Source organism: Lissotriton helveticus, chromosome 4_1, assembly GCF_964261635.1.
Source record: "Lissotriton helveticus chromosome 4_1, aLisHel1.1, whole genome shotgun sequence".
NCBI lineage: Eukaryota > Metazoa > Chordata > Amphibia > Caudata > Salamandridae > Lissotriton > Lissotriton helveticus.
The window spans coordinates 473,923,413-474,211,770 of record NC_136063.1 but is presented as its reverse complement, the minus strand read 5'-3'; the positions used below and the strand labels follow the sequence as shown (position 1 = coordinate 474,211,770).

Below are 288,358 nucleotides of genomic sequence, written 5' to 3'. Positions count from 1 at the left end.
TCATATGGCTCAGAAACCATATCAATGTTTTTACAGTATTATTTTATACTATTGCTTCTAATGTATGCACTTTACTTAACTATAAGTATTGCAATAATATCGATCCATTTCTCTTGTACGAGAAAAGAGACTGATCAATAAATAACATCTTTTATTGAACACGCCCGTCTCTTCCTTTTCTCTACATTCTGATGAGACTAAGAATGCACGTACTGACTGAGTAAAATAATTGCCTTGTGCTCACACGACTCTTGAGATTGACTCTTGATTAGGGGAGAGCAAAGTTGTCATGTTCTATGGTTGTCAGAAACTAAATCCCTTCTTGTCTAATCAGGGAAGTTAATCCTTCCTTGAACATTCGAGAAAGTTTCTAGCGAACTCTGAGCTTAGCTGGCAAACCCAAAAATTAAGTCTAGCATCGACAGTAGTAGACCTAGTTAACGTCTGGCCTAGGCCTTTACTGCTGTAGGTACTATTCCAATGCGCAGAGCCTATTGGGAAAATAGGAGCTACACTACAAAATAGGGAGCGTGCAAAGAGAGTATATGAGAATGATATAACTACATCACATCCATAAGAGAACTGTCTATTGGTGTCGCCTAATGAAGCGGACACACCATATTCTGTGAAGTAGCAAAGAGAAGAGGAGGGGAAAGCAGTGGTCGAAGGCAGAAAGAAGAAGAGATACCAATGGAAAAAACCATCAAAGAATCAAAAAGTAGTCCCATGATCATAACTCTCTAACCATCCCACCCTTGAAATGCGACTAAACCACATTTCCCCACATTCTGTCTTGTTAGGATGAGATAGGCCACGAGCAGGCTAACCCCAATACCGCAGGTCCCTCCAAAATCCAATATGTAATAGTACATGTTTGTCCCAAACATCTCAGTACAAAACATATAGCTACCGCTTGCTCTATGAAATTGTCCCTTCAAACATTTATCTATGAAAACATGTTTATACAAAACCCCATTCAAACTGGTTATCAAGAACCAATGAATTTTAAAGTAGCACAACCCAAAAGTATATAAGGCATGGAATAGTGCGAGGAAGATACACAGTGACTCTCAGATTTGACAAGATTTAACCAGACTCACATGCACTTAACATCATTTGTAACAGTTGTAAAATAATTTTACCATAAGTTACGAAATGAAGGGTCACGAGAACGTGGTCTGTACACTTATCCAGCGTCTGCAGCCATCGTGAGGAGAGCCAGTACCTCCAGAAAAATGCATACCGCTAACATAAACACAGGAAATGGGATGACCAGTCCAGAAAGTTCAGGAGGTTATCCTTGACCATCAGCTCAGGTTACCATATCCAATGGAGGTGAAGCAGCTATATAGACTGTCGGTCCACTAGGTCCATCAAGATTATCGACTTCCCTTTAAACACTATGTGGCAGTTGGCTGGGCCAGCAAAAGAGAAGGTCTCTCAGTGGATGATGGAGTGCCATAAAACCATTCCTGATGGATACTGTTTCCTTGGAGTAATCAAGTGCTATAGTGATTCTAGAACCGTTCCACTGTATGTGCTTGATTTTCCTTATATGTGATAGGATTGTGTGAAAATACCACAATGGTACGAAGATTATCGTTCTTGTCTTTGCTGCATGATTAGCAGAGGTATTTAGCTGTTTGCTGAAGATCTTCTTAAATATGAGCCCAAGAGAGTGTTGTATTCAAGAGTCCAAAAATTAAATGCAGAAGTTCGGGTCACCTTCCACATTCTCGTGAAGTCCAAAGATTCACAGGGTGCCACTTCGGTTGTGGTCGTCAAGCTCTGAGAATTCTCTTGAAATCACTTTCACCATATGCGTTTTCATGTCTTCCCACTTCTTTCCTGATGTGTGTGAATCCTACAGGGCACTAATTCTGGATTCCGCTTCAGTGATTTGACTTGCCAGGCCCTTAAAATCATTGCGTAACTCCTGTAGGTCATGATACATAGCATCAGTATTGGCTTTGCTTTCTTGCATCAGATCACGAAGTGCACCCAGTCTCTATAGGATGATATTTAAGCTTGAGGTTGGGTTTGCTTTGGGTTTGACCTCTGAATATGGGTAATGGTGGCTCCACCTTGAAGCATTTGAAATTGCCTTTGGGGTCCTTAGTGTCTTTGTGGTCTTTGGTCTCTTTGCCTCTGTGGTCTGCCATTTGGAGACTTCGTGGAGGCAGGCTCAGCACAAAAATTGCAGTCTTGCAGAGAATGTGCTGTCCTCCCTGCACTGGCCTGCAATGGCATGTAAGGAGTGGTGCCAAGGTGAGAGAATAATTAATGGCACAGCATGCCTCAGGAGATGGTGAGAGAAGTATAGATCCTTGTAAAAGCTAGGTGGTAAGATCACAAACCTTGCTGATTACCATGGTCACATGTAGTGGTCCGCTGTTATCGCTATGAAGCCCCCATAGATGGTGTAAAAGGGTCCACAGACACCAATGAGGCAATGAAAATGGTGGCACTGGTGCTTGCACGGCATTAGTGGCACTACTTTGGCAGGCTGTGGAAAACAAGAGTCCCATCACAGCACCAGCGCTTGCTTGTCTAACTGGCTGGATCCTCTCAGGTGGTCTCAGGTAAACAAATTACTCAATTCGTATTGTTATTAACAGCAACGTCGATGGCAGTCACCATTTTTAGTTCATTGGAAGGGTGGCGAGAGGCAAAAAAGAGTCAGTAGATTCCTCTGTTCGGAGGTGAGCAGGTGTGCTACGAGCGCTGGTACAGGCAGCTCAAACTATACCCTCTTGGAAACCTCCCTTTTATCCAGCTGGTTCGAGTCAATGGATCGGGCGTGGAGCTTCATGGATCAGGTGGACATCAAGCTTGGGCGCTGGCTATGCACCATATTTTCTGTTTTCTACTTAAATATGTTACCCTAGTATAGCAGAATTCCACTTCATGTGCTTCGTACATGCTCTGTAGCCAAAAGACTCCTGCCTGACGAATCTCTGATCATCGGTATGCCTCCATGGCTCTGCGAACAGCTAGTTTACCCCCAGTAACTATTCAGCATGCAGTTGTGCCCTGTAGGGACTGCAGGACTATCAAATCACCCACAAATTGTGGGTGCCATCCCCATTGGTAAGCATACACATACATATTTACAATGTTTACTCACAGTTTTGACTAGCAACGCTTTCAATAACCAGCATTGACCAATTCGAGGGACGCTTAAGCAATAGAGTGTGAGAAGAAGGCATGGATGTGCTCTTGAAAGAGGAACTGGCCAGCAAAGAAAGACCCTCGGGGTGCAGCAGCAGGTGAAGATGGGCGGGGAAAAAAACTGCCTGTAAGAGGACAGCTGTGGCTGATGAGAGAAATAGGAGTTAGAATGAATGAGAGAGGAAAGAGAGGGGAGCATAGTGGAACTAACAGAAGGAAAAATGAGCTAGGATGAAGAATGAAGAAGATACCAGCAGTTAATGTGAGGAGGGACAGAAAAGCTGGTGTAAAGTAGAGAACTGAGGTGAAAGTGGGTGAGTTGTGCTCAGAGCCAGGAAAGAAAAGATAGATGATTAAATGGAGCTTTGTGTTCGAGCTCGCTCGTTTATCCACAAACCACTAATGGTGTTTGCAGCACTTCAGTAATATCACCATATCATCCGAGTTGTGGTCTTTCAAAGTTAACAGGTATGGGAAATTTGCCTACTTACCTCCAATTTTTGCTGGATGTTTGCCTTGGTTGTCCTTAGGACTCTGTGCATTTTACCACATCTAATCAGTGCTAAAATGCTTGTGCTCACCCCCCAATCAGGGTTTGATTGGTAGAAACCTAGGGCCATATTATCAAGCAAGGGCAATACATTATCGCCGCTTTTATCGGCAGGAAACTGCCGCTAAAGCGGCGATAATGGGCTTGACAATATGCCCTGGTGAATTCCCATAGAAGCCCAGGTTAACACCAGAACCTGGGCTTCTATGGGAATTCACAAGGGCATATTATCGAGCCCATTATCGCCGCTTCAGCTGCAGTTTCCTGCCAATAAAAGCAGTGATAATGTATCACCCTTGCTTGATAATATGGCCTCCAGTTGGCTATTTTAATTTGTGTATAAGTCTCTTGTGGAGTGGTATGCCATATAACCAGGGCCAGTAAATTAAATGCAACTAGTGGGACTTCAACTCTTAGTGTGCCACCCACTTAAGTAGCACTATAAAGCATGTCCCAGATCTGCTCCTTCAGCCCGAATGCAGTGTTGAACTGCGATGTCGACTTGGCATTTAAACTACCTTGCCAAACCTTAAATGACCATTTTATTACATATAAGTCACCCGTAAGGTAGGCCCTAGGTGGCCATAGGGCTCGTGCTGTGAAACATTAAAAGGTTGGACATATACTTTTAAGTTTTACACGTCCTGGTAGTGAAAAACTCCTAAATTCATTCTTCACTACTGTGAGGCCTACTACCCCTCCCATTAGATAACATTGGGGATTCCTTAATACATTTAATAAGCTTTAATTCCACATTGGGAGCATGTAGATCTGTCATGTTTTGTACCTATGAAATTGTAATATTAAGCCCTCTTTAAAGGTAAAGTCACATTTTTCATTACAACGTTTAGAAAGGGGCATTTTCCTGCTCATAGCCCTTTGTGTATGCAGCCTGTCTTGGGCCACATGACTGGGTGTAGCTGACAGTTAAACTTTTTTAATTCTTCCTAGACCATCATATAATAGAGGGATTAGGTGTGCCTGAATGGGCCCTCTGATGTCAGGATGGGGGTGGAGCCGTACACTGTCTAGTTTACAACTGAATAACCTGTTCTCTTCCTTCACACAAATGGCCTAATTACCCTGTATTGTCATTGCAGCTTGCTTGGATCCAGGGCAGGGGAGTTTGGAAATTCCATGCACTTCTAAGAACATTTCCAGATGCTTCTCCCACCTTCCAGGAGAAGGGCACCAGGGTATAAAAATAGGTCCTTCATCCCACCTCTTCAGTACACTTCTGGAACTGTGGATATTCTGTCAGGAAGAAGGACGGTTGTGCTGCAACAAGGACTGCAACTCTGCTGGACTGCTGCTCTGAAGGAACTGCTACCCTGCTGTGCTGACCTACTATGTGCTGGCCTCTTGCTTGGGGAAGGAGAACTGGACCTGTAACTCCAGCTTGAACCTAGGACCCCAGAGTGATTCATAGGGGCTAGTCTGCTGGCCTCCTGATCTGAGCCTCAGGGACATAAAAGCCTTTCCAACAGGTCCTTGACTTTTCTTCAGTAAAATCCTGACCATTGATTGGCTCTCAAGTCCTGGACCCTTGGTGTTGCTCTTGAGCTCTTGAATTCACGCTTTTGGGCTCTTCATGACAGCGAATGGTCCAGTTTGCACCAGAACTGCACCGCTCACACTGAAAATGAACACGAGTCGCTGCCAGCCCATCTCTTTGCACAACACCATTGAAAGACCATCGGAGATCGCCAATGCAAAGCTCCAGCCAACCTGTCTGTGTCGATTGGCCTGTTCTTCGCACCATGCTGACTGCAGCCCACAACTCTCTACTTGTGACCTTCCTAATGCAAACGGGACTCTTGCTACAAAACTTGAGAATGTACATTTTCAGCAGGATTAATCTGGGACTGTTTCTGACCCACACAACATTGAAGTTGTCTTGTACTTTTGCCTTTGGCCAGGTAGCTGGGTTTGGCGCTTTATGCTTTTAGGCACTATATTGCAGTTTCTTCTATACAAATTCATGACTCAGGTTCTACTGATTGGACTTTTGTCAGTTTGGTTAAAATGTACCCTATTATTGTCTTGAGTTGTGTTTTCACTTTATTTCTGGTTGTGAGCTACATAAATACTTCACACATTGCCTCTAAGTTAAGCCTGACTGCCTTTTGTGCCAAACTACAAAGGGTTAAGCAAAGGTTAATTTAGTGACATCTTGTGGTTCATGCTGCATGGGGTTATGGCTGTTGCTTGATCAGGGGTCAGACCCAAGTTAACCAACAAGTCAATTTCAAGCAATATTTATTTGTGAGTTCTTCAGTTCAAGTTCTTAACCCCTCCCCTGCTGATGACGGAACCGCTCCGTCATCAGCCGCGGTCGCGCTGTGCTGATGACGGAGCGGTTCCGTCATGGCCCGCCCGGCACGCCTGCGCGGCGCGGATTCCGCGCCTGCGCTGAGCGTTTTATTGAGCGGGGCGGGCCATGACGGAACCGCTCCGTCATAAGCACAGCGCAACCGACGCTGGTGATGGAGCGGTTCCGTCACCAGCATGCGCCCGCCGCTCTTCCGCCCCGCCCCCTTAGCACTGCGGCGGAATAGCCGCCGCAGTGAAGGGGTTAAACATTGAACACACAACTGTGTTGTGTTTTAAATTTGTGGTTTTCCCTGCCCATGATTGCCTCCATTTAGTGTGTTGAATTGTGGGATTTGCAGTCCAACCTCTGCACTTTGTCTCTCTCATTCCTTAGTGACAAATCTGTTTTCCCTCCAAATTTCTCCTTTGCTCTGTGCTTAGACCTGTGTGCTAAAACAGTGTACCCCATGCCACCATTTTGTGTTCACAAGCCAGTGAGGCCAGCGCCCCAGCCCCCCCCCCCCCACCCTAGCAACAGGGATTTTCTACATCAGAGGGTGCTTCTGTGAGCTGTTTAAACTGTATTTACTGGGGCTTGTGCACTTCGTTTTTTGGCCAGCAGGGGGAGTAAAGCTTTATTCAAACAGTATTGTTAGATTTCGAGTTAGTTACGTTTTTACCTGCAGAAGTCCAATGTTGTGGATTGAGCCTGTCTGTCTCCTAGGAGATTCTGAACAGGAGAGGCAGCTTCCAACTCCCTGGCCAGCAAACCTTGTCTGAGGTCGCTGGGACTTTATATGGTCTGCTAGTGGTTGGCACATGTGTACACTGATTGGTGGTTGTATCTGGTGTTTCTATTGGGTTAGGGTTAATGTCCTCATAGGTTGGGTATTTGAGGGTTCTGATTGATTTCTCGGTCTGTGATTCAATCATTGTAGGGTTGGGACTAGGGCTAGGGTTAGGATTTCTATTGGAAGTAGGGACTAGGGCTTCCTATGTTATTGGTTATTGAGAGAAGGGAGGGACTAGGGCGAGGGTTAGACCTTTAATTGGAAGTAGCTATTTCGGGCTTCTGGTGTGATTGGTTGTTGGACCAGTTGTGGGACTAAGAGTAGGGTTAGACTTTCTATTGGAAGTAGGGACTAGGGCTACCTGTAGCAATGGCTGCTTGGACTTGGGTTGGAACTAGTTGTACGGCTAAGGCCTTTATTGGACATAGAGATCAGGGTTTTTGAACTGATTGGGTGCTTGGACTAGGGCTAGGATTGGCTGCATGGTCCTGGTATCCTTTTGGTTCTAGATGTTAGGGCTAGTGTTGTGATTGGATAGTGTTAGGGCTAGGGTTCCCATTGGCTGAAGGGGTCAACTGATTACTAGGGCTACAAAAAAGGCCAGGCTTAGGCCGTCTCAGCCCGGGCGTCGAGGTTAAGGGCGGAGAGGACAAGGGTAGTTGCCTGTTTGAGCCTGTTAAGGGCGAAGAGGACAAGGGTAGTTGCTTGTTTGAGACTGTTCGAGACTGGTCGGGACTAGGGCCAGAAATGCAGCCCTTTTTCTCATTTAACAATACCCAGGCCACACCATCCACAACCACAAACAGAGCAACACACTCACACCAAATATACACCACGCACAACACTATGCACAGATTAATGTACCAGCATGCATCACCAACCCAACCAAACCACATCTACACACCCTACTATCCCAACTACCACACATATCCACCATCACCCACAAACAGTACACAACTCTATACTATACCACTAACCAATACACTCATCACTAACACAACACCAATCAACACCATACATAACTACATCCCACTCAGACACACTCTCCCTGCTGTAATTACACCTAACAGTCCACCTTTTTATCACTAACAAACATATAATGATCCTTCCATCAGTTGTCCAACAAACACCCTCCTCTCTCTTCTACCATAATAACACTAACACACAACACACACTGCACACCACCACGCTTTGTAATTCTTGAAACAAACCAGTCTAAAATAAACACTCTCACCTCTACTTCATTCCCTCCTACACACAACATGCACTCTACTCATAAACACATCACCACCCCCTCTACGTCACAACCTCCTCTCACAAACAATACTACACAACCAAATCAGGTGCATGAAACATATACATCAGCACCCCTTCTGCTATCATTTCAAATCCAAATAACTGACTAACCTATCCACCACTCAAAATGTACTTGCATGTTTCACTATACTAATTCAACACTAATCCTCTATGGGTCCCGAAGTAGCGTGCTACCCTCCGAAATATAAATGCAATTACAATACAATACAATAGATTTTTAAAAGGCTTTATTAACTATCAAAACCTAATTTTAGTGCAGATTATATGAATGAGTATTGTTGCAAATTTGAAAATATTGGTGAAAAGAAAAAAAGTGATGCAAGCAAACACAAGAACAATGGCAAAATGGTAGTTGATGAGCACTAAGTAAAATCATTGATGGAGTCAATCTGTACCAGAATCCCTCCCACAAAAAGTGCACTACAAATGAGTCTCCTAGATGGCCTCTTTAGAGACATGCCTTTCCCTCCTAGCCATTTGATGTTTCTCACTATGCAGCAGGTGAGGCCAGTTTCTGTCTTCGTTTTATCATGCTTTGCTTGAGACAGCAACAGATAGCTTCAGATCATGCCTTTGAGTGATCTTCAAGTAGACTGATTGCAGGTTATATGATCTCTCAGAAACCTGACAATCCTCTCTGTTGAGATGTCTGTACATCTGACTTAGATAACACTTTTCACCATTATTATGAGAAGAAAAGTTCTCATGATTTGTGATGAAAGATATAAAAAAGAAAAATGTGATTTACTTTGACACATTCACCTCAGTATACTCTACCTTATAAATCCAATATTGAAAACATCATATTTGAGCTATTGGTGCACCATTGCGTTACATAATAAATACAGGCAATAAAATAATGTGTAAAAGCATGCATTTATAATAAATGAATACATAAATGAATGTCATGATGTGATCAAAAGCATAACAAATGCAAAGAACATGTCTCTGGTGAGACAAAACTCCCTTGCCTGCCAACTGTGGCATGGAGAGCAAGTACTCTGTGCCAAACATCTCTGTTTGCACTTTAAAAAATCCCCAGGGATCATCTGCAGATATTGTCTGTTGAAAATGTGCCCTTTCTGCAGGGTCTCCTTGATTTGCTTTTGGCCTTTTTCTCTACCTTATTTTTGCTGTGGGCAGGAGCTCTCATTATGTCTACGATTTCAGTGACAGACTAAAGCATGTCTCAAGACCTACCACTGTAGCCTGGTTGTGTAGTTTTAAACTGCCTATTTGACCTGTCGAAAGAAACCCTCTGGAGAGGCCTAAACCTTCCTTTTAAATATTAATAAGTCACCCTTAAGGTAGGACCTTCTGCCCATAGGGTAGGATGCATGGCATATAAAAGAAGGACTTGTAGATGTGAAAAGCATACACACTATTCAGGTCAGGTCAGGTCAAAGGTTTTTGTAGAGCGCAACTTATCACCGCAAGGTCTCAAGGCGCTTCTGGTAGAGACAAACAAATGGAACATTGTCGGAGAGATAATTCAGGCGGCGGCGGGCCTCATTTCGGGAACAGCCAGGTTTTAAGACTGGCGCGGAAGAGTTTGAGTTCAGAAATGGATCAGAGGTGAGGGGGCAGTTTATTCCACAGCTGGGGGCAAGATAGAAAAAAGAATGATAGCCATTGCGGGAGGTACGGACACGAGGCTGGATCAGGAGAGATTTGTTGCTGGATGTGAGTGATCTTATTGGTGCATACCAATTAAGCTTCTTTCTGAGGTAGTTGGGACCAGATTTATACAGGATAGCGTGCATGAGACTCAGAATCTTAAAGTGGCTTCTTTGGCGGATGGGAAGCCAATGGAGTTTTTTCAGCGTGGGGGAGGAAGGGGTTCTGGGTGGAAGGTCAAGAGTCAGTCTGGCGGCCGCATTCTGCAGGGTCTGCAGTTTGGAAAGCAGGTTTTCATTGAGTCCGAAGAACAGGGCATTTCCGTAATCAAGCCGGCTGATGACCAAGCCCTGCACCAGAGGCTTCCTGGTTTCAATGGGAAGCCATTTGAAAATCTTCCAGATATTACGCATGATCCCGTAGCAGGTGCCGATGACCTGACTGTGATGATTCTTCATGGACAGGGAGTGATCTATAGTTATCCCTAAGTTGCGGATTGCAGGTTTAGGGAGGGGACAAGAGCCCAGTTCCGACCGTCACCACTCATGTGACCAGAATTCCTCAGCCTTGCCAAACAGAATAATACCCGTTTTGCTACTGTTTAGTTGGAGTTTGTTGCTGCTCATCCAGATACTTATATCAATCATGCAGTTTTTGAAGCGGCGGCAAGTGTCAGAGTAGTCTGGGCCGCATGTGATAAGCAGCTGGGTATTGTCAGCGTATGATACAGTTTCGAAGCCGTGAGACTTAATAACGTTGGCCAGCGGAGTCAAATATAGATTAAACAGCATGGGGCTTAGGATGGATCCCTGGGGTACCCCCACAGTAACTCAGTGGCTGCCGGAGATCAGGGAGTCAGCTTGAACTGTTGTAAAGCGGTCAGTCAGATAGTTACCCAGCCAATCAAGGGCTTTACCTCTGATACCCATCTCCCACAACCGATGTTTCAAAATGCTGTGGGAGATAGTATCAAAAGCTGCCGATAGGTCTAGAAGGACCAAAATTGCTGACTCCCTTTTGTCCAACGTTAGCCTGATATTATCCACAATTTCTAAGGTGGCAGTCTCTGTGCCATGGGCAGCCCGGAAGCGTGATTGGGACGGAATTAAGATCCCGTGTGCCTCCACGAATGTAGTGAGCCATTTGTTCACTAAGTATTCCAGAACTTTCCCAAAGTAAGGTAATAGGGAAATGGGCCGATAGTTAACCAATTGCATAGGGTCATTGGATGCTTTTTTTAGAATAGGCCTGACTAGGGCATGTTTCCACGTTTTAGTAACCCTAGCTTGATGTCAAATCCTGCTTGAATTTTACATCCTGCTTGACAGGCCTGCTGGGGTTTTACAAAGAACATTCAGGGCACACTTCAAAAGAAGGAAACAAAATGCAAAAACACTTTGGGGCCGATTACGATGCAGTTCTGAAGGCTCCGACCATCGGTCAGAGATGGTGTAGTTCGGTCCCATGACCGATGAAGTGTCGGGCGGAAGTGATTCTGCCCAACATCGTAATGAGTACCTTTGTGTGTATCCACTGTCTGATAGAATGCCAACACTTTGTGTATATACACTTTCTGGTTGTTGTAAGCTTAGCTTTAATTTTTCAAGATTTCTGTCTCTGAGTTTATGTGGGGTTTGGGGGTACAGGAAATGCCTAAAACTGGATTTTAATGTTAGAAGTGGGAGGATAATGGGGCACTAGGATTACAATAGTACAGTATCCACACACGCCCTGGCCCTCAGAGCCCAAGTTAAGTGTGATGAAGAATTTGCCCACCTTGAAAATGACCAAAGTGGATAGGATTAGCACTTGGAACCTTTTCCTCATTGGTTAACCGAGAGTCATTCCCACCCACTGGTTCGTGCCAGGCATAAATATGACACCTCCAGGCATCCACTTCAGAACACTTCTGTGTAAGATCATAAAATTACTTAACCTGCTGCCTGAGACTTGAGAAGAGACTAGAAAACTAGACCTGCTCTCCCTCTTGTACCCAGTACAAAGAAGTGGACTCCAAGGGTCATAAGGCTGATGTCCTTCAATTCAACAGCACTCTCTAAAGCTTCGGTAAAAATGGAGGCAGTGTTCAAGAACTTTCCAAAAACCGTTGAAGCAGTCTCACATTTTGCTAACAGACAATTATTTGTGTACATTTGTTGACAATCAATTAACTTTACAGGAATTAGAGCAGGTCAGAGGAGTACATTTGGATGGAGTGATTGATGACTTGTATGTGTTAAAAGACACGAGTTTGAACTTTACTATTAGTGGTAGCACAACCCCTAATGCTATTATCACCTCATGTTAGATATCCATTTTTCTTTTATTGATTTAAAATGTTCCACTCTCATTTTACAGTACAAAAGGTCTGGATCATAGGTGGAAATACTTAGCCAAGGTTATCAGCACTTTAAAACAATGCTCCTCTTTGTCATGTTATCTGAAGTTTACTATTTGGTATCTTGAAAGGGTAGATAGGGCATTCTGAATTATTTCATCCCCTGCCCCCTGGACTCCTACTTGCAATGTCAAGGAAGATTGCAATTATTGACTACACCTTTATACAACATCATAATTGCAGTACCGCACTTATAACAGTGACATCTTTATGTGATCCTTCATTGTTGTGGCATTTTTGGAGCAAACCCATCATTTATTTTCCAGACAAATGACAATGTAAGCAGACCCTAGTTGAAGATGCTTTTACACATTTTAGGGCAATCCTAACAGTGCTTGTACTTTTGATGGGCTAAATACTGGAACAGAAATTCGCCCATCTTGACACATCCTAGAGCAGTGTGTGAGGTAAACCATACCTTAAAAGTTAATTTCCAGACAGTCCTTAAATCCTTGGCAATTATTTAGTTCAGGTTCATTTAAATAGAGAAGCTACTCATTTCTGCTACATTCCGGAACTACTTGGCTCCAAGTCCTAGACTGATAAAATACAAGTGTTCAGTGTGGGAGCTATACACAGGTTTGACAGAAGACTGTAGGGGAGGAGAAATGGCAAGAACAGATGATTCAGACAGCCAATGTTGAAGAAAGAAGAAGGGGAGGAAGAGGAGGTTAGAGTCGTTTATATGAAGCTGAGTATGGAACACCTGAGCCCTTGATTGCTGTCCCCTAGAGAAGGCACTTGAAGAAATAATTGATCATAATCAGCAAGCTAATGAACTGAGCTGTCAGTTAATATGACCAACTCATTCAGTGGCTTTTTTACATTTTAATGTTTAACTTTCTATTAAGTCAATTTTAACAACAGATGTTAAGCACTGGTTGAGCGTGGTAAGCAGATACGGGGTTATGGCTAAAGAGGCCGCCAAATACTTAGGGGTGTACAGCATAAAAATTGGGATGGTAGGGGATATGTGACATTGGATATTGAAGTCATCCCCCAGGTCATGCTGAAAAAATTATTATACTTCAGGTCATTTGTCCATGTTCTTGGCATTTTCTGCTTCTTCCTTACAAGACCTAAGAATGTGTAAGAAATTATAGAGGGCCCCTAGTACCACACTAAGTGTACATGCACTAAAGATTATGAAAAGAGGAGAAGACAGGTGGATGACTGTGCCTTTAAAAAGTGAGTCTAGTGTCCGATTTTGCATATTGTCCTTTTGTGGTTTACCGATTTTAATCAATTATCAAGTATGTGAAGCACTTCCCTTTTGAACCTCTGCTGGATTTTTAGGAGTTGGAAACTTGGTGGCAAGTTTTCAGACTCTGATTTTATGAACTGCCCTAAGGAAGGGGTGACATCTTTGTGTAATATCTGGGAAGGGGCCCAGGAAAAATGTCAGAATGGTGGAGTGTTCATCAGATTGATTTGACTTCAACACTTCCGTGAGGAAGAATGTTCTGCTTTTGGATTACAATTCCCACTCAAAGAAAATATGGGAAATTGTTTCGACTGCAATCATTTTGTACCAGAAAGGGCTGATTCCATGCAGGGCTTCATTCATGGTATTTTAACAAGTTAAATCTTTATATGATCATCCGTGGTTTTCACAGTTAAGAGGTATGATTGCTGTTGTGGTTACAGTTTGTAGTCCTTGATCCACAGGATACCTTTGAACATTTCTGGACTCTCCTGCCATTCTTGGAGGTAAGTGGCATGTTTTCCTATTTTAAATTGACCACTTGATTTGCTGAAAATCTATAGGAGAGAAACATCTGTGATGACACATTCAGTTTTTCTAGTTTCTGTAGCCAACTGGACCCTCTTGCTATATTTGGCTACATAGCCCATCAGATTTTTGACGGGTTGCATGTTTGTAGAAGGATTTCCACAGCTTTCTCTGCAGGACTCCCGGTCCTGAATTTCTCTCCATGGCTGACCTCCATAGGCGATGACTGAACTCTCTTTTAGTTATGGATAGTCAGTAAAGCAGAATAACTCCTCTAAAACCGTGGATGAAAGCAAGTGTTTCTGACTTGAGAACACGTTGAAGTGTGGTTCATGAGAGTTTGAGATGGCAAATATATGCTGAGATAAGTAAAGGTTTACACTCTTCCTATAGTTTCCTCTTCCAGGTTCAATTGTGTAGATATTGATTTCTTTGCTTTGAGAGCCCCAGACCTTTGTGTTGCGTTTGCTTTGGTTCAGGGCTATGTGCCAGGAGCACAGAGTAATCAGCATAGTGGACTGAAATCCTTTGAATTTTTGGTGTCAGGACCAGCTGCAGTCAGTGCAGGTAACAACGGTGGGACCAGGTAAGGGGGGATCTCGAGGGATGATGCAGAGGGGAAAACATTATTTATTTAATATTCCCTCTGTATCGTCCCTCGAAATCCCCCCTTACCTGTCCCCACCGCCCCACCGCTGTTACCTGCACGGACGGCGGCCGGTCAAAAACATTTTTCAGGAGATCGTCAGGGATTGTTTATGTGTTTACAGAAAAGGAAGTGTGACAGGAAGTAGCATTATTTTACCCACTGTTATGGGGTATTTTGGAGCCAGCTGCCCATTTATCTTGTACCTCACTTGCCCTGTAGGGTCCTTGTAAGCTTCCTAATAAACAAGCTCACAAGTGGGTTTAAGGATGTTTTTCCACAGATAGTTCTTATATATTTGACACGAAATCTAGAAATCCGAAAATAGGCCTTCATTTTTCTCTTTCTATATTTTGACACCAAGTGTTGCAGGGCGGAGGTGTGGTCGATGCTAGAGAGGCCAGAGCGTATTTCCCCTTGATACATGGCCCTTGAAGATCTTTCAGGATTGCATTGGTAGTAATCTTGGCTTCCCCATCTCATCTTTTCGTCTGACGGACTGTGTGATTTGGGGTCTGATGTTTTGGCCTTCTGGTAAAAGGGAATTATATTGCTATAAAGCCATGATTCTGGGAAGTTGCAGGATTCTAGGCAGACATGAGAAGTTGTCTGCATGATTTTCACACACCGTTTTATAAATAATTTGTACAATTCTTTTGATAGATGGTAGGCACAGGTTATTTTTAAATTTTTCAGGCTAGACATTTCCTCTTTGAAATTTTTAACTGAGTGCCAGTTTTTGATTTCTACTATATGTTCTTTCTTTAAAGTGGATCTCGAGGATGCGAAGTGTTCAGCTTTCGAATTCACTTTTCTTTTATTGCTGGGATTCAGAAGAGATTTAGTGTCACATATATTAATTTTAAATTTTGTGATTTGTAGTTGGAGATCGTTAAGAAATCCTATTTTGTGACTCACCAAATGAAATGTACTATCGAGTACATGATTTTAATTTCGTAAGATTTGCTTCCCTAAAATTCTGAATCGCAAAATACGATTAAGTTGGGTTGGCACATTTTGAATGTCGCACAAACAGTGATGTAATCCCAATCAGGACATTCTTTGTGACAATCACATTGAAAATGACAGGAGGTGCAAGGACAGAAGAACTGGACATGCAATCTACTTCAATCCATAATAATGGCAGGTCAGGAAGGTCAGCAAGAAGAGGCAGGACAGGAAGAAGCATACATTTTCTGATACAAAAATTGAGATACTTGTGAAAGAATGTGTGGGCAACAATGATCCACCTTTTGGTAAAGCACCTCTAAAAGTTCCAGAAGCAACACAAAAAAGAATCTGGAGCTGAATTCAAGAGCACCTCAACACAGTGGGTGTAACCACAAGCAGTGTGGCAGACATGAGAACAAACTAGAAAGTTGCAAATCGGAGGAACGGAACTGGAGGGTGCCCATTTACACAGCCAGCACCTTCACCTGTTGGATGAGCAAATAAGAGTACTTGTTCATCAGAAGTTGTATGAGGATTAGCTGTAACACAGGATGCGCCAGGTGCAACACTCTCAAAAGAAGAAAATATATGTAGGATGTCCAAAATAAACAATAGGACACTATGAATGTGACTGGCAAGTACATGGGTGAAAGTTTGGCTTTCATTATTAATAGCATTATCAATTTATCTGATGCCATTAAATCATTATGTCGGGCATTTTGTAAGGATACTCAGCAACAGAATAAAAGGTACTGCCATGTCGTTCTGAGAATGAGAAATTATGCTAAGAAAATTGAAAAATTAGCTACTGCTATGTGTGGTATCGGTCTAGTCGATGTGACTAGCGCCGGAACCGGAAGTCCGGAGGGAGGAACCGGAAGGCGGCCATTTTGTGTGGCGCTGGACGGCTCCAAAGGAGAGTCACGTAATCCCGGCGCTCCGGGGAATAAAGATCTACAGAAGCACAACCCTAAGTCCTAGCATTATTGGGTGCATTAACGTTCCTACAATGGCGACGAGGCGGGATCAGGACTGAACGCAGGCACACTGGGAAAAAACAAATTTAATAAAAGGAAGTGTGAACCTGAAACGGACGAAGAGAAGGAACGAGGAAGGAACAAGGGCACACCCACACGGACAAAGGGTTGCCGAGCTGAAGGTGCACACCAGCCAGGTGATTTGCCCAATTCCCGGAATGCGGCAGAGGACATAAGACACTGCAGCCCCCCCCTCAACAGAGGTAAAAGCGACGCTCCACAGTTCCGGAGCGCGGCGGCCCCACGCAGTCAGGTCACCCAGCGCGGCCCCACCCAGGAGGGGTACCCGTCGACACATAGGCGGAAAGCATCAGACGGGGCAAAGCGACTGGTCACTCGACATTGGCAGTGGCAGAGGTGAGCACAGCCACACGCACACGCACCCCTGAACCAAGGCACGCTGGCGGAGCAGCAAAAGCAAAGTGAGGGGCCAAGCAGAGCAGAAAGGGGCAGACCACAGGCGAGCATAGCCACAGAAGGTGCCACAGGAAGCGTGAGCAGCAGAGAGGAGAGCGACGAAGACACAGACGCCAGACAAGCTCCAGGCAGCCCGCCCAACAACGCGGTCCCCGCCCAGGCAGGCCCGAGGGGCGCTGGCAAGATGGCGACTCCGTCCGCTTCTCTCGCCCACATGGTGCCCTTCCTTCCCAAAAGAGGTGAGCCCTCAATGCCGTGGGGAGATTGGAAGCGGTACTTCAAAAACTATTTGGAGGCCTTGGAAGAAGAAAGTGAAGTTGCTTACACAGAACAGAGAAGAAGGAAAATACTGTTACACAATCTAGGTCCGGAGGGGCTGATGGTGTATGACACCATCGTCAAGGAACCGAGAGATGCCAACGACACTGAGGTGTTCAAACACGCCATAGAGGACCTAGATGCACATTACAGGCCCGTGGTATGTGTCGCTATCGACAGATACAATTTTTTCCAGAGGAAGCAGGAGAACGGAGAGACGATCGATGAGTATGTGGCAGCATTGCAGAAATTAGCACTGACGTACAAGTTCGACGTTCTCCACGACGATCTGGTAAGGGATCAAATTATAATGCACACGACAAGTACACACGTTCAGGAAAAACTCTGGGTCAACGGTGACGCCCCTCTGAAGGAGGTATGGGCCCTGGTAAAGTAGGCAGAGATGTCCAAAAGATGCGCACAAGCAGCCAGGAAGGACAATGGAGGCGCACCAACGGTATGTCGAGTCATGCTACACAACAAAGGAGACAATCCTAGGCAACGGGATATCCCCAGGTCCCAAGAAACCAGAAGGAACCAGCAGCATGGCGGAGCCACCCCGAAGACAGGAAGAGGGGGAGACCAAGTTGCTACAGATGTGGGAGTACCTCGCACTTGGGCAACGACAAAGCATGTCCAGCATTTAGGGCTAAGTGCGCTTTCTGCGGAGTGTTTGGGCATTATGAGAAGGTGTGCCGTCGGAAGCCCAAAGGAACCACCATCAAATACATAGACCAAGGACAGCGGGAAGAGGAAGAAACACGGGCAGAGGAAGAAGACCTTGAGGAACTCCTCTACATCGATGCCCAAGTCCTGGAAGTCGGAGGCAAGGAATCAGACAAACCTAAGCTCAACATGCACATAGGAGGAGTACCAATCGAAATGATAGCGGACTCAGGAGCCCCCATAACGATTGTCCAACGACAGATATGCGAAGAGAATTTTAGGTCGAAAGTGAAGGAGGAGCTACGCCCTATGGATGTGAGACCTGTCACGTACACCAGACAGAGGATACCCATGTTGGGATATTGCCCGTTGCTTTTCGAATTCAAGCGACGCCAAGCCAACTGCAAACTCTACGTGGCTGGGAAGGGTCCCTCAGTACTCAGCTGGAAAGATCAGGGAGCATTAGGAATCATGCTGAATCCAGGAGGTATCGAGAAAGTGTTGCTAATGGATATGAAGGAGGATCATGAGGAGGAAGCCTGGCGTAGAGAATACCCTGAGGTGTTCTGCATCACAGATAGGTGAATTGGCCAAGTTCAAACACAAGATAAGGCTGAAAGAAGGAGCGCAACCTGTTATTCACATGGTCCAAAACATCCCTTTTCGCTGCAGAGAAGCGGTACAGGAAGAGCTCGACCGATTGGAGAACAGTGGAGTGATCCAGGCCATAGAGAGTGCAGAATGGTTGTCACCCTTGGTGGTCGCTCAAAAGCCTAACGGGAAAGTGAGGTTGTGTGTGGACCTCAGAGAACTAAATAAAAACATCCGCATCGACAAATTTCCACTCCCACGCATAAGTGAGATGCTTGCCAAAACAAAGGGAGCCAAGTGGTTCTCAACGGTGGACCTGTCATCAGCCTACCATCAGGTTAAACTGCATCCCTCCAGCAGCCACCTTACTTCCTTCATAACGCCGTTTGGGTATTACAAATTCGTCAGGATGCCCTTCGGCCTGGCCTCGGCAGCTGCTGTATTTCAAAATCTGATGCACAGACTCTTTCGCAAGGTGGAAGGAGTCCAGTTTTTTCAAGCCGACATCCTCGTGATGGGGAAGTCCAAGCAAGAACACAATGAGAAACTGCACGTGGTGCTACGCACGTTGCAAGAAAGTGGGCTCACCGCAGAATGGTCCAAGTGCAAATGCAGCGTGTCATCAGTTACCTACGTGGGCCATGAAGTCAGCGAAAAGGGAATAGAACCGAAGAGGACCAACATGGAGGCGATACAGAACGCCCCTTCCCCGGAGAAAAAGGAACATGTACGGCCATTCTTGGGCATGGCCGAATTTTATAGTAAGTTCATCCCCAATTTCGCCACCAAGACGCACTGTCTACGCCAATTGCTGAAAGAGAAGAACGGATTCAAGTGGAGTAAGGACGAGCAGGAGGAGTTCGAGGCCTTGAAACAAGAGATGAGTAGAGCCATTCTACTCAAGGGTTTCGACACTGCGGCTGAATCTATACTCACCACTGATGCAAGCGACAAGGGCCTTGGGGCGGTATTAATGCAACGAGCCGACAATGGTGAACTATCCACGGTCTGTTTCGCGTCCAGAGCCCTGGCTCCTACTGAAGAACGATTCAGTGTTATCGAGAAGGAGATGCTAGCGGTGGTGTGGGCGATGGAACGCTTCAGACAATACCTGTGGGGGGCCAAGTTTTTGGTGCGCACCGACCATAAACCTCTGATGAAAGTCTTAACATCCAATGGCGACACGCATGCAACACCAAGAATAGCCAAGCTGACACTAAGGCTTTTGGACTTCATGTACGAGGTGGAGTACATACCGGGCCCCCAGAACAAAGTGGCTGACTTCCTGAGTAGAGCGGCAGCCATGGAAGGGCCGCACGAGCAGGAGGCACCAGGATGGGAAGGCTACATGGTAGCAACGGTACAGGACATGGAGAAGGTGATCAGCGCGCAGGAGTGGACGAAGGCCTGCAAACTGGATGAGGATTTGGAAGTGATCAAAGGATATGTCATGCATGGATGGCCGGAGAAGAGGCACCTTAAAGAGGCATTGAGGAGATATTGGGAAGTGAGGGATGAACTGGCACCTGGGTAAAGACCCCCTGTTTCTGCTCAGGGGCGACAAAATCATTCCTCCACAGGGACTCATTGAACACCTGATGGCACTGTTACATGAAGGACACCAGGAGATCACGAAGATCAAAGCCCTAGCCAGACAGGCGTACTGGTGTCCAGCTATCGACGCCCAAGTGGAGAGATATGTGAGGCAGTGTGACTCGTGTTCCAAAGCGGACAAATCCCAGACTATGCTAAGGCCACAGTTAGGGAAGCTTCCCGTGCCTGGAGGACCGTGGGAGATGGTGTCTATTGACATCATAGGACCCATCCTGAACAGTGAAGGCATACAGAAATACGCCATAGTCTTGATTGACAGGTATTCCAAATGGCCGGAAGTGGAAGTAAGGGACACGGTGGACACTGAGGCGGTGGTATCGTTCTTGAACACAGTATTTAGAAAGGAAGGCATCCCCAAGGTGATAACGTGTGACAAATGGGAGGCCTACACATCCAGGAATGGGATAGAGGTCAAGCACACTCCCATATACCACTCCACAGGAAATGGTCAAGTGGAACGTTTTAATCGAGTTATTATGGGGACAATACAAGCGGCCATAAACGATGGGCAAGATTGGGAAAGGGAGTTGCCCAAGATGCTGTGGGCCTACCGCATCACACCAGTGAGCACAGGCTACAGCCCCTTCAAAATACTGAGAGGCAGAGAGCCGTTCACCAAGGATAACATGGTGTGTAGACAGATGGTGATACAGAGTAAATGGTCGCCAGCAGTGGTAAGGAGGAATCTGGAAAAGGCACAAGAGACATATACAGAACATTTCAACAAGAGGCGGAATGTACAAGGAGTGTCACTAGAGAAGGGTGACTGGGTGAGAGTGAAGGTAGCGACCATGAGAAGAAAGGGCGAGAGCAAGTTCACACCGCCTCTGCAAGTTTTAGAGCCATACGCCAGATCAGCATTACTCAGTGATGGCAAGATATGGTCGCAGGATAGAATGGCGAGATGCAGCAAAATCCTGCAATGGAGGGAGGAAGCTGGCGAAAGCGAAGAAAGGAACGTCGAGACAGTGGAAGAGGAACGTCGAGGAGAGAGACAAGAGCAGGTTGAAGATGGGACACGGCAGGTGGAGGAGCAAGAGAGCGAAGGTGAAGGGAGCAACGGAGAGAGTGGCATAGGATGGGTCACAGGCAAGAAGGGATGCGAAGATGAGAGACTGGAAAGGAAAGGCAAAGGAACTGAGACACGAGGAGAGAGCGCCAGGCTTGGTGCACCGGAAGGTGAACAGGTCGAAGGAAGGGTGAGAACGAGAGCAGGAAGAATCGTGAGAACTCCCAAGAGGTTCCAGGATTTCGATATGGACAATAAGTAAGAGTGTTTAACCTTGTTGTTATTGTTAGTTGCATAAAAAAGGGAGATATGTGGTATCGGTCTAGTCGATGTGACTAGCGCCGGAACCGGAAGTCCGGAGGGAGGAACCGGAAGGCGGCCCTTTTGTGTGGCGCTGGACGGCTCCAAAGGAGAGTCACGTAATCCCGGCGCTCCGGGGAATAAAGATCTACCGAAGCACAACCCTGAGTCCTAGCAATATTGGGTGCATTAACGTTCCTACACTATGGTTGTGCTTAGAAATGGCACACTGTAGCAATGTTGTAGCTAAGGGCTTGGTGCGGGTTACATTATTAGTGGAATTGCGGCAAACTATGGAAATATATTCCTGCGATCAGGCATCCTCTGCTCTAGAATGTGAGGCGGCTTCCAGCCACATTTGTTTGTCTGTGTCTGATATCAAGGCGTATTCGTAGTCAGGCTGCTGAAAGAGAAGGAGACATGCCTGAGACAAACACTGACAGACCAACTCCAGGCAAGGTAAGAAAGAGAATGTAAAATATATTTCTCAAAAGTAAAACATAAACCTTTATTTTGATCCTATAATATCACCAAAAATTACAGGGTTGCACAACATTGTCTTTATTTCTGTCCACTTTGTTTCATTATTTTCCTTGTGAATAAACATGTAAAATAATGAATCATCAAGATTTGGCCTACGAGTCTTTAGATTAAAACATATGTATCATCCACACAACCTATAACCTGTGAAAACTCAGCAATTCAATACAAATCTACTTTTATTTGTTGCAATTCTTGGTGTTTGTTTAGAAATGCACTGTGTCTGTTTATTTAAAGCAGCATTGCATCAAGGAAATTACAAAACAAAGTGACACCCTGATAGCTGACTGATGCTAAAAATTGAAGGCAGCAAAGAACTTGTACGTGTCTGGAGATAGACAGACTTTTGTGTGTCCCTAGACAATACTGAGTCTAATTTTGAAATAAGATCCAAAATAACATCGCTGCCCGGTCTATACTCATCATAAATCTCATCCTTAGTCTGCTGAAAGAAAGTTTCTCAGAAAATTGGCCCATGTCTTTGTTTTCTCCTTTTGCTGCTGTGGAGCAAAAACCATTATTCTGCTTGCACAGCATACAGAGCAGCCTTTGTGAAAAAGGTGTTTCCTCTCCTTTCATTCTTTGCACCTGATTACCACCTGATCCCACTTGATGCAATTTTGTGAATGCAAAAACACGTTATTGCGACCACTACCAAATGGTTAATACATACCATTTAGGAAATGCAATTTATAAATTGGTAATAGGAACTTGCTATATACAGTCTCAAAAATAGTGAGTCATACAAATTTGGATGGAATCACAATTTTTTCAAATGGAACTGAAAACTTAGTTGATACATATAAAAATTACTTTTTTACAATTACAAACCATTTTTGCGACTGGTTTCGGAGTTGCAAAAGCTTCACACTGCCCTTAATTTTGATAGATGTTCTGAAAATGGTGTACCCAACTGGCTTGTGAGAGCTTGGATTTGAAGGAGGCCGTTCAATCAAAGCTGCCCAAATAAACTATCGTCCAGAAGCCTTTAGTATGATTGCTTATTGCCATCTGAAAGATTTCATTCCTTTTCCTATGCCAAATTTTATTTGTGATGTTTTTAGTTTCAGTCAAAGTCTTGTATTCTTTCCTCAATTTTTTTCACATGTGTAGGAATTTCCTGTTTCCAGCTCCCACGTCAGGTGTTTTTACTTGAGGCACACTCCTGTCAGGTTGCACACTAATCTTGTTCTCAAAACCAAACAGAGTCAATTTTCTTTTCTGTTTCTCACACTCTCCACTAGTGACCAAACATGTCAGATCAAGAGAGCCAGAGGTAGGATCATAGAAAGGGAAATAGGGAAAGAGTGAATACAGAGACACAGGACTCCACACTCTGCCTGGTCACTTCTGTAGGCCAGGTGGACTGTAGGTTTTTATGGAACTTCACAAGACGAAGAGCAACCTTACATAACTTCTCATTAGGACACTGAACATAACGTACAGTAGTGAAGTGATATACCTTAGGAATAGCTTCAGTTAGGTGCATTGTGCATAAGTATTTAGTCCCCTGAACACTGAATTGTTCAGCAGAAGGATATCTGTTATGAGCATCCCTTTATTGGGTCTTATAACTGCAGTCATCTGTTTGATTTTGACCAGCCTACTGCGGGTCTGAAGGCCTCCTGATTTACATCCTCAATTGTTGAATATAATTTCCTATGGTTGCCATGGATTTATCTGCTATCTTTCCTAGGATACAGTGATGTCACTTTCTTCAAGGAACTGTTTAACCTCTGGATCTTCTAGACCTTCTCTCCTAGGTTGGCTATAATCCAGGTGACAATTTTTAACATGGAGTTGATGTGAGGTCCTAGTCATGTTAGGCTTCTGCTCTTGTTATGGTGTAATTAAATGGAGTCTGTTTGTCATAATATGTGGATATGTTCTGGCTGGCCATGTTGGTATGAACATTAGCTTTCTCTTGCAAGGGTCCTGGCAACAATTGCTTCTCTGCTCCAAAGTTGCATGGATCTCCACTTGGTAGGCATTTCCAGCGATTAGGCTTATAGATTCATGGGTTATTTTCATAGTCGGGCCACGACTATGCCATTACTATGCACTTTAACTAGATCAATGTCTTGGTAATTTTTTCTCAGCCACTAAGCTCTCTTTAATTGATACAGTTTAGTAGGGTAACTTCTTAACTTGGTATCACTTGGTATCCTCTCGAAGCGTCAGTAATTGGTTTGCTTCTTCTTCAGAGATCGCACAAGGCTGTTATATAAGCCCAGTTGTGATTTGAAGTTTCAGTCTGCTGGTCTGTTACCTTGGTGCCTTTTGCCTTTCCTTTTCAGATGCAGGATGGGTATTTGTTACCGGGTGCATTTCATGTTCTGCTAGTGGTAGAACATTTATAATTTGTTCTGCAGGTATGGCCAGTGGGTTTCTTTTCAAAACAACGTTTTTAAAGAACTGTTTGTTCCTACGCAAATTAATTCTCATCCTCTTCCTGCAGATTAATCATTTTGATAAACCTTAGATCTTTATGTAGAAATGCTCCTGTTGTTGAAGACATTTAGTTCTGATACCTGCATTGAACTAGAATAGGGGAATATGAGCTCCTTGTTTCTGTTGTTTGCTGATGTAGTATTTTCTTTTTGTTCATTTCCTCTGCTGTTGATTTAACAGCATTAGCGGCACCAGTTTGCTGTCATTGTTTGGCGAGGTCATCCTAGCTTATGATTGTATAAAGGGGTGAAAAGTACTCAAGTAATCAGGATGGTGCTTGTCTACAGTGCTTGCTTTCAATTTGTCACAGACAGGTCAGGATATCCTGCAGCAGAGTGATGATATTATCACCTTTCTCCTTCTTCAATTTCGAGCAGGAGGAGTTTAGACCTTTTTGTGTGATTCCCCGGCACCCTTGCAGTTAAGGTAGAATTCTCCCATGTGTAGTTGTAAGGATGGAGGGCATGACATTTGCTTCGTCAACTTCTCATTTAACAATTTGTTTTGGCCTTTTTCTTGATCTCCTGTGTCAACTGAGAGATAGCAATCCATACCTGTGTGATACAGATAAAGCTGCACTCTAATGTAGCTTCCCAATCCAAGCAGTACATTGCAGGGCTTGTATTCAGTCAATGGATCCAAGATGTCGATGTATGTCTATGACAGTCATCTGTGGCTAGCGATTCTGCCTTCCTGATTGCCAGCATGAGTTGATTTGCCTTCTGATGGATTTCTTTGATTGTATCCACTTGAGAGGCCTCTTTGTATCCAAAAGCAGGTGATTCTAAGCAAGGAGAAACATAACAGTGGCTTACATGGACTTTTGTTTATGTTGTCACCTGGTCGTGGTACTGGAAATGAGAGGGAGGAAAGGGAGTAGGGCGCCTGAGAGAGGAGACTATTTGTTGTCCCCCTACAGCCTGTTCTCTTCTTTAAGTTCAGCTGCCATATTGTAAGCCTCCTTCACAGTTGCTTTCTTACTGCATACTTCTAACCGTTTAATAGGATGCACCCACACTCAGTAGTCAGTGGCTCCACAGTAGAGAAGGGGTCTCTGTTTGCAAATTTCATAATCTAGTGGCTCCTCACAGAAATTAAACAATGTTAAAGAAAGTGGGGGGGGGCAGACCTTTTGGCATGCACTCGATCAAACTGAGCTGGAAATAAATGTTGACAATATGTTCAATTAGTATAGTAGAAACCTAGATAAAATAAATAGAACTGGTCTTCTGCAGAATAACTCTAAATCAAAGTGAGATGGAAGGTAATGCAAACAATACTAATCTAAACCAAAGTGAGATGGAAGGTTATGCAAATAATACTACTAACATTTAGTATATCTTCATCATTTGCAGTTTATTTATACAATTAAATCGTCTTGCAGCCAAGCAAAAGCAACATTTGAAAATGTTGATAAATACTAATATTTCAAATGCCAAAAACTAGTTTGTCTATAATGTACTCATTGTGATTGAATAAATTACAATATATGATCCTAAATAGAGCTCCTACCTATATGTTTTGATAATGAATAGGTGTGTTTGTCACTGCATAATAATCCCTGCATTCACCCCCAATAAAAAAACAAGTGTCCACAACAGTGTTCCTGAAGAGGCAGTGTGTGGCTGGAAAGTACCATGCTATTGACAACTTCATTACCATAAACTATGATTGGGGAAAAAACAAACAATTATTAGGATATTCAATTTTCCCTACATATATAATGAAAATGAGCTGGTAATTTAATAAAAAAGTATAATCAAATATAGAATTATAAATGGGTAACTGTAACAGGGTTGTTTTTCACTGAGCGGTTCTGTGTGACATCAAAATGATAACAAAGAGAGAGCAACGGTTGAAAGGTCTATGATGCTATCACAATCCTTCAGATGAAAAATATCTCTTTATTCAAAATCACCCATCTTTAATATTTATATTTAATTATATTTATATTTTATGTAATATATGTTATGTTGCGTTGTTATGTAATGCAGATTTGTAGAGCATACTATCATCCGGGAGGGTATCCTGGCACTGAGCAAGAGTGAGTCTAGCCAAATCTATGGCCAGTGGGACTACTTGAAAAGCCAGGTCTTCGGTTTCTTCCGGATTTCAAGAAGTAAGGAGGAGCTCCTATGTATATAGGCAGGTCATTCCACGCTTTAGGAACTTTCCCACATGTGTGGGATGTGGGCAAGTAGTAGTCCAGATGAGTGGAGGTGTCTGGAAGGTTTATGAGAGCAAATGCAATTGTTGAGGTATGTAATGCCAGTGTTATGTAGTGCCTTGAAAGTGTGGGTGAGGAGTTTGAATTGTGCCAGTGGAGCTCCTTAAGGTGTGGTGTAATGTTAGTGTGGAAGTTGAGAGTGATTCTGGCTTTCGAGTACTCAATGGTCTGCAGCTTTCGTGTACATTTTTTGTTGATCCCAATACAGGGTGTTTCCGTAGTTCAGCTTTCTTGTGACAGGCATGGGTGATGGTTTTCTGGGTGCTGAATGGGAGCCATTTGAAAATATTCCTCAGCATCTTCAGATTATGAAAGCATGAGGCGATAATGCGGTTCACCAGAGCGGACTTGTTGGATTTGCTGTTGATGATGATCCCGATGTTCTTTCCATGGGTGATGGGGGTGGCTGTTGGTCCTAACTCTATTGGCGACTAGGACAAAACGCCCTGCACCCAGATCAAGTGTGATGCCTGCATGACAGAAATTGACCACTGGCTGAAGGCATTGAATGATCCAGACAGTGGCATTGTGTCAGCGAGGGAGAGAATTGGATACTGTCATCAGCATAGAAGAAGACATTGATGTTCATGAGAGCGGATGATGTTCAATCAATCACTCAATCATTCAAACGAGTATTTATAGAGCGCAGTGGATTGTAGATGTCTGGTTGGCTGGTGTTGACGTATGCTGGTCCTTCATTGTGAAGGGCTTTTTATGTGTGGGTCAGCATTTTGAATCAGGAGCCAGTGCAGCTTCTTGATAAGGGGTGTAATGTTGGTCCATCTGAGGAGATCAAGTATGAGCCTTGCCTCTGCTTTTTGTATTGTCTGTAGTCTCTTCAGGAGGCATGCAGTGATTTCTACATAGAGTGTGTTCCCGTAGTCCAGCCTGCTGGTGACAAGGACATGCATGACGGTCCTTCTGGTGTTGACTTGGAACCACTTGAAGATCTTGCAGAGCATGCAATGGTATGGAAGCAGGTGGATGAGACTGCCTTTAACTCCTTCTTCATAGATAGCTTGCTGTCCAAGATGCTGCTGAAGTTGCAGGCGTGGTCTGTTAAGCGAGAGATGGGTCATGATCAACAGGCCACCATACATCATTCCATGGTGAGGTGTTCCCAAAACTGATGACTTCTGTCTTGTCCGTGTTGAGCTTGAGACAGTTGTCCTTCATCCAGTTACCGAAGTTCATCATACATCCATCATACATCTGTGGACATTGGCGCTGGTAGTGGAAGGGTCTTTTGAAAGCTAGAGGAAGTGTCTTCGGCATAGGAGATGATGTTTAAACTTTGCCATATGACGTGTTTGCCAGTGGTATCATGTACATGTTGAAGAGGATGGGGCTGAGGGATGATCCTTGGGGCACGCCACAGATTATCTTCTTGGGTTCCGACGTGAATGGTGGGAGACTGATTCTCTGTGTTCTTTCGGTGAAGCATGAGGTGATCCATTTGAGGGTGTCTCCCTGGATTCCAATGTGATGGAGTCTGTTGATCACGATGTGATGGGAGATGGTGTTGAAGGCAGCTGACAGCTTCAGGAGGATGAGGGCTGCCATTTTGCCGCTGTTTAAGAGGGCCCTGATGTCTACAGTGGCTGCGATCAGGGCTGTTTCAGTGCTGTGGTTGCTCTGAATTTGGAATGAGAGGGGTCCAGGAGGTTGTTGTGTTCCAAGTGTTTAATGAGTTGCTGGTTGATTGTCTTTTCAACAACCTTTGCAGGAAAGAAGAGCAAGGAGACTGGCTGGTAGTTCTTAGGTTCTGCTGGGTAAAACAAATGGTTTCTTCTGGAGGTGCATCACTTCAGCGTGTTTCCAGTCCTCAGGGAAGGAAACCGAGGTGATGGAGGTGTTCAGGGTTTCCTTGAGTTTGTCGCCAATTGTGTTGCTCCCAAGATAGAAGATGTGGTGGGGACAGGGTTCTGTGGGTGTTTCCAAGTGCACAGAATTCATGATGGAGACGGTAGCTCGAGTTGTTCCAATGGGTGAGCATGTGTTCAGGGTTTCTGTTCGTGGGTGTGAGCTGGCTGATGCTATCGGTGGCGGAGGGTTGGCGTTTGAAATTTTCATAGGTGACTGTGATCTTTTTATGTAAGTCTGTGAGGGTGTCACACAGTTCTTTGTAGGGGGTGATGTCATTCTCTGTGGCTGCTGGGTTGGAGAACTCGATGGCGAAGAGCTCCTTGCTGTGGTTTGTGCTGGCTTCAATGCAGTCTGTTAGGGTGTTCTTCTTTGTTTCTTCTATGTTTCTTTCAGGATGCAGTGATACTAGTTGAGTGCTGTCTTGAAGGTGGTATGGTCTCCTGTCTTTTTGCTGGTTTGTTCTTCGCAGCTTCTTCTGGGTTGTATGTTGTGTCTGGGTGCCGGTAGTACAGACCGCTGTTCCACTGGTCTTCATAAATATTTTTCCATGTGGAGCTGGGGGCATGGTGCCAGAGTTAGTATGAGAGGGTGAAGTGAACGCTGTATTGGTCAGTCCAGGTGAGCAATGAGACATGGTTGTGCTTGGCTAAAAAATGGGGTTGAGTGTGTGTTCTGTGATGTGGGTGGGGTCGGTGACAAGTTACTTGAGGTCGATGCTGCTCATGCTTTCCACAAGGTCTGTTGTGTTGGTGTTGCTGGGGTCATTGAGGTAGAAGTTAAGATCCCCAAGGAGAATGCAGTGCTTGGAGTCGATGGCTATCATAGGCGAGGAGATTAGGGATGGCGTTGCAGAAGCTGGGGAGTGGTCCTGGTGGTCTGTAGGCGAGGGAGTCTCTGATGGTACTTTTTCTGTTTATGTGAAGTTGGAAATCAGGATGCTCCATTATTTGGGTCTTGTCGTCTGAGGAGGTTGTGTGGCGGATGGTGTTCTTGTAGATGGTGGCAATTCCACCTTTGGAGGTAGTGATGGCGATGTCCGGCATGGAGGTGGGGTTGTATACACAGATAATTTATGCATTGAAGAGGATTGGGTATAGGCAGGATCCTTGTGGAACTCCTCAGATGAGGCTGCAGGCATCCGAGGTGTTGCGTGCTAGGCTCACTGCCTGGGCCCTTCCAGTCAGGAAGGATCAAATTCAGTGGAGTGCGTGTCCTAGGATTCCTCTTTTGTTTAGTGGTTGGATGAGCATGGGGTGGGAGACCATATTAAAAGCTGACTGTTATCCAGGAATATGGGGGCTGCCATTCTCCATCCAGAATCATGTGAATGTCATCTGTGGTTCTGATGAGTACAGTGTCCATGCAGTGGTTGGGTCTAAAACTAGACTGAGCGGTGTTGAGCGTTTGGTGGTTGTTAAGGTATTCAGTGAGACGTCTCTTGATGATTTTCTCTATTGCTCCTCTATTTTCTCTCTTGCTATTGTCATCAGCAGTAAGGACTAGGAGTGATGATAAAAGTCCTACATAAAATGAACTCTCCAGAGGCCTCCTCTGCACATCCTAAATTTAGATTCCCTTTCACCCATCCCATCGCCCCCTGGCTCTCCATTGCCCTACCATGCAATTTTTATTTGAAGTATTTCAATTCTTTATCGGATTTTTAAAACAAGTAAGCATGAAGAGCACCAGTACACTACATGGATAGATTCCAGTGTTTAATTTAAGCCAGTGGTTTCTGGTGTTACGTACTGGCACATAATTGTCAGTACTGACTCTAGTGATAGTCCACCACATGGTGGCGCTGTCTGAGATGCGCACTACAAGAGTGTTTATTAAGTCAAATGGCACTGAAAATTAGTAACACAAGCCTCTCACGCCATTATTTTAGCTTTGTGTGGCCTGAAATAGTCTGAATTGTCACACTTGTAGGATTGCAATGGTTAGGTGGATAGTGTAATTGGCAGCGATGGCAGGGGCAATGCATGGTGCAGGCTGCAGCGGCCTTCCAAGAAGGGCCCTGGCACTTAATTTTTTACAAATTACTCACTGATAGATGCACAAAAGAAAACTTGACGATAAGATCATAAACCAAAAGTACATCTCACCCTTCTTACCCTGATAGTCACCTATAGTATCACAGTCTAAATGACCTTGCAGAAATATTATGACATTGCTCACCCAAAATAGATGACTTGTACCATATTAACTCGAAATACTCAGGATATTAAGTTAGCATGCGACCAGGTGTAATCACAATAATCTTGGTATTTAAAGTCTACGGTTAACATTTTACCCCGCTAACATTTTTATATTTTAACATTTCAACATTTAAATGCCTATCATTGGCATTGGCCCGTGTTATGGAGGTCAGTTCAAGGCTTGTTCAACTACGGGGAAAGAAGAGTCATGGTGTAGTCAAGGATAGCCAGATTGACCATATTAATAAAAAAATTGTTTTCTGGTATATTAAACAATAAACTATACATTACTGTAAATATCCTGTAAACATATCTTGAAGCCAGTCATCAAGTGAGATGTGAGGGCTGATTTTTTCCATCTCTTAAAAATGCATAATTTTGCTACTGACAAAGAAGTGTCAATCTGGCACTTTAGATGATGAGTCAAGTGTAGTAGGTCTTCAGTGCAATGAAGCATGACTAGTTGTGGAGAGAGGTTTAATTGTTCTGCCCCATTCGGATTTAGAGTTGCTGCAACATATTGCCAGAAGGAAGAACGAGTGGGGCTGAACCATAGTATGTGTAGCATGGCTCCTCCTGGGTCACTGCACCTCCTGCACTGGGCAGAGACCATCAAGTTTGCGTGGCAAACGTTTTAGAGACACCAATGGCAATCAAGTAGTTCTTTATAATACATGGAATTTTGTAATCTCAGGTATTATCAGTGACTAGTGACGCCGATTATAAAGAAAAGATGTCAGAACTCTACTATTATAGGTTATTACATGTCGCGTTCTGACATCACAATGTCTGATGCCAGTAGTAGCAGCCAAGTTGAAAGGCAGCTTAAGTCATAGAGCATAACTGACGCAGCTGTTTGAAGCAACGAAAACTGAATGTTGCTTTTCTTTCTTCTGCTCTATTTTAAAAGCTTACAATGGCAAGCAGAGAGAATGTGTTTCATGAAAAGCTAGAAACTTTCTGTATGTTTCTTAACATTCCGAGCTACTGCTGCATTTTTTTAAACTAATTTGTATTAAGCTGCTTCTAATATTTGTTTACAACAAATATCGAACAGGTTTTTGATGTGTTTAATTTTGCACTAGAGGTTTTATTTTTATTCTTTCTGTCTGTAAACATGCTCTCTCTTTCATATAAAAGAGCTACACACCAAGGTAAGTGTTTTTCAGGAAAGTTGATAGTGTGACCATGAATTATATGGGATAAAGTACCCTTTGGCGTACATGACAAGGATATTGCAAGTTACCTCGGGGTTTCATAACCTTCAGCCTCGTACCTCTTTTTGGAACTGCTCAGAGAATTGCAATATCTTTATAATGTATTACAGGCGTTACTTTATCCCTTATATAATACCTGAGTTTTAGTCCTGCTTTCCTCATCCTATGGGCATGAGACTCAAGGGGGAGGACCAAGTTATCTGAGTAGTCGAAGTCTAGAGCAGTTTGCCATTTTACCTTCGGAACATTCCTGGCTAGTGTGGACGGAATTTCTTCTAGTAACATATAAATAACACCTCTGTAATCATTCCTCACTTTAAGGAAGTGATGAATATGGAAGTCCACTAATAATATTGATGGAGAACAGAGTTTCCAATTCGCAAAAAAGTTTCAATCATAGGAATTTCCAGAATTGATATCTTTCAAGGGGAAATTCAGCCTTCAAAGTTTCAAAAAACTTAGGATCTGATTCTGAGTTTGGAGGTCTGGGAGCAGGGCTGCACGCCACCGCCCCACTCCCACACCACCAAAAGTAACCGCCTGCCGTCTGCCAGATTATGAGTTCCCTTGTTGTCTGGTGGGCAGGCCTTTGGCATTCCCACAGCGGTGTCTATTAAAAACCATACCTGAAATGCATGCTACTCAGTTGCAGATTAGCAGTGAAACATGCGGCAGACATCGCGGACCTCATCCATACACTCGAGCTAGACATTCAAATCCTGGCTGAAACATAGCTAAATAATGTCTCCTCACCTGCCTGTGACCTACTTTTACCACTTAATCATGACATCATTAGATTTGATAGACCAAGCAGACTGGGCAGAGGTATTGCCTGCATACACAGCAAGAATATTGCAATGAAACGATCTCATAAAATGGATATATTCTTATGTGAACACATAAGCATTGACACTTTGAGCGGCAACAGTCCAGTGTGCAACCTGCACATGATCTATCACCTACCATGTGACAACGTCACTTTTAAAGAAAAAATGATGAAAACCATCTCATCCAGCACAGGACACCAAGGCACCCATATCTTCCTCAGAGATGTCAACCTCCACTGGAATGACCCTAATGACCAAGCAGTCAACAGTCTGAAAACCTTGGTAGCCGACGCAACCTGAGCCAATTCTGTGACAGTCCCACACATAACTTGGGTGCAACCCTGGACCTTATCATTGCCAAGAATACCACCATCCAACTGGAATCTATCATTCCTTGTGACTGGATCATCACCTCATCACCTTCTTCATCACAGAATCAGTGAAGATAAGAAAGGGCCAACCATAGAAACATGAACAATGGAAAAGGAGCGCGCAGAGTACCAAGTGGAATGATCTGACATCCCTCAGCAACAACATCCTGACACCCACCTTGGATAGGGCTGATGTCAATGACCTCACAAACTATTACAACAGCTTCATGTTGAATATTCTAGACTTAATAGCACCCCTGCATCTAAAAAGAATGTCTACAAAAGACTCCAAATCGTGGTTCAATGGTAGCCTTAACACAGAAAGGCATAAGCTTAGACTTGCTGATCTTCATGGAGATCCTCATCGTCCCTCGCAAAACCTTAAACTCCTGAGATCCCTGAGGAGCATCTATAACAAACAAATTAGAAGTTACAAAGTGAACTTCTTTAGAAGCCAATTAGACAAGGTTAGAAATTGTCCCAAAAATACTGTGTCACAATCGAATAAACAACCCAACTCTACCTCCACAAGTTCTATCCCACAACCAAATTGCAAGCATTTTGCCTCCTTCTGTATGGAAAAGACATGAAAGATTGAAAACACCCTGAGGTCAGCTTCAGAGCACCTTCCCCTTGTACCTCATTGTAGCACCCCCACACTCCCACTCCTGATTGCTGGGATACTAGGTATCCCAGCTCACACCTCCAAAAATAATGCTGCGTGGAGCATATTCAAAACATTTGATGAAAGTGCCATCCTCAAAATCCTTACGACACTAAAACCTGCAAACCACTTTAGCAACCCTCTACTAACGTACATCTTTAGTGAGGTCAAAATGTCCTTACTCCCTCTCTAGAGTAAAATAGTCAAAACCTCATTACTTACAATGATCGGTCCCTGAGTGCTTCAAAGCGGAAGAGGATACTCCCATAAAAAAAAAAATACTGTGGACCTCTCAGACCCAAACCAATTCCGCTCAATCTCTACGATTCTGACACTAGCAAAGCTCTTTGAGAAATGTGTTTATGTTCAACTGTGCAACTGCACTGACCAATTCAGTCTCTTAGATCAATCCTAATCCGGCTTCCAACATGGCCACAGCACCGAATCGGCACTCACACACATTGTTGACATCTCGGCAGCCTTCGATACTGTCAAAAATGACAGCCTCCGAGACCTACCTAAGTTTAGGCTGGGGATATCGGGAACCGTTCTTAACTAGTTTGCCTCTTTTTTTCAGAAGAGAACCGAAAGAATCAAGGTCAATATGTCCCCATCTAACTCCAACCAGGTCAAATTAGGGGTCCCTCAGGGGTCTTCACTCTCACCCACACTCATAAACCTATTCATGGAACCCCTAACAGAATCGTTGAATTTAGCTAACATCTACTATGTAAGCAGATGACACCCAACTGTACTTAAATATTTATTCTCCTGAAGATATTAGGTCTCTAAATTCAACCTTACAAAAACCACCTCAAACTAAATGCTCTCAAAACAGAATTCCTCCTAATTGCTCCACACAAAGACTCACTGAACATCGCAGAATTAATGAAACAACTAACAATGCTGAATTGCGTAACTCACCTTATAGAGCCAATGAGATCCCTGGGAATAATGCTGGACAAGAATCTGAACATGCAGGAGCGCATCAGCTCTTCCACCAAAGGAGCGAACTTCGACATGAGCGCATTAAGAAAAAAACAACCCTTTCTTCCCCCGCATACCTCAAGTTTGCAGTTCAAGCTCAAATGATTACCAGATTAGAGTATGGGAGTGCAACCCTATGCGGCCTACTCAGAGCTAAGCTTGCACCACTAAGCGTCTCTCTCAACTCTGTGGCTAGGCTCATTACAGGTTGTTGCCTGCCGGTTGTTGCCTGCCTGGAAACCTGTTGTTTTCTTTCTAGGGGATTCTACCATCTGCTATGCCTCCTTGATGAGGTTTTTATTTGTATACATGTCGCCTTGATTATTCTAAAGCGCTCTGATACCTGCAAGCGTAACGCTAATAAAAATAAGGAGAAAATCAATTTAAATGCATTGTAAAATTAACCTCTCTTACTTAGTAAAACAACTCCTAATTAAGTACAAGCATAGCAAAATAAATCAATCATATCATACATGAGCATTTTCTAAGGTTGTAAGTGATTGCTACACAGAAATGTTCAACTTTATTTGTAGCCTACTACCAACATTTCTTAAAGTAGCACATTTAAACTATTTGTAAGCATCATTATAATAAAATCATTTATATAAATAATTGCTCTTTATAATGATAAGTACTTATCTATCAATCAATCAATCAATTAGGGAATTGTAAGCGCCCTTCTCACCCGTGAGGTTCTCAAGGCACTTAGGGGAGGGGAGGTCAGCCGTTCTGTTCAGTCAAAGAAGTAGGTCTTGAGGGCCTTTCTGAAGGTATTCAGCGAGGGGGCGCATCTGATGTCGATTGGGAGCTCGTTCCAGGTCTTACACTGAAAGTTTCAGACATGTAACTCTTTGCATACACTAATTGCACCAATGTCGATTTTGTTATGACACTCTGTAATGAAACCTATAGAAATGCTAAGCTTCTTGTTAGTTTTGCATGACATTTTTGCTAATAATATAAGGTGCTCAGGTACTAAACATCTCAAATTCACTATTTGATTAATCCTACTGTTTCTACCTAGTTAAGTTAAGCACACATTTATGGTGCTAGAACTTAAACTTTCCTCAGTTTCATTGTCGTTTTTCTAAACGTGTTCAAGGTGCACATTTGTGTTTTCATTGTCAAGGTAGGTTTATGTGTTGTGCAAAGCATGATCATCAATGTGTAAGCTGCATCAGGCCCCCTCACACTTATCGATATTAGATCATCGCAAATCAACCTTGTTGTCTTCAGCCTTTTCCTTCTAAACTGACCTACTATGTCAGTAGCGTTCACACCTCTCTTCATTATCCCATTTGTCTCTTTTAATTCTCCTTCAAGTTGTTACCCATGATAAATTGTCGGAAAAGCAATTCCCACATTAAGGCTTCCATACCATCCTTTCCGTAATTTATAAAAAGCATTCTTTCCACAAATATAAAACACTCCAGGAAACATAAGATCAACTCCTTCTAAATATCTTCCCCATTTTTCATGAACATCAAAGGTATGCTAACATTCATTAAGATCTAGAAATTGTGTTTTATTATTTGATATTTTTCTTTATATACAAGGTTTTCCTTTGTGTTGCCAGTCATATCAGTTAAAGTAATCACTCTTTCTACCATTTTATTTTCTTCTTCTGTTAAATTCCAAAGAGTTTGTTTTAAAAGTGTATTCATTTTATTTGTCACATTATTTAGTCTACTTTCTACTAAATCTATGAATTTCTTTTCAGCTCTTCCTATTTTACATGTTAAATTATTTCTATGTGCATGAGCCATACCCAAAGTTTAAGCTGGGCTAAATAGATAGCACATAGTTTCAACGTGTGAAGCTTCAGGATGTGGGTTTAAGCTGTTTAGTACAGGAAGCTAAAAATAGATCAGATCTTGATTTGAATAATAATATTGTAAGCAATCAGTACCATAAACAAACCAGTGAACACACTGCAAGAAATTCCATATGTTAACTGTAGACTATGTTAAGTTACACCTTCGGAAACTGATGCAAGTAGTTGCATGCATACCTAGCAATCAATAGCATCCATTGTATCTATATACTCGTTTAGTAACCTAGTATATATATTAAGTGAACACTCAGTTTTTGCAAAATCAAAACGTAAAGTGCTATCATTCAAAGCAATAAAATGAGTGCTATTAGTTGTATCAGTTTTGAAAGAAGTTGTAAGCTTATATTCTTCAGTGGGTACATCATGTGGTAAATTTAGAATAATGAGCAATGCAACTAATATCAAGAAAATACACAACTAATTCCTGCCTATACATGTTTGCTTCTAAGAGAGATTTCAGTAATAGGCTTCATGGCTTCTCACAATTCAGACTATTTAAGTAAAAAACAATTAAAATAGTAAAAATAGCAGAAAGTGGTTTGAGCAATTTTGCAAAGTTCGGCACAAAAATTACCAAGGCATATTTCAATGGTTCTGTTCAAAATGAGAAATACGCAGATCAGCTTCGTTGATTGGAATATTTAGGATAAATTGCTTCAGTCCTTCAAGTGGCACCCCAAGAAAGAAATTCAATTCCACCACAAAGTTTGTTTCAAGTATGTTCAGGTGGACAGATAAGTCCATTCAGGAGATGAGAACATTTGTTTGGGTACTCTTGCTCTTTTTGATCTCCTTACAGCTGTTCGCTCATCATCACTGTCACTCTGATCAGACTGCTCAGAACTTTTAGGAACAGGCTGTTGTACTTGCATTCTTCCTTCTGTTAAGCAATGTCCCAGTATCTCACCTCTTCTGAGCCAACCGGCTCCGGGTACTACTAGCTTTCTTGCTGCACTAGGCCTTTCGTTAGGGTCAACACTTCTTGTAGTCAACTCTAGTTGCTGAGACCCTTCAGTACCAACAATTGTTGACTCTCTCTGACCCCCTTCCCTCAGGGCAAATGACTGCTGTCACTCCAAAACCAGATAGTGAATACACAAAAAGGCAAAGCCACATAGGATGGTTAAACAAGAAAACTTCCAATGCCCAAATAACCAATTGGTAAGCCTAGAAATTCATAAAAGCTTAAGCAGTCAATTATGCCTATACCTAAAGGCTCTACTAGACTCAGTACCAGGGGACAATTTTTCATCAGAAACATTGTGCATATACTTCAGCTAGATCTCCATAGAGGTGGCTGGATATCTGTGCTCTAGGGACACCTAATACTAATCGATTGCTGGATGGCTTACACTTTGGTGTCTTTACGAACTCTTGAGAACCTGTCCTGTTGTCTTCTTCTAGTCTCTATCTAGACCAGGTGGCACTTGCCTGGGCTGTAAGAAATTGAACAAGGGGTATCAGGAATACCTGATGCTTTCCTTCTGAGATATGATGGTATGCACCCAGAGGTACCACAGTCCATACTGTTCCCAGGGCGATAGAAAAGATGGCACATACCTACATTAAGCCTAGTTTGATTGGTGTCGTTGAATTTCTCTGCCCACCTTTCTCTGACTATCTGTCCTTACTGACCTCTGAGAGCGGACATTAATCTCTGAACCCCCTGAGGTCCATGAGTGTCTCAGGGTGATTATAAAAGAATTATGTGTTTCCAAATGAACATACTAAACAGATGTGTTTTACAGGGATAAAACCGGGCTGGTGTGTATCAAAATAATGTCTTATATTGAGGAGGTACATTAATAATTATATTTCTAGACAAGCGTATATCACAGTGATTTTACTAGACATGCACGTGTCACAATGTTTATGCAAGACTGCTATGATTGGCAGTAATGATGTTCAAGAATGATGACAATCTTAGGTTTGCGTCCAAAAGTGACTTTACTCGCACTCCACTAATCTAGCAATTTATGGTTCATCCTTCAGTATGTACAAAGGATAGTACATATTGATTTATCAGACAGCTGGAGAGGTACACTATTCTACATTGAATATGTAAATTTCTGTTTCATTTGCATAAAACTGGTATGCCTACAGGTGTCCTCGTTTTTAAATGAACCTAGCAGTTGGAGAATGTTGATCTTTACACCTAGAAGTCATTACCGGACTTGAGCACTGCTTGTTGTGTTTGAAAATAGATTTTGTTGAATTATGCAGTTTGTTTTCTAATTGGACTAACAAAAGGAACAGCAAAATGAAAATCACACTAGTAGCCTTTTTTCATACTTCTGACATCTGTTTGGCTTTTTGGATATCTGTAAAAGGTTTGGAAAGAATTACAGAAAAAATATAAACACATAGAAGTGATTTTTTAAAATGAATACCAACATATAAAATGATATTTGGAAACAAAACTAAAAGTATGTAAAATGTTGTCACTCAAACTTCGAAAGGCAATGCAGGGCAGGACTTGTGGAAGATGGACTGGAGACAGACAGTGGCACTGTTAAAAAACGTCATGCTTTTTTGGCCAAAAGAAAACGTTGCCTGCGTAAAGGTGCTACTTGCTTCATCTTCCGTGCATTCAGACATGCACTTAAGGATTCTGAGTGGTGTTGGAGGCAGTATTTCTCCGGTTTCCTTTGCTATGTAGCTTGTTGGGAGTCAGGAGTGCTCACGTCAGCCATTATGGTACCCAAATAAACTGCACCAGCAGGGCCGGACTGGGAAGCAAAACTAGCCCTGGCAAAGAGCTCGGCCGTCCCCCCTGGGAGCCACCGAGCTGTTTGCCAAGGCCGGGTTTGGCCGATTTTGTTACGGGGCGATTTTGCAGCTATGCTGCAAAAGCGGCCCTGTAACCAAATCGGCCCCTAGGGGCCCAAAATCAGCCCCACCCTAGTGGCCCACCAGGGAAACGCCAGGTGCCCACTACGGGCAGTCCGGCCCTGTGCACCAGCTTCCAGACCTTAAGCGGGTCTAGATGGGAGGCAGGGGTGCAGAGACATAAGAATAGAGAATCACATATCTGCAGGGGTGGCCAGCACGGCTCTTCAGGTGGGGGGTGGGGGGTGGGTTGGGAGGACGCTTGGGGAAAGAAGGAGCCTATTGGCACAGACTACACTTTCAAAATGAAAAAATAATAAAATTTACCTTGTTGCCGCAGAGTCCTGCGTCTTCTCTCCTGCTCGCCTGTGTCCACCTCGAGGTCAGAACAAGAAGCAGGCAGCCAGGCTCCCAACCCTAAGCCAATCACAATGCTGCAATGTAGCATTGTAATTGGTCTGAGCCCCATGACATGGCGCTCAGCCAGGGGCTGTAGGGGTGGCTATGTTCTCCATGCAGGCTGTAATGCAGCCTGCATGGAGAAGTGGGGAAGTGTGCATGACGGTTTTGGGTGGCCCGAGAGGGACGAGAAAACAGTTATTGCGCACAGGAGTGTACTCCCACTCCTCCCCTAAAGCTCCTCCCCACCCCCTCACACAATACCGCAGCAGGAGGACAAAATAAAATGATAATAACATTCCATTATTATCATTTTATTTTTTCCTTGTTTTGCTGCTTCCTGGCAGAGGGGCGATGCTCTTCCGCCTTAGAGGAGGAGCCGCCACTGCACATCTGTGAACAACAAAATTATACTTTATTTGTGGGTAAATGTGGAAAGGCAATTGGTTGTCAAGTCTTGGTAGTTTCCATAATAGGGCAAATATGTATCCTGCAATGCAACTGTAATTTAAATAATGTGGGAAATACGCAAATAGGCATTAAGATTGTGATTCATTTATTGTATTGGCACTTATATAGAGCTTTCCCGGGCCCCTTAGAGGCCTGTGGCAAATATATTAAGAGGTAATGCAAGAGTGTTTACATATTGTGACAGAGGAACCTACCAGGCTCGCACCAGAGTTGTCCCTCGGACTTGCTGGCTGCCTTCCCCCACCGTGTCGGAACACTCTCCAATCCCCGCGATGAGCGCACCTGGGTCTCTCCCGCATGCATATTGACCTAGAAACAACTCCGGTGAGTACCCGAGTAACATGGAGGAAGGGTCTACTCACTGGAGCCATAGAATAAATTGCTACAGACACACCGGCCTCAATAACGGAAGGCTGAGATCAAGTAAATTGGATGCCTGTCCTCAAGACGGCGGCTCCCCTCCGGGTTTACTATCTGGAAGGCTTACAAAAACCAATAATAGCCAGAATATAGTGGAATCAGTGAAATGTGCACTTAAAAACCCTAAAACAAGTTCTACTCACCACCAACAATGCTAACCACCTCGGGAGGCTGAGATCACGCAAACCGGATGCCTGTCCTTAAGATGGCGGCTCCCCTCCGGCTATAATATCCTGACGGCTTACGCACAGCAATAACAGTCAGACCTGCAATTAGCGCTGTGTGCATTCGAAAACCCTAAAATAAGGGTCTACTCACCGCCAACATTACCAACCACCTCGAAGCACTGGCCCCAACTACGGCGAGAAGCCCAAAATCAGACGCCTGACCCTATGATGGTGGCTCCCCGAGGTGAGACACCCCCAGCTTGCTTTCTCTAGCGAGGATACCTAACCCTAAGATGGAGGCTCAGCGAGTCTCAATGGAACCTCACTCTTGAGGAGTAGGAGGAGTAGGAGGGGAGCAATGGTGTCTCTAAGATGGGGAACAACTAACGCTTTCTATTACTCTGAAGATCTGAAGGTAGACCGAGAGGGAAGGAGACCCTGAGGCGCCCCCTATATTTACTCTAAGAGGTCTGCCAATTTCTCACACAAATATAGTGGGCCTGACTCCAAAATGGAGGCCGTCCCTCCCATTTTCAGGTATGGCGCGGGGGCACCCCAGAGACACTCTGAGGGGGGGGGAAGCAGTAACAGCAGGGCCCCAGGAAGGGTCTTAGCAATTCTTGAAAAGGACCTGGATGTGGGGACCCACAGGGGTTTGCACTCCTTACCTGACCTTAAGATGGCCACCAAGGAGACTTTTCACCACGAGGAGCTCTGAACCTGGAGTCTGTCCCTTCCTCACCTCTCCTCTCATCATCTTAGTCCCAGTGGTCAGCTGGAGAACGTTGCGGAAGGCTCTCCCCAGTAACACCAGAACCGATGTGTCTCCTGACCTTACTTCCCTCCTACCCCTCCTTCCTACCCCTTACCCCTCTCGAGTCTTGACTTTGTATCACCTCCTGTTCCTCTCTCTATTCTGGTAGAACCAGAAACACATACATGGCCGATTCCCGGTGGAGCTGCACCGACAGCTGTAGGGGAGATTTGGCACTGGCACACCGCCATGGCCGTCACCTAGCCACCCGGACTTCTGACATTTGTCTTGTTTCTTCCCAACCTCTTCTTTTGCTCTTAAATTGTTTTCCCGTTGAGACCTAGCTGTTTGGTGGATGCCCGGTGGAGCTACCTGATAGCTAAAGAGGAGATGGACTGTGGACCTCCCCCTCTGTCGTCACCTACCCAGCCGGACTTTGGGCAGACCCTACTTCGTCTCTCCTTTCTATCTAACTCCTACCATTTACCCCACCCCCTTACCCTACTAAACTCCATTTATTTAGTTTTCTACATTCTTGAAATGCTTTTCTAGTAACTGATGTAACGTGTAACTGAAGTCATTGTATAATTTATGTAGAACCTTATGTAAAGCACTCTGATACCTCAGGGTCTAGCCAACGCTATATAAAACCTTTAAAATAAATAAATAAAAATACCAATGGAAGAATGTGCTGTACTCCAATGCATCTTTGGACACTAGCAGTGCAACACAGCTTGACATACCAAGACAGATGTGTACAATGCAGTGATGGTTTACATACGTGGCCCATGTATTAACAGGTAATGCATGGATGATTTATATGAAGTTGAGAATGAGGCAACTGAAATGGTTCTAGTGCGTTCATAATGGGGCAAATGTGAAAATTGGCACTGCTTCTTCTTTACATAGTCGAGGAGGAGATGGTAATTGGAATAGTGACATGGCAATATGTGGTATTGTGGGCTACGGTTGATGCGGATATCACTGGAGTATCTTTAACCTGATGTGTAATTTTACAGGCTGGGACTTGAGCCTGTAAGAGTAATACCCTAATGGTAATATGTAACCAGGTATAGCACACTGAGCAACATCTCTGGCACAATGAGCAGCACCGGTCTAAGTGGGCACCAGTGATCACCATTGACGGTCTGGAACATTGAGTGGAATTTTGGCATATTTGAGACACATTGGACAAGAACATGAGATATAATTAGGGAAATAATAAAATATGACATCAGCATGAAATATTAGCACAACGCTCAAAAATGCCCAGACGTATAATGGCGGCACAAAAGCATACTATAGAATCCCCTTAATGAGCTTCTAAAAGGCACATGAAATATGAAGGACATTATGTTCTGGCACCTTAGTTTAATGTGGTGTTTTTTCTCTAGACATTATTCCAGAACAGACTGAATTAAGTAGTTACAGCTCAAGCTGCCAAATTATTGCCCATCCTGTGTATTCTAAGAGGTCTGCCAATTTCTCACACAAATATAGTGGGCCCTAAGAAATTACAATTTTCATTAAAGCTACCTGAAATACACGAGCAATTTCTTTGTACAGCCACACCAACCTCATGCCTATAAGGGGAAGGATAGTATACCATCATCATCATCTTTATTAGATTATTGATAAATAATCCTTAATGAACAGTCATCAATAAAACACAAAATAAAATACACATTAAAACATCAGAGTAAGCTATATGAAATACACGTGATAATTTTTGAAAATTCATAGAGTTACGCCATCGCAGTGCATTTTTAGGTTTCGCCCTGGCAGTGCTCCGCCCAGGGCAAAATCTAATGTTATCTCAGTAGTGGGGACTTGAAACCGCCCCTTCTTCCAATGGCTAGCTCCATAAATGGAAACTAGCCATTGGAAGACATGGTTGTCCATCACTTTTTCCCCGTCAGAACGCGAATCGTGGGCGTTTCTGACTCTTTTTTTAAGTCCCGCCCCTTGTTGCCGTGTGTCCCGGGCCGCGCTGTGATTGGCTGCCGGCCAGGGACACCCCAGTGACGTCATTCCCCGGGCCGCGCTGTGATTGGCTGCCGGCCCGGGACACCCCCGTGACGTCATATGCCGGGCCGCGCTGTGATTGGCTGCCAGCCCGGGACCGGACTTGTTTTTTCTTTGTTTCCTGCTCATGGCAGCTTAAAGGCATAGGTTTAATGTGAGCGTGTGCTTGGGACCATTTTAAAACACTTTTTTTGTTCTCCAAGAGAAGGTAGAGTGTGTATGCGTTTTTTAAGTGCATTGTGCTTGTCTTTTATAAGCATAAAATGTGTTTGTTTAATTCATTTATTTTCGAGGCCGTGAGCCTTTTATTTAATCAGCACAGCGCTCGCTTCACGGCCACCGTGCTTCATTTTTCAGCATGGTGGCTGCGCCTAACTTTTATCGCCACAGTACAAGCTTGTTTTGGTTGCTCCCCGCCATTATTGTTTTTTCCTTCATTGCTGGTTGCCCCACCATCGATCCTACATTGTTGCTTATTGCTGTCGTCTTTCCCTCTCACTCTGTTGCTCTTTGCCCCCATCACTTGTTTTCGAAAGTGGCCAAGCTCCCTCGGTGACTGGTGGAACAAGTTGTTCTCATATCCATGCCCCTCCAGCAGGTCTCCCTTCCCCCACAACTTCCTCTGCAAACATGAAACAAACAGAAGGGAGAGGCGGCGTTTCCAGGGCTAGCTCGCCCTCGCTCTCTTCGTCTTGTTTTCTAAAGTGGCCTTTACAGGATGTGGATTGTTCGGGCATATGTCAGAAAAAGTCTGTTTTATTTGATGCTGAAATCACAACTGATAAGGGCCTCCCTGGGTGATGGGGGTTGTTCTTTTCAGATGGAGATGCCCAACTGTATATCGCTTAGCAGTGACATTAAGCCAGTTTCAAAGGGTTCTCAAGTTGACCAGTTTTTCAGAGAAAGGAAACAAGATGGAGAAGGATGAATCAGTTTCCCCAGGATCACACAGTGCGGTAAATCCAGGGAGACTGCCAGAACTGTTAGTGACAGACCCAGATATCCACCTAGGCGTTTTAAGGTTTCTAGCTCTTAGCATCTTAATTATATAATTTCATCAACTCCCACCTTCACTTTACTAAGCTGCCACTGGGTTGCAAGGAGATGCTGCAGCTACGAAGACTTCTTGATAATAATACTTATCAGAAGAACTTGTCCTTTTTCTAAAGTCTGCAGTATTCATACCCCTTCATACCCCTTGCACTCACCCATCCATCCATCCTTTCACTCAGCCTTCTGCTCAGCCACCCAGTCATCCATTTCATCCATTCATCCATTTACTCTTTCACTCATCCCTCCATCCATTCACTCTTTCACTCATCCATCCACGCTTTCAATCTGTCTATCCACTCTCTAATCACTACTACTCTACTACTCACTCTACTACTCACCCTCTACTACAATACTACTCACTCTCTACTACTCTCTACTCACTCTCTACTACTCTCTACCCACTCAACTACTCTAGTTCTCTTTACTACTCACTCTACTACTCTCTACTCACTCTACTACTCTCTACTCACTCTACTACTCTCAACTATGTTCTACTCACTCTACTACTCTCTACTATCCACTCTCTATCTACTACTCACCCTCTACTACTCTACTACTCACTCTCTACTACTCTCTACTCACTTTGTACTACTCTAATACTGTCTACTACTCACCCTCTACTACTCTATAACTCACTCTTTACTACTCTCCACTCACTCTGTACTACTCTAATACTCTCTACTACTCACTCTCTACTACTCTACCTCACTACTTCTACGCGCACACATATGCACATATATATATATATATATATATATATATATATATATATGTGTGTGTGTATGCATTTATATATATGTATGTGCCACCTTTTATTTATGTTTTTGTTTTTGAAACATAAATAAAACGCATTGTTATTTGCAATGTCAATAGCTCATACTCACGTAAATATGCGACCTATTGCATTGCAAATGCAATAGGTCTTGCATTTGCAAGAGATTAAGCCATTGGCATTGTAAATGACAATGCCATTTATTTATCTGTTTTCAAAACCAACACATAAATACAAATGTTGTCATTTACAATGCCAATAGCTCAATATTTTCCAAAGGCGAAACCATTGCATTGTAAATGCTTGTTTTAAAAGGCCTTCACAGAAAAGCACACACCAGGGTCAGTTAACAAACAGGGATAATAAAATGCAGGCCTACATTGTCGAAAGCCCTTAACCTTTAAAATTGGTAATGCAATTCTACATCTAAAAGGCTCAAAGTACTTGAAAGAAGGGTAAAGTGCATTAGTGTCTAAAGGGAGATGCCATCACAGGAGCATACCAGGACACTTTTTGCATCAAACAGACCCAGAGAGAAACACAAATGGCATCTGATAGATCCTAGCCGGAACTTGGACAAAATAGATTTTTCCCAGACATTACTGACCTGTAGAGATAGGGTTCAATGCCCTGGCATGTCTTAACCATAATATAAACACTCATTGATAGCTTCTCAAGTCCCCTCGCCTCTGGCAGCAGATGCGAATCTAAAATACCCCTTCTTAACTAGGCCATTCTCTCTTTTATTCAGAGAATGAGGAGACAAAAACAGCTCTGGCCTTCCCAAACTTTCAACAATGCTCCTAATATACCTTAATCGTGAACTTGTATGCTATCAAAATCACATTCCAAACAACCAGAGATTCCCTCCCTGTTAAATTTAGTGTGTGTATTCCCCCACACTGCAATCCAGAGAAGTGGTGCAAACTTAATGTGATCTTGCCACATTACCCATGCAAAATAAATGGGGGCTTCTAGGACAACCACAAGCAATCGCCTACAAAAGCAATTTTCCTCCTGCTGTAAAACAAAGGCAGTCCCGATAACCCCATATTGAAGCTTCAAATTGTTAAACACTTAAGGTAAACACTTAACTTTATTCACCTCCAATAAGGGCAGGATCGGTTTATTACCAACTCTGGATGCCAGGGGAAAAACAGGCCCCGTGGAGGTATTAAAGCTTGAGCAACACTTCACTAAGAAAGCTAACCTCTAGAGTCAAAAGTTACCCCTAAATAGTAGAACTCATTCACTTTCGTAAATTTTTCGCTTTTATCATCATAGGCCCGTTTTTTTGCTGAGGCTTGCCACACACCATAAAGTCAGTTTTGGATATATTAAGTTCACGATTTATGTCATCCATGTGTTTGACAAAAGCGCCAGTAAGGCCCCACAGTCCATTGGGTGGTTGGGAGAGCAGGACAGCGTCGTCCAAGCCAGAACATACTTAACTTTCTTTTTGGGAGATCCTTCCCTTGTGAGACCAGGATAGGGCAGAGCCCATTAATATACAGAAGAAATAAAATAGGGGCTAAAACACAAACCTGTCGAGCACCCCTGAAAAGGTATAAAAACCAGTGCACTACCCCTCCAAACCATACCTAACTGATGAACTAACCCCCTCATGCAACGCCTGTAAACATTTTACTATCGGATGGGGCAGACCTCATTTATGTAAGATTCCCCATAGTTCAGAATGATTTACCCAGTCGAAGGCGCTACTGAGGTCCATAAAAAAAGGTATAATGAGCCCTTTTAAGCAATTGTGTATTTAGATGTAAATCTAAACACTGCTCTTGTATTCCTAGCCCTTCTCATAACCCATACTGTACAAAACTGAGGATATTGTTTTCTTGGGCCCAACCATTAATTCTATGTAAGATAATATTTTCCACAATCTAACCAACAGATAGTATGCACACTGTTTGTCATGAGGGAGGTATTTTCTAGCAGACAGCCTCATTTAGACCATTAGTAATAATGGGAGCCCACACAAAAATATTCTCTTTATAAAGGTCTATCTGTACCCCATCAGGACCAGGAGCCTTATGAGTTAGACTGTCCTTGATGGTCATTACCACTTCTTCAAGCTGAAATATAATCTCCCGTTAAAAGTGGGGAGCATCGGGCATCTCATCCTTCCCCAAATTATCCCCATAAAGAGTAAATCCCCCTGTTCTAGCCAGCATTCAGGGATAATATTGGATCCTAACACCTGCATAGTTACATTGCCAAAGTTCACTTTATTCACAATAGCCCAAAATGTCTTAATATCCTTCTTTTTACAGGTCCACTCTAGATTCTCCCACATTTCCATATTGATCCCCTATTCTCTATTTCTAATACTGTGTTTATATTTAAGTCGAGCAGCTGCCCCTATTGCCTTGTTCCTCAGCTTATAACTGAGTGCAAGGCGTACATTTTTGTTGACAGCTCTACATGAACTGTCAAACCAGCCTTTGTAAGGGCTTCTTACAGGTCTGCGGCTCCCATTGATCAGAAACCTGATAGAATTATTCAGTTTCCCAATCTATATATATAAAAACGAATGTATGTCTGTCTGTCTGTCTGTCTGTTTGTCCTTTATGCATTACTACACCATTCATCGGATCGCCATGAAACTTTGGGAAGTTGTTGAGTACACTCCTGCGAAGGTTTCTGGCATAAAACATTTTTAAATATCAAAGCAAGATTAGAAGCTGTTTGAATACAAACTGATCAAGCCCGTTCTTCTCAAACGAACGACCATCGAGAATCGCTCCGAAGGTGAATTCCTCTAATGTAACCCGGCCCTCCTCGAGCGCAGCTACGTGCGTTGAGGGGGCTGGAGAAGCTGCCCAAATATGTCGAATCAGCCTTCGTTGTGCCGAGACAGAGTGTTTGCGAGACGGTGCGAGATCGGGAATGAACCCGAGTCATGATGGGGGCGCTTTGCTCTCGTGCTCACGTTCAAAAGTATACCAAATGCGATGAGGCCTAATCCGGTTCGAAATAGAACCGGAGGGGAAGTAGTCTAGGATAAAAGACACAGGGGCCAATATCGAGTGCGAGACACAAGTATCATTAGAAAGCGTACACAAACCAGAGAAAAAAGTTAACATTTCACCTTAAAAGGCCATTCAGAGGTATTCAGAAGATATAGGCCAATCCCAGAAAACATAGGAAACTGAGATAAATATCTTTCTGAGCAGCAACAACATCCCTTTCTTCTGAGATCGCAGCAACGCGCGACGGGTAAGCTAGTAGCTAATAAAATATCATCTGGAGGTGAACTGCCAGCCGATAAATAATCCACAATCAGTCCATGATTGGATCTCACCAGAGCTGTTAGCGCAGAGGGTATATGGGCTCTTCTCTAATGGATCCTGAGCCTGTTATCTTTGACACACAGGTCTGTCAGGACTAAAAGTTATGGGGACATCTGCAACCAGGTACCTCGAGTGCCAGTTCTACAGTCACTGTGCTCATTGTCCTCAAAAGCCTCTCAACATATATATAATGACTCAGAACCTCTGCGACAAAATTGTAATCAAGGATCGTACTCTGGCCCCAACCAACAAAGGTGGGTGCTTTAAAGTTACAAATGGGGGTGGGGTCGCACACTACTCACACACCGGCGGTGTCGCCCCTAAGGACTCTGGTCAATGTAGTAAAGTGTTCGCGATGCATCATCTTGGCAGCTACCGGCAACCCCAGAAGATGGCCTATTCCCTGCTGATGAGGGGTAAATACCCCGAAACACGTGTACTGGGATGGCGAAGAGAGCGAGATAGGCGATAATCGAAAGAAGATGCATCGCAGAAGAAGAACTACATTCACCAAAGTCCTTAGGGGCGATCCCGCTGGTATGTAAGCAGTGTGCGACCCCATTCAGTGTATTGTTTATGCTCCCTTGAGCTATTGGCTGACGAGCCGGGACCCCGCACCTGCGTGCCTTGGAGTGGTACTAAACCTGGTAATATTTGGCAGCTACCGGCAACCCCAGAAGATGGCCTATTCCCTGCTGATGAGGGGTAAATACCCCGAAACACGTGTACAGGGATGGCGAAGAGATCAAGATAGGCGAGAATCGAAAGAAGATGCATCGCAGAAGAAGAACTACATTCACCAAAGTCCTTAGGGGCGATCCCGCTGATATGTAAGCAGTGTGCGACCCCATTCAGTGTAACAAAGGTGGGTGTTTGCCTGAATAAATCCTCAACCATTTCAATTACATGGAACAGATCAAATTTTAGAAGGGCCTTTAGTAGTTTGAATCATCTGCACGCAACTGCCAGGGTATACAATCATTTTTACCCTACCATAAATGGGTCTTGTAGAGTGGAATGTGTCACTTATACAACACAGATATCCAAGGGTCTGCAAAAACCAGTTTGAACACTATGAACTCTATAGCAAAAAATGTGTGTATGCGCCAACTTCCTTGACTTAGGCCACTAAAATAGAAAGTCCTATTTAGGTTGACGGATTCCCATCACTCATCAATGGTGAAATGCTTCATCATCTGGGTCTCCTCTTGATGCCACGCTAGTGGCACTAAGGGCTACTACCCTTTCAGAAGGATAGGGGATCCCAAGGATGTTTTTTAAGAGTCGCCAGTGAGAAATTAAACTCCTGAATAAACTACCAGATGAAAGTGATTGAGTTGTGTGGGTAATGATTGCAGTGCACTATGATATGGTGATAAGTGAATTAAAATTGACTTATGCGAAACCCAACCTTTATTAATGTCCCTCACAGTCCAAACTAAAAACAGTGCAAACAACAGTCTATACCAATTAACTGTCTGTTGTTTGAAAAAAGGTCAACATGTTTCAGCATAAAAGGAAAACTTTTCATCCAATGCCTTCTTCAGGACCACTGCTATGTTGCTACTGCAAATGAGACAAAAATAATATTAATACAAGGAAATGTTATAAATACAAGGACACACGAAACGGTTGGAAAAGATACAACCGAATCACCTGCAATCAGGAATGTACAGTCCTTTATCTGCAAATCCCGTAATGCTGGTATCCGAAACGTGACCTCCCCAGACGGCTTAGTTGACCGCCAGAGGTACCGATGGAGAGAGCGGTGCCTCCTTTTTCCCTGAGCCGCAGCCAGGAGAGGTGGGGTATTCTCCTCATGCATTTCGGATGTTGCACTGTTTTTAGTTTGGGCATTAGAGTGAAACCGCTGTCAGTCAAACCACAGCTTAGGTTAGAAATATTTATAGAAAAAACGCAAAGGTAACAAATTGATGCCACTGATAATTTGGCTCTACTGGGTGTTGGAAAATAATCAGACGCTGAGCTAACCCCGGATGGTGACAGTTAATGACAAAACAATCCCCTTCAGTTGCTTAACTGAGGGGCCACTCCATCTAATCCTTCTGACAAATAAAATGTCCTTACAGTCTTAGAGATAGAAGTCAGAATTCTGCCTTAACTAAACAAAACTTTATTCTTGAGTTGGTTAGTAGATTCCTCGACTGAGGGTGCCAGAGGTGATACATTTGTTAATACAGCAACATATGGCCAGCAATCTTGGGGGAGATTTGAACACAATTGACTCCCCTTATGTAGTCGAGTGCTTGATCCTGACCCTTCTTGCTCAGTCCCCTCACATGATCTATCTGGGTTCTTGATTAAATGTACTCCTCCAGCTTGAGATAGCATTATATCATTAATGGCACCCTCCAGGGATCCCAAAAGTGTAGCATTATCAAAGCCTGGGTGTAAGATCCTCCTTACTCCTGCTCAAATATAAACCTGGGAGACAATATAATTGTCTGTGATATAAACGCGTGCAGGCAACACAGACCTAGATGGAACAACCTCTGCTTTATGTTGTCTAATGAGATCTGTGACAGCTGACTTCAGGGATTTTGGCTTGCCCGCCAAAGGTGCCATGCTAACTTTAAATAATCTACTTAGTGTTCCATAAGATGGGCTGAAATCAATGTAATGTTTTCACTGGAAAGAAAGCCAGGGGAATCATTAGGCACTTCAACAGGGGGATCATTATTGAAGCATTTTACACCTTTCTTATTTGTATTGCAAGCCCGTTTGGACTGTTGTTTCTCTTTCTTGGGGGTCTGCCGTCACTTGTCAGTGAGGTGGCCAGACCATTTGAACCAGACCTCACCAACAAGAGTTCTGTCCAATTCAGATCCATGACGATTCCCAGAGTCCAAATGTCCTCCTGAGACCAGGCTCAACCAGAGGACGCTCGGCAATCTCAAGGAAAAGCCACCATTCAGAGAGGTCTATCTCCTTAATGACAACCGCTACTGCTCTGGCCAATAGGGAGTCCATGGTGCTACTATGGATCTCCCATTGAGCGCTGGCAAGATTCTTCACCCCCAGAATCTTCTGTCTCTCAAAGTAAATGGTGACTTCCCAAACCTACATACCTCTTAAGGGAGAATTATTGGGTGGGAATTGAGAGAGATGTACCGCTCACTTGAATGTTTCGTTTCATAATCTTTTATTCGGTTACCACTTGTTTGAAACCATAAAAAGTACATAAATAAAACAGTCATTTGTAGCAAAATATTAAACAAAAAATAAATCTACCCAATATAATAGAGGGCAGAGATAAAAGAAAGAATAATAAGTACAGTTTTCTTTTCTAGATACGTGAACATTTATCAATCAAGAGCATGACGTATCTTAATGCTGATTTTTAAAAAGGTAGCTATGCACTTTGCGAAATGTACTGAGTCCAAAAGCTGTAAGGAGGTAAACGCTGGATAGCATGACCTTTGACCAATTGAGCGAAGGAGTGGTAGAATCCAGGTTTTCCGAGGTAATTTATAAAATTTACAAAAGAAAATAACATGGACTATTGACTGGGTAGATACACCGTCACACGGACAGTTCGCGATGGAGTTCGACCAATTCTGTACTTGGGGAAAGGAAACTAAACGAAAAAAGGAATTGAAACGGAATCTTGTCAGGAGATATTTCTCATAGTTGGACAAATAATATGACAAATATGGTTGCATACCTTTATCAGTCTGAACTGCACAAATTTGGGAATTGGAAGATTTTAAGATCTCGATTGAGCCACGAAGTTCTCTTAGGTGACCCAAGCAGATCCTTTTTAGCTCCCTTCTCGAATGTATCTCATGTCCTCAGGTCAAGAGGGGTGGCCCAGCTCGTTCTCTTTCAGCCAATGGCAGGTGAAGACAGGCCCGCTCTGGCCCAGTCTTGGCTCGGGCATGTGCCTGGGTGCCCCTCACCCAAGTCCTACATGCCTCCCATAGATATTACACACCTGTGTATTCCTCATGTGCTCTGTGGTGCTGTGAAGTGCTCAAACCCTCCTGTTAAGGGCTGGCAATGGAGTATGGGCCTTTCAGTCCCCACTGCTGGAAATTTGTGTCCTGCACTCACAGGAATCCTTCTGCTCTTTGTAGCATGGTGAAGTGCTCCATCCGTCCTCTTCAGGGCTGGCAATGGAGTATGGGTGTTGCAATCCCAACTGCTGAAATTGTACTTCCTAGCATACTAATATCATAGATTAAGCCATCTACGAAGATACCAATAATGTTAAATCGATTCAGCTTACTACCAGACCATCACTCACAGTTCCTTCATTGGTTACATTACCAAAATAGCTGCTATGCACAACTCAGTGATTCCACCATCACAGCCATCTGCTGCATGACTACCAAACTGGCTTCAAATCACACTGTAGCATGGAAACCATATATTAGCAATCCTGGATGATGCTCTCCTGACCAGTCATAAAGTTAACTCTTGCTTCATGATACCACTGGACCTCTGGCCACCATTTAAAGCATCCACAATTGAAACCATATCCACACCTTGAACTCTCAAATGGGATTCACTTGTGATATCCTCCACTGATTCCCCAAGTTCTTCAACAGGAACCATTTCATTCACACAGGTTTCTCCAGATACATGAGCTCCTCATCTCCTGTGAAGTTTCCAAAACATCTATCTTGTCTCTTGACATCTTCAACCACTACATAGAATTCTGGTAACTAATAGTATCAACGCCCATCAAAATGCCAGTGACACACAATTCTACATGAAAGTTCTCCACCACTTTCTATATGCATTGCCTCACGTACTACTAGCACCTCATCTAGACGTGGATGTTGGGCACCTGCTTGAAACTTATCCCTGTCAAAAATGAATTCCTTCTATTCACTAATATCAACCTGAACCTGGACAGTTTCAAGTCCCTACCTTTGAGTAATGCCAAGCCACTTAGATTGGCACTTGACATCGACAACAACCACCTTAAAGGAACCGATTGCTAAGAAAACCATCATGTTTGATGTCAGCTCCTGCCAATAAAGAAGAAACATTCCTCTGAAAAAGTTGTTGCTCTAAACTGAATTTACCTTGAAGAAATGACAAGACAAGTTGTGTTTTGCAAATCGGGACCAAGTTGGTTTAATGAAATGCAGCAGCCGAGAGAGTCTCGACAGAATGCGCCTGAGGAAAATCTCTTGGTGTACAGAGTTTTGGTTGGTTTTATACACATCTTGTGAAGTACCATAAAATGATTTCTGCATTCTTAAAAAGCATCACAGTCGTAAATTAATACGTTTAGGCACAGATGGCTCTCGACTCGACACTAGCTCTAGAGGAGAGCTAGTGTGGGCCAGAGTGTATGTACCTAGATGTCCGGCATGAGGAACACATGATCACTACATGTGGTGTGCATGTTGTGTCCTGAGTGTTTCTATCTACATGTGGTATCTAGCTTTGTGGTATTTTTGGGGAATGCAAGCCTTTGGCCAAACGTGTTTTATTGAGGCCAATTGCTGCTGACCTGTTTGTGGTGTAACTGTCTAGCTGTGGGATCGCTTAAGGTATTCCTTAGGGTTGAGTTTATCTTTGGGTTAAGAGAGGCCCACTTGTTTCCTGTTATTCAATAGGCATGGATGCAGTTTGCAGGGCCTGTCTGACTATGTGTATCTGACTCGGGGTGGATGGGGAGGTCATCTTGGGTTAATCCGACCACAATGGTGTGAGTTCACTGGAACTCCTGAAAATAATATGGCAGTCACTGGTGTCATTTCCATCGATATTCTCCATAGTTCATGTACAGTTGTCATAGCAAACATTAGTATTATTTTTAACGCTAACAACATAGTTATGCATTCCTAGATCATGACGTACATTGACATAGCTTTCACCAGGAGGCCCGGGCAAGATGGTGGTTGTGTGAAACCACAGTGCACACGGGCCAGTGCTCTTGGAAGAGAGTACAGATCATGCTGATTATTGTACCGATGATCTACCAAATATGCAGTGAGAATATTTGAGAAATACGCTGCCGAAAACTTGAATAGTATAAAGAAAAAAGAATGAAATAGAGTTGGTAGACGGAGGAGTGGAGATGGTAACAGAGCTTCGCCCGGGAGAAATAAAGCCTGTTAAAAATCATCTACTAACTTTAGGCACCTTAATATGCCGATACCTGTGGAAGGAGACACCGAAGAATCTCAAAGTGCAAGAGAGAACAGGAATTGAAACCTACCATTCCGTGGGTGTTGGAGGAGAAGCTGACGCTATTATGGCTCCAAAGATCGTGGAGGCATCAGCCGCAGCCAAAGCAAGAGCGGTGAGACTGGCACAGCCAGAGGTCACTGAGCCGGGAGGCAAGTTGGGTGGAGGGACTACAGAGGAGGTCGCCTTGGGCTCCAAGACGCCGAAGCGCGGAGGAAGCTCCAAGACGCCGAAGCGTGGAGGTGTTGCCACTCGGAAGGGGAGTGTGACCGGCCCATCGGTCTCAGACCTGCTGCGGAGAACTCCGGGACAACCCCTTCCGGGTCATGGAGGAAAGAGCAAGGCAGGAGATTCGGCTGAATTGGCTGCCGCGGCTGCAGCGCTGACGCTAGACAAACACCCTGATACTAGGGGTACACCGGCCGATGTAAACAATGCTTCTGGCAACCCCGATATCCCTGAAGCACTGACCCCGATGGGGGTCAGAGAAAATAACAGCTTGGCACCAAAGCTGGACCCGAGGGGCCATTGCGAAGGCAATACTAGGGATAAAGAAGGTATGCCTCCTCCACTACTATTTTTTTCTTTTTTGGATGAGCTTGAATGGTCCGATGATACCGAGTCTTGCCTGACTGATGAGAGCGGTAGTGGCAAAAAATGAGAAGATCCTAGGGTCAAACCAAAAACTGTGCTGAAATGAAAAAAGAACCATCATGGGACAGCAGATTTAGCCTGGGACTATACCCACATCTACTCAGCTTGCTACCTCTTCTGATTTGACAAACTTAGCACAACATTCGGATCGTCCGGCATATGTAAATCCAACTATGCCAACCCTTGACACTATTCTCCAAGCTACCCCATCACATCGTGAAGAGACATCTCAAGATGGGCACAAAGCTCAGGCAGCACTACGTAAGGTGCAAGGGGTGGTGCGCAAATTGACTAGGACTGTTAGCACATTTGGAGATTGAATGACCGAACTGGAATCTAGAATTGTTTCAAATGAATCTGACATTACTATGAACCAGGAGCTGGTCGAATCTCATGAAGCTGAGCTGGCAGACGTTAGATGGAAAGTGGAGGACTTTGAAAACCGCCAGCGCAGAAATAACTAAGCATGGGCGTAAAATCCGTTTCGCGGGAGAATTTGAGGATTTTTGGCAATTTCACGGTCCGTGAATCACGCAAATTTGCCCAAAAATCCGCAAATTTGCAAGCTGCGAATTATTTTGCTTGGTCGCGCTTGAAATATACAATATCGCGCGTGCGGCGTTGACTTACCGTGATTCTGAGTCCGCCGAGTTGTTTTTCTCCCGGTTTGCATGTGCTGCGCCATTTTGGATCTTGCTGCGTGATCGCATGTGAGTTTTTCGACCGCAATTACGTCATCGCGGTTTGCCATCTTGCACAGTGAGAGTTTGACAACGCGAGTACGTCATAAGGGCCCGCGATCACGCATCGCGGGAGTAAACAATGCCGAACATGTAGATGCGGCGCGCAGCTGACATCCGGCGGGAGATTTGAACAGCTCGCTTTCCCGAAATTGCAAAAATTGCAATTCTGCACAAGAAATCCACCGCAGGCAGCATAAACCTTCTGAAAATCATGATTTTGATCAGAATAACTCCTCAGATTGAGATTTGGCTGCACTTTTTTGTGGAAGGAGTCCATTTTTTGGGGGGGGGGGGGTGGGAGGAAGGAAGTGCCCCAGAGTCTCCAACTTCCTGTTCCTGTCCAACAGGCTCCTCCCAGTGCTTTGTCCATCTCCTGGTCACTTTTCATTTTGGATCTGGAGCTGGAAGGATTACTTTTTGTGGCTGCTGCTGGATATTTGTATTTGAGGACTTTTTGGACTTTGGAGCTTTTGGATCACTTTTGGATTTGAGATTTTGCAAGGAAGTTGGTGTTGTTTGTTTGGGGCATTGCAGTTGCTGCAACTACAATTGTAAAACTTTTTCACAACTTTAAAAAAAATATATTGTGGGTAGCCACAGTATCCAGTAGGCCCAGGGTTAGTCATGGGTGCATGATACAACTGTTTCTGTGAGTTTTGTTGAACTTAAATCTCATTTATGTCATTGAATTTTAGCTCACTATATGTGGATTTTTTTATTTTATTTTGGGGTGCCTGTAAAGCCACACTAGCCAGTAGGCACAAGGGTAGTGAGTGGTGCATGGACCAAGTCTTTCAGTGGGGTGTCTTGAATTTAAACATCATTGAGGGCATGGATGGCATTGGATTGTGGTGATTTGTGTGTGTTTTTCGACTTTTTGGGGTTGGTGTTGGGCCTGGCCATGTGTGTGGGGGCCATTTTGAGGCCTGGTCCAGGCAGGACCTGGCCATGTGATGGGGGTCAAGGGGACATTTTTGAAGCCAGGCAGTGTGCTCAGGCCTGCACCCAGGTTGCCTTGCTTTCATCCATTAGGCACGGGGGTACTCAGTGGTGCATGGACCAAGTCTTTCTGTGGGGTGTCTTGAATTTAAACATCATTTGGGCATGGGTGGCATTGGATTGTGGTGATTTTTGTTTGCTTTTCGACTTTTTGGGGTGATGTTGGAGCCTGGCCATGTGGGAGGGGGCCATTTTGAGGCCTGGTCCAGGCAGGGCCTGGCCATGTAGCTGGGGGTCAAGGGCCCATTTTGAAGGCAGGCAGTGTGCTCAGGCCTGCACCCAGTTTGCCTTGCTTTCTTCCATTAGGCCCAGGGGTACTCAGTGGTGCATGGACCAAGTCTTTCTGTGGGGTGTCTTCAATTTAAACATCATTGAGGGCATGGATGGCATTGGATTGTGGTGATTTGTGTGTGTTTTTTGACTTTTTGGGGTGGTGATGGGTCCTGGCCATGTGGGTGGGGGGCATTTTGAGGCCTGGTCCAGGCAGGGCCTGGCCATGTGGTGGGTGTCAAGGGGCCATTTTGAAGCCAGGCAGTGTGCTCAGGCCTGCACCCAGGTTGCCTTGCTTTCATCCATTAGGCCCAGGGGTACTCAGTGGTGCATGGACCAAGTCTTTCTGTGGGGTGTCTTGAATTTAAACATCATTGAGGGCATGGATGGCATTGGATTGTGGTGATTTGTGTGTGTTTTTCGACTTTTTGGGGTGGTGTTGGGGCCTGGCCATGTGGGTGGGGGCCATTTTGAGGCCTGGTCCAGGCAGGGCCTGGCCATGTGGTGGGGGTCAAGGGGCCATTTTGAAGCCAGGCAGTGTGCTCAGGCCTGCACCCAGGTTGCCTTGCTTTCATCCATTAGGCACGGGGGTACTCAGTGGTGCATGGACCAAGTCTTTCTGTGGGGTGTCTTGAATTTAAACATCATTTGGGCATGGGTGGCATTGGATTGTGGTGATTTTTGTTTGCTTTTCGACTTTTTGGGGTGATGTTGGAGCCTGGCCATTTGGGAGGGGGCCATTTTGAGGCCTGGTCCAGGCAGGGCCTGGCCATGTAGCTGGGGGTCAAGGGCCCATTTTGAAGGCAGGCAGTGTGCTCACGCCTGCACCCAGTTTGCCTTGCTTTCTTCCATTAGGCCCAGGGGTACTCAGTGGTGCATGGACCAAGTCTTTCTGTGGGGTGTCTTCAATTTAAACATCATTGAGGGCATGGATGGCATTGGATTGTGGTGATTTGTGTGTGTTTTTCGACTTTTTGGGGTGGTGTTGGGGCCTGGCCATGTGGGTGGGGGCCATTTTGAGGCCTGGTCCAGGCAGGGCCTGGCCATGTGGTGGGGGTCAAGGGGCCATTTTGAAGCCAGGCAGTGTGCTCAGGCCTGCACCCAGGTTGCCTTGCTTTCATCCCTTAGGCCCAGGGGTACTCAGTGGTGCATGGACCAAGTGTTTCTGTGGGGTGCCTTGAAGTTAAATATCATTGAGGGCATGGATGACATTGGATTGTGGTGATTTGTGTGTGTTTTTCGACTTTTTGGGTTGTTTAACTGATGTTCCTCTGTCTTCCATTGTTTTTAGGTGCACAAGAGAACCACCAGTGCCAGGAAGAAGTCCTGCAGCGGTGTGTGCAGCACAACGTCACGTGACGTCACGTGTGGCCACAGACAAGACAACTCTGCAACTCGTGCAACTGCGGCCTGCTGTTCTGACATCTGAAGAAAAGGACCCAAAGAAAGGTGACCGTAGCGCCTCAGTGAAAAAAGTTGCCAGTGCCACTGCCCGTAAGAAGGAGCAGAAGAAGCCAGTGGCACCACCTACCAAGGAGACTGGTGTGCCCACCTACACCTTTTTTGGGAGAAAAAAAACTACGCCTGCAGCAGCAGCGGTGTCTGCCGGGGACCAAGCTGGAAGCAGCACCTCCGCCTCATTGGGCTCAGTGCCACCACACCAAGTTAGGTCCAAGACTATGAGTGCTGCTGAGGCAGCCACTTTACTTTCTCAATTACCATCGACCAGTGATGTTGGCTCATCACAAGAAAGTACCATCCAATCAACGCCGGGTGTAACTCAGCTGGCGAGTGTTAACAATCACAGCCGCAACGACAACCACATGTGCAACTAGTACAAGCGCAAGTACATGGGCAAGGAGAGGTGCAAGTACATGGGCAAGGAGAGGCGCAAGCACATGGGCAAGGAGAGGCGCAAGTACATGGGCAAGGAGAGGCGCAAGTACATGGGCCAGGAGAGACGCAAGTACATGGGCAAGGAGAGGCGCAAGTACATGCACAAGGAGAGGCGCAAGTAGAGGTGCATGGAGAGGTGCAACTAGAGGTTCATGGAGCGGCACAACTGCCTACAACGCTTGTTCCTCCAGAAGTAGGTGCACATCAGGAAATTGATATTCAAGTGGAGGTATCATCCGAGGAAGCCATTCCTCCTGAGGATGATCCATTGTCTTCCAGATCCCCAGCCAGAAAAAGGTCAAGGAGGGCTGCTACTACTACTACTACAAGTTCTTCCTCAAGCCCCCTTCATTCTGATGACCTTGATCTTTATTGGAACCCAGAAATGCAGTCTGACAGTGAGGCACGTCATGAGCCGACAAAGGTAGCTAAGCCTAAAAGGAAGGTTCCGCAAGGCTTCGACTTATGGGTGATGACGACGAACAAGAAGTGGTGTCTTCTGCTGCTGATGAACAGTCTGACGACGACCCAGTCATCACAGACGTCACTCCAGCCCCAGCGGGCATGCAGCAGACAGACATTTTCACTCTATCCCAAATGGCTGCTCAGCGGGATGTGGGCGGCGTGGCACTGGTACCATCACCAACGCAGTTAACTACAACACCAACACGACCTACAGCTTCCATATTTTTTAGTCAGAAGTGCCGGCAGGGACCTCCATCCAGCTCGACCTCAATTACCTCAAGTAGTGGTGCTGTAAGTGAACAGCAGAAACGAATTCAGCCACACCCATCCTCCACTTCATCTGGCATTGAAAGTCAAAGTAGCACCTCCACCACCAGCAGACATTTCCAGTCCCCAGTTTGGGACTTCTTTACTGTTAGCCAAAGGGTGGAAAACATGGTCGTTTGTTCAATTTGTAAAGTATTAGTTAGTCGGGGTGAGCTTGGTACCAACTATGGTACCGGAGGCCAGAGAAGTCTTCTCCAAAAACACCACACTGTTCGGTGGGAGGCACACCCAAGGAAGATCGGGGAAAACCAAAATAGAATTGATCCAAATGTATCCATTCACATTGCATCTGATGCTGACGAGGGGCTGATTGTGCAGGGGGAAGTCAAGAACCGACCGACATTTTTTCTGGTACACCCAGTACCCCTGGCAGCAGCACTGCAGTGGTAGCGCCCACACCCTCTACCCCTGCAACATGTATGAGGCACACTAAGAGTCTGGGACAGACACCAATGCAAAAAACTAAATCAATGAGCCTAACTGGTGTGAAGTCTGCATAATCATCATCATCATCACGTAAAATGGTCCAGCCCACCATTAGAAGCATGTTTTGGTCGGATGCGCGATTTGAACGCAACCACCCAACGCAAAGCTGGCTAAAATGCTAGCACTGGACCTTCTCCCTTTCTCTTTCGTAGAAGGGGTGGGTTTTCTTGAATTTGTGGCAACAGTCTGCCCTAAATGGAAGGTTCCTAGCCGGTCCTATTTTGCCAGGGTTGCTGTTCCAGCACTACATCAAGATGTGCTGGCGGTGATTGGGGCAGCTTTGCAGAAGAGTGCTGTTCACACTATTCACTTGACAACAGACATGTGGACCAGTTGCCAAGCCCTTGATTACATGTGCATCACTGCACACTGGGTCTCTTTTGCAGGGGTCAACGAACAGTGTGAAGCAGGTGTTGACTCGGACACAGTTTTTCAAGCTACTCGCAAACATGCAACAGTAGGCATGTTTGCCATGGAGAAATCTCACACTGCACCTAACCTTTTGAAGGAGTTTAACAGGAAGGTCAATGAATGGCTGCATCCAAGACATCGCATAGTTGGTTATGTTTCCACGGATAATGGCAGTAATATAGTTAGGGCCATGTCTGATGGTGGATATTTCAGAGTGCCGTGTTTGGCGCACAGTATTAACATCGTGGTGCAAGAATTCTTGAAAAAAGAAGAACCGGTCATCAAATTACTGACCATCTGCCTAAGAATCTGCACACATTTCAGCCATTCTTTTAAGGCCCGGAAGCAGCTGAGGAGCATTCAACATGAACGTGAACTGCCAGTCAAAGGACTAATCCAGGAGGTGGCAACACGTTGGAACTCAACCTTTTACATGCTTGAGCATCTGTCTGAGCAGTGGGAGGTAATACATGAGTATATCTATAAACTGGGTTCTACTCAGAAAGAGATGAGGCTAGAGTTGGAGGAATGGAAGCTAATTGCAAGCCTGACAGACATGCTTGGTCCTTTTGAGATCTTCACGCGTGAAGTCAGCAGGGAGGACTGTTCTTTGGGCAAAGCTATCCCATTGTTGCGCATGCTAGAGCACCAACTGAAGGATGTGTCTTCAATGTTCAGAGATGATGGTGAAAAGCGAGAAGCATATGATTTGGCGGAGAAGTTATTAAGGCGCCTACTTCACAATGAAAGGCTTAAAAACATACATACAGAACAACATTACATTTGTGCCACTATTCTGGATCCACGGTACAAAAAGGCAGTGGCTAGCAAAGCATTCATTCCTTTTAATGAAGCAGATGTTTCAAAGTACAAACATTGGCTAGCTGTGTCAGCCACTCGGTTCGAAAAAGAGTGGCAGAACCTTCAAGGAGGCAGCACAAGTACAACTGAATCAGCAAGCCATCCGGCGTCAAGTTCTACTTCTGAATCTGTGGCCGAAGGGAGTCACTTTCCCTCACAGCCGTTAACGACACTAGCAACCGTATCATCATCCTCACCTGCACCAGGCCCCCAAAAAATATTGTCGGAAGCGGATTGGCTAACTCAGCAAGGGTTTGCTCGGTCCACTGCTGCAAAGGTGACAGATGGTACGCAAAGTGGAGCAACCCTGGAGAACCTTGAGTCGGTGGTGCAGGCCTATCTGGATGACCCAACAGAGGTCTGTCTTAATGTGAACTCATTGGTATATTGGTATAGGAAAAGCTCTGTATTGCGACTGATCACCAACCTGGCTCTAAATTATTTGTCTTGCCCACTCACAAGCATGTCTTCTGAACGTGTTTTCAGTGCTGCTGGTGCCATTGTAACTTCAAAAAGGACCCGCCCAAAAATGTGGAGAGGTTAACAATAATCAAGATGAATCAGCACTTCATACCACCCGATTACACAATAAGTGAATACACGCAGGAAGAAGAGGACACTGACTTAGGTGACGCCGACGGAAGTTCTTCTCAGTCACCTGACCTACTCCCGTCTCAATTTATAGACTTTGAGGACGAGCTCTACTTCCCTGACACCGAGGCCTGAAAATTACTTCCTTTTTTTTCGTCCTTATTCACTTTTATTCCTGTGTGTCTTTCTTTGTTTTGCAACTTTTACCACAACAAAACTCTAATCACCTCATCACAACAAGTCCATCATCAGCAATGTCTTCATCTTATTTTCCTTATTGATTTGAAGGTGCCGCAGTCTGCATTCCTGATGTTCACAAGTTCACAACTCAATCATGCTCCTCTATCCTCCTCCTCCAGACTCCCCCTATCCATTTACCTCAAGGCAGATGGATGGATTATGGAGAATAAATAAACTTTGTCTTCGTAGACGAGTCCCCTCAAGTGGGACTGAAATTACTGACTGACTACATGCTTGCTGATTGTTGACAGACTTACTTCTGAAATTGACAGGAGAGGCTGCCCTGTGGGCCCTCACTTTCCGAAGAAGATATGGACAAAAAGTAGAACAGGTAATGAATAATGAGAAGATGGCATGCAGTGGACAGCATTGGCTGTCTGTCTCTGTTGAAACCAATTGCTGTTTGTTTCTTGTGTTTTTTGTGAGCAGCGCAATTTGCCATGTTTTGAATATACCAGCATTGCAGGTTTTTGGGGGTTTCTTTGGGGGTGTTCTAGATTTGCGGTGCTGGGTCGGGGGGTCTTGGAGCACTGCTGGGAAGGTCTAATTTTGATTGCAAGTGGTTTGAAGAAAATCCCTGGTGGAAAAGGGGTGTTATGGCTTAGCTGCAGAGCGCGTTTGGACAGAATTGAAGGAAGGCAGAAAATATTCTAAGTATGAGATTTTCCATTTTTGCTTTTTGCCTGTTTCAGGGTCTCCTACTTTTTTGCGGGTGGGTTGGCGGGTCTTGGGGCATTGCTGGGAAGGTCTAATATCGAATCAAGTGGTTTGGACAAAATCCATGGTGACATTTTTTTGCCGTTTTTGCTCACTTGCCTGTTTTTGGGGGGCTGTTTGGGGGGTTCCTGGTGTTTGGAGGGGTTGGGGGGCATTTGAGCAATACTGGGCATGCCTAATTTTGGTTGCAAGTGGTTTGAAGAAAATCCATGGTTGGAAAGGGGAGTTAGGGCCTAGCTGCAGAGCGCGCATGGAGTGATTTTGGAACTAGGCCGAAATATTTCTAAATCCCCGTTTTTGTATTTTTGCTTTTTGCCTGTTTGGGGGTCTTCTACTTGTTTGCGGGTGGGTTGGCGGGTCTTGGGGCATTGCTGGGAAGGTCTAATATCGGAATCAAGTGGTTTGGACTAAATCCATGGTGAATTTTTCTTTCTGTTTTTGCTCACTTGCCTGTTTTTGGGGGGCTGTTTGGGGGGGTTCCTGGTGTTTGGGGGTGGGTTTTGGGGTCTGGGAGCACTGCTGGCACAGTCTAATTTTGTTTGCATTTGTTTTTAAGGAAATCCATGGTGGAAAAGGGGAGTTATGGCCTAGCTGCAGAGCGCGTTTGGACAGAATTGAAAGAAGGCCGAAAATATTCTAAGTATGAGATTTTACATTTTTGCTTTTTGCCTGTTCGGGGGTGGGGGGGTTCTGCTTTTTTGCGGGTGGGTTGGCGGGTCTTGGGGCATTGCTGGGAAGGTCTAATATCGGAATCAAGTGGTTTGGACTAAATCCATGGTGAAAAATTGTTTCTGTTTTTTCTCACTTGCCTGTTTTTGGGGGGCTGTTTGGGGGGGTTCCTGGTGTTTGGGGCGGGTTGGGGGGTCTTTGAGCAATGCTGGGCATGCCTAATTTTGGTTGCAAGTGGTTTGAAGAAAATCCATGGTTGGAAAGGGTGGTTAGGGCCTAGTTGCAGAGTGCGCATGGAGTGATTTTGGAACTAGGCCTAAATATTTCTAAGTCCCCGTTTTTGTATTTTTGCTTTTTGCCTGTTTGGGGGTCTTCTACTTTTTTGCGGGTGTGTTGGCGGGTCTTGGGGCATTGCTGGGAAGGTCTAATATCGGAATCAAGTGGTTTGGACAAAATCCATGGTGAAAAAGGGGGGTTAGGGCCTAGGGTTAGAGTTAGGGTTAGGGTTAGGGTTCTGAAATCGTTGTTTACACTTTACACATAGCTTGAGGGGAAATATCCACAAATTTCGCCCACACTTATTTATCCTTAATAAGGAGACTCAGAGTACGCACTTTCGAAATGATGCTTGTATGTTTTGTAATACTGTCGACTCTGAAACTGAAAGTGTTATTTTTGCACTACACAGCGTACCTTATATTTTTTTCTCCGTGGTGTTTTAATAACACTTCCTGTTTTGCCATCAACAATTACAGGCCGGCTTTTACCCTGTGCAATGACAAAAAGGATGACCTCAGGCTTAGCGACCCGCAATTCAGCATCCGCCAGGCAGGCAGTGGACAAGGTGTCTTCTGGTCCCCAACATTGATCGGCGGAGCGTCAGATGGAATGGAGGAGTACCGCGAAAGAGGAATGGCTGGATGCATGCAACTTCCCAAATTCAACAGGACAACTACAACAACATACAATTACAGTATCCATCTTCATTTCGACTTATCTTTTAAGGAATGTTATTGTTGTGAACTACTGTGAGTGGACACTGTGCATTTGTTTGATCTCTGCTTCAATTCATCCCACCAGCCATTGTATACCTTTGTCTTTGCTATTTTTTAAACTAATTTAATGTACAAAGTGGTTCTTCTCTCTGAGGGCAGATAGGCAAGTGAAATTGCGTAATTACTGCAGCCCTGTACTGTCACATTGATGTTTCTTTATAGTACATTGTAGAAAGTACTACTTACTTTACAAAAACCTATCCATTTAGCAAACAACTTCATACATGCAGTAGTGCATGCACTTCCTTTATGTCCCTTAAAGATTTATGAATAGCTTTGTATCCAAAGATTTGTTTATCTTCATTTGTTGTTGGTCCATGCTGTGTTTTTTTTTCCTCTCTCCACAAAACTTTACCCACAAACCCCATTCCCATCCAAGTTTCAAACCCTAACCGTCTTCCCCCGGGCTGTGTGGTTTTCATTGAGGTGTGAGTAAATTACAACAATAATTCCACACACTTGCTGGGGAGGATAAGGTGCAAGCAACCTCCTCAACTCAATTTTAAGGCAGCTAGATGAATCCTAGGATATTGTAATTCTGCGTAAAAAAACAACAATGAGTATTTTAAAATAAATTCGTAATTTCATGCCCACCATCGATTGGATCCATCGTCAACATCATCCTCCTACATGTAAAGAAGAATTGTTGTGTTACGCTGCTGTGTCACTGTTCTTGTTGCAGCCATAATCATCCATGCAATTCTTTTTTCCCCATACTTATCTTCAGCATTGCTTAGGCTACTGTTCCTTCTAATACTCCTCTCAGGCCACTCAATGTCTCATTATTTTACTTTGTTTTTCATATGCTGCTACTGCTAGTGTGGTACCACTCCTACTACTAACACCACAACAACGGGATTTCGGTCCGACATGGTGTAATCCCCATTTGCCATGCAACCAGCGCTGTGCCTAGCTCTATTATCAAACACGAATCACAGGTAAGATAAGCATTTTGGGGAGGTAGAAAGATGGGCTAGGATGCGGAGGAGAGACTGATAGTCGTACAAGTAAAGTACTAGTAGGCCAATTGAATTCACTAACTCTGTTAGTGGCACTTTTGAACATTTTTGGACGTTTTAGATAATTCATGCTGGTAAGTTTGTGGAAAACCAAACGTGCCGTAACTCCCGCCCACCACCCCACAAAATAAGATCAAAGCGTACACTATGTTGAAGTATGTAAAATGAATAATGATGTATTTCCCCTAACAAAAATAAACTAGTCCCACCCCTCCGTAACCCAAACAATTGCCCATTTCAAGTCCAAAACTAAATAATCCCCAACCTCCGATTAAAATAGTCTTTTAAAAAAGGGGCAAGGGACACAGTCCCTTTCCGGCGGTGTTTGGGCAGGTGGTCCTTGCGGAGGTCCCGGAGCTGTTTTTCAAGGTCGTCCACCTTGCGCTCCAGGTAGTCCACTCTTAAGCTTAGGCGGCGCACGCAAGCCTTCCAGGCTCTGAGGGGGCCAGCTGCTGATGGTCTTGCAGCTGAGCGGCGGCGGGGGGCTGTCCGAGCACGGCGCTGGGATGGAGGCTGCTGGATGGTGGACAGGGTGGCAGTGCTGGAGGAGGTTGTTGACGTTCCCTCCTGTTTTCCCGAGCCCACAGCCGGCAATATTCAACTCAAATGGCCTCCATCTTCCGGGCCCTGACCCGGACAGCCATCTCCCCTCTGGTGAGCTGTTTGAGAGCATCTATATGAAGAAAGAAAGAAAATAATGTAACCAATACTCTTTAACAATAACACAAAATAATTCAACAGAAAGTTGTCTCACAGTAACAGTAGCAATTTGCAAGCACAGTATAACATTTTGGCATGTATCTTTCCGCCGTCTTTGTAGGACTGTAACAGTGGGGGTTTCAGGAATTCTACTACCAGCCAGCACTATGGACTCAATACATAGTCAGAGAGTACTCCAATATTTGTCTTTGTTTCTCTACTTTTGCGAAAGAAATTACTTGTACGTGAACTTGTGGTAGCCGGCATAATGCCAGCTCAGTCAGCTTGCACCCAAGAAAAAGAGACACAAGCCATGATGACGCACACTTGCATGCATTACTTTAAGCAGTATATGCAGGTGGGGGATAGGGAATCTCTTACTTTTGTATAGGGGTGGCACTGGCCATACTCGGTTACATCAAGGGCTACTGCTCAATGTAATTTATATTTCGCACTGCCCCCCCCGGGCCTTCAGTACTACAAAGGGAAAATGAAGATTATTCATTTCTGATCATGTCTCCAGCCTATCACATGATCTCTTTGCTTATGTGATGCATGACTTTAGGTGCTTTATTCTGATAGATTGAGTGAACAACAGCGATAATCCACCCATGATTAACACAGCAGAAAGAAAATTATGAACATAGGGAGTGAGTGTGGTAACCATAATTGCCGGAGGAAGGGACTTGACTTGATATAATTGTCAACTATACAATACATACAAAATATAAGCTGTGCTTGCAAAGTAAACTATTGTACTGTTACTTTAGGCAAGGGAGAGTTCATAACAATCACAACTTGTAGTATTTGGATTTCCTCTGCTTTGCTACTCTGGTACGGACATGCTGTTCGAAGAAAGTAACACTCTTCATGCACTGAGCGTCTGCTCTACATACACCTCTGCTATGTATGAGGAAGAAGATACCTTCCAGGCTTCCAAAGTAAACGTCTATCATTCTTCTTAATGTCTCAACTGTAACAACTTTACTTTTTCTCAACAACCAAATAACACCCTTTTCATTTTATTTGGTAAACCACCGTCTTGACTTGCATTTGAGTTTCACCCAAATGATATATTGCAATGCACACCACACATGAATTTTCTGATTGACCCACACAGGCAGTTATTTTGTCTTTCTCCTCCAACCATCCTTGCTTCAAGCAGCCATGCATCTGATTCCTTCCTATCAGCCACCTCTGCCTGCATTCAAAAACACGTATCATTCTTTAGTCATAAACGTTACGACTCGCTCGTCCTTCCATTGACCCTAAGTTCTTTCCCTTTTCGTTCATCACATCCCTCAAGTTCATCTGATATGATTTGGCTTCACAATAAAAGTTTCCCAGCTGATTTGAAGTCAAATAGAGGGGGCCATTGCTTACTCGAGCACTACCGCCGCTAATGCTATTGCTAAGTCAAGGGTGACTGTCTTCTCCGTGATTGGCTAAAAAAAAATTTAGTTCTAAATCAGTAACTGTTCTTAACAGTACAGTGTACTTGTAGTAGTGTACTTTCTACTGTATAGTACATCATACACTCCTTTGCGAGCCTACTCTAAAATGTCAATAAGTAAGGAGTATAATAATAACTTACCACCGTCCGCCGCTGCCGAGCCATCCCCCTCAGCTCCTCCTGGTGGCGCAGCCGCTTGAGTGGACCCCTCCGTGCTGCTGGCCCCGGCACAGGTGGTGGCAAGTGCTGCATCAGATGTTGTGAAGCCTAGAAAAAACATGTCATATTTTTAGATGCCATACACCACCCCCTACTTTGTCTCGTAATGGAAGAGAAAATGTTAAACAATTTTTAATTATTGGGAGTGAAAAGAAGTCACGGTTTTGTGGAGGGTGTTAACTTATATGCTTAGCCATAACATGCAACTCTTTTTGGCACAACTGATGAATGCTTGCTCTTTAACGTGCAACATTTTTATAATTACAGACAGAACCAACTACTCCTCATCACCACCAGGAGGACTTGAAGTTCCAACAAGGTGAGGGCTCCCGAGGCCCGCACAGTTACTTCTGACTGATGTATGTGGAAAGTCGAACTGCACCAATCATCAACAATGTCCTATTTCTCTTGTCCATACTTCTGTATGTGCAGAATAGTCCCCGAAACACTAGCGGTATGGTGTGTGCTACTATCAAATCAAAAAGACAACTACTAGCTTATTCTTGGTGGACATTGACATTTTGTTGTTGGAAATTGTCAAAGCACTAACATTAAGAAGACTGGAATAGACAGCAAGGGCAACCCAGAGGACTGCACTGAGTGACCCTAGAGCTATTGCTGGATCAGAGTTTTGTTTAACCCCGTTTGCCGACTAGGCAAGCTTAGCTACCTACACAGACCGACTCATAAATAATAGTAAATAGTAGTAGCACAGAGAGTGATGGTAGAGAGGCAGGAGAAGAATGTAGAAACAGTGTACAAGGAGTTGAAAGACTATTTTGTAAAAAATAGAGTTAGGGAAGTATAATTATATAAATAACAGAACTACTTACTGGGGCCAGCAGAAGAGCCTGCAGTGGACCGTTCCTCCTGCCCACTCTGTTCCGCCGGAGTCTGGGGTGCTGCTGTCCTCTTGCCCCTGAGAGGTGCTGATGATCATGAAATAAACACAAACATGGATGATTGTTTTTTGGAAATATTTGATTTCTTTGACCACAATCCTAAATTATCTCGGGGAAACAAATTAGCAAGAATTGCACTACATGTATTGACCTATCTGGTCAACTAGGAGGATACTAGTACAGGATTGCTGGATTCGCAGACCGTCTACTTGGAAAGTTATGTAAATCACTAACTAAACCAACAACAAAAAGGTTCTACTATGACTGCCAGCACTCAGCAGCACGCAACGTGACAGACACAGTCCGTCATCATGATTGCAGAGCACTAAAAATGTCCTACTACTACTACTAATAACAAGTCATAATATACTCGACCTGAACCGATCAATCTATCACTATCTATTCTTCTTAGTGGCAGCAGGAGTACAAAGGAAGGACTAGATTTGAGTCTCTAGTCTCTCTAGCATTACGCAGTTCTGTAAAGTACTACACTCATACATATTCAGGCCAAACGAGCACAAAGTTGCAAACAAGTAAGCATAGTAGCAACACCACTGAGCAGGCGAGCACCTGCAATCACAGAAGCTATTTGAACGTTAATTTACCTGCAATGTAATCGAATTGGCAGCATTCTTGCTCTTCGGGAAAAACATATATTAGCAATATAACACAGAGCAGAAGAAAACAAAGTACTTATTAAATAGCTACTCACCAAGGCCAGGGATCTCCACAACGAGCAGGTGGAGCAGGTCCTGCTCGCGGTCAAGGAGGACCGACCACCGGTGCATCGCTTGCTGGTAGGTGCGCCGGACCCCTGACTCCCTCCGCATGGCCCGGCACACCTTTTCCCACAGCTGGCGACGCTCCCGGAGGCCATACCCTGCCACGATCCTGCCCCCTGCTGCCACGTTCTTGGGGAGGTGGCGCTGCACATAAAAGATCACTGCAGCCGCCTCCACCGCGCTGAATGTCTCCCTGGCCATCACTTCCTCCTCTTGTAACCGCCCGCAAGGGAGCCGGGTACGGGGTGCGGGACCCTTCCCCTTCTCCTTCCCGGCTCCCTTTGCCATGGTCCTGTACAGCAAAAAGAAAAAAAGGAAATAATAGGGAAAAAGTAAAGATTTTTTTTTTTTTTTAAAGTAGCTTTAAAAGTAACGAAAAGTTGAAAAAAACCACAAAATATAGATCTAGAAAAAAAGAGGGATAGATATAGAGTAGAAAAGATAAAAAAAGTCCAAAGAAACAAAGGATTGCACAGATGAAAGGAGGATTAGAAAGCATGTACAGAACCATAGCAATGAATGAAAAACAAGATGGCCGCGCCCATTGAGGACCGCGTGGGTAAGCTCACACGATATTTCCCTCGTGAGTACGCAAAACCATTCGCGAACTTGTAATAGCGTGCCGCACACAACGCGACATTGCCAATAGCGCCCGGAAATGGAAATACACAACGCGCACAAGATGGTCGCGCCCATCTACGACCGCATGGGCAACCTCGCGGTCGGTGCGCTGAAAGCGGTCTGCGAATAAGCAAAAAACCCCGTGAACACGCAAAAAAAATCCACAAATTCGCGCGAATCCTGCGGATCGTGAATTCGCTTTTGTGCGATTTCACGGACCGCGAATTCGCAAATTTCGCCCATACTTAGAAATAACCTACACATTCTAGGTGTGCCGGAGTCGGCGGAGGGGGAAGACATTCAATCATTCGTAGTGGACCTTCTTCGTGACTCTTTGCCGGAACTCTCTGGCTGGAATTGGGCCACAGAAGTACAGCGCGTGCACGTGTACCTTTCACCCTAACACAACCAGCGAAACCTGGGGCGTATCCCTGTGCCATTCTTGTCTTTTTTGGCAACTTCCTGCTTCACCAGGCAATTTTTGAAAAAGCTAGGCCTGAAGCTAAGCGCACTCGAGGTTGGATCTCTTATTTTGTGCGCCCTGATTTTTGCCACTCCACCGTCGAAAGGCGGTGGAGGCTACGCCATCTAATTAAGCCATTCCAAGACAAAAAGGTGCAGGTTTATGTTAATAACCCTGCTCGGCACAAGGTGATCTATGGGGGTCAAACAAAATTATTTCTTTCTGAAATAAAAGCTAAAGAATACCTTGATGGGCTACAGTAGATCCAGCAAATACTGAAATATGTATTACATATAATGTGATTATGGTGATTATGGTGAAGAGGTTAAAAATCGGACCATAATGTAGTTCGGTACTTGTGTGTATAAATATATGTAGTTTAATTTCATCTGTATGTTTTTGTAGGTGTGAGACTAGATTGAGCACTGGTCATGTGGTGCATATCTATCACAAAACAGACTCTAATGGAGTCTGTATGCCTCACATTTAGTGGGGAAAGAGGGAGGGAGGGAGGGGGTGGAGAGGGGTCTTCTCAGGTCTCAGTACCACTCGCTGGGCAGCATCTCCAGCACCCCCAAAAAAGTGTTGCTCTCTACTGAAGAAGGACAATTATCCTGAAACACGTGTCTAGAGACACACAGCACAGGCTGCACCAACAAGGGTGAAAATACTAAAGCCTGATACCGAAGAACTTGTTATCATGCACTGCATTTATCATGATGCATCGTGGCAAACTGAGTGCTGGAGTGTGAGGCAGTGTGCACCCACCCCCCTCCTATTTGAAAAGGCTTCTTTGAGCTAACAAGCTGATGAGCTCTGGTTGATGCACCTGCGCCCAGCGAGTGGTACTGAGACCTGAGAAGACTTTGGGCAGCATCTCCAGCACCCCCCAAAAAAGTGTTGCTCTCTACTGAAGAAGGACAAATATCCTGAAACACGTGTCTAGAGATACACAGCACTGACTGCACCAACAAGGGTGAAAAACTAAAGCCTGACACCGAAAAACGTGTTATCATGCACTGCATTTCTCATGATGCATCGGGGCAAACTGAGTGCTGGAGTGTCAGGCAGTGTGTGCCCACCCCCCTCCTATTTGAAAAGGCTCCCTTGAGCTAACAAGCTGACGAGCTCTGGTTGATGCACCTGCGCCCAGCGAGTGGTACTGAGACCTGAGAAGACTTTAGGCAGCATCTCCAGTACCCCCAAAAAAAGTGTTGCTCTCTACTGCAGAAGGACAATTATCCTGAAACACGTGTCTAGAGATACATAGCATTGGCTGCACCAACAAGGGTGAAAAACTAAAGCCTGACACCGAAGAACGTGTTATCATGCACTGCATTCATCATGATGCATCGGGGCAAATTGAGTGCTGGAGTGTGAGGCAGTGTGCGCCCACCCCCCTCCTATTTGAAAAGGCTCCCTTGAGCTAACGAGCTGACGAGCTCTGGATGATGCACCTGCACCCAGGAAGTGGTACTGAGACCTGAAAAGACTTTGGGCAGCATCTCCAGCACCCCCAAAAAAAGTGTTGCTCTCTACTGAAGAAGGACAAATATCCTGAAACACGTGTCTAGAGATACACAGCACTGACTGCACCAACAAGGGTGAAAAACTAAAGCCTGACACCGAAAAACGTGTTATCATGCACTGCATTTATCATGATGCATCGGGGTAAACTGAGTGCTGGAGTGTGAGGCAGTGTGCGACCCACCCCCCTACCTTTTGATTCAAGATCTGGCTAGAGCAGAGGAAGAACATACAATATCCATAGCTCGGGGAGAAGATGGGAAACAAACCATGCACCGAATGTTGGTTCTTAAAACTGAGCTAAATAACAGGCTGACCCGGAAAGCAGCAGAAACTTTTCAGGCTCACCAAAATAATATTTACGAAAATGGGAAGAGGGTGGGTAAGCAGCTGGCCCTCCGTACTCGACAGAAAATTTCCTATAATACGATCACTGCTATCAAGATAGAAGGTCAGGAATATACAAAAGCAGAGGATATTGTTGAAGTATTTCAGCAGTATTATCAAAAGCTCTATCAAAGGGACTGCATAGCTGATTTGAATGAAGTGAGAGAATATCTAAGGGAATTCCTAGCTGACACTGGGTTGAGCAAGGCCATAGACACGCTAACTAAAGAGGATCTTGAGAAGGAGATCACTGTCACCGAGTTAGAATTAGCTCTATCTGGCTTGGCCTTAGGGAAGGCCGCAGGCCCCGATAAAATTCCTCTAGAATTATATAAAATACTAGGAGGGCAAATACTACCTTTTTTATTGGTCTTGTTTGTAGGGATACAGTGGAGTGGCACCTTGCCAGAATCATGGAAGGAAAATAACATAATCATCTTCCCTAAAAAGGCTTAACCTACTGAACTTCCATCATCATACCGTCCAATTTCATTGATCAACTCTGACTCGAAGCTCTATGCAAAGATCTTGGCTAATCGGCTCGGGAGGGTCATCGAACATTTGGTCTCCCCATGGCAACATGGTTTCATCCCCGGCAAGGGCACGACAGATCACACCCGTAGAGTCATTCCCCTTTTTGATATTATGTCCGGGACAGGGGGGAGGATGTCGATGATCCTCCTGGATGCTGAGAAAGCTTTCGATCGTGTGTCATGGGATTTTCTATGGGGAGTGTTGGAGCTTAATCATTTTGGACCCGGATTTGTGAAAGCAATTAGAGTGATGTATCAAGACCCACAGGCCAAACTCCAAGTGATGGGTATCGAATCCAGAACAATTAATATATCAAGATGTACAAGGCAGGGATGCCCCTGCTCCCTGATATTATTTGCCATGTACATTAACCCTTTGATTATAAAACTAATATAATCCTGTTAAATAAAACCAATCATTGTCGGAGAATATGAAACCAAGATACTTGCCTACGCCGATGAAGTGGCAGTATTAACACCAAACCCCGCTGAGGCAATCGCCGAAATAGAAATTATTACCCAGTCATTCGGTCAATATTCTGGTTATTCGCTTAATAGAGATAAAACTGTGGTTTTATGCACCGATAATATTGAATATGTCGATTCTACAAAAGCAGACAAAGGCACATATCTTAGAATATGTGTATCGCCAAAGGTTGAACATATTAATGAGCTTAACTACGAACCCCTAATGAATGCTATAAGAAAAGATCTTACTAGAGTCAATAGCTTGCATCTGTCAATCATTGGTAGGGGAAATGTTTTAAGAATGAATATACTTCCCAAGCTATTATACCTGTTTCAAGCTATTCCTCTAATTATAGAAGACAATATCATCAAATCCATTAAGTACAAATGTCTAAGTTTGTCTGGCAATACGGAAAAATCAGGAGGTCTATGAAATATTTATCTTTACCTCAACATAGGGACGTGTTAGCAATTCCAAATATGATGTTATACTTCTGGGCTGCTCTTCTTCAACATGTGGCACCGCTATTTAATACCGCTTCACCCATTGGGGGCACACAGAGCACTGAAATACCATCTATTTATGAATTAGCGATTGAAAAAAAAAAGCAAAAGGACTCTTGCTGAGAAAACTTTAACCAAGCTATTATAAAAAAGTCAAATTTAAAATCCTTATTAGTGCTTGGAAAATATGCAAAAAGGCTTCTAGATATATGGCAATTCCAAAATTCAATAGATATACCCCCTTGTGGCACTCCTCTGTATTGCCCGTGCAAGCTAATGACGACATTGCTAAAAAATGGGAAGGTATGGGGATTACCACAGTGTGGGATTTTTTGGTAGGTGATTCAAATACTAGGTTTCTGAACCTCCAGACAAATGTTGCTATCTCTAATATTGATTATTTTAAGTTCACTCAAGTCAATATTATTCTTAATTTTAAAAATCCAAAAATCACACTAGAAAATATTCCCTTCTTTGATATTATAAACAAAAACCCGACAAGAATTGGAACAATCTATGATCTGCTCCTGGAAAGACTTAACGATGATTTAGAACATATAGAGCCATTATGGGCGGGCAAACTTGCTAACCCCAATATTGATATTGATATGTGCCTGCTGTTAACATCACGAGTACTCTTATCCTCCAATTTGAAAGCCCAGCTATACAAAACTATTTATGATCTATACTATACCCCTGCTAAGCTGCATGCATGGGGTAAAAGAATAAATGACGAATGCCCAAGTTGTGGAGTAGGTCCTGCCACCTTATTACACATGTTTTATGAATGTGTTAAATTAACAACACTGAAAAAAATGTTATCATGAATTTTGAGAAGAGGTATTTGGCCATAAGGTGGCGGAAACGCCTACTCTCTTTATTCTTGGTTATGATAGTACTCTTGGGCTTAATACGGAAGAGGAATCATGTATTTTCCTAGGTACGGCAGTTTATAGAATAATACTGGCAGCCCCCTGGAAGGACGCGGATTCCCCAAGCTTTCAAATGTGGCTAACTCGTTTTCTGGGGGTCTATAATCAAAAGAAAGCCATCTATGTGGCAAGGGGGAGACATTCTATAATACGTGGCATTAAGATTTGGTCTCCAATTGCAGCTTGGAGCAGGGATGTAAGAAATGTTTAAAGACAAACTGTTCCTATCATATTAGTATATATATTCTCAACGGCTTGGCATGTGTTAACAAAGTAATGAATTGTCTATTCTAATTAACTCTATTAATCATGAAGGTTTTTTAAAATATTTGATGCTGATGTATTTGTATATTTCTAATTCTTTTTATGTAGTACTTGGAGTTGTTTAATAATTTTTTTTTAAAAAAGACATAGCTTTCACTGATAACAACATTGGCATTTGTACATGTATTAGGGCATTTATTGGAATTGCTACTGCTGGTATCATCACTGACATTGTATTTATGAGTATTGACATTGTCATATGAGCACAGGTTATGACTTACGTTGGCATTGCATTTATTGGTATTGCCGTTGTTGGACCTGCATGTATCATGGTAGTCATTTACCTATTCCGACACTCCCCACTCTAGTTGATTCTTCAACTACTTTATCCTCCTCATATGACATAACAGTTGTGTTATTAGAAAGTGTGTTTGTGTTTGTTACTTTTTCCCTAGCTATGTGCATACTATCTAATTTGAGGATTGCTTTTTTATTTCAGGAAACCTCTACTTGTAGGAAACCACATAACAGAAGTATAATAATGAAAACTGGATTGATTGACATGAATAGTTTGGACACCCATTGGGTATCCTAGAAAAGATACTATGCAACCAATCCTGCTCTGGGTCACCTCCCTCCTTCTTCATGTTAGCTTGCAGACGATGCATTTCTGAATGGCACAATCTAATGTCCCATTGTCTATGTCATTTCCAGGAATAAAACAACAACAGAAAGCACCAATCTTGCCCCCTCCCCTCCATCGTGGTCATCAAGTCCAACACGTACCGATGTTGTATCACCATAAGGTCAGATGGCTCTCAGTTCTTCCTTGATAGTGTTTAGGCTGATCTCAGTATTGTTGATCATTCGCATCAGTTCCCACCTGGTTACTTGGAACTAGTAAGCATTGGCTTTTGTTTGCATGTTGAAGAAGTGTATTCAATCAATCAATCAAGCATATGTAAAGCGCACTACTTACCCGCGAGGGTCTCAAGGCACTGAGGGGTGGGGGAGTGCTGCTACTGTTCGAAAAGCCAGGTTTTGAGTAGTTTTCTGAAGGTCAGTAGGTCGTGGGTCTGCCGTAGGCAGATGGGGAGGGTGTTCCATGTCTTGGTGGAGAGGTGCGAGGATGATCTGCCGCCGGGGGTCACTCTTCGGATCTGGGGGACAGTGGCGAGGGTGTGGTCAGCGGAGCGGAGCTGACGGGTGGGGGTGTAGAAGTTGAGTGGGCTGTTGAGGTACGCTGGTCCGGTGTTCTGGAGTGCTTTGTGTGTGTGGGTGAGGAGCTTGAAGGTTATCCTCTTGTTGATGGGGAGCCAGTGCAGGTCTCTCAGGTTGGGTGTGATGTGGCTGCAACAAGGGATGTTGAGGATCAGGCGTACGGAGGCGTTCTGGATGCGTTGGAGCCGTTTCAGGAGTTTGGCAGAGGCTCCTGCTTAGAGGGCGTTTCCATAGTCAAATCTGCTCCTGACGGTCCTCAGGTGTTTACTTGATGCTCTGTGAACAGTCTAAGTTCTTCTGGAATGTCTGTTTACTAAGCCCATTTAAAATGAGCAGCAGTTCTTCTTCGAGCCTGATGCAACAGAGTTGTTTTCTTCTATAAAAGATGTTGAGACAACTCAGACAAATCTTCTTCAGGAATGACGAGAGTTGGGGTGTGTATGGCCATGAGGGTGCAGAGTCCCTGCCATCCATGGATGAGTTGGCTGTAGGCAATGTCACAGGGTTTTTGAGGATATTGCTGCCATCGTGGCCATCGCTGCCCTCTGTGGGTTGAGGATCCTGGTTCCCAACGCTGATGGTAGGGCATTTGCCTTGTTTTGGAACTAAAGAGGGGCCTCCATTGGGCAGTGCACCCTGAGGCTGTAGAGACTTACATAGTCTGGCCAAAGTTGGACTTGGGTGAACAGTCCTGGGTGCTTGCTTTTATGCCCTGGGTGATGCCTCCACCCTGCTCTCGTGTAAGACTATTCTCCCCTGGGGGCTTGGTCAGCCAGCCTTGCACTGGGTGACCAACAGCAGTGGGGGCTCTGGGCTCTCTGTGGGTCCTAGATGGCAAATTCTAGCGTGAACTCCAGGTCGACATAGCATGGCTGTCCTGAAGGCTGGCAGTGGTGCCAGGTAAGCAAATGTGACTGAGAGTGGTTTGAAGGGGATAGGTCATTTTGGGAGGCGGTCTTGGACTCACGGTGTGTTTGTACTTTGGGATTATGCTAGGGCACTGCCACCCTAGACAGTCACCCCACCCTGCCATGGCTGTGGGTCCGGTCTCTGTGGGACTGAGCTCTCTGTTTGTTGCATTGACTGCCCTGAGCCAAGCCAACTTCAAGGTAAGGCCTCTGTCGACTGGTTTCCTTAAAGCTTATTGTGTGATGCATGTGCGTTGTTCTGCACTTGACTTTGGGGGTGGATATCCTGTGAGGGCTCTCCCAATACTATCCCATTCTGATGGTGGTGCATTTTGAGGCAGCACCGATTAGCCATGTAGCCCATTCTGTGAAAATAGTGGCACTCTACAATGCTGGTTTAGACCCAGCCTCCCTGACCTCAGACACCAGGACTGGATAAATACCCTCTGGGGAGGAATATGCGGAGCTCCCTTTAACACAGGTGCTATCTGAACGCTCTCAGTTAGCACGGCCCCTTCAAGGGCAGTCTGCTTCAGCTTATGTTGGACGGTTTGTTAGTGTCTTTCTGGGCCTGCTCTTGCTTTTCCCTGTCTTTTTCCTGTCTCTTTCAATAATTATGTAGCATGCTGGCCTGTATTTCCCACCAAGGTTTGTCATCTAGCCCTACACTTTCTGATCTGGTCTAGATCTCAGCGGGTAGCCCTCTCTCAAGGATGCTCTTGAAGAATGTGACCTGGAGACCCGTGTTGGTCCAGGGCTGACCTGTCTTCTGCCCCAGTCATTCTCTCATTCTGTCTAAGAATTCAGTCACAGTCTCCCCAGGCTTCATACTCTCTGCCATCAATCCTCCTACGTCTGGGCGGTCAGGGAATGTGTCCCTTAGGTCTGTCCAGATCTGGTGACTGAATGGGTTAAATGCAGCCCCATCATGCTCAGTGTTGATCAGCGTGAATGCGGAGATGCAGGCTCAGGAGAATTCCTTTGTCAGTCTGCTCTCCTATGAGGCTTTTGATATAATCTAAAGCTAGGTTTATACCCGCTGTGCTCTTTGCAAAGCATGAAATCCATTAGCCTGCCCCGCAAATCAATGGGGCAGTTTATTCCTGAGCCCTTCTTTGTCTATCTGTGCCCAAAGTACCTAGATGGTTCCTGCTGCACTTTTCTGTAGTAGCAGAGAAAACCTGGCTCAGGCAGCTCTGTCAGTTTGTACCTGACATAGCGCTCCCATCATCTCAAGCCCTCTTGCATATAGGGATAGTTTCATTTTGGATCTCTCCCTCCTTGCTGAATCCAGTCCTCAGCAAAGGCCATGTATTTGGATTCAAAGTATCAGTTATCGGGCCAAGGACGGTCATACTGATGGCCCTTCCCTTAAGTCCAGCAGGCTAGTACATGACAGAAAGGTTGCACGAAGGCCTCACCCTCTTCTCTGGATACTATTTCTCTAGGCATGGGTCTGTCTGACCAGTGAATTCGGGGGAGCGGCAGACGTCCTTGTTGTCACTCTCCTCATACATGGGTAAGCGTGCCATGCTGCTCCTTTTATATCTCAATTGCATTCATATCAGGCTTTCCGGACTACTCATTTCCTGGTCTGCTTCGTTCCTACGCGGATGGCCAGGTGATGTGTGTGACTCTGTGGGGGCCTATATCCAGGATCATCTCTATGTGGGGCACGAGGCCTAGCTCCTACTCCCTCTAGGGGAGGGGTTGTTTTCTCCTCTCCCTGATGGGCTTCCCAGGCAAGAGCTCTCTCTCACCATCCTTAACTCTTATCTTTCTTCTACCTTCCACCTGTGTTGGCTTACTCTCTCAATGCTACATGCTATTCTTCAAGGCAATGTCTTGGTTTCTACCTAACTCTCTAATGCTTCCTCCATGCCATAGCCCTGCTTGGGTGGAGTGAAGCCTTCGGTTCCCCCTTTGGAGTCGGACATTGCCGGACTGGTGCTCGAATCACCTTACAGTATGGCTACAAACCTCCCTCTGACCTTATGGTGCCGGGGTGGGGCGCTCAGAAGTATGTGCCCCCTGTTCAGCTAGGGCCGGTTGGGTCGCAAACAATGGGTGAGGGGTCGAGCCCTGAGGAGGTCTGGTACCGGGATAAGCCGGGGCAGTCTGTGCTCGGGCTGTTGGGACCTGTGATCCTCTTCCCCACATGGTCGCTTGCTGCCCCTGGGGAAGTCTAGCAGCCTTCTCAACTGGTGGATTGATATAACCCATCGCGGTGATGACTGGAGTGGCTGGAATCAGCGAGAGCACATCACTTCAGGTGTATGGTGGAAGAGCTGCCGACTTTGGTGTTAGGAAACCAGGTTCAAGTCCCGGCATGAGAATCACAGTCATCCTGTGATTATGGACAAATCACTTTGGGCCTTAGTACGAGTATGGCACTCCACAGGACCACCATACTCGAAGTGGAGGTCCGACCACTATCACAACGCGAGCCTGCCCACAGTATTACGAGTGTGGTGGTCAGACTGCTGTGTCCGCTGGGGATCCAAGATCCCACTGCGATCACGCTGCTGTCAGGCACAATACTATGCTGGCTGTTCAGCTGTAGCACCACCGGGAATAATCTGTTTTGCCTGTTCACTGCCCATTTCATGGCGGTGAGCCCGCCATAGAAAGGTGGTGGAGAGGGAACTAAGGGGCCCTAACAGGGCCTCTGTGCCGCTCATGTGCCTGTGGTGCATGCAGGGGAGCACATGCTGTGCCCCCCTGTAATTCAGCCTCTGTTCCTGCACGGTGTGACATGCATGCCACACTGTGCAGAAACGTGCTGTCGCGGCGGGCTGCATGTTAGGCTCTCCTATGAGCCGAACAGCCCACCGCAATGACAGCACCGCACCTCTGCCCTCCTGTTATGGATTACAATCATAATCCAGCGGACGGGCGGGCGCATCCAGGTTTTTGTAGTAAACTGTATAACAATCGGCTATTAGTGAGGTGCATAAATTAGGGGTGTGCGAAGATTTTATTACAAAAGCAAAGTTTTGTGTTGAACCCAATTTATTGCCTGCCAATAATTTGCAGAGTTTCTTTTTTTTCTACATCTTGGAGTAGTTTTTCTATGAAAACTGTTGATATTTTCTCCCAAATGCTAGCTGGTACTGAAAATGAATGTGCTATTTTCTCAGTTATAATTAAATATTGTCTACCATTCGACTTAGAAAGTATGTTTGTTGCAACTTCTTTTTCTTAAAACAATTTAGGTAGGGTGGGAAGGTCCAAAGTTTGCATATATTTATACTCCAGTCTGCTGAAAACTTGTAATTCTGACTCTAAAAACCTCTGATATCTATGTCTCCTCATCCTCTGCAAACCAGCCTGTATATGCATTCTTCATGCCATCTTTTTAGAAGCCGTAGATGCACTCTGGGCTGTTTATGTTATCATGATGGCGGTGGAACTGTCAACGTAAGGCTGCCGGTGGCGGTCCCACCACCATGGGACCCTGCAGGACTGCCCACCGCATTATGATGGTGGGCACATGTAGGGCGAGCGGAGAGACCAACCGCCACGCATCTGACGGGCTCAAGGAGCCCATCGGATCATTTGAGGGACTGCAATCACTACAACAATCATGGTGCCTGAGCAGGCACTGCTGTAGGGATTACAATGTCCCTTTTTGCCGGCAGTTTCATGGTGGTTAGCCTGTCATGAAAAAGCAGGCACAAGAGACTTTGGGGGCACTTTTTCCACCCTGGGTCTCTGCTATGGTGCCCCCTACATTAACCTGCACCATGTGGCAGGCACCGCATGGTGCCTGCCACATAGTGCAGGGGTATGTGAGAGGTGCACACGCCACAATACAAACTAAACACATTGCGACTGCCGTGAAAGTGTTCGAATGGTAATGCGGCCAGCAGGACTGCCGGCTACTAGTCGGGTGGTCCTGCTTCCACCGAGGTGCCGGTCGGACATAAGTCCGACCGCCATCATAGTGGGGCCCTTAGGAACAACCTGTTCTCAGTTATTGGTAATTGCATGTGCAAAGTGGCCATTTTGCACATATCCACAAATTGTGTATGATTTTAACATATGGATACCAAATCGCAGTTAATAACTCCTTAAATGCTATTTGAGTTCTTAAAATAACAACTCGCAAAATAATGTCTTCACAAAAAAGCTCTGCAAATAACTTTAGTGCATTGGAAAACAATGTTTTTGTGGTCAGTAAGCAGTTTGTGACTGATTGCCATTTTGAATAACAGAAAAACAATGTTCCTTAGGCGAATTATTTCAGCTTAACTTCACAGTTAAAGGATTGTCACTATAGTGAGCATAAATTTCATTTTTTCAAGAGAAAATACAAATAGTAAATCATTTGTTTTTATTCAATCATATTCATCCTAAATCATAAGAATATGTAGGTACATTATATTTCAATCCACTTTCGGCAACACAATGGTATACTGTTTCCTCAGTTTTTACAAAATATATACAGTACCATAAGACACTTTTGTGATGAATATGGACAGTATTTACATATCTTCCATATATTCAATAATTTTGCACAAACTATATACAAAATTACAATTCAGTCAATGCTGATACTATTTACAAAGAAGTGTCGTTGCGTCGACGTTTCCGTCTCATACAATACAATATAGCGAGACCATCATCAGGACATAAGTTGCACCATGGACCTATAGTGAAACAATGTGAATAGAATCACAACTATGTCTGTACATACTCTTGAAAACAAAGTCTAGATTGTCTGCCCACACCAAACCGAATGGTGAACTTATGAATAAATAAAAAGTGCCAACAACTGTGTCAAGGGACTAAAATGTCCTATTTACAAATGTATATAAATATTTACATAGTGGCCATACCCCAAAACGACATGCACCCACACTGTAATATCACCGTGAAAGGAAAAATACACCCAAATAAATACTCACAGAAAGCCAATGGAAATGACTCTAATCCTATTGGAAATATAACAAACAACAAAAATGTCCGAATTGTCTAAAGCAGGTATACATAGCAGTGTCCAAAAAAGTTTTGGCTGCCAATAGAAAGAAAAACAGTCAGATCATACCTTTAGTAGTATTGAATAGAGCACTCAGTTCAAGGGGCACTTCAATCTGCTCCGTCGTATCTGTACCAAGACAGAACCACGAGGAACAGTAAGGCACAAATTATCACAGTGGAATGATTAGGAAAATGGGTTAAAAGAACCGGGGTACAACTTACTTAAGTGCAAGTAAATCGGCACTCGTATTGCAGCAGTAGTCGGTGAAAACGCGAACCGATTCTGGCGTTTTCCCAGAATACCTAGCTGAGACCCGCGATCACGTGATAGAACGTGCCGCGTCACGGCGGCCATATTGGGTCGACGGAAAGTGCCTGACTCTGCAAAGGGATAATATTGAGAGTCAGGCAAGACGTCCACAAGACGACTTATGACAGTATAAGATCTAAGTTGAGAAAGTACTTCGGGTCAAGCAAAATATACTATATATATGTTTACTTAAGAGGAAAAACCAAATCTCTGTTAAATCAACAAAAAATAAACAAGAAATGGGAGAGCTACACCAAAGGGGTCATTAAAGCCAACCATACACTAAAAGATGCAGAAATGTAAATCAACCACCATACAGCTGCAAAAGCTAATAACAGCATTCAGAGTTTCAACGGAAAGTTGCCAAGACTTGCCATTCGACAAAGGAATTTAGTCCCTTGGCCACAGTATTAGTTGACCAAATCCACCTGTTTTCTTTCTGTGTGAGCAGGCGGTCAATGTCACATCTCCGTTTTGACTGTTTAACATTTTCCAGAACAAACCATTGCATATCACATGGAGAGTGTTGTTTGTGTAAATAGTGTTCAACTAAAGGTGCTGGTTCTATTTTACATCTGATTCTTGATTGATGTTGTGTGATTTTTTTCCTTACCTCTTGTGTGGTTTTACCTATATAGTATAGGGAGCAAGGACATTTGATGAAGTATATGACATTTTTTGTAAGACAGTTAGTATGATTTCTCAAAGTCCAGTTTTTTCCATTTATACAACAGGTCTTGGTTATTGTTGCTGTTTGGCATGCAGCACATGAACCACAGGGATAGTGTCCCACTATGGGTGGCAAACCCTAGATGTTTTGGATGGTATTTACAGTCGGTTCTTTGTAGGCTGTTACTAAGTGGTCCCTTAGATTACGTGCCCTTTTCAACGCAAAACGTGGTAATGGTAACTGTGGTTCAATTTTTGGATGAGATGCCAATTTTTTGTTATGATTTTCTTAATACGGTTGGATTCTGATCCAAAAGTGGTGACACATGTTACTATATAATTTACAAGGTCTGGTTTGGTGTTTCCTTCCAGTAGTGCCTGTCTGTCGTAGTACCACGCTCTTTTCATTGAGCGTTTTACTAGTCTGTAAGGGTAGCCTCTCATTGCTAGTTTAGTTTGTAGCACTTTGGCTTCTGTGAAGTAATCACTGCCTTTGGTACAGTTACGTTTTATCCTTAAAAACTGTCCAAATGGCAGGTTATCACGTAAATTACGTGGATGGTGGCTTGTATATTTTAACAACGTATTACGTGCTGTAGGTTTTTTAAAGAGACTAGTTGAAAGTTGTCCCTCATCATCCCATATTTTAAGATCCAGAAAGTGAATTGATTCCTTATCATATTCCATGGTTAATTGTAAATTATAGTTTTGTAAATTCAACCATACATGGAAATCCTGTAGTTTAGATAGCGGACCATCCCAAATTAGGCAGACGTCGTCTATATATCGTAGATATTCTAGAATGTAGTTCTTAAATGGGTTATTATTGTAAATAACCTTTTCCTCAAATGCAGCAACATATAGATTGGCTATATCTGGGGCATAAAATTGCCCCCATTGCGACACCCTTTATTTGTACATAAAAAGTGCAGTTGAAGATGAAATAATTTTCATTTAGTGCAATTTTGGCACATTCGGTTATGAATTCGGTCGGGACTTGATGTGGGCGTGGTCTGTTGTTCAGTAAGTCTGTGATTACATTAAGTGCCTTTGTTTGAGGTATGTTGAGATATAGACTTTCGATGTCCATAGTAACTAGGACGTTGTTCTGTCTGTTATATTCTTTTCCCTCTAGACGATTGATTACACTTGTACTGTCTCTGGTATAGGATTTGGTAAGTGATACGTCAGGCTTTATAAAATGATCAACTTATTCAGCTAGAGGTTGGGGTATTGATTGGCAACCTGCTACAATGGGTCTACCAGGTGGTTTTTTGTCGTCTTTATGCACATTAGGTAAAGTGTAAAAGGCTGGGATGGAATAATCGTTTTTGTTTAGATAGTCGAATTCTTTCGAATCTAACCAACCACCCTCTATTCCCTGTTTAGTAAGACTTAAGATTACCATTTTGGAGACGCTTCGCACATCTGGCGACAACTGTCATCCTATCATGTTATACACTTTTCCCAATTTTGTTGGACGGGAGGTAGAATAGAAAATTTCACCCAATCAATGTATACAATTTCTGTAGTGTTTATTGAACTGGTGTTTGAATACTAAATCTCACTTCTTTTATTAATGCTTTTTCTGTAATGTTTGAGAGACTGAAATAAGAATAGTACATCTCACCGCCCTTAATGTATACACTTTCCCCAAACTTTTTTGGGATGGTGTTAGAATACTAAATCTCATCCCTCAATTTATGCACCTTCTCTGACTTCTGTTGACTTGCGTTAGAAAAATAAATCATACCCACTTTATGCATTTTTATCCCCCTCTTCAATTTATGCGCTTTCATAATGTTTTGCCAGATTAAAGTTACAACAGCATGACCCTTCCCTCAATTAATGCAGTTTCTGCACATTATTGTTGAATTGTAATTAGAATAGTAAAGAGCTACCCTTTTCCCTACCCTTGAATGTAAACACTTTTCCAAGTGTCTGTAGGCCTGGGTTAGAATCATAAATCTCACAGCCACCAATGTATATACTTCCCCAGTGTTTGTAGAGTTTGAGATAATGCAGTGAAATAATAGTTTTCAATATTATCTTTGCCAGTTCTTTTCCTGGTACAAATCTTAACAAAGATTATTTCAATGTTTCAGATTTTTTTTTAAAGAATTTAAAAATGTTTATTATTTAACAAATAACAATTGTAATTGTATCTCCTTAATACATGAATAATTAACATGTTGTTGGATATGTTGATTGGATTTAAATTGTTATAATTTTTTATAAAAGAATAAAGGTGTACATTGTATTAATTTAGTTTAAAATAATTAAATATAAGTTTATATAGGTAGTTTATATTTTCAATTCATTTATTATAAACAAGTTTTTGTTTTATTATTTATATTAGTCTCACAAATTAAATATGTTTTTACTTTGTAAATATTGTTTGTATTATTATTTGAATTTTAATGAACATTGTTAAGTATGCATGGCAAACATTTTGAAATGATTATATATTTCTATAAATACAATAATTTGTAACTTAAACTTATATTTCAATGTAAGGAAATATGTTTCAAACTATTCTTTCAAAATATTTGTGGTCTATGATTTTTATATTCAATTATATTATATTATTTAAGTGCAATATTTTTAAGTTTATGTTTCTAAAGTTGATATTTTTGTTCTTACCATATTTTTAATTTTGAGGTTTCTGTTGCAGATATTGTTGTCATTTATATTTAAAGGATATAAAATTGATATTTGTAGTCAATATTTTTACATTGATATTTTTTTGTCATGATATTTTTATAGTCGATATTGTGACATAGAACTCTATCACACCTTAGCACTTTACGGTTTAAAAACATTGAGAACAATAAAAAATATTTTATATAGCCAATAAAGTTCAGCTTTACCTCCCAAAAGAAAAAAAGGCAAAGTAGACATACAAATATTAGAAAGGTGTAAATGTGAAACATGTTTCCTTAAGATAACAAACAATTGGGCCAGATGTAAGAATCTTTTTTCTGCTTTCAAATGGCTCGATTGCGAAAAAAGCATTTTCTGAGGTACCAAACCCTATTTGCTATTCAGTAAGCTATTATCGAATCACAATAGGGTTTGCGATTCAGTGTTAGGAAGGTGCATGTTTAGGGCGTCCCTTCATAATACCGAATTGCAGCGGTATTTAAGAATGTTTTGTGACCGCGAATATGGTTTCAAAACATTTGCAGTTTCCACCAACTTCAAGTTGGTGGTAACCCATTCACAAACAGGAAGGGTTTCCCAAGGGACCCCATCCCCTTTGTGAATGTGAGTGTAAATATTTTTCAAGAATAGACAGTGGTCCCACAGACCACTGCCTGGTCATAAAAACGAAAAGGCAGCTTTCCATGTTTATTTTTAAATGCATCCCGTTTTCCTTTTAGGAAAACGGGCTGTATTACAAAACAAAATATTGGTTTATCAAAAACAATTACAGACATTGTGATCTGCTGACCCCACTGGGCCACCATCCTGTGAGTGCCAAACATTGCCAATGATTCAGAAAAAGGGGTGGTGATGAACAGAGTGCCTGAATTAAGCAGACCACTCTTACCCAGTCCAAAGATCAGGGCTTGATCCATCACCGTTTTTTAGCTCACTGCACCATCCCAGCTCAGAACTTGGCTATATGCAAATTAGTCTGTTCCTGTCCCAGTGCATGATGGGAACAGGGCAAACCAAACTACCAAGCCAATTCTTATACTGGGAAGGAAACAAGCTACCGGGGACCGGTTTCTGGCATTTCAGCCTCGTCGGCCCGGCTTGCTTGAATCCTGATGGTGCAATGAGCAAGGGACTCACATCTGAGTATACCCTTCCACGCTTATGGTGGACAAAATGATTCAGAAAAAGGGGTGGTGATGAACAGAGTGCCTGAATTAAGCAGACCACTCTTACCCAGCCCAAAGATCAGGGCTTGATCCATCACCGTTTTTTAGCTCACTGCACCATCCCAGCTCAGAACTTGGCTATATGCAAATTAGTCTGTTCCTGTCCCAGTGCATGATGGGAACAGGGCAAACCAAACTACCAAGCCAATTCTTATACTGGGAAGGAAACAAGCTACCGGGGACCGGTTTCTGGCATTTCAGCCTCGTCGGCCCGGCTTGCTTGAATCCTGATGGTGCAATGAGCAAGGGACATTGCCAATGGGCTGCAAATTATCATGAATATTAATGAGGCAGCTCACTTGCACCCCATTGGGAATCTCACACAGTGTAAAACACACTTTTATACATAGCAGTTTTCGATTATCTAATAGCGAATTGCAAAGATTCGCTATTAGGAAATTGGAAATGGAAGTCTATGTACATTTGCCCAAATGTTACTAATATGTGTACCACAAAAACTGCTACTAATTATTGACAAAAGAAGTGAAATCATTCTCCTGGTGCAAAACTTCACTGAGTATTTAAATATCAAAATAGTTTACTGTCATGGAATGAAGCTGACTAAGTGGACTACTGCATACTGGGGGCTATTCACTTGTTTACATGTGAGTAAAACTACACATGTAAGTTTACTCCTAAACTTATAAGTAGGCACCTGGACAGCTAGCTTGCCACTTGTCTGTGGCCAGCAGTTCCTGCTTGTTCCAGACTGAACCGCAGCTCCCTGGATTTTCCCCCTGGGGTTTTCCTGACTGACATCTCCAACCCTCATACTTCCACCAACCTCGAACAGGGAGTGAAAAACATCAACGCCTGGATCACCAATTGTGCAGAGAGAATCGTCTCCATCAAGAGCAACATTCAGAGAAAATCCTCGAAAAAGGCCAGCTGGTATACCCAACAACTCAGCACAGCAAAATGGAACAGCAAACAGCTGGAGAGAAGATGTGCCAGCAAGGTGACCTCCATCAACCTCTAAGACTGCCTGCTGAGGACAACAAAGAAGACAGTCCTTGCCACACTCATTGAAACCAGCACCAGCAACACCAAGGAACTTTTCAACATCATTAATAAGTACTCCAATCTGGCTGCCAGCGAACACAACATCATACCGTCACAGGAGCTGTGTGTCAACCTCGCCCACTTCTTTCACAACAAGATTGCAACCATATACAGAAACTTTGAACCCCAACCCACACCTATGGACTTCCTCAACAGATACACGACAACCGTAGCTGACACGACCACCTGGAACATCCTCCCCATCCAGGACACCACCTCCACCATAACATTCATCCACTCTGGATCTCCCACAGACCCATGCCCGCAACACACCTTCAACTTCGGAAACCAAAGGATCAACCGAGAACTCGCCACCCTACTTAACACCTCTATCACCGTCACAACATTTCTGGATGCCTGGAAACACATCAAAGTCAGACCACTACTCAAAAAACCCTCTGCTGACCCCAGCAAACTAAAAAACTACCGCCCAATTTCCTTGCTCCCATTCCTGGCAAATGTACTGGAAAAGATCGTCAGCAATCAACTCATGATACACCTGAAGCAAAACCAGCTACTTGACACCTCCCAATCTGTCTTCTGCAGCAATAATAGCACTGAAACGGCCTTGATCGTAGCCACTGATGACATCCTAACCCTCCTTGACTAAAGAGAAACAGCAGCTTTGATCCTTCTTGACATCTAAGCAGCCTTCGACATCATATCCCACCACACGCTGATCAAAAGACTCCATCACATCAGCATCCAAAGGGAGGCGCTCAGATGGATCACCTCCTTCCTCATCGTAGGAAGCCGGAGGATCCCCCTCCCACCTTCCACCTCTGAACTCAAGGAGATCAACTGGGGTGATGCTCAGGGCCCCGTAGATACATTCTACAAGCATACCAATTCTGGATCTTATCCTGTCACATCTTGGTGAAGCTTGAGACTCAGGAATACCCCCAGGTGTCCATTGAAAGAAGCCTGATGAGCAGACTCACCAGATTTGTGATTCTGTATGTCAGGGTGAAATCATACAGCAATTCAGAAAATGCCATGCGAAACAAAACTGATAGAATCTGAGATCATACCCATAAGCAGCAGAATGTTAATGGGTTGTAACATGTTCAAATACCGATCTGAACAATGCAGTTGTAAAGATTATTAACACCACTGTCCATTAAACAGAATGGCCAATAAGAAGGATCTTTGGTTTGAATCATCAGTTGGACGACTGTGTCTTAATGTCCTTTGAGAAACTGAGAGGAGGGGTAGGCATTCCCCCAAATCAATACTGGAGATAGCTGCAATTTTGATATTGTCAACATAATGTTCTAGATACTGGAACCCTTGTAGCACCGGAGTCTCTTGTACAATTTATCCATAAAGGTGCTGTGACTTTCAAAGGAGGGTCCTCAGAAATCTATGGCTTCTTAATTGAAGAACTTGTCTTTAACAGCTAAGTCTAACATTCATGGTTAAAGGGCAACCCCGACTGAATAAGGAACACACAGAAGATGAATGGACGGAGCTCCTGAATATCTATGACAGAGGCCTGAGAAATGTTAGTTATGTTTAAGTTAATTTACTTTAAAATCCGAAAGGATTGGTAGTGGACTCCACAAAAGTGGATAGGGTGAGCCTGAGTCCTGACCGTTGCTGTTGGGCGTGTGACTTGGATGGGGGTATTAGGACCGTTGTATGCTCCTGTTTCTCATTCGCAGTGCATTGGAATGGCATATGGTTAAAGTTGCAAGACTTACATGATTTGACATTGGCCCTCATCTCCATCACTTATCATACTCACTAGATATCCTGGAAATCACTAACCATTGGCAAAGATGGGTGGACACAGCACTGGCGGTGGCAAATATGTGCATACTGTGCAAACGCAGATCGAGAATTCCTCCCTCCCTATGGATGGTGCAACAACTCGATCTCATGGCCTCCTATCCTATACATGCATTGAATGAGCAGCTTCAGGTATATTTAGATATATAAAGCAATCTGGGGATTCTTGTGTAGATATAGGCAGCCATTTGTGCCACCCACACCTTTCGGTTGAACTTGCTGAGGACTCTCATGCAAAAGTGATGTACTCGGAGGAGGTTCTTGTGTGTAACCACTGAGAAATAGATGGACTTTCTGTATCATTTTGGTGCCGATATTGATGTCAGCCAGTGAATAAGGAGTTTAGTCCCTGCTGGTACCTTCTAATTTGTTTTCTGAGTTAATAGTTTTTACTCCTTCTGTATAGTATTCAATGATTGGTTACCCCTTCAATATTCTTGTAATGTAATGCATGCTGCGCTCTTTTTAGTATCTTGATCTACACGCTACTGCCAGGGAACTGTTTCTTCTCTTTACACTGTTAATTTAAATTACCATGCCGAATTGGCACTGTTTAGGTGTCATGGAATGTCATACTTCACCTTGCATGACGAATAATATAAATAAAAGGGTGTATAATAATAAACAACAAATATATGAAGTGCTCGCTCAATGTCTTACGAAAGTAAGCAAACAAGGCCCTAGCAGCAATATGGTACATTAGAAAATACAACATTGAGGTGATGTGTTGGAGAAAGCCTGAATTAATGTTGAGGCTTTCTATACATGCAGAGTGTTTGATTGTACCAGAGGCTATTTTTTTGGTTGTGCTAGTATCTAGTGCAAATGGAATTTGGCAGAAAGAAAGCATGCTTTTTCAGAACATATATGTGATATAACAAGGTGCAAGTTGGGACCACTGAAGATTCTGGGAGACATGAGGCAAATGCCTCTAGTGCCTTTTACCAGTTAAGGTGAGCAACAGTCTTAGCAGGAGCAGCGTCATGTCTACTGTGGGTGACCTAACAAGAACACTAAGTGGGAGTATGTGATTAAGACATCATTTATCAAACTAGGGAGGTTCAAATCGATCTTGCTAGCTTCTTTCAAACTTTTGTGCAGTATTCTCAGACTGTAAACACAAAAGGCTACAAAGAGTGCCGCCGGATGCTTGACCTATGGTATAAGGCAATGTGAGTCCGTAAAAACCCTTTTAGGAAGTGTGCGTTGGCTTCAAATGCATCCAAGGCCGTTGCTGAGGTAAGAATTGCGCGGGCAGTGTGTAACCAAATAGGTGAGGCTCGCGCAACCGTACACTATAACGTATCTTTCTTCTAACATAAAAAAACAAGTCATTGCAAAATGTACATAAACCTTGGTAGGACAGGAAAAGGTAACATAACTTAAGATCAAATATAAGTAACTATTTTGAGCAAGAAAACCTCATGGACCTTCAAATGTAATCTTTCAAAACGTCGGGAAACATAAAATGTAATCCTTCACCCAAAAAGGTGAACTTCTGTGACTGCCTATTCTGGATGTCTATTGCCAGTTCCTCTCTTCATCATAAATTTAAAACCTACTGCGGTTGTATGGGTTAAAAGTACAAGATGTGATAATTCTTATTTAATTTGCTTGGGGTCTTCTGTGGTGTGTTGTGTTTTACTTGCTGCAGCATATGCTGTATCTCACATGCACACGCACGCACACACACACAAACACACACACACATTCTTAGGGGCAAATGACTACTTCTATTGTAGTAAGTTCTTCATAACTATGATAAAAGAAGGAAATACCTTGAAAAAGAAAATACATATTTTGCATTGATGCATTTAAATGTTATGACACCAACTGATTAAACAACATTTTTTTTTACATAGCACCAATTCGTAATTTTTTTTGAAATTGCAATGCGAGGTAACCTACTTTTTATATATTTCATTATGTCGAACCATTAAGCAGTGAAAAAACCTAAATTGCAAATCATATTTCCCATTTTATTTTGATAACTTGCTGCAAACTTTACCTTACTTATAAACCCATGTTTTTCTAAGTTAGTGTTTTATTAGTATTTCTTAGCTTTGCCACCTTTTTACCCTACTTGACTCATAATGAACATTTTATGTTTATATTCCCATATTTTTCATTTTAATTAGGCAAACAGCAACGTTTCTGAAAACTGGCACCAGGCCAGCTCTGCCACTTAAGAGTGCTCAACTCAGTGTGCTTCCAAACTACCTAATTATGTGACAATCCCCCATTGGGACACACTCATGATTAGGTTATAACATGGAGCCCGGTCTGTCACGATCATTAGGGATAAAAATGAGGTGCTAATTTGAGATGTACAGAGGAGTGCCCTAGTTTTTAAACTATGACTCCATTTTTTTTCTGCTTTGCTGCTCTCTCCTGCTGTCGTTCAAACTCCTGGCGCCATTAATGCCCTTCACTGCATGTGATCGACATTACAGAGCAGAAGAAATGCGGACGACAGGACAGGCCATTAGCTTTACAAGTACAACAACAGAAATTATCTTCGAAGCTTGTCACATCGCTCATACAAATACGTCTCACAAATGTTATTCAGGTCATGAACATATCTGAGTTTAAAAGTATTGAGGGGCTAACGACCAGACCACAGGAACAGCAGTAAGAGAGAAACATACCACGAGCTAAACTGTGAAAAACTGGAGATTTGAGCCTTCGTCCCCATACGTTTTTTGAATTGTTTACTATCATCAAATTGTTGATGATATTGCAAATAATTTTCACAATGTATAAAGGTACCACGAAGAGGATCACTGCAGAGCAGAGCAATGCATTGATCAAATGAGCAAACTCATTTTCAATCACAGAGAAAGTGAATTTTAGTACAAAGTACCATATGCTAGCTTTAATTCACAATTGTGATGCACAAAAAATTTAAAGATTGCAAATTTTCAAAAAATCGTAGTAAACATTATTAGCAATGCAAATAGCTATGTTTTTTTGTTAGGGGAAGTGTTTGATGGAAGTTGGTGATGTTATGTCGCCCGCAGATTCAGTTGAAATAAACGACCAGACAGAGAAACCCACTCTGGGTTTGCAGAGCCTGCGATGTGCAAAATCACAGGGTTTACAACTGAAGAAAAGGGCTTTTAGGTATGTTTGGAACTCATTTTGTGAGTTGTAAAAAGTGTTTCTGACTTTTATACTTTATTAAAAGACCCATTCCAAAACAGAATTAGGAAGGGACGTGAAAGCGAGGTCCCCTTCTAATTATGAATCAGTATGGCATGTATCAATGGCTTTGCAACTGCAATTGGTCAGTTCTCAACATTAAAAAGTGGTAATAGATTCACAAAGGTGGAAGATGTGTAAAAGGGAAGAAGTACCTTCGGGACAACTTCCTTTTTGCGAATTGTGTCAGTTGGCCTTGGAAGGAGCAGTTGTTCATTGCAGGCCACCATCCCGGTATTATTAGGCACTCACAGGGTGTCACAAATAGTGTGTGACCTACCTAATTAATATTCATTACATAGATAATTCTACTTCCCCTTGAAACTGGAGGATTTCCAATGCAATCTGTTAGTACATAGGTTGCCTCACAAAATCAGAGACTGTTTGCAAAAAATCGGTGTGCATTTTGTGTGACTTTTTGCAACCTGTCTCTTAGTGCAACTGGCCAAAATCTTATAATGAACAACATCTGTACCATCAAAGAACAGTGTCCTGAAAAGAAGACAGATGATGAAGTCTGCATTGTAAGTGGCAGCCTTAAAAGGCATATATTGCATGGGTGTGGCTATGGTGCCGGACAAGATGGCCGTCTGAAGGGATAGCTCCGCCGTACCGGGACCTGCTTTAGACCCGCTAGTGCGCTTCCCGTGCCAATTCTCGTAGGAAACCGCCCACATTTGAAACCGGGACATTCTGAGATTCCGGTGAGCTATTTTTTCAAATAAAGCACGCTGGGCTAATTTTCTTTTTCACCACCAACGCATTTCCTTCAGTGCGCCCGCCATTTTAGGAAAAATATCGGCAAAATGTATTCAGCGAATATGGTACTTCAACATCTTTACATATTCCTGTATATCACAGTTGGACTTTAATGCGTACAACACCCCCTATGCCAAATGAGGAATTTTCTATCCTTTGCAGCGCAACACAAGGCTCTTTTTTCCTGCTAACTCATTCGCCTCAGAATGTCTGTCATTTTGTCTTATCAGTGAATCCCATCATTTGACTGACTCATTGCATGTTTCAATTTTTACCTCCGTTTTTCTGTGGAATAATTGGAACTTTTCATCTTCCTCTTAAATGGATGCAGCTGCTTTTACTTTTCTATATCATAGAATTAAATATATCATCTCTTCTGATTCCTAATGTCCTGCAATTTGCTATCACCATTTGCTTCTGACTGACTTTTTTCTCTCCATGAAGTTGTTAGTCATACCAAGTGGTAGCTCTACTGGGAAGTTTAGAAATCACCGTTGCCAATAAGTTTGTGCAACGATTACTATACTTCTTGAGGGACAGATATCTATGGGAAGGCTGAGCAAACCAACATTTATTTTTGTGGCTAAGAAACACACTACATTGGTAACTCATCCCTCTTCCTCAATATCAGACTCTTCTCTTATCGCAGGACAGATGGCTGGGGTAGCTTCCAATCGCAATTCCTCATCACAATCTACTACAAACAAATCTTCTCCACCTGCTTCCTCATCTAAATGCTTGAAGCATGACCCTCCATTTCCTGACAAGTCGTCAACATCCATTTCTATGGAGCTGCTCTTGGAGGAAATACGTGCCTTGTACCAGTTTCTGGAGGAAACTATAAGTAAAATGCAACTTCTTGAGGAAAAGTGGTCTACAATTTAAAGTAGAGTATCCTCAATGGAATAACAATTCTCAGAGGTACAAGGAAACTCTATGGAGCTGCTCTTGGAGGAAATACGTGCCTTGTACCAGTTTCTGGAGGAAACTATAAGTAAAATGCAACTTCTTGAGGAAAAGTAGTCTACAATTTAAAGTAGAGTATCTTCAATGGAATAACAATTCTCAGAGGTACAAGGAAACTCTCAGGGAATTTCCTCTTCAGAGAAGACGGTCCTCAGCCTTCAACAACATACTGAGGATTTAGAAAACAGTAATAGGAGGAATAACCTACACATATATGGTCTGCCGGAAGCTTTGGAGGGTGATGACCCTGTCTCTTTTTCTCCTCCTTTCTACCGAAACGCTTGAATATGCCCTCTACTACCTCCCTTAGCATTCAGAGAGCTCACAGACTTGGCCCCGTCCCTCGCTTTCTACATCTTCGGTTAAACCACGAGGAGTCATCATTCTCTTTTTGAAGTTTACTGATTTGCTCTCAGTACTTTCCGCAGCTAGAGTTAAGCGACAAGTTTCTTGGCTTGGTCAGAAGTTGTTCCTTTCTGAAGATGTCTCTAACGCTACGGTAACCAGAAGGATGGAGTTCCTGAATCTTCATGCACCTCTCCGATCTCTTGGCGCTCGTTATGGACTGTTTCACCCCTGCATTTTTAAAGTGACAAACAAAAACCAAACATGGTCCGTTCAAGATCCTGCAGGACTTAAGAACTTTATTCATATCCATAATACCACTGTTATGGATACTGCTGGTTGTGCAAATGGTTGATTTACTTAACCTTTTTCCTTTACACGGTTCCTTCTCAATCGTTTTGTTCATCTGTTTAGTGTAGAAATGTCTAGAATGTTTGTATTTGTAACATGGTTTCTGTTGCCCTTCTAATAGTTTGTTACATGTTTATTTAATGATCTTTTGGTTTATTACTTATATATCTATTCTATTTTTCCTCTTAGTTAGTCCAATTGTTGTCTAACTAAATTCCATTTGTTTCTCATGCATGTTTTGTCTGTCTGTATTAGATTAGTCAATACGTAATTATTTCTTGTTTATCTAATGTTTAATGTTTCTTATTTGTTTATTCAGACAGGTTCATCCATTTATTTCCACTACATATGGTCCGTTTCCCCTTACTCCCTGGTCCTGATATGTCGGGACTCCCCGAGTTTGGGTGGTTCATCTTTTCGTGTGTCGTTCTTGCCCCAGTGTGTCTCTTTTTGTCCCCCTCAGGTATGTTTTTCAGTCATCCTTTTTGGATATGCACTGTTTCTTCTTGACTTTATTTTCTCTTTCTCTTTTCTCTCTTCTTCTCTCTCTCTCTGTGTTCTGTTGGAGATTTTATTCCTCTCTCTTAATCTGATTACTTCCCCTAGCCCCTTCCCTTGTCTTCTTTTCCTTACTCTCATTTGCTCTTCCTTATTTTGCCATCTGATGACTCTGAAGTCTTCTTTTCTTTGCTCCCTCTTTTATTTCTTCTCTTCGATACCTATTTAATATGTCTTATGGATTCATCACCATCATGTTTCTTTTACACTATCTTCTTGGCTTCACTTTGATTTTATGCTCATTTGTATTTTCAATGTGTATTACTGTATATATAATGTTACTCTTCTACATTCAGAGTTATTACATGGAATGTAAAGGTTTTAATGATCCTATAAAGAGGCAGAGAATTATTTCACATTTAGCTGACACATAGGCCTGACTTAGTTTTATTGCAGAAAACCCATCTGTCTGAAGCTGAAGCTCTCAAACTTAAGCGTAATTGGGTTGGTTCAGTTTTCACATCTCCTACAAATATGAAGAAGAATGGGGTCATTATTCTTTGCCATAAAAAGTTGAAATTTTCTGTTGTAACACAAGATATTGATTCGGATGGTAGATGGATTTTGGTCAAGCTATTAATCAATAATTTTCCTCTTACTGGGGTTAATCTCTATGGCCCTACTCCACTCAATCCCACTTTTTGGCCCACCATTACAGACAAAGTTTTTTCAATATAAGGATTAATTTTTTATACTTGGAGGTGATTATAATCAGGTTATGGACCCCTTTATTGATCGCAATTCCTGGTGGAGATTTAATAATTATCTTTTACAAGATCCATCTTTCTCCTCTTCCTTCACCTCTTTTGCTGGAGAATTCATTTCTATAAATGACGACTCCTCTATATCCCTGTACTCGGTGTGGGATAGCTTTAAAGCCACCGCTCATGGTTTTATTATAGATTTTGTCTATAAGAAGAAGAAACAGACCTCCACCTCCACAACAATTAGAACATCTGTTCTATACTTCCTCATCGGACTCGACACTCCAAGAACCTATTCGGGCAAAGATGGATTTTATTAAAATTTCAACAAACAATGCATCCTTCACTTTACACTGTAGTGCCAGATATTATGGCGGTCGCAATAAAGTTGGAACACTTCTTGCTAAATATCTAAAATCCAGATGAGAAAGAACATTCATTGATTCTAATAAATCAACAGATGGTAAAAATCATTTCAAGGATCAAGATATTTTAAATGAGTTTACTAAATTTTATAATGATCTCTACGCTCCTGAAACTCCCACATCTGATTCACAAATTGATGCTTATCTTAGTACCATCCCTCCTCCTTCGTTTGATTTAGATTTTGCTTCTTTAGTTATAGATCTTTCGCTCCAGGAAATCTCTTCTTCTTTGAATTCTTTAAAGATGCATAAATCCCCTGGTCCGGATGGGTTTTTGGTTGAATTTTATCGTCACTTCTCTAATCTGTTACTACCAAAAGTCTTTAAACTTTTTCAACATTTCTCCTCCACAGCCTCTGCGAGCAGTACCTTTATGAAGGCTTCTGTAGGCCTTATTCATAAAGATGGTAAGGATCCCAAATTTTGTAAAAACTACCGTCCCATCTCCTTGATGAATGTTGATTATAAGATCTTCACCAAATTATTAGCACTACGTCTTGAATCCTTTCTTCCTCATTTGTTAGGCGCAGAACAATGTGGATATATCAAGGGTAGACTAACCTCTGACAACTCCTGTTTATTTTTTAATGTTCTAAACAAAACTTCTACTTTACCTTTTCCTCTTGCGGCTATTTCCATAGACGCAGAAAAAGCCTTTGATAGAGTAGACTGGTCCTTCCTATTTAAATCTCTTCGCTTGCATGGATTTGGTGCTAAATTACTTTCTCTTGTCTCTCTTTTATATTATATTCACTATGCTTCTACCATCGTTAATGGTCAATCTTGACCCGCTTTCCACTTCATGGTGGTGTCAGACAGGGTTGTCCATTATCTCCCCTTTTATTTGTCCTATCTCTTGAACTTTTTCTCTCTTGTCTTCAGCATAACTCCTCTATTTCTGGTTTCCAATATGGAGATCATCATCTCAAATTATCTGCTTATGCTGATGATATTTTACTCTTCATTTCTAATCCGGCCTCCTCTATCCCTTCATTGCTACAGGAAATCTCCGATTTCTCTGCAGTCTCAGGTTACAAAATGAATTCTGATAAAACAGAAGTTTTATCGATTACAAAATTTTGTCTTAAACAACAATTTGATTCTACAGGCTTTCACTGGAACAGTTCTAAAATCAAGTATCTTGGTATTTGGTTTTCTAACTCTATTACAGATTCTGTTAAAATTAACATGACTGTTGCTCTGGATCGTATTTCCAAACTCTTGTCTTCTTGGACCCTCTTTTTCTTTCTTGGTTGGGTCGTCTTGATTCTATTAAGATGATGATTACTCCGATTCTATTATACTATTTTTCAATGATTCCAGTCCACATTCCCGTCACCTTTTAAAAAAAATAGATTCTCTTCTTTCCAAGTTTTTATGGAAAAACAAAAAATCCAGAATCTCTTTATTTCATCTAAGGAAACCGAGACTTGTTGGTGGAGTAAACTTTCCAGCTTTTCGGTTATATTACAAGGCTTTTTGTTTAAAACAAGCTTCTCATTGGCTCCTTTTGGAACCTTCTCTCTTCACTCCCTTATGGGCTAATATCGATCGTTGTTTATTAACTCCCTTCACAATTAATGAAGTTCTTTCCTTTACTGCCAAAAATGCCCTCAATTCCCTTCCACTTTTTAAACATACCTGCTCATTGCTAAAACCTTATTTTCAATCTAAATTTATTTCCAGAAATGATTTTATCTCCTCTTTGGCATAATCGTCTTATCACCATTAATAACAGATCTTTATATTGGTCTTCTTGGAGGGCAAGGGGGATTATCTGGGTCAAAGACTTGTTTGATGGTTCTACTCCTTCTTCATTCCCGATTTTTAAAGAAACATTCAAATGCCCTAGTTCATTTTTATATAAATGTTCTATTCTTATGGAATCAATTTTGAATATCTTCTACTCCCTCCCTAATGATAATTCTTCAACTACACAGGATCCACTTCTAAAAAATGTTGGCAGCATGTCCTAAAGCTTCCTTAATCTATAAATTCTTCTACTCCACATCTCCCGATCATATTAAGACCAAAGTGGAGCTTGCTTGGGAATCAGATTTAGATTTTCAATGTATTACTGATATGTGGAATAAGATATGGGCTTGGTCATTGAAGATCTCGAGATCTCGATATCTGCCTCCGCTACTCAATCTATGTTTTTTCTGTATCATAGATCACACCTATTTCTACAGCTAATTTTACACACTCACATAATAAGAAATGCTGGTCTTGTGAGATTCCATCAGCAGATCTTTCTCATCTCCTATTTTCATGTTCCACTGTTGTCTCTTTTTGGTCACAAATTTGGTCTAGTTTATTCACCATTTTTAAGTTCCATATTCCCATGTCCAATCTTCTTCTCTTTATGGGAAGTTTATCGGAATCCATCATTCTACCATCTTGTGAAAAAGGGTTGTTCGATCTTATGTTAGAATTTCAACAATTTGCGTTAAACTGGAAATGTTTGTCAAAACTTTCAACAAAGTCATGGTGGAATACTGTATGCCAATATCATAGGTTAGATGTTGCTTATGCATCCCAATGTAATCCACATGTTAATAGAGATGTTTTATGGTTGCCATTACCTATTCATTTAAACAGGGTTTCAATCAATGCTGTTTCTCATCATCGTTCTAAAAACGTCCAACCCCCTTGAATTCCTTCCTCTTTACTCTTTCCTTCTCTCTATAATTCGGGCAATTTTTATTTGTACAGTTTACTTATTTACCATATTTTATAGTTTATGGAGCATATTATCATATTACCTCCTAATTATGGTTTGTAAAATATTATTTCTACCCCTTCTTTGCCCTCTTTCTTCCCTTTCCCCCTTCTCTTCTTTTTCTCATGATATCCCTAAAATATAAACAGCTTTCTACTATAATTTGTTGCCTACTGTATTACGCTTACCTGTTATCCTTCATATTATTATGCTTTAGGCCTGTGTTTTAGTATATCGACTGTTGTTTCAATAAATCTTATTAAACATTTTAAAAAAAGGCATATATTGCAAAATACTGCATAGTAGATTAATTGGACAAACGGTCAGCATTTCTGTTGCACCTTTAAGAAAGCTTATGTGTACAAAATAAGTTGCAAATCCAAAAACATTATCACGAAAGCAAATTAAGTCAAATGAGCGCACAAGGATGATTAGTAAATAGCACTGTGTCTTTATAAAACGATGGCTAGGGATACATTGACAGTCTTGAACACTGCAGCAACCACGAGGTAGCAGCCGAGAGGAAACCTCACATGGGGGAACATGACCTTCTAGTTTCGCTTTATGGGAAATATGGCCTCTAACAAGCTTGAGGGTATTGTATTTTGGTTAGGGCAACCACCCCATCCCATTTTAGGTCCACCGGTGTAGCTTGATTCATAGTAAAATTAGAGATTTGATTGTTGGGGAACATGTCCTTCCAATCCTTGGAAGACAAGTTGACACAAAATGATGTTATCTCTGTATTTATTGTTTCTTTATTCAGAGAGCTCTATACTCATGTCCTTTAGAGAGCTAGCCAGCACTCAACTATTAAATTTCTCAGGCCAACCCCTTCATTTGAAAAAAGGCCTGCTTCTTCATCCCTCTAATTTTCCATTTCAATATCTTGTAGACCTGGGGGTCGATTCCGATCCGGTAAAATCCCCGTCCGTACGAATCGTATCCGGAGCCGTTTCCGTACGACTCGTACGGACGGCGTACGACCGGACAATTCCGATCGGCCGACCTGGACGCGATTCGTACGGTACACGTCGATTCGTACGGAAAAGTGCACGATCACCTACACACCGTACGGCGCGTACCCCCCATGATCGCAGGGGTACGCGCCGTACCCCTGTGATCATGCGGGGTACGTGCCGTACACCCAGCGTACATGGGGTACGTGCCGTACACCCACCGTACATGGGTACGGCGCGTACCCCTGCCATCATGGGGGGTACGTGCCGTACCCGGGGGAGCGTTCCGTACCTGTTTCGGCACGAACTCTGCGTTTACGACTGTTTTCGGCTCCTGTAGGAAAAGGGTCGTACGGCGCGTACCCGACACGAATCGTACTAGCTGGGTCGTAAAAACCAGCCGCGAACCGTAGTGTTGTCGCGTACAGCCGGTTCCGAGTGAAACTCGTACGGAGATTTGAGTCGTACGGAGTCCTGTACGACTCGTACGGAGTTTGGCACCTGGTACGGATCGTACTTCGTCGTACGTACGGGGCGTCTACGGGTACGATTCGTATGGGGAAAAAACTCTCCGTACGACGATTCGGAGCGCATTTTACCGGATCGGAATCGACCCCCTGGTGTGGATTGGTGGGAACCTATTGTAAATCTTTGTTGTAAAAGCTACCCATGACCTCTTCAGCGTTACAATCTTTCAAGCAGTAAATATATATACCTTCCTTCAGCTATAAATTTGCCACTATAAATATTTAGTCACTTAAAATTATTTTACAAAGACCTCTTTGACCTTAGAAGATGTATCTTTACTTTGGGTGTGTACTGGTTGCCATCCACATTTCTCCCTATTGCATTACAAGCATAATTCTTTTGCGTAAAGTCATTTTATTAAAAGAAAGAAGGTAACATACAAAGAAAAACACATAGGGGCTAATTTCTACGGCGGTCGGTCGAGCGCCTGACTGCCATTGTTTCGGGCAGGTGTCCGACCGACTATGTATTAGCGGTTCCACCTGCCCAATTACAATGAGGCCACCAAGTAGATGGTCCTAAAAATGCCTCTTACCATTGTGTCTGGCGCTGCATCCCGGAAAAGAAAAAAAGGAAAGAAAAGAAGAAGCCTAAAAACACATGTACAAATTTACAAAAGCAGTCAGAATTTAATATGCATTGTGTATCTGTTTGTAACTAGACTTATTTAAAGGAAAACACTTTCCGGCTAAATTCCTCTAGTTTTATTGTGGTGAAAGCTTTTCTTCTTGCACATATAATGGATGTGCACTACGTGTGGGAGTGACTATTTTATTGTCCTTTTTATTTTTGTTTTTATTAACCACTTTCAGTAACAGCTTCTCGAGCTCCTATTATATAACCTTGGGTTGTGATACATCAAGTTGCCACTCGTGTGATAAGATGTACTAATCCAAGCAGAGAGTGCTGCCTAGTTTAAAAACGCTGTCTATTATATTACTTTTGATTTGGCTGCTTTGGCAACTTCATGCTGTGACAAAGCCCTATGTATCTCCTGTCTTTATAATATCGCTGGCAATGAAAATATATTTTTTTGTAAATTATTTTGCATCTTCATATTTTGAAGGTTTAATAATATCATTGATATATATTTTTGGCTTTGAGAAGTATCATAACTAATGTCTTCCTGCCCTTGACCATTGCGTTGGTGGCATATTGAGCAAATCAGTACGTTCTACTCCACTCCAAAATGGCGGCGGGATACGCTGCGTTAATTACATTACACTTCCGTCCGAGAACGCGAGATGCGTGGGGCAGATGTCTATTTCCAATCACACGCCGCTACCCTCTGGCAAGTGCTGCGTTGGGAGCGCCGTGAGTGCGAGTGTTCGTTTAAGCTGAGGTAATCATTCCCTGCTCTTAACCTTTTTATAATTCTGTACAGAATGAGCGGGACTTTGATACCCTGATTCCGTTTTCAGGATAAACTGACTTCTAAACGGTTTGGCAAACACCGTTTTTACTTCGACATGTTTAATTAACGTAGATTTTTGATAGATATACATGCCACGTGCAATCTTGACTTACGGACAATTCTTTGAATATATGCCTTACTTTAACGCCTTTTTTAGGCGATTTTGGGATTGAGCACGCTATTTTCTCTGGTGTGTTTTTGAACCGACAGGGGATTACGTTATTTATTTTCCTCCCCTTGCCTTTCAGCAAATTGAATTTGAGACATGCTGCTGAGCATAATTAAAAGAGGCCACCGCTGAAGTCATTTTACTGAGGATTCCTGGAGGCAGTATTGAGAAACCGACCCATTAATCATTGTTTATCCTACAGAAATTGCTGAGTAAGGGTGTAATTTTCTCTATATATTTTGAATCTGTTCTTGCCAAAGTCTATGGACATGGCCATTAAATATGTATATCTTATTTACAGAGTCTGGTCAAATTGTCAAAGGGCCTTCATAATGTTTTGATTGGCCGAATCTATATTAAGGTGATTCTCAATAGTTATTTTATATATTTTTTACCTTTTTGGGTTGCTGTTATCACGATTGGTGTGGTGTTAGCTTCCTTATTTCTTTACTTGATTGCCCATCGGGTGTTTTTTATTTTCTTCTAGTCTTTTCCTCTAAAGAAGCCTACTTTGGAATTATGTAATTGATTGATATTTATACTTTTTGTACATAGTAACATCCATTCGCTCAAGACACTTTCTGTCCTGATGATGACCGCACAGTAACCCAGCGGTCGAAACGCCGTCGACGCTTTTGTGGCCATAATTTGAGAAGGACACATTATTTTGTTTTTGCTGTTCCTTGTAGATATTATGTTTGTTTGTTTGTTAGCCACGTGTGTGGCATGTAAATTGTGTGTTTTTTGTTTTGCCAACAATTTTCTTGAGCGGTTATGTTGTTTCAATGTTGCTTTTAAAAAAAAATACATGCATATTACATTCTGACTGCTTTTGTAAATTTATACATGTGTTTTTAGGCTTCTACTTTTCTTTCCTTTTTTCATTTTGTGATTCATTTATGTTACAATTGTTCACCTGAACCGTTTGTTTGTTGTTATAACTAGTTGTCCCTGGTTCAGGGGTGTTGGACAGCCCTTGTGGTTTGTCAATGCATCCCGGAAAAAGGCAGCAGCACAAGCAGCAATGGTAAAAGGTGTTTTGCAAACATCCATGCACCGTGTGCCAGGCACCACGTGTTATCTGGCACACAGTGCATGGATTTTCTGATGAAGGTGTAGCCCCGGCTGGGGCAATACACCGAAACGCGCGTTGGAGTTACCTGAGTAGTAGCAGCTGGATTATTTCTACCCCAACCCCCACTTTGTCATCTGACCATCTTGCGGCTGTTATTTTTTTTTTTTTTTTTATTTTTTTGTCCTCTCATACGCCACTTCCCACCTCTTCTTTTCTTGTACCGCCCTTGGGTGGTTTTCAACTCAACCATGAGAGGTTATTGTCTATTGCCTAAACTGCAGGCATGTAATCCTGATACAGATGGAGAGTACCACAGCCTTGCCTGATGCAGCACAACATATAGACCACATTAACCTCCAAGAGCTTCAAAAGTGACTTAATCATTGGACCACTTTTCCTCTCACATCGTTTCTATCATATATTGTATTATTTAAGCTTCCCTTGCCCTCACCCAAAATGATTTAGAAATAAAGTCCAATACTGGTGCTTCCTTTTATATTGGCCGGTCATGTCCAGCTTAGCTATGCCTCTCATAGCTCTGATCCACATTAAGTCTGTCGGGGACTCTGGCGATACCCATAATTTGCATATTTCTCTCCGAGCAATCAAAATGGCATAAAAAAAAATTTAGATTTATCATCAAGGCCCTTACCTTGTATGTCCAATCTGCCCGAGATAATCTGTTCAGGGCTTACCTTGATATATAGCTCCATCATTTTTGATAGCTTTATACTTACAGCTGCCCAAAACTCTTGAATTTCCGGGCATGTCACAAACATATGTATATCGTCTTCATTTGGACTTTTGCATTTAGGACACAACACCGTGCCCCCATCCTTAAACTTAGCGAGCCTCTTTGGGGTCCAATATGCCCTGTGGAGAGTGAACAAGTGATTCCTCCTTAAATTTGCAGGTTTTACCACTTTGTAAAGAATCAACATATCTACTTGCCATTGTTCTTCTGTAGCGATCCTCGGCAAGCACTCTCCCCACAGGACCTCTGGTAGTAGAAAAGGGCCGTCCTCCATTTCGACAATAGCCCAGTACCATGTCGCCACTTCTTTCTTTATCCATGTGTTTGAAGCCAGCTTCTCTTCAAACTCGTTATATTGTCCGATTAACTTTTCTTTTCCTATCACCCAGCTTTGTATCTGAAGATACTTGAATTTTGCAAAATTGCGACCCCAAAGTTCCTCACAAACCGCCCACGGTAACAAATTTCCTTCGCAAAACAACTCGCCCCAAACCTGTGGGCCTTCTATTTTTAATACCCTTGCCAAAGCATCCTTCGTCCAGCTTGGAGCCCCCGGAGCATCCCAGATTGGCGCAGCCGCACTGAAGTATGGAATTTTTGTCACACGCCTAATACGATACCACACCGTGGCTAGGTCTCTTAAAACCTTCAGTCTTACCTTTTTGAAGTACATTGGGTCTGCAAACTTATACAGGTAGCCCCGTGAATGGCATTTTTCTACTTTCAACATGGCTAAAAAGAGATCCCCTATCGCAAAATTATTAGGGTTTCCGAGGAGCATTCTACAATTTTTAAGCAAGAAGGCCCAGGAATAAATTTGGAAATCTGGAGCCGCTAGACCTCCTTTGGCATATTTTCTCCGAATTTTTTCCAAGATATCCTTGAGCCCTTGGAGCCCCAAATAAATGTGCCTATTTCACTCTGTAGCTTAGCTAATCCCTCTTTCTCAAACATAAGAGGAATAGAGTCAAATAAAAAGGTCAACTTAGGAAGCACCATCATCTTAACTAAATTTACCCGGCCGATCATAGTTAATTGTATCAGACTCCAATGTCTCAAAATTGCGGAAATATCTTTCCTTGTTTTGGCCAGATTCACCATTGCTAATTGTTTTATGTCTTGGGTTACTTGTATCCCCAGGTATCTAATCTGTTTTTTTGAAATTCCAGGCTCCACAACCATATTCCAAGCCATTATTTCCGTTTTATCAGAGTTCAGTCGATAACCTGAAACTTCTCCAAACTTCTTAGTAACGTTTTCTATTTCGACCAGAGATTTTGTCAAGTTTGATGTTAAAATTACGATGTCGTCCGCATATAAACCTATCTTTCTTGACCAGCCTTGAAACGAAAAAGCAGGAATGTTCTCTGTCTCTCTTATTTTGCAGGCCAGTGGTTCAATATAAAGGTCAAATAAAAGCGGAGAAAGAGGGCATCCCTGCCTGGTTCCCCGCATAATCCGGATAGGTTTTGAAAGAACTCCATTAACCAATACCTTGGAGTTTGGCGTGTGATACAGTCTTGCGGCTGTTATGCACAATTTTTAATTCCTTATTATTTTGTGAATCAGTGTGAATGAAGTATGAGTCATTATGATGAATCTCGGGAACGCATGATGGTATGAGTGTGTTTGAACTAGGTATGTGGGACTGGATTTTCTGAATTTTGTCTTATTTTACAATTATGTGCTTGGATAACTATTGTATATCTATTTATTGTTGAAATGACTGTGCATAAATTAATAAAATTGCTATAAACTTTGTAAAAAGTTGATGTGATTATTCACCTCTGTTCTTGATTTGCTCCAGAGATGGTGATTGTTTCTTAGGACTCTTTTTCAGGACCTGGTTTTGAAACTTTGGGGCAGGCAGTTACCTGTGTTTTTTTGTGGTCCTCAGCGTGATCTGGGCATGGACGGGCTTGCCTTTGTAGTCAACCAATGGTTTTTGAAGGCTACAGAACAGAATTAACCCATTATTGAAGGGATTCTCCTGTTAGGATGCAGGGTCCCTCACTCTCTGATGTGGCATGCTTCATTATTGGGGCCTGCTCCCCTTCGGTTGGGGAGGTGTGATACCCGAAGGGCATCTTTACGGAGCTCTTTATGTATCTTTAAAACCCAAAGTTCAAAAAAGCCTGAGTGACCTCTTAAACTACCCTGTCTGAGAATTCTTTTATTATGTCTAGAGGGATAGCAGTGGTAGAATTGGCAAACAAAAAGAGTGGTTAAAATGTGGTAATGGTAATCCCTAATATAAAATATTTATTTGTGGCTGGATTCCATGGTAACATTAAAAACTATAATGGATTAACCGGGCATAATTATCCATAGAATCCTGCTAGGACCATTATAATTTTTACTGTTGCCATGGAACAAGACTTTGTGGGTGAAGGACCCTGTTTCCTAACAAGGTTGCCCTGCAATTCTGGGTTCATTCGGTTCTGTAGCATGCAAAACCCACTTGTTTACTTACAACTGTTAATATAGCTACTTGTCTAGAGCGTCATACTTACTTGTTATTGCTTAATAATTTGAGAGGCTGTGTGAAAGACCAACCAACCTCTTTTCCACTGTTTATACATATGGTAGTTTAATCCTACCATACGGTGCTTGGATATGTTCCAATAGTTATCCATTGTAAGTAACCATGCATTGAAACACCGGTTGGCTATGGACGTACAGTTATCAGACTGTAGTGCCTCTGGTGGAACACAAAACTTGAAATAGTTCAAATTTGCAGGATGTATTTTGGTTATTCTTTTTTTAATCAGAATCAGACTGTACACCAATATTTTTCTGCTTGTCCTAGAAGTAAATGAGTATGTAACGTTTAATAGCACAATAATGTGGCCTCAGCCTGTTATACAATAACTTTCAGGTTACTAAAGTGTATCTGTATTGTCTATTTTTATAATAAACATTCCACACATGCTTTTGTATTGCTCTTTCAAACCAACCTAAGGATGTTGAAATTGGCCTTACATGCACTCAAGTTGTGTGCGTGAGACGCATGGGAATTGGATCTCTCTCAATGTATCTGACAAGACCCAAATGATATCTGGATGGACCTTTTTACCTTTGTCAAATGAAACAGAAACCTTAACAGTTTATATACTTTGTACTGGTTTAACAAAAACATATGTGATGGACAGTTATTGATCTGTATGAGGCACGTAGACACTTATATACCTCCTGCATATTATTGATTTGATGACTATCACAGAAAGTATAATAGTCTCTCCAACACCTGCTGCAAAACCTTTAATAAGCCAGGCATCATTGAAGGGTATGCCCTGGTCTTCCATTTCAGCTGCAACAAATCATTGGGGCCAACCCACGTCCTTGGAACCCCTCAGCTGCAAATCCTGCTCCTTCAGCATAGGTGTCACGTTGCATTACAATTTATCACTAGGATTCAAACTGTTTGTAACACTTCCTGTGTATTCTCTTAAAGTGGAGGATGTGAGAACGATGTTGGAGGAGCTATATCCTCTAATGTCATAAAGATTGCCTCATTTGCCTCTTTATTTTGGGTATGTCCCACTGATGGTGCTCTGTATGTCCATGAACATACATGCAATCATGGCATCTGTGCACACAGTGCACCTTATACTCATTGGTGTCCTGATACATTTTTATGGTTGTAATATTTACTTATGTTAATATTGTAGTGCTAGCTGCTACATATGCATATTAGCTAAGTTGTTGCTACATGGTTCCTTGGATTTACCACCACCATCCGGCATGGAATATATTAACATGAGGTACTAAGGCTTAATTTGAATATCTGCCATGACATTGTCTTTAGTACAATCTGTAGTATATTTAAATTACTGGTACCTCACCATTCACCTCTAGCTGCTTGTCCCTAAGGATTGTTAGGGGATGAGTTAACACCAAGTCAGTGTCTATCTAGATGTCAGTAGTCCCTAAACCGTGGGCTTGGGTGAAGTTAAGGGTACTGTTAGAACTGGGAATTCTGGTTGGCTAAGGCTTGCGCCAAAGCCAGGCAGAAACCACCACTCTAGTCAGGGCAAGGGAGTTAAACGCCAAAGATAACCCCTACTCACCCCCTTGGTAGCTTGGCACGAGCAGTCAGGCTTTTCCCGGAGGCAATGTGTAAAGCATTTGCGCACCCACACAACAGCAACAACATTCCAGGCACACCACAAAAGGAACTCCACACAAGGTTATATACAAATAGCCTTTGTATTCTCAAAACACTTCAGATAGTAATCACACAATATACATTGTGCCAACTGGCATGGGCAATATTCACAAGGGATTATTTACACAGGACAGGGCCACGTGGGCCACTGTCAGGGTCAACACTTAGCAGAAATTGGTACAACCTCCAGTTCAACACACCTCTCATCGACACGCCCCTCCAGACTTGTGAGACAGTTCCTCACTGCCCCTGACTCTCAACCTGTACCCCTCTTACTGAGCACCAGACACCATACTCTGGGAAAAGGGACTTCACGCACTGGACACACTTTTGCTGCCACCACTGGTTCCCACCGTATTGGGGAAACCAGACACACACACATCACTCAGGGGATAACCATGCTCCCAAGCTAGCCATTTCTCCTCCATACTCCCTCTCTCCTATCTACCCACACCTCTGGGGACAGGGACAGGGATTGGGCACTGGACGCAGCAAGGAACTCCCTATCTATGGGAACCTCCCTACCTACTGGCGTCCCATCCTGTCATTTTCTCTCTTCTGCCACTAAACATACAAGCACAGGAACACCATTTAAAAATGACACTCTTGAGGAGAACACAAAATCATAAACAATAATCCCCAACATGTGACTATCTAAAATGAAGAGTTTTGTAATGTAGCCAGTTGTCGCTGTGGTACTGCGCAAACACAAGTCCTAATCCTCACCGCTGACAACCGATGTTAGAACTGGGATTTCTGGTTTACTAAGGCTTGCGCTAAAGCCAGGCAGAAACCACCACTCTAGTCAGGGCAAGGGAGTTACACGCCAAAGATAACCCCTGCTCACCCCCTTGGTAGCTTGGCACGAGCAGTCAGGCTTATCCCGGAGGCAATGTGTAAAGCATTTGCGCATGCACACAACAGCAACAACATCCCAGGCACACCACAAAAGGAACTCCACACAAGGTTATATAAAAATAGCCTTTGTATTCTCTAAACACATCAGATGGTAATCACACAATATACATTGTGCCAACTGGCACGGGCAATATTCACAAGGGATTATTTACACAGGACAGGGCCACCTGGGCCACTGTCAGGGTCAACACTTAGCAGAAAATGGTACAAGTAAAAATAGATCATAAACATACAACCTGTAGCCACTGGTAATCACTGTACTCCACCTCAACCTGTAACATAAATTACATTATGCACGGTCACATCAGGCGCGAATTACATCCTGTGCCAACCTCACCAGCATAAACACATTATGCAATCCATCACTAGTCTAAACACATTAGACCCTAACTCCTAAGTATAACTCACATTAGGGGTGTAAATCACACAGTGAAGTATAATCTCACTAACACAAACCTAAATAGGTAAAACAACCTCATAAGCCTAAACCATATCTAGAGGTATCAAACAGGGTGCGTAAAACATACTAAATGCATTACATTTCCTAGCACCACAAGCACTTCAGCACATAGATCACATTATGGCCTTGCGCCCTATACATCTACCAGTCCCGCTGGCCAACTGGCCCTCTCCAAAGGGGCTCAAATGCCCTGTGTCCAGAATGTCAGGGAGTGCTGCCAGGGCAGCGCCAGTCAGGGGTGCGCCATCTGCGCAAACCTAAATGTTGCAGCTGCCAACTACTTGCTGGGCAGCTGAGAACAAGAACAGGGCCTAAACACTTCAGCTGGCACTAAGTGCTGCGCAGCTGTGGAGGCCAAAGTAGGGGCAAAGAAGTGCATCTCACTCCTAGAGTCAAAAGAACATGTCCCCTGGAAGAAATGCCTAAACGGTGCAGCTGCCCACTACTTGCTGGGCAGCTGTAAAAGCCATAAATATGGCAGGGGCTCTCAGTAGCCCTTACAACCACTGCGCCAAAGGTTCGGAGCCCTCTAGGCTCTGCAGGACAAACATGGGGAGTGTTGGAGCCCTCTGGTTCTGAGATCAACGATGCTCCAGGAGCCCACTGGCTCCTTAAATACTCACAGATGCCCCCAAGATAGGAGAAGATTGCCCCCACACACTATGGGGTGCACTGGCGCTGTAGCCATGAACATGCCCACGACGTTGGAGCCATCACACGTGGAAAAGTATGGGCCCCTCTGGGCCCTCTAAACAATCGTGCCCATTGTTGGAGCCCGCAGGCCCCCTTCATACTGGGCATTGCACTGGCACAGACCCCCACTCACCGGGACTCGCTCTGGGGCAGGACTCCTCCATCGGTGCTTCGCTGGGGCTCCCAACCACTCACAGGCGCCCCTCTCATGCCTCGGGCACTTCGACGGTGGAACAGGCGGGGCTCTCTCTCACTCTGGAGAACCTCACTGCTGCGGCTGCACGTGTCCAGCGGGGCTCCCCTGGACTTCTGGGAGCCCCTCACTGCCGTTGGCAGCCTCGGCCGTCATGCCTGATTCCCCCGGGGCCCCACCATCCGGGACCCAGGACTCTCTCGCATTGGGTGCCATAGCGGGGCTCTCCCCTCTGCCTGGGAGCCCTGCAGCACAGCTCACGCCGGCCTCTTCACCCGGTCCTGTCGTGTATTTCTATAGGTTCTGAATCTATCCCCCTATTCCTGACCCTATTCTGGTTAAACTAACTAGCTAGTTAACTAACAGTCAGCCCATGAGGCAAGAACAGCCCCCATGATGCAGATACCGTTATCTGACGCAGTCACACTACGGCACAGGAACGTGTTATCTGATTAGGTCATAACGCTTGAGATCTAATTAGACAAGCGACATTCCTCCAGCCCCTGATAAGGCATACGACGTTCTCATAACAAATCAAACCTATGACAACCTGGATAATCCGTGCGGCCATTGTTTTGATGTCACAGAGAACTTTTAGTAAAGAATGTGCTAACGAGCAAGTCGTATGACATCTTTATTGACGTACCTATGTCCATCCTTACGTCAATCCCGGCACCTTTAAGGTATAAATATTGCCGACCTTGCCCTATGCAAACACACGCGTGGTGACAAGACGGAGCAGCCATACTTGCCGAAGCCGAGAGCAGAAGCAGACCCCGCAGGCAGCAGCCCCGCCTTCCTGACGCGCTGAGAGACGCGCTGCTATCTCTAGCCGAGAGACCCAGCACCGGCGCTTCTGGGCAGCCCTCGCAGGCAGCCTGGAATATCGAGAGCAGAGAAAGAGATACCATTCCTCATTCATCCTAACTTCCAGGTACAGAACTGAATAACCCCTCCTAGAGAATTCTTTAGTTATTCACTTGGCGAAAACAAACTTAACTTAAACTGTAACTTTCTATTCCCGCCCACGCATTAGACTTAGGTCAGGTACACGGGGTAGGCGTATTTAGAAACACCAGTTGAGTACGTTTAGTCAAATGTATATGTGTATGTAAATATATTTTAATCATTTTAAACATCATATGGCTCAGAAACCATATCAATGTTTTTACAGTATTATTTTATACTATTGCTTCTAATGTATGCACTTTACTTAACTATAAGTATTGCAATAATATCGATCCATTTCTCATGTATGAGAAAAGAGACTGATCAATAAATAACACCTTTTATTGAACACGCCCGTCTCTTCCTTTTCTCTACATTCTGATGAGACTAAGAATGCACGTACTGACTGAGTAAAATAATTGCCTTGTGCTCACACGACTCTTGAGATTGACTCTTGATTAGGGGAGAGCAAAGTTGTCATGTTCTAGGGTTGTCAGAAACTAAATCCCTTCTTGTCTATCAGGGGAGTTAATCCTTCCTTGAACATTCGAGAGAGTTTCTAGCGAACTCTGAGCTTAGCTGGCAAACCCAAAAATTAAGTCTAGCATCGACAGTAGTAGACCTAGTTAACGTCTGGTCTAGGCCTTTACTGCTGTAGGTACTATTCCAATGCGCAGAGCCTATTGGGAAAATAGGAGCTACACTACATGGCGCCCAACGCGTTTGGAAAGGGCGATAAAACTAACGTAAGACATTTAGAGTAACTCAGTCGTGCTTTCTCACTCAGACCCCTTTTCCCAAATACTCCAAAGACGTCTGGAGTGGGTGAAAGGTTATATCCTCCAAAACCTCGCAGGAGGGAACTCCTATGTATGGTTCTTGGTCTAGTCAACGTTGAAGGATAAACAGTGTTCCAAAATATTGTGCATCTAATCTTTGTTCCATAAAGAAACCTGATCTGCAAACAAACAAAATAACCATCCTGACAGTAAAATGTCAGAAAGTGATGAAGAAAGAGAGGCAATTAGATTAGCTACTGAAATAGCAGATGCTGATGCTACCATGCAAACAGCAGACCCGGATATAATACTCATCCAGGTCGCCAAAAGGAGATCTATAACTCTAAAACTTATAGAAAATGGACTGACACCTAGAGGTGGCACAGTCATATTCGTAATCGAGGCACACGAATATCGGCAGACAGAGGTATACTATACATGGATACATTTTCCAGCAGCTAATGCTGTAACAAAGTACTTCCACTATTACAAAGTAGAGGAACCTCCTAATGAGTACACTCCTTTTGAGGAGGTGGAAGTACCACTCAAATTCCAAGAGCATTTGCTCTTATTTGATGGCGCCCTAAAACATAACAATCACATTACAAGGCTCGGTCCTTTAGGAAGACCAGGAGCAACGTGGCCGGTCTTAGCCGGATACACACCACATCCAGACATCGACGAGATGCCTGCACCACAGCTGTTAATACAGCTAAAACAATTACTAAAAATTCACAGACAATTAGTTCAGTATGTAATGCGGACTTCAACAATTCAGCCAGCGATTAAATTTCCACAGCTGACCCCTCACCAGGGGAACACAAATAAAATTACACCACAGAACATCCAATCCTGCCTAGGTAAAGTTCCAGCTAAACGGGAACAAATACCATTCTGGTTGGCACAGAAAATCACCCAAATAGAGGCGGTGTTTCCTGACACCACCCCATTAGAAAAACACAGGATTCTGACTATATGTCTCCCAATGGGAATCGCACCACACATTGAGGACTGTGACACTTGGGGTACAGTCTTTGCTTCCATCTATACAAAAACGCACGGTGTCCCATCCATTTCGGTGATACCAGATGTGCTAAAACAAATTCAAGATGAATACGGTCCAGAACCTGCTTTAACTCTTGGTATGAAATTACTGAAAGACTTCAAGCAGGTCTCGGCTATATTATTAGCCAACATAAAAGGTGAAGCAGCAAACGTGGCGATCCGCCAGAGGTTAAAAGAGACAGATATAGCAGACCAACCAGCTGAAATTGCCAGAATCATAGAAAAATCTTATGAAGAACTAGGCAGAGATAGTCTAGGTGGAATACCAGTAAAACCGCAACTGACTACTAGTCCAGAAAAAATATTTTTTAATAATAATTCACCAAAAAAGAACTGGGATGGAAACAAACAATCCAATCCCAAAGAAAAGAAATTCCAGTCCAGAGGAAGGTCTCCTAGGCGAAGAGAGAAATCTCCAAACCAAAGACAGAGGTCACCGCAGAGTGACCCCTCTGGGAATAGATATAACCTTAGAAATAGGGATAATATTAAAAAACCTGATAGATATCAAGACATTGATACACGTCCCTCTCAATCTTTTCAGACTTCCTCGCAGAAATCGGAAAGAAGAGGACGATCAGAAGAGCACGCCAAGTCCAAAGACAAGGAACCTGCTCAACTGAAAAAGAAATTACAATTTCCAAAAAAGAAGGTAGCCAGTATCAAGGTAGTTAACAATGCCGAGAATACTGAGGACACAACTGAAAAACGGAGAGTGGGCTCAGACAATGCTAGACAGCGCAGCAGAGGTGAGCATAGCTCGCAAAGTCCTTATGAATCATCTGGAGACAGTGGACACGAATGAATATCTTCAAGTGGAAACTGCAGATACCAGAGTTAGCAAGCCCCACAAGATATACGAGATAACATTACGTATAGAGGGAGATAAGACTAGGAAAATAAGGGGACTATTTTGGGATAACCTATCCAAAGGCTATGACATCCTTCTAGCTGAAAAAGACTGGCCACCAGAGTTTGTCAGGGAGTGCCCTCATGGCGAAGAAGTAATTATGCCTGCCTTCTCGAATCAAATTCCGATTCATAAAAAATATACACTTGCTAGAAAGTGGGCAGTGGCCTTAGCACCTGCTTTATATAAAAATCATGTAGGATGGGATGAGGATTCTCCTCCTCACAAAATCCAGTTAAAATCACAACCAACTGCACAAAGGCAGTACCCAATTAAGCAAGAAGCTAAAAAACAAGTAAATGAAATACTAGATCAGCTAGAATACCAGGGGGTGATTGAAACTTGCACCTCACAAATGAACAATCCTTTGTTTCCGGTCTCCAAACCAGACAATTCATACCGTCTAGTTTTGGATTACCGACACCTTAACACATGTTGCAAAACTTTTGCAGTGCAAAACTCACACAGTGCTGCACTAATGAATAACATAGTGCGCAAAAAATACAAAACAACCTTGGACATCTCCAATGGATTCTTTTGTCAAAACATAGCACCAGAGAGCAGATATTTAACTGCATTCTCAGTAAATGGCACTCAAAAACAATTCTGTCGGTTAGCCCAGGGGTACAAGAACAGCCCGGGGGTATTCTCAGCGAGAGTAACAGAATTACTACAACTATATGATGATGAAGCATTATCTTATGTCGATGACATTTACTTAACAGATGATGACTTGGAGACTCACTTGAAAAGAGTGAACACCATAATACTTGGTTTCGCTGCAGAGGGTTACAAATTCAACTTCAAAAAATCCAGAATTGCCCATCTGAAAATCCAGTACGGAGGATATGAATTATCAAGTATTGCCTGGTTGACAGTCTTTTAAGAACTAGAAGAATTAAAAAATCTAAAATATGAAAAGACGTATCCTCTGCCGATCGACATTCTGCCTCTACGACATTACGCCTGTGTAATCTATACAGACGGACATGCTCAACCTCCCGTCTGGGGAGAACAAACATACAACCCCACATGTGGGATTACAAAAGAAGTGTGGCGCGGAGGTAAACTAAGACCTCTATTAACAAAATCACACTCAGTAGAAACTAATTCAGAAAAACAAACTGAAATAATAGCATTGAAAATGGCGCTAGATAATGCGGATCGCGAATTCCCGACACTTATAGTGTCAGATTCATATTACTGCGTCAAATCATATAACAGCGAGTTGCAGACATGGATTCAGAACGGTTACAAAGATGACACAGATGCACCAATAAAGCAGAGACTGCTCTGGGAACAAGTAGCTCTTTTGAAAAAAGAACTACCAAAGACTCACGTGACTCACTCACTGAGTCACCAGCGTGATGGCGTTCACGTTGTAGGGAATTCATTGGCTGAAACAGCCGCAGCGGCAGCCACTCAATCGGCTCCCGTGGATCGGAAAAAGCGTGCATTAAAATACATTGACGGCGAAACATTGCTGGCAGTGAAAACGTCATCAAAAGGCGACTGCTCAGCGTTACCGATCAACTATCCACTCAATTATACATACATAATCGATGCAAACTCCGTCCCTTTTGCTCGAATCCCTGGAGTGGGGGATAGAGTGATTCCAAACATGGACAGGAGACACTTGTTAATCGCAGACGCACACATGGGCGAGGGTCTCAGACACCTTAAATTAAAAGATTCTCTGGAAGAATTACAATCACGGTACTGGTGGCCAGGCATGAGCCTGCACTACACCATGTTTGTAAAAAACTGCCCGAACTGCAACAGAGATCGCAGTGGGGAGAGAAGCAGTTTAATACCTCGTCGTATCAAGGCAGATAACATCACCACTAAAAAGAATGGCTTGCGATTAACATATACAGGCTAGTTTCCACTTATAATGTAGATCCACAGCACTCGGCTGACGTCCGGACTGTTATACAAGATTTGCGAGTCTAAATGGCATATACGCTAAGAGCATGCTACGTTCGACCATTTCTTTCACTCAGGCAATCCAGCCTGGGGGGAAACATGGCCAAATGAGCACAGCCCAGCGGGAATCTTCTCACTTCCTTCCTGAGGGTATGGGATGGTGTAAAGAAAAAACCAAGGCAGAAAGCAATCTATAATAGAAAGGATATTAGGTTCGGGAGCTGGGTGGGTCAAACATCTAATAAGTGTCCAACGTAGTCTAAATAACTTGCCAAGAAATTCTCTGAAGGGATTCAGTCCGTACGAATTATTATTCGGAACTAGGATGTTGATCTCTGACCTTGATAGTCAGACTTCAGTGGTAATAGAAAAAAACCTTTGATGTCAAAGACCGTTTGGCTATTTTGCAGGACTTAAACAAAACAAGAAAAGACCTGAGCAACATACAGTTGAAACAACAGCCAACGACCACTGAAGAATCACCACCTGTCCCAGCAAGACCTGTCTGGATTCCAAAAGTCGGGGATCTAGTCAGGGAGAAGATCGCGGTAAAGAAGGAATTTGGGCCTTCTTACAGAAAAGCAGTTCCTGTCTTGTCTGTCAACGGGACAAGATCAGTTGTACTACCGCCACTTGCTGGAAAAAAGGAGAACCGAGTTGTATCCATCGACCTGGTAAAACCACAACATGTGGCCGATAACAAACGGTAGGCCAAGTGGACTCCCAATAAGTAGCAGAACACCAAGGTTTGCTACCAGTACAGAGGTTCTATCAAAGAGGCTCATCACATTCGAAACGCCTACAGAAGAACAACAAGGACTATGCAACAATGCAATAGAACTAAGACCTCTGAAAACCCAAATAAAGACATTTAGCAGAGACACACCAATCTATACAGAAGTACCAAGTGAAAATGCAAGAAACAAAAATCCTGAACCAATTGGAACAATTGACAGAACTGCATCTGGTTACTTCATCAACTTCGATGATTCCTCTGAAGGTTTCAGCGAACAAAAGACACAGCCATCATCCAAATCCTTTAAAGACAAAGCTAAGGAACTTTTGAAACAACTGAAAGAAACATATCTGATTTCTCCATGGATTGAATTTTGGGTGGGTTTTGGTGCATTTATCCTCATACTTTGGCTCATCATGGTATTTACTTTGGGACGCTTCATTGAGGGAAAATATGCTAAAATGGACACAGCAAGTCAGAACATCAACTTGGTCCTCAAACCACAGACATCTTCACACATCGAGAAAAGAGAACTTTCTTCAGAACTTTCTTCAGCCAACTTCACAGCCAATCCGATACCTGGTGGGGTAGCCTGGGACAACACTGACTATGAAATTTATGGTCCGGTCGAGATCCTGAAATATCCACACCAAATTAAGATCTCCTTGAGTGACTTTGCAAAACCAAACTCATTTGCTGATGATTGGGACTTTGAAAGTATTAACAATATGATGTCTGACTTAGTAATGTCTGCTAAATTTACAAAACATGATTATTTGCAAGGTTCTACAAATTATGATAGTATGTATTGCTATAACCATTATGGTAACCATTTCTTGCATAAATCTGCACAACCTAGAAATGTTTTAAATTATAATCAATGGGAACATTGTGCAACACCTCCAAAAGGGAGTTCAAGAACCGTTTATGACAAATATTCATACTTTCAAGGTTTTAACACAAGTAATGCTGAAACATTTTATTACAAATTGTCAAACAAGACAGGGACCAAAACCATGATAACCAACACAAAATTGATTTATTCTGACTCGTTCTTTGAACAAATGAATACTTTTGGATTTAATTATCGGGACAAAAATGTTGATTTGAAAAGTGTTTGGGGTACAAAAGAATGGCAAGTACAGGGTTTAGAAGCTTTGTTTAGAGCCTGCATGATCCCAGAACAAATGATATTTTTAAATGACACTGTTCAACAAACCACCTGTCTTGGCTTAGCCAAAATCAAAGATTTAAATAACCTGTCTATTCCAAAGCCAACAATGTTTAGCAATAACTCTGATACAGATGAAGAAATAGACATAAACCATATACTTAACCAAAACAGAACACATCCTGATTGGAAACAATGGTTAATCTGGCCGACAGATACAAATAACTGTCAAGATAGATTCCTGAATAAAACACAGGGTTTCAAAATGACCAGGCCAGACCCAAGATATCCCCAAAGACATCACCCAGGGATAATAACCACCTACAGTGTGGGCAAATTATGCCTTCAATGGCTACAAACTTCCACACTGCCTGAAATTAAGCAACACCTAACTTTACTTACTGATGGTGCTGACTTGCGTGATTTCATACTGGGACCACGCAAACAGCGTCAAAAGCGTTTCATAGCAGCCTCTGTATATGCAGCATACAATGAGGCCTGGAAGGTTACTCAAATTGAAACAGCAGAAAGAATACGGGAAATTGACCGTATTAATTTGGAAAAATCACTTTCTGTAGTGGACAATGGGTTAATGACTCTGTCCTCCAGAATTTTTTCATTGGACAGCATTGTGTCTTCAGCAATCGATATATTATCGCAAGACTTACTGTTATTACAACATGGTCAGTCACAATTGCGTTCTATCGTGCAGCTTGGCTGGACGTTACAAAACCTGCGTTCAGGCTATGTGCCTTGGCGTTTAATCAACACAACGTCACTATTCCAAATCTTTAACCTTACTAATAGACAAATCGGTATGGCGCAGAAGGGTGCTGATTATACAATCTTGAGCATTGAAAAACTAGAAAGATTACCAATGACAATGTCAGAACGACCTGTCAGTGAATGGATAATCCACGGAATCATAAATATTCCTATCTCAACCTTCAGGTTTCAATACTGCCAAAAATATATACAGGCTGGCATGTACGAGAAATTGGGAAAGGGGTACCTTAAAACAACTTGGAACCTGCACTATTCACATGCATGTGTCAGTAATAAAGGACAGAAAGTGTTTCTTAGTGGCAACAATTGTGCTATGTCACTAAGCGGCACGCTTCTGTGTAACGGTATTAGTTTGCACGGAGCCTGTGAAGGGAATTCATACAACCTTTCATGTCACCAGCAAGGCGCACCTGCAACTGAAATAGAACCATTCTTTCAAAGACTCTATAATGGGAGTTACATTCTTATTGTAGACCGCAGATGTTGTAGTCTTATGCCCGGGACTCCTTATCTCGTCACTACGACGGCGAAGGTCAAGTGCTGTGGACGTTCTTTGTTCCCCAGCTCCTTTCCAGACAGGGAGGCGAGGGCATGGCCCAGTTTGAAAATTACTTCTATTCGAATAGACACTTTAAGCAGAATGAAAACAGTGCTTCTTCAGACGCCTACAAGGCTCACGTCATCTAAAGAAACGTATGATCTACAAGTCGCAAGGACGACTGCAGAGATACATACATTATTATCAACCAATTCCCCCGTACATTTCGCGGAAATCCTGAGCGAAATCTTAAATATTTCTGATACCACTGGGGTCTCAAAGGTATTTAAGACAGTATTTTCGATGGCATTAACACCATTCAAAGCCATACTGGGTATTTTTCCAGATTTCGTCCATTCGATTTTTGGCGGACTTCCCCTGATCCTGGGACTAATTGCAGGAATCCTATTCCTAGTCCTTATTTTTCGTTATGGCAACCCATGTCACAGATCAAACTCTCACGACAATGGAAGAAACGATCCTAGCCATTGGATACCGGGACCGGATATCAAAAATCCTGGGACTCTCCCGGCTTAGAGACCTGAACATGACTTGGTTTCTATCATTTCGACCAATGTGGCAAAGGTGTGTTTTACCTGTACTAAGGTGTCTGCTATGAGGAGAAGAATGCGTGTTAGACACCTGTCTGACGCTACAATCGGATGCGCCGGTGGATGCAGATACATTGCTGGTCCCTACCAAGGTTCACGCTCTGTGCTGCCCTCAAAGGCTGCCAATTCTGATGACGGCATTCCTGGAATCTTCACCACTACGATTGAAGGGTAGTGAAGTTCAAGATGAAAGCAGCATCGAACAGGTACGACCTTCTGTCAGCAATGCAAATCAGAATGTCAATGGAGACAATCATGCGCATGAATGCATGGTTACCCCTATTTCCGACTTAGAGGAACTTTCCCATGAAGCTGTTGACAGTTTTTTCGAAAGCCTGAATGATATGATGTTCTCTCCGGAACAGAAATAGAGACTTTTGAGTAAACTCGCACACGGCGTTCCCTGAATTCGGCCTTCAACTTTAAAAATAAAGTCACATGAACAATTACAATCCAGTTCACGGACAGCGATTTTTTCAGCAAGCCCCTAAAATATTTTTCTATATATTTTTTTTTTCCGGGACACTGATCTTCTGCTTAAAGTAAGAAACTATTCCTAGAGAACTAAGATTTCTATTTTTTAGACACTTTATAGACTTTAGCTGCCCGCTGGTATGTTCACAAAATATATTATGTGATGAAATGGTTTCGACTTTTCTTTCTGTATAGCCATATTAAGAGCCATTTCATGTGTATTTCTCATATACCAACAAGCAATAATGCATAAAATGCGTGTTTACTTTTGCATTTAATTCATAGCTTAAGTGCATACAATATATATGACTGCAATTTTTCAGTATATTTGAAAATTTCGAAATGCATTTATGTATTTTGGGGTGGTAAGGTATACACTATACTCTATAGTATGTTGTACTATGTTATACTATGCATAGATTAGTAGATATGACCATAGTTAGCGTGGAGTGGGTGTCGTGTATTTCTATAGGTTCTGAATCGATCCCCCTATTCCTGACCCTATTCTGGTTAAACTAACTAGCTAGTTAACTAACAGTCAGCCCATGAGGCAAGAACAGCCCCCATGATGCAGATACCGTTATCTGACGCAGTCACACTACGGCACAGGAACGTGTTATCTGATTAGGTCATAACGCTTGAGATCTAATTAGACAAGCGACATTCCTCCAGCCCCTGATAAGGCATACGACGTTCTCATAACAAATCAAACCTATGACAACCTGGATAATCCGTGCGGCCATTGTTTTGATTTCACAGAGAACTTTTAGTAAAGAATGTGCTAACGAGCAAGTCGTATGACATCTTTATTGACGTACCTATGTCCATCCTTACGTCAATCCCGGCACCTTTAAGGTATAAATATTGCCGACCTTGCCCTATGCAAACACACGCGTGGTGACAAGACGGAGCAGCCATACTTGCCGAAGCCGAGAGCAGAAGCAGACCCCGCAGGCAGCAGCCCCGCCTTCCTGACGCGCTGAGAGACGCGCTGCTATCTCAAGCCGAGAGACCCAGCACCGGCGCTTTGTGGTAAATAAATAAATAATACCTCTATTTTTGAATGGATAAATGAATAACAGATAGCTCAATAAAATAAGAGTCAAGATTCGAGGTAGTAGGAGTTTTGCAGGTTTAATACAGCATAAGGACAGGAACAGGACAACCTGCACAGGAATAGGATGGCAGCGCTGCCGGGGGCAGAATCGGGACAAGGAACTAACTTTTTAATAACAGTACATGAGCATATATACATAACGCAAACACATAGCATTACATTGTAATAGGCGTAGCAGTGGGTGGAGCAATAGGCGTGACGCGTAGCAGTCGCGAAAGATAAGGGTGAAAGTAGGTGTAACAGGGCGTATACATAGACATGTGATGCAAACGTAACAGAATATGTCATGAATGGGGCGGAAACATGGAGGGGGCTACCTAAGGAGCCGGGACCTCTAACCTTATGGTGCACGCAAACTGGCAATGACGTGTTACTAGGAGAAACTGGGGGCTATGAACTCTGTGCTAGGAGCAGAGACTGAAGTCTGGAGAGTCAGGGCGACATGTACCTAAGCAGTATCTAGTATCTGATGTTTAGAGAACATGTTGATATAAACTAAGAATCAGGAGGGGAAAAGCTAACAGACTCTAAGACTGGAGCATGCATTATTCTACATGTAGTGCGTGATGAGGAATATTAAATGACCATTAATACAGTATTTCTCTTACATGGAGACGTAAAGGCTAGACTATGACGGTAACTATTGATGCGATTCAGTAGCTTTAGGAATGCAGAGAAGGAGGGCTGAACTGATAACTAGAATCATAACATATTCTTGGCAGACTCAGAGACAGAGCCAGGCTGAACCGGGCACTGTGAGGCAGGAAGTAAGTGAAGGGTCGAGGATACAGGTGGGGGCTGTATCGCTCCTTAGCGAGGGCTCAGGAAGCAGGAGCTGAATCTTGTGTCCAGGCCCTTTTGAGGCCTAGAAACGGGGACATTATAATGGAATAACGTGCACACTGAGAAACGTGGCAACGTAGCTTTACATAGGCCTGATATTCGTAGTATTCACGAGAACTGGAAACTGGCATACTAGAGATGGACACAACTATAATTGCGTCTTTAATCGAACATGGGGAATATATATGCATATTGATCATGCACACATAACATATGATGGAGGACGCGTAGGGACACAGAACATGGCAAAATTTACTTTTCCACATTCCCTCCTTGTCACTACGTTTCCATCAGGAAACATCAATATTCATGATACCATCTATCATTTCATACAGTATCATTTGCTCGTCTCGAATTCCTTTTGAACGGGATTTAGAACGGGGCTTGGGACTAGGAATACATGATGTAGCACAAATGCCGCAAATCGCAGGGCCACATTGTATACAGAGGCAGCAACTGAATATGATCGCTACTGCTATACCTAGAAAGGACAAGACTTTCCATCCCCAGGCGGAAATTATACTCCAGAGCCAACCGGACCATGTCCAGGTGCCTGGATTTTGGTGCAACAGATGGGCAATTTTATGAAGTCTGGTTATAGCTGAATAAACAGACGGCGCGTTATTTGGAATGAAAATGCAGCAACTAGATCCGATGACTCTACATGCCCCGCCCCTATCGGCCAGTATGACGTCAAGGACGAGACGATTTTGCAAAACTACAAATCTCATAGCAGATTGCTCTTCGGTTAAGTTACCTAGGGCGGAGGCAGTCTCATTCACTACTGCTTCAAGGGTTCTGGTTAATCTACGGATTAGCTTACTATTCTGGATAGGTCCTATAAAGAAGAAGAAACCTCTATTGAAATCTGTATATTGTTCTAGAGTAGTTTCAGTATAATCGACAATTGGGGACTCGATCTCCCTTCTATGTCTAATGTGTACTAGATGTGTGTTTCTATGATAATCAGATGGGGCTAAGAAAACTGGTGGCAGTAGGAAGGCAATGTAACAGGTTCCCTCCCAATCGAGGGGCAGGCGAACATATGCGGTTTGACCACAAATAAAATATGAATGACGTGAAGCTTTGAAAACAGATTTCCCACTGTCACTATACTTGACGATAGTAATACAATCGCTGTGTCCTACATGCACGGAACCATTATTTCGGACACATAATTCGCCTTTGACTGGTAGTACTGAAATTGCAGGTAAGTCTGGAGTAGTATCAGACTGAACATTCAGGACCATGAAATTCGAAGAATAATTACCTAAATTATACACTTCATTTTCTAGATCTAACCCGGTTCTATGGGAAAGACCTTGCTTGTCTGAAGAACATGTACTGTTAAGAAAAGACATATCTGTTGAGGATGACGTTAACGTGGACCATGCTCCACACGAACCATTATGTGAAAAAGGATAAGGAAAGAGTGGCAGAACTCCCTTCGGTGTCTGGGAAGGGGGGAGTCGACCACATACCCAACAATTAGTGGCATTGCTGGTCTGGTGTGAATAATGTAGCATGCGGATAAAATAATTATTACGCATAGCGAGGCGGTAAGAGAGTTCATGAGGGGGCAGATCACTAAACGTGTGCTCTGCTGTAACATTAGAAGACTTATTTACATGAGAAACTGGAAAATACAGGTAAAATGCATAACTGGTGCAGGAAATCATAATGCTGAGAAACAAAACGAAACTTAGAAAAACGATACATCGGATTGAGCTTTGACTAACTCTCTCACTATGGGGGTCTATTTTATACATGTCAGAAACAGTCTAACCGTTTCACCTAGGGGAGGACTTAGACAATCAAACTGGCTGACTTATTTTACTAGACCGGAGTTTCAATTTATACTCCTGCTGCGGAGTTTTCTCTAACAGGGAGGGTGCAGTATCAGTGTCTTTTGCGGGACAGTCCTTGAGAACAATATTTTGGCAGTCTTTCAAATCCTGGGAAATGTTCTTTGAAACGGGTTTCAATCCATAAAATTTCTTGATGTGCGAAAGATGCACCCAGCCTTTGCGTCCCTCCAACTTCACGGCTGTACGGGTGGCGAGGAGGACCTGTCGGGGCTCCTTCCAGCGAGGCTCCAGCGGACTTGAGCGATCGAAATTTCGCACTAGGACCATGGATCCGGGAACGATTTCATGCGGTGCCACCTCGGTATTGTCTGGAAATGCGGCGGCAACCTGTGAACGACAAGAGTTGAGGGCAGACATCAAGGAAGCTAGGTAATCTGTCAGCATATTACTTGAAACATCGGTAATACTTCGAGGTCTAGGTGTACCCCACATGTTAGGGGGGCGGCCGAAAACGACCTCATACGGGGACAGACCTGATCTGGAATGTGCGACCATGCGCATATAGAACAGGGCAACTGGCAGAGCTATTAGCCAGTCCACACCTTTCTCTTGACAAACCTTTGCAATTCGAATTTTCAGGGTCTGATTATGTCTCTCTACGAGACCAGCTGCTTCAGGATGGCGTACACAATGGAACTTCCACTGGTATCCTAACAAAAGGGAAACGTGTTTCATCAACTCAGATGAGAATGGCTGGCCGTTATCAGAATATACGACTCTAGGGAGTCCATAACGGGGGAAAAACTCACGAACCAGCTGCTTGGCAGTGGTCGCGGCTGTGTAATCTGGGACTGGATATGCTTCTGTCCACCTGGACAAAGCGCATACAACTACAAGGACATACTTGAAACCTCGACATCGCTCCATCTGAATATAATCCATCTGGAGGACTTCAAAAGGGTGGTCAGGAGGCTGGAATCCCCCTTGTTCCACCGGGACACTTTTACCTGGATTAAACTGACAACATATCATACAGGTACGGACTTTCTGCTTGGCTGCAGCTCGTAAATGCTTGTTGAACCAAATGTTCTGGATACTATCTAACATAGCTTTTTCCCCTAAATGTGCTGGACTATGTGCGGTATTGATAATGACTTGAACCATAGAGTCGGGGAGAAACCATGTGGCTTTTCCCTTCGTCACCCATCCTTGATCTGTCTGGACCCCTCCTTGTTCGGACCATTTCTTGATTTCTTCGGGAGTAGCATGTAACTGGATATCTATGACATCTTGAGTAGGGTCCTTAACTGTCATACATGTAGTCGGATCTGGAGTAAGTGTCTGTGTTGGCTTAACTGAAATGTCTGGAGTCTGTGCTGTAAGCTTGGCTGTGCGATCTGCTAGATCGTTACCTTGAGAAATAATGTCAGTAACTTTCGTATGTGCTTTGCATTTCATGATAGCAATGGATGTCGGTAAGTGTATGGCATCTAACAGAGCTTGAATAAGGAGACCATGCTGAATCTTGGTTCCATGAGAAGTCATGAAACCTCTCTCCTGCCAGAGCACTCCAAAGTCGTGTACGACTCCAAATGCGTAGCGTGAATCTGTGTAAACATTAATAGGCTGTTTCATGAATACGGTTGATACTCTGGATACTCTGACTGAGCATACTGGTACATCTGCTGTGTAACATGCTGTGTTGCAGCGATAGGCTGCGGTGCTGTAGCTGTCTGTTGTGCATTCTGTGGCTGAGGAGTCTGTGAAACTTGCTCTTGTCTAGGCGGACGTGGTCTTTCTTTAGTTTTACCGGTAGCTATGTTGTGTTTCAGAACTGCACACTCGTTTATAAAATGACCTGGCTGTTTACAATAATTGCAGTTCCCTTTAACGGGAGCTGCAGGATGACTGGCTTGATTCGGACCCCTCTTCTGACTGTCTTGAGGAACAGATTGTGCAACTAGTACTTTCATTTTCGTGTCTTTCATACGTTTTCTCTCATGTTCTTGCTCTTCTCTGATTCTATTCTGGTGATATTGGAGCATCTGTAACATCTGGGACGGGGTACTAGCTTGCCAGGTACTTTCGACTTTCAAAACTCGATTCTTAACTTGTGGGCTTGAATTCTCGACTAATTTAGTAACAAAAAGATGAGGGTATGACTCGCTACTTGTCTTGAGGCCACTGTTTATAGTGAAACATTTCTCGAATCTAGAATAAAAATCACTAGTATCTTCATCTTGTTTCTGTTTCCAGGCTGAGATTGCATCCCAGTCTTCCTTTTTAGTGGCTAATAATCTTGGCAAAACTTGTATTAACAATTCTGGTAGTTCTTTACATTTATCTCCAAGCCCGGTACCTGGTACTCGTGCCTTATCTTCAGCTTCTAGAACTGCCCAATCGATCTTTTTCTCTCCCACCTCCCATTCTTTTTCCTTGAGTTTCTCATATACCCCTGCGGGCAATAGGACTTTTAGCATTTTAATAATATCTGGATACGTGTATTCTCCCATACGGAGCATGTCTTTTAATTCTCGGTGGAACCCTGCTGGATCTTTATCATGACAGGGAATTAATTTTTTCATCTCTAAGAGTTCCATCTTTGTGATCGGGGTGTAAACAAACACTCGTTCTAGTTCGCCACCCGTTCCTCTAACTGGGTGGACTTCTCGTAACGGATTCTGTCTGTCTATGTAAAAGGATTTACTTTCTGGGGGTGAGACATGGACAAAATGCGGGTTCAGGAACATACTATATTTGTGGCGCTGTTCTAGAATGACACTAATCAAATCGGTACCTAAACCTTTCCATTTATACTGGAGTAACTCGTTCAGGACATCGTGTAGCGGACCCGGATCAGAATGTTGACCCTCATACAAAGTAATGAGGTGCTGGATCATATACATACCCACCAGTCGCTGCTCGGCTGGGGGCAGTTTCAGAAACATTTGTGCCACTATTTCGTCTGGAAAAGTGGTAGAATCAGTAATCCATCGGACTGCTGATCGGGCTAGTTCTTGTTCATGCATGGTACTTAACTCACTGTAACCGATTCGTGATTTCAGAATGTGATCGGTAGCTTGAAATACTTGTTCTAGAGAACCTTGTTCTAGTGCTGGATGATGGGAAGTTGACTTGTGTTCTAGGCGTAAATGGCGGTCTGGAAATCTGGATTTTCCTACATACGCTATTCTGGCGGGATTCTCGTCCTCTACCTCTTCCGCAGAGTCATTTTCTTTCTCGCTTACTTGTGCTGCTTTACGTTGTTCGTGTAACCTTATTATTTCTTTACGGATTTTCTTGTACATACTCTCCATACTACTGATAGTCTTGTGCTTACCCTCGGCTATGTTCTCACTCCACCTTGTCAGGATTCTCATTTCGGCCGAATCTTTAGTCGGGTAATCTTGTTCTCTTATTAGACAGTTAATCAGGAACTTTAATATCATGAGCTGGATCTCAGCTTTCCTTTGAGACATGGCCTCGCCAATACTTTCTGGATCATCCCCTGTACGGATGAAACGATATATTCTGTCTAGATCTTCTTTCATATTCGGTAAAGTGACCAAATACTCGGATACCTGCCTAACACGCACGGAAAATATAACCATACTATCCTCGCCTGGAACTGGATCATAACAGCATTCAGTAAGAGCTCGCCTGATTTCTGCAATGGACTGATATTTAGGCGTACGCTGTGACGCACGTTCATGTAACTCGACTGCTCCTCCACGTCTATTTGGCGGCGGGGTTTGAGGAGGACCTCCTCCTGCGGCCCCTAAACTGGAATCGTCGACTGACATTCTTCGTATTGGCATAGTGGCGGGAAGTTGTAATGTAGGCTGGACCGGGGGTACCGTAACAGGTACTGCAAGAGGTGCCCCGGTGTCTGGAGGAGCTGGATTTACATTATTTACAGGGACTGGCGGGGCAGGATTCGCATATTCTGGGACTGTGTCGTCCAAATAGGACGAGATGAATATATCAGCTGCGGTCGGTTTGTGACGTAGCTTGATCGGAACTAGTGGTGGCGGAAAATTACTGGATGCCTCCGGGGTCGCTTTTGGCAAGCCCACGGCAAGAAGAGGGTACATACCCTTAATAAGGGCATTCCTCTGTCTGTCTGACTGTTCAGTTTTGACTCGTTCACCTATCTCGATTAATTCCCTTTCTTGGGCTCGTTCTAAGGATTCTCTACTTAATTCTGACTTTCTGATTTCTTTTTCGGTTCTTTTATGAGATTCTTTGCGCCATAACTCGATGGCATCTTTCTGTGACTGTCTGGCTTTCTTTTTCCATAATGCCTCTTCTACTCGCATGATGCACTCGGCATCCCACGTACCTGATACGGGCCATCTATACTTCTCTTCTAATTCTTTGGTATACTCTACCCATAAATCTAGATATAATATGGCACTTATGCCATGCTTCTGATACATAAAATGACCTGGACTGTCCCTAGGCGGGACAGGAACTGCTTCTTCTAACAGACCCTTTCTAGTTTTTAACTGACGTAATCTCGAAAAGAGAGACATTGTAAACTTGAATCGGAACACAATACAATATACGAGGAACAATAACAATTGGGAGAACAATTCAGGCATACCACGACATTGAAAATACATTGAACAACATTATAACATAACAGTTCGGACAGAATATTACCTGGAATACTGAGAACAGAAACACATGAATTTCTCGAACGGAACAGACTAGAGATACTGGATGCACTGCTGAAACAGTACGGAACATACCGGTCCCATAAAGGGACGCATCAAGACCCGTATCCACCTAGGTGAACACTTCGTTCAGATCTGCGTACCCAGACCCATCGGACCAGAGACAATTTAGATTGACCCTGTCTAGATACTACCCCAGTAACGGTACTCACCGGGCAGCAAGAACGGAAGGCCTCGGACTGGACTGCTACGACGCCGGACGGACGAACTTCGGATTTCTGTTACGGGTGGGCCTCCGGATACCTCGGACCTTGGACTCTCGGCTTGGGCTCTGGTCGGGACTCGCCACGTTCCTCCACCGTCTCGTCTGGATGCTGGACCGCCTCCTCCGTCTCCTCCGTGGGCCTGAGGGATACTTGAAGCAGAAATATCTGCCGGTGCGCAGAAGAGTTCCGTCACGACTGCAGAGGGTCAGGGGGTCGGCGTGGCTTCACCGACGCGTGGGGAAAGGGCAAGTCCCTATTCGGGCGCCATTATGTGATAAATAAATAAATAATACCTCTATTTTTGAATGGATAAATGAATAACAGATAGCTCAATAAAATAAGAGTCAAGATTCGAGGTAGTAGGAGTTTTGCAGGTTTAATACAGCATAAGGACAGGAACAGGACAACCTGCACAGGAATAGGATGGCAGCGCTGCCGGGGGCAGAATCGGGACAAGGAACTAACTTTTTAATAACAGTACATGAGCATATATACATAACGCAAACACATAGCATTACATTGTAATAGGCGTAGCAGTGGGTGGAGCAATAGGCGTGACGCGTAGCAGTCGCGAAAGATAAGGGTGAAAGTAGGTGTAACAGGGCGTATACATAGACATGTGATGCAAACGTAACAGAATATGTCATGAATGGGGCGGAAACATGGAGGGGGCTACCTAAGGAGCCGGGACCTCTAACCTTATGGTGCGCGCAAACTGGCAATGACGTGTTACTAGGAGAAACTGGGGGCTATGAACTCTGTGCTAGGAGCAGAGACTGAAGTCTGGAGAGTCAGGGCGACATGTACCTAAGCAGTATCTAGTATCTGATGTTTAGAGAACATGTTGATATAAACTAAGAATCAGGAGGGGAAAAGCTAACAGACTCTAAGACTGGAGCATGCATTATTCTACATGTAGTGCGTGATGAGGAATATTAAATGACCATTAATACAGTATTTCTCTTACATGGAGACGTAAAGGCTAGACTATGACGGTAACTATTGATGCGATTCAGTAGCTTTAGGAATGCAGAGAAGGAGGGCTGAACTGATAACTAGAATCATAACATATTCTTGGCAGACTCAGAGACAGAGCCAGGCTGAACCGGGCACTGTGAGGCAGGAAGTAAGTGAAGGGTCGAGGATACAGGTGGGGGCTGTATCGCTCCTTAGCGAGGGCTCAGGAAGCAGGAGCTGAATCTTGTGTCCAGGCCCTTTTGAGGCCTAGAAACGGGGACATTATAATGGAATAACGTGCACATTGAGAAACGTGGCAACGTAGCTTTACATAGGCCTGATATTCGTAGTATTCACGAGAACTGGAAACTGGCATACTAGAGATGGACACAACTATAATTGCGTCTTTAATCGAACATGGGGAATATATATGCATATTGATCATGCACACATAACATATGATGGAGGACGCGTAGGGACACAGAACATGGCAAAATTTACTTTTCCACAGCTTCTGGGCAGCCCTCGCAGGCAGCCTGGAATATCGAGAGCAGAGAAAGAGATACCATTCCTCATTCATCCTAACTTCCAGGTACAGAACTGAATAACCCCTCCTAGAGAATTCTTTAGTTATTCACTTGGCGAAAACAAACTTAACTTAAACTGTAACTTTCTATTCCCGCCCACGCATTAGACTTAGGTCAGGTACACGGGGTAGGCGTATTTAGAAACACCAGTTGAGTACGTTTAGTCAAATGTATATGTGTATGTAAATATATTTTAATCATTTTAAACATCATATGGCTCAGAAACCATATCAATGTTTTTACAGTATTATTTTATACTATTGCTTCTAATGTATGCACTTTACTTAACTATAAGTATTGCAATAATATCGATCCATTTCTCATGTATGAGAAAAGAGACTGATCAATAAATAACACCTTTTATTGAACACGCCCGTCTCTTCCTTTTCTCTACATTCTGATGAGACTAAGAATGCACGTACTGACTGAGTAAAATAATTGCCTTGTGCTCACACGACTCTTGAGATTGACTCTTGATTAGGGGAGAGCAAAGTTGTCATGTTCTATGGTTGTCAGAAACTAAATCCCTTCTTGTCTAATCAGGGGAGTTAATCCTTCCTTGAACATTCGAGAAAGTTTCTAGCGAACTCTGAGCTTAGCTGGCAAACCCAAAAATTAAGTCTAGCATCGACAGTAGTAGACCTAGTTAACGTCTGGTCTAGGCCTTTACTGCTGTAGGTACTATTCCAATGCGCAGAGCCTATTGGGAAAATAGGAGCTACACTACAGTCCCCCTCTCGGGACCGGGGCTCGTCACCGGCACTCCAGGAGGCGGAGTAGGCTCCCGACCTCCTCTGTTCCGCACAACTTCCTGCCGCACTTCCTCTTCCGTCCGGCGGCCCCACCCACAACCAGGTGGGCCGCGGATGCGGGGGCAATCTCCGTGGTTTGGCGGCAATACGGGGTAGGCTCCCGTCATTTTAAAAATAAACAGCGGGGTGGGCACCCGCTTCTGAATTAATTATTAATCCAGGCAATGTCGCGGGCTGGGTACCCGCGCATCCATTAAAAATTGCATGTCTCGACGCAGGGTGGGCAATATTCACAAGGGATTATTTACACAGGACAGGGCCACGTGGCCCACTGTCAGGGTCAACACTTAGCAGAAATTGGTACAAGTAAAAATAGATCATAAACATACAACCAGTAGCCACTGGTAATCACTGTACTCCACCTCAACCTGTAACATAAATTACATTATGCACGGTCACATCAGGCGCGAATTACATCCTGTGCCAACCTCACCAGCATAAACACATTATGCAATCCATCACAAGTCTAAACACATTAGACCCTACCTCCTAAGTATAACTCACATTAGGGGTGTAAATCACACAGTGAAGTATAATCTCACTAAAACAAACCTAAATAGGTAAAACAACCTCATAAGCCTAAACCATGCACGCATTTGCACATACCAAACTCGACCATGCACTGCTTAAGGTAAAAGGGCAGAGAATCCCCACGAAGAGAAATGGCAGCCCGGCGTTGCGAGCAAAAGGGCAGGAGCGCTTCCCTCCAGGAAATCAACAGCGCTCTGCCGAAAAGTAAAAGTAAAAATAAAGTGCTCACGACGCGCTGGGGGGCACAGAAACCACCAAGCCCCCTAGGAATGATTCCTAAAGCAAAAAGGGTTCCAGCAACAAAGTCCTCCCAGGTGAAGAGGGCAGAAGGGTCCCAAAAGAGTCCTCCAGCATCCAAGTGCAGGGTAGGGCATCCAGGGGCTGGAGAGGGCCCAGGGAGGCAAGCCTTCCCCTGGGCCCCAGCAGCAGCATGCCCCTGGCAGATTCAAGTCAGGAACAAGAACAAAAACATGCGGTCACAGCCCCTCTTTTATTCACATATTTCCTTTGTCTCCAAAGGTGCAGGCAAGGGGCAAACCAGATGCAACTGGTTCTTGAGCACTTTGTTTTGCTCAGCCCCTCTCCCTATTCACAGGACAGGCCAGGGACATCAGGCACACCACAGGGCGTGGAGGGAAGGCCCAGCCCTATTTAGGTCCCAGGTGCAACTCCTCCCTGCCATCAACATCCAGATCTCCCCATTCACCACCGGGCAGACCCATCCTGACTCCTGGAGCCAGGCACAGCAGCCAGCTCCAGCCAATCACATGCCAGGCAGTCAATTCACATTCACTGTACAGACATGCCAACTTCTAAAAGTGGCACTTCTCCACTAGACACAATAAATCTGCGCACATCATCGTGCAGCATTTAATCTCACGCATTTGCACATACCAAACTCGACCATGCACTCCCCACATATCAGGAACTACCATGGACACACATAATCCCATGCATTCCTATGGGAGGGCAGGCCACTCTCACCACACATACACAGAGAGCGCACGCACTTTACACTGGATCACAGTGAAAAAGTGCACAGAGACCTAAAATCACCAACACCAGGTTACAGAAAGGAAAATGCAAAAAGTTTCGGGGTGAACCTGCCAAAAGGGCCAAGTCCAACAGGTACTGTCTGCAATGGCTAACCTACTGCATAACCCTCCAAAACATGAATATCTAGTTTCTGTTCGGCATCTGATAGTATGTCAAAGATTGTACAGTTTATCTATTTCACAATGTAGTTACCCCATTGTTTAAGCTTGGAAGAAAGTCTCCATAAAGGTCCCTGAATATACCAAAGAGATGTGACGTCTCTTTGGTACATTTCAATAACCTTTAGGGAACCTTCCCTCAAGAATTTGCACTTTTATTTTGTAACCTCTTTCAACAACATATTTACCTTGTACTCCGAGGTCTATTGGGTGCCATGAGGTAATCACAGCCCAGCTAGTGATTTATTTTCATTTGTAAATGTTAGTGAACCACATACTTGAGACTTCTTATTTGTAAATGTGCCCTTCTGTGGAAAATGTTGTGTATTGCTAGACCAGTCAGACTTAGGGGGGCCTTACCCTAGACATTTTACCTATTGCCTCCTGTTTGCTGGAATTCATTTTTGTTGACTTTGGGACTCTGTGCTCTTTACCACTGCTGACCAGTGTTAAAGTGTGAGTGCCCACTCCTTAAAACATGGTACAATTGGCCTACACCTGATTGGCACATTTAATTTAGTTATATGCCCCTAGTAAAGTAGTACAACATGTACCCAGGCCTGTAAATGCTACTAGTGGTACTGTAGCACCTATTGTGCCACCGACTTAAATAAGCTTTTAAAACAGGTTTCAGGCCTGTCACCTTCCAGGGGAGTAAACAGAGTCCTTGCTGGGACAGAGGCCTTCAGTGTGGCCTACCTCGAGGATACAGCTGTCAACAACAGTTCCAGCTGGGAGGGTCACTTGTTCCACCTTCAGGCTCTGCAACAGGCAGGCCTGACTACCAAGGCCAGCAAGTGCCAACTAGGGCAGGGAATCTGTGGTGTATATGCAACACCTGATGGGCGGGGACAAGGTGTAGGCCCTCCAGGCTAGAATTGAGAGGGCCATGGGGCAAGCAGGGGTTACTGGGAACAACCGTGGTGGTTGAAGCCTTTTACTCCTAATGTCCTGGGACCGGATAGACTACACCCAGTGTATGTATACAACCTACACACATTGCACAGCACTGTATTCTTCATGTACTGTACCACTCATAGTCACTCATACATGCAGCTCATACATTCATCATGCATGCACTCCACAGCACTGCATTCTTCATGTAGTGTACATCTCATATGCACACATACATCCAGCACATGCAATTACCATGCACACATTGCACAGAACTTCATCCTACATGTATTGTACCACTCCTAGGCACACATATATTCAGCACATACACTCATCATGCACGCACTGCTCAGTACTACATTATCCCTGTATTGTTCCCTTCCCAGTCACACTGATACACCACTAATGTGTGGCACAGCACTACATACCAAACCAATCTGGACCAAGAGTAAATTAAGCACACAACAGTGGAACTTTAAAAAGTAATTGAGTCTGTAGTCCTCACTCCAGGGACACAAGTTCAAAAGGACATGTTCACTCCTACTCATCACTAAACTGTAGGCTGCCACCATTGTGCTGCTTAACTTTTGGTGAAAGCAGTAGCCTCTCAGCACTATGATAGTAGGCCTTTGGGTACCCCTCTTGGTCAAATAATACTGCAATCTGTTTGAACGGCCTATGTCATGGTAGATACACATGATCTGTGTTTGCCTATAAAAGCAAAAATCAGCTTTAGTGATCCAGACATAAGTAGAATTAGGCACTCAGGGCATAGGTGCACGTCTATTACAATGCAGAGGACTTTTCAATACGAACACCCCCCAAATCTCCGACTAAACGGAGGGCCTTCCTGGGCCACACTGGATACTATAAGAGGCTTGTTAAGGGCTATGTTGACCCCTTAATTGAGCTGACTTCTAAGAAGCAGCCCAAAAAGGTGATATGGACTGAGGCCTGCCAGAAAGCCTTTGACACCATCAAGACCTTTGACTTCTACAAAGAATTCATAGAGCAAGCAGATGCTTCAGAGCATGGCTTAGGGACTGTACTATGACAGTTAAATGAAGAGGCCCTACAACAACCTGTAACCTCCATAAGTAGGAACAGAGGTGGAGTCTTATTGAAAGAGAAGCGTTGTTGGTCACTGAAGAAGCTGAGAGCATACCTTTTTGGGACTCAATTTTGAGTTCAGACAGACCAGAAGCCCCTCAGATGGAACACACAGATGAAGAGTGATAATACCATACTGTTGAGGTGGACTATCTTCTCTACAGGTGACAAACTTTACAGTGGAACACCCCCCTGGGTCAGACCACTCCAATGCTGAAATTCTATCCAGGTTCTTCTGCCTTAGTGATGAGAACACCCAGGAGGTGAGTAGTTATCCCCATTTTCAGCTGGGGGGACACATGTTAGACCTGTCAGTCTTAGAGTTGCCTTATCCCAAACGTTTTGCCTACTCCACTCCTGTTTGCTGGAATTTGTTTTTGTTGGCTTTAGGACTCTGTGCACTTTACCACTGCTGACCAGTGCTAAAGTGCTTGCGTTCACTCCTTAAAATGTGGTATGATTAGCATACACTTGATTAGTACACTTAATGTACTTATAACTCTCGAATGAAGTGGTACAACATGTACCTAAGGCCTGTAAATTAAAAGCTACTAGTGGGGCTGCAGCACTTATAGTGCCACCCACTTAAGTAGCCTTTAAAATAATATCTTAGGCTTGCCATTACAGCCTTTGTGCAGTATTAAACTGCCAATATCACTAGGCAAACGAAAACTCTTGCCAGGCCTAAAATTCCCTTTTCTAATACATATGTCACCTATAAGGTAGGCTCTAAACCGCCTGTCGGACAAGGTGCATCGTATTTAAAAACTTTCACATGTCTTGGTAGTGAAAAACTCCCAAATTTGTTTTTCACTACTGTGAGGTCTACCTTTCCCATAGAATAACATTGGGTTACCTTATAAAATGTAATACTTGATAATATCTATTTGGGGGATCACTGACATAATATCGACGTCACAAATATCGAGATACACAAATATCGAGTCAAAAATATCGATTGACAAAATATCGACTCCTTATCTTCAAACAGGTAAGTACCAAAATATCGACTCCAAAATATCGACTTACAAAAATATAGACTGTCAAAATATCGATTTTTTTAAATGTCTTAAAATTAAGTTAAAACTAATATAGTAATAAATATATTTAATATAAACGTAGAAATAATTAATAAAAAAATGTAATTTTAACAAATAATTTATATAATTAAAAAAATTATATCACCAAAAATTACACATACATATATAAATATATATATATATATATATATATATATATATATATATATATATATATATATATATATATATATCTTCACACGCCGGTTCCTGGTTTCCCAGCCTTGCGAGCGCTCAGTGTGGGTGCGTGCCCTACGGCGGAACCTCGCCGTTCAATATTTCTCACTCCTTCACAGAAACTAAAGTAATGGGCGCACTCGCGCTGAATTTCCACAATTTAATTTATTGATTATTTCAGCATGAAAACAAACAAACGATCTACGCGTTTCAGTGCTCCTGGCACCTTGCTCACGATCACTTTTCTCACATTTTTTCATGATATTTAAAGTAACCAATAGTATCGGATGTTACCTCACATCCTGTTTTTCTCTAGGCATTGTGGTATTTATAGTTTATGTTAAAAAGAGTCTTTTAAGTGGAGTTAAACCATTCATTTTTACATGGGAAGAAACCAGTGACCCTTCATTTATTCATTGCGTCATGAACATCTGTCGGGTTTCTATGTTAGTCATTAATTGTAATCCATTTCCCTCCCTCCAGTGGGATTTGTCACTTATGGGTCAGTTCCTTGGGGTCCAAAATGTTCATCTTGGCACCTTCATGTTAATTTTCTTATTCTTTCCCTCCAGTGGGATTTGTCACTTTGGAGTCCATTTGCTAAGACATTTGTTTTCTTGATGGTTTTGTTTTTAAATCCAGTTTTGCACTTCACAGGCTCATTTTGATCTGTTACAAGAGATGAATATACAACTCCTCCGACTGATTCAGGCCGTGTGGATTTAGGGTTCTGAAGTTTAAAATGTGGCGAGATTCTTTTTTGCGCATGATTTTCTCACGATCTCCTCCACGTATGTTCTTGGGTATCGTTTCTATGCCAAAAAATTTCAATTTCAGCCAGTCTCCATTATGTTTTTGCTCCATGTGTTTAGCCACCGCATTCGCTCTGTCTTTATGTGTTGTGGCTCTGACATGTTCCATTATTCGTTTTTTCAGTTCCCCTTTGGTGCTCCCCACATACATTAGGGGGCAAGGACATACAATGCCATAGATTGTGAATTCTGTAGTGCATGAGATCAGTTGTCTTATTTGGCATTTTTTGTTGTTAGGTAGGGGTATCTCCTTAGTTGGTTTTGCAATTTGACACATTTTGCAGTTGTAACATTTTACAAATCCTGTGGGTTTTAGCCAGTCTTTCTTTTTGCTTGCTTTGCAATGGCTGTGAATCAGTTGGTCTTTCAGGTTTGGTGCTCTTCTGTACGTTACAACTGGATGTGGGCCCACTATCTTTCCTACTGTGTCATCCAAATGCAGTATTTTCCAGTTTTTCCTCATAATTTTCACCAGTTCTTTGCTGTTTTCCGAGCAAAGAACGTATTGGTGGCAAATATATATATATATATATATATATATATATATAAAAACATATTATTAAATAAACATATATAACATTTTTAGCGTAGCATAGAAAATGGTTAAAATTTATTGTTACAACTATAGTGAGTTCAACATTAGCAAAAGTGTTGGATAGCGTAGAGGTAAAATTTACTATTCCCACTCCAGTGGGTGCAACAGTAGGGAAAGCGCTGGATAGCGTAGGGGTTAAAATTACTATTCCCACTCCAGGGATGTATGACGTTACAACGCCTACCATTACAACAAAACTTTTACAACGCAAAAACTTTTACAACGCATACATTTACAACGCAAGATTTTACAACGCATATACCTTTACAACGCATACCATTACAACGTAAGTATTGGTAAGTATATAATAATTTTTTGAATATAAATTAATAAAAAATATTTTAATATAATTTAATTTTATTTAATTTTATTAAATAAATTTAATTTAAATGTAATTTTACTTTATTTTTACAAAGTACCCCTGTACCCCAAAAACCCAAAACTGACCCTGAACCCTAAAAATACCCCTTTACCCAAAAACTAAAAACTGACCCTGAACCCTAAAAATACCCCTTTACCCAAAAACTGAAAACTGACCCTGAACCCTAAAAATACCCCTTTACCCCAAAAACTGAAAACTGACCCTGAACCCTAAACATACCCCTTTACCCAAAAACTGAAAACTGGCCCTGAACCCTAAAAATACCCCTTTACCCCAAAAACTGAAAACTGACCCTGAACCCTAAAAATACCCCTTTACCCCAAAAACTGAAAACTGACCCTGATCCCTAAAAATAGCCCTTTACCCCAAAAACTGAAAACTGACCCTGAACCCTAAAAATACCCCTTTACCCAAAAACTAAAAACTGACCCTGAACCCTAAAAATACCCCTTTACCCAAAAACTGACCCTGAACCCTAAAAATACCCCTTTACCCCAAAAAACTGAAAACTGACCCTGAACCCTAAAAATACCCCTTTACCCAAAAACTGAAAACTGACCCTGAACCCTAAAAATACCCCTTTACCCAAAAACTGAAAACTGACCCTGAACCCTAAAAATACCCCTTTACCCCAAAAACTGAAAACTGACCCTGAACCCTAAAAATACCCCTTTACCCAAAAAATGAAAACTGACCCTGATCCCTAAAAATACCCCTTTACCCCAAAAACTGAAAACTGACCCTGAACCCTAAAAATACCCCTTTACCCAAAAACTGAAAACTGACCCTGAACCCTAAAAATACCCCTTTACTCAAAAACTGAAAACTGAGCCTGAACCCTAAAAATACCCCTTTACCCCAGAAACTGAAAACTGACCCTGCACCCTAAAAATACCCCTTTACCCAAAAAATGAAAACTGACCCTGAACCCTAAAAATACCCCTTTACCCAAAATCCCAAACATATAACTGTTAAAAATAATTATATACTTACCAATACTTACATTGTAATGGTATGCGTTGTAAAGGTATCTGCGTTGTAAAAACATGCTTTGTAAATGTATGCGTTGTAAAAGTTTTTGCGTTTTAAAAGTTTCGTTGTAATGGTAGTGCATAGTAAAAGTTGTGTTGTAAAATTTGCATACCCACTCCAGTGTGTGCAACAGTAGGGAAAGTGTTGGATAGCGTAGGGGTTAAAATTACTATTCCAACTTCAGAGAGTGCAATAGTAGGGAAAGTAAATACTTCACAAATAGATATAAATAACATAAATAGTAATACCAATTACAAATAATTAAAATATTTAAAAAGTGTATAAAAAATATGAAATATTTATTTATAAATACAAAATAAAATTATTTATTTATAGAAATTGCCTACTCATACTAATTAATTACCTATTAACAATAAATTAATTTACAATTTAAAAATTAATAAATTAATTTTAATTACCAATTATATTTTAATTAATTACCTATTAAAAATTAATTAACAATTAATTCAAAATACATACCAATAATTTAAATGACATATTTAATTAATGAGAATTAAATTATTTCCCACCCTATTCCCCTATAAACCCACAACCCGCTACAGGAAATAAATGAATGAAATTAACATATTTATCAATTAATCAATTAAAATTATTTACCAATCATATTTTTATTAATTACCAATTATTATTTAATTAACAATGTATTCCAAATAAATAAGAATAAATAAATTAACATATTTAATTAATTATAATTAAATTACTTCCCACCCTATTCCCCTATAAACCCACAACCCACTACAGAAAATAAATTACTAAAATTAACATATTTATCAATTAATTAATTATAATTAATTACCAATAATATTTTAATTAATTACCAATTAATAATTAATTAACAATTAATTCTAAATAAATATCAATAAATAAATTAACATATTTAATTAATTAGAATTAAATTACTTCCCACCCTATTCCCCTATAAACCCACAACCCGCTACAGAAAATAAATTACTAAAATTAAAATATTTATCAATTAATCAATTATAATTAATTACCAATTATATTTTAATTAATTACCAATTAATAATTAATTAACAATTAATTCTAAATAAATATCAATAAATAAATTAACATATTTAATTAATTAGAATTAAATTACTTCCCACCCTATTCCCCTATAAACCCACAACCCGCTACAGAAAATAAATTACTAAAATTAAAATATTTATCAATTATAATTAATTACCAATTATATTTTAATTAATTACCAATTAATAATTAACAATTAATTCTAAATAAATATCAATAAATAAATTAACATATTTAATTCATTAGAATTAAATTACTTCCCACCCTATTCCCCTATAAACCCACAACCCGCTACAGACTTATATTACACAAAAAATAAAAATTATTATTAACTTACCTTAAATTCGATATTTTTGTTGTTTATATTATGTCTAGTCGATATTATGTCCATTCTATATTTTTGATTCGATATTATGTCCATTCTATTCGATATTAATTTTCTCTAGTCGATATTTTTGTTGTCTATATTATGTCTAGTCGATATTATGTCCATTCTATATTTTTTACTCGATATTCTGTCCAGTCGAAATAAAAGACTCGATATTATGACTGCACACCCTATTTGGGAACAGGTAGAAAAAAGTTTGATTTCTAAAGAATTACAATTTAAAATCCTCTGTAAAAGTAAAGTGCGATTTTAAGTCACAACTCTGAATATGCCACTCTTAGAAAATTACAGAAAATACAACAGGAGAAATCCTGTAAACCCAGGTGAATGTGGTAACAGACAACAAAATCTCAACAGGCAATACTTTAAAGACAATTACTAGAAAGTCAATTAAATTACAAGATGGAGGCAAGAAAGGGAAAAACACCAGAGTTGGATACTGCGGTCTGTGTTACATTTCATTTATGCAGTGTAATCCAAAACATAAGTGCACACAAAGTGCTTGTGGCAATGTAAACAGCCAAAAGTGAGAGACATGATATCTTGAAGAAAACAGTGAGACGGCGCCGTTTAAAATTGGCACAGAACATGAACACTCTGATGCAGTGTAGGCAGGAAATACATCACAGGAAGTTGCTGGCAGAAATGTTCTGTTCATTCTGAGTCATCCTCTGAACCTGATCAGATACTCTGCCATCCTGCTGCTCTGTACTACCAAACTGCCCCAACATGGCTGAGGGACTAGAGGAGAAATCACCCCCGTTCAACGAAAGGGAATTGGATTCGATAGCAGAGGGAGTGCTAGAAAAGTACCCTCAGCTATATCAGGGGCCTGAGGACTAGCTGAGTAATGCAGCGTGCGTCAGAATGTGGCCCACCATTGTGGAACGCTGCAGTGCAGTGGGCATGGATGACCAGTGGGGCAGGGCACCGTAAGCGCTGGGAGGACCTAAAACGCTGGGCCAGGTTGAAGGCTCAGGAAATCTTAGGTCAGTCCTCCCATCACCATGTATACTGGCCCCGCCTCTCACCACTGTACAGGAGAGTCCTGAGGGCAGCCTGGCCGAACATCCTTTCTCAGAGAGGCATTGCCCAACTGTTCTTAGAGCAGTGAAAGAGGGAAAAATAAAATGATAATAACTGACCTTTATTATAATTTTATTTTTGGTTACTGCAGGACTGGGTTAGGGTGGGGCGGGTGTGGTGGCTCAGGGGGGAGGAGTGGACTATGCACACTAAGCGTGCATGACTGCTTGGCCGGCCCAGAGGTCAGGCGCACTTTGTAGATTCCCCATCAAGTTGTAATGGGCAGCCTGGTAGGGAAAATGTACAGGCTTCCTGTCCCAATCTGAGCGCCGATCCATGGTACTCAGACCAATCACAACGCTGCATTACAGCATTGTGTTGGCTTAGGGGAGCCTGTGTGCACAGGAGCTTCCTACAGCTTCTTCCGGACTGGAGTCAAGGAGAGCAGAGAAGCAGAGGAGAGATGGAGCCGGCAGAAAAGGTAAGTGCGTTTTATTTTTTATATTTTCAAACACCCCCCCCCCCCGTCGTTGTCCACCCCACCACCCTCATTCCCTACTAGCCACCACTGATAGAATGCACTGAGCAGAGTGCATCTGGGATCTGTAGTTTTTGGAAGCCACCGGGGGAAAAGACTCAGCCACACACTGGTATTTGTATGTAAAATTGCACTGGCAGCACCATTACTAATGACCAAGGTCTTTATAACTGATGTGTGCATTGGGCGAGGAATGGTACAAACACCGTCAAGTGTGTTCATGAGAGGCCTTTGGGTGTTGGATGCAGTGACTTGCATTGCGTTGGTGTGTGTCTCAGGTCTCCATTTACATATTATGTGCAAATGCAGCAGTCATTATAAGGCCAAAGGCTCATTTCAGCACATAGGATGCACTGAGCACAGTGAATTCTGGGACCCGTAGTTTTTAGAAGCCACCATGGGAAAAGAGCCATGTACATGCATTTGTATGTACAATTTCATTGGCAGCACCATTAATAGTAAATGGTGCTGCCAATGAAGGGTGAGGAAAGGTGTAAACACTGTCCAGTGTGTGGATGAGAGGCCTTTGGGTGTTGGAAGCTGCGACTTGCATCTCTTTGGTGCGTGTCTCATTTTCCATTAACCTAATATGTGAAAATGCAGCAGTCATTATAAGGCTAAAGGCTCACTGCAGCATATAGAATGCACTGAGCAGAATGCATTATGGGACCTGTAGTTTCTTGAAGCCACTGGAGGGAAAAGAGCCACACACATGCATTTGTATGTGAAAGTGCACCAGCATCATCATCACCAGTGAATCAAGGGCCTTATAACTGATGTGTGCACTAGATGAGGAATGGGTTAAACACTATCCAATGTGTAGATGAGAGGTCTTTGTGTGTTGGATGCTGTAACTTCCCTGGGCTTTTGTGAGACTGGGTTCTGATTAAGACAGAACATCATGTGTCATGGAGTACAGATAGATTTTGAGACCCTTCTCTCACTCTAAAGTGATACTAACTTCTCTTAGGGGGTCCACATACACACAGCTTCCTAATAGTGGCTTGTTTAGCATTTGTCCAGTCAAGTTAGCTGTAACAACTAGCCACAACTGTTCACCAGGGTACAACACCAACTTAGCAGTCTTTGAAGGCAAATTGTGGCACTAGAAAGTCTGCTGTTGAGAGGGAATATCAAATTATTAGACTCACCTCTTAGCAAAGCAAACGTCCAAGCCCTTATTTGGCTATGTACACCCAAATATGCATTTGTGTTGTGCCATGTAATGCTGCACAGCAGGAGACATTTGTTAGTAAGTGTAAGAGTGCTGAGACTCCATATCACAGGATCATCCCAAAACCATCAGGACTACCTCCCATTTCCTTTTGTAGATTGACATTGGAAGATGCCTATGTAGCAGTGACATAAAACACAACAAGATGATGGATGGAGTGCTGAAACTTTTCAACCATTCACCTCGAGTAACAGATCTGGGTTTAATCCTTCGTGGCTAGGGTATGCCTAGACGTGGGTCTTTGCTCGCTTTTCCACTGGATTCAAGCTCACCTGGATGATGAGTGAAACCCTGAAACTGGTCCCAGGATGCTTGTTCTTGTTCCAAGGAGTTCCTGGCCTGGCAGTTTGCGCTGGACTGCTCCCACGAGGAACAGGGTCAACACTCAATTGATATGGCTGGGTCCAAACATGGGTGGCTTATTGACTGGAAAATTAATGATGGATTCAATCCAGATCTGTGACTGGGGGTGAGTGTCTGAAAAGTTTCAGCACACTGCCCAGCATCTTATTGTGTTTACAATGACGGGAGACACATATTACAAGAATGCAGATTTGAGAGTTGGCCTGTACAGAAGTGTGTGTCACCAAAATTCAAGTGACATGTCAATGTGTGAGTCAGATCAGGATCTCACAGTGAGCATACATGTACTTTAGGCTCCAAGTCGCTTTTCTTTGAATAGTGTGATCAGAGAAGAACAAAGTCTGCACCTGCTTCATGTAGTTATGTGTTATTTTGATGGGTACAACCACTACATAATGATTTGTCTTCCATTTCGGTGGGCCCAGCTGGCCAAGAACAACAAGAACTGTACCAGAAGCAGAGCAGGACATTGTTGGGGCAGAATCGGAAGGCAGGGGAAATGCACACACCCAGACAGAGCCAGAAGACACCTCAAGCGCAACTTACCAGGTGGAGGCATTGTAGGGGGGGGGGGAACTGGACACCTCTGGCCAGGAGGGGGAGGAGATTGTCTCTCACCCTGACAATCAACAACCTTCATTTGGCGAGGTGTCTCTTGGGCAGGTCACAACACAGCTTGGGCCCGCCACCAGCCCCTTCCTGATTCTAGGGGCCACCATTTCATCAGGGTCACCAGCTGCATCCCCTGCCACTAGTCATTCTCCAAGAGGCTGCTTGAAAGACCCCAACGGAGGGTTTGACCCAGAAACAATATACTCCTCATGTCCAACCCTAACCCCTTGCTGTTTTGTAATTCCTGTGGCTGTATCCCAGGAAGTGACAGGGGCATGTGAGGGATAGCCAGACATGTCCTCTTAGCTCATACAGTAGCTCTGTGATGAGCTGCGTATGTTCTGAGAGGAACATGCAAGATCCATGGCCACCCTCACTGCCTCTATTGGGCGTAGCCAGGTTGTCTGTCCTTGCCCAACATCTCTACCAAATCCATTCTCAATGTTTCAACCTGTATGTTGCCTCACACTGTTTTCCCCTGTACCCCTCACATGTCCCAACCCATTGTGGTGTCTGGTCCTGCACCAGCCAGCCAAGAGCCTGCATCTGATCCAGGGATTCTGAACATTGTTAAAATTGAGGATGACCAGAAGGACAGTTGACTTGCTTGACTATGACTTTCTTTTGGACATTTACTTTGCCCCTTGTATATAGACAGGTTTCCCTGATGCTCTCTTGGGTTTTTTATTTATGTTGCCCAACCCCCTCCAAGTCCCCTTTGCCCATTCTGTGCAAAGAACATTATATGCTTTCCTTTCTTCCTTACAAACGGACTGTTTTCTGCTTATTTTTTCCATCCATTTAATTATACATTAACCTATATTTTTATTAAAGCGATCTCTATGTTGTTTACTTCATTGTATATTTTGTGTTCAAAGTATGGACACATACTTTGGGATTAGTTATTTGCTGTGCACATAATAGATTGTTGCACTGATGGTGTTACACATTTACATGTGTCACTCACACACCTTTATCCTGACATCTCTAGGCCACCAAAAGAGTAAACAATCGACCATCAGTACATTATATGCAACTTAGTCCTGAATTGTGAGGACATTTATCTTTTATTTACATATATTGTAGATAAAAAAAATTCTTGGGATCATGAGTGATAGTGCTTCCGACTATGCAAATCTGGTGGTTATGATCGCTGTGAGTAAGTGAGTTTGCTGTTTTAATGCTGAGGTGCAGATTGGTGTGGTGCATCTACCTGTACATGTGGGGGAAGTTCATGGACGGGCTGAAGGTGGCTGTACAGATGGTAAGAGTGCCTGGACCGGGGCAGATGGTGTCTGTACAGTTGGGGGAGTGCCTGCACAGGGGCTGAAGGAGTCTGTACAGGGTGAGGAGTGCCTGGACAGGGGGTGATGGTGGAAGTTAAGTGGAGGGAAGGTGCAAGGGTAATGGGCTGTGAACTTTTGCAGCGAGCCTCTGCATCTTGAGGTAGGGGGGTGGGATGTGCTGCAGGTAGATGTGATGGCTCCTCTCCCTGCATTGACCTTGAAGGGAAACTTTGGGTCAGTTTCAGCATGCCCTCCATCATCTTAATGGCCAAGGCATGGTGTCTTGCACTCTTCCTGTTAGAAATGTCCAACACCTGGGTCAGTCTGTCCACGATCTGAGGGATTTGCTGCATGTCCTGCAGTGCCTTTGACATGTGGGACAAAGTAGCCCTTTTTTCCTGCTTCTCATTAGCCTGCTGTTGGAGGAACTCCACCTCCCACTGGCCACAACAGCCATCTGCTGACCCCCCTCTGCAGGAGACAGCCGTGGATACAATCTTCATGTCCACCAACGGGGTGGGAGGTGCCAGATTGTAGTCTGTGGACAGGAGATTGGTGCCCAGGGAATACCTGCATTGCACCAGGGGTGGTAGGTCCCTTAGATGATGGAGAGAATGCCTGGAATGCACGGTATTGGGAGGAGTATGTAAGGGAACCCCCGCATCTGTCCTCGATGTGAGGGCTGTGACGTAGTGATGTTTGTATTGGGGTATGTGAGAGCTCCGGCTGGTTAGTGCTATGCTGAGAACAGGCAATCTGGGCTTTGGATAATGAGACACTTTGCTGGGCAGAGTGGGTGGTCTTACACATTTTGCCCATTGTACCTAATATTATGGTCAGGGCATCTGATTCCTCATCCTCTGTATGAAGAGCCAGATAGTCACCATTGTCCTCCAATTCATCCATGTCCTCCGGTACCTCCTCCTCCCCCCCCTCTTGTGCATTACTGGCAGTTGAAATTACTGCTTGTAAGAGTAGTGGATTCTCACCTTCATTTGCCCATCACCTGCTGCTGGTGGAATGTCCATTGTCCTCATTTTCCTCATCACCTGGAAGACAGAGGTTGCTACAGGACAAGTAATTGACCTAGTATATGATATAGTACAACACAAGGGTTGATTCTACTTTACTTTTCAGCAACAGATAATGCACATGTGACCTAGTTTGGTTAAACCTACACTTAATAGCTCACACCATTATACAGTGGTGTTGAATGGAGACGTACAATGCACAAGCAAACTCACTAGCTCCAGCCACAGCTCTGTGTTGTTTTGAGATCTCCCATATATCAACTGCTGAACCTGGCTCCTCGTAGGTGTAGCTAAAGATGTGGTCCTCGATCCACCAGCATGAGAATGATCTACATGACTAATATGCTAACAGGCACACATGACACACACATAACTGAAAGAGCATGTATGTAACTTTTTACACACTCACTACAGATGCTATGCAGAACGGGATAAATCTGCTAAAGTCCTTCCCCAAGGATTTAGATCTTCTGAATTATTTTGGAATCCATAATTGGAAACACTTTACGGCACGCTACCTGACGGACAGATGAGAGTGGGTTTGACTGCTACACCCAGGATGTCTCGCATACCCCGGGATGGTGTTGTCTGCAGCACTGCTAAAATCCTGCTAGCAGCTGTAATAAGACATACCTGCCCATTTTTAAGTGCACAGGATGATAGAAATGAGTTAACATGTATATGTCATTGTCATAGAGAAATAATATGCCATTTCTGGTCAGTGTGCCGCATGTTTTCTTTCTGAACTTTACTTGTGGGCCCCAGGTCACCAGCAGTGGTTGCCACCACTTACCTCCACACAGCACTGACATAAACGAGATATCATGTTAACAGACAAACCTGTATTAGAAGGTATTTAATATTTGAAGAAAGAGGGTAATTATGGTGAAGACCTCCACCTACCTTTGGATACACCTTCATTTTTAGACCCATCATGAGTATGATGTTGTCTGTTGACAAATCTACAGGAGTGTACCTCAACATAAAGACCAGTTTCTCCTTTGCACATCAGATCATATCACTGCATTGGAGAGGTAATATGTGAGATGTCTAATAGCCAGGTACATTTTGGGGAACATTTGTGCTACCCTCCCCACAAAGTCACAATACCCATTTAGGACAGGTAGATCACACATTGGTTCTGTGCAGTCTTTGTGTGACCTGTGTTCCCAGTAAACATGTACAACATCATGGTAGATTTTAGCTATCAATGGATGAGGTCTTGTACAAAACAGTATCCTGAACTCCTATATTTAACCTGTCACTTATATTTGAGAATACGGTAGAAGAGGAGGCAAGCTGAATTCAACATTTGACTAGGATCACACATTGTGGTAAAGTGTAGAAGTTTGGACGGTTGCTATCTGCACTGGATTTACATTGTGCGGTTCAGCCACCACATGTATATATTTCACTTCCTCTACATGCACCTTTGCAGCTCAAGTTTAAAAAAACAGGGAGTTACCCCAAAACTAGACACTAAAGGGAAGGGGTGTGAGACAAAACGTTACAAACAAGTCCCTATAATTTCTAAAAGAAAGGGCTAACTGTTGTGCTCATACACCCCTCCCCAAACAACACAACACAACTGGCATCAGTGCGACCCTCATCTTCAAATTTCCATACATTTTGGGCCCTTGGATTTCACTTGAGAATTTTCATGTCATGGACTTACAATTCAGTTGTGGCTACTCCACTTCATGATATGACACCATATAGTCTATTAAGTACATACTGTACTCACTTTCCATACATTTAGAGTCACCCTTTCACTATCCACCATGGTTTGAAATGGTATTCTGTAATATGTGGGCATATTGTGATGAGGGACAACAGTAATGATAGACATATACAACATAATGCTGATACTAAATCCACATTTTTTGAGCATGAGCATTCAGCTACACCATTCTGGGTTTTACTTACAAAGGTCCCGCGTCGGCCTAGTGTTTGGTTCCTGACCAGATGCCATAGCCAACCTTGTAGCAGCTGTCACTGTGTGGACTGTATTCCTGGACGACATCAGTGGGCCTACAAAGATATGTGTGTTTGCCAGTTAACATTCCAGTTGCCGCATGTGTTGAACTAGATTTCAGAATTCAGTTCACAGTTGATGGAATAACTGTAATATGTTTGTGAGTTGTCTGCTAACAATGTAGTCTTTTGGACCCTCTCTTGACCACTTTTACTTACCAGTTTGTGATGGTGGTATGGATTGCTGTGGCTGATGTTGTGCCTTCCAGCAGATGCTGGTACCTCTGCTATAGTGAATGACTGTACTCTGGCTGCATGTGTCATTAAAGGATAAAAGATAAAAATCAATAAACAAAATTGTACATGTGCAACTTGTCATACATTTCCTCACTGCATGTACATGCTAACAGCAATGCTAAGTGAAAGAGGCACTTTTTTATTGCTATATACCAGTGTTAGGTATACACTAGCAGAGCTGGGCCCCTCTTTGTGATAGAGAAAATGGGATTTGCCAATTCCATCACAAGGGATTCTGGGACTTGTGGTATAATGTACAAAAGGAGACACATGAGGCTCTGACTCACCATGCTTTTTACTCATACTTGGGACAACTTCCATAGTCACAACTGTAGTGCAACACAGAAAGATATTTCATATCAATGTTATTATCATCACATTTACCCGGTACCACATTGCAGACATCAGTCATAGGCAGACCATGGAGCATGTGAGGATGCCTGGTGTTGAGGACATCCTCCTCTAATGGGGTGAGAAGGAGGCAAGGTCCATATTGTACACCAGCAAGAACTCTGGACACATCAATCCTGGTGTATTTTTCCTTCACCCACCTCTTCTTGTCCTGCCACTTCTTCTTTATGTTAGTTACAGTACGGACATCCTCCCCTAATGCTGTAACAACAGTAGCTAAATGCTGCCATACGGCTCCCTTCCTTGTGTCACTGGTTCTTTAAGAGGGCAACCATGAAGTCTTTTGTGGTGCCTAACAATGAACTCCAGGAACATGGAGGTCTCCTCCTCAGTATAGATTTTCTTCCTCCTCTGGGGTAGCATTTCTTGAGGTAAGGCGCAGATGAGGCATGCAGGAACTCTGTGTGGGCAAACCTGGGCCTTGTTTGTGTGCTGCTTTTATTTGCTTTGTAGTGCAGGTTTCGCAAGTGGTGGCAATTGACTGCAGGTGTATGTGATTACACTTCATCTGGCCTGAGACCATCCCACCATGGATATTCTGTCCCAGATGCGGAGATTCCACCCGAGTGCGGAGATTCTGGCCCAAGTGTGGAGATTCTGCCCTTAGTGCAGAGATTCTGGAATGAGTGCGGACATAAAGATACGACTCGTAAATTACCTCTGTGAATACCAAGTCTTAAAGTTAGACCTTCGTCTCAGATTACCCTTGTGAAACGCCCTCCATTTGTATAAAATACTGGTATTTGTATTACACACACATTTAAATCAAAATAACAAACACATTGGATATATGATTTAATGCTATATGCGATTGTCAAACTCTCCCTTTAGCAGCAGAACGGCCTGAACATATATGTATCTATCATAGAAATTCACTTGCTCCAGTAACACCTCAGCCTTGAATTTCCTGAGGTATTGACAATCCAAACTATTCCTCCCACATAAAAATGACAGAACCTATATTCAAGCTTATTCAGAGGTATTCCACTTTCCTGCTGTCACATTATCATCAAAAACGACATTACCAAATATTGCATACCCCGTACAGCTTGCAATGGTCAGGAAATCACAGCTTTTGACTATGCCTCATGATCCAGCCCCACAGCTGCTCCAGCTACACCAGCCAACGATACACGTTGCACCCACTGGAGACTTTTTGATTAGGCCGTCTGGACCACCTAAAGTGGAAAGAAGCAGTTAATTAGTTTTGGCCATCCAGGTTGGGCTGTCAAGGCACCCAGTGGCATCTTCATGAGTGCGGGATCACTATCCCACTGTAGGAAAAAGATTACGACACCATAAGCTTGAGCGCTTCCAAGTTTGAAAAATGTTTCTCCCCCAGACGGAGGTGTGAGCTGCAGCTGCTCCAAGCAGCCAGCCGTGAGTGCACACAAGGCACAACAATGCCACTTGTGTCTAGTCATGATGTTATCAACAACAGAGTATCTTGTGTTGTGCGTCCAGGGAGTGGAAGCTGGGGACCTCGGACTGAGGCCATGATGTCAGGTACTGTCATGCTCTGGAGGTCGCAGACAGCCGAGGCTTCTGGCTCGGGTCCCACGTCCTAGGCAAATTTATTTTATTTATTTATTTATAGCACTTATTGAGCGCGAACGAAGGCCCTTGGGCATCTCGGCGCTAGGATATCTGCCATAATCAGCCAAAGAGGGGAAGAGGGGATCACTGATTAAAAAGCCAGGTCTTGAGTTGTTTTCGGAAAGACCAAAGAGAGGGGCTGGTTTTGATGGCATGTGGCAGGGTGTTCCAGAGTTTAGGTGCTGACACGAGGAATCTTCTATCACCCCATGACACCAATTTGGTACGAGGTACCACTAAATCATGTAAGTTGGAGGATCGTAAGGATCTGAGGGGGCGATAGGGAGTAAGATTTTGAATAAGAAAGGCTGGTCCCTGGTTATGCAAGGCTTTATAAACAATACAGAGGGTCTTAAATTTTACTCTGTTTCTGATAGAAAGCCAATGGAGTTCTCTAATGGTTCCTGACACTGGATGAAATTTGGGGACACCTTCCAAAAGCCTAGCTGCTGCATTTTGGATAGCTTGCATTTTGTTGAGCACTCTTTCTTGTGTGTTCAGAAATAGTGCATTGCAGTAGTCCAAGGTGGACAGTACCAGGGACTTTATCAAGGTTTTGCATGCTGTGGCCGGAAGGAAGGGAAGAATTTTTTTTATAAGTCGTAACTTGTGAAAAGCAGAGGAGGTAATCTGATTAGCATGCGGGAGAAAAGTGAGACGGTCATCGAACATGACTCCCAGATTCCTTACCCTGCTCACAGGTACGGGAGAGGGGGCCAATGACAGCGGCCACCAGTGGGAGGACCATTCCGGGGTCACATTTCCGAAGATAACTACTTCGGACTTATCAGAATTCAATTTCAGGCAATTGGAAGCCATCCAATTCCCTATAGCTTGCATGCCCAGATTGAATTCGTCTGCTATTTTTTGGCCGTCATTCCTGATGGCGAGGACCAGCTGGGTATCGTCAGCGTAGGATGTGAGGCTCATCCCATGGGCTCGGATGACATTAGCAAGGTCCGACACGTATATATTGAAAAGTGTCGGACTCAGGGATGAGCCTTGGGGTACCCCACATGGCAGCGATAGAGTGGAGGACTGGAAGGATCCTATGGTGACCACCTGGATCCTATCTGCCAGGAAGGAGGCCAGGAGAGTCTTGGCCTTTTGCTGAACACCCATGCTTTCTACACGGTCGATCAAGATGGTATGATCGACCGTGTCGAAAGCTGCTGACAGGTCCAGCAGTATGAGGACTGCTGTTCCCCCAGCATCCCAAATAGATCTAATATCCTCCGCAGCTTTGATCAGGGCCGTCTCCGTCCCGTGATATTGACGAAAGCCAAACTGGGAGTCATCCAGCAAGTGGTGTTCCTCTATGAAGGCTGAAAGTTGGAGATTCAGAGTCTTTTCGGCGATCTTCGCCAAGGCTGGGAGGCTGGCAATGGGCCGATAGCTCTTAAGTACACCCATGTCGAGATTCGGTTTTTTCAGCAAATGTCTTATTAGAGTTTTTTTCAGGGTAAGTGGGTAGATGCCTGTAGTGATCATGACATTACAAATAGTGGTAATAGCAAGAAGAACCACTTCGATGACCGGAGATAATACTTTAAAGGGACATGGGTCAAGGGCTGAGCCCTGTTTAATGGAGGACATAATGTCCCTAATCTGAGGTGTGGAAACCTCCGCAAACTGGAGGAGCAAGGGGCTAGTCCTAGAGATACAAGCCGACTCAGAGGTGGTTTTGGAGGTGGTTTTAACACAGTTGGCAAAGGCTGCATAGATATCATTAACTTTGCTAAAAAAGAAGTTAGCCAGCGCATCGCAAAGCAGTTGGGAGGGGGGAGGATGTAAATTAGGCGAGTAGCCTGCTAGCTGTTTGGTGGTTTCATACAAAGCCTTATTGGAGTTTTTAGATAGCTCTATTCTCTCACAGTAGAACTTGTTCTTGGCCTCAAGGATCATTGTTTTATATTTAGCCACCATTTCTTTGTATTTGGTTTTGGCCTCTTTGGAGTAATCTCTCCGCCAATGCCTTTCTTTCCTCCTACACAATTGTTTCTGTGTCCTTAAAGCCTCGGAGTACCAGGGGGCTGATGGAACGGATCTGTTGCGAGAACATTGTTTAGCCTGAACCAAGGCGGTAGTCGCGGAACCCACCCAATCATTGAATTGAGTAATGGCAGTGTTTGGGTCGTGTGAAAGGAGAGGATTGGAGGTGGTCAGGAGTGATTCTAGGCTGGCGCTGTCGATGTCATTCCAAGCCAGATACGATTGGCGAGGATTGGAACTTGCTATAGAGGCTCCAGTGTCATAGGTGGTCAATGACGCCACTACGACATGGTGGTCTGACCAAGTGAGGGGAAAAATTTGGGTAACATGTAGGTCCTCCAAATTAGTGAAAATACCATCAAGAATATGGCCCCCTTCATGAGTAGGGGATTTTACCAATGAGGAAAGGCCAAAGGTTGACATATCTGCTAAAAGAGCAGCTGTGTCATTGTCTTCAGATTTATCAAAATGAAAATTGAAGTCGCCTAGGATGGTAAAAGAGCTATCGAGGGCAGACACTTCCAGGATGGGACTAATATCGAAGATAAATCCAGACCTATGCCCTGGTGGTCGATAAAGGAGGATGCCTTTGAAATTAACCGAGGGCGTAAGTTTAATTGAGAATTGAAGAGCTTCACAGGAAAGAAGCGGTATCACATTGGTTCTGACCGCATATAGGTCGCGAGCAATGATTGCTATCCCACCACCTTTCTTGCGCTGTCTGTCCAGTCTATAGATAGAGAAGCCATTGGGAACAGCGATTACTAGGTCCCGGTCATAGGAATTGTCCATCCAGGTTTCTGTCAAGAATAGTAAATCTAGCTTTTTGTCCTCTATTAGTTCAGATATTTCCTGTCGATGTTTACCGAGCGATCGAACATTAATGAGGGCGATTGAATGTGATCTCAGTGTTTTGTTGGGGTTACGTAGAGGGTGTTTCAGATACAATCCCCCAACAGTCCTCGGACACCACACGCAAAGAAGTGAGAGCTAGCACAGATTTACAGTTGCTCAAAGACCCCAGTACTTCTCAAGCTCCTCACATTACTGCAACCCAGGGGAGCCACTGATCTTTATGAGTACACTCCTCTGCACAGTGTGATTACTGCAAACGTCAGGACTGTCCTGATCTCAAACGACAATAACTTCCCCCCGTTTCGGAAGAACCCTGCGGGGTTCTTATGATCTTGTGGAAATGGGAAGATACTTTCTGTCCCTGGGATCTCGTGGACAAAGGCCAGTCAACTGGCCCTTGGAGAGGGTTTAGGACCCCTGGCCATAAAAGAAGATGAATGACTGCAGGCCAGCAACATCCAGGCAAAGATCCATCAAGTGATAGCCCCCTTCCTCTGGAACAACACGCCCCAGGCCACAACAAGTCTGTGGATAATCCTGTTGCAGTCCCTCCTTCCTCAATGGTATCTCTTGTCAATGTCCCAGCATCAAACCAGCGTGGAATAGTTCCAATCCCAAAAGATACTCTAACCTCCTAAGGACAGAGCTCGAGTAATTATACCCACAATGGCCTTTGAAGATGAGATCAGTTCAAAAGACCACATTTGAAATGCACAGGCCTCCTCTAAATTTAGTCCTGCCTGCCATCCTATCCTGGGAGTTTTAATCAATCTTTTCAGTGGGGCCAGGACCCTGCCCCTTGGAATTGAGGTAAAAATTCCACCCCCTCTTATCCATCCCAGGAAGACCCCTCAGATCAGAGGTCTGCAGTTTCCCATAAGTGCCCCTAGTTTCTGGCTGTCTATCAAGAATGCACATATGTAGCTGTCCCCCCAGCTCCCAGATGTAGATTGGAGACAGGCGGACAGGCACATGGTGGCATAGAAATGCCCATTTTCCCAAAATAGCATTTCCACATTAGTAATGTAAAATCCACTCTCACTACCAGAGAGGATTTGCCATTACTAATCCATTGATGCTAAACACCATATTGCTACTTTTCGGCACATAGGAAATACAGCTCAATAGCCTTTCCACAGATCCCCATGTACATCAATGTGAGAAGCATTCCTCACAGTACTGAATACACCATCCGGTATTATATAATATTAGTGCATGTAGCGCACCTGTGCACATGCCCTACCGCTGCCTCCAGGGATTACCCAGATGTAGCGAGAGACATGCAGAACTTTGGCAAGAAACTTTTAAATGCTAAGCTGAGTAACATTAACCTCCACACGCATGCCCCACCATGGCTAATCTGTGGTACCTTTGTGGGTGGCACAACCAGTACTTCAGGCCCATGGAGTAGCATTTGTTACATGCCTTAGGTATATGTCTTACCACTGGAAGTGACTTAAAGCTAATTCAAATCAGCCAATCGTCTATACAGCAATCACCAGTATGTATATGAGAAGCACAGCCCTTTGGTACTGAATACAGTGCTCAAAGGCCTAAGTCTAGCACGTAGATCAGCTAAAAACCAGAAGGTACAAAAGCAAAAAGTTGAGGGAAAGCACCCTAAAAAGAGCTATTTCCAACAAGGGGTATTTGGCCTTATTGAGCCCTCGGCAGCTACAGCCTGCAGCTTTGTCACGCTGAAAATGTCACATTCCAAAAAAGAGACTAAGTCCAGTTGTAGAAATCTTCATGACAACTTTCGACTTTGCCGGTCTTCTGCGGTTAGATGTCTGTGGTTGGCGCTTTGATGTTTTAAGTGCTAGTTTTCTCTAAAAACATTAACAATTTAAAACTCCGGTTCTACTGATTAGATTTTTGGTCATTTTAGTGTCAAATAATCTATAAATGTTGCTCTATTTTTCTAAACCGATGTGGGATTTTTCCTGTGTTATGTTTTCACTGTATTATTGTTCAAGCGCTGCATAAATACTTCACATATTACTCCAAGCTAAGCCTGACTGCTTTGGTGCCAATCTACTATAGAGTTAATTAAGCACAGGATAATTAAATCACTTTTGTGGTTCACCCTGACAAGGATTGTGGTTTCTGCATGAGAAGGGTTCTCAACCCGTTACCCAAAAACTCAATTTCTAACATGCATCCTTCTCATCGTTAATATTTTTGTAAATTCACATTTTGCACCGTTGCAAACTTCTTTTGAGAATGCGGATTTAGACTTCTTGGCTGATTTGTGCACAAGCTTTTTACCGGCCTATTTGCATTTGATGAAGTGATGTGCATAAATAGACTATGCTTCATATTTGATTCCCCACAAATGTATTCAAGGGGCCTTTTTGTGTGACAGTTTGTTTTTGCATGAACTCTTAAAACATTTCCATTTCTCCATACCATTAGTTATTTTCAAGAGTTTTTTATATTTCATTTTTAAAAAGGGTTGCACATTAACACAGAAATTGCAACGTATATTGGACATTGTATTGTTTTATGAATTCCAAACCTAGCAGCGCAAAAAGACGTATTGCAGCACATAACGTGTTGGTGCAGCTCAGCAAGACTACCGCTTCATGTCACGTGACCCAAATCAAACATTGAATGGGACGAAAAGCTAAGTGCTCGGTTTCCTGGCAGGGCAGACATTTTTAGGCAGAGCATAATCACCATTATTGAGATAGCAAGAGAGCAGTTCCAGAAGGGTAAGGAGAAGAAAACCGATATACATCCTATTATTACAAAAAGTAGACCACTAATAAGACTTACCAAAATTGTGAAACACATTATTTTCTTCTACAATGCCCGCGCTTCATTTATTACAGGTACTTTGAACTGTCACGCTGTAATTTGGAAAATTCCACAGATAACACTATCATGAATGACATGGAAAGTAATGAGCGCATCTTCAAATAATTACCGGATTGATAAAAAAGCAACATAAAATCCTCAGTGAATTTGTAGAACATTGGGTATGTTTGTTTTCTGGTTACCTGCTCTGCTGTGAGGTCACATCAGGTTGTTCGCTTTTATAAAATATGCGAGTCACTCTTGAATAAGTTACATTGTACGAAACTGCTGACGCGGACAGTACAGTGTATGACTGTGCCATTTTTGTGCTTCTGTAAAATCCTCACCCTCAAGTTCGGTTATCAATGAAAGGTTCACAAAGCTAGGACAGAGAAAAACTGTGATAAAGGTAAAGCCTTTGGGATAGGATAAGAGAGCGGGATTTCTCCATAACTTCCCTGACTAACCCTAATTGAGGTTCATCCTGGCATTGACTGCCAGCTGTTATATGACTGGCCACTGTATCCCTCCTTTCTTGTTTTGCATGTTGTGCAGAAACAATGGATTTTTTAATGGCGATTGTGCAGGTCAAGGTTGTAATGTAGAGTGGGAATGGAACATGACATGCACTCTCTTTCTGGATTCAAGGGCAATATAATAGCATTTGTGTCATGTTATGATCGACCACGTTCTGTTGCAGCGGGCGGATCCCACATGATCAGCTGATTGGCACCAGCGACTCCTCCGTTTCCCTTCACATCATATACATTTCCGGAACGTCGAACGCCGTTGTGTGATGGGCACTGCAGCAGCAAAGTGCTTATGGCTGCATGGCTGAAAGGCAAGCTGAAAAGTAGCCGAAATTGGTCAGATCCAGATTAAAATGAAGTACTGCGGCGTGAAGAGGTCCCTGAATTCAGCAGGATCTCAATAAAGCAGTACCGGGATAGCTGCCAGGCACTTGCAATTTACCCAGTTGTGGGTCTCTGGGCAGGATTTTCCCCAAAGCATCAGGGCCACATTTGACTTCAGCAAGGATCTTTATAAGGGAAGGAGTAGCACGGAGGAAAGCCACCAGGTTTCAAGCCGGGCCAAGCGCTTTGACGGTCCTATTACGTACTTGCAATTCTCCCGGTCGTGGGTCGCCTGGCAGGTTTTTCTCCAGAAGAAGTTGAAGTCTTTGATTCCAACAATAGGCAAGCTCCACATCAAGCCCTTGGAGATACTTAGAATGCTGAAAGAACAGTCCAATCCTACCCCTGCCCAAAACAGAAGCAGCGACTGCTGGCCAACCCAGCAAAGCACACAGCAAAGTGTTTGTCTCTCCTCACACCTCTTCCTTCCCTTCTTCCTGGCAGGTTCCTAAGTCCAGCAGTAATCTAAAGTTCTGGGGTCAAGTGCCCAATATTTATAACACATTTTCCTCTGAAGCTGGTACAAACAATGTTCCTCTGGCACACATAAACCAGTTCAACCTGGCTCAAGCCAGGTTCACCGTAGGAGGTGGCGATAGCTTTAAGAGAGGCAGCCACAGTCCATTCAGGTGCAAGCAACAACTACTCCCACTACTCAAAATGCAGTCAGGCCTATTCAGCTTGGCTATAAGTCACCCAGGAAAGGCCGGACATACCTCAACTCCCCCCCTGGTGTCTGTCTGATGTGAATACACAACCCCTGGTCCCGTCACTCTAAACTCAGACAGGGAATTCACAAAAGGCACAGGCACACAGGATGGTTAAGCAAGAAAATGACCACTTTCTAAACAGGCATTTTCAATCACACAATATAAAAATCATGTTTACTAAATGACGTATTGTTAAATTCTGAGTGCAGGAAGCCTATACACCCTTTCGCCATCTTGTTCCAATGAAAAGTTGTGCTTGTAAGGTGTTACAAGGCAACTCCCATGTTAACCTACGAAACAGATAGCTTTCCAATAATGAAAAATGAAATGCCCAGTATTTCACTGTCAGTACATGTAACACACACCTGTACATGTCCTACCTTTCACATACACAGCACCCTGCCAATGGGGGTACCTAGGGCCTGCCTTATGGGTGCCTTACACTTTTACACGTACAAAAAGAGAAGGTTTGGGCCTGGCAAGTGGGTGCATTTGCCAGGTCGATGTGGCAGTAAAAACTGCACACCAACACTGCAGTGGCAGGTGTGAGACACCTTTGAAAGGCTACTTGTGTGGGTGGCACAACCAGTGCTGCAGGCCCACTAGTAGCATTTGATTTACAGACCCTGAGCACACACAGTGACCTGTATGAGGGACTTAGTAGTAAATCAAATGAGCCAATCATAGAAACACCAATCCATACACAATTTACATGGAGAGCATATGCACTTTAGAAATGATTAGCAGTGGTAAAGTGCCCCCAGTCCTAAAATCAATGAAAAATTGGTAAAAAAACAGGAGGCCAAAAAGAAAAAAGTCTGGCAGTAACCCCTCTGAAAACATCAAGTCTAACACTGGGGAGGGGGGGGAAGGATGCACATGGGTTTTTGTCGCTTTTGAGGCTCAGGGGATAGCAGAGCAAGTGAATTCCTATGAAGGGTACATATTTGTTCATGTTGTTCTGTTGCTAATGAGAGTGTTCGACAATTGCATATAACTGTAAATCATATATCCATTTTGTATGTCATTTTGATTTCAAAGTATGTGTAAAACAAAGACCAGTGTTTTATACATACGGTGTACAATCTTTTTTGTAGTGGGCTAAGTGTGTTGCAAGGGTGGTGCTCTGCCAATACTTTACACTTTGACCCCAAAGATGAGCCTGACTCCTCTGTGCCAATCTACCAGAGGGTAAGCACAGGTTATCTGACAAGTGCATCATACTTATCATATCTAGGATGGTGGACTCTGTCTGGCTTCGGTGCGTTCTAGCTAACCAGAAACCGCTGGGTCTAACTCTATTTCTAACACCACATGCTCACAGGAGGACCTCTGCAAGCGGTGGAACTACCTGTAGGAAGAGTCCATGCCTCACTCCCAGGGCACAGAAAGAGGGCCTGCAACTGGTAATGGGTTTCCCAGAGCCCTCAACCTCATGTCCCAGGGAGATAAGACTTTGTCCATAATCCACACTAAAGTCATGTGGGAATTCCAGGTAGGATAGAAACAAGTAAGTACACACACTTTCTCTCTCCAGTTAAAAATTCACCCTCCCTGATCTTTGGTACCCTGTTCCCTAAAGCAAATCTTTGTCCTAATGACAACCTATTCACACAAGCATGCTACCTGATGTCTGTCACAATTCACTACATTTGCCCTGCAATTATGATCTACCATTTTCTCATTCTGTCGGACCATTCTCCTTAATAAACTCACATTGGAAAGCCAATCAAACATGTGTGACATCACATTTTACCCACTAATCACACTCTACTTATTGTAAGAGCAACACCTACTAAGTTACTCATCCCATTTTAAGGTGTACCCAGTGCTATTATAGATAGATGGACAGGACAGACTTCACCAGACCTCACCAGACCAGACCTCACCAGAACAAACCTCAGCAGACCTCACAAGACCAGACCTCACCAGACTTCACTAGACAAGACCTCACCAGATCAGACCTCACCTCACCAGACCTCACCAGATCAGACCTCACCTCACCTCAGATGAATCCATGTCATTGGAACAAATCTGTTCCAGTTTTGGGTTTTATTGGAACAAATCTGTTCCAGTTTTGGGATTTATTAGAACATATCACTGCATTCTGGGAGGTTATTTGTACTATTTGATTAAGCTTTTTGACCTAATTCATATGATTCTAATGAGAAGGAAAAGCAAAGTGAAGGAATGGAAATGTGATGTCGCAGTGACGTTGATCTATCTTGACAACAAAGTGACTTGCTACTGTTCTAAACATTATCTTCACCCATAACGCTGACTAGGTTGGAGCTTGAAAAGTATAAAAACTCGTCAATTATTGTTTGAAAAAACAATGCAAACATATTGCCCCATTGTTGAAAAGGCCCTCTCTGAAAGTTCACCCCAAACTTTTTGCCTTCCTCTTCCCATTTTTCTGAACTTCTTTTTGTTGGCTTTAGGAGTCTGGGCACTTTACCAATACTGACAAGGTCTACATTGCATGTGCCCAGATCTCTCTACTGGAGTGAATATATGACATTATTCGACATTCTGTCCATCAATTGATCTTTTTGCCAGAGTGTATAGAGTTCATGATGGGGATTGTGGCTTGAGTTGTGAGAGGGACTCAACGGGTGACCAGGTCATCAGGGTTTGTGTTCATGGGTTTGAGCAGGCTGATGGGGGTTTGGGTTTATAAGTTTTCATAGATGGCCGAGATCTTATTCTGGAAGAATTCGGTCAGGGTGTCATACAGTTCTTGGGTGGGGTGTTGTAATTCTTGGTGGCTGCAGCATATTACAATCAATCAATCAATCAGGTGTCTTATAAAGGGCGACTACTCACCCTTAAGGCTCTCAAGGCGCTAGGAGAGTTAGCGCAAACTTTGCCCTGACATTCTTTCACCTCTGCTTAATTTGTTTACCAAGGCCATTGCCAGTGGCCTTTTTTACACTGAGTTGAACCAGGTGACATTCATGGTTCTTCCCAGGCCTGACCGCTCATTATCTACATGCACATTTTTTCGATCTATATTGCTCATTCACAGCAAAGTCAAGCTTTATGCCAATCTTCTGGCAAACCAACTGTTATAGGTCATTCCCTAGTTGGCCCTCCCAGATCAGTATGGGTTCATCCCACAATGCAGCACCAGACATTGCATCCGCAGATTACATATTGCACTGTTCCATATCAGAGCTTTAGAAGGTTCAGCAGCCATTATGTTAATTGACTTCGAAAAAACGTTTGATATGGTCGACTGGGCATATCTTGACAAGGTGCTTGCGGGTATGGGCCTTGGACCTCGATTCCGGGCTTATGTCAGGTCTTTTATGCAGGCATCAAGGCCCAGGTAAGAGTTACTGGAATGCTATCAGACCCCTTTTTGGGGACGTGGGGCACCAGGCAAGGGTGTACATTGTCCCCTCTCTTATTTTCACTCACTGTTGAGCTGTTGGTGACATGGATCTGCTGCGATGCTCAGGTGTGGGGCTTCGACCTGGGGTTGGCATTGGAAGATAATATAACAATGCATGCAGTTGATGTTCTTTTATTCATGCTCAGATTGGTGGAGACTGGGACCTGACCTCTACATCTTGAGTATCTTTGGTGAGGCATCCGGCCTCTAGGTTGACTGGGGTAAATCCCTAGTGGTTCCTTTAAGGGGTGATCTCCGGGATGAGGCCTGGCACTCACAGATCCCGGTACGCCAGGTTAGTTTTCAATATCTTAGTTTGCATATTTCGTGGGAGCTGGGCCTGACAAGGAGCCTGAACCTTACTTCTCTGAATATGAGCTCCCTCGGGTGCAATTGACAATGCGGTGGTTGCTCTTCATGGAGGTGCATTCTATACAGAACAGCCAGTTCTCCACGCCATTGTCCACGTTTGTCCTCATTTCCATGACGAATAGCACTCAAGGGAACTCATATTCAGAGTTCAATGATTTAAATAAAACTAGTGGCATAATAAGTGCAAATTGCAGCCCTTCATACATCTCTTTGCAATCCCTCCTTCCATTGTCAACCAAAATTGGAGGCCACCTTTTTGGTGCTCTACGTGATACACCAACTGGAGACGGACTTATATCCAGTGGCCTAAACGCTATGTCTATTGCATAGATTTACAAATGAGATGTCATGTATATCTCTGCATCCAAGTAAGCGACGATCGGTATCCTAAATGTTACCTACTGACTTTTATGATCCCCGCTACTCACATTTAATGAATCTCGGAAGGGTAGTCCTGATGAAGGTGGACATAATTAGCAATTTCCACTGAAACATTCATTGACCTGGTTATAATGAAATCGCAGCTGACAATATAATCACGGACATTCATGAAGAGTTCTCTCCGTGACTCCAGCAGTGTATGGTGATAAAGGCTGGGAAGTGTATGCATGTGATGTGTGTGCTAGTGTGGTGTTGTGTGATAGGTCGGGGTGAGAGTGTGGTTGAATTATGGGGATACACTATATGTTTCAATGTGATTGCAAATTTTATTGAGATGAGTTATTCAAACAAACATGACATGTCTGTTGAACTTGCATAATTGCACATTTGCGCTTTAAAAATGGTTGGTGGTCACATTAACATGTTTTTAACTTTTGTACGATGTTTTCATAGATACAAGTAAAAATGAATTGAATTATATTATAAAATGAACAAAATATAAACAAATGTTTGACTTTTCTGTGTAGCAGTGGGTAGCCCAAAGTGCTAGTACTAGCCTACAGTAAAAGTATACCGGTCAGGTGGAAAATCTTTTCTATATAGTTTACCTTCTGGGCATTGCCACTGATAAGTAGCAGAATTTCTGGTGCAAATGTACCAATGTTGTTATTTGTCTTTTTATGCAACACACAGTCACATATACGTATTTTGAGGCCTTTATCTATTTGATTGCTATTTCCACTAAGGAAATACCAATCAGGCTGAAGGTAGAGAAAGGAACATGTAGATTGGACTAATGGATGAGACAATGGTGAATTCTTCGACAAACGAAACCAAAGTTAAACCAATTAACCTAAAAGGAGTTGGATCACGACCTTGGTCAGGCAGGTGTCAGGAAAAAGAAATATTCCAGATTCTAATTCCAATTGTCCAAATAAAAATAGCTAGATAACTGCATTATAAGGAGAAGAGTCTGACAACACTGTCTGACCAGGTCACAACAACGTTCGCCATCCTATACACTTATCCACCCACTCCAATCTCTCGCCCCCAGAACATTGCCAAAGAGAAGTCAAGCACTTCTTTGTTTCAAAATGCCTTACAGTGAATATTTTGTGGAAAAAAAGCACCTACGTTTTGGATCAAGAACAAATAAGCTTCGTGTTACTAGCAAAGTGAGGTTATTACAGATATTATTGAGTGTGAATGGAGGGCAGTCTAGCTGCTGAATCCACAATTGTATCTAGAATGAGTTCCACCCAAGGTCTGTCTCGATAGGATATTTTTGCAAACTTTCTAGAGACTAACAGCCTTATTCATCAACGGGCCGTTTTGCGAGCCCCTAATAGCGATTCATAGTGAATCGCTATTAAGGACTCGCAAAACGGTATTCATGTAGGAATTGCTAAATAAATAGCGATTCCTATACATTCCTTATTTGCGAGTAGCAAATTGCTAATCGCAAATAAGGAATAACTCCCCATTCATTCCTATGGGCCAAAAGGCCCATAGGAATGAATGGGGAGTATTCCTTATTTGCGATTAGCAATTAGCTACTCGCAAATAAGATAGCGATTTAAAGGGTGCCAGGGGTGTCCAAAGGACACCCTGTAGCACCCCTTAAATGCAAATTGAAACAGGTGTTGCGCACACACATGTCCAACACAGGGTCTTCTGTGCTGTGTTATACTTCTGGGGAGCTTCGCGCTCTCTGTAATCCAGCCAGTGGCTGTTGCACTGTTTTCCCTGGTCGCCACCGTGGTAAGTCCATCTGCCCGGTTTGTGGCTGGCGCCCCTCCCGCGCTTTGTTATCGCCTCCTCATAATGACATCGCTAGTGCTGGATATCTGTGCATGCTATTAAACACGCGATCGGCGGGTAGACATGCACAGGATATTTACGAGCTTCTGGATACGCTAAGGCCACTTTGTCTCATGCTTACCGAGACGTGGTGGGGCGAATTCTCCAATCCAGATGTTGCCATGGCAATCCCGCCTGACTATAACATCTTTAGGAAGGATAGAGCCAAGGGAAGGGGTGGGGGAGTGGCTCTGGTGGTGAGGTAGGGCACGCCTTGTGCTATCTTGCCAGCAGACGACATCCGTGGCTCAGAGAGCCTCGCCTTTTCTATCACCCTGGCACCGCACCAATCAGCTAAGGGGTTATTGGTCTATAGACCGCCTGGTCCATCGGGCACGTTCTTTGAAGATCTTGATTCCGTGCTGCTGGGACTGGCCCTGAAAGCGGAACACTGCATTGTGGCTGGGGATTTCAACTTCCGGTTGGATGATCCGTCGGACCCTGCCGCTATCAAGCTTTCAGAGGCTATGACCCCGCTGGGTTTGATCCCTTATTTGCAGGGGCCTACGCACGACAAGGGGCATACCCTGGACCAGGTCTTCTCGTCATCCCCTCTTGAAGGGATAGAGGTCACCCCGGTACTGTGGTCAGACCATCTGGTTGCAAAATTTACTATCAAAGGCACAGTTAAAGCGGCTGTTGCCTTTTCACAGCAGCAGGGTTGAGTCCATAGGGCTTACCACCTAGTGACCCCTGCAATGCTTGCCCAGGCAGCCTTGGCCCACCCCTGCCCTCTCACAGGCGACTTAGAGAGGGATCTGGACTCCTTGCTTGCGTGGCTGGCAGACAGGATAAATGATCTTGCCCCGGAATTGTCCCCCCGCTCGACACCGAAACGGGTCTCCGCTCCTTGGTTCACCGCAGCACTGTCCGCTACGCGGCAGCAGTGTAAGGTGGCCGAAAGAGCCTGGAGGGCACAATATGACACAGGGGCTAAGCTGATCTATAAGTCGGCGGTTAAGGCCTATCACCGCGACATCCGTTTGGGGAAAAAAGCCTATTTGGCAGGGAGGATAGAGGCCGCTACCAACCCCTGTAAGGAGATTTTCTCCATTGTGAGAGAATTTACATCCCCACGGTCTAATATCTCGGATGAGAGGCGAGTTGACTCCTGGGCTTTGGATCTGGCTAATTTTTTTACTAGTAAGATCCAACTTATACAGGACTCCTTCCCTGCGGCTGCTCCAGTAGGGTTGACTAACCGTGAGGCTAACCTGCCTCCTCTGACCTCGTCAGCTTCGACGTTGGGCGTGTTTCCACCTATTTCTGCCCCTGCTTCTCTAATACTTATGGGCAAGCTTAAATCGGGCTCGCCGCTAGACCCGTGCCCCGCTAAATTTCTGGCAAAAATGGCGGAGGTAATCCACCCACTGGCGAACCCGTTACTGAATCTCTCGCTGAGCCAGGGAGTGGTTCCGCAGGCCTGGAAGCAGGCAATGGTCATCCCGCTGCTAAAGAAGCCTGGTCTGGACCCAAAGGCCCCAGTCAACTATAGGCCTATCTCTCTGTTGCCGGCTCTCACGAAAGTTGTGGAAAAGCACGTTCAATCGGTGCTTTCCAATTTTCTAGAGACAAACGAGATTCTGCATGCCACCCAGTCTGGCTTCCGTCCAAATCTCAGCACCGAGACCGCGCTCCTCGAGGTTTCAGAAACCATTAAAGGGGTTCTGGACACGGGAGGCAAAGCCATGCTGGTGCTGTTGGATCTGTCGGCGGCTTTCGACACCGTCCCCCATGACGGCCTTCTCGCAAGACTCTATGAGATAGGACTGCGGGGGACGGTGCTCGGCTGGTTTTCTTCCTTTCTAGCGGGCCGCCGGCAAACGGTCTGGGCCTCGCCAGATTCCGCCGTGATGCCGCCATTGGGAGTCGGGGTCCCTCAGGGCTCTATTTTGAGCCCGACCCTTTTCAACATCTTTATGGCCCCTTTGGCGGCGCTGGTGGAGTCGTTTGGGGCCCAGATCGTATCCTACGCGGACGACACCCAGCTCCTCTTCTCGTGTAAGAGAGGAGGGGACTTTGATGGGGAGAGTATCCGGGATTGCCTTGGGGCTGTTTTTCAATGGTTCCAACTAAACAGCCTCAAGTGCAATTCCGATAAGTCCGAGGTACTCTTCTTTGGGTGTACAACGGAGCCAGATTGGCAGGCTTGGTGGCCCATTAGTATGTTCCCTCCGTCTTGTTCATCCCAAATGGCGAAGAACTTGGGGGTCAAGATGGATAAGGGGCTAACGTTGAAGTCCCAGATCCTTGGGGTCTCGGGTATGTGTTTCGGCCTCCTTAAGATGCTGCGGAGGTTTCTTCCCCTTTTATCTGAGGAGCATAGGAAGCTGACTGTGCAGGCTCTGATCGGCTCAAGGCTAGATTATTCCAACGTTCTTTACCTGGGCCTGCCAGAGTATCTGCTACAGCGGCTTCAAGTGGTGCAGAATGTGGCTGCTAGAGCTGTCTTTGGCTTAAACAGACGTGCCAGTGCAGCAGGTCTGTTGCAGACGCTGCACTGGCTTCCAATCCGCAAACGGATTGCCTTCAAGGCCTTGACTTTGGCCTACAAGGCTCTCCATGCGGTTGGAGCAAAGTACCTCCAAAAGAGACTCGCATTCTACCACCCAGTCCGTTCTTTGAGGTCGGAATCCCTGTTCTTGGCGGTGGTCCCGCGAGTGAAGAAAGCTCGACTGGGAGGTCGTTCCTTTACACTTTTGGCACCACAGTTGTGGAACTCTCTGCCGCTCACACTTCGGGGAGCCACCAGCCTACTTGTTTTTAGAAAAGGTCTTAAAACCTGGTTGTTTAGCCAGTAGGCTGTATAAATTCGGTCTGCCCTATTTTATTCCTGCTTTCTTTTAACTGTGTTGTGTTATTGTATGGCAGTCCTCCTTACTCAAAGCGCCGGGACACTCTTTTTGAGTAGCCGTGCGCTATACAAAAAATAAATATAACATAACATAACATAACATGCAACTTAGAAAAATGCTTTTAAAAGCATTTTTCTAAGTTTTTGCTATTTACCGAGAGGTCTGACCTCTCGGTAAATAGCGGCCCAAAATTGCATTTTCGCAATTTTAAAATGCTTCATGAATTGCATTTAAGGAATCTCAAATAGAGATTCCTTAAATTCAATTCTTCGCAAATGTGCAAATTCTTAAATAGCGAACTTTGCATTTGGGATGATGAATCCCAAATGCAAAAATTGCACTCGCAAAAGGCAAGATTCTGAGAATCTTGCCCTTTGCGAGTGCAATTTAGCTTGATGAATCAGGCGGCAAGTCATTCAGAGTTAGGTGGCACAGGTGAACTTCCATGAATTGGTGAATGAAATCCTGACCAAACGAGCAGATCCCTCCCTTCATTTTAAGGTGTGGAAAACAAAAAGGTAAATGAAAATTATAAAGACTAGTGATCATGGTTCTAGCGTTATTCCAGTGATTAATTGACAGCTTTCACCACCCAGTGTCTCTTCCAGCACTGACCGTGACACCCCAGATACATCTACTAACCATCACACTCCTACAAGTGTGGCATTTCACACTATTCCAGACCCCCAAAGCTAGAAGAAGGGCTTGGGCAGTAGGAATTAGTCATTTTTAATGTATATTGAACTAATAAAAAACTGCTGTTGTGCTTATGTTTAACTTATACAGCTCTACCATGTTGCAGACTGTAATAAGGACAGGTGTTAACAATTATGGTGTCACGTTCACTGACCTGTATCTCTATCTCCCACCCCCCAGAGGGAGCATTGACTGCGCAACCACTGCTACCATTGAGAGTTGTGTGCAGATGGGGTACTTGGCCCAGTTGCTCAAGGTCCATGGTAGGTCGGGCCCTGGGACATCAGAAGCAAAAGGCCTCAGCCAACACGGTTGGGCCCACTACACCCTGCATTCCCTGTGGCCCCCTGAAAGGGGTTCTGACAGTATCATCTCAGTTACATTATTTCAAATGATTCCTCCAAGTGAAACTTTCTCCTTACATTACAGAGAAACCCAAAGCTCCAGATGGAATAGGGCGTAAAGTACTCAAAAGTGGAATTGTGATGAGCTCTCTTGCAACTTGAACCCGTGAATTGGCCTCTAGGTGAGACAGAAACTTCTGTCTTTTAACGTAGGATTGCCACACTGAAAACCTTCTTTCTGGAAGGTATCAGTAATGGGCAAATTCCAGGCTTTGAATAAAGCCATAACAGCGATCACTAATCGTTTTATTTTTCTTTTATTTTTTTGTGTTGTTTTCTTCCACCTTTCCCTTTCTTTTTATTTGTTCACTTAGAGTTCTAATTGATTAAACTGCTGAAAATTGCAGACTTTCACGATATGAAAGTGCGTTTTAACTCGCCTGCTGTCATTTCAAGTCCTTCACCTGTATTTGTATAAGCTGAACCTCACTGTCACTCCTATGACACACATAATATTCAGAACTGAAATGAAAGCTACAGTTTCTGACTACCAGTGATGAAATGCTGCTCCAATGGTTTGCACATGCTGTAACTTCATTAATTATCCAGCTAGATCAAAATCTGGAATCGACCTAAATTGGCTCCCTATGCCAAGGAATGTAGTTTTTAATCACAGTTACTTCGGCAAGCGTGAGATTCTCTCGAACTCAGATTCCTGGGTACATCTCTTTGTCCATATTATATTTTACCCATCTGCGAGAAGACATCACATTTCACAGAGCAAGTGGTTTTGCTTTTATACTGTCTCCATATCATACATTTGCTGTGCTGGTTCTGTAAAAAACCAAATGAAATACAAGTTAAAAAACTGATAATTATCTTGGCTCGTTTTTTAACTACTTTTATCGTTTTTAGTGGAAGGGCCTCTGTAAATGTTTTAAACTTGTTCTAATTTTATTTGCTCAAAATCCTGGAAGCACTTCATTGGTCGCGTTGCAATCACACCGATTTCTGATTATTTTATGATGAAGCTCCTCTGTCGCTGCTCTTTCACCTTTGGGGACAATGGTGTCCCACTAGCTCCTTGCCTGTCTCCGGGTGCCTTCTGGGTGCTGCTCTGTATCTCTCTGCAAAAGAAACAATTGATGGTCGGAATGCTGGACAATGCAAATATTCACCCCCAGTCACAAGGATCTGGGTTTAAACCATCATTCTTTTGCACACACCACCCCAGTTTCAACCCAGCCATATGCAAATCAGTCTTGACCCTGTTCCTTGTGGGAACAGTCCAGCAGGAACTGCCAAGCCAGATCCTCCCTGGACCGGAATACTCTTACCAAACATTCATATATACATGCACGCACCAAACATTAATTTAAAAGAAAACACACACTTACCTGCAGCCAGTTCTGCGACAGAGGTTCCAGGAGGCTTGGTACTGCTGCCTTCCCTCATTGGCTGATGTAATGTCAGTCAATTAGAGAAGGCAGCACTCCCAACGTCATCACAGAGTGGGATGAGGTCAGTGAGACTGCTGACCCCACCTCACTATATGATGAAGTGTCACTGATTGACACTCGACCCTGGGCACTTCAGGGCTCAAAACGGAAGCGCCCAGGTGCGAGGCAATCAGTGACGCTACCCCTCATCACTGAGGGGTGAGGCCTCAGGGACCTTTTCTGAGCTGAGGGCGTCATGCCCACAGGAGCTGTGACTTCCTCAGACCAGCGCATTTAGCACATGTCTGACTCTTGGCTGGCTGCCTGACCTGAAAGTGAACAGTGTCTGTCAGGCTGACCCTTATTCAGCCTAACAGACATTGTTCATGAGGGGTAAAAGGTGGAGGAGAGTGGCCCCTCAGCCCCAATGAACCAGCCGCTGCTGTGTAAGTCCCTAGTAAAGTGGTACTTCTTGGGCTCAGGGCTTGTAATTAAATGCTGTTAGTTGGCCTGCAACACTGTTGTGCCTGCCACTTAAGTAGCACTTTAAGAATGTTCTGGCTTGGCATTGTATCCTCTGTGCACAATTTTAAACTGTCATTCCCACCTGGCCAAATAACCATTTCGCCAGGCCCGAGTCTTTCTTTTTAATGCACATAAGTCACCCCTAGGGTAGACCCTGTACAGCCCAGAGGGCAGGGGACAATGTATTTAAAAAGTAGGACATGCACTTTTAGGTTTTACATGTCCTAGAAATGAAAAACTCTGAAATGTGCTTGTTTTCTCACTTCTCAAAGGCCTTTCTCTCCCATAATATAACATTGGAGTTACCTTATTACATTTAATAAGCTGTAATTTCCAAATGGGAACAGGTGCCCTGTTCATGTTTGTTGTCTTTGGAATTACAATGAAAAATTGTGGTTTTGAAAATGTTACTTTTAAAAGCAGTGATGTATGGAATGCTTGAACCAATCTCAGCCACTTGTAATCCCTCTGGTCCGCATCCCTATCCATTGTTATTTTGCACACCATACCACCTCAGTGTGGACCTAACTTTAAGCAAATAAGTCTTGACCCTGCTCCAATAGGAACAGTCAAGCCGGAACTTCCTGCCAGGTCCTCACTGAACCAGAACACAAGCAGCTCAGGACTAGTTTCACACTATTTATTGGCTCATCAGCCAGGTTGAGCTTGGTTTCCGTGACAAAGTGTGCACAAGACCAATGCCTGTGGATACCTGTTCCACTTAGAGTGACTCAATAAGTATACAAAACAGGGGTGGAAGAAATGCTTGAAATAATCTCAGCCCCTTGTAATCACTCGGGTCGCATCCCAATCCATTGTTGTTTTGCACACCATGCCACCTCCGTTTGGACCGAGCTATATGCAAATCAGTCAGGAGTCTAGACCCTGCCTCAATAGGAACAGTCTAGCCTACACTGCCAAACCAGGCCCAGGCTGAACCGTAACACAAGCAGCCCAGGAACTGTTTCAGGGCTTAACAGCAGGGTACAGCTTGGTTCCAGTGACAGTGTCCGCAGGACCCACGTCTGGGCATACCCCTCCCACTTATGGCGACACCGTAAGCATACAAAACAGTGATGGGTGGAATGCTTGAATTCATATTAGCCACTGGTAATCACTTGTGCCACATCCCAATCCATCCTTATTTTGTACACCATTTCACCTCAGTTTGGACACAGCTATATGCAAATCAGTCTTGACCCTGCTCCAAGAGGCACAGTCCTGTTCAAATTGCCAAGCCAGGCCCTCGGTAAACCAGAACACAAGCTACCCAACACTTGTTTCGTCCTAGTTATGGGCTCATCAGCAGGCCTGTCTCTAGAAGCTTCTCCCCACTACAAAGGCACAACTGTGTATAATACTGGACTTTGGACACCATCTCTTCAGTACATTTCTAGACTTGGGGATACTCTGAGATGAACATGGACTGCTATGCTGCTGAAGGACTGCCCTGCTGTTGGACTGCTGCTCTAGAGGACTACTGCCCTGCTGTGCTGATGTCCTGCCTGCAGCAATCTTGCCTGGTTGAGAATGACTGGGCTGACATCTCTTGAACCCAGAACCCCAGAATGACTCCAAGGACTAATTGGCTGGCCTCAAGGATACAATGAACAAAATAAATGCGAGTACTGTCACAACTTATTCTTTTTAATTCATCAGACCATAAGAATTGTGCACTATGGTCGAATAACACGCAAATGTTTGAATGAATCCTTTATTTTTTATTTTTAAATTTTTGAACAAGGATTATCGGTTATTAATTCACCAATCCATTATACATTACACAACCTCTTCTCTATATTCATATATTTACACAATATTCACAAAAATACTTTTTACAATATCAACAATATTGTCCAAACAAATTATAATTTTGAAACAGTCATACCCTCACACATTCACACCCATACACAACAAAAATTGTTATCACAAAACCTGGAATCAAAAGTATTCACATTAAGCCATATACAATAAATTCTCAATTATAAAACTTTTTAGAAGTTTTGTATGTTACTCCTTTGTTTGAATGGCAAAAAAGGTTGTCTACGCGTTTCGAACTCACACTGTTCGCAGAGTTCTCATCAGGACAAAGTAGCTGTGAAAAAAAGGAGAACAAAAAGCCTTCCTTTAGGGTCATATCAGAAATGTTGGTAACCTTACTTCCAACTTCCATTACTCAAGCCGCCGTGTCTTACCTCTAAAGTCTAATAGAGCAGTATGGGGTTACGTAGATCACCCGTCGAAGTCACCAGTAATCCAAATCAAACCATCTGTATTTAAAAAGACAATCAATCACCAAACCATCTCAATGTCAGTCTTTCTTTCTAAGCAGACAAGGTGTGGGTAAACTTACTTTTATATGGGATAGAGGTCAATTGTGGAACATGGAGTGTGGCCAGTCCTATGGGGAAATGTACAACAGTGCATGTTTTTAGCATCGTTTCTTATTTGACAGACCTTCAAAGCACGCATCTAGATGTAGGTGCTTACTTGTTAATTGTGTGACCGCTGTCCGCACTGGCTAATATCGGGATAAGAGCGCTCACTGAAAAGGAACGGTTGGCAAACGATTAGTTCTACCTGACCATTTGGTTGGGAACATCAGTGTAAGTTAGTTGCATTGATTTTTCACATGAGGGTCCTACCTGGTTGCCCAGAGTTGTGGATGTCCCCGCTGTGCTGAAAAGCATCGGCGCTGTACTCAATGACTGCGCTCTTCCGTGACATGAATTCACGAAGGGCTTGTGGTCTCTGAAAGAACGGGTATACAAGTGATTGTTACAGCCGTCCGTGTTCTGTGCGTCCATTCAGCTACATTTCATTCGACTCCAACCTGGTTGAAGACATGGTGGAGCTTACCCGTCTAGTTCGAAGTCTCCTGCTGTCACAATATCGGGGATCGCTCTCCGCCGCACTTCCGGTTCCGTGAGAGGATCCTGGGAGTTGTAGTTGTTTTACAGTTTATGTCCATATATACACAACTCTAAATGGGATATCAGTGCGTGGGAAGAATTAGCAACTTTTTTTAATATATATATTTGCAGTATGTTCCTGGGTGAACAGCTATGGTTTAAAACAATTTACGAAATTGTCTCATTCGTATCGTGTGTTCTGCAAAAGCTGTCCTGTCGGCCATATTGGAGTGGTTCGATCAGTATACTTTCCGATGTCTGTAAATAGCTGAATCAGAAAATGAGCATGATCTCAAAAAACGGTTGAACCAGATCACAGATGCTTAATTGTCCAAAGAAAAATTTATTTGGACTCAACTTAGTTTATATATTTCAGAGAGCTCATTGAGTCCATGGGTGGCGGTGTTAAATTTCACAATTAACATAGCCTCCTGTTTGGACAATTTCAGGTCCTGGTCACCTCCTCTAATGTCTTTCTCCACTTTGGAGATCACAGTCCACATTACGTCTGATTCCTTATGATTGTTTATGCGCCAATGGTTCACCAAAGGAGCTGTCAAAACTTTGTTCTTAATTCTTGATTTGTGTTGTTGAATCCGCACCCGAACTTCTTGGTTTGTCTTTCCAATATAAATGAGTCCACATGGACATTTTACACTGTAGACAACATATCTTGATCTACAATTAGTGAAGGCCTCGTGTTTCCATCCTATGTTGTTATGGCTGAAAAATGTGCCCTCCACAGTTGTACTACAGCAATTACATGACCCACATTTGTGGTGGCCCTGAATAGGAGGTAGTTTCAACATTGTTCTTAAATCAAGGGCCGTTGTCTGCGGCAATGCTGCGCGTATTAATTGATTGGCAATGCTTGAATTTTTTCTGAATGCAAAAAGTGGTTCTTTGCTAAAGGTCTCATCCAAGTTTTTTAATAGATGCCAGTTGTTCCTAACCACTTTCTTCAGCATGTTTGAGTTGGGACACCAGGTGGACACGAAGACCATCCTTTCTGATTCTTTTTTGGTTTTTCTTTCTAGCAGGCATTCACGGGGGGTCCACCATGCTCTCTTCATGGATCTCCTTAACAATTTTTTGGGGTAGCCACATTGTTTTAAATTGGCAGTGAGATTTTCAGCATGTCGTTGGTACTCCTCCTTGTCATGGCAATTGCGGCGGATCCTAAGATATTGCCCAAATGGCAAATTATCCTTGAGGCTGCGTGGGTGGTTACTCTTATAATGTAACGCCTTATTGCGATCAGTTGGCTTTTTGTATAAGGTCGTTGCTAACCCACCTTCATGGGGGTAGATTTCTACATCCAAAAATGCCATTTTGCTTTTCGAGTGGCTAGTGCTAAATTTGATGGTCGCAGTTCTATTGTTGATCCAATCAAAGAATTTCAAAAGATCCTCCTCAGTGCCTGTCCACACAAAGAAAATATCGTCGATATATCGACTCCAATTTTCTATCCATTGTACATATGGATTATTTGTGTACACAAAAGATTCTTCACACTGAGACATAAAAAGAATCGCCAATTCTGGGGCGAAGGGGCAGCCCATTGCTACTCCGCTTATTTGTAGGTAGAAGTCCCCATCAAAACTGAAATAGTTTTTTTTAAGGGCAAAAGCCGCCAGTTTTAGGATAAATGATGTGGGGGATCCTATGTGGTCTGACCCTCTCGTCAAGAATGGACTCTAGAACATATAATCCTTCCTCTTGCGGGATCTTCGTATACAGGGATGTAATGTCCATTGTAACCATACAGGATTTGTCTTTATCAAATTGTATCTCTGATATTTTATTGATAAAAACTGATTGAACCAGTTGCAAAATTTGTAGACTTTTTCCTGAAACCATTTCTGACATCAATAAAATCATTTGTGCAAGATACAACGGATTTTATCAATAAAATATCAGAGATACAATTTGATAAAGACAAATCCTGGATGGTTACAATGGACATTACGTCCCTGTATACGAAGATCCCGCAAGAGGAAGGATTATATGTTCTAAAGTCCATTCTTGACGAGAGGGTCAGACCACATAGGATCCCCACATCATTTATCCTAAAACTGGCGGCTTTTGCCCTTAAAAAAAACTATTTCAGTTTTGATTGGGACTTCTACCTACAAATAAGCGGAGTAGCAATGGGCTGCCCCTTCGCCCCAGAATTGGCGATTCTTTTTATGTCTCAGTATGAAGAATCTTTTGTGTACACAAATAATCCATATGTACAATGGATAGAAAATTGGAGTCGATATATCGACGATATTTTCTTTGTGTGGACAGGCACTGAGGAGGATCTTTTGAAATTCTTTGATTGGATCAACAATAGAACTGCGACCATCAAATATAGCACTAGCCACTCGAAAAGCAAAATGGCATTTTTGGATGTAGAAATCTACCCCCATGAAGGTGGGTTAGCAACGACCTTATACAAAAAGCCAACTGATCGCAATAAGGCGTTACATTATAAGAGTAACCACCCACGCAGCCTCAAGGATAATTTGCCATTTGGGCAATATCTTAGGATCCGCCGCAATTGCCATGACAAGGAGGAGTACCAACGACATGCTGAAAATCTCACTGCCAATTTAAAACAATGTGGCTACTCCAAAAAATTGTTAAGGAGATCCATGAAGAGAGCATGGTGGACCCCCCGTGAATGCCTGCTAGAAAGAACAACCAAAAAAGAATCAGAAAGGATGGTCTTTGTGTCCACCTGGTGTCCCAACTCAAACATGCTGAAGAAAGTGGTTAGGAACAACTGGCATCTATTAAAAAACTTGGATGAGACCTTTAGCAAAGAACCACTTTTTGCATTCAGAAAAAATTCAAGCATTGCCAATCAATTAATACGCGCAGCATTGCCGCAGACAACGGCCCTTGATTTAAGAACAATGTTGAAACTACCTCCTATTCAGGGCCACCACAAATGTGGGTCATGTAATTGCTGTAGTACAACTGTGGAGGGCACATTTTTCAGCCATAACAACATAGGATGGAAACACGAGGCCTTCACTAATTGTAGATCAAGATATGTTGTCTACAGTGTAAAATGTCCATGTGGACTCATTTATATTGGAAAGACAAACCAAGAAGTTCGGGTGCGGATTCAACAACACAAATCAAGAATTAAGAACAAAGTTTTGACAGCTCCTTTGGTGAACCATTGGCGCATAAACAATCATAAGGAATCAGACGTAATGTGGACTGTGATCTCCAAAGTGGAGAAAGACATTAGAGGAGGTGACCAGGACCTGAAATTGTCCAAACAGGAGGCTATGTTAATTGTGAAATTTAACACCGCCACCCATGGACTCAATGAGCTCTCTGAAATATATAAACTAAGTTGAGTCCAAATACATTTTTCTTTGGACAATTAAGCATCTGTGATCTGGTTCAACCGTTTTTTGAGATCATGCTCATTTTCTGATTCAGCTATTTACAGACATCGGAAAGTATACTGATCGAACCACTCCAATATGGCCGACAGGACAGCTTTTGCAGAACACACGATACGAATGAGACAATTTCGTAAATTGTTTTAAACCATAGCTGTTCACCCAGGAACATACTGCAAATATATATATAAAAAAAAGTTGCTAATTCTTCCCACGCACTGATATCCCATTTAGAGTTGTGTATATATGGACATAAACTGTAAAACAACTACAACTCCCAGGATCCTCTCACGGAACCGGAAGTGCGGCGGAGAGCGATCCCCGAGATTGTGACAGCAGGAGACTTCAAACTAGATGGGTAAGCTCCACCATGTCTTCAACCAGGTTGGAGTCGAATCAAATGTAGCTGAATGGACGCACAGAACACGGACGGCTGTAACAATCACTTGTATACCCGTTCTTTTAGAGACCACAAGCCCTTCGTGAATTCATGTCACGGAAGAGTGCAGTCATTGAGTACAGCACCGATGGTTTTCAGCACAGCGGGGACATCCACAACTCTAGGCAACCAGGTAGGACCCTCATGTGAAAAATCAATGCAACTAACTGTGAAGGTGCTTATTTATTGATACTGTGCCTTTAATGTACCAAGAACCTTTACTGTACTGGTTCTGGAATCTTGCCTTGGTTGTATTCCTTTAGAAGCAGTTACTAGGCTGTCTCCTGTGGATGAGGTTTAATAAATACCTCTTGGCTTATTTTCCTGGTTCCTGAGCTTTATTTCATATAAAGGACACCACATTTTATGGCGACGATCGGGTGAACCCACATCATCTTTCACCTCAACACAGAGACTAAAAGAAGAGAATTTCCCCTTCTCCTCCAGCGGCAGTTTAAAAAAAAAAAAAAAAAAAAGGAAGCGAAGTCTTCCCAGCGGCGGGTACGATTAAGAAACGGTGAGGAGTAAGGTGGGAGGCTTCTCGAGGAGATTGTTTTAATTAAAAGGAAAGACTGTCTTTGACTGGGAAGTCAAAACGAATGATTCTCGCGCTGAATAGGGCTCGTGCTTGAATTGCCCTGCTCGCGCTAATGAAACTGACATCACACGCGCTTTATTTCTTTTGCTCGCGCTAATCACCCATCACGAGCAATACACGCGCATGGATTGTTTTGCTCGCGCTGTTCTGCTAGCGCTAATGAAACTGACATCACACGCGCTTTGTTTCTTTTGCTCGCGCTAATCACCCATCACGAGCAATACACGCGCATGGATTGTTTTACTCGCGCTGTTCTACTATTGTGATACAACAGCGCCCTCTGCTGCCCTATTTAAAGGAAACGCGAAACAATGGAATAAAAAGACAGATCATTCCAATTTAACCATTATTGAAGGATTCCAATCTCCTTCAACTTAACAATTATTTAGCCTAGAGGGAAAAGAACACAGCAAGAGAAAGAAAGATTCTGAAAATAAACTCTCTTTGTTGTGAACATTCTTCTTTAAAAATAAAAAAATAAAAAAAGAGGAATTTAATATAATTAGAAATGCAAAATGTAACTCAACCCGCAATTTTTTTAAATACTCCAGGAGAACCGAATATAAAGTGGAAAAAATGGAAAAAGATTTTTGCCAACTACGCAAGAGTTTGTGGAACTAACCTAAGTGCTGAAAGGAAGATGGCCCTCCTTTTACATTGTTTAGGAGGAGAAGGACAAGATGTCCTAGAACACCTCCCTGATCTATCTGCTGGGGAACAACGCAATTTAAATGAATACGAAATTGCAATTGCACAACTGGATAAACACTATCTTCCAAGGATTAGTACCATCATGGAACGCTATCACTTCGGCTTGAGGGAACAGAAGAGAGATGAAACTGTAGAAGACTATGTTTCTTCATTAAGGAAATTAGCTTCCTCTTGCAATTTTGGCTTAACGCTCGATGAAAGGATTAGAGATCAATTTGTCCTCAGATGTTCCCATGATGAAATAAGAAAGGAACTTTGGTTAAAAGACGAACCGCCCCTTGAAGAAGTTTTAGCTATAGCTAAACAAGTGGAACACATGACAAAGTGTGTGGGTGAATTAAGAAAAGAAAAAGATAGAACAGATATGGTTGAAAAGAAAGAAGACACAAAAGTTGAAGAAATAATTTGTCAAGTCAAGAAACAAGATAAGAATGAAACTCAGTCTACCTCAGGAAAGGATGATTTTTCTACAAATCCTGGTTTTCAAAACAATTTTCCAGGACAAAGTAATACATTTACATGTTTTAGATGTGGCCAATTAGGACATTTGGCTAATTCTCCAATATGTCCTGCATTAAGAATTATATGTAATGTATGTGGCAAAAAGGGACACTATGGTAAATGTTGCAGATCAAAAATGTTTAGACATGACATGTCTAGGAAACGTTGGAATCAGTCCCAACCACAAGTCAGAACTGTTACTTTTGAGATAAAATGTGAAGAAGTAGATCATCCTGTTCATCCTGTAAAAGTAGGAAATGTAATGATAGAGTTTAAATTTGATTCATGTTCTCGCATCACCCTAATTGATGAAGGATTATTTAATAAGCATTTTGCTGGAAAAGTAAGACTAATGAGATCAGATATTAGGCCCCTTGGATACTCAGATAACCCAATTAAAATGGTTGGATGTTTCATGGCAGAAATTGAACTTGGGAGTAGGATTATTGTAAGAAAAATATATGTGGCAAAGAAGGGTGATATCTTGTTAGGTTGGGTACATCAAGGTCAACTTGGTATAACTTTAGATCCCAATGCAGATCCGCAGGTTCAAATTCATCAAGTAGAGATACAGGAAAGAAATGAGTCAGATAAGGAATTGGGAGAGGATTTAGCTAGTAGATTTCCAAAAGTATTTAAGGAAAACTTAGGTTGTTTACAAGGTTATAAACATCACATTAGATTAAGAGAGAATGCTGTACCTGTCATAGCGAAAGTTAGAAGAATACCATTAATGGAACAGGATAAGGTAAAAGAGGAAATAGACAAATTGTTAAAGAATGATGTCATTGAACAAGTTGAGGCTACTGAGTGGTTAGCTCCCGTTGTCATAGTTAAGAAACCTACAGGTGAGATTAGGCTCTGTGTAGATTTAAGAGCATTAAATAAGGAGGTAGTGGTGGACAAGTTTCCTCTTCCCAATATTGATGAAATGGTTAGCACTCTTGAAGGAGCCAGGTATTTCACCACACTTGATCTTGCCTCAGCCTATCATCAGGTTGTATTAGATGAACATTCCCAAGACCTAACTGCTTTTATCACCCCCATGGGTACTTTTAGGTATAAAAGGATGCCGTTTGGGCTGGTGTCGGCGGCTTCCGTCTTTCAAAGGATCATGGCAAGAATGTTAGAAGGAATATCTGGTGTAAGATGTTACCAAGATGACTTACTTATTTATGGGAATAGTTCAAAAGAACATTTTGGTCGTGTCTGTGCAGTACTCAAACGTTTGGAAGATGCAGGTATGACACTTAAGAAAAGCAAATGTAAATTTGGTGTGAAGGAAGTAAATTACTTGGGTCATAGAATAACCGACATGGGCATCTTTCCAAAAAAAGAATTGGTTGACACTATCAACAAAATAAAAGATCCAGAGAATAAGGAAGAATTAATTTCCTTCCTTGGTATGGTAGAGTTCTATGGGAAGTTTATTCCTAATTTTGCGGACAAAACACAGTTTATGAGAAAGTTGACATCGAGGAATGTGGAGTATGTGTGGTCAGATGTATGCAAATCTGAATTTATAGGGATTAAATCTGAATTGAACAAGGCTCCCTCTCTACAGGCATTTATACCAGGTCTTCCCACAATTGTATTCACTGATGCAAGTGAAAAGGGACTTGGTGCTGTTTTAATACAAAAAAGAAATTGGAGGGACAATTTGATTTGCTGTTCCTCAAGATGTCTAAGGGGCTCGGAACTAAATTATTCCGTTATAGAAAAAGAATCTCTTGCCATCTATTGGGCCCTGAGAAAGTTAAGAAACCTAATTTGGGGTACCAGGATTCTAGTTTATTCAGATCATAAACCTTTAAAAGAAATTTTTGATAAGAAGGGATTAGATTCAATCTCTTCAAGAATTAGGAAATGGATTGTTTCATTACAAGAGTTTGATTTCTCCGTTGAATATATCCCAGGTGTTGCAAACAAGTCTGCTGATTGTCTCTCAAGAATGGTTGGTCAAGGGAATTTTGATGAGGATGATGCTGTAGGTTGTTGTGATGAATCTATAAATGTATGTGAAATTACAGAAGGAGCGATTGAGGAAAAGGAGTGGAGAGATGAACTTGAAAAAGATGAAAATTTAAAAAGAGTTATGTTGTCCTTGAGCAATAACTCTCGTTTAGAGAAACCCTGGACCTTGGTTTCCGATGAACTTTCTATTCACTCTGGTTTTTTAACTAGGGGAACAAAAATGGTTCCTCCACTGGGTATTAGAAAAAAACTTTTATCTCATGCTCACTCTGGACATCTTGGTATTGTGAAAACCAAAGAAATATTACGCATGCAATTTTGGTGGCCAGGGATGGATTTGGAGATAGAAAGATTAGTGAGGGATTGTCCAGAATGTTCTGCAAGTGATAAAATACTTAAAACTAGACAGATGCCAATGGTTAAACGATCCCTCCCAAGACATCCTTGGGATGAGCTAGCCATAGATATAGTTGGTCCGTTGTCAGGTGTAAGCGATACACCTTACCTATTAGTTCTTATGGATCTCTATTCCAGATGGATTGAGGTAAGCGCTGTAAGGGAAATCACATCTGAAGAAGTAATAAAGTTTCTAGATGCCATTTTTAAAAAAGAAAGTTTCCCCAATAGTCTCCTGTCAGATAATGGTCCACAATTCTGTTCAAGGGTTTTTGAAGAGTTTATGGGAAAATCAGGTATTTTACATAAGAAGTGTTCTTTATACCACCCAGAGACCAATGGTGCAGTTGAGAGAGTTAACAAAACCCTGAAAGAGGCTATACAGTTAGCAAGATCATCTGGCTTGAATTGGAAATCTGTCCTACAAGACAGAATAAATGCTTATCGCTATGCTCCCCACACAACCACTGGTAGATCCCCCTTTGTTTTGTTTAAAGGAAGGGCTCCCAACACCTATCTGTGTCCTGCTTGGATGAATCTTGATAAAGGTCTGGTTGATAATGGAATAGGTGAGTGGCGAAGGAGGGAGGAGAGGAAGCAAGATGAGAGAAAGGTTTATTTTGATGAAAGAAAGTGTGTAAATGCTCAAAAAGTTCTTGTTGGTGACTTGGTTCGCATCAAAGCTCCTGTTGGTTGCAGAAATTGGTCTAAATTCTCAGATGTAAAAGCTGTTGTGAAAATATTTAGGAATGCCATTAAAACAGAAGATGGTAGAATTTAGAATAAAAGCAGAGTTGTTGTTGTTAAGTCAAGAATACCTATACCTGTTTCCTCTTATGATAGACAAGGTTCATCTCATATGTTCTCCAATTCTACCAATAACTCTAACCTAGCCATACTTCCCTCTAGAGGTCAAAGAATACGTAGACCACCCTTCTATTTGAGAGACTATGCATTATGACCTTTTTTTAATCTCTTCTTTGCTTGAATTTTGTTCTATGTGTTTTACTCATTGTTCTTCTTTCTTTGTTGGGGGGAGATATGTGAAGGTGCTTATTTATTGATACTGTGCCTTTAATGTACCAAGAACCTTTACTGTACTGGTTCTGGAATCTTGCCTTGGTTGTATTCCTTTAGAAGCAGTTACTAGGCTGTCTCCTGTGGATGAGGTTTAATAAATACCTCTTGGCTTATTTTCCTGGTTCCTGAGCTTTATTTCATATAAAGGACACCACACTAACTTACACTGATGTTCCCAACCAAATGGTCAGGTAGAACTAATCGTTTGCCAACCGTTCCTTTTCAGTGAGCGCTCTTATCCCGATATTAGCCAGTGCGGACAGCGGTCACACAATTAAAAAGTAAGCACCTACTTCTAGATGCGTGCTTTGAAGGTCTGTCAAATAAGAAACGATGCTAAAAACATGCACTTTTGTACATTTCCCCATAGGACTGGCCACACTCCATGTTCCACAATTGACCTCTATCCCATATAAAAGTAAGTTTACCCACACCTTGTCTGCTTAGAAAGAAAGACTGACATTGAGATGGTTTGGTGATTGATTGTCTTTTTAAATACAGATGGTTTGATTTGGATTACTGGTGACTTCGACGGGTGATCTACGTAACCCCATACTGCTCTATTAGACTTTAGAGGTAAGACACGGCGGCTTGAGTAATGGAGGTTGGAAGTAAGGTTACCAACATTTCTGATATGACCCTAAAGAAAGGCTTTTTGTTCTCCTTTTTTTCACAGCTACTTTGTCCTGATGAGAACTCTGCGAACAGTGTGAGTTCGAAACGCGTAGACAACCTTTTTTGCCATTCAAACAAAGGAGTAACATACAAAACTTCTAAAAAGTTTTATCATTGAGAATTTATTGTATATGGCTTACTGTGAATACTTTTGATTCCAGGTTTTGTGATAACAATTTTTGTTGTGTATGGGTGTGAATGTGTGAGGGTATGACTGTTTCAAAATTATAATTTGTTTGGACAATATTGTTGATATTGTAAAAAGTCTTTTTGTGAATATTGTGTAAATATAAGTATATAGAGAAGAGGTCGTGTAATGTATAATGGATTGGTGAATTAATAACCGATAATCCTTGTTCAAAAATTTAAAAATAAAAAATAAAGTATTCATTCAAACATTTGCGTGTTATTCGACCATAGTGCACAATTCTTATGGTCTGATGAATTAAAAAGAATAAGTTGTGACAGTACTGGCATTTCTTTTGTTCATTGATACTTTGTGGCTTAGCCTTGCTGTTGGGGGCCCAGACCCAGTGGTGGTTTTTTGATTTTTTTTTGTTTGGCCTCAAGGATACAGCAGGCTTCCAACTGCCTTGCACCTGGACTCTGCCATCTGTGAGTCTGCTTCGCCAAGTGGTGCCACCCCAGTCCTGGAGCCTTGTAAGAGGTCCAAAGGTATTCTGCCAGCCTCTGTGAATCCAGCAGAACCGACGCATCTCCTCTGCTGCACAGCAGAACCCTCAGTAGAACCGATGCATCACCGCTGCTGCATAGATTGGTTTCCATTGCAAAGTCAGGCATTGCCTACACAGCCCACAACCTCTTTAGCACCACGATATATGACGCATCCTCGATGCAGCCTTGCATCCCTCATTGAGAGCAGCTTCAATGACAATGCCAGACTCTGCATTGCAGCCTTGCAGCTCCTTGAAACCGATGCATTGCCCAGACTACACAACGCATGCTAGACACCGGACTTCGTGCCTCAAGCCCTTGTTGATGAGATCTCCTGCGACGATGCAAGACTTGTCATGGTAGCCTTGCCGCATCTTGAAACCGACACATCACTTCAGCGGCGCATTACATCTTCAACGTTGACCCCTGCAACGCTACACACAGCAGGATTTAAGATACTTTGTTTAGAGGGCAATTGCTCCATCGTGGGCAAGATAAACTTGTGAATTTGTCCCAGTCCAGTGCGGCAAGATATCCACAGTTTCCACTCTGCACTTCTATGGCTCCATTTTCAGTAACATCTTTAAAATTGAATATCTCTGGTTCAACTGATTGAATGTTTGTCATGTCGGTCTGTCTTTATTAAAATAAAATCTGGTTTTGGTTCCTTTTTGGGTTTCGCCTGCTGAAGGCTGCGCTCTGCGCAGCTCTTCAGCGCAGGTGAAATCCTATGTCGTCAATAAGGACTCCTGGAACGTCCCCCGGCTCTCATTGGTTAGCTCCATAAATGGAGGCTAGCCATTGGGTGCCGGATCTGTCCATCAAGGCTGGACCAGATTCGGGGGCGTTCCGGAGATTTTTTCCCAGGGCGGAGTTACGTTTTTTGCCGTTCCCTTCCCTTTCACTGAAAGTGAATTCAGATGCGCTGTCCATTCCCGCCCCCTCCGTGTGCCTTTCCGCCCCCCTTGCTGTCCTGTGCACGTTTCCCGCCGTCTGTGTCCTCTCCCGCCCCCTCCCGCCGTCCGTGTACACTCCCGCCCCCTCCCGCCCCCTCCCGCCGTCCGTGTCCTCTCCCGCCCCCCCCCCCCCGCTGCTGAATCAGAAAAGCCCATTGGTCACTGCTCGATTGTCCTATTGGCTAATCCGACTCTGCCCCATAGAATTCTACAGCGTACAGCCTCATAACCGAGAGTATGCTGCCTGGCCGCAGGGACTGACATATTATGCGGTGCTCCCTCCTCCAGTTACGGCCTCAGTGACTGCCTGCTAAAACCTGGGCCACTAGATGGGAGGGCACCCTCTCCGACTTCGGGAAGCGAGATGCAGTAAATGCACTCCAGGTTCTTTGACCTGTAAGGTTATTGAGCGGCTGCTATGTAGATGATGTATTGAGTCCATTTGTGCCAGTCCTTTGCGAGACACTGTTGCCAGGGCTGGTGTGGTCTCTTCATCCACGTGGGCACTGAAGGTGCGTGGGGGCAGTACCAGTGCAGCAGGGACGCAAGTCCTTTTCCACCTCAGCGCTCATTGGGGGCGGGGCCACCACATGCAGGTTACTTGGCACTGCTTGTCGTGTATGGGTCTACAGCAGCCTTCGTAGCACTGCGGGCCGTGACTTCCTTGCGGGCTCTGTGTGCAAGGCCGCAGTGGGGGTGACATTAATGCTGGCTGCAGCAGGTCTGATCTACACTCATCTCTCCTGCAGGCACTGCAGGAGGGAGGTGGCTTCTCTCCTTTCGCAGTGAGGATCGACAACATGGAAGCACCTCAAGCGCGGTGTTGGCTGTGACGCTTTATCCCCTTTTATTGCTCTCAGTGGCTGTAGTGCTAGGAGCAGGTGTGGGGTACCCTTGACACAGGCTACACTTCTCCCCATGAGGAACAGCAGACTGTAATTTGATCCATCACTTCCAAACCAAACCCTGAGAGTTCGGTAAATTATTTCCTTGCGATGTTACCAGGCAGTTTACAAGCTCCCAAAAAAATAACTGTAAACGTGAAGCCGCCCTCGGGTGTCGTCAAACGCCCTCACCCCCCATCCAGACTCTGGTAAAAAGAAAACCTTGCTAACACTAATCACACCTACGCTATTAGGGGCCCCAGGGCCCCTAGAGAGGTCTGGTCTATGCCCCTCCTCCAACCTGAAGCGCTCTATAGCGCCTCGTTCCCTGCTCCTCCTTCTCTGCGCACAGAAACCCCCTGATACCACCGCCCTAAGGGGGCCGCCCTCTTTACCTCGGTCCCTTCCCCGTCTCCCTGTCTTCGCCTCTGAAAGTGCCTTGAACGTGGGCATCGAGGCACTACAGACACATCATGAATAGACTTACATGAGGTGGGCGCCGCCGCTGCGCGGGCCGGGCCCCCGGGTCTGCTCGCCCATCCGTCCCAGGTGAGAACGGCAGGAGGTCCCTCTGGGTCCGGGGCTGGTGGCAGCTGACTGCCAGCATCCGATGCCAGCCCTGGCAGGCGGCACCTGGCTCAGGTGTCCCCGCTGCATTATTCATGCGCACGACTGTCTGTGGTCCCAGGGGGGGGGGGGGGGGCCTTGTGCGGGCAGGGAGGGGCGATGAGCGCCTGCAGAACACACCTTCACAGCAGCAGGACCCGGGGACACCGGGGCACAGATTTATGGGCACTTTGTGATGGGTTTGTGTCACAAAAGTGCAAAGTGTTGCTTTGGTATTTACTGGAAGGAAGCGCTATGTTCTGCTTTACCTCAAGGGGGCGCACCCCGGGTGGTACACAGCCGTTCCCATGCAACTACCCGGGATTTTTCACTCAAATCGCTTTCTACAAGAAAAGGGGAAAACAGGCATTTGCGTCAAAAAATTCACCTACCTCCAGGAAGGGGTGACGTTTTCTCACACCGTTTTTTAAGATTGTATGTGCTCTGTAAAGTGCTACACACATTAAACGTTAGAATAACTTGTTCCTATGTCTTACTATTTTGTACGGGAGCAGGGCCCAATGCAAAGGCTAGTCTAGACATCACGCACAACGGTCAGGGGCGGTGGAAGTACCACAGGAGGGGTGGGGCTGTACATATAGAATCCTTGGTATGTTGGTGTAAACACAGAAACAAAGGACATGGACTCATCAAGTCTCTCTGATGCCTTTGCGATCCCATCTGTGTGTGCATGGACAAATATAAGCCAACATTACCAAATCAGGTCAAGCATCACACCTTCCTAAAAGGATCCTAAATAATCCAATCTCGTGCAGCTAGTAACTGCACAGAAAATGATCATTATGCACTAAATCAGTGTGCTGCATGGCCAACTACAGCAGCAGAAATCTGTTCTCATCCGAATCATGACGCACACTGAGCTGGGCATTCAAAACCAGAGTTTACCTCTGTGTAATAAATTGCCCAAGGGGTGACCAGCATGCAGCTGGGTGAGCTCTTCTGATGTGACTGGATGGCCACTGTGATATTTGTGCACATCGCCACTGCTTGACCCAGCCGAGGTTTTACACAATTAAAACTTTGTGATGGATGCTTGAAGTCTGGATATTCTGGTATAAAACAGAACTGGCTGCAAATTGTATTTATATCACACTTACCACAGACAAGGCTTTGAAGCACTTTGCGGCATGTAGGATGCTACTCTGGAACTCAAAGCTGGAGGTAAATAGATAGAGGACTAGTAATAGGCGCTTCCTTTTCCTTGTAGGATTAGTTGCTTTAAGTTTGTGTTCTCGGGGGTCTCATGCTTTTAATTTTGTGTTAAAAAAACGGATAGGGTAAGTGAAGTGGATTAGTAATGGGAAGAGGTTTTTGGGAGTGGTGGGCATGCATGATTGCTAGTTGGATGGACTGAGGAATGTGGTGACCTTTTGACAAAGCCAATGATCTGCTTTATGTATAGTGATGTGGTGACTCCTCCCGCCCTCGACAATGCCAACAGGCCTGCTTTTATAGACTGATGTTTGGACATTTGACAAAGCCAGGATGTGTGCCGCATTTAAAAGCATGGATCCCAGTTGCCTGTTTGCTACGAACAAGTTATGATTTCTCACGAGTGAACAGTGACTCAGACTGTTGCCAATTAAATGAGAGGCACCAGCGACTTTTCTTAAATGCATGGACTATTTCACATGCAACAGGAGAGACTAGTTACGATTTGATTTGTCACGAGAGTAAGAGAACAAGTGTCCAAGGCCCAGAGAACACCACAGACCTCAGAGAGAAAGAAAGAGCAAGGGAGAATGAAAAGGGAAGAAAGAAAAAGAGAAAGAAAGCAAAGTAGTTGAAGAAACACCGGCCTCCACTAATCATCTAGCACAGTAAGCAAGTAAGGACACCGTGGGCTTCTATAGACAGGCAATGAAGAACAAACAAGACAAACACCACAGTGTAAATGCTACATGCAATCAAATGGGCACCTAGTACCATACAGAATGTGTTAAATTACAAAATGAAGAGAAACTCTACTATTAAAATTTAATTCTCAGAGTTGTAGATGCCAATTCCACATTTCAAATCCAATGAAGATTCACAGCTAAGATCACAACGATGTCCAGTAATCATAAACCTTTAGACCTAAAAGCATTTTCCACCAAAATCTCCTAAAAATCATCCAACATTATATAATCTCCAGAAAGTTCTAGTCACAACCTATCAAGACTTTTTTGCTCTGCGAGTATGGATCCTACAGAGTACGCCAAAGCATACAATGTACAAAACAAATGGAGACATTGATGCTCAACAGTCATCTGATATGGTCCATTCTGTGCACATGCCAGTACACAATCCCAAATTCCAACATGTGACCTCTTTAAATGGTAAACAACGCAGACACTGCAGCAGTGTTGAAGGACTCTACACAAATTGACCTCCAGTTGCAACTGTGAAACACCACATTTTGGGCGCATTGCCAGCTAAACATTTGCAGCGGTGATTTAAGTGAAATAAAACAAATACTTTTCACATACGTGCACTTTCCGTAACAAATTAGAGCCCAACTTATGTTTCAACAAATATAAACAAATACTATGGAGAATTGTAGAACAGAGCCAAATTAGGTCAAAACAATTGCAGGACCACCACCAGAAGTGCCCATTGTATAGGGTAATTGAGGACCTTCACTGGAAGCAGCTAAAGTCAACCACTTCTTTCATCCCATTAGGTTGTGTACAATCCAAATGGTCCACACAGAACACTACAAAAGGTAAGAATAGGACTGACCCGCCATTCTCTGTTGCACACCGCGCTTCCAACATTACATTATGGAATTACACAGCACAAACGCCTCAGGTCTGTGGTACACAGTCCATAAAACAAGCATTAAAGAACTAAATAACCCACAATCCTTGGTCAGTGCAACATCCCCAAGTCTCACTGGGAAAGACAAAGAACTGATAGATGCAATGTTTGAATTAATCTCAGCCACTAGTAATTGCTCTTTACAATGCAATGGTTTTGCCTTTGTTAAAGTTAGAGCTATTGGCATTGCTCTTGACATTATTTTTAGTTTATTTATGTTTTGTTTTAACATAAATACATGGCATTGTCATTTACAATGCCACTAGCTTTATCTCTCGCAAATGACAGACAAAAACACCCACACAATGCCCTTCCACACACACAGCCACACAGAGCCCCCCACACACACAGCCACACACAGCCCCCCACACACACAGCCACACACAGCCCCCCACACACACAGCCACACAAAGCCCCCCCACACACAGCCACACAAAGCCCTCCACACACACAGCCACACACAGCCCCCCACACACACAGCCACACACAGCCCCCCACACACACAGCCACACAAAGCCCCCCCACACACAGCCACACAAAGCCCCCCACACACACAGCCACACAAAGCCCCCCACACACACAGCCACACAAAGCCCCCCACACACACAGCCACACAAAGCCCCCACACACACCCACACAGAGCACTCTACACACACTTACACAGCACAAGCAGGCAACAGGGGCACACGGAGGCACAAGCAGGCAACAGGGTCACGAAAACGGAGGCACAAGCAGGCAACAGGGTCACGAAAACGGAGGCACAAGCAGGCGACAGGGGCACGAAAACGGAGGCACAAGCAGGCAACAGGGGCACGAAAAAGGAGGCACAAGCAGGCGACAAGGGCACGAAAACGGAGGCACAAGCAGGCAACAGGGGCACACGGAGGCACAAGCAGGCAACAGGGGCACGAAAACGGAGGCACAAGCAGGCACACGGAGGCACAAGCAGGCAACAGGGGCACACAGAGGCACAAGCAGGCAACAGGGGCACACAGAGGCACAAGCAGGCAACAGGGGCACACAGAGGCACAAGCAAGCAACAGGGGCACACGGAGGCAACTGCAGGCAGGACACTACCGGGCTGTGCCTTGGGACTGAGGACGCCGTGAAAATGGGGCATGTTATAGCGCCATAATTCTGTGAGTACTGACCCCCCTCCTTAAGGTGTGGAGCTCTCGGCACTGACCACTCGGCCGCCCGTAGCACAGGACACTGGTGGGCGTCATCACTGTACCAGCCCTCTCTTGGAAACTGGGAGCCCCGGCTCGTGCTGCTCTGCGGGGACAGGGTAGGTGGACAAATTCTGTCCGGGCAGCGGACGAGGGTGCGGCGGGCCTGCTGTTGCCCGGATCCTCCTGCTGAATACTGTGAGGAGCGAGGGAGCTCCGAGTGTGTGTGTGCGGCTGGTTGTGTGTGTGTGCGGCTGGCTGTGTGTGTGTGTGTGGCTGGCTGTGTGTGTGTGCGCGGCTGGCTGTGTGTGTGTGCGTGGTCGGCTGTGTGTGTGCGCGCGGCTGGCTGTGTGTGTGCGCACGGCTGGCTGTGTGTGTGTGCGCGGCTGGCTGTGTGTGTGTGCGGCTGGCTCTGTGTGTGTGCGCGGCTGGCTCTGTGTGTGTGTGCGGCTGGCTCTGTGTGTGTGGGTGGCTGGCTCTGTGTGTGTGTGTGTGTGGCTGGCTCTGTGAGTGTGTGTGTGTGTGTGTGCGCGGCTGGCTCTGTGTGTGTGTGTGTGACTGTGTGTATGTGTGGGTGCAAATGCAATAGGTCTCACATTTGCGAGAGATTAAGCTATTGCCATTGTATATGACAATGACATTTATTTATCTGTTTCCAAAACCAACACATAAATACAAATGTTGTCATTTACAATGCCAATAGCTCTAACTTTTCCAAAGGCGAAACCATTGCATTGTAAATGCTTGTTATGTAATGTTTATCACTTTATCACTGTTTGAGGTGTTGCACAAATACTTTATACCAGGAGTCTCCAACCTTTTCTGTAGTGAGTGCTACTTCTGATTAGTGAAAATCATTGTGAGCTACTGAAAGCCAAGCCACTCACCCAATGTTACCAGACACCCCCACACCCAGTTTCATAGAATCTAAGCCTAATGTGCACGGAGCCAAAGACTAGGGTTTGAACAAAATACTTTGACTACGGGAAGTATGACAGGTCTGCCATATGTGTCAGTGAGAGCGTAGTCTTTGGGCAATGTAGGAAGTGGAACATGTATGCGTATGAATGGGATATATGTGTATGAGTGAATGAGAGTCTGCATTGTCTGCACTGTTGGCACAAAGCATACCTTTTGCCATATGTGGCACTGATACAAGTGTAAAACAAACATACAACCATTTTTTAATGGGTGAAATTTAAAGTGCAGAAAAATGTTCTGCGAAAAATGTTCATAATTTGGAAAAAATTCTGCTGCACTTTAAATTTCTCGCACTTAAAAAAAGGCTTGTGAGCTACTCTGGAGTTAGTTGTGAGCTACTGGTAGCTTGCGATTGACTGGTTGGAGACATTGCCTCTAAGATTAGCCTGACTGCTCTGTGCCAAGCTCCAAAGGGTTGAGCATAGGTTAATTTAGGGTTGGCCTTTGCCTTACCCTGACAAGGATTGTGGTTGATGCTTGACCAATTACTTACGTCCTCTTCTTTCTCTGTTTTGACATTGTCAATTGGAGACATAAACACTTGCCCTATCCCCAAGTAGGAGTCCCTAAAAGCTTTGTCCTTGGCTCCTTTCTTTTCTCATTTTAAACCACCACTCTCTGTGACATTATTTCCTCTTTTTGCTTCTCATACCACCTCTTTGTCTATAATTCCATAATTATTTGGTATCCAAAACACTGCATGATCTAGCCTCTACCTGCCTCTCATTGCACACCGGCTAGGAAACTAAAATCCACTAATCTCAATCTCTAGCTATAATAAAACCACCTTGTATCACTTCAAATTTGCCAGCCGTATACTTCTTATGCCCCGTACTCTGGAACTCTTACCTACTGGCATTCATGCCACACATTCTCTCTGAGACATCAGTCCATTATAAGTATGAATATAGCAAGTTTTTATGCTCCTTTAGCTAGTTATGGGGAAGAGCCCAACCAACTTGTTTGCTAATGCCTGTCATACAGTGCCACAATTACACCTAATCTAATCTGTAATCTGCCAGTCCTCTTAGTTTCCTATGTACCCCCATTGTGCTATGTAAAATGTTTCTGACTAAAATGTGGTCACTGATAAATAAATACATGAATAAATATTGAAATAAACAAAAGTGCCATGAGCAGAAAGCAACATGCTATATATAAGTGTTTGCGCAATATAAAATGCTCGTCAAATCCACATTGCTCACGGTATTATATCACCAAATTACAATTATTTTAGTTGCAACGCTGATGCGAGCAATGAGATTCCTTATGCCAGGGTTGATAGACCACCACGATGACGTGTGTTTACCTAGTATGGCTGAAGCAAAACAGTATCCACAATACCTTGATTTGACAGATTCAGAAATGAACCGCGATATTAAAAATGGGATTACTGAAACTGGCATCACCCGAACTGGGCGGTCACCAGTCAGAGGTTTTCCATCAGGGGATATTTTAAAATGTAACAGGACCATGAAATTGAATCAAATCTAAATCCTCCAAAAACGTAAAACTGCATGCTAGGTTCAGATATAGGCGATGACACAAAGCGTCCACCCAGGGGGAATTGACACAGCTTCAGCCGGATTATAGACACAGTAAACAGAGTTCATAAAACACTGTCTGAATTTAATACCACAAAGGGCCAGTTTATTCATTTATTGGATGGCTAAGGAGATTTCTTTTCAAGACAGTGTGGTACAATGACTCTTCCAAAAAGAAGACAATCCATGTACAATCGCTGATGTCACAAGTTTAGAAGAGGAAATGCGTTCTTAATAGTGGAAAGTGCTGTGTTGTATTGCACTGTATTGCACTGTTTATCTACTAGGATACATCATTTAGGATTAATAAGAATATTATGTTATTCTTTTGAATACGTTGGCAAAACCAATAACAGTGATGTCTGGGACTTTGCAGTAGCAGTAGGCAAACAATTATTAGACTCAGCTGGCAATTTCAAAACTCTGTGACCACTGACACAGCAATCGGAAACAGTGGTTGTAATTTCCAACTTGCTGCGTAGGTGGTACGTTTTTCTTATTTATTTTCTTATATTGCGTTATTGGATTGTAATTGCATTTATATAGCGCTTACTACCCCTGACGAGGCGTCAAAGTGCTTTTTTGGCAAGCACGTTACTCCCTAACCCATAAAGGATTAGTGTTGAATTAGTATAGTGAAATAAGAGAGTCATTTGAGTGGTGGATAGGTTAGTCAGTTATTTGGATTCAGAAGGATAGCCGAAGGATAGAAAAGGAAAAAAGGTTTGCATTTATATAACACTTGTTACCCCTGATGGGATGTTGAAACGCTTTTTTCGGCGAGTTGCACGCTACTTCGGAACCCATAAAGGGTTAGTGGTGAATTAGTATAGTGAAATATGAAAGTAATTTGAGTGGTGGACAGTAATCAGTTATTTGTATTGCGAAGGATAGCGGAGGAATAGAAGAGGGATTAAAGATTTGCATTTATATAGCGCTCAACAACCGCATCAACTTCTACGCTCCCAAACGCCACCTCCGATCAGCCAGGCACGCCCTCGCCGCCGTCCCCCGCATCCGAAGAACGACAACAGGAGGAAGGTCCTTCTCCCACCTGGCCGCCAAGACCTGGAACTCCCTCCCTCCCTCCCTGCGCCTGACCCAAGACCACCTCTCCTTCAGGAAGAAGCTCAAGACCTGGCTGTTCGAGCAGTAGCAGCACCCCCCCCCCCCCTAGCGCCTTGAGACCCTCCGGGTAAGTAGTGCGCTCTATAAATGTCCTTGATTGATTGATTGATTGTTACCCCCTATGTGGTGTTGAGGTGCTTTTTTGGCAAGTAGCACCCTACTCTAGAACCCATTAAAGGATTAGTGTTGAATTAGTACAGTGAGATATGAAAGTAATTCGAGTGGTGGATATGTTAGTCAGGTTTTTGGATTGAGAAGGGTAGCAGAGGGATGTACGACATTACAACGCATGCTTTTACATCGCATGCTTTTACAACGCGAGTTTTACAACGCATAGTGCTTTGGGGCGCTGGATAGTGAATTATTTAATTTACTATTCCAACTCCAGTCCCCATGGATAGTAGGGAAGGTGTTGGATAGTAAATTAAATCTATTCCCTATCTTAGAGCGCCCCCCAGCGCAATGTGTTGTAATGGTTTGCGTTGTAAAAGCTGCGATGTAAAACCACTGCGTGGTAAAAGTTGCGTTGTAAGTGATGTTCCCCGTAGCAGAGGGATAGAAGAGGGACAGAGGTTTGCATATATATACAGCGCTTGTTACCCCTGATAGGGTGTTGATGTGCTTTTTCGGCAAGTAGCACGCTACTCCGGAACCCATAAAGGATTAGTGGTGGCCCTGTTAATCAGTCAATCATTGTGACAGGTGGCACAGTCTTTGGGCCGGAAGCTGTTCTATTAGAGCTGGCTTCGTCTCACACTACGTACTTGACGCTGCCATCAACCTGATGACAGTGGTCTCTGTTGTTGGATCCCTGAGAACGCACACAAGTCTCATGCATTCAGAACTTTGCTTCAGGAAATCCTTGAAAACCTGGATTTTTGGAGCCCCAGACCTCCAGTGCCTCTCATTTATCTGATCTTCTGCATTAGGCTGCAGTACCTTCTGAGAAAAATGTATTATTCCGCATAGCGCCATGATGCTCCCTTGGAGCGATAGTCGCGCTTTACAAATAATAGATACATAGTGTGAGCCCCTTTCAAGTCAGCGACCATTACGCCCCTGGTTAAGGTGCTCCCTTTGGTCAGTGGCAGCTGCCTCCAGCCTGACGGAAGGTGCTCCCTTGAGACACGCGCATACTCCCACATTATGCTGCCAACAGGGGCTCCTTGGTGTCAAAGACAACTCGCATTAGTCTGATGGAAGGTGCTCCCTCAGAGTCAGCCCTTCATTCATAGGAAGAAACCCTCAGGGCCATGATCAGTGTCACAATCTCCTACAATGCAAAACTCAGTGGATGTCAGATAAGCTTCACCCCACAAAGCAGCAGTCAAACATAATGGGACACTACATTCCTATCACTTTAGCACGTCTCACCTAGAGATGAGGGGACACAGAGCTGGGGTGATGTCTTCACCACTCATCATAAGCAGGTAGCCAGCAGGTCAAAATAGTTTAGCATTGTAATACAAAAAAAACGGCATGCACCACCACTGTTGTAATATTTTAATCTGATAAACTGAACTGCGCCTCCCACTCTATACATTCAACCCCTAAACCTCCCCATTTAGCACCCCATATTAAAAATATCCGTAGCCCACATCTATACTTCACATTCTGAACCAAGTTTCCATAGCTTCTTAAGTAACTCAACTAGTGTGTGTGTGTCCCTGCACCCCGTCTTCATACCTCACTTACCATCCACACATGTACACCTCACACTACCTACAGCTCTACAGTAGACTCTAGACTGGTTTTATACGTACTCAGTATCGGTATATCACCCTCAGATCTCGTAGTACACTCACCCTATGACTGGAAGACCGCAGCCCACCCTCACACCACAGCCTGTATCCGCTCAACAGTGCAGCCAGTCTACATCTCACAGGTTACTTTTCACCTTTACACCTCACACTCCAGGCCAGCCTATGCCTGACAGTGTGTCACATGTAAGGTCTGGTTATTAGCCTTCAACTAGCATCCAGCCAGCCCCCATTCAGTATCCCTCCTCTGTACCAGACTCCCCATGCCTCGTGTACAAGCTGCACAGCATCCCAGTCTAAACCACACCGTTTAGACCCTTCCTCTGTACCTCACTCTCCATCCCACTGCACCTCTGTAACTCACTCCCCACCCCACCCCACCATACCTCTGTACCTCCCCCCTCTCAACCTACCTCTGTACCTCACTCCCTATCCCACCCTACGCCTGTAACTAACTCCCCATGTCATCCTACCTCTGTACCTCGCTCCCCATCCAACCCTACCTCTGTACCTCACTGTCCTCCCCACCCTACCTCTGTACCTCACTCCCCACCTGCCTCTGTACCTCACTCCCCATCCTAACCTACCTCTGTACCTCACTCCACACCCCACCCTACATCTGTACCTCACTCCCCATCCCACCCTGCCTTTGTACCTCACTCCCCACCCCACCCTACGCCTGTACCTCACTCCCCATCCCACCCTACCTCCGTACTTCACTCCCCATCCCACTCTACCTCTGTACCTCACTCCCCATCCGACCAGACCTCAGTCCCATCCCACCCTACCTCTGTACCACACTGCCCACCCCACTTTACGACTGTACCTCAGTCCCCATCCCACCCTACCTCTGTACCTCAGTCCCCCTCCCACCCTGCCTCTGTACCTCAGTCCCCCTCCCACCCTACATCTGTACCTCAGTCCTCCTCACACCCTACCTCTGTACCTCACTCCCCACCCCACTCTATCTCTGTACCCCAGTCCCCCTCCCACCCTACCTCTGTACTTCAGTTCCCCTCCCACCCTACCTCTGTACCTCAGTCCTCCTCCCACCATTCCTCTGTACCTCACTCCCCACCCCACCCTACGTCTGTCCCTCACTCCCCATCCCACACTACCATCGTACCTCTCTCCCCATCCCAACCTACCTCTGTACCTCACTCCCCATCGCACCCTACCTCAGTGCCAACCCACCCTACCTCTGTACCACACTGCCCACTCGACCCGACCTCTGTACCTGAGTCCCCCTCCCACCCTACCTCTGTACCTCAGCCCTCCTCCCACCCTACCTGTGTACCTCACTCCCCCACTCTACCCCACTCTATCTCTGTACCTCAGTCCCCTTCCCACCCTACCTCTGTACCACAGACCCCCTCCCACCCTACTGCTGCACCACAGTCCTCCTCCCACCCTACCTCTGTACCTAACTCCCCATCCCAGCCTACCTCTGCACCTCACACCACCTCCCACCCTACCTCTGTAAATCATGCAACCTCCCACCCTACCCCTGTACCTCACTCCCCACGCCACCGTACCTCTGTGCCTCACTTCCCCTTCCCGCTCTACCTCTGTACCTCACTCCCTACCACACCTCTGTGCCTCACTCCCCCTCCCACCCTACTTCTGCACCTCAGTCCCTGCCTCACCCTACCTCTGTGCCTCACTCCCCATCCCACCCTACCTCTGTACCTCACCCCTCCCACCCTACCTCTGTACCTCACTCCCCACCCCACCCTACCTCTGTGCCTCACTCCCCCATCCCACGCTACTTCTGTGCTTCACTCCCCCTCACACCCTACCTCTGTACCTCACTCCCCACCCCACCCTCCCTCTGTGCCTCATTCCCCATTCCACCCTACCTCTGAACCTCACTCCCTCTCCCACCCTACCTCTGTACCTCACTCCCCACCCTACCTCTGTACCTCACTTCCCCATCCCAGCCTACCTCTGTGCCTCACTCCCCCATACCACTCTACCTCTATACCTCACTCCCCCTCCCACCCTACCTCTGTACATCACTCTCCACAACACCCTACCTCTGTGCCTCACTCCCCCAACCTACTTCTGCACCTTACTTTGTAACCCACAATAAGGCTGGCGCTGTGCCCACCCTTGAGCCTGGCAGCCCAGCCTACCCTCCATTGCACAGGCTCCACCCACTCTGGATCCCCACTCCCCTGCACTCTCACTGCACCCGGTGGTAGAAGCAGGCCCAGCCTCTTCCCTCACAGGAGACCCTGGGATGCGAAGACAGACAGGTTCTGTTGTCACAGGTGCGAGCCCCCTTGTAGGGCTCACCTTTTGCCCCATGCGTGGCCATCACCACCACCCTTGCCCTCTGTGCTGTTCTCGCCCGGTGCTTGGCCTCTCACCTGACAGCACCGTGTCCGTCCCCACCCGCTGCTTGGTGTCGCACCTGACAGCGCCGTGCCTGTCCCCTCCCCAACCCCTCTGTCCACGCCTGGAGCTTGGCCTCTCACCGATGGCTCTGACCTAGTCTAGATAGAACACTGTGCAGAGAACAGAATGTGTCCCCACCCTTAAAGTTAAACAGGTGCCAAAGAGCAACAAGAAACTGAAACATTTACATTTACTAGACCTAGGCATATTAGGGTTCTTTGCTGAAGCTGCTCCCATTGCCTATGGGTGCTCTATTATCTATCACAACCATACTTTCTACAGTGTGTTTTAGGCCAGAATGCAGCATGCATAGAGAAAGGAAAGAGGGGAATTTGAAAATAAATAAAGATATTTCTCTTTGCTACGCCTGGGGAGGTGTAGAATTTTGACCCATTCCCAGGTCTACCACTAATGGTAAACCTGTGAATGTGTCTAAATCTATGGGTGCATGCATGGGAACATCCACGCTGCACCCATGGAATGCCTCCCTGCCGCAAAGTAATGTAAGCTAGTGATTTACCCTGCCTTGCGTTACTTGAGATTTATCAAGCCATGCAGGGCCAGGCAACGTGTCGTTGCGTGGTTTGATAAATCTCACTTAGGTTTTTCGTCACCTTTTGCGCCTCCTTGTGTGGTGCACGAGTGATGCAAAACCTTGATAAATATGGCCAACAGTTTTAGTGGAGGCAATTTACTCTATCTGACCTTTTGTCGTTCACACCTAATATACCCTCTTAATATCTAACTAAAATACAACGAAAGATGTCTGCAATGGGCACATCCAGAAGAGGCCGGTATGCTGGAGGAGCAGGGGGCGGGTGGGCGTAGGGGGAGAAGGGCACTAGGGGTCACGGTGGGGAATGAAAAAAATACAAAATAAGAAAAACTTCCCTACTGCCGTCGCCCTCTTCTGCCCCTCTTCAGGAAGACACAGGCTCCCAAAATGCCCTGCGGCCAATCCTAAAGCTGCTCACACATGTGAGAGCAGCTTCAGGATTGGCCTGAGTGCCCTCAATCTGTGTTCAAGGACAGGCTGTGAAACTATGCCTGCTCTGTCCAAATCAGCTGCATTGCTCGGTTGGAGAGAGCTTTCGCTGCACATGATGGTTTGGCGCAGTGATGGGAGCGCACTACCACTCTCCTCAGTACCTGTCACTACCAGGCCCTCCCCCAAGACTTGGCAGGAAAGGGAAAATAAAACGAGTATCGGGTCAGACTGATTTGCATATAGCAATGTCTGAACTGGGGTGGCAGAGTGGGCTAAAGAACGGTGATGGATCAAACCCAGATCTTTTGACTGGGTGTGATTGTTTGATTGGTTCAGATGCTCTGTCCATCACCACCCCCTTTTGTACCGCTTTTGGCCACCATAAGTGTGGCAGGGTATGCTCAGACGTGAGTACCTGTCCAGAAGAAAGAAGGAGTTACAACAAGAGGCATGGGATAATTTAACGAGGGCGGCAGAAACCTCATATACCTGCCTGTTTTGGACTACAGTAAATTCTCCTTTTCTTAGGGATGATAAAGTACCACACCTTGCATCCAATGTTGGTAGCGAGGCCTGGATCTCCCATTTTTCGGCCATATTTCAAGGGGCAGGTTCTACCGATGTCGAACCAAGAAATTGGCCCATAGTCCCTTTAGACATCACCCTCCCAGAAGTTGAAAACAGCATCAACTCTAGTAAGGGGGGAAAAGCGCAGGGCCCTGATGGGGTACCCATTGACGTATACAAGACTGTACCACGGTTATGGGGACCCATACTTACATTGGCACTTAATGCAGCCGTCGTAACCCAGATTCCACCTACATGGGATGATTCCATCATTGTCCCTATATATAAGAAAGGTGACAAGGCGGCAGCTAGTATTTTAGACCAATCAGTCTGCTTGACTCCTCAGTAAAAATTATGAGTAGGGTGCTGTTGATTAGGCTGGAAGAATGGGCGGAAGAAAAAGCGATCCTGGCAAACTCCCAAAATGGTTTCAGGAAGGGGCGAGGTACACTTGATCAATGCCTGAACCTAGATCTAATTATCGGAAAGTATACCAGGGCCAAGCGAGGCACTTTATATCTTTGCTTTGCCGATCTAAGCAGCGCATTTGATCTTGTGGATCACTCTATCTTGTGGCCAGTCCTGTTGGAACTCGGCGCACCTGAGGCTTTCATTTTCTTCCTTGCAAGATTGTATGATAGAATGCAAACTTGTGTGCGTTTTGGGGTAGGAGGGGAGTGTACTCCAAACATTGTAGTAAAACGTTGGATAAGACAGGGCTGTGTCTTAGCCCCTTTTTTGTTTACCCTGTTTATTAATGCAGTCGATATGGTCCTGAAAACAGTCAAAGCAGACGCACCCCAGATCGACGGAACAGGTGTCCCAGTTCTGCTTTATGCAGATGACGCTGTGCTCCTGTCCCGGACCCCGATAGGTCTGCAGCGACTGATGGACCAGTTTTCAGATTTTATCAGTAAACGGAGGCTAGTCATTAATAAGAGTAAAACTCACACTATGGTATGTGGTGCCAGAGTTAAGAAAAATCATGCCTTTTTCATCGATGGGGTGAAAGTTCAGGATGTGGACAAATTTTGTTATCTGAGCGTTCTTTTTTCTCATGATGGCAGTTGGTCTTCTGATTTGACGAACGTCAGGTCCAAAATGAAGAAAAGTGCCTATGGTATTTTTAAATTTGCCACTAAGATCGGCGACAGAAGAATCAGGGATATGATTCAAATATATAATGCTAGGAGTGTTTCCATCGCACTATATGGGGCAGGGTTGTGGGGCTATACTAACACTGACTCCTTGCAAATGGAGGAACATTTTTTGTTAAAAAACTGCTTTGTGTCCCCACATCAGCCTCCACTGATTTGACCCATAGGGAAGTCGGGGCTGCCTACTTAAATGACCTGATTTCGTTTAGGCCGCTAATGGTATGGCGTGCAATCTGGACTAAGGAAGAGAGAGCCTTTAATCAGTCAGTTATCAGGGATTGCCTTAAACTGGACAATTTTCTGAAGATTCCATGGCTCAAATACATTGTGGACAGCTTCCAAACTATATATGGACTCAATATAGTGGCTGATCCAGGTTCTGCTGGAAATTATTCTAAGTTGGATATGAATTTTTTTTTCATGATGTATAGAGCTAAAAAACGTGCAGCAATAAGTGGACGCCTCACTTCAGTTACTCTGTACAATAAATATATGCAAAGTGAGGGCTTCCAATTGTATTTGAGCCTGGTAACTAAACCAAGTCATAGGTTTGTCTTGACTAGACTTAGACTTGGGTTGGCTCATGGGTTGGTGGCTTTCCCAGAACCAAAAAAGCATCCAGTTGGACCATGCCCCTGTGATGGCCATACGAAACAAAGCACCCTGCACTTTATGCTAATTTGTACTTTTTCATGAACTTGAGGATTGTTTACTTAAAACCAATTTTTAAAAAATACGCTATCTTTACCGTGGAGGATGCCATGAAACTGATCTATGATCTGAATTCTCCGGACAAATGTTTTTATATTGCCATGTTTTTATGTAAGTCAATGCAGCTTAGAAATAGCATGATTTTTTAAAACATCTGTACAAATATGATCATTTTGCTTATGTGCTTTTACGGTAAATGTTCTTTTAATGTCTTAATGTTTTTTGCTTATATGCTTTTATGGTCATTGTTCTTTTTAAATGCACCGAATAAAGCTTCATGAAATGAAATGAGTACCTTGCTCACTTTGCCACTGGATTCAAGCAAGCCGGGCTGAAGACGGCTGGAATGCCAGAAACCGGTCCTCGGAAGCTTGTTTCCGGTCCAGGGAAGGCATGGCTTGGCAGTTCGGGCTGGACTGTTCCCATGAGGCACAGGTCAGACTGATTTGCATATAGCAATGTCTGAACTGGGGTGGCAGAGTGGGCGAAAGAACGGTGATGGATCAAACCCAGATCTTTTGACTGGGTGTGAGTGTTTGATTGGTTCAGATGCTCCGTCCATCACCACCCCCTTTTGTACCGCTTTTGGCCACCATAAGTGTGGCAGGGTATGCTCAGACGTGAGTCCCGTGCTCACTTTGCCACTGGATTCAAGCAAGCCGGGCTGAAGACGGCTGGAATGCCAGAAACCGGTCCTCGGAAGCTTGTTTCCGGTCCAGGGAAGGCATGGCTTGGCAGTTCGGGCTGGACTGTTCCCATGAGGCACAGGGTCAGACTGATTTGCATATAGCATTGTCTGAACTGGGGTGGCAGAGTGGACTAAAGAACGGTGATGGATCAAACCCAGATCTTTTGACTGGGTGTGAGTGTTTGATTGGTTCAAATGCTCCGTCCATCACCACCCCCTTTTGTACCCCTTCCTGTAAACAGAGTCTGGTGTCTTCAGGATTCTTTGTGAGCGACCTGGGTATCGTCGGCGTAGGATACAATGCTGAGCCCATGCTGTCTGCTGATGGCGGCGAGGGGGGGCATGTAGATGTTAAAGAGCGTGAGGCTGAGTGAAGATCCCTGGAGTACTCCACAGTTCATTTCGGTGGGTTCGGAGAGAAAAGGAGGGTGTTGGATCTTCTGGGTTCTGCCGTAGAGGAAGGATTGGATCCAGTCGAGGGCGGCTCCTTGAATTCCTGTGTTGTGTAGTCTGGCTGCTAGAGTGCGATGTGAAACAGTGTCGAAGGCTGTGGAGAGGTCTAGAAGGATTAGGGCTGTGGTCTGACCTGGTCGAGTAGCATGCGGATGTCATCGGTGGTGGCGAGGAGAGCGGTCTTGGTGCTGTGGTTGCTGCACAATCATGACTGGGAGGCATCCAGGACAAAGTTTTCTTCTATGAAGGTGGTCAGCTGAGTGTTTACGAGTCTCGCTGTGACTTTGGCTGAAATCGATTACACCATCAAGACCATGCGCACAATCCACTCCGGCTCTCCGGTAGACCCATTCCTGCACCACGTCTTCAACAGAGCAAGCAGCTTCATTGCACCCCACCTGCGCAACATCATCAATCTCTCCCTCGAGACCGCGACCTTCCCAGAGATCTGGAAACACGCCGAGTTCAACGCTCTACTCAAAAAACCTAAGGCAGACCCAAGAGACCTCAATAACTTCCGGCCCATCTCTCTGCTCCCCTTCCCGGCCAAGGTCCTCGACAAAACCGTCAACAGACAGCTAACCCGATACCTCGAAGAAAACAGAATCCTGGACCCTTCCCGGTCAGGGTTTTGCAGCAACCACAGCACCAAGACTGCCCTCATCACTGCCACCGATGACATCAGGACCCTGCTGGACAACGGCGAGACCGCAGCACTCATCCTCCGAGACCTCTCTGCCGCCTTCAACACCGCCTGCCACTGCACACTACGTGCACGCCTCCACTCCGCAGGGATCCGAGACAAGGATCTGGATTGGACCACCTCCTTCCTCTCCGGCAGAACCCAGAGCGTCCGCCTCCCCCATTCCGTTCCAAAACCTCCGAGATCATCTGCCGCGTACCCCAGGGATCCTCCCTCAGCCTGAGGCTGTTCAACATTTTCATGGCCCCACCCACACACGTAGCCCGCCAGCACAACCTCAACATAATCTCCTACTCCTACGACACACAGCTGATCCTCTCCCTCACCAAGGACCCCATCCCCGCCAAAGCCAACCTCCACGAGGGAATGAAGGCCATTGCCGACTGGATGAAGACCAGCCATCTGAAGCTGAACTCTGACAAAATGGAGGTTCTCATCCTCGGCTCCAACCCTTCAGCCTGGGTTGACTCCTGGTGGCCGATGGCACTGGGGGTAGCCCCGACACCCACTGACCACGCACACAACCTGGGAATTATCCTCGACTCAACGCTCTTAATGACCAAGCAAGTCAAGGCCGTCTCCTCCTCCTGCTTCAACACCATCCGCATGCTCCGCAAGATCTACAGATGGATCCCGACAGATACAAGAAAGACAGTCACCCAGGCCCTCGTCAGCAGCAGACTCGACTACGGAAATGCCCTCTACGAAGGAGCCCCGACCAAGCTCATCAAATGACTGCAACGCATCCAAAACGCCTCTGCACGACTGATCCTCGATGTACCACGCCACGGCCACATCACCCCCACCTGAGAAACCTGCACTGGCTCCTTGTTAACAAGAGGATATCCTTCAAGCTCCTCACCCACGCACACAAGGCACTCCACAAGACCGGCCCAGCCTACCTCAACAGACGGCTCTCCTTCTACATCCCCAACCGCCAGCTCCGCTCCGCCGACCTCTCACTTGCCACCATCCTGCACATCCGAAGAACAACCACCAGTGGGAGATCCTTCTCCCACCTCACCGCCAAGACATGGAACACCCTCCCACTGAGCCTACGACAGATCCAAGACCTGCTGACCTTCAGTAGGATACTCAAGACCTGGCTGTTCAATCAGTAGTGCCCCCCCCAGCGCCTTGAGACCCTCACGTGTATGTAGTGTGCTTTACAAATAATTGATTAATTGATTGATTGGTGGTAGCTGTGATGCATTCAACGATCATAGGTTCCCAGGACGTGATGGTCAGCTGATTGGTGGTGGTCGGTAGGGGGGTGGTGTTTGTCATTTGTTCGCTGAAGTTGTTGTAGAGGGCCCTTATCTTCAGATGGAAGTAGGAGCGGAGCTTGTTGCAGAGTTCCTGGGAAGGTGTGACGTCTTTGCCTTTGCAGGTGGGTTTTGCGAGCCGCTGGATGACGTTGAACAGTTCCTTTATGTTGGTTGCGTTGGTCTGGACTTTGTCTCTTATGAAGGTCCGTTTGGTGATTCTTATGCGCTGGTGGTACTCCTTCAAGGCGCTTTTGTGGTCGTTTCGTGCTTCTGTAGTGTTTAGGTCAAGCCAGGTTTTCTCTAGGAGTTTGCAGGAGCATCTGGCTTCTTGAAGTTATGTGGTGAATCAGGCGGCTTTCGGTGGGTGTTGTTTGGTGGAGTGGCAGAGGGGTGCGAGCTTTTCGGTGCAGCAGGAGATCCAGTGGTGTAATTCCTTGGCTCCGGAGTTGGTGTCTGTTGAGGCGCTGGGGGGCCTTGGAGGAGGGTGGTGTTTAGGAGAACCTCTGTGACCTTACTCCAGTTCCTTTGTGGTGGGCGTAGGGCGGGTTTGGGTGCGGTGGTGGTGTTAAAGGTGAAGTGGACGCAGTGGTGGTCAGTCCAGAGGGGCTGGGTGGTGTGGCGGAAGCGGAAGTTAGTTCTTCCTGTGAAGATGGGGTTGAGGGTGTGGCCTACTCTGTGGGTGGGTGTGTTGACAAGGTGCTTCAGCCCTAGGTTGGCGAGAAGAGCAGTGGAGTTGGGGTCGTTACTGTTGTCGCGTGAAAGCTCAGGTGACCCAAGTAGAATGCAGTCCATGGAGGTGATGGCATGGGGTATGGGATAGTATTTGCGTGGTGGGTGCGAGGTCCTGGATGTCTGTAGACGAGGGTGCCACATAGCGTGGTCCTGGGGCTCTGACGAGCTTGCCTTAGGCGCACCTTTGACGTGCCAGGTGCACGTCCGCTGTGCAACCGTGCAGCGGCCGCTGTTATGGAAGCCTGCACGATAACCAGCCCAATGGGATGGTTGAAAAACCCCAGCAGCGGTTTAAGCCCATGCAATATGCCAAAGCAGGTCCCTGCCACTTTCTTGGTTTGAGTCTGAAAAGTAAGGGTAGAGTCCACCCAGCCACCCAGATTTTTTATCACCTGTTTAGAGGCGGGTGCACAGTCCAAGGTGGCCGGCCACCAGAATTCACTGCACAGCTCCAGATCTCTCCCTGCCAGCAAGACCTCAGACTTGTTGGCGTTGAGTTGGAGACAGTTAGCAGTCATCCACTCAGTGACAGCATCAAGGTCGCACCGAAACTTACAAGCATCCCGTACAGAGTCGTCTGAGAGTGCAACTACCAACTGTCTATCATATGCGTAGGTTGGACATAAAGATTGAAAAGTGTAGTGCTCAAAGCTGAGCCCTGAGGCACACCATGTTTGGAAGTATGAAACATGGAAGCAAAAGGGGGGGTTGTTACCTGGAAGGTCCTCTCAGCAAGAAAAGAGGCAAACCAATCAAGGGCAGAATCCACAATGCCCACTTCCTCCAACCGCTGTAACAATATCTTGTGAGAGACCGTGTCAAATGCGACACTGAGATCTAATAAAATCAGTGCCGAAGTACGGCCCTCATCTAGAGCCTCCCTCAGATGTTCGATCACAGCTAGGAGAGGAGTCTCAGTGCTGTGGCCAGAACGAAAACAATTCTGGGAGGGGTCTGGTATGTTATTGTCCTCAAGAAATCTAGACAAAATGGAGGTAATATAGGCCTTGGAGATCTTGGAGACCCAAGGCAGAAGAGAAATGGGATGAAAGTTTTCTGACTTCGCTGTGTCAATGGGATTACTCTAGCTTGCTTCCAAGTGCTGCTGGGGACAACTGCTGTGGATAGGGACAGGTTAATCAGCTGGCCCAAAGGCAAAAGGAGCACAGGCAGTGATTTCATGAATTGCTCAGGCTTAAGGGGGTCAGCCATAGAACCGGACTCGACCTTACTACAAAGCACATACAACTCATCCTGAGAGATTGGCGGGAGAGCGGCCAAAGTGTTCATCGGAAGAGATTTGGACATGGGGTCAGAGCACGTAGTAGCTTGTGAGAAGGTCTTATAGATATTTTCCACCTTCTTATCAAAGAAGGAGGCAAGAGACTCACATTGCTCATTTGACAAAATCACAGGTGCTATAGAGACCGCTGATGATTTAAGATCTTTGAGTATCGAAAAAATGCTTTTGGAGGAATTGCTACTGCTTCTAATCTCAGCCAAAAAGTATGCTGCCCGTTCATCCTGAATAGCCCTATGAAACATCTTAATGGCTGCCTGATAATACCCCTTCGAAATCGGGTCATAGTCCCATCTCCAGGCTTGCTCCAACTTTTTACTGGCTGTACGCAAGGTGATAAGCTTATCATTGAACCAAGGACTGGATTTGATGGTGTAGCTTTTAGACCACTTGGCCAGAATGAGATAATCCAGAGAGCGGAGAATACAGTGAGATATCGGCCGCATTTGGATCATCTGCCATGATAAAAGTGGTTGTAGAAAGTAGGCTGTGAAATTGATTGATGTTAAATGTATGCCAAGGGCGCCTAAATGAGAGCTTCTGGGACACCCTCTGGGCAGGCATAACCTCTGAAAGGTTCATAGATATTAGATAGTAATTGGACCAACACACCGGGGCAGGGGTGTAGACAGTAAGGAGGGGAAGGTAAGAGAAAACTGGGTCAAACTGGGTCAAACAAATGTCCCGCAGAGTGGGAGGGACCATGGACCAGTTGAAACAGTTGACATGCCACCAGGTCTGCTAAGAAATTACCCATTTCCATCTCATCGGAGCTATCAAGATGTAAATTCAAATCCCAATCCCCGATAATGCTAAAATTAGCAGCTCTCATTTCCAAGGAGTTTATAGTGTCGATAAGTGCAACCTTAAACTCTTTAGAAGGTCCTGGCGGCCGGTATATCAATAGCCCACACATGATATAGCTAGCGCTAAACACAATCCTGAAGCGCGCAGATTCACATCCAGCAAAAACAACTGCAATACCACCCCCTCTAAACTCTATTCAGAGTTACAATGCTGAAAACCTGGAGGACGGCCAAATCTGGCACAGCCACCATATTACATGGAAGGTTGCATGGTGAAGTACACTGCCCTTTTAAGTTAAAATGTGTTAAACCCAATGGTATTGTGGCTGATAGCCATATGTTTTGCCTGAGCATGCACAGGGACCAGTTATCATTCTGTACACATGGGAAGATTTGACGGGTGTATGGTACAGGCTGCAAAGGATGTTTGTGTTTGATGTAGCTCTAGTGTGTTGTAGATAAGGAGAATTTGAAGAATACGACTCTGGATACAGACATTGTATTTGATTGAATTGTTACATAGTGGTGCACCAATTGCTTTTTATGTTGAATGTTGTATGTAAGCACTTTACTTTCTGATAGGACCTGATTACGACTTTGGCGGTCTTGGAGTAGGCCGCCATGCCCTGCTCCAGGACCGCCAAAGTCAACCGCCGCCCACCTGCCAGATTACAAGTATTTAGTGGTCTGGTGGGCGTGCGGCGTGGCGGTTCCTTGGTGGTGCAATTTCAAGGCTCATAAGCGAGCTTTACAATTGCAGGACTGCCAATGCACGTTCCTGCACGGCATGGACTGAGCAGTCCATGCCATGCAGAAACGGGTGCATGCCCACAGGGGGACAAACATGTACTCCCCTACCTGCACCCCCATCATACACAGGGACAACAGGGGGCCTGTTTCCCCACTGACAGACTTTTCTTGGCTGGCTCACCTCCATGAAAAGGCTGGTGGTGGGGAAACTCGTAATAAGCATGGTTGTGCTGCAGTGGCACATACATTGCTTAAAGTGTAAAGTAACATTTTATCATAATTTAGATTTCATATGTTTTATTGAGCAATTTTGTTTAAAATGTGTAAAACATCATGGGTTCTCAAAATCAGCTTTTACCCATTTTGGCAACAAAATCACTTTGAAATTAGGGTGAACTGGGGAGCTGTGGTGGTCATGAAGGGATGACCAGCAATTGCACACCTCGACATCCCGATTTCTATTGGCAAACATCAATGAACTCCTTTAAAATTATGAAAGCACACATGAGTCCATCATGCACCATAGCAGCAAAGTCCTAAAAAATGTAAGTCCTGTTTTATAGTTGGGTGGACAGGGTACTCTGTCACAAATGCTACAGAACACCCTGTCTGTAAAACTCTGTCCGCCCACCTCACTTTTAGATGGACAGACAGTGTGTATTCTATCCATAGTTGGCTGTTTAGATGGAATACTTCCTCTGAACGCCTGAAAAAATAGGGGCTGTTGAAAGAAGGCATAGCACTGCCATCCCTATTTAGAGTGAATGGTTTAATGCCTTTTCTTTCATGTTTTCACCACCAGGAAAAATCTTGTGGTCAGGAACAGGAGAAACCCTAAAATTACCTGAAGACCCTGGGAGAAAAACTTCCAGGGAGTGGGGGCAATATATTTTTTTCAACAATAGACTCCTACTTTGGGAGTTAGCTTTTAAACAATAAAAACCTTTGAAAAGTTTAGTCGATGGCCATCATTGCTGCCAGTACCCTCTATCAATCTTTTCCAACATTCATGAAGGCAGTTCATGTCAGTGTAGATAGACGTATGCGGGCATCTCCAAAATTAGCGGGCGCATTCTCCAGGGAGGTTGGAGGTAATGTCCTCCCAATCAATCCTGAAGGAGTAAACTCCATCTATCAAACTATCAAGTGGCCCCTTAGTTGTAAAATTAAAACCTGAGAGCAGGCGGTTCATGACCCGTCGAAGGCTAATATTGTGAGTTACCTGAGTCATTGCACCGGAGTAACATTAAAAGGAACAGATCTGCTGAAATATAAAAAAAAGGCCTATGAATGTTTGAAGAAGAAACTCAAGGCTGTGAAGAGATCGGCAGAGAGTATTTAAATGTGTTTGCCTACCTCAAACAACCTCAAAATAACTCCCTCGATTGGTTGCAACTTGAACCAAGAAAACATGAAGTAGCAAATATCTCAGCCCATCACCCTGTGTGTGTCAGATTCAATTTCCTTTTCATAATCTCACCTCACTCAGAATCAATTAAAACACTGATGTTAAAGTGACAAAGAAGATCAAAAACAACTAGTAATAAGCCGAAATGTGTTTTAAAGGTGGAGGAAATGCAACGGTGGTTGGTAGTCGGGTTTAAGCTGCTCTGGAAAGGTGCCCCTCGACTCCAAAATTCATTTTTATCATCCAAAAATGTTCTTGACTGTCTAACTTTATTATCATCCTTTTTTCATAGTACTAATGTTTCCCTTTGGTATGATCAAAGGAAGAGTCATGTAGGTTAGCTTCTTCCATCCTCTCAGCCCATGACTTCCTCTGGTCTCTTGGGTGAGCTTTATTCTATTGAACACCTGATTGGTTTAGCAGAATATGAAAAGGAATCTGATCTTCTACTTCACATGGATTTGCATGGTGTCTTGTAAATAACCCCCCTTCTCAATCCACCGGTCAATGACTCCCTGTCATCCCCGTTTGCCCAATTTATGGATCCTCGGCAGGTGCTGCTTGGAGATTATTGTAACTGTTAAGAACTTTCAGTTATAATGGTTACCCTTGTAGGGCATCCTTTCTGGTGACCTGACATGTGATGATCAACCAGAGCTTGCAGCTGTGCTGTAGTGTGGTGAAAGTCAGGGATGCATACCTCCTGGATGAGCAGCAGAGGCATCCAAACACCACCAAAGCTTTCCGTTTGAGCCTGAGCCATTGTAGAATACATGAATGCTTGTAGTAGGCTGCCGTGATCTTTTAACAATTTCCATATGCTTGGTTAATTTGGAGAACTAAACATGCTGTGATTGGCGTACAGCAGCCCATTGCACGCCGGCGCAGGGGAAAAGGACATATAGATACAGCATATTCCTGGCCCTTCCTTTTGCCGTAGGGCAGCGCAGCAGGGAGGCCTGCAGTGATGCCCTACGGCAAAAGCCCATAAATAAGACCCTGCCTGTTCTGCCATTATCCTTAAGAGTTATAACAATATACGGGGGACATGCCCTAAGATCCAGGATAACAATACTGTATCAAAAACTAAGGTTCACTCGAGAGAAACACAAAATAAATAAAACAACACAACCCCAAGTAAGCTAAGAAAGTGTACATGTACAGAGAATGATGTTTCTTTATTAAATAACTTCACACATACAATAACACATTTTAAAGAGAGATTATTTAAAAAGTCACAAAGACAATTATTAAAAATAATTCCCAAATAATTCATAACAAAAGAATCAAACGATAATCCAAATGTTCAAGAGATTCTGGTTGCAACCAAACAGAATGAAATATAATAGACTGCAGTGACAGACTAAAGCAAAGTTATGCCTAAATTAATAGAACAAGAAGCTCACGAGCTAGAGAGAGGGTACTATCAAGGGTTGACTGTGTGATGTTTTTCATGTTTTTTGTGGCTTCTTAAACTTATTGACCTTTTGTTTTGATCTGTAGTGGGCACCTTCTTATTTCTGGACAAAGTTATGTATTATATTAAAGATAAGAGCAGCTGATGTAGTGGAGATACCGGTTTGTTCTGTAATAAGACACAATCTCACACAATATTTTCATAAATCTTTCCGTTAACAGGGATACATTCTTGCTTAGTACAAAGTAATACTCATTTCACATAGTCTTTATACCATTTGGTGGCCTAGAGATCCTCTTGGGCTTGTCACTATAGGTGTCTGGCTGCTTCTGTAGTATTATAATGATTATAATAATTTGAACTTTATAGAGAGCATGGCTTCTCACACAGAGATGTCCAGTGCTAACATATACAGACTAAAGGAAAAAGACCAGCTCTAAAATAACCATGTCTCTAGCTCTGAAAGCTCTCCAAAGAAGTACATGATCTTAGCCTAAGAAGTAACACATTCAACAATAATTTGGACTCTAGGGGGCATATTTATGAGTTTTGGCATACTGTGCAGCACTGCGTGACAGGGAAAGGGCAGTAATGCAGCGTACTTAAAAGAATACAGCACATTCCTGCCTTTTCTTCTGCGCTGGCACCATTTTGGCTGCCTAGCCCCAATGCAGGTACCTTGCATCATAGCACAAGGGTGCTTGTGTTGCTTGCAGGATTGTTTTTTTGTGTGGAAGGGACACCTTCCTGCACAAAAACAATCCAGAGAGACATATTCCTCTATCTATGTGTTGTGCAGAATGCAGCACACATAAAAAGAGGAAATGATGAGTAGAAATAAAGATACATCTTGTTACGCCTCTCCTGGGAAGGCGTATCTTTTTGGTGAATTCCCAGGTTTACCAGCTTTAGTAAATCTGGGAATTCTTCAAAAACCATGGCAGTTGTGTGGGAACACCCAATGCGCATGGGATCTCTCCTAGCGCAGAGTAAGGCAACACAGTGATTTGTGCTGCAATGCTTTACTCGAGATTTATGAAGCCACTCAAAGTTGCCTTGCATGGCTTGATAAATCTCAATTTTCAGTTGCATAGCGCATGTACCATGTTGCGTGGTGCAAGCGCAACACAACTGGGGTCATTAATAAGGCTCTAGATCTTGTCAGACCAGCTTAACCCAAGGGTTGCAGCAAGCAGCGGGGAGTTTAGGAACATACAGAGATGCAAGACTTAAGATTTATAGGGGCAGAATAATTAATGGCTTTGTACGTGAAACAAATTGCTTTATACTAAACACGCTTATCAATGGTCATCCAGTGAATCTTTCGCAAAGTGTGGGAAACCGAAATATGCTGAGAGACATGACACAGGAGTCTGGCAGCTGCATGCTGAACTGTCTGTAGTGTCTTCAACAGTGACCTTGAAGCTCCTAAGTACATTTCCATAGTCAAGAAGATATATTTGGGGGGCTTAAACAACAGTTCTTTGAGCCATAACAGGAAGAAGCTACATTGTTTTTTGCAAGCATTTAACCAGACCAAAACAGATCGCAGTCACTTTATTGATCTGAGAATCCATCATGAGGTTGCTATCCAGCCAGAATCCAAGGTCTTTGACACACGTTTAGGGTTAGGAACCGAACCTAGGGGCATATTATCAAGGACGGGCGATACATTATCGCCGCTTTTATCGGCACATCTAACATGGGCTTCAATAGGAATTCATAGAACATATTATCAAGCCCATTATCGCCGCTTTATCGGCAGTTTCCTGCCGATAAAAGCGGCGATAATGTATCGCCCGTCCTTGTTAATATGCCCCCCAATTCCTCTGGCCATACTGAAAGCCCCTAGAGTCTTCTGTTTTGCTCCCATTTAATTTCAGACAGTTTATTTTCATCCAGTCTGCCACCGCACTAAACAAGGCCTCTGCTTGATACTGCTATCGTCATCTAAAGTAGACATGGAGAAAACAATTTGCGTGCCATTGCCATAAAAGAACAGTGTAACAATGAAAGCCTCCATCAAAGTTAGAATAAGTGGGGCTCAGTGAGGATCCCTTATGGGCCCCAAATTATATTTGACCAAGAGTGGATGAAGAAGAATTCGAAGAAACCTAAAAGGTGCATCTTTGCAAGAAAGAACAGAACCATTGCAAGGCTGTACCCTTGATGGTGCTTTCTGTAGGTCCTCTAAGTAGTGTAAGATGAGAAACCATATAAAAAGCTGCACTTAAGTACCAAAGAATCAAGGCAGCTGTCCCTCCATCCTCACAAATTGTGCTAAGATGTTTTGCCACCCCTAAAAGGGCAGATTCAGGCCTATGGCAAGGGCAGAAGCCAGATTGAGAGAATTGAAGAACATTGTTTGATTTTAGATGGAAAGATATTCGAGAATGAATATGTTTTTCAAGCAAATTCCGAAATGTCATAAAAAGTGAGATTGGATGGTAGTTTTCAGATTTCGACGTATCCAACAAAGGCTTTTTAAGTAAAGGCATAATCGTGTCGTGCTTCCATTTGGCAGGGACAGTAGACTGTGTTGTGGACAGACTAAGAAGATGAATCCAGACTGGAGAGAGAATTTTGCAGCCCTGTTTTAAAGTCCACAGAAGCGCCGGATCAGAGGGTGATCTAGACCTAACAGAAGTCAAGAGGGTCTCGAAGTTCGGCGAGTCTAAAAGGTTGAATAAAGGCATAGTGGACTCTAACCCTTTGCTGTTGATTGAGGGAGATTCTTCTTCTCTAGAATATCAAAGAAGGCATAAATATCAGCAACCTCATTTAAAAAGAAACGAGATTGAGCATAGAGGCTTTCTTTAGCCTACAGTGCTGCGTGTGAGCACATTGCGTCTGTTTTTGTAGGCGATCAGGCATGCACAGGGAGGACAAGACATGAGAGCTGAAACGTAACTCAAGATGGAGTCTCTAAATGGCTCCACCAAAATGGCTGAACACCCCCCTACCCACTAAACAATGCTGGATAATAGTTGAAGAGTTGCCCAAAAAACTAAAATTGCCCTCTGCACTAGTCCCCTAAAGTTCCCCCGACACACTAAGAAACAAAAAACTCTAAAAAAAAAAACTCACTGATGCTGCACAAAACCAGTTAAGAAAGACACAGGCAAATCTGATGCCTTTAGTCTGTAGTGTAGAGCAACCTAGAATTGCGTCCATTATTATAAGAGATTGGACACACACAGGGAGGCTGAGATATGAGAGCTATAATGTAGATCAAGATTGGGCATGTGAATGGCACCCAGGGCCGGACTGGCTACCTGGCGTTTTGGCATGCTGCCGAGCTGGGGGCTGATGTCACTGCGGTGGGGGCTAATTTCGTTGATGGAGACCTGTGTGTACTTCGAAATAAACGAAGCAAAACGAAATTCGTTGAGCATACGCAGGTCCCCATCAACGAAATCAGCCCCCAGCTCTGCAGCATGCCAAAACCCCCGGTAGCCAGTCCGGCCCTGATGGCACCACCAAAACGGCTGAACACCCGTCATATCCACCAAACAATGCGGGACAAGAGATGAAGAGTTGCCCTTGGCAATTGATATAAAAAGTGTGGCTTTATATAAATTCCTTTGTGGAAAATGTACAGTCTGTTTTCCTGTGATATGGTATTCATTCAAAGCACGCATTTTCAACTCAAATGCCACCTTGCCCCATTTCAGTTGTAAAATATTTTTCTGTCCACACGTTTACTGCTATTTATGACACGCACCTTCCTCATGCCTTGAGTGGGTGGAGCTTCAAAAAGGAATGAACACCTTTTTGATTGGAAGCTAGTTCATTTCAAATTTATGTTTTCATATAGTTTGAAAAAATGCAATTTAATGTAATGTCATAATGAAAAGGAGTACTCCTCATGCATAATTAGTCGTAGCACATATTAATTGCACCCACCCCTTGTTAAAGAAATGGTATCTGCCAAACTTCAGTTAATTTTGGGAAGAGCAGCAAGTTTAATTTTCAAGGATTGCTTTTCCGAGAGATTGCTTCTATTACTTATGAAAATGGAGTGCACACCTGGTAGCATATTTATTATTATTTCACGCAAAGTGACACAGGCATGGAACTTGCTGCGCTGCGCTGCGTTGCGTTGCATGTAAGGTAGAGAACAGAAATTCTTCATAGTTACACAGATATGGAGCATTTCTGCTCGATCCTTGTGCTGGTGTACTGTGTGCAGCCAAACATCAATGCAGGCACCCTTTCACATAAGTGCAAGGGTACCTGCGTTAGAGGCAGGATCATTTTTAAGCCGGAAAATATACCTTCCTGCACACAAAAAAATCCTAGAGGCATGTTCATCTTTCCATGGAAAGAGGAGGTAATAAAGGAGAAATAAAGCATGAAGCACTAAATAAAGTAATAAAGACATTTCTCCTTGCTATGCCTCTGTCAGGTAGGTGCACCATTTTGGTGCAAACCAAGGTTTGGAAGTGTTTGTAACTCTGGGTTTGCATCAGAATACATGGGTGGATCCATGGGAATGCCCATGCTCCACCGATGTAAACCCTGTCTGATGCAAAGTAGCACAAGGCAGCACTATGCGCCGCGTTACTTTGTAATTACTAAACCATGCAAAGCCATGCAAAGTGGCCTGGCGTGGCTTAGTAAAAGCAAAAACTGTTTTTTCATGTAAGCTGCGCCACAAAAACAATGCAACCCTGATGCAAATTCATTGTAAATCCGGGCCTTGTTATTTTGATTACGTTGGGTGCAGCAGATGTGGAAGAAGAAAAAGAGACGGAGAAGGCAGACAAATAGCAACAACATCCTCTTCATCATTCTGCTGTTACTATAAGAAGTAGTAGAAATAGTATCATTGTGTGAAATATAATTCTGCCTAGAATTCTAAAATACGCTGCAATGGTTATGGGAAACCTGCAGTTCTATATGTGCATGCGTTAAAAGATAACAAAGCCAACAGGAATCAATAAGGTTCCTAGATTTGTTGATGTTTCACCCTCATGTGTTGGAAATGACAAGGTCATCATCAGGATTGATAGTACCATTCAAAAGATCTCCCTTATCTAGTGCTGTACCCTTCTGGCTAACTTTGTTACTCTACAGCCCACTCACTTGCTTCACCAAGCACCCATGTTTTAGTATGAATGTGCGATTCCCCTTCTAAGCACTAGACAGGTGACTATTTTACTGCTTGAAATGCTCCAGAAGTTAACGGACAAAATGGCACCCTGTCCTTTGTACTTGTGAGTTGACTGCTGATATTTGAACAATTCATCTTGTGCACCCAATACCACGTACCATATGAGGAAGTAAGATATTCTAGGATTCAAGATGGTAGGTTATATGTCTTAAAAGTAACCAAGGGCAAAATCACCATCATTGTTGCCCTGGATAGGTAGTCACTGCCCTTATTGAAACTGGCATTGACTGACTTGAATTGACTTTTCACAAACCTCATTAGTCCCTGAAAAGAGAGTGCTTGTTAGATGACATTGGAGGTCAAGTAGAGCTTAGCAGTCCAGCAGCCTTGGGGCTGAAGTGTCAGTCACCCGAGTATTGCCATTTTGCAACATGTTCCCCCTCTTTGGTGGTGAGGAATTTTTGTCAACTCTTTCCCATGGGCATAGCAAGCGCCCTTTCAGCAAAATTGCAGTCTGCCGAGCCATTACGTTAGCAAGCTTCAGGAGGTTTGTAGTAAATTTGCTCTTTCTGCAGGATCACCCCAGATTTTTGACTTCTGTAGCTGAACCCTTCTTTGTTGGACTTAGGACCTGTGAACTTGACTCCTGCTAACCTGTGGAAAAGTGCTGTGCTCACCCATTCAAACCTGATACGATTGGCCTATATCCAATTTGCACATTTAATTTTCTTGTTAGTCCCTAGTATATGGTACCACATGTACCTAGGGCCTGTATATGAAATACTAACTTGGGACTGAGGCACTAATGATGCCACTCTCTTGAGTAGTACTGCAAAACATGCCTCTAGGTCTGCCATTTCAGCCTGTCTTTGTAGTTATAAGCTGATACCTGAAAAGATTGTGGCAGCCTGCTCAGCAACCCCAGATTAAATGTGTTTTTATTTCTACTGATGACGGATGATATCTAGAAACACGTGTCTAGAGATTTACAGCACTTACCTCCACCAACTTTGGTGGAATACTCCAGTTAATATTTAAGTAAGCATGTGCAATGAATTGCATTTACCATAATGCTAAGGGGCGAACTGTGCTCGGAGGTGAAGGAATTTGCTCCCACCCCTTACTCTTTGAAAAGGCTCTTATGAGCCATTGAGCTGACGAGCTTGTGGAGATGCACCTGTGCGCCTCTGAGAGGTACTGAGACCTGAAAGGATTGTGGCAGCCTGCTCAGCAACCCCAGATTACATTTGTTTTTATCTCTACTGATGACAGATGATATCTAGAAACACGTGTCTAGAAATTTACCGCACTAGCCTGCACCAACTTTGGTGGAATACTCCAGTAAATATTCATGAAAGCATGTACCATGAACTGCATTTACCATAATGCTAAGGGGCAAACTGTTCTGGGAGGTGAAGGAGTGTGCTCCCACCCCTTTCTCTTTGAAAAGGCTCCCTTGAGCTATTGAGCTGACGAACCTGTGGAGATGCACCTGTACGCCTGTGAGAGGTACTGAGATCTGAAAGGATTTTGGCAGCCTGCTCAGCAACCCCAGATTAAATTTGTTTTTATATCTACTGATGACGGATATAATCCAGAAACACTTGTATAGAGATTTACAGCATTAACCTACACCAACTTTGGTGGAATACTCCAGTAAATATTCAAGTAAGCATGTACCATGAACTGCATTTACCATAATGCTAAGGGGCGAACTGTGCTGGGAGGTTGAGCAGTTTGCTCCCTCCCCTTCGAAGTTTCCAGAGGCCTTTACTGCTTCCCAGCTGACCAGACCCAATTGAACCTGACCTGGTCCCTTCTGCTAGCCTTTTTGGAGTGCCACCTGACCCCCAAGTGCTGTCCTTGAAGTCTTGGAGACTTGATTGGGACTTAGAGTGTACTTTTCCCAGCCTAATTGAAGGTTCCCCCAAATTCCATGCAGAGCCTCATCATACAGATCTTCACTGAAAGCTTCACAGAATCTGACACAGAGTGATGCAGAGCCCTGATGCAATACAGAGCTTCCACCTGAAAGCTTCATCAGGGCATGCACAGTGTGATGCACAGCTCTGCAGACCAGTGCTGCACAGTCCCTGCACCAAAGTCAGAAGATTATACTTCCAGCAGGGCAAACTTTGTCACGATTCGCTCCCTGTGCTCTCGTGCCCACCACCAGGGGGCCGAATTGTGGGGCGTTCCAGTGTTCTAATATGCCTCCAGACACTCACCTGTATTCATATCCTGACTTCCAGGCTTTTGGACACTTATTGGGAATTGACATCCATTCCCAATCCATGCCGGGTTTTGTGAAAGCCAGCCTGCTTATACATGACGCCAGCCTATTCATGCCTGAAACTCCATTACCCAGAATTTCCTGTTCATTGCTTTGTCTCCACCCCTGCAAGCCAAGGATGGGTGGAGGAATTCAGCTCACCTGTAGCTGGCTGCTGCTAGCCTGCTCACACCTGATGCATATGATTACTGTGAGCTCATTTAAGCCCCAGCTCCCTTCAGTCCAAGGTTGGTCATTGTAGCTGTTTACCGTGAGACCAATCCTTGTTTCCAGAGTTCCCTGAGCTTTTGCTATTCTTGTTTCCAGTGTTTCCTGAGCTTTAATTATGCCTTGTTCCTGACCTGCTGCTGTTTTCCCTGTTCCTGAATTAGGGATGTATGACGTTACGACGCATACTTTTACAACGACTACCTTTACAACGCATTTTTTACAACGCAGGATCCTTTACAACGAATGCCTTTACAACGCATGATATTACATCGCAGATGCCTTTACAACGCATGCCATTACAACGTAAGTATAGGTAAGTATATAATATTATTAAAAGATGTAATTAATTTAATTTAATTTAATTATTATTTTACTTTATTTATCTTATTTTTTAATATATATATATATATATGTTTATAAAATAATGTAGGTGTTTTAAAACAATATTCTAACTCCATAGGGGTGAAATAGAAGTGTAATTGCTGGATAGTGTAGGGGTAAAAAATACTATTCTAACTCCAGGGGGGTGTAATAGTAGGGTAAGTGCTGGATAGTGTAGGGGTAAAAAAATACTATTCTAACTCCAGGGGGGTGAAATAGTAGGATAAGTGCTGGATAGTGTAGGGGTAAAAATTACTATTCTAACTCCAGGGGGGTGAAATAGTAGGGTAAGTGCTGGATAGTGTAGGGGTAAAAATTACTATTCTAACTCCAGGGGGGTAAAATAGTAGGATAAGTGCTGGATAGTGTAGGGGTAAAAAATACTATTCTAACTCCAGGGGGGTGTAATAGTAGGGTAAGTGCTGGATAGTGTAGGGGTAAAAATTACTATTCTAACTCCAGGGGGGTGAAATAATAGGGTAAGTGCTGGATAGTGTAAGGGTAAAAATTACTATTCTAACTCCAGGGGGGTGAAATAGTAGGGTAAGTGCTGTATAGTGTAGGGGTAAAAATTACTATTCTAACTCCAGGGGGGTGAAATAGTAGGGTAAGTGCTGGATAGTGTAGGGGTAAAAATTACTATTCTAACTCCAGGGGGGTGTAATAGTAGGGTAAGTGCTGGATAGTGTAGGGGTAAAAATTACTATTCTAACTCCAGGAGGGTGAAATAGTAGGGTAAGTGCTGGATAGTGTAGGGGTAAAAATTACTATTCTAACTCCAGGGGGGTGAAATAGTAGGGTAAGTGCTGGATAGTGTAGGGGTAAACATTTTAATTAATAATAAAATTACTTAAATTAATATTTTTTATAAATGTTATTTTTCTTAATATACATTATAAAATTAATATTTAATTATTAAAAAATAATAATAATTAAGTAAATTTTTTAGTAGAATTATATACTTACCTATACTTACGTTGTAATGGCATGCGTTGTAAAGGCATCTGCAATGTAATATCATGCGTTGTAAAGGCATTTGTTGTAAAGGATCCTGCGTTGTAAAATGTGTTGTAAATGTAGTTCGTGGTAAAAGTTGCGTTGAAACGGTTGTTCCCCCTGAATTAGCACTGCCTGCAGTGCTACCCTGACCCCATAGCCTTAGTATTCCTTGTTCCTGAACTACATCAGTTTCCCTTCTCCTGAATTAGCACTGCTTGCAGTGCTACCTTGTTTCCTGATTCCTGAGCTATAGTTAATCCTTGTTCCTTGATTCCTGAGCTATAGCTAATCCTTGTGCCTCAATTAGCACTGCCTACAGTGCTACCTTGTTTCCTGAGTTCCTGAGCTATAGCTATTCCTTGTACCTGAATTAGCACTGCCTGCAGTGCTACCTTGTTTCCTGAGTTCCAGAGCTATAGTTATTCTTTGTTCTTGTTCCTGGGCTTAGCTATTTCTTGTTCCTGATTTGCACTGCTTGCAGTGCTCTCTTGACTCCTTATTTCCTGAGCTGTAGCTATGTCCTGTTTCCTTGAACCAGTACTGCCTGCAGTGCTACCTTGACTCCTGAGCTCTAGTAATTTCCCTGTTCCTGAACTAGCACTGCCTGCAGTGCTACCTTGACTCCTTGAAGCTTTAGTAATTCCCTGTTCCTGAACCAGCACTGCCTGCAGTGCTGCCTTGACTCCTGAGCCTTACCTCACTTCTTGTTCCTGCCCCAATACTGCCTTCTATGCTTAACCTGCACTATTCCAGTATATCCTTGTAGCCTCCCCTTCTGTATATCCATTTCCAGTCCCTGCCTTACTTCCCATTTCCTTGGTTCCAGTTCTAGTTTGCTGTCTTTCTATTCTGCTGTCTTACTTCTGTTACCTTGTATGTTTGTTACCTGCTTTCTGCCAAGTGTGCCCAGTCATTTCCTTCCTTTCCTGTTAAGCACTCCTCCTTGCTAGCTCCTTGTCTATTGTGCTTGTGTTTAGTTCTACCCCTTTGCTGTTACTGCCTTGCGCGTTCCTGTTTGATCGCCAGGATCCGTGGGCACAGCTGACTATCTAGGTGGTGTTTCTTGTTCACTGTGAGTATTGTCTTTGAGTTACATGTATAACATCACCATAGGTATAAGCTCCACAGACCCTGCCTTTGTATCCATATCCTACATGTGGGTATTTGCAGTCAGTATCTGTAACAGCAATTGTGGGTATGAAACTTACTGAGCTTCAGTCTTCCCGTGTGGAGCTCCTGAGTGCTTTACCCCACACCCCCCTTTATTGTTAATGTTGATTCATATATATGTCTTGCACATTCATCCTGGGTGTAGTTATTCTAAATGCTAAATTGCTTTGTGAGTGCCCTTCCTTTCTAAGTCTTACCCATCTTGTTCACTTGTACAGGCTTCCACTTTGTATCCCTTTTTCTCCTCTGACTCCTGTATGATCCTGGGCAGCACTGTACTCCTCTTCCTGTGTAAGTTTTCTACCCAGTTCCCAGTCCTTGCCCAAGTGCCTGACTGTGTTCCCCACATAGTCCCGGACAGTCCCTGACAAACTTAGTCCTGTTTCCGGCTTGAGCTTCATTGGGGTTGGCCTAAACTTGTGACTTTGTCTTGGTCCCATGTGATAAGATACTCGAAGTTTTCGCTTAGCTCCTCTCGGTGTTATTCTACCTAAAACTTTAAAAACTCATATCTCTAGTTCTACTTAGTGGATTTCTGTCACTTTGTGTTGTTTTAAATCTATATATGCCCATATTGGATTTCTTGAGGGAGATGAGACTACACCAGATGAATACAAGTAATGGGGCAGAGGGACCCCAGACAGAACAAACCAAACACCAAAATCACAAAGACAATGGGGCATATTATCAAGACAGGCGATAAAATTATCGCCGCTTTATCGGCAGAAAACGGCCGATAAAGCGCCGATAATTTTATCACCTGTCTTGATAATATGCCGCAAAGTGATCTAAGGGAAGCAGAAAGAGGGAGGGGAGGAAGGGGAAAGAAACAGTAGGAACATCAGAAATTAGGAATAATCTGTTCATCAACCTCACCTCTATGGAACTAGAAGAAAGTCAATTCAACCTGCTAAATAAAGGACTAACATTCTGTCCTGAAACAAAAATGGATCTCACAACGGCCAAGATTGACCTATATCAATTCTAGTATGAACTCAAACTAGGAAAACATTTTGTACAGAAACCAAACAAGCTAAAGAAAGGAGAAATCCAGGAAATATATATCATCACCACCAAATACATAGTCCACCTGAGATCCCTGTCAGATTTAGAACTAGAATCAGAAGGTATTAATGAACAAGCATATATGGAGGGTCTCTTGGAGTTGGAATATTGTGAACGGATGGGTATCCTGACAGACAGGACAATGGGGAGCAGAGGGAGATCCAAATCAAAATTCTGTCCACAACAAAGTAGATCTATTTCACGAGATCATAGATGAGGGTCTGAACAGAATATCTCATGAGGAATGATAGAAAGGCAAGATTAGCACCAGAAGTAATATGGCAAGGGAAGATTGGGGAGCCCTGAATGACTTCCAACAAAATGAGAACATCCTGATAAAGGCTTCAGACAAAGGAGGTAATACCAAGGAAGCAAAAAGACAACTGAATGAAAAAGAGAATTATGAAAAGTTGCCTGAAGATCCAACTGATACTTTTTTGTGCATTTATCATAAAACATTATAAGACAGGCATGGAAAGACCCTTTTGGATGAAGATGAAGAAGCTTATTTAAAAAAAGACCACCCAGTTACAATGACTTTGCACTTATTACTGAAGGTGCACAAGAATATCAAAATCCCCCCTGGCAGGCTGAATGTGAGATCTATAGGCTCGCTTCTGGGAAATACCTCAAGGTTAATTGATATCTTCCTCTGCCCCTATGTTTTTATCCTTCCATCGTATCTGAGGGGTTCAATTAACTTCCTGGATAGAATCAATGGTATCCCATGAAAGTCCAACTTCCTGATGGCCACAGTACTTGTTGTATCATTGTATACATCAATTCATCTCTCGGATGGCCTAAAAGCTTGGGAGTACTTCCTCAGATCATGATCAGTCAGTCTAATGGAACACCCAGATATGCGGATGCAAATGATGGATTTCTGCCTTAAGCATAATGTGTTTTTATTTGATGAGAGTTAGTTCCTGCAGAAGTAAGGTACCATAATGGGAATGTCCTTCGCACCTACTTATGCAAACCTAACAATGGGTTGGTGGGAGGCGGAAACTGTGTGGACTGAACAGAACATTAAAAGGATGGAAAAAGTCATATTATATGTTCGTTTCATAGATGATCCGTTATTGATATGTGAAGTCAAGAAGTAGGATCTTGTGAATGTTATAAAGCCCTTATATGAGAAGCCACAAATATTCCACAGAAATTTACATAGGAAATTAGTGAAAGAGAAATTAACTATTTAAACATAGGAGTATACATCATCAATGATAAAATCTACACGAAGATTCACAGTAAATCCACACGCTGCAACAGTATACTCCAAGTGAATAGTGGGCATCTTCAGGCGTTAAAATTGAATGTTCCATATGGAGAATTTCTCGGGGCAAGGCGCAGTTGCTCTGAAGATGATGAACTTGACCACCAAGATAGGGGATATCCTAAAAAGGTGTAGGGTGATGCCCTGAAAAGAGCACAAATGAGAAAAGGGAAAATCTCTTAGTAGCAAAAAAGACAACTCCAAGAAGTACACAAAATTCAGGAAACAACATTTATCATGGATTTCAATACTTTGAACTATGAGATGAAAGAACTTCACAAACAAAATCGGAAAATCTCAAAGTTGGATGAAACCCTGAATGAATTGCTACCAGAATATTCAAATATAACATACAGGAGAACAGCATCATTGGGAGACCACATCACAAGACATGTATAAAACCTGATAAAGTGAAAACCTCAAATTGGTTGTCAGGAAAAAAAAAAGGGTTTTGGAAGTGTCAAACCCTGTATGGTCAAAATAAAATGAACTTTGAGCTCCAAAAGGGACAAGCAAAAAAATAAAGGAATGGATTACTTGTGAAACAACACATGTTATGTATGTGCTTAGGAAAGGTATACTAAAGCATCTTCGTGCTATAAAGAACAAAGGGTTTACATAAACATTGGGAGATTCATAGTGAAAATACCATATATGTGAAATTATACGTGAAAGGTACAGGGTATGCCCAGACGTGTTCCCTTCCTCATTTTGCCACTAGATTCAAGCTAGCCTGGCTGATGAAGGGTGTTACCCAGAAACCGCTCCGAGGATGCTTGTTTCTGGTTCAGGGAAGACCTGGCTTGGCAGTTCGGGCTGGACTGTTCCCATGAGGCACTGGATCAAGACTGATTTACATATAGCTCGGTCTGAACTGAGGTGGTGAATTGAGCTAAGGAATGATGATGGATTCAACCCAGATCTGTAACTGGGGGTGAGTGTCTGAAAAGTTTCAGCGCTCCGTTTATCATCTCCTTGTGTGAACTATGTATTTTACCTCAGAAATTGTAAGTCCCAATATTAAGTCTGTCCTCGTTTTTAATATTTAATGTCTATGCTGTCTTTTTAACATCAAAGTTGAAACTGCAACTTCAAACAGAGTACTGTAGTGTAGTTCCTATAGTCCCAATAGGCTCTGCGCATTGGAATAATATCTTCAGTAGTGTAGACGTAGGACTGAGGTTAACTAGGTCTCTACGGACTATATTAGACTTAAGTGTTTGCCAGCTAGCTCAGAGTTCACTAGAAACTTTCTCGAATAAGCGAGGAGGAGGTTAACCTCCCTGGATAGACAAGAAGGGATTTAGTTTCTGACAACCATAAAACATGACAACTTTGCTCTCCCTGAATAAGAGTATATCTCTAGAGTCGTGTGAAAACAAAAGACAGCTATTTCACTCAGTCAAAGGTGCGTACTTATTTTCACCAGATTGTAGAGAAAAAGAGAGACGGGCGTTTTCAATAAAAGGTGTTATTTATTGAGCAGTCTCTTTCCTCATACAAGAGAAATGAATTGCTACAGTTGCAATACTTATAGTTAAGTAAAGTGCATACAGTAAAAGCAGGATTATAAAATAATACTGTAAAAGCATTGATATGGTTTCTTAGCCATATGATACTTTAAAATGGATAAAATAGATACATACATATATACATTGACTAATCGTACTCAACTGGTGCTTCTAACTACGCCTACCCCGATGTACCTGACCTAGGCCTAATACATGGGAGGGAGTAAGTAAGTAGCAGTTTAAGTTAAGTTTGGTTTGCCAAGAATCTGACTCAAGAATTCTCTGTAAGGGTTTAGTCAGTTCAGTACCTGGGTATTAGAAGGCAGGAGGGCTGGTATCTCTCTCTCAGGACTCGGTATCCCAGTCACCCGCAAGGGTAGGCTGGAAACGCCGGAGGCTGGATTTCTCGGCAAGAGAAAAGACAGCGTCTTTCTCAGCGCGTCAAAAAGGGAGGGGCAGCGTCCATGGGCTCTCGCATCAGCTGGGCTCTCGGGAAAGTACTCGCTGCTCCAGATTCACCACCACCGTGTGTTTGCTTAAGGCAGCGTTGGTATATTTATACCTGAAAGGTGCCGGGTTTGACGTAAGGATGGACATAAGACGTCAATAAAGATGTCACTAAGGACTGGTCGTTCTTACAGTGCTTCACAGGAGTTCTCGGACAAAATCAAAACAATAGCAGCGGGGATTTCCCAGGTTGCTGGAGGCTTGGATTTGTTTAAGAACTCGGTGTGCTTTCTAGGGGGCTGGAGGAATAGGCTCGCTTAATGTGACAGCATGCGCTATGACCGAATTATGAAAAGGGCTTCTGTGCCGTTGCAGGGATATTATTGATTTATAACCGGACAAGGGCAAAGAATAGGATATTGATTCAGGTACCTACATAAAACACACTACTCCCACTCCACGAATTCATGTCCATAATTACTAAACTAAGCAATAGTAAACATATCTAACGGTGCATGTGTATACCGATCCACCCCAAAATACATTATTTTGCATCTGAAATGGTATATGCGAAATACACGAAAAGTTAGTATAGGTACTGTATGCTTTCAAGCAGTGTAATCATTCAAAAAAGGATGCACATATATATCAGCATGAATGATTTGCGAAAATTACACATGAAATGGCTCTTAATACAGAAAAGAAAAGTGCGAGACCATTCCATCACATATAAATACAGTTTTTTGTAAATATGCTAGAGGCTGAGGTAATATATTGTCTCTAGAGTTTCTAAAAATAGAAGCTCTGTTCTCTAAGAATAGTTCTACTTTAAGCAGATGATGAGTGCCAAAAAAAAGTAAATATTTTGGAATCGGGGAAAAATACTTTCGTTTTCAAGGGAAGAAGTCAAAACAGTTCCAAATATTTTCAGAAGCTTTTGTTTTTCAAAGCTGAAGGCCAAATTCAGAATTCAGGGAACGCTGAGTGCTCATTTGCTTAAAAGTTTATTCTTTCTGTTCGGGCGAGAACATCATTTCAGACAGACTTTCAAAAAAGCATTTTACCGCTTCAGGTGAAAGTTCGACCAAGTTGGAAAATGCCGCAACTGTGCAATCGTGAGCATGATTGCTATCATCGATGACAGGATCAGCAGTGCTCACAGAGGGTCGTACCTGGTTGATGCTGCTCTCATCTTGCACTTCACTACCCTTCAATCGCAGTGGTGAAGTCTCAACGAATGCCGTCATCAGGATTGGTAACCGCTGGGGACAACACGATGCATGAGCCTTTACTGGGTTCAGCAAAGTATCTGTATCCAATGGTACTTCTGATTGTAGTGTAAGACAGACGTCTAACACGCATTCTTCTCCGCACAGCATACATCTTAACACAGGTAAGATACAGTTTTGCCAGATGGGTCTGAATGAAAGAAACCAGGTCATATTCAGATCTCTTAGCCGGGCTAATCCAAGGACTTTAGTTATGCGGTCCCGATAGCGTATTGCTAGGATCGTTTCTTCCATTGTTGCTGGAGTCTTGTCTGTGACATGGCTTGCCATAACGAAGCAGGAGAGTCAAAAATAAAATGCCTGCTACGAGTCCCAACAGGAGTGGAAGGCCGCCAAAGAGTGAATGGACAAAATTAGGAAAAATGCCCAGGACAGCTTTGAAAGGTGTTAACAGTCCCGAAAAAATTGTCTTAAATACACTCGCGATACCATTCGTATCAGAAATGTTTAAGATTTCATTTAGCATTTCTGCGAAGTGTAGGGGGCAATTTGTTGATAAAAGGTTATGAATCTCTGCCGTTGTCCTTGCAACTTGGAGATCATACGTTTCTTTTGATGACGTCAAGTGCTCTGGCGTCTGTAGAAGAACAGACTTCATTCTGCTTAAAGTATCAATTCGAATAGAAGAGATTTTCAGACTGGGCCAAATATTTCCCTCCCTGCCTGGAGTGTCGTTGGGATACAATACTTGCTCACAGCAAGTGACCCTGGACATTACACTTACGAGATAAGCTTTTCCTGGTACCAGGCCACAACATCTGTGGTCCACAATTAGAATGTAGCTCCCGTTAGAAAGCCGTCTAAAGAATGGCTCTATTCGAGTTGCAGGTGTGCCAAGCTGGTGACATGAAAGGTTATTTGAAGTCCCCTCACAGGCGCCATGCAATTTTATGCCCTGATACAGAAGTGTACCACCCAGTGATTTTTCACAATTATCACCACTAAGAAATACATTCTGTCCTTTTTCACTATAACATGTGTGTGTGTAAGGTAATTTCCATGATGACTTGATGTATCCTTTACCCAACCTTTCATACTGGCCTGCCTGTATATACTGTTGGCAGTATCGAAATTGGAAAGTTGTTATCGGAATAGTTATGATTCCGTGTATTATCCATTCAATGACAGGTCGTTCTGACATTGTCAATGGTAATCTCTCAAGTTTTTCAATGCTCAGAATTGTATATTCTGCTCCCTTTTGTGCCAAGCTGATTTGTATGAAGGCAACTGGGGGTTGGGCCCGCTGGGAAAGAGGGTAGGTCGGGCCACTGATAAATACAGAAAAAATGGGGATTTTACCTATGCCTCTATTTTGAATAAACCAATGAATGCTGGATTGGGTAAACCAAAATTTATTAGTTTAACCAGACTTTCAAGTCTTTTGAATTCATTTAATTTTTAAGTCGATCAGTTGTTCTAATTTGGACACAACAAAGAACATTATCAACTTCACGAATTGCCATATACTCTACAATACATAAATATTCCACAAAAATACCAACATTAATACAGTGCAAAAAAACATGACTACATAACTAATAATTACATGTATGTACAATTCCAATACCAGAGTGCTCTTGGACACAGTGAAAAAAGATAGCGCTGTTAACTAATAGTACAGTCTTGATCCTGCCACACTTTTAGACAAAAAAACAGTTATCAAGTGTCTCGAACCAATACAGCATATATCTGCTCATATGCAAATCTGAAGGTGTTTTGTATTAATCACAATCAAATGAATGTAACAGAAATGAATAATGCCGACGCGTTTCAAGTCCCTTGGATGAATCAAAGGACTCTCATCAGGGCTGTCAAAGTCTGGTCCATGGAAGCTATTTCTAAAATGAAAAACATAAAAAAACGTAATCTATCTTGTCCTACCGCCATTCAATATTTACAAAGAAATTTCTCACATTGGGAGGTGCAGCCTACCTGCTAAGTTCGAATTCCAGGGCTGCAATATACGTGTACTGTGGTCTGTGCCGTGGGTGCTCACTGGAACAAAGTGAGATTATTTGTATCAAAAATCTGTGTAGTTTCAAATTCAGAATGAGGGGGCCACCTGGGCAGTGTTTTACCTTTCATGTGTTGGTTTTGACGTCACGTGTGTGTCACTTCAACCGACAGGGGAATTCCTCACCCGGGTCACATATTCTACAATAATGTGAATAACAATAATCAGCCTTACATGGACTGCGGGTGCAATCCTTTAGTATTTGATAAGTGCTGCACTGACTTACTTTTGGTCCGCTCTGGGGCGGTTCGACCCCGCTCTGAGTGAGTTGATGTACTTGATTTCTGTAAAAATGCAAGTAAAACGGACACGTTTAGTCTGGGCGCGTGCTGGCGCCAGACGCAACCTCGATCTTATTGTTTAAGCCTTCCCAAAGGGGCCTACCTTAACCCTTCTGGCACGGGGCTTTTGCCTGTCGCTGCCGGTGGTCTCAATGATTCAGAGTCTGAAAGAACAAGCGGAGCACGTGTAAAACGGGCCGCATTGTACTGAGTATGAAGCCAAATGTCACGCACTTATCTGCGCTGCACAGGGGCTTACCTTAATGTTTGTTTTAGGTGAACGTCCACATCACCCGGGACAGTGCTGCTACAGACGCTTAGGAGGTCGCGCGGGTGTTTTGCAAGTCTTAAGGGCCGAGTCACATGATCATCATGTGACTAGGAGAGGTGTGTGCCCCAGCATGGAGGTTTCTGGGAACAGTAGTTCAACATGACTGTGGGCACCTGCCTGTTGTTTACATTCTGTTTATTTCGCTCAGACAGTTGAGCCCATTGTTCACACTATTGAACTTCATTATTAGATAGGCTTCTTTCTGGAGCAAGGCCGTTTCTACATTAGGATTATATTTAGAATCAATCCAAAAAAGAATCGTCCACTTAAAATCATTTTCGGTGTGTTTACAGCTCACAAAATGTTCAACCATTGGCGCGGACAGCACTTTTTTCTTAATCCGTGACCGGTGCTGTGTAATTCTGACATTGGCTGCTTGGGTTGTTTTGCCTATATACACTTTGTCACAGACGCACACCACAGCATAGACCACGTTTTTAGTTCGACAATTTGTGAAGACATCATGTCTCCATGTCACATCATTATTGGAAAAAACATTTCCTTCAAGTGTTGACGCACAGGACACGCAATTGCCACATTTGCGATGCCCGCAAATGGGTTTTAGATTCCATTGGGCAATGAGATCACTTTTTGGCTTCTGGATAAAACTGTCTGCCTTTACCAACTGTTGCCCTATGCTTTTATTTTTACACATGGCGAAGATAGGTTTTTGAAGGGGAGGGTCCAGCGTTTCCAGTAAATGCCAGTTATTTAAAATGATGCGCTTGAATTGGTTTGTGTGTTGGCCGTAGGTCGACACACAGACCAATCTCTCAAGCTCCTCCTTCTTCTTCACCTTAAGCAAAGAGTCCCTTGGGATGAAACTGACTCGTTTCTTCGTGTGTGAAAGCAGCTTTTTTGGGTACCCCCTATTTGCCATTTCTTTGCAAAATATGGAAGCATGTGTCTCAAAATCAGATGAGTTCGTGCAGTTACGTTTTATCCTTAGCATCTGCCCGTAGGGCAAGTTTTCTCTTAAACTTTGTGGATGCGAGCTTTTGAAATGCAAGATTGTATTTCTATCCGTTGTTTTTTTGTGCATTGTTGTAAATAGCGATCCCTCGTTATTGCCTACTGTGACATCCAGAAAGGTCATTTTGTTGTGACTAGAATTTAATGTAAATTTAATGTCATTGTGGCGAGAGTTGAGCCAATCATAGAATTCATCCAGCTGGGTCTGACTCCCCTGCCACAGGAGCCAGACATCATCGATGTATCGTAGCCATTGATGTATGTTGTCCCTGAATGGATTGTTATTATATATGAACCGTTGTTCATATTGGTCCATATATAGCACCGCCAGCTCCGGCGCATAGGGACAACCCATGGCTGTCCCCTTGATCTGGATGTAGAACTCGTTTTCGAACTTGAAATAGTTGCTCCGTAGCGTGATTTCTGCTAATGATAAGATGAATGACGTTGGTACCCTGTGTGGTCTTTCCCGCTGGTCTAAACAAATCTCAATCACTTCCAAAGCCTCATCTTGAGGGATTTGAGTGTATAACGAGGCCACGTCTAGTGTTACCATCAGTTGTGTATCTGCATCAAATGGGTTACCCTCAATTTTGGTGATGAAATCCATCGTGTCGCGGAGATGTGACTTAACCTGCAGTATACACGGTTTCAGGAAGAAATCTATATACTTCGATACTGGCTCAAGTGCAGAGTCACAGCCCGAAACAATCGGGCGGCCCGGTGGTACCTGGGCATTTTTATGTATTTTGGGCAGGAAATACCATACCGGTGTTCGGGGTAATTTTTTGTTCAAGTATTCAAACTCTCTGGATCCCAAGTAGCCCTCATCAAGCCCTTGTTTAGACAGTCTCTGGATTTTATCTTGAATCGCGTGTACCGGGTCTTCCATGGATGGCCTGTACCACTCGCGATTATTCACATGTGCCTGGCCCTCTGTAAGGTACATAGAGCGTGGCCATAGCACAACCGCCCCACCCTTATCTGCCTGCTTGATTATAATCGAAGTGTCTGATTTCAAATCACTAATTGCTGTAGTCATTCCTTTACTGATGTTTTTTTTCAAAAATCTTTTCGTTTTTTCCAGTTTGGTCAGTGATGATAAGACCGTTTGCTCAAAAGCAACTATTTGTTTGGGGATATTTTGGGTGGGTGTAAACCTCGACTTAACTCTCAAACCTGTGGTTTCTCTACTGGATGTCATTTCGGCAGAAGCGAAGAATGCCTTTAGTCGTATCTTCCGGCAAAAGTTCAATGCTTCCAATTTTAGTTTTGTGAAATCTGTCTTTTTGTTCGGGACGAACTTGAGGCCCAGGCCCAAGAGCATCTCCTCATCTTTTGTTAACTGTTTTTCAGAAAGATTGACTATGGTTGACACATTTAGTTGTTGTATGTCTTGTTGCGGGTGCGCATCTCCCATGGTTGTTTGAACCGGACGCGCGTTTGCCCGCCCCTGGCTAAAAAAGACGAAGAGGAAGAGGAAGCCGATGCGGCACCTCGTCGTTTTGAATTATTTTGCCTGGAGTCGTTAGAGGAATCAGATGATGTTGTGTCAGAAAAAGTAAGAAATCTATTCTTTGATCTCCCTTGATACGATGAAAGTGCTCCCCGTGACTCACCTGACGTATAAAAATCCTCTTTGAGAAAGGGATACACTTGTTCAAGTTTAAAGGCTTTAGAATCCCTGTCAAATTGGGTGGATTTAATAGTAAGAGTGTTATCCTTAAAGATCGCAATTTCTTTCTCAATCTTATCAAGCAATGCTTTAGCCTCAGTCACAGTTTGGGTATCATTAATGGCTTTAATCAATTCCTCGATCTCTGACTCTTCTTTACTGCAGATGCGTTGGGCTGTCTCAATGGTATGCACCATTAGGTCTCTGCTACACTTTGTATTAATTTGACTAAACCCCTTCTTGTATTCTGTGTCTTCTATAAAGATGACCGGGATATTCTTCACCTGAAGGCCCCACGGTATCGTCCCTGCTTTAAGGTGTTGTAACAAAAAATGGCCATGCAGTTCTGTGCGGATATGTTTTTTTTGGAGACGTATCAATTTGTCAGCCTCATTTTGCTGTTTTGCTGAGGTACTGAGAGTAATTGAAGAAAATGGGGAGGACGCAATGAGGTTCTGTATATGGCTTTCCGTGAAGGACAGCGTATCTTTGTCTGCCATGCTATGCAGGAGGCAGATCTCCTGCCCAGGAATTAATCACTATCGCGATCTATAGGAAAGACAAATAATTGTCAATCCCAACCCGCTCGGGTGTACACCCGCTCAAGGAATGAAGGCAACTGGGGGTTGGGCCCGCTGGGAAAGAGGGTAGGTCGGGCCACTGATAAATACAGAAAAAATGGGGATTTTACCTATGCCTCTATTTTGAATAAACCAATGAATGCTGGATTGGGTAAACCAAAATTTATTAGTTTAACCAGACTTTCAAGTCTTTTGAATTCATTTAATTTTTAAGTCGATCAGTTGTTCTAATTTGGACACAACAAAGAACATTATCAACTTCACGAATTGCCATATACTCTACAATACATAAATATTCCACAAAAATACCAACATTAATACAGTGCAAAAAAACATGACTACATAACTAATAATTACATGTATGTACAATTCCAATACCAGAGTGCTCTTGGACACAGTGAAAAAAGATAGCGCTGTTAACTAATAGTACAGTCTTGATCCTGCCACACTTTTAGACAAAAAAACAGTTATCAAGTGTCTCGAACCAATACAGCATATATCTGCTCATATGCAAATCTGAAGGTGTTTTGTATTAATCACAATCAAATGAATGTAACAGAAATGAATAATGCCGACGCGTTTCAAGTCCCTTGGATGAATCAAAGGACTCTCATCAGGGCTGTCAAAGTCTGGTCCATGGAAGCTATTTCTAAAACTGATTTGTATATCAGTAAGGTTAAAGATAGAGAATAGTGACGTTGTGTTGATTAAACGCCAAGGTACGTAGCCTGAACGCAGATTTTGTAACGTCCAGCCAAGCTGTACAATAGAATGCAATTGGGACTGACCATGTTGTAACATTAGCATGTCCTGTTCTATTATATCGATTGCAGATGATACAATACTGTCCAGTGAATATATTCTGGAAGACAGAGTCATTAACCCATTGTCCACAACAGAAAGTGATTTTTCCAAATGAATACGGTCAATTTCCCGTATTTTCTTTGCTGTTTCAATTTGAGTTTCTTTCCAAACTTCGTTATATGCTGCATATATAGAGGCCGCTATGAAACGTTTTTGACGCTGTTTGCGTGGTCCCATAATGAAATCACGCAAGTCAGCACCTTCTTTAAGTAAAGTCAAGTGTTGCTTAATTTCTGCCAGTGTGGATGTATGTAGCCATTCGAGGCATAGTTTACCCACACTGTATGTTGTTACAATCCCTGGATGTTGTCGCTAGGAGTATCTAGGGTCTGGCCTGGTCAATTTGAACCCCTGTATTCTGTTCAGGAATCCATCTTGACAGTTATTTGTGTCTGTGGGCCAGATCAACCATTTCTTCCAATCAGGATGTGTTCTGTTTTGGTTAAAAATATGGGCTACGTCTATCTCAACCTCTGCAGTGCTATTACTGTCAGGTGTTGGCTTTGGAATAGACGGTTTGTTTAGGTCTTTAATTTTGGCTAGGCCAAGACAAGTTGTTTGTTGAATTGTGTCATTCAAAAATATAATTTGTTCTGGGATCATGCAGGCTCTGAATAATGATTCTATACCTTGGACTTGCCAGTCTTTAGTACCCCAGATTGTTTTCGTTTCAATGTTATTTTTCCAAAAATCAAAACCAAATGTATTCATTTTTTCATAAAATGATTCTGAATAGATTAATTTTGTATTTGTTAGCATGGTTTTCATTCCTGTCTTATTTAACAGTTTGAAATAAAATGGTTCTGCGTCACTTGTGTTAAACCCTGAGAAGTATGGAAATTTCTCATAGAATGTTTTTGAGCTACCTTTTGGTGGAGTTGCACAATGTTCCCATTGATTATAATTTAAAACATTTCTAGGCTGAGCAGATTTATGCAAATAATGGTTACCATAGTGGTTGTAGCAGTACATCTGATCATAATTTGATGAACCCTAGAAATAATCATGTTCTGTAAATTTTGCTGACATAACTAAGTCTGACATCAATACATTAATACTTTCAAAGTCCCAATCATCAGAGAATGTGCTTGGTTTTACAAAGTCACTTAATGAAACCTTGAATTGATGTGGATACTTCAAGAGTTCGACCGGGCCATATATATCGTACTCTGTTTTGTCCCATGCTACCCCACCGGGTAATGGATTGGCTGTGAAGTTTACTGAAGAAAGTTCTCTTTTCTCGATGTGTGAAGACTTGTGTGGCTTTAGAACCAGGTTGATGTTCTGGCTTGCTGTGTCCATTGTAACATATTTTCCCTCAATGAAGTGTCCCAAGCATAGTACCATGATGAGCCAAAGCAGGAGGTAAAGTACACCTAGCACCACCCAAAATTCAATCCATGGGGAAATCAGATAGGTTTCCTTTAGTTGATGAAAGAGTTTTTTAGCCTTGTCTTTAAAAGTTGTTGTTGATGTTGGCTGTTCCTCAGGTTCGCTCGGATCCTCAGAAAAGTCATCGAAGTTGATGAAGTAGCCTGACGCAGTTCTGTCAATTATTGGAATTGCTTCTGGATTTTTCCTTGTTTTATTAGCATAGTCTGTGGCTACATCGTTGTAGACAGGTGTTTCTTGACGAATTGTTGCAATTTGGGTTTCAAGAGGCATAAGTTCCATGGCTTTGTTGCATAGTCCTTGTTGATTCACTGTAGGTTTATCAAATGTGATTAGTCTCTCAGTTTGAACCTCTTGATTTGTAGCAAACTTTGGTGTTCTGCTACTTCTTGGGAGTCCACTTGGCCTACTACTTATTATTGGCCACATGATTGTGGTTTAACCAGGTCGATGGATACAACTCGGTTCTCCTTTTTACCAGCAAGGGGCGGTAGTACAACTGATCTTGTTCCGTTGACAGCTAAGACAGGTACTGCTTTTCTGTAAGAAGGCCCAAATTCCTTCTTCACCGCGATTTTCTCTCTGACTAGATTCCCAATCTTTGGAATCCAGACAGGCCTTGCTGGGACAGGTGGTTTCTCTTCAGTGGCTGTTGGCTGTTGTTTCAACTTTATGTTGTTCAGGTCTTTTCTTGTTTCATTTAAGTCCTGTAAAATAGCCAAACGATCTTTGATATCAAAGCATTTTCTTTCTACCACTGAAGTTTGACTATCGAGGTCCTGGATATGCATTCTAGTCCCGAACAATAGTTCGTACGGACTGAAACCTTTTAGAGAATTTCTTGGCAGATAATTAAGACTACGTTGGACACTTATTAAATGTTTGACCCACCCAACACCGAACCTAATACCTTTGCCGTTATAGATTGCTTTATGTCTCGGTTTTTTCTTTCCACCATCCCATTTCCCTCAGGAAGGAAGTGATAAGATTCCCTCAATGCAATGCCCATGCTGGTCATGTCCTCCTTATAAGCTCGAGAGCTAAAAGCAGGACCCTGATCAGAGTGTAGCATGCCAATTGCGTATATGCCGCTATAGACTCGCAAATCTTTTATAACAGTTCAGACGTCAGCCGAGAGCTGGGGGTCTACATTTTAAGTGAAGCTATTCTTAAACAAAATTAATGGGACGCATTATTTCTGTGTTTTTGCATATAGATGGCATTGTTCTCTCTAAGCGAAGGGCCATGGCAATACACCGGCCGGTTCGCCACTGCGATCTCTGTTGCAGTCTGGGCAGTTTATTGCGAATTTGTGATGCTGTAGGCTCATTCCCGGCCACCAGTATATTGATTGTAATTCTTTCAGAGATTCCTTAATCTTAAGGTGTCTTAGACCCTCACCCATATGTGCGTCTGCCACTAATAAGTTTCTCCTGTTCGTGTTTGGAATTACTCTATCCCCCACTCCAGGGATTTGAGCAAAAGGAACGGAGTTTGCATCAATGAATGTATCACTACTTGTTCCCAAAGCGATTTTTGCTTTATTGTGGCACCTGTGTCATCTTTGTAACCGTTTTGAACCCAAGTCTGCAAATTGTTATTATACGATTTGACGCAGTAATATGAATCGCACACTATTAGTGTCGGGAATTTGCGGTCCGCATTATCTAGCGCCATTTTCAACGCTATTATCTCAGTTTGTTTACCTGAATTATTTTCTACAGAATGTGATTTTGTTACCAGACGTCTCAATTTACCTCTGCGCCACACGTATTTAACAAGTTGTGCATGTCCGTCTGTGTATGTTACACAGGCGTACTGTTGTATTGGCCGAATGTCGATTGGCAGAGGATATTCTCTTTCATATTCTAGATTTTTTAATTTTTTCATTTCCGGGTCAAAATAGTATTTCACTTTGTCTGTAGCAAGAGAATTTTCCCATTGTATCCATTTTGGATTTAATGCCACGGTAGGTAAATTACATGGGCTTGTTAATGCCTCAAAGGCTGATTCTGCTGTTCTGACAGTAATCTGTCTGCCATCAGCTTGGTCTCTTTCTTTTGCTACAGCTATTTGAACCGCATGAACAATGTTTTCCTTAATGCTGAATGTTTTTTCAGCTTCTGTGTACAAATGTGATTTGTATGCTATTGGTACCTTTTCTCCCTCATTAGAGGTTAGGTATGTGAATCCGCATCTTCCTGGGATGACTCGAATCACAAGGTTGCGTGTGTTATCGCGTGTTTGCAATTCTGTTTTAGCTAACATGTCTGTTTGCAATGATCTCAAAATTTCTGTGTGTTTTTTAGTCCAATTGATTGTTTTAAAATCTGGTTTTATTAGTTCATAGAGAGGTTTTACCCTCTCTGCATAATTTAGAATGTAAGTTCTTCCAAAATTCAGGAAACCTAGAATTGATTGTAAGTTTTTCAGCGTTCTTGGTGCTTGGATTATAGCACATTTCTCTAAGAAATTGTCTGCCAGGCTTTTGCCTTCACTTGATAATTCATATCCTAAAAACAGGACTGTTAGATGGGCAATTCGTGACTTTTTAAAGTTGAATTTGTAACCCTCTGCTGCGAACCCAAGTATTATGGTCTTCACTCTTTTCGAGTGAGTTTCCAAGTCATCATCTGTTAGATAGATGTCATCGACATAAGATAATGCCTCATCATCATACATTTGTAGTAACTCTGTTACTCTTGCTGAGAATAATCCTGGGCTGTTCTTGAACCCCTCTGGGAGTCGACAGAATTTTACTGCGAGCCCATTATTGAGAAAGCGGTCAAATACCTGCTTTCAGGTGCTATATTTTGACAAAAGAATCCATTAGAGATGTCTAATGTTGTTTTGTATTTTTTGCGCATGATGTTATTCATTAGTGCTACACTATGTGAGTTTTGTACTGCAAACGTTTTGCAACATGAGTTAAGGTGTCTGTAGTCCAAAACTAGACGATATGAATATGAAGGATTGTTCATTTGTGAGGTGCATGTTTCAATCACCCCTTGGTATTCAAGTTGATCTAAGATCTCCCTGACCTGTTTTTTAGCTTCTTGCTTGATTGGGTACTGCCTTTGTGCAGTTGGTTGATTTTTTAACTGGATTTTGTGAGGAGGAGAGTCCTCATCCCATCCAACATGGTTTTTATATAATGCAGGAGCTTGGGCTACTGCCCACTTTCTTGCAAGTGTATATTTTTTATGAATTGGAATGTGATTTTAGAAGGCAGGCATAATCATTTCTTCGCCATGAGGGCACTCCCTGACAAACTCCGGTGGCCAGTCTTTTTCAGCTAAAAGGATGTCATAGCCTTTGGAGAGGTTATCCCAAAATAGACCCCTTATTTTCCTAGTCTTATCTCCCTCTATATGTAATGTTATTTCGTATATTTTATGAGGTTTGCTAACTCTGGTGTCTGCAGTTTCCACCTGAATGTATTCATTCGTGTCCACTGTCTCCAGATGATTCATCAGGATCTTGCGAGCAATGCTCACTTCTGCTGCGCTGTCTAGCATTGTCTGAGCCCACTCTCCGTTTTTCAGCTGAGTCCTCAGGATCCTCGGCATGTTTGATTATTTTAATGCTGGCTACCTTCTTTTTTGGAAATTGTAGTTTTTTACTTTGATGAACAGGTTCTTTGTCTTTGGACTTGACATGCTCTTCCCTGTGTTCTGACCGTCCTCTTCTTTCCGATTTCTGCGAGGAAGTCTGAAAAGATCGAGCGGGACGTGTATCAATATCTTGTTATCTCTCAGGTTTCTTCAAATTATCCCTATTTCTAAGGTTGTATCTTTTCTCAGAGGGCTCCCTCTGGGGAGACTTGTGTCCTTGGTCCTTTCTTTCTCTCCGCCGAGGAGACTTTCCTCTGGATTGGAATCTTTTTTCTTTGGGAGTGGATTGTTTATTTCCATCCCAGCTCTTTTTTGGAGTGTTTAGATTATTTTTAATAAATATTTTTTGAGGATTTTCAGTTAGTTGGGGTTTTACTGGTTTCCCACCCAAACTATCTCTTCCTAATTCTTCATAGGATTTTTCTATGATTCTGGCAAGTTCAAATGGCTGTTCTGCTATATCTGTTTCTTTCAATTTCTGACGGATCGCCACAGATGCTGCTTCTCCTTTTATGTTAGATAATAATAAAGCTGAGACCTGCTTGAAGTCTTTCAGTAATTTCATACCCAGAGTTAAAGCAGGCTCTGGACCGTATTCGTTTTGAATTTGTCTTAGCACATCTGGTATTACCGCCATGGATGGAACACCATGTGTTTTTGTGTAAATGGAAGCAAAGACTGTGCCCCAAGTGTCACAGTCCTCCACATGTGGTGCGATCCCCATTGGAAGGCAGATAGTCAGAATTCTGTGTTTCTCAGTAGGGGTAGTATCCGGAAATACCGCCTCTATTTGAGTGATTTTTTTGTGCTAACCAGAATGGAATTTGTTCCCGTTTTGCGGGTACTTTACCCAGACATGACTGTATGTTCTGTGGTGTTACTTTATTTGTATTCCCCTGATGAGGGGTCAGCTGTGGAATGTTAATAGCTGGTTGGACTGTTGAAGTCCGCATTACATATTGGACTAATTGTCTATCTATTTTAATCAGTTGTTTTAACTGTACCAAAAGTTCTGGTATTGACATTTTTTCAATGTCTGGATGTGGTGTGTAGCTGGCTAGAACCGGCCACGTTGCTCCTGGTCTACCTAGTGGACCGAGCCTGGTGATGTGATTATTATGTTTTAGGGCGCCTTTAAACCAGAGCATGTGCTCTTGGTATTTTAATGGGATTTCCACCTCCTCGAAAGGAGTGTACTCATCCGGTGGTTCCTCTATTTTGTAATAGTGGAACTCATGTGTGACAGCGTTTGCTGCTGGAAAGTTTATCCTTGAATAGAATACCTCTGTCTGCCGATATTCATGTGCCTCAATTACGAATATGACTGTACCACCTCTCGATGTCAGTCCGTTTTCTATTAGTTTAATAGTTATAGTTTTTCTTATGCTGACCAGGATGAGTATTGCATCCGGGTCTTGCTGTAGGAGACTTGTGTCTTCCGCTAGGAGTTCAGCTGCTATTCTAGCTGTCTCCCTATCTCCTTCACCGTCTGACATTTTACTGACAGGAAGGTTTTTTTGTTTGCAGATCAAGTTTTCAAGGAAACAAAGATTAGGTGCACAATATTTTGGAACACTGTATCCTTCAACGTTGAATAAACCAAAAACTATACATAGAAATCTCTTTCTACTAAGTTCCAGCGGATTTTAACCTTTGACCCACTCCAGACGTCTTTGGAGTATTTACGGGAGAAAGGGTCTGTGTGAAAAAGCACGACTGAGTTACTCTAACGTCTTGCGTTAGATTTATCGCCTTACCAAACGTTGAGCGCCATGTAGTGTAGTTCCTATAGTCCCAATAGGCTCTGCGCATTGGAATAATATCTTCAGTAGTGTAGACGTAGGACTGAGGTTAACTAGGTCTCTACTGACTATATTAGACTTAAGTGTTTGCCAGCTAGCTCAGAGTTCACTAGAAACTTTCTCGAATAAGCGAGGAGGAGTTTAACCTCCCTGGATAGACAAGAAGGGATTTAGTTTCTGACAACCATAAAACATGACAACTTTGCTCTCCCTGAATAAGAGTATATCTCTAGAGTTGTGTGAAAACAAAAGACAGCTATTTCACTCAGTCAAAGGTGCGTACTTAGTTTCACCAGATTGCAGAGAAAAAGAGAGACGGGCGTTTTCAATAAAAGGTGTTATTTATTGAGCAGTCTCTTTCCTCATACAAGAGAAATGAATTGCTACAATTGCAATACTTATAGTTAAGTAAAGTGCATACAGTAAACACAGGATTATAAAATAATACTGTAAAAACATTGATATGGTTTCTTAGCCATATGATACTTTAAAATGGATAAAATAGATACATACATATATACATTGACTAATCGTACTCAACTGGTGCTTCTAACTACGCCTACCCCGGTGTACCTGACCTAGGCCTAATACATGGGAGGGAGTAAGTAAGTAGCAGTTTAAGTTAAGTTTGGTTTGCCAAGAATCTGACTCAAGAATTCTCTGTAAGGGTTTAGTCAGTTCAGTACCTGGGTATTAGAAGGCAGGAGGGCTGGTATCTCTCTCTCAGGACTCGGTATCCCAGTCACCCGCAAGGGTAGGCTGGAAACGCCATAGGCTGGATTTCTCGGCAAGAGAAAAGACAGCGTCTTTCTCAGCGCGTCAAAAAGGGAAGGGCAGCGTCCGTGGGCTCTCGCATCAGCTGGGCTCTCGGGCAAGTAGTCGCTGCTCCAGATTCACCACCACCGTGTGTTTGCTTAAGGCAGCGTTGGTATATTTATACCTGAAAGGTGCCGGGTTTGACGTAAGGATGGACATAAGACGTCAATAAAGATGTCCCTAAGGACTGGTCGTTCTTACAGTGCTTTACAGGAGTTCTCGGACGAAATCAAAACAATAGCAGCGGGGATTTCCCAGGTTGCTGGAGGCTTGGATTTGTTTAAGAACTCGGTGTGCTTTCTAGGGGGCTTGAGGAATAGGCTTGCTTAATGTGACAGCATGCGCTATGACCGAATTATGAAAAGGGTTTCTGTGCCGTTGCAGGGATATTATTGATTTATAACCGGACAAGGGCAAAGAATAGGATATTGATTCAGGTACCTAGATAAAACACACTACAGTACGATGTAAGACAGAAAAAATGGCACTGAGCAGTCAAGTTGTTTTTAAATCAGGTGGTGGCAAATGTTTTTGTCACTTTAAATGTACACTCTACAGAAGAAAATTTTGGGACCCAGTCGAAGGCTACTGCTGAAACGCGTCTATCATGTTTTCACTGTTGCACTTTATGGATGAATATAAAATAAAAAGGATTACCCAATGGAAAGCTGTTCTGCTTCTTTCCTGATGGTGTAATGAGAGCGGCTGCTTGAGAGACTGCTGGTTTGGGAGGAAGTTTTGTATGGAATATATATATATGTATGTATATATGTTAACTGAAAAAACAAAGGTTAAATTAACGTAATAGTTAAGTGAAATGTTCAGTAATAACGTGACATTTTAAACAAAAAAAATAAAGAAATTCACCAGTCATTGTTATAGTTACCGCAAGTAACTCTAATTTATGCCTCAGTTTTCTCATCAATTATTCCATTGCAAATGTTGCAATGATATTATCAATGATGTCATAGAAGATGTCATGAGTGTTATAATATGTGGGGTAACTAGCAGTGCATGGTGAAGGCACGAGTTATACTTACCTTAGGGCATGAGATATAGTTACTTGAGATAACTATAACTGGAAAGTTTCGGTGGTTTTTATAGTTTAAAAGTGACACTGCAGCAGCATAAAAGTGCAGCAGAGGCATTGTAAATATGCCCTTCTGTTTGACAACTTACATGATGATAAGTGAATTTTTTTCAGTCTATGTGAACAAATGTCGTCTATGTGAGAAGAATGACGTGAACTAGTATATAATGATTTCTGAGATCGCTTTACATGAGGTTAGGGTACTGTGGTGCAGTTCTATGTAGAATAATTCTTTACACTGATTTTAATCACATCCCCATACAAACTTTGTTGTATAAAGGCTATGAAACCCAAAAGCAATAAAATAAACTGAGCTTTATGTAAACATTCTTCTAGCTCAGTATCAGGAAAACTCTGGCTGCCTCAGCAGAGAAGTTCCTTTTAGTTCTGATGGGGCTGACAATTGGAGGTACTGACACCTTCGGAATTGTGAGATCAATGGTAGCACAGTAGATCAGTTGGGTTGCTCAAAGCAACAGAACTCTCCAAGTGAAACTCCAGGCCAAAAAGTAGGAATTACAGTGGGGATCGAACCGGAAATTACGAATTCTTCAGGTAATTCTTATATTTTATGTGGTCCATCAAGTTGTCAATTTACTTCTCTAGAAATCCTACACACTCCAGAGTTACCAGGGCCTCTGGTACTGTTAATTCCTGAGAACAGAGTTAATGGGCACACATTTCATAACCTAGTAATGAAGTCCTGACTGTTGAACTGACATTTTAGACCCCAGGACACATGAGTTCCCTCATCAGATCACATATGAGTGGACCTTAGTATCTTCTTTTATAGTGGTCCTGAGTGGGAAATCTCACATTTAGGGAAACCTAACAGATGTATTTGCAGCATGAGTAATACTCGACAACCTCTGCATTCTCACATACACACTAACCGCTGAACTTGCAAAAGCAACTTGGAGCACCATGATTTACCTGTACAGTTACAGCTGATCACAGAGAGCTAACTGGCACTTAACTGAGATCAAATTGGCAAGGTGATTGGAATGTTCACCGGATCAGGACACTGGCATTTGTGCTTATTTCTTGAGGCAATCAGCACCGCAAAATCAAATAACAGAGGCTTTAATTTGGTATCAAAGCCTAAGATAGGCAAAACAAAAAAAGAAATCACCAAAGATACTCGCTTAAAGAATATGATTTTACCAAAATTGTTTGATACCACTCTACTCAGTATGCAATATCTCATTTCACTCATGCGCTACATGACCACGGTGGTAGAGCAGAAAAAGAGCATTGCTTTAGCTTTGTTGCAACACAAATTACAATAAATCCATCTTAAAGACTTATACTTTCCTATCTACTATCTCCTATTCCACAATGCATAAACACATGACTAAATATCACATAGCTGCTTGTCAAAGCAGGGTATCTCTTCCAGTCATGAGGAGGCTCCTACCCACATTCTCCTCGGCATCTACTGTGCTCCATGATGCCAGCTGGGCATTTTCTTGCTGCCCATGATTCTTTAAGCTTAGAGTAGGCTTTAACCTGGCCCAGTATCATATGTGGTTTATGGCTTTCCTAAAACAATGCAACTTCTCCTTTACTGTGTCCCATGAATCAAAATCCTTCACTGCTTCAAGAGCCAATGGGCATCTCTCTCTAATGACCTCATATAAAGCATTTTGTCGACTAATGGGGCAATGGATTCTGTAAAAGCATTGTTTGACTTCCTGCACATCCTTGGGTTAACATTTCTCTACAGGAGGTCCCTCAGCTGTGGGATGATGCTAGGATGCATCTCTACATCCTTTGGGGAACTTTTGATTCACAATTGTGGATTGTGGCTTGCTACTTAAGCCTAGTAGCCTCTCTATACTTGGTGCTAACTTACCTTAGATCCTTTTGAGCACACTCTGCTGTCAATCAGCATTAGTTTTATCTGTCCGAACTGCTGCCTTTAAAAGTAAACAGTGCTTTATTAATTTGCATATTTGCATTGAGGATATATAGCTATATCTATATATAATTAATAGATATGTACATATATATGTACATATATGTGTGTGTGACCTGATGCTTGAGTATGCTGATTGTAGATGAGAGAAATGAGCATGGATTTAGAAAACTGACTTACTCATTGCGTTAACATTTTACTTTAGAATGCTTTAAATGCTGTATGAATGTTTACATTAGAAAATAACTAGTAGGAAAAAGTGTAAACACATCATGTTTAGAATCCTAGTAACAAACTGTGATAATATATTAGGTAATCACATGTAGGATTGAGAATGCTCTTACAATATTTTGCACATAAATGCATGTTCAAAATTGTTTGCACCAGGCAACCATTTCTTAACGTGTATATTAACGAAGGCCCAAGAGTCTTTGCACTCAACTCTTGCTACATTTAGTAAAACTACTTAGCATTAGTGTCATCCTTTAGAAATATGCCTACTATAACATCATGGTCACCCCATGTTAGATCATATGTTAGAATACAAAGAGCTTATTTAAACTTCTTATATTAAATGATGATTTAGAGACGTTTATGAATGCTGCTTTTGAATAACATTGATAGTTGCTTTCATATTACTGACTAGTCATTGTTCACACAATAAGCTCATAGTGCATTCTTTAGCTTAGGTGAGGGGGTTTTCATGAGAACCCTTCCTCATATAACAAGTGGTGTAATAATAGGTATCTATCATGGTGACAAGAGTACAGATTGTGGGAATTGGAAGAAAAACCATTGTATCACTGATGACACAATCTCGTGAACTATTCTCATTGGATATCAACAGAAGATGCCTACAAAATTGTTATGAAAGTATGAATCTCTATTAATGAGTGTTCCTAGCTAGTTGGTAATCACTTTTCCCATACACTTCATTGTCACTTGATTCTTCCAACTTATCTGGTGGTCCTGCTGATGGATGCTCTAAGACTTCTTCATGGAGAGTTGACTTTCTTGAATTATTTCCATGAGGTGACTGATTCTGCTTCATCTTGGTTAGTGATCAATGCTACTGCAAGGATCGTGCTTTTATTTACAGTTGGTAGTACAGCTGTAGGAAACTCGGTTCAGTTTCCAGAATTACTCTTTATGGAAGTTCATCCCTTACTCACTCTTCTCCGGAGGAACTCTTTAAGGGTTCTGTTTTAGAATAAGTCCCTTAGTTAGCTTATTTGGTTTCTTTATGGAACACTGTGTAATTTTTCCTAATGATGATTTCCAACCAAATTTATTTTAGATTTCTGTAAATTTATTCATCTGAATAAAGATATTTAGAGATTCTAATTTTATGATAAATGAAGGTTTTTGAAACCTTCATCAACCTCTCATTATTGACTAATCGTCAAAATCTAAATGTCATTGATGTTTTGAATATTTTGAAAGAGTTCTAATTTGCCTATGGTGGAAAAGGTCCCTTGACCTCTCCTGAGCAGCAAGGATTCTTCACAGCGAGATTTGTAAGTGGGTGTATATAAGGATTGAACCATCTTGGTGAGTCCCTTGGGCTCTTGGAGAGGCATCCTCATACATTAAGAATCATCTCAACTGCAATCAAAATCTGCAGGCCAGAGATGTGATGATTTACCTGCAGGCAGGCAGGCAGCTGGTATAGATGTTTATCCTGTTATTTTGTGAAAGGCAGTGCTAAGCAATATGCAAGCCTAACTTCCACAAAAATACAAGCTACCAACTAACCCATAATTCAAAAAGCACGCCACCAAACAAATAAACCTGAGGAAAACCAGCAGTAAAAATGGCACATGCATTTTTTAAATTCAGCAGCCTGTATGTCTCTTTGCTAAGAAGACCCCTTTTGAAATAATTTTCTTGCTACAGTAAGCCAGTCGTGTTCCTTCCATTTAGCTTATCTGTGAAATATTTATGGATGAAACTTGTTCTGCTTTGATTGACCCACTGTTGGAAAGACTGACCTCTACAGACAGGGCTAGGGATTTAAAATGAAACAATGTTCTTGTAACTGTAATTGTTGCTTGTCAGATCATTAGCCATAATGAGGTGTGATGGATCCCGAATTTCGTGATTTTCTCATTACTTTTCATGAAGATGTTGAATACATTTGGAAACATTTTAAATAAGTAAAACTAAATTCCAATTTACATTATTTTTGTGTGCAAAGTGTTTCAGAATAATGAGTAACTCGTTATTGTTTTCAGAATACTAACTAACTGGAAGATGCACCGCTACTGTCGCCTCACTTGATACATTGACCAGTATCCTCGATGCCTGGCGTAGCTACACCCTAAAAACACATTAGTAACTCTCAAGGACCTGATAGCGAGGATATTTCACGTTTCTTCATTTAGCTGAGAGACTTTACTAAACATCACTGTTCTATGAAAGCTGGAACATTACAAACGTCAATTTCTATGCAGAATTCTAAAGTGTCTCATGCGGCTTATACGGGTGGTGTTTTGATGTCGGACTTGAGGACAACATCTGTGTTTTTGCCACTGTACCTGGATTAGAGCAGAAGTAAAAAGGAATTAGAACTGTGATACTCAGGCAATAGAGCTGGTGAATAGATAGGTAAAGGGGGGTATGGATCGGAAGAGAGTGTGTAAGTGCAGTCTGGCCTAGGTGGAATGCGTTTCACATTAGGAACATATGCCAGAGACTGCCTAAACAAGGGTTCTCCAACGTGTAGCTCGTGAGCTACTTGTAGCTCTCCAGCTGTCTATAAGTAACTCTCCTCAGGGCAACACAGTCTACTAAATTAGAAGCTTTTGCTTGGTGAATTAATAAGTCTACCAAAAATTAAAAGTGTGCATTCAGGACAAAAAAGTGTATTTTCAGAGCTTATAAACCGATAATTGGAGAAAAATGGTTTAAAATCTGAAAATATTTGCAGTTGATATTGGAGTGCTAAATAGTGCAGCCTTGAAGAGACTTATAACTGATATTAGTACCTCGGTGCCAGGGCCATTGCAGATACTGGTTGTTATGCACTACACACACACACAGGCATTCTTTTTGTATTACTGCTGGTAACCGTACCAGATGCACAGAGACGACACCGATGGCATTCATGCATATGATGGCCACTAATGTAAACTCTGAATTTGTCACTGTTCCATCCTGTAAGAAGTTGAGTTAATGGATGGGAGGGGTGGAAGCACCACTCAGGTAACAACCACAGTTCTTGTCAGGTTAACCAAGAAGTTAGTAAATTAACCTGTGCATAACACTCTAATAGCTTGGCACAAATCAGTCAGGCTTGGCTTAGAGACAATGGGGCTGAGTCACAGAACTAATCTGAGACAAAATCCTAAACGTACTACTTGTGGTATTCACAGAAGGCATTTAGTAGTAGTAAAGTTAGTATTTTGTCTTAAGTTAGTATTTTGTCTTAAGTTAGGATTTTGTCCTGAGTTACTTTTTTGTCTTAAGTTAGGACTTTGTCTTAAGTTAGGATTTTGTCTTAAGTGAGGATTTTGTCTTAAATTAGGATTTTGTCCTAAATTAGGGCCTTATTTATGATGCCTTGCGACAGTTCTGCGCTTCCGTTGCGTCACTTTTTGTGATGCATCTGCAGCTTAAAACATGCCTCCTGTTGCACCCTATTTACAAAGTGATGTATCCAAGCAGATTCTACCTTTGTAAACCCCTGCGCTACATTATTCCTGCGTCAGGTATAATGTATGCAGGGTGGGCATTCCCATGTAAGTAAGCCTCGTAAAAGTGACGCAGTGAAATATACCAGATTTCACTGTGCCACTTCTAGGGTGCAAATGAGTCAATATCTTACGTCTGCCTCACAGCAGGCATAAGACTGACGAAAACCCTTTCACATGTGGTTTGCCCCACGTGAAAGGACACATTGCTGGAGTTGCGTCACTTTTGTGACACACTCCAGCACTGCGTCACTTTTGCGCCATACAGATACGTCAGAAATACTGACGTATCTGTAACTCCTTATGACATGATGCGTCATACAGTAAATATGACGTATCAATGATGTCGCAAGGAGGGCGCACTGAGAAGAGACGCATCGCTGTTTTCACGCAGCTATGCGTCACTTCAATGATGCCCATAGTATTTTGTCTTAAGTTAGGATTTTGTCCTAAGTTAGTATTTTGTCTTAAGTTAGTATTTTGTCTTAATGTAGTTAGGATTTTGTCTTAAAACCAAAACTTAAGACAAAATCCTAACGTAAAACAAAATCCTAACTTAAGACAAAATACTAACCTAAGACACAATCCTAACTTAAGACAAAATACTAACTTAAGACAAAATACTAACTTTACTACTACTAAATGCCTTCTGTGAATACCGAAAGTAGTACGTTTAGGATTTTATCTCAGATTAGTTCTGTGAATCAGCCCCAATGTGTAAAGTATTCATGTAGCACACAAGCAGTGATAAAGTGAAAAAACCCAGAAATATCACACAACTATAAAACAAAATAGAATAGATTTTAATAAATAAATTGGTACTAGAACAACAAAAATCCAGTCAATTGAACCGGAGGCATTCAGTTTTAACATTTGTTGTTGAAATACTGCCTGAAAAGACAGAGTGGCACTCATGGTCATCTGGTCGGGCTAGACGGGGGAAAGTCACAAACTCAAGCCAACCGCAATAGAGCGGGTTTCAGATACAGGGACTAGGTAAACCCTGCTGAAAAAGTTACCTTCTCAAAATCCATTGCGAAGACCTCCGTTTGCATTGGAATAGGCTATAACGACCAGGGAGAATATTGTGGATGATCGCTACTGAAGAGAAGCCAGGTGGCGCAGGCTGCTGATGCTGTAGTGCGAAGAGCCGGTCTGGAGTTGTTGGCAGTCATTGCTGGAGCTTTGTGTTGGCAGTCACCGCAGAGGGTTATTGCTGTCGCACAAAGTGCAGATCTTGTGGTCACTGTAGCACAAAAGATAGGTCTCACAGGCACGTTGCGATGGTGATCATCACAGGCAGCAGAGTCTGAGCACGAACTGGCCCATTCAGGGTTGCGAAGAGCACAAACTTCAGGATTTCACATTTTGTTCTTTGGAGGAGCTCAAACTGATGCCAGCCAAGGGTCCAGGACCTGGTATGCTCTTGGGGATCAGGAACACACTCCAGCTGAGGCAAACAGGGCTCAACCAGGTCCACATACAGGTCAAGGTAGGTCCAGTTTCAGCTGGATAGTCGCAGGGAGGCCTCTGGAGCTTGTGGTGTCCCTGTAGCTCAAACAGGAGGACACCCAACTGACCCTTGGAGTCACTCAGGTTAGCTTGAAACCCAGTCTTCCTTCTCAGACTGCACATCAAGTCTCAGCAACAGGGATGTCTTCTAGCAGCAAGGTCATCCTTCTTCTGTAATGTCCACAGGTCCAGGAGTATTCTGATGAGTGGCTCTGGAGGGCCAATATTTATACCTGGTGGCAGCATTTGTGTGTGGGGTGACTGTTAGAAATGGGGTCTCTAGTTGGCAGTGATATGCACGCTGTTCAAGTAGGGACACTTCCCTGGTCGAGGTGAGGGAATTACACACCCAGGATAACCCCTGCTCATCCACTTGGTAGCTTGACACGAGCAGTCAGGGCTATATCAGAGGCAATGTGTAAAGTATTTGTACATAACACACAGTAACACAGTGAAAACACTACAAATGGACACCACACCAGTGTCGAAAAATAAAGTATCTTTATCTATGTAATGTAATATAAATTGGTACTTATAAAGCGCACAGCTACTCAACAGAGTGTCCCGGCACTGAATGACCTCAAGACAGAAAACTGACACTAAAACTGAAGGAGAGAGGGGCTATTGGATATTGTTGAAATAGCCAAGTTTTCAGCCGCTTCCTGAAGGTGAGTAGATCCTGCACCTGTCTGAGTGACAATCGCAGGCAGTTCCAAAGACGAGAGGCTTTCACTTGGAAGGAGCGACCACCCATGCAGGCGCAGGAAAACTTGGGAATAATCGCCTGCTGCTGCAATGAGGACCTCATAGTTCTACCCAGTATGTAGTGCTGGACTCTTTTTCAAATATAGAAGGCATATAGAAGGCACCAGTGTCATGTAAAGCTTTAAAAGCCAAACACCAAAGCTTTTTACCGAATTCTATTTCGGACCGGCAGCCAGTGCAGGGCTTTCATGTGGATGGCAACACGTGCTCTTAGTCCTAACATGGGAATTGCCCTGGCTGCCGCATTCTGGACCTCCTGAAGTCAATTCAGTAGGTATTCTGGAAGGCCCAGGAACAAGACGTTGGCATAGTCTTTTCTCGAAACAATAAGAGCCTGGACTACAGTCTTTCTATGAGTAACTGGTAGTAAGGGGAGAAAGTTCTTTAGCATTTCTAACAGGCCAAAGCAGGAACCAGCTACTGTTTGGATCTGAGCTTTCATGGATAAATTGTCATCTAGCTTGATCCCCAAGTCCTTGGCTTTATTTACTGAGGTAGCAGGGGGGGCATGTTTGACGGCCACCATTGGCGGCACACATCGTTGGGTGAAGAACCAAATAAGATTATCTCCGATTTCTCCGGATTGCACTTTAATTGGTTCAGTCTTAGCCAGGAGAACACCTCAGTCAAACAGATGTTAATCTCATCCCCCCCTAAAATCAGTGCCCTTGTCGCATGTAAACAGCAATTGTGTATCATCTGTGTATGATAATATTGCTGCGCCATGTTACTCAGCTAAGTGAGCAAGGGGGGGGGGCCATATCTAAATTGAACAGTGTTGGGCTCAAAATCGAGCCCTGAGGAACCCCTGTCTTCATGGGGGGAATGGGGGCAGCAAAAGGATGAGACCAAATCACTTGCTGTCGGTCTTTCAGAAAGGAAGAAAAACAATTGAGTACCGTGCCACCATGGCCGCACTCCTGAAGTCTCTGCAGGTGCCGGTCATGGGGCACGGTATCAAAGGCCGCGAGAGGTCCAGCAGAATTAGCACCACTTTGCCTCCTTTGTCTAATGTCTCCTCAATAGCCTCAGAGACTTTGAGTAAGGCTGTCTGTGCTAAAATTAGCTCTAAAACCAGACTGGTTATGATGGAACACATGGTTAACTTCCACGTATTCTGTGGTGACTAGATTCACATATTTCTCCGGGACTTTGGAGAAAAACAGAAGTAATAATATTGGCCTATAATTTGAGGCCAGCTCGGGGTCGGCTGTAGGCTTTTTAGGTAGAGGGAGAATTTTTGCATTTTTCCATCTGCCTGGCACATGCCCATTTTCCAGCGAAGCATTGAGGATCAAATTGGCAGCTGGATTAATGATCCCTGCTACAGATGCCAACACTTTAGCTGGGCATGGGTCAGAGGGAAAGTCTGACTTGAGGGCTTTCATTATCTCCAAAGATTTTTCCAAGGGAATTGGAGGAAACTGTGTGAGAAGTGGACCTGTCGCAGGGATGATGGATGGGAGGTGCTATGATCACTCCTTTGACCAGGGAGGGATCCTTGAAGGAGTCTTGAATGATTCTGATTTTATCATAAAAATAAGACGCAATGTGGCTAGTCCATTCACAGGTGGGAGTAATAGGACAGTCCACAGCACTTGGGGATGAAACATCTCTTACTATTTAAAAGATTTCTTTACTTTTGTTGCCCGCTGGCTCATTTTTGGAAGAGAAGAAATATTTCTTTTCCTCAAGAATTTTATTATAGTGGACCTTAGGGCCTGTTTGTAGATTGCTTTATCCTCTGGCTCAATCTTTTTCTGCCAAGCCCTCTTCAGACGTTTACAGGCACTTTTGCTCTTTCTTTGCACTTCTGTAAACCATCGGACTGAGGCTTTGGCGGATTTCGCTGAATGAGAGGTGGGGGGGGGGGGGGGGGGCAAGCTCCCAGGATTGAAGCTGTAGCCAATTCTCCAGGTAGAGTACATCACTTTCGAGTTTGCCACTGAAGAGAATCAGATGATGACTAAGGGCTTCACTCAGGGTTTCTGGGGTAATCAGATGGAAGGGTCTAAAACTACTGTGACGAGACCGCCATTAAATTGAGGGCCTTCGGCTCCGTACGGACTCTAAAACCTAGGAGATGATGGTCGGACCACATTAGAGGAAGAAGCGCGTCTGTTTCTATCTTCACATTTGAGAAAATCTGATCTAGAGTATACCCCTTCTCGTGGGTATGGTGATGGACATAAGGGAGCATATAGAAAATGGCTAAAGATTCCCACAGCCTAATGGACTCCTGCTTGACTAGCTTGTCCATGTGAATATTAAAATTGCCTTGCACCAGGCAATGCTTGTATCTGGAGTCAAGGGGTGAAATTACGTCACTAAAAGACTCAATGAACTTTCCGGCAGGGTCAGGGGGCCTATAGATTAGGACTCCAGCCAAGGATTGATGGGCAGACACTACAAAATAAAATCTGAGGCCTTCAGCCCCATCTACTTCTTCTGTAGGTGCTCTGGAGCAGGAATCAAAAAAAATAATAATAATAGAAACGCCTTCGCCTATACCCACTACCCAATCCCTCCTTATGATCTGGTAGCCCGGAGGAATAGCGCTCGCAATAATGGGGTTAGAGCCTTCATTAAGCCATGTTTCTGTTAGAAACATTATATCAGGGTTTGATTCCAACAGCAGACCATGAATATGAAAAGCAAGTTTTTTTAAGGAGCGGGTATTAAGGAGAAGGGCCTTTAGATGATCCTCCTCCGAATGATGTGGACCTGATTGTGGCCTGGGGTACTCTTAACCGCCATCCTGAAATTGGTCTCACTGTTGGGAATAGAGGCCGCCCAGTTGCAATACATACATGCGGGGATATTGCCATCAGAGTTTAAATCTGAGTGTGAGCAGCAGCTCACGCACTTACCGATGTCAAGTAGCCTTGCTCTGCTGTAACCCAAGCGCTTCCCATGATTGAGAGGAAAACTGGCAGCATGGCCGGCTCTGGGCGCTTCCGGGATGCTGACGGGTGCAGACGGGCTTGCCTTAGGCACGCCTTTGGCGAGAAGCTGAGCGCCCGCTGCATGCGTCCGCTGCGCGTTCGCGTAGCGCCCCACCTTTTATTGCCCAGGATTGAGCAACTAGAATGCTCACTCATCTAAGATGAGAGCTCTTTGTTCCAACGTTTGATGCAGTCTACTCAGGGTTTGATTCTTGCCCTCCCTACCACACTTCAAATTCAAAACAGTGCCAATTTTATGATTAAAAATGCCACTACGAACAGCTAACAGTTCCTACAAATAAAACAGAAGTTTGAAGTTAAAAACAGTTTCTGCGCAAAGTCGCAAATGCCTACTCGAGAACCGAGCAGAAGTGCTAATGACAGCACTGTCTAGAGGCCAACCGTGCTCGCGCAGCGCCCTGACTTATAGTGCCCAGGATTGAGCAACTAGAAGGCTCACTCATCTAAGATGGCGGCTCTTGGTTCCAGCGTTTGATGCAACCTACTAAGGGTTTGATTCCCGCACCCCCACACCACAATTCAAATTCAATACAGTGCACATTTTTTAAATAAAAATGCCACTATGAACAGCTGACAGTTCCTACAAATAAAATAGCAGTTTGAAGTTCAAAACAGTTTCTATGCAGTCACAAATGCCTACTCAAGAACCGAGCAGAAGTGCTCAAAACGACAAACATCCAACATACATAACTCAAACTATGACTTTTTAAAGTTTCAAGCAATTCTGTCCTTAACTCTATGGATGCCGTGATTTTACACAAAGTACTTTAGACGTGTCAAAACCCACAAGGGAAAACAGCCACAGAGGAGGGAAGCATCGGAAAATACAGCAATGTGTCAATGCCTGAGTCCCTGGGTAGGCGGTGCTTCAATTCTGCTGCACGCAGGAGAAGTGTTGCATCAAATCTGGACTGTAAGGGTAAGCAATGCATCAACATCGGTTCTGGTCTGTGGGTGTTGTGGTGTAAAACTTGGTGCACAGGTGCAATGCATACAAATCTGTAGGTCTATGTGGCGGGGGCAAATAAGTGCTGCGTCCATTTCTTTAGCCACAATTTCATGATGTGTCAATTCTTTCAGCCGCACAGCAGGGCCTTCGTCGGAGTCAGTGCGGTGTCTCACACTTCAGAGACATGGTGCGCTGAACTCAGGCTGGAGCGATATCTTCGGCCGCAGGCAGGCGCTGCATAGATTTCTTCAGCCACATGCTGGCAGTGCATGGTAGCCTTTCCCGCACGGCAGTGCTGTGTCAGAAAAAAAGGTGCTGGAAGGACAAAGTCTTTAGCTTTTTGCAGCAGGAACAACATCCAAGGGGCCAGAACTGGAACCAGCACCACTTGGCAGGTTAGAACTACCAGCAGGGATGCTTCAGATAAAGTCTGTGATGTCCTCGAGACTTCTTAACAGGAGGCAAGCACACACAAGCCCTTGGTGAAACTTCACACCCAGGGTACACAGCAAAATCCAGTCCTTTTCCTCTCCAAAGCAGAAGCAGCAACTGCAGGTCAACCCAGTAATGCAACTCACAGCAAAGGGACAGTACTTCTACTTAGAGCGCTTCAGCTTTGCTCCTGGATTCAAGCACGCCTGGCTGAAGACGGCTGAAATGCCAGAAACCGGTACTAGGAAGCTTGTTTCCGGTCCAGGGAAGGCATGGCTTGGCAGTTCGGGCTGGATTGTTCCCATGAGGCACAGGGTCAGACTGATTTGCATATGGCCATGTCTGAACTGGGGTGGCAGAGTGGGCTAAAGAACGGTGATGGTTTAAACCCAGATCTTTTGACTGGGTGTGAGTGTTTGATTGGCTCAGATGCTCCGTCCATCACCACCCCCTTTTGTTCAGCTTTGCTCCTTGGCAGAGTCTCCTTTTGATCCAGAAGTGTTCTAAAAATCTGGGGTTTTAGGTCCAATAATTATGCACCCTTTAATGTAGGCATTCTTCAAAGGATTGTCTTTGGAGTACACAAGTTCTTGCCCTGCCTGGTCTTGGCTCTAGACACAATCCAGGGGGTGGAGACAGCATTGTAAGAGGCCAGGCACAGCCCTGTTCAGGTACTGTCTACATCTCCTCCCACCACTCTAGCTCAGGAAGGCCCATCAGCCTGGTGATGGGCCATCAGTATGTGCATGCATGGCACACATCAAATATCTTTGTGTGACTATCTAGAGTGAATGTACAAACAGGCCCCTGTCAGTCCAAATCAGACATTTATTCCACAGGCAGGCAGAGGCACAGGATGGTTAAACATGATAATTCCCAATTTCTAATGATCAATATCACTTTGGATTCTACAACTAATAGTGGTATGTTCACAACGACTTATTTACTTGTTCTTACAGACACTGCAATGGCAGGCATGAGTCAGGTTGACAGGGCTGCTCATGTGGGTGGTGCAACCAGAGCTGCAGGCCCACGAGTAGCAAATGATTTACAGGCCCTGGGCACACCAAGTGCACTTTACTGGGGACTTACCAGTAAATCAAATATGCCAATCAAGGAGAACCAATCAGAATCACAATTTACACAGGGAACACTTGCACTTTAACACTGAACAGCAGTGGTTAAGTGCTCAGAGTACCTAAACCAGCAAAAACGAAGACCAGCATAACATCAAAAATACAAGAGGTAGAGGCAAAAAGACAGGGGAACCCATACTATGGGTAGCAGGTCTGTCGGACCCCACATCTCGATCTGGAAATTTCTTCCCTTCCCCTGTCAATGCTACAAGAATTCTTGGTTAACAAAAGACAGGACTGGCCTGGTGTCAGATTCCTGCGTGTGTGTGTCTGTGTGTGCGTGTGTGTGTCTGTGTGTGTGCGTGTCTGTGTGTGTGCGTGTCTGTATGTGTGCGTGTGTGTGTGAGTGTGTTTGTGAGGTGGAGCCCTTTGAAGTGCAAGTGTGGCATATTCTGTCCACACCTAAGTTCCCTTTGTGCCACTGTCTGGAAGGAATACACAAACCCCAACTGCAGAGCTATTCACAGTCATGTGACCCAAGGCACTGGCAGAAGGCATAAATGGTAGGGTCAAGAAAATGCCAACTTTCTAAAAGTTGTTTCTGAGATGTTTTAAAAGGCTACATTAGTGGATGGCACAATGAGTTATGCAAACTCACCAGTAGCATTTACGTTACAGGCACTGGGTACATGCAGTACTTTTTACTAAGGACCTACACTTTATTGAGAATATCCAAGAGAATCCTTAAGCAGTAGTGTTGGTGAAATCTGAAAGTGGTGGAGTGAGTGTAATTACCTGCCTCTTATTGGACCTAGTGAGCGAAATATGTTTGTTCTAGTTCCTTAAATGGGTTCTCTGCCAAATGGCAAAGTTTACATTGTCATTTTCACAAAACATGGTAAAAGTCCAGAGGTACTGGTGAGACAGTAATGAAATATTGAAATATTTTTTTGAAGTGACAGTCAAGGCTTGCACTCACTGGAGGTGCTGCAGCTATCTCTTGCCGGGCCAGGAAGTCTTTGAAAAGATTATGGCAAAATAATACATTTTCCAATGTGAAATTGCTAAACATTGCCTAGAGAGCTATATTTATTACAGGAAGCTAACTAAATCACATGGCCTATTATTTTTCATAACATATATAATAATTATATCACTTAATTTTTCCAACTATCCCTTGCATGTAGATTTTTAGACTCGTGATACGACAAAGACTCATCTTTGTAGGAGGCAGAGTGGAAAAATCTACAATTATATTAATTTCACAATCACAAGCTATAGGGAGTGTAATTGGACATATCCTACAGACTCATGCAGCAATGCCACTGCTAAATTGTGTAGCACTCACAGGCTCAAATAATAGATAGATTTCTTCAATTTTATGTACACAACAGTTTCAGGACTGGTTTCATAGAGGACAATCCTCTCCCTCAACATGGAACGACACACCGCCCTCGTCTACTGGCTGCCTGGCCCCTGACCCCTCTTCACCGACTCCATCATAGACCTCTTTGCACCCCAGGCTCTTGCATCCACCGACTACATCCTACTTGAAGACCTCAATTTCCACCTGGACAACCCCAGCGACCTGAACACTGCCTCCCTCCTGGAGAACTTCGCCAACATCGAACACAAGCAGCTAGTCACCGCACGGACCTACACAACTGAACACACGCTCGACCCCATCTTCTACGCCAGCGTAAACATCAGCTACAGCCACAAAATGAACTCTCATGGACAGACCATCACAGAGTACACCTCGCTTTCGACAAGCCTACCACACACCACCGCCACCATCACACCCCCAACCACAGCTGAATCAAGGCCACCAAAGAACTGCTCGTCAGCTCCCTCAGTACAACCACTCTGCCAACACCCTTGGATGCCAACACCACAGCACTCACCCTCCATCAATGGATCTCAACTGCGCCAACACCCTGGCACCGCTCAAGAGAAAACCAGGCAAACAATGATCCAAGGTAGCCATCCAGTTCTCCCCCACCCTAAACGAGTCCAGACGCAACTGCAGATGTCTCAAGAAGAAATGGAGGAACAACAAAACTCTGTAAACTCACGCAACCTTCAGGTCTGCCTTCAACACGCACCACCTCATCCTCAAAACCACTAAGAAAACTGCCATGCTAGACAGAATCAATGCCAATGCACACAACAGCAAAGAACTCTTCACCATCACCAAGAGGTTCGCCAGCCCCAACAGTGACACCTCAGACATCCCCCTCCCAACACATCTGCAACATACTGAGCACCTTCTACCACCACAAGATCAGGAAGTTCTACGACACCTTCAACATCGTAGACCCGGACGCCACACCCACCACCATCCCAGACAACCATGCTGTCCCTCAACAGGCCCCCGCTCACTACAGAGGACACGCTCAAGACAATGAAGAGCATCCACTCAGGAGCCCCAACAGACTCATGCCCGTACCACATCTTCCATAGAGCAGCCTCCGCCATCGCCCCCAGCTACGCCACACCATCAACTGCTCCCTGGAACACCGTCACCCTTCCCGACGACTGGAAACACAGCGAGATCAACTCCCTGCTGAAGAAGCCACCCTCAGACCCAACAGACCACAAAAACTTCAGACAGATAGAGAAGGCCATCTGTCCGAGTTCATTGAAGCGAACCATGTCCTGGACACTTTCCAATCTAGCTTCTGAAGCAACCACAGTGCAGAGACTGCACTCCTCACCTCCACAGATGACATCTGCTCTCTCCTTGACTGGGGCAAGAGAGCAGCCCTCATCCTACTAGACCTCTAGGCTGCCTTCGACACCGTCCCCCGCTGCACCCAATCACCAGACTTCACACTTTATTTATTTATTTATTTATTTATTTATTTATGAGTTTGTACCGCGCTGGAATCGACTCCCGAAGGAGTATCTCCGCACCAAGGCAAAAAACAGCTCAAGGATGGAAAGAACTAGAGAAATAAAGAAAGTGCTAAGGTTGGAATAAGAATGTTTTTAACAGTTTCCTGAATGACAAGTGGTTGGTGCACTGCCTAAGGGATTCAGGGAGTTTATTCCAAAGGCATGGGCCCAGATAGGAAAGTGCTTTCCCACCCTGTCTAGCCCTTCTGATAGTTGGAATTTGAAGAAGGGACTGATTGCGTATTGGGTTGTAGGGGACAAACCTCTCAGCCAGATACGCAGGGCCCAGAACGTGTATGCCCTTGTGAACCACACAACAGATCTTAAATTTGATCCGTTGATGGATCGGCAGCCAATGGAGTTTTCCAACAACGGGCGTGAGGGGGATCTAGGTGGTGCATTTAGAAGGTTGAGATGCAATCTGGTTCTTTCTGGCCAGTCTGATATTTTTATGGTATAGGGCTAGGGCGGTATGATAGCAGTTTTTATCATCCTCAGAGCGAGATGATCTCCAGGTCTTTTCTAACTTTCTACAAGCCTTTTTCTGGGAGCGTAGTTGGTCAGAAAACCTAGCTTCCTGCCGTTGTGCGGGACGCAGCTTACATAGTTTCATAGGAGCTATGGCGTCCACCACAGTGAGAATGGCATGATTGTATTTAGACATTGCCATCTCTATGTTATCCGAGGCTGTGATTCGGGGTTCAATAATTGTCTCCTGAAAAGCTTCATAAGATATTTTATGCCACTGTCTACGCAGCAAAGGAGGGAGAGCAAATTGATTGCTAGGTTTGACTATATTGAACATGGCAAATTCAATGACAAAATGGTTGGTCCAATTGACCTGCATGGGGGGATTACACACAATATTGGGGGAATTAGACAGAACCATATCTAAAGTATAGCCCGCTAGGTGGGTAGGGCCCTTATTGTGCTGTTTTAATCCTAGTAGGAATAAATCGGCTAGAAGGGACTAGGCCTCAGCGTTATCCGCTAAATCACTATGCACATTGAAGTCCCCCAGCAGTAAAAAATTATTGCCGGGTTCAATGTGCGGGGCCAATGCTTCGACTAGAGAGATTTAAAATGTCAAACATGGGCCCGGTGGGCGGTAGACCAGGGCCCCTTTCCAACCAGCCTTAAAGGGGCTTTTAATCCTAAAGATCATTAGTTCCATTTTGGCGGTGCAACTGTGGTCCAATATGGAGATAGTTATCTCATTTTTATAAACTATGGCGATACCACCACCAGTTTTTATAGGTCTGTCCAGCCTCGCCATTTTATATCCTACTGGGATGCCCATGGCGATTGCAGGGACAGAGTGGGGCTTCAGCCACGTCTCCGTCAGAAAGCACAGCTCAGGCTGAACAGTGGAGATAAGATCCCAAACCTCAGTATAGTGTTTTGGCAGGGATCTCACATTACAGAGCAGGTTCTTCCACCCCTTAGGTGAGTGTTTAACAGCCATGGGGGGCATAGAAGACTGATTAACATATGAGGCCTGAAACTGACAATGCCGGCATGAAAACGGACCTTCTAAACATGGCCAGGTCTCCCTGGCGCAGCCCTGCTCTGGACTGGATCCACTACTTCCTCACCAGCTGAACCCAGTGAATCAGTCTACCACATTTCTCTCAGAACCCATGGAGATCAGCTGTGGAGTCCCCCATGGCTTCTCCCTGACCTCCACCCTCTTCATCGTCTACATGGCCCCCCTTGCAGTCATCATCAGAAGCCACAGACTCAATATTGTCTCCTACACCAATAACACCCAGCTGATTCTCTCCCTCACAAATGAACCCTCAACCGCAAGAACCAGTTTCTACAGTGGAAAGAAGGCTGTTGTGACATGGATGAAAGACAGCTGCCTCAAGCTCAACTCGGACAGAACCGAAGTTCTCATCCTGCGGCCTACTGCATCAGCATGGGATGACTCCTGGTGGCTATCTGCGCTGGGTGCTCCCCGGACCCAGATGAACCATGCACCCCAATGGACCATGCACGCAATCCTCAGCCTGCTTCTACATGCTCCGCCTGCTACGAAAGACTTTCAGATGGTCTCCCACAGAATCCAGAAGGACAGTTACCCAGGCACTCATCACCAGCAGAATCGACTTTGGCATCGTACTCTACTCTGGCGTCACCCAGAAACAGCTCAATAAGCTACAGCACATCCAAAATGCCACTGTCAGACTGGTCCTCAACATACCCAGCCGCAGTCACATCGCGCAACACCTCTTACAACTCCACTGGATTCCAGTCAACAAGAAAGTCACTTTCAAGCTTTTCACTCATGCCTCCAAAGCCCTACACAATGAAGGACCAGCGTACCGGAACCACCACCTCACATTCCCCATAGCCCCCAGAAAGGATCTTAAGACCTAGCTCTTCGAACGATCCTACACCCAGTCTGACCAGCAGTCTGCCCCACCCCCAGCGCCTTGAGGCCCTCACAGGTTAATAGTTGCACTTTGCAAGTCACTGATTGATTGATTGACAATGTGAATTAACATTTTGGCATAAATAGGAGATAATTGACTCAATGCTTCAATTGTGCAATCTATAGAAGCAAAATGTTGAAAGCGCCTTAATAACAGTTTCTTAAATTTAAAATGCATATTATGCAAAAAATATGGAAATGGAAATTTCTCATCCCTTATTTAGTTTCCATTTCATAATTTTTAATTTTTTTTTATTTTGTTTATTGATGTTTGTTCAGGCATTAATATGCTGTTATCCACATGTATGTCAACACTTCACATTATTATTACAGCTTGCAACAGTCTAATGATAATGAAGAAAAATATCACATATCAAACAAGCGTTTTGCTCCATTGCGTCCTATACTGTTTCAGAGGGAAAAGGAGATAAAATCAAACAACATGATGTAACAATCATCACTAATAATAATCTACTACTCACACTTATGTAAATTAAGACAAAAAAGTGCCCACTTGGGCCAACCAGACACATCAGTTCAAACTTCGGAAATGGGACGTGAGAGGAAAACTATGGCGAACCATCACCCATTTGTCAAATTGGGTGGACCCTTATGTGCAGAAGACAGTCTTGGATAACAGCTAATGTGGAGGCAATTATTGGGTCAAGATTGGCGGGGAGGGTATTGGTTCTGGGCTTGAGCCATCAGGGTGGTCAGCGTCCCATCTTCTAAGCCAGGTGGTGTAAGTCTCCCATATGTCTCTCGGGCGGGATGCTTTGCGCATGAGGTCCCAGAATGCCGCAAGCTGCTCCTGACTATAAACCACATCTTTTACCTACTTAGCAGCTCAAGGAGCCCTAGGGGCACCCCTTTGGATGGCTAGCCTGTGCTTAGCAAGTACCAGCATCATGACAACAAACAACACTTCTCGGGGAGAAGGTCCCCCACATAACCCGCCAGTGCCACTATGGGACTACACTCCAGCACCACTCCCGTGACAGTTTGTATAGTCTCATAGATCTCTTTGCAATAGTCAATTATGGGAGGACATCTCCATGCCACATGCAGAAAAGCTGCTGCTTCACGTTTACACTTCCAGCAGCGCGAATCAGGATGCAACTCCAGTTTGTATAGTGGCATGGGAGTGAGATACATCCTATGAAGGAATTTGAAGTGAATGTGTCTGAATTTATAGTTGGGGATAAGTATCTCAGCTGTGAGCTGCTGAATAACCATTGCTCATCAGTAGGTAAGTCTTCAAGATCGGCTCTCCAGTATGCAAGCGCCCTAGGGGCATCCCATGGGGTTTTTGTTTGCGTGTGTTTATCTAATATAGTGATTAGTCTGCGAGGTGACGGTGTAGCTAGTAAGTGTTTTAGCAGCTGCAATACAGCTGGGGGAGCCGGGAAGGTTGAGTGCATTTTCTTGCAGGTGGCATGGAGCTGGAAGTACAAAAACCAAGTCAGAACTGGTATCTGGGCATCCTTTTGTGACTGTGGCTGCTCTAAAAAGGTATCCTGCGGGTAGAAGTCTCCTAGGGTGGAAATGCCCATAGATTGTGCCCTTTCTAAGGAACCCCTGTCATGAAGAAAGGGAAAGTGTGGGTGGTGTGCGATTGATGTGGAGGGCGCATTAGACAGTGGAGTTCCAATACGCTTCCATAAGCCTTCCCAAGCCCAGCGCAGAGTGTCCACAGTGTTTATTTTGGTTACAGATCTATGGAATGGTTGATAAATAGCAGCATGTAGAGGAATAGGATCAGCAACTTCCGCTTCGATGGCCATGTGCAGTTAAAAGGGAATGGGATATATCCAAAAATTTAGAAATTGGGCCTGCGCACAAAGCGCTCCCATTCCACCCAGGGACAACGGGCATGTTAACAGCTCCCAGCTCACGCGGGGTTGACTGCCAGCCCACACCAAGGCAAATATAGCAGATCTTAGAAATGTAAAAAAGACTTTGGTTAACGGTATGGGTATAGTTAAGAAAAGGGGGCTTGCAAATATATAAGGTTATATCATCTGCTACATTGATATTATATGACTCCTGTCGGTGAAACCTAAGCCCCGATCATTATGTCATTGTCCAGAAAGGATGTACTTCACATTATTTTTGATGTGCTGGCAGGCGTAGTGATATAGCTCAATAGAGAATATTCTTAGGGCCTGATTACAACTTTGGCGGTCTCACCACCATACCACCATGGTGGCGGTCCCAAGAAGACCGCTGGCTCGGCTCTCTCCTGCTCTCTCTATTATGATGTTCCCTAATGGGCTGACAGTCTCTTGGTGGCGGTGTCCCGATCGAGTGATGTTTTGCTACAGGAAAGATAGGTAAATACAACATGTGTATATCTGAAACATATATATACATTTTTGTCTTCCAGGAACAAAGATACAGACAGATAAGAGGGACGCCGATGGGTACCTGCTTCGCCCCCAGCTACGCGAATTTATTCGTGGGCTGGTGGGAGAAGCAGGTAGCCTGGGCCGACGATAAGGCAGTGTGGGTGGACCATTTGATTTGTTGGAGGAGGTATATAGATGACCTCTTCCTCATTTGGAAAGGACCACAATCCTCAGCTGAGGAATACATTAAGTCCTTAAATACAAATGATCTAAATCTCAGATTTACTTATCAGATAAGCATAGATGAGGTCAGCTTTCTTGATTTAAAAGTGTTCGTAGAGTCAGGCATGATCCAAACAGCTCTCTACAGAAAGGAGACAGCAGGGAATTCTGTCCTTCATGGACGTAGTAACCATCCAAGATCCCTCATTAGTAGCATCCCCTATGGCGAGCTGTTAAGAATTAAACGGAACAGCTCCCTCGAGAGAGATTATTCTATTGCAGCAGAGGGCAGCATCAGGCGTTTTGAGTCACGCGGTTACTCAAAGAAGATTCTCACGAAAGCAAAAGGGAGAGTAGCCCAAGTTGAAAGGGAAGAACTTCTCAAGGAGAAACAGAGCAAGAACGACAAAGGTGGAAGGGGCATAATTCGGTTAATTACCAACTATTCGGTGGCAGCGAATAAGATTAGAACTATAATGCTCAGAAACTGGAATATCCTTAAATCAGACGTAGTCATTGGCAAGGAACTGTCAGATTATCCGATGATAACCTTTAGGAAAACCAAGTCCTTGAAAGATAGGTTAGTCCGGAGCCACTTGCCTAATATAAAATCTAAGAAAGAGCTACAATCTATGCATGGATCTTTCCCATGTGGGAAGTGCAAAGCCTGCAGCTCAAGCAAGAGAGTGTTGTCTTACAGTGTTCCCCATAAAATAGAGAAGATGAGAATCTCTAAATTTATTACATGTTCAACACCTTTTGTTGTCTACTGTTTGCAATGTCCCTGCGGACACCGTTACGTAGGAAGTACTACCAAGGCAGTCAAGCTAAGAATACTAGAACACCAACGTGCCATCACAAATAAAGATGATAGCTATCCGATGGCACAGCACTTCGCAACACATCATGGGAGTGACAGAAATCTCTTGTGTTTCTTTAGCTTAGACTGCATCAAACAAGATCTGAGAGGAGGAAACTACAAATGTCAATTGAGACGTTTGGAGTCTAGATACATTATAGAGCTCCAAACAAAGTCCCCGGGAGGTATGAATTCGGGGGAGGAACTGCTGTCACATCTGTAGTAGCTGAGGGTTAAGATACCTACTGACTTAATTGCCTAACTGTGGGAGAGCCTGTGCTCTCTGTGCTCATATGTTAATTTGTATATATATGTATAGGGTTGAAATTGGGAAGGTGTTGTCTTATCATTTGTTAATATACGAACAGAAATGAATTTAATTTGCTATTAGAGTTCAATTGTGTAATTCTATAAGATATACCTATCAGAGGTGTCAATAGTTCGTAATACAAAAGACAACAAACATCTAGTTTTTTCCATTAACCAATGAATTTACTTAATGTGGATATAACTGTTATGATCATTATTATTTACAGCATGAATAATCTTTAATATTATGAATGCCCATACAGGGCGAAATTGATTGGATAATGATTTAATCGACATAACAATCTAACAATGTATATAACGTTCTAAAGCACGATTTAATCTGTGTTTTACTGCTTTAAGATGGCGCTTATGATTTTGGACGTGTAGTCCTTAGTTTATGTTTTTTAATTTGCCTTTATTTGTGTGTACCTCTTGGACGCCAGTGTGAAACTGACGAAGGCAAGAGCCGACACGCGTTTTTCTTTTAAGTGCAAAATAAACCGAAGGGTTTAAACTCACTGAGAGTGCTGGGTGTTTCTGACTCTGTCAGGGGAGCTGTTATATATATATATATACATATGTATATATATATATATATATATATATATATATATATATATATATATGTTTGTTGTGCTTTGTAATATATGCAGGTCATATGTACTGTATGTTTTGTTGGATGTTAAATCTAATGAACTATAACCATGCACTACATAGGAGAAGAGACGGTGAAGCCTGCCTTAGAATTCGGCGACAACAGGTTTGCATAGCGTCATGATCTGGTGGCAGCATCACAGGAGGGTCTGGACAATGGTGTCCAAATGCCAAAGTAGGACCCCAAAACAAATGTGAGTTTTCACCTCTTTTCCTACCTTTCTCCTGAGTCGCCCATGGCATGGTCTCCACTATGAACAGCCCGGCGGTAATGCTGATCGTAATCTGGACGATGGAAAGCTTATCAGGATGCCCTCCAAGACCCCCCTCTGGCTTTCCTGCCGTCAACGTGGTAGCAGGAGTCTTGGAAGCGGTGAATCACCAGCGGCGGACATGGAGCCGAGTGCTCGCCAGGATCATAATCAGGCGTTCGGACCACCAAGACAGAGGATGGGAAGAAAAAAAGCAACGGCGGTCTCATTCCGCCAAACTTATAATCAGGCCCTTAGTGTGGACTTCCTGTCAGCCCCTTGCTCATGATTTTTTGGCTTAATGTCTATCTCATGTGGTACCTCTTGATTCAATAGTTTACCTCCTTATTCTTGTGTTTGTTCCACCCAGGAGCATTTCTGTCTCACAGTGCTCTTATTGGTGAGGGCTGACTTGAGGATAGTCTTTGTTTCTTCTCTATTCAGGATACCATGGGCATCCTTGCTCTCCACCTGCTTTCTTTTCTCTGCTTTTCCAATGTGCTCTCTTTTTATTTCCCTGCCAAATGCTCCTTACACATTACCTGACCTGTTCCTCATGTTAAAATATTATTATTACTATTGTTATTATTATTAATATTCTTTCTTCATTCATTTATTTTTTATGAGTGTCCGGCAGCTACAAAATGCTGCCAGGATGCTCGCTTTTTAAATTTTTTCTATATTTAAACTTACTAGTCTAGCACGACCATTCACAGTGTTTTAGTGGAAAAATAAAATTGGTAGATGTGCATCAACTACCTTCTTTATAAAAGGCTAAAAAAGAATTACAAGTGACATTAACCAGGTGGACTAGATCTATTGAAAACATGGAGAATAGAAAACATGGAGATCGGGCCTGTGGCGACTGGGGCTAGAATAAGGGCAGAACACTGGATACTAGTGGCGTAATACAAACCCCTGCAGCCCCTGCGGTGCAGGGTATTTCCCAACCATCTAGAGGGCCCCCAACTTTTCAAGGTGGCCCCCAATTCAGCCAAATGGCAATGAATATCTCAAAGATACGAGAGATTTCATAGCCCCTTACCACAATCTGCAGGGAAGCCCTGTCATTTGATGCTATGTCACTGTTGGAAACTCATGGTACAAGGAGGAGTTAGTGTGGGAAATGTTTCATGGCTCTAAAAGCAGAGTAAGCAGTGCCCAGTTTTCTTGCAACATCTCTGGTGTTCTAGGGTTCTCACTTCTTCGTACTAGTTTGCACTTTGCTTCCCTAATGTACTAAATTGGAATAATGGTTAACTAAAGAACTAATCGAATGGCTTGACATGGTGCATCTTTGAGAAATCTGAGAGATGCTGTGTAATACTTGTTGTTTTGATAATAATATTGTGGTCATGAAATGCATTGGAATATGGAAATGAGGATTGAGTGACAACCAGAAAGAACAGTTTGCAAAGTCCATCACTTTTGAATAGTTTAATCGTACAAATCATGTGAATGGATATGCCATTGGTATGCTATGGCTATGAGACACATTCAAACAATGAAATGACATTTGTGCCACTGATTGAAAAATTAATGTTAGGTATGCCATTTTTGGATTACGTAAATTGGAAAATTCATAAAGTAGTAATAAGGTGCTGCCATTTACTTACTGAATTACATAGATAATGACTGGATGCCATATGTCCTGAAAAAATTGCAATAGTGTAGTATGGCCTAAGGCCTGCTTTGCGTGCATGATAAGTCAGGGGAAAAGGTAGAGTTATCAACCCATGAATGAGCCAAACTGCAGAATTCGACTCGGCCACTGAAAATGGTACTCTTTTTTATAGTAGCATGTTCTGGTCTTGTGACCTCATTTCAAACTATATTTGGTGTGATCCCTGTATTTTTGTATTCGATTTTTTTGAGTGTCTTCGACGGTTTACTGTTAATTCTCGCTTTGGGAGCGGGCATACTGCTGTTAATTTGTTTACTCCAAAATGGATGGACAGGCTGTGCCCCACGACGATCTACCCCGGCTGCTCCAGCTTCGTAACCGGATGCTAGAATACTATGGATTGCTGCCTCTGGCGACTCTGAGTGAGGTGTATGATTTATCTTTCCGGTTCTCATTCTTCACTTGCGTGCAGCTTGTTTTCCATTGCCTGGATTGTGGATTTGAATGGGCCCTGGGTTTGTGTCTCTGCAACACAGTGTCTCCTGACCTGGATTTTTATCTACTAATGAGTCCCTTAGTTCCTCATGAGATAGATTGTTCTAGTTTTGGGTTTATGGCCTGTGCAGCAGCTCATGGGGTTCTAGGCAATTGGAACATTTGGACTGCTGCCAATGACTTTCTGGCGCGCAGTTATATTGAAGTAAGCCCGAGTTGTCTTCTGATGGTGCTAGAGGCTCAGGCAATCGAAGAGCATGTATGTTCATTTCCATTACTTAATTGGATGGCTGAAATGTTCATGGATGATGACAACGACTTCCTATTTCAGGCAGTTGTAACGTATGGTGCCTATACGCTGTTAGATTGAAGTGTGACTTTTTCTGCTTCATAGACACGTACTGAACTTGTGAAGATTTTTTTTCTCCCCCTGTACTGCCTTAATGTTTTTCTTACTTTTTGAAGTCTTTTTTCACATAATGGCCACCCGTGAATATTTTTACTAACTTGGTTTCAGATTTTACTCCCAATTATCATGTTTGGCAAAATTACTGAACTTGGTTCTGTCTCATTCGAATTTGAACTCTGCGTTCTAAGAATCTTGCCCCCTTTATTGTGCGTTCCCTGATCAAGGGAGGGTGTAGTATGGCCTAGGGCCTGCTTTGCGTGCATGTTATGTTAGCATGGCTTATTAGAAGTTTAAACACCATTTTACCTTTTGCTGCTTTTGCACACAACACTGCTTAGCTGTTTTTATAAGTTAGCCTTCACGAAGGTCTGCACATGAGAAAAGATGTGTTTTCGACATCTCTAGACTTACATCATGCCACTAGTCTGCACAGTGGCCGTCAAGGTTATCAAAACATGTTAGTTGTTTTTCAACATTTTCGGGTAACGTTTTCTAGACACAACATTTTGGCAGCTGTGAGCCAAGTAAGATTCTGGCGTCCTTATTATCACACACTAGCCATGATTTCAGACACTTGGAAGATTTCCGTTTCCAGGGATGCAGAGAGTCTATGCTGATCCAGATGTAATTTACTCGTACTGAGCGGAAAGGTAATGAGATCCCCCAAAATAAGCCAAAGAGACCTTCTTTAGTTTATAATACGTAGTTCCTACATACGGAGGGTGTTAAAACTAGGCGCAATAGGACCTGTTTTCACCATCATTGTAATATGATTTCTCCTTTTGTATTTTATGTCTGCTTTTGTTGGCTAAGATACTGCACATGAGATCACGTCGTTAAAATAAATATTTTAAACTTACCGTGTCTCTTATTTACTCCTGTTGTGGACTGGTATGAGAGTATAACAAAAGAGTGTTCTCACTTCCCACCATTCCTGAGATGGTCCTAAGTCGCATGTTCTAGGTTGTCTAATCATTGGTTACTTTGCTATAAGACGAAGAGCTAATGTGACACTGATGTTAGCTGGTTGGGGTTTTTCTAGGTACTGAGGTGAGTTTCTGGTACACCACAATTCACTGATGTCCTAGGTCTCTGTGCACAGTTCTGTGTATGAGCGGGATCCTTGCACCAATAGAAGGAATACTTGTTGTGTTTCAGGGACAACAGACAATCCATCTAGATAAATGCAAAGATTCTGTTTTCGGTAAGTAAACTTAATTCCCAAAACCAAAGCTTTCCATTTTTTTAAAAATAAAGAATAATTTGGGCCTGATTTATAAGTTGGTGGGAAGGGAATTCCGTTGGAGCAGCGACAGAGTTTCCCTCCACCAACATTGTTGTCCACCCACCTGATCTATATGCGGCTGGACATTAAGTTTGGCCATGGCAGAGACTACTCCATCTCCAACATGGCCAAACTTCTCTGATGGGGCTGTGTAAGAAGGGTCGTCGGAAAAATGGGTGCATGTCTACCTGCCTAATTTAGATCGGTGGACAGGTAGCCCTTTTTTACTGTCACTACCAAGCAAACCCTGGTGGTGAGGGGCGGTAAAATGTAAATGATGCAACAGTGATATGTATTGCCATGATCCACCGTCATGGTGGTTCCTGCCAATGCTTTACAAATTACCACCAGCTTGACTGTTATTTAAAAGTTTAGCGGGCAGTCCTTCCACCATGGGAACAGAATAATTTACTCCGTCCCCCCTGGTGGAACAATGGGCCGTCTGTTAACATATAAATCGTCCCCTTTGCCTGGAAATGCAATATTTTCATTTTTAGTGCATACATCTTTCATTACCATTTTTGTTACTATCCAGAAGCTCTCACATTCACTACTGGCTTATTTGGACAGATTCTGCCGTTTACTTGCATTTATCATGCAACAGATACCCATGGAAATGTGAAAAACACCCAAACTATGGCCAAGATGTCACCAAGAATGCCCGCAAAATACAAAGGATGGACCAACTTTATGACAAGAATAACCAGAATGGTAGCATGACTGCCCGCAATGTTTTAAGGCTAGGCATCCAATGTTCTAAGCATAGCCACAATGCCATCAGGGTAGTTCACAATTTGGCCACCATTTTACAGTGGGTAGTCAGATTGCCTCTGTAAATGCCCACAACACAGCTCATTATTTTACCGTGGATATTCAGAATGCCATCAGAAATGCCCAAATTATGTCGGTTAGGAATTATTATCATGCCTGAATTGTCAGGGGTAGCCTGTTGATCCCAATTTGCCAGGGTCACAAGGACTGTGGCTCACCATTATGCTGGTACGCCCTCCCCTGGCAGCCAAACAGACAAACAAACAGACACACACAAACACACACAGACATATACACATAGGGGATGCACTTTACCACAAACTCACAAACACTTGCACTCTACTGCCAGACTCAGCAGCAAGATAGAAAAACACTGGTCTGCCAATATCCTCACCACTCCCTATGAGAGATGAGGTTCTACCAGATGCATCCCTGCAGAGAAGCTGTGCCTGGATTGAGAATCCAAGATTGAAGACAGCAGAATCTCATTCATGAAGTAGACTGATAAATATAAAATAATTTTCTTGATAGTTGCTCAATTTGTCTTAACGCCCTCTACCCTTTCATTCATCTCTGCATTTAGCATTTTTTCAATACATGTGGAGCACCATCATTTATTGTGCGGACACTTTGTATGCAACATGTATACTCAATGTTTGCAACTGCATTAATCTGCGCGCATTTTATGAATCAATTACAGTAAGTGGCTGCATATTTGTTTTAACGAGAACCACCTATATACTTAGATGAAATATATTAAATGTATTCTTCATGAAAGAAAATGTATGCCTTTCTTAGTTTCCATTTGATATAATTATTTGTGCTAACTGCATTCATTCAGAACCTGATTAAATCTAGTATTGGCCTAACTTGTAACCAGGCCTCAGTGCACACGTTATGCTTTATAAAATGTTTTGCAATTATCTTATGTTCCTTTTCTTCGTAGGTGTCTTATCTGTGTCCTTGCCAGCTTAGAATAGATCAATTGTTCATTGTATAAGAATGATAACTGATCTTTCTAATTTACTTTTGGCTTCAGATATGGAGACTGAGACAGCAGGAGACACCATCCTGTCCCTGGCGGACAAGACTGATATTACATCTAAGGTCGTACACATGATTGCTGGGAATCTAGGGACTCTACCTGTTCGTCAAGGACACTGCCTTTTCATTGGTTTGTTCAGTGGAAAATGATAAGGAGAAGCCTTCTAGTATCTTCTCTAATATACTTTTTATAATAGCAGACCAGACCCTACCCTGACTTAGCTAAAAGAAGGCCTCTTCTCGACTCTGCTGATATTGCAACATTAAATACTTTATTTGGAATAGGAAAGTTCCTTTTATGGAACCTGCTTAGGTCATATTTTGCTTGCTGTATGTTATTCTGTTTTGCATATTGTTTCTAAGTCATATATACATTCAGACTGCATGAACATTTAAACATGTATGTTCTTATCAATTTCTTCTATCAATTTTGCCGATTCACTAGATATGTAACTTGAACTAAATTTGTTCATAAAGACCTTAAGGTATGGGCACCATCATCTGCGTCATTTCTATGAAGCCATATTTGTTTTACTATACTTGCAATGTATTTCTGATGTTATCTTCTTTATTACACTTCAAGTCGACAATCAAAGGTCCATACGACCAGTGGGGGATTTTGTTTGATGACTTCACTGAGAAGTTGTGATTCAAGGAACCCAGCCCTATCATATGTGTATTTATTTATATGGCAACATCTCCCTGTCATGCTTCCGTAGTGTACTGCAGGCCAAAACCTCTGACCACAGCTTTCATTTTACCCAGTGAACATTTTCCTCGTAGAAGCTTACATTATTTGTTCAACCTCGGTGTTGCTGTGTTCTCTATTCTAACTCTTTGGTCCGCAGGTCCCTGAGTGTTCATAACACTTCCTGAGGTGCTTTGCGACTGTCTAGAAAAGAAATAATATTAGTACAGTTATAAAGTATATATACATACCAATGAAAAATGTGTAATTAAAAAATGAAAAACACTCTGTAAATGTGATGGAATTGTAAATTGGAGTCTTAACATTAAGCTGGTATTCTTAGCTTGATTTCAAGAAACAGAGCAAGTGCAGCACACAGTAGTACGGATGATTAGTGGCCTCAATTGAAGCACTACTATGCTCCAACAAAAAGAAAATATGCATTAGGAGCAAAAAAGAGAAAGTTATATGGTGGAGCCTAGAACATTGTTTTGTCTTTTTGAAAAAGAAAACAAAATCTGAAAAACTCCAACGTTTCGCATTAAAATTCATATTTCGATTTTTGTTTGTACTTTGAAGAAATATTTAATAATTTGAGTATTTGAATGATGTGCAGTTTTTTTTGTAGTTTTGTGTATTTTATTGAGGTTCACATCCTAGAAATTGCTTAGGCAGACCTCTCACACTTCTGATAGTGGTTCAGTGGTGGTTGGCAGATGTCAAAAGAATAAGAACTGCTGCTTTACAGGACTATCACTCATACATTGAACATGAGTTGGAAATGTAACTGGCCCTGCAACATTTGCTTTGCATTTATCATAAATATTATGCACTCTTCTCTTCTCCTTCCAGTGAAGACCCCTCATTTATGAAGAGAGTTGTGTAGGCATTCTCCCTTTGCATGAGGTGGTGATTCTAACATGATGAGAGAGTGAGTTCGAGCGGTGAGGGCTCTTACTATTGTCGCGGACACTAGGTCTGTGTTTTTTTAATGTTGAGAGGGAACAATTCACCATATGAATTATGGTTTAGTGTATTTTGTTTCTTTCCCTGAGCGGTGCCTCCTTTGTCCTGAGCTGTTGCCAGGTGGGGTGAGGTTTTTTCTCCATACTCTTGAGGTAAGGCTCGATGGATTTTCTAAGCCTACTTTGAAGGCTCATCTGATAGCTAATTTTAGCTACATAGATTACTAAAGACAAATAATACTGTTATCCAAAACTCTAGTATGTACCTCTTGTATCTCTTATAGATTTTTCGAGAGGCTCGAGGAATGTTGACTGTGAGAAAATTGGTACACACAGTGTATCCTTTACGTTGTTTACTTTTTGAGTTTATATCACTTTATATCGCAGTAGCATTTAATATCCATTAGGTCCTGACGAAAGCACTGGGTGTAGTTTTACCTTAGGGTGCTGAAACATGTTGACCGATGATTACTAGCAGACGGCTATTTATTGAAACTGCCCTATTGCACTGTTTTTAACTTTTGTTCGTATCAGACATGAATAAAGTTGGAGTCTGATTACGCTTCAATTTTAGATTTCACATTATATTTTTGCACTGCACTTTTCTTTCCCATATACTCGTTACATCATATCTGCTCACATCTGTACCCATAACTTTGAAAACATTCTTGGGCTCCTCCATCACTAGGGTGGAGTGTCAGCCCTATTAAAGGAGACCCAGATGATGAAGCATGTCACCTGGAATGGTGAGTGATGGGAATCCATACAAATTATGTGCATTTTTGTAGAGCTGTGGTTATTTCAGATATTCTTTGTTCGTTTGCCTTTAGACCTCGGGGTACATATGGTGTATTCACTTTTACTGTTCTCCAGATAGAGCACAGCACAATTGCACAGAGAATTAGTGCACATATTCTCTACAGCAAGATGTTGTGTGTTCCTACTACAACAACTTAATCTCCTTCATACAAACTCATTGTGACGAGTAGGTCAGGATCACTGGTATGTCTTTACCTTAAGATTCTCAGCCCCAATTAAATTATCACTCTCAGATATATTTTATTTGCCCTCGTGCCCTTTACAGTCATTAGTATCCATGCATCATCAGGCACCCTGCCATCCCCACATTTGAGTCGATCCGCATTTCATCTCCAAGTCACCAAATTCGACCTTAGCCAATATTCTCTTCATATGTCCTTCGGACATTTACAGAATGCCATTTAGGTTGAAAAGTGGCTCTCAATGTCAGAAAGGTAGAGGTTGACAAGCAACCTTTGTTTTTCTTGCTGACCTATGGTGCTCCTTCCCTGGGAAAACCTCAGCCCTTTGTCCGGATCATCTGAAAGTGTAAAAAATGACAACGCTCCATGTTTCTCCAGCTGCTGGGAAAGTAACTCCTAGTTACATCTGTAGCCTTGACTCTTGATTCATCGGGGTAGTCTTTTAGTGAGCAGGTCTCTTTCAGTCAGGGCTACTGCAAAGTCCAGTCTTCATTAATCAGTAGGTCCTTGTTGGATTTAATAGCCCATCTGCTTTTTGTCTGTTAGCACTGTGCTCAGATGCTGCATTATCAAATTTAAGATACATTAAGCACAATGGTTCTGTTGGTCTCATTCATAAGTTACCATGAAGGTAAGGTACAAGGATTCGCTCAAGCCTTGATATCTCCAATGATTTCCAGTATTTATTCTCCTTATATGTATTCCATAAATTGAAATGGTGCAGATGGTGCAGTGCTCATAAGTGCAGTAATGTGAATAGTAAACTATGATACTTATATACAATAGGTATATCCACAAGTCTATACAATGCACAGTTCAGTGTAAATACCGATTTCTGTATTGAATCTTGTGTATACTGAATAATTCCTAATGCAGTGTTGTCGTTTCGTCCCATACTCTAATTTCAGTGGGTCTCTTCAGGACATGACATGTCACCTGGTATAACATCCTAATTATGTGTCTAGACTCTGAGCTCAGTAATTGGCTCACCAAAATAACAACTTGAGTTTAGACACATCCCCAGCCTAATTGGGATCCTTCAATCACTGAGCATTCCAGTGTGACAGCCCGTCAATGCCTTCTGATCTGGTGCAAACCTCTCTCCATTGGAGATTTCAAGGCTTGAATGTATCCTTGTGACTTAACTCCATGGTAACTTATGAATTAGTCCAATGGAACCATTGTGCTTTACTATGTTATACCCAGGGTTCCAGTTACAGGCAAAACGTTTGTGTTCCTGTCTATTTTATTTATCAAATTTAAGATCACCAGTGTTTGGAAGCACCATAGTTCAACTAAAAATAGTTTTGCCTCAAAACAATAATCAGCTACAACACACCACCAAAGACCATAGAATACATTGGTATTTTAGCAATTTATCCCAATCTAATGCTATATAATGTTTTGTTCAGAGCATTTGTATGGCACAACCTTCCATTAGTGTGGAATGCTAGAGTCTTTTAAATCTAATTACCAGTGACGTATGATTGTATATGATGGTTTTTGTTTGTGTTAATTTATGAATGGTTAATGCAATTTTTTTAAAGAACTGGTTTATTTATTGTTAACTGGGCGATGCAAAAGTTCCCACCAGACATTTTCACTTTCATCTTTAATAAGGAATGACATTTCATGTAGAAAAACACAAATAGAAAAAAATTGGCAAGCATTGTTGTGCCAAGATGTTGAGAGAGCAGGGCTTTCTATATCTCAATCTTCGGGTATAATCATTAAATAACCCCTGGCACTGGTCGCGTGGACCATTGTTTATCCATGAAAGGAAAAGAGGGGCAATCATCTACATAATTAATGCATCATTAAAGACTTTTAATTCAGTCAGTAAAGTGAGTTCAAATGATTTAAAGGGTTTTTATTTCAAATCTTTTAACTTTTCCTTTATTTATTCATTAGCCATGCAGTTTTAGAATTCAGCATTAAAAGTTAATATAATCCATCAATCAATATCTGATTATAAAATATAACAACATATTAGTTAAAATGATAGCCAGTATAGAAATATTACAACAAGCGTGTTCCATACAGGAAAAGGCATCAGTTCAGAAACCCAAAAAAGAGTTCAGAGGAGAGTGAAAACTATGCGCAAGCATAAAGCTTTTTGCAGAGCAGACTGGAAAGTATTCACAGTCATAAATCAGCAGACATACAGAATTAGGCTAAATAACTTCCTACATAGAGAAGTCTAGAAGATCAGAGACGATTACATTGTGGAACGAGACTACACTACTCTACGAAGACGCACGAATATAAACACTATGGGGCATATTTACGAGTTCTGGCGCATCTCTGCATATCAGCAGAGATGCGCCAGAACAAATGCATCACGCAAAACTACCCTTGCGTCACGGCAGATGCGCCCCATTTACAATGCGGCGCGCCGTGGCGCAAGGGTAGGCAGATGCGTGACGCATCTTGTGACGTAAGGGCGGCGCATTGCTGGAGTCGCGTCGCAAGTGCGACGCAACTTCAGCAATGCTCAGGGCCGCCCAATACTTAACATTCTGCATCAGTCCTTACGCCTGCTTCAAGCAGGCGTAAGGAATTTACGTAGCAGCATCGCGGAAGTGCCTGCGTGAAATCTTGTAGATTTCACGCAGGCACTTTTGCAAGGCGCACAGGCGCCGGAACGCCCACCCTGCGTGGGAACGCCCCCATTGTGGCGCTGGGCTTTATAACCTGACGCATCTCCCGAGATGCGTCACGTTGTAAATGCCTCGCAGGGATGCACCACGTTTACGCCGCTGTTGCATCACGCAAAGCGGCGTAAACGTGGCGCAAGGGGCTTGTAAATCTGCCCCTATAATTCTATGTTGCTCCATTATTTTCTTTTGTCTTCTTCATCCACCAATAGGATAACCTCAGGCTCGTGGGAAACTTCCCATTTTCTCATCAAAACATAATAGTCTTTCAGAAATCTCTCCTTGGAAAGTTACAACATTGCTGTGTCACTTTTCGTCTACCCCCAATGAGAACCTTTCTATAAGTTGTCTAATACAAAACAAGTGTCTGTACACTAGCTAATATTAGGCTTCTGAAGTTGTAACATCTGCAGCCAAAGGAAGAAACATTTCTTGCAAAAACAGCTATTCAATGTGAAAAACAGGCCTTTCAGGGTTAATGCATTATTTTCCATTCAACATGCCACCGCACTTAATTCAGCATTTTATTTACGTGCAGCCCTATCATTTAAGTATGGTTACCCATAAACATTTTCCATTTAGCATATGCTCTATTTAATTGTAAGCTTGCGCACATTATTTATAAAGTATTTTAATAGCATATTAATTTGGGGCAGCAATGTATTCTGTTTCTCTCGGTTGGCTAGACAGAGACATCAGCATGGATTTGATTGGATAGGAGGCCTTTTATTTTCGGTTGTAACCTATCTTTTATATGAACCATTTAAAATGAACCTCGAACCAATTTAGCTTTCATAGTTATAGGGTACAGTGGTCCTTCCAGGCTCCTCTCCAACAGCTGCAGAAGTTGCAACCATACGAGGAAGAGGTGTCCCAATCGTGGGCCCAATACAATGGAACTTCTATTTTCTATTTTCAGTGCAATTTATTTTCTTTCAATTTGATATAGGCTACATTTCCTTTTTCAGTGTTTCGTGAAATACACGCATTATAAGTCAACTGTCCTACTCTAAAACCATAACATAATTTGAGCGTTTTACTGTTGGCAGAGCTACCGACTTTTTAATAAATAGACATGACATTTTTGGAAACACTTTCAACTCCCGAAATCATCCTAACGCGTCTCACTCCAGCAGCCTAACTATATGCACGAATTCAAAATGTCTATATTAATAATATCCTGAATGTCAGTCATCCACAGATTGACAGATTAACAAACTGGCGTAATATCTGTATATGACAAGAACATTGGAAGAACATTTCTGAAAATATAAAATGATTTCAGGTCAGTGCAAACTTTCTGTATTTCGTTGCTTACTTTTCTACCACAGTACATTGGCTTAAGATGTAACAATAAGAGTTGGATTCAACATTAGCATCACAGGGATTCAAATTGACCTGTTCTGTATATTTTTTCCAGTGTTTCTTTCACCTACTAGTTTACTCTTTGGAACAGATGCTATAAACAACGGAAAAATGGCACAATGTGTGGAAAAAAGCAGTCATTTGCATCCAATAAGTCTCGCTATCTGAAGATGTTATCGGAAATATAAATTCAAGGTTTATAACCTAAGTAGGGGAAGTGTAAAGTTTATGACTAAGATATTGCTGCTCCATGAAGCACGACCTTAACTTACCCCGAATACTTTGTACCACTGTACGTTGAAACTCCAACTCACAGCTTGAAATCTTCACTTTAAAGTGTACCAAATGAGCTGCCTCAGACCACGTGGAGAAGTGTGTACTTATTACAACCTAAATTGTTGCTTAACAAGGCGTATAATCCTACCTACCACACAGTTATTTAGTCGGTTGCTCTGTCAAAAATTCTGTCTTCCCACGATTAACACAATTTGAATGTTTGGATATTTATTTGGAACATTTTTAAATTCAATCAGACACATTGATTTCACAGTTTTACCACGTTTGCCACTAAGAGATTTGAATCTAAAACTTATTTTAAAACAATAAATAGCCTTCTATGTGCTATTTTGCATGTGTTCCTCGTGTGAGCCTGAAACATCCCTGATATATATATATTTTTACCCATTAATTCAAGCAGCTCTTCCTCTCAAACAGCTCCTGGCAATTTAAAGTGGGTTTCTTGGACTTGAGCTCTCTGCAGAGTCATCTCCAAACTGTTTTGCCTTAAACCGCCCTGTTTTCTGCACCCGTTTTTTTGTTAGCTGTAGGACTCTGCGCATTTTACCGCTGCTAGCCAGTGTTAACGAGCTTGGAGTTCTCTCCTTTAAACATGGTAACATTGGAATATACCCATCTGTGCAGGAGGTCGTTCATTAGCTAAATAACTAAGAACCTCATCTGTTACAACTGGATCTGATGGGGCATAAAGTTATTCATAGAAAGACGCAAATTGTTCCAGTATCGTGTGGGTTTCCATATAAAGAGCATTATTCGCACCTTTAATTGCAGTACTTCTCTTTTAGCCTTATATCAGTGGTTTTATAAGCTAATACCCTGCCTACCTGTTCACTATATTCATTTTGTGCCGAGCAAAATATATTGTAGGCAATTGCCACTCTCTCCTTAAAAGCCCCTAGCACTGATTCTTTTAGTTCTATTAACTTGATGTCAGCCTGGGATTGAACTCCATCCTGTCTCCTAATAGAGAACATGTGAGAAAGTTATAAGTGAGTTAGTGCCATACAAGCTGCTTTAATAGAAGCCTCCTTGGCTTTATTTTTTTGCCAGTATAAATTGTTGTGTAGTGCCCCTAATAAATGCCTTCATGGAATCCCAAACCATATGAGGTGAAGCAGTATGAACATTAAAATGCACAAATTCTGCCAACAAATTCCCCATGTATAAGATATATCCATCATCTATCAATAGATAGCGTGGAAAAGAAAAGGAATGCCTTCACTTAGTAGACAATACAGATTGAATAATCAGCATAATAGGGTTGTGGTCTGAAGTCATCTTGGCTGTCCACGGTACAACCTCACTAACCCAGGCCATGTCTATCCTTGAATTGTTGTCTATGTGGGCAAGAATAATATGTAAACCTCAGGAGATTTAGATATAAAAACCTCCATACATATTGAATGTTATATAACCGTGCAAGCTCCAAAATTGCAGCTCGTACTTTCGGCATTCTTAAAGTTGGGTGCCGGGTAGTTGAATCTAAAGTCTGTTTCATAATACAATTAAAAGAACCAATAACCCCTTGAAGTTCCAATTGGCCTAACATAAGGGTATAAAAGATCTCTGGATCGTCTATATTAGGCCCATAGACAGCAACTAATACATATTTGGTTCCATAGATCTCAAGTTGGGCGATGGCCCATCTCCCCCTGGAGTCAGCTAAACACTGACATGTTTTATATACCAGGATCTCACTAGCTAAGATAGCAACTCCCCTAACTGAAACTGTCCGAGATGAACATACAACAGTATTATATCCAAATTGGTTAAGCCATGCACGATCTTTATATGCTAGATGAGTTTCTGTTAAGAATATTAAATGGAGGCGATACACCTTTAACTCCTCGAGTACAAGTTGACGTTTACGTGCAGAATTTAATCCGGATACGTTCCAACAAAGATATTTAATAATCCCAATATCAGCTTAACATTATCAAATTATCCTAAAGTATCAACAAGTAACAACATTCCCTCAAACACAAAAAATATCCAGTCCTTGCCCCCTTTGCTTTTACCCTGTACCCCCAGCCCCCACCCCTCTAGGTCCCCTCTCCCAGAACACACTCTGTATCTGCTGAAGGGAATCACCCCCCATATTACTGTCAAAAAGGCAGCTTTGGAGGAAGGTCACACATAGAGTAACATCGGTCTGTTTATCCAACTTAATTAGTAATATGTTTCGAGGAAAATATATAGCATCTGGGGAATAGAAAGAGGAGAATAAGAGTGAAAAAAAACAAGGGGAAGAGAGTAAAGAAGAAGAAAAGACAGAGAGGGATGAAAAAGGAGTACCGAGTAATTATTAACCTCAATTTATGGTTCCAAATTACATAGGAGTCCCTCGTCACCAACAACTCAGAGCTTCTTGAGCCTCTTGTTCTGTGAATATCAATCTCAAATGGCTTTCATTGATAACCTTTAGACGTCCAGGTTTCTGCAAGTACACCTGTGCCCCTCTGGCCTTCAAAGGATCAATAAAAAGCATTATTTCCATCGCCTGTCCATTGTGGCTTTGCAAAAATCTGATCGAACAAAAATAGAAAGAGAATCCAGTCTTACAGGGGAAGTAGGCCGAGTCTTGATAGAAATCACTTGCCTTAGTAAAATGTTTCCAAAGTAAATTAAGACAGGCCTAGGAAAGCGACCTGTTAGAAATTAATGGCAGCCTTTCACTGAGGGGGTAGCAGCAGTCCCAAATCAGCCGTGTTTTTAGCATTCAATTGCTCATTACCTCCTCGTCCTGTCTTCCTCGCCACAGTAATTACCCATGAGCCTCCGGCTCCCACAGAAAACTCCAAGCTTAAATTACGCTCTAATCTCCCTCTCCCTCCACCAAGATGGCCCCCAGTGGCTTCAGCCAATCCCATAAAGGGACACAGAACACACAGCACAACCTGTTTCTTTTTTCTGCACTACTCCGAGTGCTGTCTCCCTGTTCAGGTGAGTGGGGCTGGGGTCTTGCTTTAGCAGACCTTGGGTCCTGTGGTATTACGTTGGGGGATGTATTGTTTACCTGCGTTTGTTTTTGGTTGTTCTGTTCCTGTTACCGTTCCTGATTGTTCGATCCCGGTTTCTCACTACAGATGCCAGCCTGCTGCGGTGGGGTGCTACTCTGGGGGATTCTACGGCTCAGGGGGTTTGGCCTCGGTCAGTGTTGTCTTGTTCTTCAAATTACAAGGAGCTCAAGGCCGTCCTTTTGGGTCTGTTGGCCTTTTCGGATCTTCTTCGGGGTCACCATGTGCAAGTCCGGACGGACAATCAGGTGGTGATGTCCTATATCAACCATCAAGGGGGGTGCAGGGTTCGGTCGCTCAGTTGCCTCAGTCGTCAGATTTGTTGTTTGGCGGAGGTGCACCTGGAGTCCCTGTCTGCTCTTTACCTGCCGGGTCGGGAGAACTCTGTGGTGGATTGCCTGAGCCGTGTGTTTCCGTCGGTGGGGTCTTTGTCCCTGTCACCCTTGATGTTCAGGACGTTACGGAGAATGTTTGGGTCTCCGATTGTGGACCTCTTTGCTTCCCAGTGCAATGCCAAAATCCACTGCTTTTGCACGATTATGCCTTGCCAGGACGCATGGAGAGTGGACGCCCTGTCGTTCCTTTGGCCAAGGGGCCTGTTATATGCCTTTCCTCCTATTCCCCTGATTCCGAAGGTCTTACAGAAGATCAAGAGGGAGGGGTCGTTTGTCCTTCTGGTTGCTCTGGGGTGGTGCCGTCTTCCTTGGTATCACCTATTGCTGGAATTGGCTGTGTCTCCGGGCTGGACGTTACCGTTCGTGCCTTATCCTCTGTTGGGTCCTCTTCTACCTCTGCCTGTGTTCCGGTCCCTGGGTCTGCGGGCCTGGCTCCTGAGAGGGGATCACTGATGCGTGCAGGTTGTTCTTTTGCAGTTGCTGGCTTCATTCAGCATTCTCGGCGGCCTTCTACTCTTAAGTCCTACGCTAAGCATTGGGATAACTTTGACTCTTGGTGTGTGTGTCACGGGCTGTCGTTGGATTCTTTGGACCCTGCTGGAATTCTGGATTTTTTGAATGATGGTTTCCTTTTGGGCTTGGCCATTTCCACTCTTAGGGCTCAATGGGCCGCCATTCGGGCATTTCATGTCCTGCCTTTGGTTCAAATTTCTCCTTTGGTGGCTCGACTTTTTAAGTCGCTTTCTTTGCACCGTCCCCATCCTATCTTGTGTTCTCCTCCTTGGGACCTTCCTCTGGTATTGCGTTCCTTGCAGTCGGGTCCTTTCGAGCCTTTGGAGACGGTGGGCCTGAAGTTCTTGACACTCAAAGTGGTGTTTCTTGTGGCTATTGCTTCTGCCAGGCGTATTGGTGAGCTGGGTGCCTTCCTGCGGTCTACTCCGTTTTTGGTCATTTTGTCTGATCGTGTGGTGTTGCGCCCTCATCCTACGTTTATTCCTAAGGTGGATTCTTATTTTCACCGTTCTGCTGAAGTGGTTCTTCTGGTTCTTTGTCCTGATCCTTCCTCGGCTGAGGATTGCCTTCTCCACCTGTTAGATGTGCGTCGTGCATTGTTGGTTTATTTATCGCGCACTTCTTCCTTTTGTAAGGTTGACAATTTATTTGTCAATTTTGGTTTGTCTCTTCAGGGCCTGAAGCCCTCCCTGTCCACGGTCAGTCGTTGGATTATGGAGGCCATACTGTTGGCTTATGGTTCTGTTTCTGAACTTCCCCCTCTTCCTGTTCAGAGTCGGTCCACCAGATCTGTTTCTGTATCGTGGGCCGCTTTTAAGGGGGTGTCCATGGAGAATGTTTGCCCTTGGCAATCCCCGCATACTTTCATGTCCCATTATCGCCTTCAGATTGGGGGTGGGGGTTCTGTTTCCTTTGCCTCTTCTGTACTGTCGGCTGAGATTACTTGAGGTGTATGTTTCTGTGGAATTTTTGTGCCTCTTGTGATTAAAATTTGTTTCTCTGCATGATTTCTGTGGAGTGTTTTCCTTGCATTAAGCTGATTGCTTTGGTATCGGCTCATGGGTAATTACTGTGGCGAGGAAGACAGGACGAGGAGGTAATGCCCCGGTTACTTACCGGTAATCTTCATTACTCCGAGTCCGTGTCTTCCTCGCCACAGTATAGTTTCCCTTCCCTCCCGGCCCTGGTGGTGGCTTCATGTCTGCGGCTTGGTTTCTCAGGTCGTGCTGTGTGTTCTGTGTCCCTTTATGGGATTGGCTGAAGCCACTGGGGGCCATCTTGGTGGAGGGAGAGGGAGACTAGAGCGTAATTTAAGCTTGGAGTTTTCTGTGGGAGCCGGAGGCTCATGGGTAATTACTGTGGCGAGGAAGACACAGAGTCGGAGTAATGAAGATTACCGGTAAGTAACCGGGGCATTGCCCCACCAGATGGCAGTACTGCCCCCATCAAAGCATTCACCTCTCGGTCTCAGGTGAAAATGCGGCTGCCCCCCCTTGGATTAATCACCCGAACAGTGTTTACAGATTGAAGTATCTTCATAATCGAGAAGCAGATCAAATTGTGTTACCTCTCGCTGAAGAAGAATGTAGATCAACTTCCTTCGCCAGAAGTACTAGTCATTTCTCCTGTCAATCCTCCAGCCGCTGCTGCAGCAGAGCGGGACCCAGCACGTCCAGCTTTCTTAACATTCACCTTCAGCAGCCTCATTGCCCCCAGCTGTATGGAATAGATCGACTCAGTAGGCAAGCTGCAGGAAAACCAATGAAGCGACGAGTGGAGCGAGTCAGACAAGAGTCTCTGAGCTGAAAGCCAAGCTTGCGGCGTGAGAGTCAGGATCATGTGGGTAGGTTCCGTATCACTCTATATCACTCTTCCTTCTCCTAATGTTTTCAATGAATCCCGCTTTCTCTTCCCTTTATCCTGTTAAAGCATATCCTCAATCCGTAATCCTCAGCAAAATCCCATTTTTAGCAGGTCCAAAGCGCGAGTCAGAGCAGCTCTGTGTGCGAGCTTCCCAGCGGTGGCATCAACATGCCATCTTCCTTTCCACCAAAACACAGTACAGGAGCTGTATTGCTTTCACACAGAGACAAAAGGGGAAAATGTGGTAGCAGGATGGGCCGTCTCGGACCTAACAGAGGGGTGGAGCTGTCACTTACCACACTTGCACATCACAAAGACTCTGTCTGAGCACATTCACAAAGGGGTTGACTATTCTTTTCTGACCCCAGACAAGCTGGGTCCAGGGTAGGCAGGCAGAAAATTACAAACACATCTGGGGATGGAAACCTCCAGAACCTTCTTCCACTTCAAAGCTGGCACCAGGAATAAATATTGGACCCTCAGACTTTCAGTACACCTCTGACCTGTATGGTTGATGTGCTGCTCGGCTGAAAGAATGACTGCTACCCTGCTGCCCTGTTAATCTGCTGCCCTGCTTCCCTACTGCCCTTCTGCCTGTGGCCCTGGTGCCTGAGTGAAAAGGACTGGACCTGCTTCTTGAACCCAGGGCCACCGGAGTGACTTCTAGGGCTAGTTTGCTGGCTTCCTGATTAGAGTCTCAGGGACAGACATTGCTCCAACTACCTTGAGCCCAGCATCTGAACTCTGTCTGCTGTGAGTCTTATCCCCAAGTGATGCCACCCCAGTCCTGTACCCTTGGAAGTGGACCTGAAGGTGCTCTGCCAGCCGAGCCGTGGACCAAGCATAACAATGCAGTGCAACGCATTGCAGCCCTGCATGAAAACCACTTCTGCGCAACGCATCCCAGACACAGGATCCTGCAGCTCTTTGGAACAGCCTCTGTGTAATGTGTTCTCATATCATCACTGCTCTGCATCTCCCTGGAATCACTGCTTCGCAACGCATCCTTGATGCAGGATCTCGCATCACAACCCGCAGCCCCTCAGAACTGCCAGTGCATGGCGCTTCCTCCATGTGGGGTCTTGCAATGCGCCGCAACAGCAACCTGTCTTTAAGGTTGTTCTTTGTATCTGGCTTGCGCTCCTTCATGGTCAGCCTGAACTTGTGACTTTGTCCCAGTTTAGTGTGAACCGATAACCACAGTTTGTGCTTCTAAGCATTATTTTCACATAAATCTTAAAATTGCACATCTCTGGTTCTACTGATTGTATTTTTGTTGTTTTGATCTCAAATAATTTATTAAGTTTTGCTCTAGTTCTGTAAATTGGTGTAGGATTATTCTTGTGTTGTGCTTTCACTTTATTACTGTTCAGTTCAGCATAAATACTTTACACATTGGGCCATATGTAGGTAACTTGGAAATACCAAATGTTACTGATTCGGTATTCAGGAATCGGTATTTCATATTTAGAGAATAATTCGGTAAAAAATACCGAATAGTTAATATTCCTTATTACCGAATCGGTAATACCGATTCGGTAATAAGGAATCACCTACACATTCATTCCTATGGGCTTGGAGGCTCATAGGAATGAATGCGAAGAAAGTCGGTATTACCGAATCGGTATTCGTGGAAGGCATTTCAAGGCTGCCAGGGTGTCCAAAGGACACCCTCTGGCACCCCTGAAATGTGCATATGTGCACATGTGGCGCACATGCATGCCCTAAGGGCATGGATGTGTGCCACATGGCACACTTCAAAAAGCAAAAAAGTGCTTTTTGAAAGGAAATCGCTATTTACCACCAACTAGGAGTTGGTGGTAAATAGCGATTCCTTAAGGCTGAGGTGCACGGTTTTAAGTGCTACCTACATTGCATTTAAGGAATCTGTATTTACCGATTCCTTAATACCGAATTCTCCCTACATCTCAAATGCCTAAATACCGGTCGGTAACGGTGAAATTTAACGTATTTCACCCTTACCGACCGGTATTGGGCCACCTACATATGGCCCATTGTCTCTAAGTTAAGCCTGATTGCTTTGTGCTGAGCTACCACAGGGTTGAGCCCAATTTAATATGGAGTTAGCATGTGTTTCAACCTGACAAGTATTGTGATTTGCTTCTTGTGTAGGGCTTACAATTCCTCAGCTCGTAACCCAATTTCCTACGGAGTTTTACTAATCAAACAGCTTCACAGTGCCTAGGGCTAACACATGTAAAAGCCTACAGCTTTTGACAAGAAATCTGCTTGTTTTCAAGACTGTTTCACTGGGACAGTAGCCACACTTTTGTCAACAGACACATCTTACGATACCAGGGTCAGACTGGGATAGAAAATAGGCTTGGACAATTGTATGACGGTATCACGCATGCATTTAGCACGCATGCTTTTTTAACCCCAGCATTAGAATGAGAGTGTTGTTACGACACATTCCTTTTGCCCGCAAGTTGATACAACAATTTGCCTTAGGGGGGGCTGGATTTAGGATTAATATCATTTATAATTCCAACTACAGTCTTTGCAACAGTAGGGAAGGTGTTGTACTTTAAATCCACCAAAGTGCCACCCTAAAGCAAGTTGTTTTTTAAGACTTGTGTGATAAACAAATGTGCACTAATTATGTGTTTGTTCTATTGCCAGGCACAACATGATTCTGGCGTCCTGCTAAGGTATGTTTCCCGGCTTTGACACCAAAGTAAAAGTGGCCCCTCTAGCAAGTCAGATAGCTAAACAGGCATTAGCAGTGCCAATAGGTCATTTATATGAATCTCACTGATGAATGTAGGCACTCAGTAGATCAAC

The 288,358-nt window shown here is 43.4% G+C and overlaps 1 long non-coding RNA gene across 1 annotated transcript; it reads left to right on the top strand.

The window, feature by feature from the left end:
• Positions 1–103,730: 103,730 nt before the first annotated feature.
• On the top strand, positions 103,731–274,077 carry LOC144827196 (uncharacterized). The gene is made up of 3 exons (XR_013610073.1): positions 103,731–103,837; positions 104,158–104,290; positions 272,788–274,077. It is a non-coding gene; the product is annotated as an uncharacterized LOC144827196 (long non-coding RNA).
• The last annotated feature ends 14,281 nt before the right edge of the window (positions 274,078–288,358 follow it).